This window comes from Mustela lutreola, chromosome 7 (genome assembly GCF_030435805.1).
Source record: "Mustela lutreola isolate mMusLut2 chromosome 7, mMusLut2.pri, whole genome shotgun sequence".
In the NCBI taxonomy this organism is placed as follows: domain Eukaryota; kingdom Metazoa; phylum Chordata; class Mammalia; order Carnivora; family Mustelidae; genus Mustela; species Mustela lutreola.
In genome coordinates, this window is record NC_081296.1 from 57139032 (window position 1) to 57422244 (window position 283213).

At 41.6% G+C, this 283213-nt stretch overlaps 8 protein-coding genes, 1 long non-coding RNA gene and 8 other non-coding genes across 40 annotated transcripts; 6 read left to right on the forward strand and 11 right to left on the reverse strand.

The window, feature by feature from the left end:
* Positions 1 to 17714: 17714 nt before the first annotated feature.
* LOC131836031 (uncharacterized) lies at positions 17715 to 19216 on the reverse strand. Its single transcript, XR_009355484.1, has 2 exons — positions 18956 to 19216; positions 17715 to 18537 (listed from the first exon to the last, which is right to left on the reverse strand). It is a non-coding gene; the product is annotated as an uncharacterized LOC131836031 (long non-coding RNA).
* A 17531-nt stretch (positions 19217 to 36747) lies between these two features.
* On the forward strand, positions 36748 to 44767 carry RNASE1 (ribonuclease A family member 1, pancreatic). 3 transcript variants are annotated; one of them, XM_059181025.1, is made up of 2 exons: positions 36748 to 36905; positions 43992 to 44767. In XM_059181025.1, exon 2 carries the CDS (start codon positions 44017 to 44019, stop codon positions 44470 to 44472), a length of 456 nt encoding a protein of 151 aa, XP_059037008.1. In that variant the 5' UTR covers positions 36748 to 36905; positions 43992 to 44016; the 3' UTR covers positions 44473 to 44767. The 3 variants fall into 3 exon arrangements, with proteins under 3 accessions (XP_059037008.1, XP_059037006.1, XP_059037007.1); XM_059181023.1 differs by lacking the exon at positions 36748 to 36905 and adding an exon at positions 42960 to 43112; XM_059181024.1 differs by lacking the exon at positions 36748 to 36905 and adding an exon at positions 43067 to 43186.
* A 61026-nt stretch (positions 44768 to 105793) lies between these two features.
* Positions 105794 to 106129, reverse strand: LOC131837115 (ribonuclease K3-like). Its single transcript, XM_059183374.1, has one exon. It carries the CDS (start codon positions 106127 to 106129, stop codon positions 105794 to 105796), a length of 336 nt encoding a protein of 111 aa, XP_059039357.1.
* Positions 106130 to 127028: 20899 nt separating this feature from the next.
* EDDM3B (epididymal protein 3B) lies at positions 127029 to 188098 on the reverse strand. Of its 15 annotated transcripts, XR_009355475.1 has the most exons (9): positions 187943 to 188098; positions 179734 to 180772; positions 176480 to 176556; positions 174136 to 174550; positions 168765 to 168870; positions 162516 to 162606; positions 157872 to 157960; positions 144815 to 144896; positions 127564 to 127694 (listed from the first exon to the last, which is right to left on the reverse strand). XR_009355475.1 is itself a non-coding variant. In XM_059181017.1 (6 exons), the coding sequence occupies exons 4-5, from the start codon at positions 174522 to 174524 to the stop codon at positions 168774 to 168776; spliced, it is 486 nt and encodes a 161-aa protein (XP_059037000.1). In that variant the 5' UTR covers positions 174525 to 174550; positions 176480 to 176556; positions 179734 to 180772; positions 187943 to 188098; the 3' UTR covers positions 167644 to 167846; positions 168765 to 168773. The 15 variants fall into 15 exon arrangements, 2 of the variants coding, with proteins under 2 accessions (XP_059037001.1, XP_059037000.1); XR_009355473.1 differs by lacking the exon at positions 144815 to 144896; XR_009355474.1 differs by lacking the exons at positions 144815 to 144896; positions 162516 to 162606.
* LOC131836022 (ribonuclease K3-like) lies at positions 167644 to 168494 on the reverse strand. Its single transcript, XM_059181015.1, is given in 2 exon segments — positions 167644 to 168397; positions 168399 to 168494. Coding segments are annotated over 2 exon segments (534 nt in total). The 5' UTR covers positions 168480 to 168494; the 3' UTR covers positions 167644 to 167944.
* A 5240-nt stretch (positions 188099 to 193338) lies between the features above and the next one.
* Positions 193339 to 226975, reverse strand: LOC131836025 (ribonuclease K3-like). 4 transcript variants are annotated; one of them, XM_059181019.1, is made up of 4 exons: positions 226842 to 226975; positions 226499 to 226571; positions 194582 to 194696; positions 193339 to 194218 (listed from the first exon to the last, which is right to left on the reverse strand). In XM_059181019.1, exon 4 carries the CDS (start codon positions 194211 to 194213, stop codon positions 193758 to 193760), a length of 456 nt encoding a protein of 151 aa, XP_059037002.1. In that variant the 5' UTR covers positions 194214 to 194218; positions 194582 to 194696; positions 226499 to 226571; positions 226842 to 226975; the 3' UTR covers positions 193339 to 193757. The 4 variants fall into 4 exon arrangements, with proteins under 4 accessions (XP_059037002.1, XP_059037005.1, XP_059037003.1 ...); XM_059181022.1 differs by lacking the exons at positions 226499 to 226571; positions 226842 to 226975 and adding an exon at positions 226572 to 226705; XM_059181020.1 differs by lacking the exon at positions 226842 to 226975 and having other exon boundaries at positions 226499 to 226638.
* Positions 207620 to 226975, reverse strand: RNASE4 (ribonuclease A family member 4). 5 transcript variants are annotated; one of them, XM_059181027.1, is made up of 3 exons: positions 226842 to 226975; positions 226499 to 226571; positions 207620 to 208872 (listed from the first exon to the last, which is right to left on the reverse strand). In XM_059181027.1, exon 3 carries the CDS (start codon positions 208853 to 208855, stop codon positions 208412 to 208414), a length of 444 nt encoding a protein of 147 aa, XP_059037010.1. In that variant the 5' UTR covers positions 208856 to 208872; positions 226499 to 226571; positions 226842 to 226975; the 3' UTR covers positions 207620 to 208411. The 5 variants fall into 5 exon arrangements, with proteins under 5 accessions (XP_059037010.1, XP_059037013.1, XP_059037014.1 ...); XM_059181030.1 differs by lacking the exons at positions 226499 to 226571; positions 226842 to 226975 and adding an exon at positions 226572 to 226703; XM_059181031.1 differs by lacking the exon at positions 226842 to 226975 and having other exon boundaries at positions 226499 to 226632.
* On the reverse strand, positions 214041 to 217089 carry ANG (angiogenin). Its single transcript, XM_059181032.1, is given in 2 exon segments — positions 214041 to 214567; positions 214570 to 217089. Coding segments are annotated over 2 exon segments (435 nt in total). The 5' UTR covers positions 214655 to 217089; the 3' UTR covers positions 214041 to 214217.
* Positions 226976 to 227088: 113 nt separating the features above from the next.
* TRNAP-UGG (transfer RNA proline (anticodon UGG)) lies at positions 227089 to 227160 on the reverse strand. The gene has a single exon. It is a non-coding gene; the product is annotated as a tRNA-Pro (tRNA).
* Positions 227161 to 228262: 1102 nt separating this feature from the next.
* TRNAY-GUA (transfer RNA tyrosine (anticodon GUA)) lies at positions 228263 to 228353 on the reverse strand. Its single transcript is given in 2 exon segments — positions 228263 to 228298; positions 228317 to 228353. It is a non-coding gene; the product is annotated as a tRNA-Tyr (tRNA).
* A 1197-nt stretch (positions 228354 to 229550) lies between these two features.
* TRNAT-UGU (transfer RNA threonine (anticodon UGU)) lies at positions 229551 to 229623 on the reverse strand. The gene has a single exon. It is a non-coding gene; the product is annotated as a tRNA-Thr (tRNA).
* Positions 229624 to 235058: 5435 nt separating this feature from the next.
* On the forward strand, positions 235059 to 235140 carry TRNAL-UAG (transfer RNA leucine (anticodon UAG)). The gene has a single exon. It is a non-coding gene; the product is annotated as a tRNA-Leu (tRNA).
* A 5558-nt stretch (positions 235141 to 240698) lies between these two features.
* On the forward strand, positions 240699 to 240780 carry TRNAL-AAG (transfer RNA leucine (anticodon AAG)). Its single transcript has one exon. It is a non-coding gene; the product is annotated as a tRNA-Leu (tRNA).
* Positions 240781 to 246509: 5729 nt separating this feature from the next.
* Positions 246510 to 246601, forward strand: TRNAY-GUA (transfer RNA tyrosine (anticodon GUA)). Its single transcript is given in 2 exon segments — positions 246510 to 246546; positions 246566 to 246601. It is a non-coding gene; the product is annotated as a tRNA-Tyr (tRNA).
* A 3344-nt stretch (positions 246602 to 249945) lies between these two features.
* On the forward strand, positions 249946 to 250037 carry TRNAY-GUA (transfer RNA tyrosine (anticodon GUA)). The gene is given in 2 exon segments: positions 249946 to 249982; positions 250002 to 250037. It is a non-coding gene; the product is annotated as a tRNA-Tyr (tRNA).
* A 15093-nt stretch (positions 250038 to 265130) lies between these two features.
* LOC131837383 (U6 spliceosomal RNA) lies at positions 265131 to 265237 on the reverse strand. Its single transcript, XR_009355996.1, has one exon. It is a non-coding gene; the product is annotated as a U6 spliceosomal RNA (small nuclear RNA).
* A 10488-nt stretch (positions 265238 to 275725) lies between these two features.
* On the forward strand, positions 275726 to 276744 carry LOC131835244 (olfactory receptor 6S1). Its single transcript, XM_059179605.1, has one exon. The coding sequence runs from the start codon at positions 275749 to 275751 to the stop codon at positions 276742 to 276744; it is 996 nt and encodes a 331-aa protein (XP_059035588.1). The 5' UTR covers positions 275726 to 275748.
* Positions 276745 to 283213: the final 6469 nt, after the last annotated feature.

The window sequence follows — 283213 nt, forward strand, 5'->3', positions numbered from 1 at the left end:
AAACTAAATGGCAACCAGGGCTCCTGGGTGACTCAGTTAAACATCTGCCTTCAGCTCAGTTCATGATCCCAGGATCCTGGGATTGAGCCCTCATCATGCTCCCTACTTTGTTCAGATACTGCTTCTCCCTCTGCCTCTGCCTCTACCTCTCTCTTTCTCTATCTCTCATAAATAAATAAATAAATAAATAAAATCTTCTTTAAAAAATATTTTATTTATTCATTGGACAGAGAGAGAGCACAAGCAGGCAGAGCAGCAGGCAGAGGGAGAGAGAGAAGCAGGCTCTCCACTGAGCAGGGCACCCAATGTGGGGTTGGAGCCCAGGACCCTCAGATCATGACCTGAGCTGAAGGCAGATGCTCATTTAACAACTGACCCACCCAGGTCCCCTACATATTAGGTCTTTTAATGACTTTTAATGATACCTAAAAGAGTCATCAGGCAAAATGTGCTTTCTTCCCAACACCAAACTGCTTTCTCAAGAAAGAATGGTGGGACACCAAGGGAGACGTCAATGGCAATTCTTCTTAGAGAAAAATATTTTTGTATCAAAATAGAGATTGTCTGGATGGTGTGTGTTACCAGTCACCCTTCTGAAAGACATCAAAGAAAAAATGGCTGGGGCCCATGGCTGGCACAGTCAGAAGAGCATGTTGACTCTTGATTTTTGAGTCCCACATAGGGTATAGAAACTACTTAAAAATCAATTAATCTTTTAAAAAATTTTTTATTTTTTTATTAACCTATAATGTATTATTAGTCCCAGGGGTACAGGTCTGTGAATTGCCAGGTTTACATACTTCACAGCACTCACCATAGCACATAGGTTCCCCATTGTCCATAACCCAACCACCCTCTCCCTACCAGTCAATCAATCTTTAAAAAAATATTGCAGCTGGGATCCCTGAGTGGTACAGTCAAAGTGACCGACTCTTGGTTTTGACTTATCTCTAGATCTCAGGGTCTTGAGGTCAAGGCCCACATTGGGTTCTACACTCAGCCTGGAGTCTGCTGGTTTCTCTCTCCCTCACCCTCTGCCCCATCCTCACATGTGCTTGCTTGCCTTCTCTCTCTAAAATAAATAAATCTTAAAAAAAATTAACATATAATGTGTTATTTGCCCCAGGGGTACAGGTCTGTGAATGGTCAGGCTTACACACTTCACAGCACTCACCATAGCACATACCCTCCCCAATGTCCATAACCCAACTGCCTTCCCCATACCTCTCCTCCGCTGGGAGCCCTCAGTTTGTTTTGTGAGATTAAGAGTCTCTTATGGTTTGTCTCTCTCCTGACCCATCTTGTTTCATTTTTTCCTTCCCTACTCTGCACACCACCCACTTTGCCTCCCAAATTCCTCATATCAGGGAGATCATATGATAATTGTTTTTGTCTGATTAACTTATTTCGCTCAGCATAATACCCTCTAGTTCCAGCCACATTGTGCAAATGGCAAGGTTTCATTTCTTTTGATGGTTGCGTAGTATTCCATTGTATATATATACACCACATCTTCTTTATCCATTCATGTGTTGATGGACAGCTAGGTTCTTTCCATAGTTTGGCTATTGTGTACATTGCTGGTATAAACATTTGGGTGCATGTGCCCCTTCGGATCACTGCATTTGCATCTTTAGGGTAATTACCCAGTAGTGTGACTGCTGGGTGGTAGGGTAGCTCTATTTTCAACTTTTTGAGTAACCTCCATGCTGTTTTCCAGATGGCTGCACCAGCTTGCATTCCCACCAACAGTGTAGGAGGGTTTCCTGCCTCTGCTAAATAAATAAATCTTAAGAATTGCAGTTATCCAGAGGGTGAAGCATTTTTCTCAAAGTCTTCTTGGGGAGAAAGAAGTGAATTAACCCCACAGAAATCAGTCAAGAATTCTCTGAGCTACCCTGTGATTCCAAACATTCCTCTATCTGTATTACCCACCTGGAAGAGGTGTCCAAAACTGAGGGTGAAAGTATGGTCCCACTGCAGTAAGAAGTGGGTTTGATGAGGCTGGAAACAACCTCAACATCTGATTTAAGAAGGCAATATGTTGGAGTGCCTGGGTGGCTCAGTGGGTTAAGGCCTCTGCCATTGGCTCAGGTCATGATCCCAGGGTCCTGGGATCGAGCCCTACATTGGGCTCTCTGCTCATCAGGGAGCCTGCTTCCCTTCCTCTCTCTGCCTGCCTCTCTGCCTACTTGTGATCTTGGTCTGTCAAATAAATAAATAAAATCTTTAAAAAAAAAAAAAAAAGGAAGGCAATATGTTAAATAACATCACTTTTTTTCTTTTTAGAGAAGTAACACATATTCAATTCAGAAATGTTAGGAATTTTGGAAAAATCACAAATCTTAAAATCACAAATCTTAAAAAAAGACCAAAAATAAAAACAGCAGTGTTTGGGTGATTGAATTGATCAAGTGGCTGCCTTCTGTTCATGTCATGAACTCAGGGTCATGGGATGGAGTTCTGCATGGGACTCCTTGCTCAGTCTGCTTCTCCCTCTGTGCACCCTATCCCCAGGTTGTGGAAGCATGCTCTCTTTCTCAAATAAATAAATAAAATCCTTAAAACAAAGCAAAACCAAAACCAAAGAAACTTAGTCAGCTGTAATCCAGACGAAGGTAAACACTCTTCATTTTCACAATTTCCAACCAGTATTTATTCTGATTGTATTTGAAATGAAAATGTGGGATAGGATATATAGCATTTTATCTTCTGCTTTTTTATTTTTGTCTTAACAATATGAAGAGAATATTTTCCCATTTCCTTAGGCTTTCTCCTGGGGTGTATTTTATAGTGGCAACATTGTTTTCTAGGCGATGTAATGCCTAGATTTCAATATTCTTGAACTTCCTTTTTTTTTTTTTTTTAAGATGTTATTTAGAGGCCCCTGGGAGCCTCAGTCAGTTAAGCACCTGCCTTCAAGTCAGGTCATGAACCCAGGATCCTGGGATCCAGTCCTGTATCAGGCTCCTTGTTCAGGGGGATCCTGCTTCTCCCTTTGACAGCCACTCCCCCTGCTTATGCTTTCTCTCTGTTAAAGATTTTATTCACTTATTTGACAGAGAGAGACAGAGAACATGAATTTGGGGAAAGGGAGCATAAGAGCAAGAAGTAGATTCTTGGGGGAACAGGGAACCCAACAGGGGTTCGAGCCTTGAACTTCTGTCTGCTTCATCATTGGTCAAGAACAGAGAACTATGTGTTTTGAAATTTACTATGCTCAGTGACTCTTATTTAATTAATTATTTACAGATTTTACGATTTGGTGTGTTCATGGCCCCACATAACTGCTCATTGGCCTTAAAATATTCAATCCCTGGGTGTTCTCTGCTTGGCTAAGTAGTTATGTACAGGGTCTATTATCCATGAGGAGTAGATCTCTGATTCAACCCATTGTCCTTCAGTTGACCTTAAATTTCGAAGGGGATATGTGACAGGCAGCAGGACCAGGAAATATGTAGAAATTTATTCTCTATGAAAACACTCATCTTTATATTGAGGAGAAGCCATCTTTGTAGCATGAGACTAATGGAGTCCTCTGAAGACAACCAAGAGGAAAAAAGCACATTCTCTAAAATTAGTGGTTGGGATTAGTGGCAATTACTGGACAATATATAGTTTAGCCAACAAAAATTTATATGAGGATATTTAGCATACGGTAAATATGTTTCCTTACCTGCATCAAGTGTCTGTCCTAAAGGAGGGAATGAGGACCCAAAGAATAGGGCACCTGCATTTCCTTGGACAGATACTCTTCTCTCCTGAACCAGACCCCAGGCCCCCAGCACCTCCCATTCCCTGGGCCTGTCTCCATCTCTCCTTGCCCCTCCAAGCACTCCTGTGAGCAACTCACTCCATCATCACATCCTCCTGCCTTGTCACACATCGTTCTCTAAATCCCCCTTCTTTCCTTCCCTCCAGTCTCAGTGCCCTGGTCTAGCAGGTTCCCTTGGAGTTCTCTACAAACTGAAAATCTCATTTTGGGATTGCCATAGCATACTAATGTATCCTCAGAACAAGAAAATGTGTTTTTTAATACCCATTTCTATTGCTAATTTTCTTTAGTGAGCTTGACCTCTCTACCTTTACTGCTCCTTAGCTGGAAAATGAGGTGTTTAGCACGAATGTCTTTAGGAGTTCTTTTCAGCTCAGACTTTATCTAGAATTTGAATACTCTGATTAGGGAATAAGCGTGTGTGTGTGTGTGTGTGTGTGTGTGTGTGTGTCTGTAGAGGAAAGTGTATGGGAAGTTTGACTGAGATGCATTACTTATCTATGTAAATTTGATTTTCCTAAATCATTACAAATTCATGCAAAAAGGTATGATTATCTGAAATGAAATTTTTTTTACATACAGATTGCATCACTATATAAGGCTATGCAAACCATTTTTAAGCTGATTTTATTCTAGGGGAGATGCCAAGGCCTGTGGCTCAGAACTGTTGTTCAACTGAACAAGAGAAAAGATCAGCTCAAAAGACTAGAGGATGATTTCAAACCTCTAAGACCCTCTAGCTTAGAGGACTGGAGAATACACAGAGATGCCTCTCAGCAGACATGAGTGTCAGAGTTTCCATCCTCAGCTGTCTCTGATAAAGTTTCTTCCCTTCATCTACCTTTGGTCTAATAGGCAGTCAAGAGGCCTGGAACATGACATCCGGAGGAAACTTTGTTTGACAGGTGCGGTGTATCCTAACATACCTTGGCTTCACTCATCATGTATATACATCATAACTTTCCACTGAGCATTGGAAATGAAGGGGCCTGACACTGCGAGGATGTACTGATTTCATTCTAGACATTTTTATGAAGCCTCACAGCAGTGCTATCCTCTGTCAGTAACCCCTTCCTCCACTTCCCTAGAGATGATACTGACTCTTACCTGTTCTCAGAATCTATGGTGACTTGCCATCCAACTGATTATATCCCTATCATAGAGAATTTTGTTGCTCACCTGGTGGAAAAGAAAGAATGGCTCCTAGTCTGAGGCTCAGCCGGGAGAGAAAGCGCATGCGTGGTGGGGGGGATGGCAGCGTGGACGGGGCGGAGTGGGGGCGGCAACACACAGGGAAAGGGAGAGAATCTTGAGCCGACTCTGCACTGAGCATAGAACCCGACATGGAGGTTGATCTCCCGACCCTGAGATCATGCCTTAAGCTGAAATCGCGAGTCAGAGGCTTAACCCACGGAGCCACCAATGTGCTTCACTTTTTTTAAACCTTCTTCTAATGCTCAGTACACCCCCCATCCCCCCGACCCCTATTGGGGAAGTCACTGATGAGTGACCAAATACAGTTGTTTTGCTATGACAGAGGAGTGCCAACCCACCTTCTCCGCTGCCTAGGATAACAATCTGACAGTGGGTAAACCATGGTCGGATATTCAGGCTCACACAATGTTAGAAAACACCATCAGCTACAGCGTCCATATGTATGCATGCTTCCAGGTTGGCCAGCACCACCGCATTCGTGTGTTCCAAGCTCCTGCTGGATATTCTACAGTGACAGGACTCAAGAGTTTTTGCTCCTGATTCACCTTTAGAGTCTTAGAAATAAGTGAGGACTCCAATGAGGGTTTTTGCGTTTATCTGTTCATATACACCATATTGTAAATTTAACATGGAGAAAACGTCCTAAGATTCACTCATTAATTCATTTAAAAATAACAACAGTGAATCCGTCCTATGACATTGATATGTTTCTATGGCAAGTAATTCCGCTTTCCAAAACAAAAAAATTAATATGAACAATGGTATTGTTTCACATTTCTGAACATTCTTTTAATGCCTAGCTTAAAAATAGAACGCTGGATTGTCATATATGCTTTTCCATTAAATCTATATGGCACAGTGTTGTTGTGTCAGATTATACTAAGAAAAGCCAGCCTCTCACAGATGGATAGTTTTTGGGTTAGGACCTCACAGACACTGCGACAGAGTTTGGGGGACCATCAAGGTCCTTGGATCACACTTTGACAACTGCTTTACTAGAGTACCAGCAGCAGCTTACTACATAATATTGCAAACGCCCAACAGGAAACACACATTTATCTATATAAACAATAAATGCAAGGGGGCTAACAAAAGAGCTATACACCAAGTGTCTCTGCTGTGGTGAAATCATTTAACTCAGAGACTGAAAAGCATCACACAACAATTTTATATAATATATAATTTATATGTGCAGGCACGGTCAATTAAAAGAGCAAACATGATTTTGTTAATTGTGTTCATAAACACAGCTTGCAGGTCCTGAAGGAGGGAGATGCAGAGGGAGAGGGATCCCAGGCAGATTCCCAAGCAGACTCCGGTGACATCTTCTGGTCTCTGACATAGCTCATCCCATCTTACGTCCTGGAATAGAGCCCTGGAGCTTGGTGTTAGTGAAGGCAGAAGGGAAGGCTCCAGGCTTTCCTTCTTCATCCCAGGAATGGGAACAGATTGATGAGACTCACTTTTATTCTGCCAACATGCTATAGTTTGGGATAGCACTCCAGAACCTCCCCCCCCCCATACTAAAAATCAACAGACGTGCCAAGAGAATTTAAAGAAGAGAGTCATCCTATGTTCATGCGTCTAAAGACTCAATATTATTAAGATGTGGATTCTCCCCAAATTGATCTATAGATTCCACTCAATCCTAATAAAAATCCCTGGAGGATAAGTTGTTTTTAAATTCATATGGAAATACAAAGAAACTAGCATTGCCAAAAGACTCTTTTTTTTTTTTAAAGATTTTATTTTTCAGTAATCTGTACCCCCAATGTGGGGCTCTAACTCACAACCCCAAGATCAAGAGTCCAATGCTCTATCCACTGAGCAGCCAAGAGCCCCTAGGATATCCAAAACAACTTTAAAAAGAGCAAAGTTGAAAGGCCAGATTGTATTCTTTACATATACGTAGTGCACTGTGTTTCAGCTCTCTGTCAATAAAGCTGTAAACACCATTTAAAGAACTTATGTTCTTTATTTTTTTTAAAGACTTTATTTATTCAACAGACAGAGATCACAAGTAGGCAGAGAGGCAGGCAGAGAGAAAGAGAGGAGGAAGTAGGCTTCCTGCTGAGCTGTCTGACACGGGGCTCGATCCCAGCACCCTGAGATCATGACCTGAGCTGAAGGCAGAGGTTTTAACCCACTGAGCCACCCAGGCACCCCAAGAACTTGTGTTCTTTTTAAAAGAAGTGTCAGGAGAATGAGTAGAAAAGCTACTAACTGGGAGAATATTTGAAAATCAGATGTCTGATTTTAATTTTGTGTCTTTAATTTTGTATCTGACTTAAATATATATCTAGAATACATAAAGAAATCTCAAAACTCAGTATTTTATTTTTTAACTTAAATTTATCTTATTTTAAATTCAATTAATTATCATATAGTGTCTTATTAGTTTCAGAGGTGGAGTTCAGTGACTCATTGGCTGTATATAACATCCAGTGCTCATTATATCACATGCCCACCTTAATGTCCATCACCTAGTAAACCCATCCCTCCTCCCCTCCAGCAATCCTCAGTTTGTTTCTATTCTTTTCCTTTCTTCTCTTTTCTTTACTTATTTGACAGTCAGAGATCACAAGTAGGCAGAGAGGCAGCCAGAGAGAGGGGAAAGTAGGCTCCCCACTGAGTAGAGAGCCTGATGCGGGGCTCTATCTCAGGACCTGGGATCATGACCTGAGCCGAAGGCAGAGGCTTAACCCACTGAGCCACTCAGGTGCCCCTCTCAGTTTGTTTCTTATGATTAAGAGTCTCTTAGGGCTTGTTTACCTCTCTGAGTTAATCCTGTTTTCTTTTTCTCTCCTTTCCTCTATGCTCCCCTGTTTTGTTTCAAAATTCCACATATGAGTGAAATCATATGATAATTGTCTTCCTCTGAATGACTTCTTTCATTTAGCATAATACCCTCTAGTTCCATCCATGTCATTGCAAAGGGCAAGATTTCATTTATTTATTTTTGGATGGCTGAGTAATAGACCATTGTGTATCCATACCACATCTTCTTTATCTATCCACCTGCCCATGGACATCTGGGCTCTTTCCATAGTTTAGCTATGTGGACATTGCTGCTCTAAACATTGGGGTACAGATGCTCCTTCAAAACACTATATTTGTATCTTTGGGGTAAATGATTGTAGTGTAATTGCTAGGTCATAGGATGGCTCTATTTCTAATGTTTTGAAGAACCTCCGTACTGTTTTCCAGAGTGGCTATACCAACTTGCATTTCTGCCAGCAGCATTAGTGTTTCTCTGCATCCTTGCCAACACTTGTTGTTTCCTGACTTGTTAATTTTAGCCATTCTGACTGGTGTGAGGCGATATCTCATTGTGATTTTGACTTGTATTTCCCTGATGCCAAGTGATGCTGAGCAGTTTGTCATATGTCTGTTGGCCATTGGATGTGTTCTTTGCAGAAATGTCTGTTCATGTCTTCTGCCCATTTCTTGACTGGATTATTTATTCTTTGGATTTTGAATTTGATAAATTCCTTGTAGAGTTTGGTTACTAGCCCTTTATCTGGTAGGCCATTTGCAAATATCTTCTCCCATTCTATCAGTTGTCTTAGTTTTGTTGATAGTTTCCTTTGTTGTAGAAAAGCTTTTTATCTTGATGAAATCCCAAGAGTACATTTTTGCTTTTGTTTCCCTAGCTTTTGAAGATGTGTCCAGTAAGCAGTTGCTATAGCTGAGGCTGAACAGGTTGCTGCCTGTGTTCTTTTCTAGGATTTTGATAAATTCTTGTCTCATGTGTGGGTCTTCCATCCATTTTGGGTTCAAAACTCAAAATTTAGTAATTGGAAATCTAAATATCCAAGTGTTCAATACCATTGGTCATTAGGGAGATGCAAATTAGAACCATTACACACTTAACTCTAATAGTCAAAATGACAACCACTGACCATAGCCCAAACCGTCAAAGATGTGGAGCAACTGCAACTCCACTGCTGGGGGAATAAACCCCCTCCTGGGGGACTACAACAGGAGCCTCCATGGGGGAAGGCATACCTGAGCTGGGACCTAGAGCAGGTTCTGGAGCTTGATTTTCTGCCCAGGTGGCCAGTAGCGCCCACGTGGGAGAAGCTGTCAAGTACCAGGCCCAGGTCACCGTGGGCTGGCCCAGATGGACCCAGACAGCCACTCTGCCCTGTGCTTGCCAAGATAGCAGGAAGATGTGGTGTGATGAACCTTCTGCTCTGGGAGCCGGGTCTATGCAGAGACCCTGGTCCCACTACACCTGCCAGGCCCCGTCCTCTCTGCTTGGAAAGCTTCATGTTAAAAACAGGTCAGTGTGAAATATAAATAAGTAAGCACAATAAAATGGCATGTTTTTGCTCTCAAGAGCGAATTTTTCACCCTAGCGGCGCTATCACTTCCCTCAATGAAGTATGTACTAACTGACCTTCAAACTCCACTTCTGAGGAGTTTCCCTTTTTATTCCTACCACAGGTGTTCACAGGGCAAGAGTCAACTCCTCTCCCTTGGCAGCATGGGAGAATTCTGAAAGCCTGGGCCTACCAATTAATGACTACTTCTAAGAAAACTTGGTTTCAAACTACACCATTACATTCGGCCAAATACCTGAGCAGTTCTCTACAGAACTGTCGTGGTCATTGAAAACAAGGATAGTTTGAGAGATGGTCATAGTCAGGAGGAGCCTAAGGAGACAGGTAATGAAATGCCAAGTGTGTCCTGGATGGAACCCTGGCACAGAAAAAGGATGTTGGTAAAAACTAAGGAACTCTGAATCAAGTATGGGCTTCAGTTCAATCATACTAAGAATAAAACAACTAAAATACTTCCCTTCTTTCCTTTGTCCTTGGGAGCGAACACTCTGGGACTCCCTCCTAGAGAGGTGGTTTGATTAAAACAAAGAGGCAACCCACGGAATGGGAGAAGATATTTGCAAATGACAGTACAGACAAAAGGTTGATTTCCAGGATCTATAATGAACTCCTCAAACTCAACACACACGAAACAGGCAAGCATATCAAAAAATGGGAAGAAGATATGAACAGACACTTCTCCAATCAAGACATACAAATGGCTATCAGACACATGAAAAAATGTTCATCATCACTAGCCCTCAGGGAGATTCAAATTAAAACCACATTGAGATATCACCTTACACCAGTTAGAATGGCCAAAATTAACAAAACAGGAAACAGCATGTGTTGGAGAAGATGTGGAGAAAGGGGAACCCTCTTACACTGTTGGTGGGAATGCAAGTTGGTGCAACCTCTTTGGAGAACAGTGTGGAGATTCCTCAAGAAATTAAAAATAGAACTTCCCTATGACCCTGCAATTGCACTCCTGGGTATTTACCCCAAAGATACAGATGCCATGAAAAGAAGGGCCATCTGTACCCCAATGTTTATAGCAGCAATGGCCACGGTCACCAAACTATGGAAAGAACCAAGATGCCCTTCAATGGACGAATGGATAAGGAAGATGTGGTCCATATACACTATGGAGTATTATGCCTCCATCAGAAAGGACGAATACCCAACTTTTGTATCAATGTGGACGGGACTGGAAGAGATTATGCTGAGTGAAATAAGTCAAGCAAAGAGAGTCAATTATCATATGGTTTCACTTATTTGTGGAGCATAACAAATATCATGGAGGACAAGGGGTGTTAGAGAGGAGAAGGGAGTTGGGGTAAATTGGAAGGGGAGGTGAATCATGAGAGACTATAGACTCTGAAAAACAATCTGAGGGGTTTGAAGTGGCGGGGGTTGGGAGGTTGGGGTACCAGGTGGTGGGTATTATAGAGGGCACGGATTTCATGGAGCACTGGGTGTGGTGCAAAAATAATGAATACTGTTTTTCTGAAAATAAATTAATTAATTAAAAAAAAAAAAACTGTAGCTGTAACACAGCAATGGTGGAGTTCAGGACATGAATTGGCAGCCTGCCCTGCACTCTCACTTACTGTCAGTTTACCGACTGTTGTTGGTAAACTGTTATTCGGAGGATGCTACACAACATGACCGCAGGAAGGGAAGAAAGAACATCCCCATGTTTGGGTAAAAGCTGGGGACCTGGGCTGCTATATTGGTCAATATTTCCCTTAAAAGCTTTGTGGGACAAATCTCCTTGCTTAGGGTTTGGTGTTGTCGTTGTTAAAAACAAGTGATAAATTGGAATGGGTCAGGAATTCAGATAGGCCATAGTGAGGGCCCCTTGTCTCTGTTCCAACAACTGAAGCCACAGCTGGAAGACTGAAAGATTAAGAGCTGGAATCATCTATAGTCTCATTCACCCGCAGGATGAGTGATTGATGTTGGCTGAGACCTTAGATGGCCTAGGTCTTAGGTGGCTGGAGCATCAATGCAAGGCCTCTCTGGGTGGCATGGGTTTCTTTAGAACATGGTGATTGTATCCCAAGACAGAAATGGAGAACCAAGCAGAAGCTGTATCACTTCTTATGACTTGGCCTTGGAATCATGCGAGAAGTCATTTTGATTCTATTCCTTGGAAGTGACTTCCTAAAACTCACCCATACTCAAGTAACGGTAACATATACCATATCTTTTAACAGAGAAGAATTAATATCACACTGTAAGAAGAGCATGTAGAATGGTTTATGTTGGTGTGGCTACCTTTGGGAAAATATAATCTGCTCTGATCAGTTTGAAGAAATTATGGCAATACTTGGAAAAATTGAAAATGTATAGGACATGGCAATTCCACATCTAGATGTACCTTGTTAAAATTTTTCTACACGTGCACACAGAGACTTATAGAAAGATATTCATTGTTACATCGCTTGGAAACTTTTGAAATATTCCAAATATTCGCCAACTGAAGATTACTAAAGGAATGGTGTTTTATTGATACAAAGGGACAACAATACATCACAACAAGGAAAGGAATGAGAAACATACATTTTAATATTGAGACTTAAAAGCACTAATGATTGAACAACAGAACAAATTGCAGAAAGATTTGACCCATATGATTGAATTTGTGTACATTTATTTTCTTTTTTCTTTTTTTCTGTTTTATATTATCATATAATGTATTATTTGCCCAGGGATACAGGTTTGTGAATCATCGGGCTTAACACATTTCACAGCACTCAGCATTGCACATACCCTCCCCAAAGTCCATAACCCAGCCACCCTAGCCCCTACCTCCCTCTGCTCAAGCAACTTGCAGTTTGTTTTGTGAGATTAAGAGCCTCTTATGGTTTGTCTTGTGTACATTATTTTAAAATTGCTCCCAGAGCACTAGATTTTGCTTATAAATATATTAGACATGAAGTACAAATGTAAAAATAGGAATGGATACACTCCAATTTTATGCTTTCATTTGTGAAGCATTAGGAGGAGTGAGAATGGAGAGAAGAAAAAAGTGGATGCTAAGGTTTTTATATTTTATTTATTGACAAAATGCTAAGCAAATGAAAAACGATGTTTATTAGTGTTGCATACTATATATTGGCTTGTATTGATCTACATTGCTTAAATTTTGAAAAGTAATTAATCACCTTAAACATGAAATGAGCCCATGAAAGGGCAGGGGAAAGACTTAATAATACCTACCAAGAAAAAAAAATAAAACCAACCAAGAAGCATAAGGAACTCCAGAAGATTCCCCATTCCCCTGAGCTTAGCTTCTCCTCTCCTGTGAGGCTTTCTGGCCCCTCTCCTTTCACCCTCACACTGGGCTGTCCTTTGTAGGCTTGCCTTAATTGTGGACAAACAGCACTTTCTGTTTCTCTTAGCACTGGGTAGATAGTATGGCATCCGTCCTTCCCTATGGAAGTAGCTAAGGCGTCCGTGTAAGACAGGAGGTCAGGCTGTCAGAGCAGTACCTTGTTTTCACTGGACCTGTATCTTCTAATCAACATAAATTCTCCTTTATTCCTTTAAAGTGCCATGTCATCGGATTCAATTCTCAAATTCTGTAGGTGACATATTTTGAATTGTGTCCTTAGCTCATTTTCTCAGAACTATGACATCTCTAAGCAAGGGCTCACTGTCTTGGAATGAGGTCTGGTCTTAGGATGCCACCAGAGCCACAGATCCTGAAGCTCCTCAGAGTTTCCTGCACTGGGAGGAAAGGCAAAGGGTCAGGAAAGCCTGGAAGGGGAGACACAGGATGGGTACAAGTGTGGGTCTCAGTCCATGCCATGCTGGCTCTGGTGTTCTCCAACCACTACAGGTAGACTTTTAAGGAGTGTCTTCAAAGGGGTTTCCTGGTTGGCTCAGTCTGTACAGCATGAGATGGTTCATCACAGGGTCATGGTTTGGAGACCCAAGTTCACTAGAATTTATTTAAAAAAAAAAGTTAAATGAAAAGTTAAAAGGTGAGAACTTCAAAAGTGTTGCAAAGTGTGTGGGTGGGCATCCCTGACATGGGGGCCAAGATTCCAGAGACCCCACTTTTCTGTGTAAGGGAAGTTCCAGCTCTAATCCTATCTCCTGTGTGGCCACAGAAGAGGCTCCAGAAGGTACATTTGTGCCATTGAACTCTGTCTGAGCGATATGATTGACTGATGCAGGTGGGTCAACCAGACATCCTTCAGCAGGAAATTCTATTTAAGGGAGAAATAGAAAGTGAGATGAACATAGGCTCATCATGTGAAACAGAAGGGTCAAGGAAATGAATCTTCTATACCCAGACTGAGGGGATGCATAGAAAAGAACACTGATGAGAGATACCAAGAGGCCAAATATCTTTCCCGTCCTGAGTCCATGTTATCCTGAGGCACTAGTTACAAATTCTCAGCCTGCTGGGTATTTTCCCTCCTACTGAATTCTAGCCACCTAGGTCAGCCACAGCCAGAAGACAACATCCATGGAATAGTTTGTTGACCAAAAGTAGCAGAACTTTTCTATACAGGCCAGACAACTATTTCATCTTTGTGGGCTACATGTGGTGTCTCTCTTCCTATTTCTTTTTTCTCCTCCCCTCCCCCTTGTCCAGTAGTCCCACCTGTAGATGGACAGTAGTTCCTGTATCAGACTGCCCGTTACAGTCAGGCAGGGACCTTTAAAAAATATTCCATCAAGCTGGGCCCCATCCTCAGAAATTCATTTGGTTGTTTATTAAGCGTTCATCAAATTCATTTAATGGGACAAACAGCTTCTCTGTCTCTCCATTACTGTCACACTGCTTCCACACTCACAACACCTCTGACCCCAGATATGCAGTGGGGGTGTATGTGTGTGTGGTGGAGGTGGTTTCCTACAACAGGCAACTCTGGGGCATTGACTGGATATTCTACAATTTAACTCAATTCTGATACTACTTCCCTGGAGATAGTGTCAGCTCCCCAGATTAGGGATTCATTCCCCGAGGCTCACCCAATCCAGATGTCAATCACAAGTCTCCTGATTACCTGGCTATAAGTCTCAGCTTTCCCCTGACCCCCTTGTTTGTTGGATTGATTTGCTAGAACCACATACAGAACTCAAGGAAACACATATGCTTTACCATTTTTGAAGGGATATGATAAGGAGAGAGATGCACAGCCAGATAAAGAGTTATGTTGGGTAAGGTCTGGGAGTATCCCTAAAGATTAAGCTTCTGTCCTCATGGAGTTGGTGTGCATCACCCTCCCACTGTAGATGATGTAGGAAGGATGTTAGGGCTCAAAGCCAGTGACGAAGAATGAATTCTTGAGATGTCTTTGGTGCAAGAAGGGGGCTTTATTAAAGCAGGGGGGGGACAGGACCTGAGGGCAGATAGAGCTGCACTCAGATCATGAGGAGTGGCCCATTATATACTTTCAAGTTTGGAGAGCTTTAGGGATAGGGTAAGTCTCTAATGAACTGGGCAGGAAGGTTCCAGGATCTTGAAGGGGCTAGCTATTGCCAGGAAGAGATCATTTATTACTGTCTTGTAAAAACTTCATCATGAGGTTTTTCAGATTTATATAAGTGGGCCATATGCTTGGGGATCATGTCATCATATATCTTGGGAAGGAGTAGAGAATAATGGAAATCCCCAAAGGACTATTATATGTTATAGTAGACTTACAGGATCCTGAAGATCAGGCTATGATTGCCAGTTGCCCTTGGCAAAGTAGTAACATTGATGCAGCTGAGCTCTTAGAGAAGTGTCACTCTGCTTGTGTCAAGGACTTGTCATGGGATGTAGGGAGTAAGGAAATTTAGTTTTTCTTTCACTTTTGTTTCCCACATCATAGATGTGTTTTTAACCCATTAGTTCCCTAACCCCGAACTTTGGGGTTTTTTATAAAGGCTACCTCACACAGGCAGGGCAATTATTACCTCCATTTCCAGCCCCTCTCCCCTCTCTTGAGGATGGGGGTGAGGCCATCATGGTTCCATCTTGCTGGTGATCAGCCCCATCCAGAAACCTCCCAGGTGGCTGCCAAGGGTCTCTTTCTTATAAGAAAAGATGTTCCCAGTGCTCTTATCACTTAGGAATTTACAAGGCTTTCAAGAGCCCTGTGCCAGGAATCAGAGGCAGAAATCAACATATATTTTCTACTTTCTCAATGGGATCCAGTCACTGATTTTGTTTTTTATAAAGCTCCCAGATGAACTTCATATGAAACCAGAGTTGAGAGCGGCTGGGATATTTGCTAAAATATTAAGGTTTGCAACTTTTGAGTCATTCCTATAGTGACTGTCAGGTCATTGAAACTGACTTAGGAATATACCTAAATGAATATCTGATTTAGTCAATTATCTTGACTCTCCCACAATACCTGATTACATGCAGAAAATAACACAAATCTGAGAGACAGTCTACCCTGGTCTGGTCTTTTAATTCAGAACAAATGCCTCTGGGCATAAAAGATTTTCTTCAAGTTATCTTCATTCTTATTCCCTCCCACAATTTCTTCAATTAGTGTGTTCTGTAATACATAAATAATGATTGTTGAGAAATAGTTGAGTAAGGTAGAGTAATGGAATGATTGGGTGACAGGAAATTCAGCCTTTTACTAGGTTACTTTCTCCAATAATCTGCTGAAGTGTCCAGGAATATTTATACAATACCTAAGTTCATTGTGATTACTGATCAGGTCAATTCACCTCTTTCCCTGAGGATGATGCTATGTTCCTACACTGGTTCCTATGGAATGTGAACACAGATCCTTGTTTCTACTCCCCCTGCGCTTGGCTTGAATACTTTGAACCTATGCAATGTAAATGCCACGCTGCTTAAGATTAATACTATTGAAAGCTGCTCTAAAGTGACAGACTGAAGTCCCATAAGAGAAGTTACCCTACTGGGTACCCACTTTCTCAAGTGCCAGGTTGTCCTGGCCTTCTTATGTCTTCCCACTGAGAAGGGCCTTGAGTATTTAGCACCCTTGGAGTCCAGGATTTTGAAACCCGAATCTTCATATTTCTGTCTTTGTTTCTCGTCCTGACATAAAGAAGTGGCATGAAGGAAAGTGAGTCTGACTAGCACAGCTATTAAAGGAATCGCTTGGTTTGGAAAGAACCATTGTGCAGCACAGATAACTGACACACTTGTAACCACTTCAGTAGGTGGCCTTTCGGATAGGCATTATGTTTGGCTGCTACTCAAGGACAGATCAGGCTACAAAGCACTTTGACCTACCCTGGACTGTTAACCCAATGAGTTAGTAGTTGGCAGGGAAATGGAAAGGTATGAGGAGTACCAGAATAGGCCACCTCCAAATAATCCTTTCTGGCACAAGAATTATCTTAAGCTGTTTATTGTGAGAAAGTGTAGACCAGGAGAAGTTCTGAAAGCAGAGTAGAGGTTACACTTTTGTAGGGGAAATTTACATTAGAAAAGGGTCCAGTACAGGAAGTGAGCCATGTCAGGGGTCACTTTCATCTGGGAGAGTCATCTTCATGACAGGGCTAATTTCCTTTCACAAACTTGTCCTCCTCTCACCTTCCTCTGAATTGCCTTTCCCTCTTTTAAAGCCCTAGATCCCTATCCTTTCCTTAGCCCAGGATGGTCCATAAGTCCCAGGTGGATAGCTGCTTTTTAGTCTCATATTTTTGTGGGGATCCACTATGTATGTATATAATTAAAATAGTTTTTGTCCTGTTACTCTGCCTTTTTGTACTGGGGGTGTGGGCTCACAGCTAAGAACCTAGAATTGTAGAAGGAAAATTATTTTTCCTCCCCTACATCTGTACCTAAGTTCTTAATCTCAGGCATTTTCTGAATCCCAGTCCCTTAATTTCTATGTCTTCTACCTCTTCAAAAACACCATTACTTTCGTGAGATTTCAGTGTTTAAGTAAGACATGCAGGTTTTTAGCTCCCCTGTATTTTTTTTTTCCTTGATCTATGCTTTCTTTCCATGCATTGCAATAGATCATGGGAGAATTGATTCTAAGGCTACAAGGGATTATTCTTCTTACTACTACTGACATTTAAAATTATCTGATGAGATATGGAAACCAAGAGTAAAGATGTAAGATGCATTGGTTGTCAGGGTTAGAACCTGTGTGTGAAAGTACCGTGGACATATTATGAAATATCTGTGCCACCTCCAAATAAAATAGGTCATGGTTTCAAGGGAAATATGTAAAAGCCATGAGTAGAGTTTGATGAGATGGAGAAATTCTAGCTCCAAAGTTCCAAAAAGGCGCAGGGGTGAGAGAAATGGGCAGAGGCCCCAGGTTGCAGAATAACATCAAAGGATGCCTAAGGCCCAGCTAGTTCTCCTAAGAATGTCAGCAAATGCAATCTAGATGGCTCCAGGCTGGCAATGATGTGAAAGGCATCCCAAAAACACACACTCAAGGTCATTACAATGCAGCAGAAAGTGATTCTATTACTGTGAACAGAATGCCACAAACTTGGATGATGTCCCAAGATTAAAAATATGGGGGCTTGGGTCTTTCCTTGCCCCTTTCCCTATTACCCTTCTCCAAAACACACAAAGCTCCAAAGCAGAAAGGAATGCTATTTGTTTTTGTCCCCAGCTCTGGTCTGGCATCATGGCCCCATAATTCTCTCACTGCCCTCCTTCTTTCTTCTATGGGAACCATGGAAATCAACAATGAAAAAAAAAAAAAAAAAGGCAGAAGGGAGCACAAGAGAACCTGCACCAAGTGTGAGGCAAAGTAATGGGAAATGTAGTCTAATCAAACTATCCAGGGGGCTGTGATCTGGTACTGTTTAAGTGTACAGGAAGCATACTATTGGAAGGGAAACCTGGCTGAAACTTGTTACATTTAAAAAGGTAGAACGGGTTCTGGAGCGTAGCCTTGTAGCGGCAGTCACACTGTCCATCCAGAGTGACAGCAGTAAGTCATGTTAATACAATTCACACTCCAGTAACAGTTTTTCTGGCCAGTCTCACAGTCTGTCTTGGGCAAAAGACAGGTAGCAGCCGCGTTCTGGAAGGTGTTGTGCAGAAAGGTGTTTGAAGGTTTACAAGTCTGAGTATAATTATTGGCCCCACTCATTTCTGTCTTGCATTGGACAGGACCTGCTCTTACATGCTGAATTTCAAACCCTTGAGCCCTTTCAGGTTTGGAGGACTAGCAGCAAGTGGCACTGGCCCCCATGATCCCAGCAGCACCAGAGGGAGAGGAAATGGTCCCAGAAGATCCAGCATCATCTCTTCTGTGTGGGAAGAGGGAAGAAAGTGAGAGAATGATAGTAGTAGAAGCATTAAGAGCAAAATTATCATTCACAACCATTTAGATCTTCATCGAGACTTTCAAGATTTCTTGTCCATTTAATTTATTTATTTATATATTTATTTATTTATAAAGTCTGGTTTTTTTTTTTTTTTAAATCTTTCCAACATGGGTCTCACAATTCTATGAAGTTCCTGAAGCCCAATGATGAGGAATGTGAATTAAGATGATCTTTTCTTTGACTGACAGATCCCATTATTCTCTTTGTCCTGTGCTTATGGGTCCAGAATCATGCCTCTTCCCTCCTCCCTCCTGGATAATTTCTCCTCCATCTATTTAACCTGGGCTATCGGGCCATCAACTCGGCTCTATCTCCCCAACCCCCAGGCTTCTCCTCTTACCAGGTCTCCTTGCTGGGGGTCCTGCTGAGGACAGAGGCAGTGGTTAGTCCGAGGCTCAGAGGCTTTTGTCTGCTTTTCCTCTTCCAGGTATGCCAGCGTGGCCTGCCTGCAGCAGAGAAGGATTCTGAGCCCGAGGAAAGAGGAAAGGGAAACCTGGGGCTTGGAAATGCCCTTCTTATGCACAGTGTAGATGAGACCCACATCCTCCAACTCACTGTTTAAAACCAGTATCCCTGCAGATGCAGGAAGACCAAGCCTCCTTAAAGGAACAAAGGAGAAGTGATAACTTCCTCAAAGAAATTGTGAGGAAATGGTGATTTCCTGATATGGGTTTGGTGCTTCCTTCTCCATAGGAAGCTTCAGTGTTTTGAACCTCTATGCTTTCAGTTCTTTAGGAGAAAACAACCAAGGTAAATTTGATACAATAGTTGCCAGGTACCTGGTAATGTTGTGAATTGCAACAGCAGACTCCATTGAATTATTGATTTATGGGTATGTTGTTGGGCCAGACTCTGGGCTTCTCATGTATCTTGATGGATCTGATCCCAGATCCCAAGTTGTGCCTCACTCTTCAGAAGAATGTTTATCTCCAGATTTTTCTAGGACCTCCCAACAACTTTCTGGAACCTCCTTAGCTTCCTTTCATGTGTATAAGTTGTCCCGTATAGATTCAAGAATTCATAATCTAATGAAGGAGATGGTCAGATTAATAGAGACATACATGGTATATTAACAACTGTAAATAGCTCTTTTGGCTGCGGTGGAGGAGGTGCCAGGGGGCTCTGAGGAGCTGGTAGATAGAAGGCTCTGACACCTGAACTTATTTTCAGATTAATAAGAAGTTAGGTGAAGAGGATGGTAAGGGCATCCCATGAGGGAACTGCATGTAAGAGGAAGCCAGAAGCTGGTTCCTGGACCCATTCTGAAACCATAAGGATCACTGTAATTTTATTGTTTGTGTGGTACACTTAGGTCTAAGTTGTGCTGTTTTCTACTTAATTATGTTTTACGTACTCTGTTTGAAAAACTTATTTATTCGTTTGAGAGAGAGAGGGCATGAGTGTGTGGAGGGGCAAAGGGAGAGGAGGGAGACTCCCCATCCAGCAGCACTTCGTCCTATTGGGGCTCAGTCCCACCACCCATGAGATCAAGACCTGAGTGGAAACTAACTGGAAGGTCAAATGACAGAGACACACAGGTTCCTCTGTTTTCCTTACTTCTTAACCTTGAGCACAACCAATCATTAACTTTGTCTTTTTACTTCTACTCTCGGTACCTAATGATTGTAGAAACATAACAGGAACCAGACAGAAACATGTATCTTGATGTATATGATCCCAGATCCCAAGTTGTGCCTCACTGTCCAGAAGAATGCTTATCTCCAGATTTTCCAAGGACCTCCCAACAAGTGTCAGGAAACCCCTTAGCTTCTTTTCATGTGTGTTAAGTTGTCCCTTATAGATCAACAGGGCAAGAGGGCAAGGCAGCTTTGGGAATGATCCCTTTCTTTCTCCTTGGACTGCTCTCTAGACTACAAAGCTTTCCTTGCTTTAAATCCAGTGTCTCAGAATTTGGCTTGCTGCACATTGGGTACACGGACATGTTGGAGTCTGGCAACAGAGACCCATAGGCATGAAGGAGAAAGGCCAGTTTAGGGTATTTGCCTCTACGGTCTGTTCTTGCTTTTCCACTGGTGCTGTAATACACTTACTTGGAATCTTCTTGTTTTCAGGAGGGCTCACAGAAAAGTCTCCTACAGGAACTCCCTGCCTCTAGCCTCTTTTCCTTCCAATCTGTTCTACACATCCCTTCCAGATTAGTACTCCTTGAGCATCAATAGAATAGGGGAACACTCTTGCTTTTTAATGTCTTCAGTTATATACAGGATAAAAATGATGTCTTTTTAGAGCAGAATCACAAGATACAAGGTTAATATACAAAAATCAATTGCTTTCTTAGGTACCAGTAACGAACAATTGAAATTTGAGAAAAAAATTTACATACGCACCCAAGAAAAATGAAATATGTAGATATGAATCTACTAAAAAAATGAACAAGCTCATTATGAAGAAAACTACAAAACTCAGCTGAAAGAAATCAAAGAAAATCTAAGTACATGAGGAGATCATCTTTGTTCATGCTGAAGGAAACCAGACTCTGTGACCCCAAGCTATGGCTCTTTGACATAAATGACATTTTGTACTAAAGGCAGTTAAGAATCCATAAATGCAGGGAAGGCTCTCCTTTTTTGCCTAAAGGCAGGAAATAAATTCTTTTCCTGGAGACAATGTTACCAGCCAGAGGTGGCACCAGAGGAATCTGGAAACAAACCTTGTTATACTAACCCTTTTCTTTCTAGTTATTTCTTCACCATTTCCTACCCATAAACCAAACCCTTTTATCCTGTCAAGTCTCCAAAAGGTATTGTGTCTTTGTCTAAAGGGTATAAAAGCTTCCAGTGCTGGTCGTTATTTTAGGTCTTCATTCCCTTACGGAGGCTCCCATGTACATGTGAAAATTTAAGCGAATTTGTATGCTTTATTCTTACTTATCTCTGTCAGTTCAATTTTGAGACCCAGTCAGAGACCATGAGAAAGCCGAGGAAGATGGCTTCTTCTCCTACAGTGATATTATGCACTGTCCAAACCCATAGGAATATATAATGCAGAGAATTGATCATTATTAAATTGTGGACTTTAGTGAGCCTTCATCAATATTGGCTCATCAATTATAGGAAAAGGACCCCCCCCCCCTCAGGAAGATTTTAATAACAGGAAAACTGTGGTCTGTGTGGGTAGGAAAGCAGGCAAGGGAGAAGCACAAGAGAATTTTCTATTCTTTCTACTCAATTTTTCTGTAAACTTAAAACTACCCTGAAAAATTCAAGCTACTTAATTAGAACCAAACCAAACCAAAACAAACCAAACAGGTTGTCTGTATGCCTAGCCCTCATGTATCCTATTCTACAGCCACAAGCCCCCCTTCTCTCCAGTCCCACAACTTGATAGCACCCTGAGCCCACTAGCAGAGGTAAACAGTATCAGATTACCCCTGTGCCTGGGCAGGAGTTCCCAACCGGGGCTCCTTTCATCAGAAGAGCCTCAGAGACTTTTAAGAAGGCTTACATTCCAGGCCTCCTGAAACAGAGTCTTTGGGAAGGACGTCTTTTGCATGTCTGTGTTTGATGAGCTCCACGGTGAATCTCAAACCCATTCCTAGTGGAGAGCCATTTTCTCTGGCTCATGCTGATTTTCACCTAGTCCCAAGTTCTCAAGACTGCCCTTCTGCCAGATTCCTGAAACAAAATTTCTACCTTCTCTTGAAACAGGCAGTTGAATGACTGACTGCTACCAGAAATAAAGTGCAAGACAGATTGGGGAGGACACAACTGGAAGAGTCTACCTCTCCTCCCTATCTCTCTTAAATTATCCCAAATCTAACAAGTGTAGTGGAGGAATAATATCCATTCCTTCTACCCTTCTAAGTTCTCAGCTAGGACCCCATAATAAACAAACAAATAAACAAACAAATTAACAAGAGAAAAGAATACCCATTTATTTCCTATAGGTTTAAGAGGAGAGCCTTCCCAAGGAAATAAGGCCCTAAAGAAGTGGTTAAACCTGAGTGTGTGTATGCCAGGTTTGATGAAAGGTGGAAAGTGGTGGAAGGATGTGCTAGAACAAAGGGTACAAGCTAAGTGTAGTAAATGGGGGGGAACTTAGCAAGATGTTTGTTCAGTTGTCACTCCATTTTTGCAGATAATGACACTCCTTTCCTCTGGGTGCCGGAAACCCTCTCCCAGGAGGGTTTTATGACCTGCTTCCAGAGAAGGTCAGTAAGTCTTTCCTGTACCTGTCCTTTCTCAAATTTCTTCAACTTAAAAGATTGAATTTGCCAAGTTGCCATATTCTATAATAGCCTGTCCTGAACTCTGTCAGAAGCTGTGTGTGATGTGAGTGGACACTGGTGGTTGTCTTGGACCTTGCTCCAGCCCTACAATCCTAAAGCAAGTTCAGGGCATTTGATATGTCCATTGTGTGGTCTCTGTTGCAACATGCCTGTGTCTTCTCCACACTGCTGCCTGGCTGGAAGGGGATTAGTTCGAAGGCCTGCTATTTGGGCTGTTTCTTTCTCTAGACTTTTATATGCTTGCTGACTGCAAAAGTAGTGGTGCCAAATTCTTGTTACCAAAATAACAGAACATTAGTATCTTGAATCATACACGATATTCCGTCATATTCAACCTCTTAGAACACTCCCTCTCCCCTGGTTGCTGAGGTCTTTGTGTGTCAGGCACCTGCCAGGTGAGTGAGAACAGTGAGTCAGAGACTGATACTACATGATGAGCCCCACGTTCCTTTTAAGGTTTAGTTTTATTGTTTCTGCAGAGCTATGGGCCTGATTGTCAGAATGGCTCCCCAGGCTTAGGCCGTTGCTCACTTCAGGCATTTGATGTCTTTTTGTTTTTGTCCAGTTGCTAGGTCAGACTATCTTATGACTTCCTTCTTCTTTCCAAATAAGTCATAAGGAACTCTTTCTATTTGTTTTGCTGTGTGGGTCCTGAGTTTTCCATATTTCCCACTAGACCTTATCCCTTTAACTGTCTATACAATTTACATACTTATATTTTTTTGTCTTTTGTTTTTTTGCTTGTTTGTTCTGCTATTCCTCTAGCGTGTAGGTACTCAAATGGTTACTGAATAAGGCTCTGCCAACGAAGGGCCCTACTGCCACTACACAATATTCCTGAGATGTCAAGGTCACGGACTGATATGAGCTCCCGGCCAGCCCTGACCACCTCCTCACTCAACTGAATCTCCACTCTGGCCATCCATGAGGCCTAATGGGGGGCCTGGAGGAGGCACCCCCTTTCCCCTAAGTGGCAAGTGCAGGTGATCCAACCGCTCTTTATCTGTGGGCACCTCAGTTCTTCTTTTTAATGCCTTCTCTCGGAAATCCGCAGCCGTCATCGACCCCCGACCCACCGCCTCTCTCCTAGCCTTTCCAGAGGCTGAGGCCTTGACCATGAAGAGGAGCTGATGCTGGCCTCCCTCCTCAACCCTCAATAACCGCGCGTGTAACGGCGCCTTGCCGCCAGCAGGGGGCAGGAACACCGGCTGAATTTCCCCGCCCCGCCCCCGCTCCTCCCCAGCTCCCCTCCTTCTTCTTGGGCACAGTGAGGAAGGACGCCAGGGCCCGCCCGGGAAATCTGTGCGCACGGGGCCGTGGGTGGTGACGCGGTCCTGGGCTTCGATTCGGGAGAGCCAGGCTCCCGCCCGGGATGATGCTCTTCGAGCTCCCGGGCTCCTCGAGTAACACTCGGGCGGCGCGGCCCCTGAGTCCCGAGACACCGGGCCCGCCCCGTTATTCCCAGGTCCCTTCACCCCCAGGGGCTCCGCCACCGCGGGGTCGGGTCACGGCTCGCGGAGGGAGGTCTCGAGGTTTTACAGGGAGGGCCTCCCGCCTCCTCCAGAGGCGCAAACCCCGGAGCCGGGGGGCACAGCCCGGGAACCAGGCGCTGCCGGGAGAGGGGGTTGCGGAGGTGGGGAAACCCCAGCTCTCGCCCCCCCCTCTCGGGCGGGTCCCGCTGTCGCCGCCGCCAGGGCCGGCAGGGGGCGCTGCGCCGCCCTTGCTGCGCCGCCCTTGCTGCTCGCCCGGGGACCAGAACGTGACCTCCTGGTTCTTCCGTAGAGGTGGCTTGCCAAAGGCTCTTTGAAATTCTGAGGAACACTGCGGGAAAGTAAGCCAATAGGCTTCGGATAAAGAGCGCCTACTGTGTACCACGAGCTCTCCATCCTGTCGGTGGTTAGATGTGCGGAAGGCGAGGGTGTGTGCTTCTGTCTGCGGGGCTGCTGCGGGGTGACAGTTTGGGGTGTCCGGGTCAACTCAAGGTTTCATCGCGGTGGTACTTTTAAGTTTTCTTCCTAACATAATTGTCTGGACTTTTTTTTTTTTTTTTAAGGTTTTATTTATTTTTTTGATACACAGAGATCAAAGTAGGCAGAGAGGTAGGCAGAGAGAGAGGGGAAGCAGGCTCCCCGCTGAGCGGAGTGTCTGATAGAGGCCTGGATCTCAGACCCTGAGCTCAAGACCTGAGTGGAAGGCAGAGGCTTAACCCGCTGAGCCATCCAGGCGCCCCATTATTTGAACTTTCTATTACCAGGATCTTCCTTACCAACCGAGAAGGGGCTGCAATGAGGTAGTGTCTTTGACTTTTCCTTTGTAGCTATGTATGCATCGCACGTGCAAATGGTAAGCGTAAATGCAACACTGAGAAACAAATCTGGTAAAAAGGATGTTTTCCTTTGGTCGTTGTTTGTTAGGCCCCAGTTTTCTTTTCCAGACGTAGTTCAGTTACAGATTTAAATATTAAATGTTATTAATATATTCGATGGAATATGATTCAGCCATCAGAAACATGAAATCTTGCCACTTGCAACAACTGGATGGAACTGGAGGGTATTATGCTAAGTGACAGAAGTCATTCAGAGAAAGACGATTATCATATGATCTCACTTATCTGTGGAATTTAAGACACAACACAGAGGCTCATAGGAAAAAAATAAAACCAGGGGAAACCAGAGTGGGAGACAAATCATAGAGACTCTTAATCATAGGAAACAAACTGAGGGGTTCCAGAGGGGTGGGGGGTGGAGGAGTGGGGTCACCAGGACATTTAGGGTGCTTTGATCCCTGAATGTGCTAGCCAAGTGGAGACCAGAACTTTTTCCTGGACTTCCCTTAAGATCTGGGGACATGGGGGCACTTTGGTGGCCCAGTCAGTATCTGCATTAGGCTCAGATTGTGATCTGAGGGTCCTTGGATGGAGTCTCACATGGAGCCTAGCATCTATCCAGGCTTTGGGCTCCCTGCTCAGTGGGGAGCTGCTTTTCCCTCCCCCTTTGCCATTCCCCCTACTTGTGCCTTCTCTCTGTGTCAAATAAATGGGTAAATTTTAAAAAAAAAATAGATTTGGGAGATGACTTTGGAAGTGTGATGGTTACCTGTGCGGTGCTGGAGGATAATAGCTGAATAAGCAGATAATTGAACGAGCATTCAGCCTCACTTTAAAGGAACAGATTTAGGAGTTTTGTCATAACTTTCATGCTGTGGTGCTCTTTAGTATTGAGCTTGCCACCTTGAGATTTGCATTCCAGCACTGCAATTATGAAGGAAAGGAAGTAAGATACCTACAGAACATGTACTTATGCTATCAACTTTACAGTTAAGCTGTACTGAAAATAAGTTTATTTTATCTTGTAACCCATTACACACATCACCCACATTTTTTAAAAGGGCGATCCATGCCCAGCGACTTAGAAATCAAGAGTCACATGCTTTACCCACTGAGCCAGCCCAGTGCCCCTACACAAGCTATTTCTGAAGGGAGTTCTATTCACGAGAGGGAGCATTTGTAGGTGACTTTTTTCCTTACCTTTACCCTCCACCAAAATGGCGTCAAGACTTTGACTGTAAAGAAACCCGACTCTAGGGCATGGACTGACTGGCCAGATACCCACGGAGTAAACAGGTGTGGAGAGCTTACTGTCCTGTAATAATGGTGACAAAACTGGATACTCTCTCTGACTTTCATCCCCCATGATGCCAGAAGCTGTCCTTGTGTTGTCTTCCTTTGTGACCCTCATCACTTAGGCTAATGCTTGCCATAGAAATGCGTTCTAGGTAACTTTCATGGGCCATTGTTGTAAGTCCTGTTGGTGTTAAGGATTTTTTGAAGAATCCCATTTTCAGAATGGGAGAATTCCCTTACCTTCTATCCTGCTCTCCACCCTTGAAGGATTGTGAATTTTATTGACTAATTTTTCTGCATCTAATGATGCAGTTACATAGTGTTTCTCTCCTAATCGGTTAGTGGTGTGGGATTGTATAAAATTTCTGAACAGAGCTACTCCATTTTGAAGCTCCATTTTCCTTTTCAACTAATGAACTCTTGAGCTAGGCCAGAAGTTGCAATAGTTTTACAAGAAGTTGCTCATAAAATTTCAGCAGGACAACTGGCATTAGTATTTCATGAGGACAGTAAAGTTAATACATACCAGGGCAATTTCATTTGATAGCACCAATAAAGTCATTAATAAAGCAGTAATCAGAAGTGGCTCAACGGATTAGCACCAAATTACCAAGGTTTTTTCCCTTCTTTTCATTATTGAAATCATTTAATTACCCCTTCCTTATTTTTCATGAAGTCTCCCCACATGAAGGGACACTTTTCTAGTTATTCTGGCATCTGTACTCCCCAAATTGTAACTCTGAGACCCCAATAAAAGCCTTTGTTCTTTTTTCAGTTTCATCTTCTTTCCCTGGTTAACAGTGGGGTGAATTGCATTAATTGATTTTAGAGTACTAAACCAACTTTGGCATAAATCCATTTTGGTTATGCTAAATTATCTTTTTTTATATCTAACTGAATTGATTTTGCTAATATTTAAGGATTTCATTTTCCCTTTATGTTCATGAATGAAATTGGTATGTATTATTATGATTTTTGGTTTTATCTTGTCTGATTTTGATATCCTTAAGACAGGATTTTAATATCTTGTCTGATTTTGATACATTGGCTTTCAGAAATGAGTTGAGGAGTATTCCCTCTTTTTTTATTTCCTATATTGGAATTGTGTGTTATTTTATTATTTACAGAACTCATCTGTGAGCTTGTCTGACACTTTCTATGTGACTATTTATTTTTACAAATTTATTTATTAAGATTTTATTTATTTATTTGACAGAGAGAGATCACAAGTAGGCAGAGAGGCAGGCAGAGAAAGGAGGAAGCAGGCTCCTCGCTGAGCAGAGAGCCAGATGTGGGACTCGATCCCAGGACCCTGAGATCATGACCTGAGCCGAAGGCAGAGGTTTAACCCACTGAGCCACCCAGGTGCCCTGTGACTATTTTTAACTTCTTTTCAATTTTTTTTTCTTTTCAATTTTTTTAATTGTTAAGGAGAGACTGAGTTTCGTATTTTTTCTTGAGATAGCTTTAACAGGTTGTATTTATCTAGGAATTTATCCATTTCATCTAAAGTATTTAAATACATCAGCACAACTGGGTGTTGTATGTTGAATCACTACATTGTATACCTGAAACTAATGTTACTCTGTATGTTAACTAATTGGAATTTGAATAAAAAAAATAATAAATATATCAACACAAAGTTAATCATACTCTGTTTAATTTTGAAACATCTGGGTTTACATCCTATTTCTGTCTGACCTTTTATTTGTACCTTTTTTATTGATAAAACCTATGAGATGTCTTTCTTATTAGGCTTATTAAACAAAGACTTTTCTGATATACAGAAGCCAAAAGAGTTCATTGCCTGAAGGAAGTCCTCTAGACAGAGAAAAAAATGACAGCTGGAAATAGGAATGAATTGTGTAGACAAGAAATGGAGGACAAGAGAAATTGTAACTACATGACAATATGAGTAATTTCTGGGAATAGAGCATGGAAATAGTTTTGGAAGGTTTGAGATTAATTCTAACATCCTGGATTTTGCTCTCCATGAAGGAATATGTTTGTTTTCTAAACCTAAAGCTCTGATAATATAATTTTCTTTACCTTCCAATAAATGTCAAACCCAGTAAACCTGTCTCTAAATTAAAAAGAAAAAATCTTGACAGGAACTTCCAGGAAAACAGGTCGGTCCCCACCCTGGTGATCACATGCACTGAAACAACTTGAGGAGAAAGGCCACCAGCACTGAGGCAAAATTTCAGACACAGTTATCAGCTATCAGGTTGCTGCCCTGTGTGGACAGAATAACTGAAGCTCTCAGCGATTAGAGAAAGGATAAGTAAGTGGTAGAAATCTAGGATGGAAAACAATGCTGCCATTATAAAATATACCCCATGAGAATGCTTATGGGAAGGGGAAAACATTCTCTTGTTATTGTTTAAAAAAAAAAGCAGAAGGTAAAATACTAGGTATCCTATCACACATTTTCATTTCAAATATAACCAGAAAAAGTACTGGTTAGAAATTTGTGAATATGGGGAGTGTATCTTTGGTTGTTGAGATTACAGCTGGGTTTTTTTGTTTTGCTTTGTTTTGAAGATTTTATTTATTTGAGAGAAAGAGAGAGAGAGCTGGCTTGCATACGTGGGGGTTGGAGGGGCAGAGAGAGAAGCAGATTCCCCACTGAGCAGAGAGTCCCACTCAAGGCTCTGTCCCAGGACCCTGAGATCATGACCTGAGCAAAAGGCAGCCACTTAACCAACTAAACCACCGAAGCAGCCCTGTTTTTGTTTCTGGTCTTTTTTAAGATTTGTGATTTTTCCAAATTTCCTAACATTTCTTTATTGAATATATGTTACTTCTCTAATAAGAAAAAAATGGAGATGTTATTTAAAATGTTGGCTTCTTAAGTCAGACATTCTGAGGTCTTTTTTAGCCTCATCAAACACTCTTTTTGCTGCAGCACGGACCACACACTCACCTAGACTTTTGGACTCCTCCTCCAGGTGGGTGATACTGATAGAGGATTGTTTGGAATCCCAGGGTTGCTCAGAGAATTCTTGACTGACTTCTATGGGGTTAATTCACTTCTTTCTCTCCAAGAAGACTTCAGGAAAAATCCCTAACCTCTGAATAACTGCAATTTTTTAAAAAGATTTATTTATTTTAAAGAGAGAGAGAGAGAAAGAGTGAGCAAGCAAGCAAATATGGGGAAGGGCAGAGGGAGAGGGAGAGAGAAACATTAGCAGACACCAGGCTGAGTGTGGAACACAATGTGGGGCTTGATCTTAAGACCCTGAGATCGTGAGCTAAGTCAAAACTAAGAGTGGGCCACTTGGCCAACTGTACCACCCAGGGGCCTCACTGCAATTAAAAAAAAAAAAAAAAATCCATTTATTTATTTATTTATTTATTTATTTATTTAAAGGTAACTTCTATACCCAATGTGGGGCTCAAAATCATGACACCTAGATCAAGAGTCAGCAGGTTCTTCTGACTGAGCCAGCCAGGGGTCCTAGCAATGTTTGTTTTTTTTTTTTTTTTTTAATGTCTTCCAGAAACATGATTAGTAACACACACCATCCAGAGAATTCCTATTTTTACAAAAATATTTTTCTCTAAGAAAAATCATCATTGACTTCTCCCTTGGTGTTCCACCCACCATTCTTTCTTAAGAAGGCAGTTTGATGTTGGGAAGAAAGCACGAATTTTGCATGATGACCGTTTTAGGTATCACCTTTTTTTTAAAGATTTTATTTATTTAACAGACAGAGATCACAAGTAGGCAGAGAGGCAGGCAGAGAGAGAGGAGGAAGTAGGATCCCTGCTGAGCAGAGAGCCTGATGCGGGGCTCGATCCCAGGACCCTGGGATCATGGTCTGAGCCGAAGGCAGAGGCTTTAACCCACTGAGCCACCCAAGCACCCCCATTTTAGGTATCATTAAAAACGTTATTAAAAGCCGGGTACTTTTAAGCCATGTGACCTTAAGCAAGGTGCTTTTTACCTTCTGAGCCACCCTACAACATACAAAGAGCCTGTATTAGCTACTGAGGGGCCATTAGAGATAAATCTTCCAACACCACAAAAGGCAAGGAAATGGAAGACTAGGGCCCAATCCAGGTTTCCTTGCCTCACAAGTTCCATGACTATATGGGAAATAAAACCATATATACAAAGATCACATTGTGTGATGGAGTTACCTGTATAGCTGTGAAAAAGTAAGCATGACGTTAGCTCTTTTTGGCAGCAACACTAAATTTATTGCTGGATGTGATGTATCTTAGCCCTCCAATGCTTATGAAAAAAATATGAACTTAAAGAAATATTTATTTACTTGACAGAGAGAGAGAGAGCACAGCAAAGGCAGCAGTAGGCAGAGGAAGAAGCAGAAGAAGACTCCTCACTGAGCAGGGAGCCTAATGTGGGGCTGGATTCCAGGCCCCTGGGAGCATGACCACAGCCGAAAGCAGATGCTTAATGACTGAGCCACCAGGTGCCCCTGAACTCCTTTCATATAGGATTATGGGACAGAGAGACATAACTACAGGGTATATCCATTGTTTTATGGAATATACACTTTCTTTACATCTGTTACACCCAGATCCTCATCTGGACATAACAGACATAAAAAAAGTCTATCTTCTCCTATTCAGTAGGTTGCCAATTAGTTTTACTTTATTTATTTTTCTCTTAAGATTTTATTTATTTATTTGACAGAGAGAGAGATCACAAGTAGGCAGAGAGGCAGGCAGAGAGAGGGGGCAACAGGCTCCCTGCTGAGCAGAGAGTCAGATGCAGGGATGGATCCCAGGACCCTGGGATCATGACCTGAGCTGAACTTAACTGACTGAGCCACCCAGGTGCCCCAGTTGCCATTTAGTTTTATTGATGGTTTTCTTCATGGTGCAGAAGTTTTTTCTTTTGATGTAGTCCCACTGGTTTATGTTTGCCTTTACTTCGTCTCAGGAGACATATCTAGAAATTTGTTGCTATAGATGATGTCAGAGAAATTACTGTCTGTGCTATCTTCTAGGATTTTTATGGTTTCAGATCATTTAGGTCCTTAATCCATTTGGGGTGTGTTTTTATGTTTGGTAAAAGAAAAGTGGTCCAGTTTCATTCTTTGACATGCAGCTGTTTATTTTTCCCAATCATTTGTTGAAGGGACTATCTTTCTGCCTTTGGATAGTCTTTTCTGCTTTGGTGAATATTAATTGACCATATAATTGAGGGTTTATTTCTGGGTTTTCAATTAATTCCATGGATCTATGTGTCCTTATTTGTGCCAGTACCATACTGTTTTGATTTCTACAGCTTTGTAATATAACTTGGAGTCTGAAAGTGTATGCCTCCAGTTTTGTTTTTCTTTTTCAAGACTACTTTGGCTCTTTGGGCTCTTTTGTGGTTTCATACAAATTTTGGGTTGTTTGTTATAGTTCTATGAAAAATGAGAGGCCCTGCTTTATGACACATACATTCTAGTGGAGGCAGAGAATATTAAACAAATAACAAAATGAAGAATGCAAGTTTTAATAAGAGCTATGAAAGAAAAAAGTAAGGTGATCTAATAGAAGAATTGGGTAGAATAGAATTGTTATAGACAGAATGTTTGAAATGTTGAAATCCTAACATATAATTCTCTAATAGCATGAGGAGGTCAAGCCCTTGAGAGGTGACTAGATCATGAATGAGGGTGGAGCCCTCAGGAGTGGGAGTAGTGCCCTTATAAAGGGGATTTCCAGAACCCCCTGCCTTGCCACCATATGAGGACACAGCAGAAGGATTTTATCTATCTATAAACCAAGAGGTGGATTCTTAGCAGACATCAAATCTGCTGATGCCTTGATCTTGGACTTTCCAGTCCCCTAAACTGTTAGAAAGAGATGTTTGTTGTTTATAAGCCATCTAGTATAAGACAGCTTGTTGTAGCATCCTAAACAGACTAAGACAAGGACCACAGATAGTGTGCTGAGGAAAGAACTCTGATGAAGGTATATTTAAATGGAAACCTGTTGAACGAGGAGATGGTCATATAAAAGAATATTTCATTCCCACCAACAGTGTAAAAGAGACCCTCTTACACTGTTGGTAGGAATGCAAGTTGGTGCAGCCTCTTTGGAGAACAGTGTGGAGATTCCTCAAGAAATTAAAAATAGAACTTCCCTATGACCCTGCAATTGCACTCCTGAGTATTTACCCCAAAGATACAGATCTAGTGAAAAGAAGGGCCATCTGTACCCCAATGTTTTTAGCAGCAATGGCTATGGTTGCCAAACTGTGGAAAGAACCAAGATGCCCTTCAACGGACGAATGGATAAGGAAGATGTGGTCCATATACACTATGGAGTATTATGCCTCCATCAGAAAGGATGAATACCCAACTTTTGTAGCAACATGGATGGGACTGGAAGAGATTATGCTGAGTGAAATAAGTCAAGCAGAGAGAGTCAATTATCATATGGTTTCACTTATTTGTGGAGCACAAATAGCATGGTGGACATGGGGAGTTAGAGAGGAGAAGGGAGTTGGGAGAAATTGGAAGGGGAGGTGAACCACGAGAGACTATGGACTCTGAAAAACAATCTGAGGGGTTTTAAGTGGTGGGGGGGGTGGGAGGTTGGGGGAGCCAGGTGGTGGGTATTAGAGAGGGCACGGATTGCATGGAGCACTGGGTGTGGTACAAAAACAATGAATACTGTTATGCTGGAAATAAATAAAAAAATAAATTTAAAAAAAGAGAATATTTCAGGCAAAACAACAACAAGTGTAAATGTCCTGGGGCAGGCAAAAGCTTGGAATCTTCTCTGTCCCTAAAGAAGCTGGTGTGGCTGGGGAGCGGCAAGGGGATATGAGATGATGGTGATGAGGCAGAAAGAGAAGAAATAGAAGGAATAGAAGGAATCTGGTTGAGAAGTCAGAAGCTCCTGGATTTCTTGTCATAGAGATGGCATGGCCTCGGGAAAATGGGAAAAGGAAAGCCCAGATTTCTTATTTTCTTAAGATTTTATTTATTTATTTTAGAGAGAGAGTGAGTGGGAATAGGGGAAGGAGTGGGACAGAGGCAGAGGTAGAGAAAATCTCAAGCAGATTCTATACTGAGCCCAGAGCCCAACATGAAGCTCGATCCCATGATCCTGAGCTCATGGCATAAGCCAAAATCAAGATTCCAGGGCTTAACTGACTGAGCCACCCAGATACCCCAGGAATGCATAGATTTCTTAAAGGAAGAGATGACACTGACTGTAGACTCTCATTTGAAGGAAATTCAGATCAGCTCACCTCAAGGAGTTATACAAGATCCAACCTGAGGGTCAGCAGTCAAATCCCAGGTGAACAACTCTCCCCACTGTGACCCTGGTTCTGAGGTTTCCCTGCAGAGGACAGAAGGATATAATGAGCCTTGGTACTAGACAGAGAGGAGTTGAGTGATGCTTTCCTAAAAAGAGTCATGCTAAGTGTCTTGCCATTGGTAGCAGGAAGTAGGAGCAGTAGGCATTAAAATGACAGCAGTGGTGGCAACAACAAACTATGTTAAGTAATTCTGGACAGATGTTCTGTACAAATTCTGTACAGATGTTGACTTACCATAACTACCGAGAAAAGACAAAAATTATTAATTGCATTCAAATGCAAACACAGAGATTTAGAACCATTATGACAGAACAGCAGAGAAGGCTGGGAGATGCCCCACTGGACTATGAAAGAAAAATGTGGACTTTCCCTCCATTGGCTCTCTATACGGTTTTCATCCTACCAAAAAAAGTGGAACAAGTGGGCTGGTCTTTGAAAGAATCAGGGTTCCCACACATCAACGATCATGAAAGACCACTGATGGAATAAAGATCTTTTGTCTGATTGTCCCCTCCTTTCTCAGTAGCCTAATTCCCTTCTTTATCAACATCATTTATCATGGTCTGGTCAGTCTATCCACACAGAGTGCACTCAGCTTATCCTCTCTGGGGACATGGCCGCTGTATGCAGCCTGTCCAAGAGCCTGAAAGCTTGTTCTCAAGAGGGTTTCATTGAATCTGATCAATCACATGGTCTGTCCACACATTCTTTTTTTTTTTTAATTTATTTATTTTTTTCAGCGTAACAGTATTCATTGTTTTTGCACCATACCCAGTGCTCCATGCAATCCGTGCCCTCTATAATACCCACCACCTGGTTCCCCCAACCTCCCACCCCCCCACCCCTTCAAAATCCTCAGATTGTTTTTCTGTCCACACATTCTTGATTAAGATCAAGGTTGTCTTCTCATTTCTCTGCTTATGGCAAATCCTGAAACTGCGCCTGCCCCACTCTAGGTCCTCCTGTGTAGAGCAATGGCTTTAAATCTCCAGGGTCACTCATCTCCCCCTCCCTCTCGTGTGCATTTGAGGGGTAGGGATGGTGTAGGACAGGCCTTGTGCCTGTCATGTGGGGGGCCTGGAAGTACAGACTTGGAGGTTATGCATGCAGAAGCCATTCCTGCATCACATATACTCTCCCAGCTAGTTCGGGTTCAAGGCCAGTGTCAGGTGTCACATTAGTTGCCATGTGTCTTTAGCCACATTTAATCTGTAACATTTCCACAGTCTCTGTATCTTAGATCTCTGAATTTTTTTTTTTAGCATTGACATTCTTTTATTTTATCTTATTTTTAACTTAATTTTTTTTCAGTGTTCTTTGTTTATGCACCACACCCAGTGTTCCATGCAATACATGCCCTCCATAATACCCACCACCAGGCTCACCTAACCCCCCACCTCTCTCTCCTCCAAAACCCTCAGCTTGTATCTAGAGTCCATAGTCTCTCATGGTTTGTCTCCCCCTCCAATTTCCCCCAACTCATTTCTCCTCTCCATCTCCCAATGTCTACCGTGTTATTCCTTATGCTCCACAAATAAGTGAAACCACATGATAATTGACATTCTCTGCTTGGCATTTACAATGGAGAATTATGCCTCCATCACAAAAGATGAATACCCAACTTTTGTATCAACATAGACAGGACTGGAAGAGATGATGCTGAGTGAAATAAGTTAAGGTCTTTGAAATTTTTGAAGAAATTAGCATCTCTTTTTAATTTTTCCTTCTAAATAGACATCATTTTGGGGGAGAGTTTTAGATTCACAAAAGAAAATGAGCAGAAAGCAGAATTCTCATATACCCTGTGTCCCCATGCCCCCCGCCATGCACAGCCTCCACTCACTCTCAACATCCTACACTAGAGCAGTACGTTTGTTACAAATGATGGACCTACATTGACACACCACCACAAGTCCATAGAATCCATTAGGATTCACTCTTGGTGCTGTATATGTATATGTAACTCAGGATTTTTCTCTTGCTAGTCTATCTTTTGTCAGTTTATCTTGTACATTCCCAGTCTCTGAACCTAAGAGGGTGGAAGAAAAAGTTTCTTCCTCCACTCTGTTTCCTCCATCTATTCCATAAACACATATCCAGGTTGAACCCTGGCTCTTCACAACATTAACCTTTGTGCACATTTGCTTACTCTTGTAATACATCTAACATAGTCTGAGAATTGTTTTACCCATACTACTATAATGAACAAGACTACTCAAAAAGTTTAGGATGTGTTTGCAGTTTTTCCCTTATCTTTACCCTACCCTGCTGAAGACTGATGTTTCATACCTAAACCATAAAATCAGAGATATACTCTGATATGAAAGTATTGGTGTTTAGTAAGTGTGCCATACAGTAATGCATAAGCAACACCATGTTGTTAGCCATAGACTATACAGTGGCATTGGGGTTCCAATTCAGGCCCATGCTTTTTCTCACTACTTGATGTTCCACAAAGTCACAAATGAAGTTAAGTGGGCATAGAATCAGGAGCAGAAAGTGTTTTTGAGACTGAGATGATAACATGCAGATAAGCAGGCATATCTATTTGATCATCCCAGAGAGAGCCCTCTTCTCTTTCCTTAGACTCGTCATTGGACAGGATGAACTGATTACAAGGGCAATGTTCTCAAGGGGCTGGAAGGTCATTGAAAGGTCAGGACAAACCCCAGACCTCCCTGACTTACTCCTACACCCAGTCTAAATACTTTTCACTGGAAGAGAGTATTTTCTGAAACTTGATCAGTCAACAAGTGCTCAGAAATGTTAAACAAAAACTATATTGTTCACTGAGAACTTCAGCCAGTAATGATTTCACTCTTCAGCTGTAACCCTGGTCATCGGAGCTGGCTGACCAAGTTCCAGATCTGAAATGCTATCTCAAATGGTCTGCTTTTTCTGAGGCCTGGGTGTTTCTGGGAGATTTGAAGCTGTCTTGAGGCAACATCCCCCAGAAACTTAGAAGGAACCAAAGGCTCTTGAGAGGCAGTTTTGGAGATAGGGCAAGACGGGGGACCGCAGATAAGACACATCCTGCTCTGGATCTACCCCCTTCCTCTTTCTGGCCACTCTACTGTCTACCACACAGAAGGGAGTAGCCAAAGGCAACCTTTAGGTGCAAGGTAAGCTGCATTGTTTAGACCCCTCTTCCTCCAGCCTTCATTCACTCCCTTTGCTTCCTATTTACAAACTTGTCTGTCCCATTTTCCCCCCCGGGAGCCTCAGGTACAGCTATGTTTCCCACCATCATCCCTATGAGTTATACTCAGTTTTACGTGGTTATCTCAAGCTCTCTTGGAAGCACTGCTTTGAACGTCTCAGTGCCATCTTACGGTTTCTCCAGCGTAAATCTTTGTGTGTCTACTGTGATGTCCAAACCCAGATCTGCCTGTGTTTTCCTGATACACCCATTCCATTTTCACTGCTCTCTGATTCTCTATAAAGATAGAAGTTATAGGGCCTGGTTGGCTCAGTCGGTTAAGTGTCTGCCTTTGGGTCAGGTCATGATCCCAGGGTCCTGGGATCAAGCCTCTCATCTCGGGCTCCCTGCTCAGGAGAAAACCTACTTCTCCCTATCCCTCTGATGTTCCTCCTGCTTATGCTCTCCCTATGTGCCAAATAAATCAATAAAATCTTTTAAAAAATAAAGATAGAATTTAGAGATCGTCAGTCTATGCCTCCCTCCCGATCAGAAACTTTAATCACTGTCACCTCTACTAAACAGAATTAAAACTGAACTTTAATTTTGACTCTTGAAGGAACAATATCAGTGGTGGTAATAATAATATTAAAATTCTATTAGGGTTTACTGTGTGTTTTCAATAGGGTGACCATATAATTTTCTGTCAGAATGGGGACACTTTTGGGAGTGAAGAGGGATATTATTATTTATTAGTCAAGAGAATGAGCATAAATAGGTATTGCCCTGGACAAACAGGGGCATTTATATGGTTTCATACCTATGAACCAGTTTCACATGATAGAGGACTAAAGGAGCTCTCGGTGGTCTCTCTTGTAAGGGCACTAATCCTATCCACTAGTGCTCCACCTTCATGACATAATCACCTCTCTAAGACTTCACCTCTAAATACCATCTCATTGAGACTTGGGTTTTAATATACAAATTTGGGGTGGTGGGTGGGAAACAAACATTCAGTCTATAGCATCTTAGAATAAGGTACTTTAATTATTCCTAATTTACAGATAAGGAAACAAATACAGAAGTTGATATATTATTGATCTTTAAAATCATAATGCAGGACTTTTGGTTATTCATCTGCTCTCATCCAGAAAAATGCCAATCAGTGTTGCAGGAATAATTAAAAATGTGAACTGATTCCACAGCCCCGTCCAAACAGACTCCAATCGCTATGCTTTTAAATTCTTTTTTATTAGTGCTTTGCCAATCATCCAGCTTGTGTGTTTTATAGATGATGAAACTGAGGTCCAGAGAGGTGGAAAAATTTTCATGATCATAACATACCAGTCATAAAGCTGCAACTAATACATATGGTCTTCTCACTCTACAGGCTCTAGTCAAATTCTCAAGAGTGATTTATGGAAATGAATATCACACTGTATGTGCCTAAAGAAATGACAACTGTGATGTATGTCAAACTACTTGAGAAAAATTTTGAGAGATTGATATCACATTTTAATCTGTAATGAAGAGAAAGAGAGAGTGTTCATTTTTTCCCCCTCTATTAATCTTATCTCTTAACTGGACCATTTAGTCCATTTATATAATGTAATTATTCAATTTATTCTCCTCAGTGAATATCTACTATCTTAGTTTGCTTTTTCTATGTGTCTCATTTGTCTGGCATTTCTATTTCCTATACTTTCTTCTCTTCTTTTGGATTATGGGTGTATTTGTTATTCTGCGACAGCCATTAAAGCTGCTCACAAATACTTCTCTTGTTCCAGGCACCTAAAAGGATCCTATTTCTCTGTCTCTTGTACTTAAATGTTAACATGAGGCTTCTTCTGGTCAATGAAATGTGAATAGAAGTGATATGTGACCCTTCCAGTAGAAGGGTTAAGAGTGGCCCTGTGGGCTGCTATTTTTTTTTTATGATTGTATTTATTTACAATCTTATTTACAATCTATTTACAATTGTATTTATTTACAATTTACAACTATTTATTGTATTTATTTAGAGAGAGTTTGAGTGGGTGGAAGGCAGAACGGGAGGGAGAGAGAGAATCCCAAGGAGGCTCCACACTCAGCCTGGAGTCTAACTTGGGGCTTGATCTCATGACCCGAGATCATGACCTGAGCCAAAGTCATGAGCAGGTTGCTTAACCGACTGAGCCACCTGGACATCCCAGTGCTATGTTGTCTTTCCTTTGCTTCTTTGATTATGACAGTGTGTGTCAAGATGAAGCCTGTGTCAGCCCATTTTCCCAAGTGAATACAGCAGGCAGAGCCCCTTAGCTAGACCAGGATAGACATGTAGCAGGAAATGAGAAAGAAACTTTAAACTACTAAAAGTTTGAGTTTGTTACTACAGCACAACCTAGACTATCCTAACTGATCCACACTCTACTTATTCCCTCTGCTAGTTTGGAATTCAAACCCTGTGTTTCAAATCTTTTCATTGTTTACCTTAGAAATTCTCAAATGCATAGTAAGCATAGACAAGTCTAATCATCTCTTGAACACTTGGCAATTCACATCACTTCCAAGTTATGCTCCTGATGTCTATTTTAATATTATCTTCTTAACTCAACAAGACATTATTGCTTTATATAGTCAAGACATCTTTGATTTGTTCACATATTTGTCATCAACTTTTTTTAATTCCTTCCTGAATTTCAGACTTCCATTGAGTAGCTTTTCTCGGTAACCTGAAATCCATGCTTAGACATTTTTTTAGTGGAGGGCTGCTTTAATGAAGTTATAAACTCCATTAGGTTTTGTTATATCTTATTGTTTTGTCAGCAAATGCCTTATTTTATCTTCATTCCCTAGTGTCAGGGTAAATAATTCTATGCTGGTGTGTTGAGAAATCAGAGCTAGTATATTCTCTTAAGATTATAATGTGCTGAAGAGGGGTCAAGCCATCCACATGGTCAGGTTACTCCCTCAGCATTCCAGTTACCACTTTGGGGAGTGAAAAACCCAGGGCTCCATTTCAGGACATGGACACAGAAGCAAAGTCTTAAGATTTGTTACTTACAGCTCCCAGAAATGGGGAGATGGAGAGTTGTGGGGAGAGAATGAATTAATGGCACAATGAACCAGAGGAAGGGGCAGTGCTCCGTCCCTGGTCAGAAGCAAGCAGGAGAGAGAGAGCAAGGTAACAAGTACCTTTCCCTTTAAAAGTGGTTGATGTAAAAATCACTAACTTTTCACCTGCTCAGGTCTAACTGATTATTTTATTTTATCTTTGAGAGGTAGGGGAAGAAAGGCAGAGGGAGAGGGACAGGGAATCTTAAGCAGACTCCCCAGTGACAGGGAGAAACCTGATGGTGAGGTAAATCCCAAGACCCTGAGATCAAGACTTGAGCTGAAATCAATGCTGTATGCCTAACCAACAGAGCCACCAGGGGTCTCTCAGAGATTCTCTTACCTGAATAAAGGCAATCTTCTGAGAGTGAAACTTCCCTAAATCTCCACTGGGGAAGTTTTACAGACTGGAAGAGGAGAGGCCACTCACACCTACATAAGCAAACATTATCACAAACTGCCTTGCTTCCCACTTGTTCCCAAAAGTTCATTTATCTCCCAACAAAACACAAAAACAAGACCCCATTTATATCCTATTTCCCTCACTTCCCTCGCCTATGAAGTTAATCTAGAAACCTCTATCCCTTGCTGTTCAGGGAGCCACTTCTTTTGTTCTCTGACATAGGCATGCAAATAAACCTTGTCTATTTTCCTGTCAGTCTTTTTTTATCAGGGACATTGCAGGCTCTCTGACATGAACCTAAGTGGTTAAGGGAAGTTTTCCTCCCAACACCACTCCAGATGATATGCGTGCTATATGGGACAAAGAGACAGACCAAACCTGGGTGGAAGGTAGGGTGCTAGGCAAATTACAGAAACATAAAAGTAAAAGCTCACACCACACCACATCATCCTCATCCGCTGGCACTTTCCAGTTCATACTTGTACACAAATCATGCTGACTTCACGGAAGAGTTCTTAGATATCATGTGGCAACATAATAAAAACTCTTCCCTTTAAGGAATTCTGTTCTTTCTACTGAGGTCCCTCTCTTTCCTCTTCCCCTTTCTTCCTCTCCTCAGGGCTTCAAAACTGCCTACTTTATCACGTTCCGGTTTTTTGCAAAAAAAAAAAAAAAAAAAGAAAAGAAAGAAAAAGAAAGAAAGAAAGCCTGTGAGGTCCTTTACTTCACCCCTACTTTCTTAGGAAGTCAGAGATGGCTCCATGTCAATGATACGGATCCTTTATGGAGGATGTCAACAGCACCCTATGTGAGCCATCATGAGAGCTAGCATTTATCATGCTTTCCAATGATCTCTCCGAGCCTTCTGCCCATCTTACCTTATTTTGTCCTCATAATAAACCTAAGACGTACTTATCATCATCCCCATTTCAGGGCTGAGGAAATGGAGGAACAGGGAAAGAAATTCAGTTCTGGGAGTTGCCCAGCTCCTCAGATGCTAAATCAGAATTTGGACTGAGACCATCTAAATCCAGAGCAAGGAGGGAATTATGATTATTCTCATTCCAGAGGAATGGAAATTGTCACCCAGAAAAGTCAGGTCTCTTTCTAGGAGGTGTGAAATCGTATAACATTCTGCGCACTAAAGACTCCATTTTAAAGCTCCATTTCCCCTTGTAGTGAAGTTTTGAACTGGGCGGAAAGACCTTTTGAACTGGCCAGACACAGTAACTGTTTTATAAGCAGTTGCATATAAAGATGGGGACACCTGGCATCTGGGTCATAAAACTGCCAGTGTGGCCTTCTGATGACAGATGATTAAATCATGCAGAGCAGGAATCGTGTGGTGTGATAACACCAATGCATTAGTCAACCAAAGTGTAAATCAGCAGGGCTCAGTCTTCTGCTCCCTGATGCAAGTCTGTACCCAAACTCTTTAGCCCCCAAACCCTGCTCTTCTTGTGCAGGAGGGCACTTCCGGGGGATTGCTCCAAAAAACACAATCCTGAGACTTCCCAGTAAAGTCTTTTGTTCTTTTTCAGTTTTCGCTTTCTTTCTCAGTTGACAGAGGGAAATTTCTGCTAAGAAATATGGTTTTCTCTATTTTTTCTCCAAAGAGGATTTGGGTGTTTTTTTGTTTCTTTGTTTTATAGGTAGTTTGCAATCCCAGCATGGGGCTCAAACCTGCAACCAACCATGAGATCAAGAGTCTGATGCCCTGGTGACTGAGCCAGCCTGACATCCCTTGGGGATTTGGTTTGACTTTAGTTCCTCTCCTCCACTCTGACCTTCCAGGAGCTGTTGCTGTGGCCAAGAACTGCCACACACCCACCTTTCACAAGCAGGAGAGCTGAAGTAGCCAGCAGTCCGGAGGTTGCAGGTCTCCTCCTCCTCCCTGAGGAGGAGTCCCTCTGTCAACTGAGAAAGAAAGCGAAAACTGAAAAAGAACAAAAGACTTTACTGGGAAGTCTCAGGATTGTGTTTTTTGGAGCAATCCCCCAGAAGTGCCCTCCTGCACAGGAAGAGCAGGATTTGGGGGCTAAAGGGTGTGGGTACAGACTTGTATCAGGGAGCAGAAGACTGAGCCCTGCTGATTTACACTTTGGTTGACTTATGCATTGGTGTTATCACACCACACGATTCCTGCTCTGCATGATTTAATCATCTGTCATCACTGCCCATACCGCCACCCCCCAAACCCCAGACCTCAGGTCCTTGCAGCATTCCACTGGGTGCAGCTGGATGCCCACACCCTGCCCCCCACCAAGAGGTGAGGTTGGAATTCCAGCCATGCCAGGACCCCTGGGGAGACAGAGGACATCCTTTCCCTGCTGTTGTGAGGATCACGTTTATGTGTCCTTTACTATTTGTTGAGAATGGTCCAAGTACTATTTGTTGAGAATGGCCTCCTGAGATGACAAGGACTTTGCTGAGGTTCAGACATCAATACCGTTGTAGCCAAGATTCACCTTTCTCAGCAGTCCTGAAAAAAAAAGTGGTGTGGATGTTTCCCTACAATGTCCTTCCTCACAAGGTCCTTGATTCCCACTAAAGTGAAACCAAGATGCTCCTCCCACCTATCTTTCCTTGGAAGCCAAGCCCCTTTGTAATCTGTATAAGATTCCCTCCCCAGGGATCTGGGGATCACAGAGACTGGCCTTCGGCTCTGTGCTAGAGATCAAGCTAGAGATCCAGGTCAGTGGTTGAAGAGGTGGTCTCAGGGACTCATTCTACTTCTGTGTTGGATTGGAGGGACCGGGGTGGCTGAGGTTAGCACCTGGAAAAACTTGAGCTGGACCAATATCGGGATGGAGCATGTGGGCTGCAGGGAACCAAAGGCATTGGGGGAGGGAAGCATCACTCTTGGGAATACAATGGCATCCCTCTATGATGCTGGTGTTAGGCACTGGGTGGTTGCCCTTTTGTTGGAGGACAACAGGCCTCTCTCTGTCTGTCATGATCCTGGAGGTCATGTGGTATTTCAGGGATGCAGTTCAGCTCATGGTTTATTCAAAAGGATTTTCTAATAAGCCCCTTGAGCACTGGGTATAAATGTATTTATTTTTTAAATGTATTTTATTTATTTTATTGTTTTAAGATTTTATGTATTCATTTATTTATTTGACAGTGAACCACAGAAAGCATAGGCAGAGTGGGCAGCAGAGGTAGAGGGAGAAGCAGACTCTGCATTGAGCAGGGAGCTGGGCTCGAGGTGGGGCTCGATCCCAGGACACCCAGATCATGACCTGAGCTCAAGGCAGACACTTAACAGACTGAGCCACCCAGGTGTCCCCTCAAATGGATTTTAAATTTTAAAATTCCTAGTATTCAGACACAGGACTGTAAGATTTTAGTTACCACCCAGAGGTGAGGACCCACCTCTCTCCAGCAAGGGGGACTTAAATGCTCTTGGATAAGAGTGTATGTGAGCATCTCAATGATTGGAAAATTGCACAGGAGGTGGGATACCTTACTGGCTGACCAAAGGGAGACTGTGAGCCAGCGAGGCCACATGTAGGAGCTGGGGTTCTTTCTCAGGCAGTGCTTTTTCTCTTCTCTCCTTTTCCTGGCTAGGCTCTTCCAGAGGAGTGAGACCACCATGGCTCAGGAGAGGTTCTTCATCCTGTTCCCACTACTGGTCCTGGTGCTGCTTGTGCTGGGCTGTGTCCAGCCTTCTCTGGCCAAGGAGTCACGGGACGAGAAGTTCCAGCGGCAGCACATGGACCCGAACACCTCCACCGTCACCTCCGGCTACTGCAACCAAATGATGAAGCGCCGGAATATGACGGTTGGACGGTGCAAGCCAGTGAACACGTTTATCCATGAGCCTCTGCCAGATGTCCAGGCTGTCTGCTTCCAGGGAAATGTCCCCTGCAAGAACGGGCAGCCCAACTGCTACCAAAGCAGCTCCAAAATGCGCATCACTGACTGCCGCCTGAAGAATGGCTCCAAATACCCCAAATGCGACTACCAGACCCAGCAGCTACAGAAATCCATCATCGTGGCCTGTGAAGGGAATCCATACGTGCCAGTCCACTTTGACGGTTCTATGTAGGTCTGCACCTGAGGCCAGAACAGCAAGATGCCCCACCTCCCTTTTGTGGCACCTGCTTCTCCCCTCTCCCTTCCTTGTTCCGAGGGACAGAACTCCACTCAGGGCTCCTATCCAAAACACACCCTTTTGTGGCACCTGCTTCTCCCCTCTCCCTTCCTTGTTCCGAGGGACAGAACTCCACTCAGGGCTCCTATCCAAAACACACAGGGCTTGCCCCTGTGTGGTTTGGAGGGGGTGAAGGGAGCCCCATGTGAACCACTTCACTGCTTCTTTCAATAAAACACAGTTGCAACCACCTGGATTTCTGAAGCTGTCATCATCTGGTACTGTCTGTCTGATTGTGTTCCTGCTCGGGTGAGAACTGTAAATCTGGGTAGATTTCGTAAGCATGGAATAGAATAATTACATGCCTTTGCTCCTGACTCTTGGTTCTCGGTGACCTGAGATCATTCCTTTTCTCAGAGATGCCTTGCTGTCAAATATGAAGCTGTTAAGTATGGGCTATTTGAGGTGAAAGGGAGCTACAGTCTGGGACGTTCTGCTGGGTGAGCTGATGGAGGGTGAGCTCAAATACCGAACTCTCTGGCATGGAAAGAAGGACAGGGTGACCTCAAGAAGACCCTGCTTAGGGTCCTGGGATGGAGCCCCGCATTGGGCTCTCTGCTCGATGGGGAGCCTGCTTCCTCCTCTCTCTCTGCCTGCCTCTCTGCCTGCTTGTGATCTCTGTCTGTCAAATAAATAAATAAAATCTTTAAAGAAAAAAAAAGAAGACCCTGCTCAGACCCTGGCTGGGAGGACATGGGGCTGAAATTATGATCCTAAATTTTCCTTTTCCTTTTATTGAGTGGGCTATTACCAGATCACAAAAATGGCCATCTCTTAGTTGGAAAGTCGGAACCTTCCACTTAGGAGCTAGAGGGGTCTGTAAGGATTATTAAATTGAAGGAGAATAAGTAGATTTTGACTCGCGTATCCACTTTCATGGGAAGGGCCTGCCTAGAACACTGCAGAAAAAAAATTCTAATAAGCGATGTAGTTGAACAGTAGCCTCCATTGAAGGCAGGATGGACGTAATTGTGTGTGTTCCACTTGCCATCCTTGAGATAAGGTAATTCCCACTTTTACAGAGGAACAGTCACTTACCTATTCCTGAGATTCAGGACTTGAGTGACTTGCTCATGGCTGCTGCTACTTAATGGCACAGCTGAGACCAGACCCCAGGTCTCCTGGCCTCCAGTGCTTGTTCTTTCTGCTACCAGAGTGAACTCAGGAAGAAAATCCTGCAGTCTCCCTTTTCCTAAGTGCAGTGGAGGAGGGCCCCTGGGTGGCTCAGTCAGTTAAGTGGCCTACCCTTGATTTCAGCTCAGATCTCTATCTCAAGATCTCAGGGTCATGAGTTCCAGCCACGCATTAGGCTTCACTGGAGGCATGGTGCCTACTTTAAAACCATAACTATTAAGAAAAAACCAAAATCCCAATCCCCCTAATTGCTGTGGATGGAACTATAGCTCTCTCCCTGACCTCGCTGGTGGCTCTCTCTCCTGTTTCCAGGGTACTGGCTCTGTGAGTGCTCCGTGTCTGGCATCACTTCTATAGAGCCCTTGAACCTGCTTTGAATCAGCTTCTGTCATCACTTCATCATCTCACTGGACCCCCTGTTTCCAGCTGCATCTGGCTCCTAGAACTAGAGAAAAGCCCTACTTCTAACCAGTCTGACCAGTTCAGTCATTGTCCTTACACACAAAATTCATAAATGTTGGAAGAGACTGTGTTTCCCTTAAGTGAAGTGAACTTTTTGCTTCTGAAGAGGGGAGAAGGGCTGTGGGTGACAAGGGCCAGACATCCCTGCATTTCTGTGGTAATGAGGATCCCACTTCTTACCAGCAGTGAGGATGAAGATGGAAACTTGGAGTATCTTGACAGATTCCTTGGGCCAGAATTTGTATTAAGTTCATTCAACCCTTATTCCCAAACCTCAATCTCCTCATTTCCCTCCTGCTGGTGCTAAGAGAACACTTTCCTGAAGCCTTTAAGAATACTCACTGGGGGTTTTGCTTCACTATCGGCACATTTACCAGCCCTGGCTTCTGACTACCCTCATGTTCTGGGCCTGGGACTGCTCGGGGCTTCTGTCTGTGGAAGAAAGTGATAGGTGGTGACAGTGGTCCAGACCATCACACCTGGGGAGCCTGTGGGAAGGGAGAGTGCTCTGAATAGGAGAACACTGGGAGAGGAAAGACAGAGTCCTGCCATAGAGAGGGTCAGGCACAATCAAGGAGAGAAACACCTGATAGTCTGGCGACAAATTGGAGCGCTCTGTTCAGTGGGGATACTATTGCTACCCCACAAAGAAAGGAGTACTAACCCCTTCCAGGAAACAATTCTGGGCAGATAGATTGGAAATTTGAAGTGCTAACATATTAAGGTGAGTATCTGCTTCAAGGCAGAAATGGCCATATCCAGTGATTCTTTTAAGAAGGATAATGCTAATTTCCAGAAAATTCTTCAAAACAAACAAGCTTCAGAAAGTCTGCATTCTCAGTGGACAGGTAAGTCCATCTCCATGTCCCAGTTTCTCCTTACTCCTACAGTTTTAAGTATTTCCTCAAAATCATAGTGTCTTCTGCCCTGGTGATCCTCTTCTGCCCCTCTCAGAGGTAAATTTTTCCTTAAATCCTGCAGCCGAGAGCTCCCCCACACCAGTACTACCTCACATCAAAACAGATCAGTCCTCCACACCTAAAGGAGTCCTTCACTGAACAGGGTACCTGAGACTCACCCTGGTCCTTTCTTTCCACGTGTTGCCTCATCAGCATTTGCACTTTGAGCTTTCTCTCTAACTGAAAGGAAAGGCCACTCCCAATCCCTACTCTTGCCTTCTTAACTGAATCAGCTCTCACAGGGCAAGTGTGAACAATGAGAGGGTGCAGAATCTATCCGCCATCATGGAAAGCACTTCCCTATTGCTTTTGGGACTTGATCATAAATGTGGAATGACCCGCCACTTACAAGATTCATGTTTCATGATGGAGGGTCCTACACAGAAGGCACAGAATGAAAATGTATTTCTGAGGATGAGACAGGGGCACAAGTGCAAGTATCTCATTGTCAGGAATCACTTCCTAGGGGGCAAGTAGCATAATACCTCTACAAATCCTTCAGCAAATCCATGAGTACCTTGGGTTGCTACAGGCTTACAGTAAGCGTGGATGGGAACATGTCTTCTTGACTTCCTCCCTCCAAGCTTATTTCCCTTCTCATTCTCTTACTGTCTTCTTAATTAACAAGAAAGAAGAAGTCGTTCATCTGAAGGCACAGAGTATCACTGGTTATGTTCTACTAAGGAGTAAGGTGACTGTACTTTAAGGTAATGATTGTTATCTGCCTTCTCTAGTTTCTTCTAGTGACAAGTCTGGGGAGGGCCTACACCTGGGGTTACTTTCCTTTCTTTTCCATCCTCCATGAGTCTGCAGCTGGGTAAATAATGGCACCAGGGCACCTGATTGAGCCCCAGCCCCACTATCAGCTCCCTGTGGCCCGAAGCATGTCTACAGCCCTCACTGGGCCACGGTTTTCTAATTTGTAAAATCAGAGGGATGGGTTTGATCATTTCCAAGTCCCCTTACACTGCTGACTTTTCTAGAGGAGTATCTGTTCTCTTTCTAGCAGTGTTGCATGTGGGTTTTGGCTACATGTGAATAGGCATCTCTAGAACAGTCACCTTACTGAGATCTGGTTTAGGTCAGAGCACTCTCTCTGAGGCCTGGGTCATCCTAGCCAACTTGGAGCACCCTTCTAGGGGAGATTCTCCTCTCAAGCAACTTCAGACAGCCTCTGAGAGTCTAAGCTGGCAGTTCACTTCCGCCAGGGCTTGTTAGGCTTCCTGGACCCTGACAGCCCATGGAGATTTTCGTTTGGCTCCGATGCCCCAGAGGGGAGAGATAAATGCCGAGGCAAGATTAGGGTAGCAAACAAGAGAATGTGAGAGTGGGACCTGGAATTTTCGGAGTGTCATTGGAAACATGCCTGATAGAGGTTGAGGGGTACTTGGCTGGCTCAGTCCACACAGCATGAGACTCTTGATCTTGGGAGTTGTAAGTTTAAGCTCCACATCGGGTGTAGAGATTACTTAAAAACAAAACCTTTAAAAAAAAAATAGAGATTGAGAGCTGGGCCCTTCTTCAGGCTAGCATGTTTGACAGCCTCTCTTCCCCTTGTGCTTCAGACTCCCCCTTCCCTCCCATAAACACCACTGAACAATTTTTTAAGAGGACAGCTGTCCAATAATGGGGCTTGTGCTACTGTAACATAGAGACAAAATCTATGTGCTCATGACTAGATACACATGTGATCATGTATATAGACCTATGAAGTTAAGGAAAATCAGGGCAAGGAGGGCCATTTGTGATCTGGCTCCAAGAACTTTATCTTAAGGATGGAGAAACTATGGCATGAAACCAAGAATAGAATGAAGAAAACCAAGTCTGTGGATTCCTTGAGTGTGGGCTTTTATGTTTGCCTGCAAATTTGTGTTCTTTTAAAAAAAAATTTTTTTTAAATTATCAGAATAGGAATATATATCTTTTCAATGTATAATTCTCTGAATTTTTTCCTGAAGATTTTATTTATTTATTTGACAGAGAGATACAGAACATAAGTGGGCAGGCAGAGGGAGAGGAAGAAGCAGGCTCCTTGCCGAGCATGGAGCCTGACATGGGGCTTGAACCCAGGGCCCTGGGATCATGAACTGAGCTGGAGGCAAGCACTTAACCAACTGAGCCCCTAGCCACCCCTGATTCTCTGAATTTTAACATGCATAGAAAGTTGTTACGAGATGATTTATCACAGCTGTTAACTCAGGACATGAACAAGGAGCCCTGGCCCTGCAGAGGCCAACTGCTCTATCCCAGGAAATCTGAGGGGGCTGGACAAATCCACAGCACAGCTCCCGGCTGGATCTGCCAATACTGTTGCCAAACAAATTCAGATAAACTCGTCACAAGAGAAGCTAATAAGTCAAGAGATAAGGGTTTGGAAAAGAGAAAGGGAGGAATTTGTTTCCAGGGCCAGCAGCTGTGGGAGATGGCAGGCTCAAGCCTTAACAATTGATTTCTCTGCCTGCAAGATGGACAACCAGAGTTTTCTAGAAGAGGTTCAGGGCAGGGGATGGTACCTGCAGGCAAGAATCATGGGTGAGGTGGGATGTGTTCAGCCCATGATCTTGGCAGAGAAAAGGATGCAGGGGATGGTCATTAGGCATTCCATTGCTATCTGGGCTTTTCTGGTCTGGAGGCTGGAATGTTCTGGTCATTATCAGTGCCTCAAGTAAGTGCAATAGGAAATAACTGTTGGGTTCTATACTTGAACACGAGGCTCACTGACAGAATTGTGCAACCGTTATCACAACCAGGACACACAAGAGTTCTACCACTCTCATTTCCCCTTGTGGTAATCTTCTATAGCCATATACTTCCCACAACCCCCACCCCCAACTCTGGGAACCACTGATCTATTCTTTGTCACTATCGTCCTGTCTTTTCACACTATTGTATAAATAAAATTGTACACCATGAACTTTTCCAAGACTGGCTTCTTTACTCAGGGTAATGCCTTTGAAATTCATCCAGGTTGTATGGATTCATAGTTTATTCCTTTTTATTGCTCAGTAGCATTCTATTGCATGGATGTTCCATAGCTTGTCTGTCCATTCACCCACTGGAGGACATTGCCCGCAAATTTGGGGTGATTATGAAGGCAGCTGCTTTAAACATCTGTGTACAAAGTTTTGTGTGCATTGTTGAAAGGATAGACACACATATCAACAGAACAACATCAGGAACCCAGAAACAGGCCCACACAAATATGATCAAAACTTTTAAAAAGATTTATTCATTTATAATTTGTCAAAGAGAAAACAAGCCAGCACAACCATGGAGTGGCAGGCAGAGGGAGAAGCAGCTGTATGCTAAGCAAGGAGCCTGATTGCAGACTCGATCCCAGGACCCAGGGATCATGACCTGAGTCAAAGGCAGATGCTTAAGCAACTGAGCCACCCAGGAGTCCCCAATCAAATGTTTTTTGACAAAGGTGTAAAGCAGTTCTAGGCAGAGAGATATTTGTTTTGGTGATTGAACATCCAAAAAGCCCCATGCAAGTCCCTTCCCCAAACTTTCAAACCCTAAATATTCCTTCCCTTCCCCACTCTTTTGAAAAATTTATTTCAATTCTATTTAGTTAACATATAGTGTATTATTCATTTCAGGGGTAGAATTTAGTGATTTGCCAGTCACATACAACATTCAGTGCTCATTACATCAAGTGCCCTCCTTAATGCCCATCACCGAGTTACCCCACCTCACTACCCACCTCCCTCATCAACCCTCACTTTGTCCCTATAGTTAAGTCACTTATGGTTGCCTTCCTCTCTGTTTTTATCTCATTTTATTTCTTTCCCTTCCCCTATGTTCCTACCTTTTGTTCCTTAACTTCCACATATGAGTGAAATCATATGGTATTTGTCTTTCTCTGACTTTTTAACTCCATATAATACAATCTAGTTCCATCCATGCTGATGTAAATAACAAGATTTCATTCTTTTTGGTTCCCTGCCCACTCTTCAGTACCACTGGAGAGACCTGTGGTGTATGTTTTAGTCCTGGACCCACCAGCTGGATCTGTTCTCATCCAGAGAGTAAGAGGGAGCCTAGAAGCTCAGACAGGGTAGGCATGAAAGCAGAGGAAGTTAGAAGAAGGAAGGTAGAAGGGGGTGCTTGGGTGGTTCAGGCGGTTAAGCGTCCTAGTCTTGATTTTAGCGCAGGTCATGGTGTCAGGGTCCCGGGAGCCAGCTCTGTGCTGGGCTCCATGCTCAGTACAAAGCCTCCTTGGGAATCTCTCTCTCCCCACCTTTTTGCCCCTCCCCCTGCTTGCACATGCTCGCTCTCTCTAAAATAGATAAACGAATCTTTAAAAAAGTAAGGTAGAGGGAGTTATGTATATGGCATGAAGGAAGTAAGTCTGGAGAGACTTGGAGGGAAAAAAGGATGAGAAAACAAGATCATAAAGGGTGACATAGTTGAGTTCCTAGTTCCCTTGGTCCTGTTGACTTCCTGTTCTCAAAAGTTCACTATCAAATCACTCAGGAGGAGGAGGAAAATCACTTTTTCTCACAGAAAATATAGCTTCACTTTTCCAGAATTCTACCTTTCTCTCTTGGGCTTTTAGGAGTGAGGTTCCACTTATTGGCTTTTAAATAAGTGATTAAGTTAAAATGAGGCTCTTGGGGTGGACTCTAATCCGATGTGACTGGTGTGTTTATAAGAAGAGGAAATGGGAAAACATGGAGGTGTGTCAGGGGGTACATGTGCAGAGAAAAGACCCTGTAAGGACACAGCAGGAGGGCATCCTTCTTCAAGCCACGGAAAGAGGTTCGAGAAAGAAGAAACCAAACCTGTCAAGGCTGTGATTTTGGACTTCTGGTCTCCAGAACTGTGAGAAAATACATTTCAGTTGTTTATTTATTTTTTAAAATTTTAAAATAAAATTTAAAATTTTAATTAAATTTAATTAAAATTTAATTTTTAAATAAAAATTAAAAATTTTATTTATTTGTTTGAGAGAAAGAGAGAGAGCACAGGCAGAGGGAGAAGCAGGCTCCCCACTGAGCAATGAGCCTGATACAGGACTTGGTCCCAGGATGCATGATCTGAACTGAAGGCAGACACTTAACTGACTGAGCCACCCAGGCATCCCACAATTCTGTTGTTTAACCCACTCTTTCTGTGGTAGTTGTTATAGCAGACTTAGCAAACTGAAGCACACTGCCACCAATTCTTCCAGTCCTCTTGAATTATGTCTTTAATTTCTTAGATCAGTGCTCAGTGTGCCACCATGATATCCCCCAGTCCCTGACGCAGGTCATCCCATCCTATGTCCCAGACTAGAGCCTTGGAGCCCAACTGGACTTAGTGAGGGCAGAAGGTAAGGCCCCATGCTATCCCTCTTCATCCAAGGAATAGGAACAGATTAATGAGACTCATTTGTATTCTGCCAAGGTGCCATGGTTTGGAATAGCACATTTTGAACCCCCTCAATACTAAAAATCAAGTGTGCCAAAAGAATTTAAAGAAGAGAGCCATCCTATGTTCATGGGTCTAAAGACTCAACATTGCTAAGATGGGGATTCTCCCCAAATTGATCTATAGATTCAACTCAATCCTAATCAAAATCCCTTGAAGATAAGCTGATTCTAAAATCCTATGGAAATGCAAAGAACCTAGAACTGCCAAAAGAACCGTTTGTTTTAAGATAATATTTTCAAGTAATCTTTAAGTAAGGCAGGGGTCAAACTAAAAACCCCAAGATCAAGAGTGGCATACTCAACCCACTGAGCAAGCCCAGCACCCCGAGAATAGCCAACAAAACACAACACACAACAACTTTAAAAAGAGCAAAGTTGAAAGGCTAATGCCACTAGGTTTTGAAACTTATTATGAAGTTGGGGTGGGTTGGGGACAGTAAATTGGGAATGAGGGAATCTAGAGTAGTATGAAGAAAATTTGGGAGAAGGATGGATACCTTTATGATCTCGATGATGGTGGTTGTTTCACGAGTATACACATAGGTCAAAACTTACCAGGTTGTATTCTTTACATGTACATTGTGTATTGTGTGTCAGCTCTATGTCAATAAAGCTATAAACACCATTGTGAACTTAGTGTTTTTTAAAAGAAGTGTAAGGAGAATAAGTAGACAAATTAATCTCAAAATTCAAGTTTTTATTTTATTTCTTTTAATTTAAATTTATTTTATTTATTCAATTAATTAACATATAGTGTATTATTAGTTTCAGAGGTGGGGTTAGCACTGAGTGCCCATCACATCACCTGCCCTTCTTAATGCCCATCACCTAGTTACCCCATCACCCCACTCCCCACTCTTCCAGAAACCCTCAGTTTGTTTCCCATGGTGAAGTCTCTCTCTGAGTTCCCATGGTTTATTTCTCTCTCTGAGTTCATCTCATTTTCTTTTCCCCTCCTTTCCCCTATGTTCCTCTGTTTTGTTTCTTAAATTCTAGATATGAGTGAAATCATATGGTATTTCTCTTTCTCTGATTGACTTATTTTACTTAGCATAATATACTCTAGTTCCAACCATATCATTGCAAATGGCGAGATTTCTTTTTTTGATGGCTGAGTAATAGTCCTATATATATACCTATATATATATACCACATCTTCTTTATACATTCACCTGTCCATGGACTTCTGGGCTCTTTATATAGTTTGGCTCTGGTGGTAACTATTTCACCTTTGTGGGCTGCATGTGGTCTCTCTCTTCCCCTCCCCTCCTCCTCTTCTCCTTCCCCTATCCCAGTGGTCCTACCTCTAGATGGACAGGGGTTCCTAAATCATACTGCCCATTACAGTCATGCAGGGACCCTTAAAAACAAACTCCATAAAGCCCAGGCCTCACCCTCACAAATTTCTTTAGTTGTTTATTAAGTCTTCATAAAATTCATTTAATGAGATTGAGGTGGGACAACTTCTATGTCTCTTCTTTACTGTCACACTGCTACCACACTCATAACACTTGTAATGCCACATGCGCTGGGACAGAGGGGGCTTCCCAACACCAGGCCACTCTGGGATACTGGCTGGATATTGTACGATTTAACTCAATTCTGACACTAACTCCCTGAAGACAGGGTCAGCTCTCTAGGTTAAGGGCTCGGTCCCACAAGACTCCCCCAGTCCAGATACCAATCCCAAATCCAGGTTTTCACCTGTGTTTCTGACTGCCTGACTGTAAATCTGAGTTTCCCACCACCCCCTTGTTTGTTGGATTGATTTGGTGGAGCTCAAGGAAACATTTATGCTTTACCAGTTTATGAAAGGATATGATAAGGAGAGTGATGAACACCAAGATAAGGAGATAGCTGGAGTAAGGTCTGGGAGGGTCCCTAATGAAGGAGCTTCAGTCCCTGTGGAGATGGGGTATATCACCGTCCCAGTGTAGATGATGTAGGAAAGATGTTAAGGTTTGAAACCAGTGACCAAGAAAGAATTCCTGACACATCTTTGGTGCATAAAGGTGGTTTAATTAGAGCAGTGGGCAGGACCTGAGGGCAAATAGAGCTGTACTTGGGTCATGAGGAGTGGCCCATTACATACTTTCAGGTTAGGAGGGGGTTAGGGATAGAGTTCGTCTATAAGAAATTTGGAAGAAAGGTTTCCAGTACCTTGAGAAAGCCTGCTACTGTTGGGAAAAAGTAATTTATTACTCTCTAGGAAAACCTTAGTCACGAGACCCTTCAGAGGGTCATAAGCTTGGGGGATGATTGCCAATGTGTATCCAGGTGTGGAGGGAAATGAAGAGGTTTCCAAATGACTTTTTGAATGTTACAGTAGACTTACAGGACCCTGGGTTTCAGGCGAAAATTGTCATCTGCAAAAGAACATCACTCTTCCTTTGTCAAGGACTTGTTAGTGGGCGGTAGGTAATATGGAAATAGAGTTTTTCTTTGGTCTTTGTTTCCCCCATCATAAATGTGTTTGCCAACCTGAAGTTTCCTCAACCCTATACTTTTGGGAATTTTACAGAGGCTATTTCACATAGGCAGGACCAATTATTACCTCCATATTCAGGCCCTCCTTCCTCCCTCAAGGATGCGGGTGAGGCTGAAATTGCCTAACATTTAATCATGGATCCATGTTTTGGTGATCAGCCACCCAGGTGGCTGCCAAGGGTCTCTTTCATAGAACAAAAGATGTTCCAAGTGCTCTTATCACTTTGGAATTTACAAGGGTTTCGGGAGCTCTGTGCCAGGAATCAGAGGCAGATATCAACATATATTTTCTACTCTACCAGAGGGATACAGTCGTTGATACTGTTTTTTTTTAATTAAATTTATTTATTTTCAGCATAACAGTATTCATTATTTTTGCACCACACCCAGTGCTCCATGCAATCCGTGCCCTCTATAATACCCACCACCTGGTACCCCAACCTCCCACCCCCCCACCACTTCATTCCCCTCAGATTGTTTTTCAGAGTCCGTAGTCTCTCATGTTTCACCTCCCCTTCCAATTTCCCCCAACTCCCTTCTCCTCTCCAACTCCCCATGTCCTCCATGATATTTATTATGCTCCACAAGTAAGTGAAACCATATGATAATTGACTCTCTCTGCTTGACTTATTTCACTCAGCATAATCTTTTCCAGTCCCATCCATGTTGCTACAAAGGTTGGATATTCATCCTTTTTGATGGAGGCATAATACTCCATAGTGTATATGGACCACATTTTCCTTATCCATTCATCTGTTGAAGGGCAGAAAGATTCCCTTCTTTTTTTTTTTTTTTTATAAACATATATTTTTATCCCCAGCTCCCAGGTGAATTTCATATGAAACCAAAGTTAAGACCTGCTGGAACATTTGCTAAATTCATTTCTAAGATTTGCCACAGTTCTATCTTTCTAGATTGACTGTCAGGTCATTGAAGCTGATTCAGGGATATCCCTAAATGAATATCTGACTTAGTCAGTTTTCTTGACTCTCCCACAACACATGATTGCATGCAGAAAGGAACACAAACCTGTCAGAGAGTCCACCGTGATTTGGTCGATTTATGTAGATCTAACACCTCTGAGCATAAAAGATTTTCCTCAAGTTATCCTCATTCTTACTCCCTTCCACAATTTCTTCAAACTATGAGTCCCCTAACATATAAATAACCATAGTCAAGTACTAGGTGAGTAAGACTGAGTAACTGAGTGGTTTGATGAAAGGAAATTCAGCCTTTTACTAAGTTACTTTCTCCAAGAATCTGCTGAAATGTCCAGGTAATGTAATAGAGTACATAAGTCCACTGTGATTACTGATCAGGTTGATGCATGCCATCTGAAGACCCCTTTTCCCGAGGATGATGCTATGTTCCTATACTGGTTCCTACCCAAATGTGAACACAGATCTTTGTGTCCACTCCCCCTGCACTTGGCTTGAATACTTTGACACTCTGATGTAAATGTCAGGCTGCTTAAGATCAAGACTAATGAAAGCTGCTCTAAATTGGCAGACTCAAGTCCCATAAGAGAAGCTCCCCTACTGGGCAGCCAATTTCTCAAATGCCAGGTTGTCCTGGCCTTCTTGTGTCTTCCCACTGAGAGGGGCCTTGAGGATTTAGCACCCTTGGAATCCAGGCTCCTGAACCCTGAAACTTTCATATTTCTGTCTTTGTTTCTAAGACCTGACATAAAGATGTGGCATAAAGGAAGGTGAGTCCAGCTAGTACAGCTGTTAAAGGAATCGCTTGGTTTGGAAAGAACCATTGTGCAGCACAGATAACTGACACACTCATAACTACTTCACCATGGGGCCTTTCTGATAGGTATTATGTTTGCTGCTACTCAAAGACAGATCAGGCTACAAAGCACTTTGACTTACCCTGGACTGTTAACCAAGTGAGGCTCGTAGTTGGCAAGGAAATGGAAAGATATGAGGGGTAGCAGAATAGGCCACCTGCAAATATTCCTTTTTAGCATAAGAATTATGTTAAGCTGTTTATTGTCAGAAAGTACAGAGGAGAAGTTCTAAAAGCAGAGTAAAGGTAACTCTTTTGTAGGGGAAACTTACATTAGAAAGAGGCCTGTTCAGGGAAGTGAACCATGAAATGGGTCACCTTCATCTGAGAGAGTCATCTCCCTGGCAGGGCAAATATTGTTTCCCAAATATTTTCTCCTCTCACCTTTCTCTGAATTGCCTTCCCCCCTTTTAAAGCTGGAGACCCCAATCCTTTCCATAGTCAGGGTGGTCCATAAGACTCAGTTGGCTCCTTGATTTTAAGAATAATGTTTCTGTGGGGCTCGAATATTATGTACATATTAAAATAGTTTTTGTCCGGGGAGGAGTCAAGATGGCGGAGAAGTAGCAAGCTGAGACTGCTTCAGCTAGCCGGAGATCAGCTAGATAGCTTATCTAAAGATTGCAAACACCTGAAAATCCATCGGCAGATCGAAGAGAAAAAGAACAGCAATTCTGGAAACAGAAAAACAACCACTTTCTGAAAGGTAGGACCGGCGGAGAAGTGAATCCAAAGCGACGGGAAGATAGACCCCGGGGGGAGGGGCCGGCTCCCGGCAAGCGGCGGAGCAACCGCGCACAAAATCAGGACTTTTAAAAGTCTGTTCCGCTGAGGGACATCGCTCCAGAGGCTAAACCGGGGCGAAGCCCACGCGGGGTCAGCGTGGCCTCAGGTCCCGCAGGGTCACAGAAGGATCGGGGGTGTCTGAGTGTCGCAGAGCTTGCGGGTATTGGAACGGGAAAGCCGGCTACAGAGACAGAGCCGACAGTAAGCTCGCAGCTCGGTGTTACCTTGAACCGGTCGCAGGCTCGGTGAGCTCGGAGCGCGGCCGGAGGTCAGGCAGACGGGAGTAACTGGGCGCTGTTCTCTGAGGGCGCACTGAGGAGTGGGGCCCTGAGCTCTCGGCTCCTCCGGGCCGGAGACCAGGAGGCCGCCATTTGTATTCCCGTCCTCTGGAACTCTACTACGGAAAGCGCTCAGGGAACAAAAGCTCCTGAAAGCAAACCCGAGCGGATTACTCACCCCGGCCCCGGGTAAGGGCGGTGTAATTCCGCCTGGGGCAAAGACACTTGAGAATCACTACACCAGGCCCCTCCCCCAGAAGATCAACAAGAAATCCAGCCGAGACCAAGTTCACCTACCAAGGAGTGCGGTTTCAATACCAAGGAGAGCAGCAGAATTCCAGAGGAGGAGAAAGCCAAGCACGGAACTCATGACTTTTTTCCTGTGATTTTTTTTAGCCTTGCAGTTAATTTAATTTTTTCTTTTTCATTTTTTTTTTTTTCCTCGCCTTCGGGTAAAATTTTTTTTTTTTAACTGTTACCTTTTTCTTTTTTAACGATTTTTTAATAGTTTATCTAATATATATATATATTTTTTTACATTTTTCTTAGGTGTTTTCTTTTTTAAAAAAAATTCTTTTCTTTTCTTTTCTTTTTTTTTTTTCTTTTTTCTTTCTTCCTTTTTGAACCTCTTTTTATCCCCTTTCTCCCCACTCACGATTTTGGATCTCTTCTAATTTGGCTAAAGCATATTTTCCTGGGGTTGTTGCCACCCTTTTAGTATTTTACTTGCCCCTTCATTTACTCTTATCTGGACAAAATGACAAGACGTAAAAATTCACCACAAAAAAAAGAACAAGAGGCAGTACCGAAGGCTAGGGACCTAATCAATACAGACATCGGTAATATGTCAGATCTAGAGTTCAGAATGACAATTCTCAAGGTTCTAGCCGGGCTCGAAAAAGGCATGGAAGATATTAGAGAAACCCTCTCGAGAGATATAAAAGCCCTTTCTGGAGAAATAAAAGAACTAAAATCTAACCAAGTTGAAATCAAAAAAGCTATTAATGAGGTGCAATCAAAAATGGAGGCTCTCACTGCTAGGATAAATGAGGCAGAAGAAAGAATTAGTGATATAGAAGACCAAATGACAGAGAATAAAGAAGCTGAGCAAAAGAGGGACAAACAGCTACTGGACCACGAGGGGAGAATTCGAGAAATAAGTGACACCATAAGACGAAACAACATTAGAATAATTGGGATTCCAGAAGAAGAAGAAAGTGAGAGGGGAGCAGAAGGTATACTGGAGAGAATTATTGGGGAGAATTTCCCCAATATGGCAAAGGGAACGAGCATCAAAATTCAGGAGGTTCAGAGAATGCCCCTCAAAATCAATAAGAATAGGCCCACACCCCGTCACCTAATAGTAAAATTTACAAGTCTCAATGACAAAGAGAAAATCCTGAAAGCAGCCCGGGAAAAGAAGTCTGTAACATACAATGGTAAAAATATTAGATTGGCAGCTGACTTATCCACAGAGACCTGGCAGGCCAGAAAGAGCTGGCATGATATTTTCAGAGCACTAAACGAGAAAAACATGCAGCCAAGAATACTATATCCAGCTAGGCTATCATTGAAAATAGAAGGAGAGATTAAAAGCTTCCAGGACAAACAACAACTGAAAGAATTTGCAAATACCAAACCAGCTCTACAGGAAATATTGAAAGGGGTCCTCTAAGCAAAGAGAGAGCCTACAAGTGGTAGATCAGAAAGGAACAGAGACCATATACAGTAACAGTCACCTTACAGGCAATACAATGGCACTAAATTCATATCTCTCAATAGTTACCCTGAATGTGAATGGGCTAAATGCCCCTGTCAAAAGACACAGGGTATCAGAATGGATAAAAAAACAAAACCCATCTATATGTTGCCTCCAAGAAACACATTTTAAGCCCGAAGACACCTCCAGATTTAAAGTGAGGGGGTGGAAAAGAATTTACCATGCTAATGGACATCAGAAGAAAGCAGGAGTGGCAATCCTTATATCAGATCAATTAGATTTTAAGCCAAAGACTGTAATAAGAGATGAGGAAGGACACTATATCATACTCAAAGGGTCTGTCCAACAAGAAGATTTAACAATTTTAAATATCTATGCCCCCAACGTGGGAGCAGCCAACTATATAAACCAATTAATAACAAAATCAAAGAAACACATCAACAACAATACAATAATAGTAGGGGACTTTAACACTCCCCTCATTGAAATGGACAGGTCATCCAAGCAAAAGATCAGCAAGGAAATAAAGGCCTTAAATGACACACTGGACCAGATGGACATCACAGATATATTCAGAATATTTCATCCCAAAGCAACAGAATACACATTCTTCTCTAGTGCACATGGAACATTCTCCAGAATAGATCACATCCTCGGTCCTAAATCAGGACTCAACCGGTATCAAAAGATTGGGATCATTCCCTGCATATTTTCAGACCACAATGCTCTAAAGCTAGAACTCAACCACAAAAGGAAGTTTGGAAAGAACCCAAATACATGGAGACTAAACAGTATCCTTCTAAAGAATGAATGGGTCAACCGGGAAATTAAAGAAGAATTGAAAAAAATCATGGAAACAAATGATAATGAAAATACAACGGTTCAAAATCTGTGGGACACAACAAAGGCAGTCCTGAGAGGAAAATATATAGCGGTACAAGCCTTTCTCAAGAAACAAGAAAGGTCTCAGGTACACAACCTAACCCTACACCTAAAGGAGCTGGAGAAAGAACAAGAAAGAAACCCTAAGCCCAGCAGGAGAAGAGAAATCATAAAGATCAGAGCAGAAATCAATGAAATAGAAACCAAAAAAACAATAGAACAAATCAACGAAACTAGGAGCTGGTTCTTTGAAAGAATTAATAAAATTGATAAACCCCTGGCCCGACTTATCAAAAAGAAAAGAGAAAGGACCCAAATAAATAAAATCATGAATGAAAGAGGAGAGATCACAACTAACACCAAGGAAATACAAACTATTATAAGAACATACTATGAGCAACTCTACGGCAATAAATTTGACAATCTGGAAGAAATGGATGCATTCCTAGAAACATATAAACTACCACAACTGAACCATGAAGAAATAGAAAGCCTGAACAGACCCATAACCAGTAAGGAGATTGAAACAGTCATTAAAAATCTCCAAACAAACAAAAGCCCAGGGCCAGACGGCTTCCCGGGGGAATTCTACCAAACATTTAAAGAAGAACTAATTCCTATTCTCCTGAAACTGTTCCAAAAAATAGAAATGGAAGGAAAACTTCCAAACTCATTTTATGAGGCCAGCATCACCTTGATCCCAAAACCAGACAAGGATCCCATCAAAAAAGAGAATTACAGACCAATATCCTTGATGAACACAGATGCGAAAATACTCAACAAAATACTAGCCAATCGGATTCAACAGTACATTAAAAAGATTATTCACCACGACCAAGTGGGATTTATTCCAGGGCTGCAAGGTTGGTTCAACATCCGCAAATCAGTCAATGTGATACAACACATCAATAAAAGTAAGAACAAGAACCATATGATACTCTCAATAGATGCTGAAAAAGCATTTGACAAAGTACAACATCCCTTCCTGATCAAAACTCTTCAAAGTGTAGGGATAGAGGGCACATACCTCAATATCATCAAAGCCATCTATGAAAAACCCACCGCAAATATCATTCTCAATGGAGAAAAACTGAAAGCTTTTCCGCTAAGGTCAGGAACACGGCAGGGATGTCCATTATCACCACTGCTATTCAACATCGTACTAGAGGTCCTAGCCTCAGCAATCAGACAACAAAAGGAAATTAAAGGCATCCAAATCGGCAAAGAAGAAGTCAAATTATCACTCTTCACAGATGATATGATACTATATGTGGAAAACCCAAAAGACTCCACTCCAAAACTGCTAGAACTTATACAGGAATTCAGTAAAGTGTCAGGATATAAAATCAATGCACAGAAATCAGTTGCATTTCTCTACATCAACAGCAAGACAGAAGAAAGAGATATTAAGGAGTCAATCCCATTTACAATTGCACCCCAAACCATAAGATACCTAGGAATAAACCTAACCAAAGAGACACAGAATCTATACTCAGAAAACTATAAAGTACTCATGAAAGAAATTGAGGAAGACACAAAGAAATGGAAAAATGTTCCATGCTCCTGGATTGGAAGAATAAATATTGTGAAAATGTCTATGCTACCTAAAGCAATCTACACATTTAATGCAATTCCTATCAAAGTACCATCCATCTTTTTCAAAGAAATGGAACAAATAATTCTAAAATTTATATGGAACCAGAAAAGACCTCGAATAGCCAAAGGGATATTGAAAAAGAAAGCCAACGTTGGTGGCATCACAATTCCGGACTTCAAGCTCTATTACAAAGCTGTCATCATCAAGACAGCATGGTACTGGCACAAAAACAGACACATAGATCAATGGAACAGAATAGAGAGCCCAGAAATAGACCCTCAACTCTATGGTCAACTAATCTTCGACAAAGCAGGAAAGAATGTCCAATGGAAAAAAGACAGCCTTTTCAATAAATGGTGCTGGGAAAATTGGACAGCCACATGCAGAAAAATGAAATTGAACCATTTCCTTACACCACACACAAAAAGAGACTCAAAATGGATGAAGGACCTCAATGTACGAAAGGAATCCATCAAAATCCTTGAGGAGAACACGGGCAGCAACCTCTTCGACCTCTGCCGCAGCAACATCTTCCTAGGAACAACGCAAAAGGCAAGGGAAGCAAGGGAAAAAATGAACTACTGGGATTTCATCAAGATCAAAAGCTTTTGCACAGCAAAGGAAACAGTTAACAAAATCAAAAGACAACTGACAGAATGGGAGAAGATATTTGCAAACGACATATCAGATAAAGGACTAGTGTCCAGAATCTATAAAGAACTTAGCAAACTCAACACCCAAAGAACAAATAATCCAATCAAGAAATGGGCAGAAGACATGAACAGACATTTCTGCAAAGAAGACATCCAGATGGCGAACAGACACATGAAAAAGTGCTCCATATCACTCGGCATCAGGGAAATACAAATCAAAACCACAATGAGATATCACCTCACACCAGTCAGAATGGCTAAAATCAACAAGTCAGGAAATGACAGATGCTGGCAAGGATGCGGAGAAAGGGGAACCCTCCTACACTGTTGGTGGGAATGCAAGCTGGTGCAGCCACTCTGGAAAACAGCATGGAGGTTCCTCAAAATGTTGAAAATAGAACTGCCCTATGACCCAGCAATTGCACTATTGGGTATTTACCCTAAAGATACAAATGTAGTGATCCAAAGGGACACATGCACCCGAATGTTTATAGCAGCAATGTCCACAATAGCCAAACTATGGAAAGAACCTAGATGTCCATCAACAGATGAATGGATCAAGAAGATGTGGTATATATACACAATGGAATACTATGCAGCCATCAAAAGAAATGAAATCTTGCCATTTGCAACAACATGGATGGAACTAGAGCGTATCATGCTTAGCGAAATAAGTCAAGCAGAGAAAGACAACTATCATATGATCTCCCTGATATGAGGAAGTGGTGATGCAACATGGAGGCTTAAGTGGGTAGAAGAATAAATGAAACAAGATGGGATTGGGAGGGAGACAAACCATAAGTGACTCTTAATCTCACAAAACAAACTGAGGGTTGCCGGGGGGAGGGGGTTGGGGAGAAGGGGGTGGGATTATGGATATTGGGGAGGGTATGTGATTTGGTGAGTGCTGTGAAGTGTGTAAACCCGGTGATTCACAGACCTGGGGATAAAAATATATGTATATAAAAAATATATGTTTATAAAAAATAAAAAATTTAAAAAAAAATAAAAAAAAATAGTTTTTGTCCTATTAAGTTGACTTTTTATTAAGGGGTAGGTGTTTTCAGCCAAGAACCTAAAATGGTAAGGAACAATTATTTTTCCTCCCCTGAACCTAAGACCTAAATTCTCAGTCCCAGCCAATTTTTTTTTTTTTAGAGACTTCTTTATTTATGTGAGAAACTCAGAGGAGAAAGAGAGCAGATACCCAAGAAGGTGGGAGAGGTAAAAGAAGAGGGAGAAGCAGGTTCTCCTCTGAGCAGGAAGGCAGAAAGGGGCTCAAGGTGACCAAGAGATCATGAGCTGAGGCCATGGCAGAGGCTTAACAGCTTAATCCACTGAGACACCCACATGCCCCACCACCAGTCAAATTTTTAATTGCTGTCCTTCAGTGGTTAAATCAACTACCATTTCCAAAACAGCATGATTTCTGTGATATTTCAATATTCAGGAGGGCAGGATGTGTTCAATTCCCAGCACTTTTTTCCCCTTGATCTATGCTTTCTCTTCATGCATCGCAATAGATCATGGGAGAATTGACTCTGTGGCTACAGTAATTTATTATCAGTACTACTACTTACATTTAAAACACTATCTGATGAAATACAGAAACCAATAGTAAAGATGTACAGTGTATCGGTTGTCAGGGTTAGAACCTGTGTGTGAAATACTATGCACATACTATGAGGTGAACTTGTCACCTCCAAACAAGCATGGACCATGGTTTCAAGGGAAATATGTAAAAGCCTTGAGCAGAGTTTGAAGGGATGGAGCACATTCTTGCTCCAAAGTCCCAGGGATGCAGTGGTGGGGGAAGTAGCAGAAGCCTTGGGTGGCTGAATAACCTCAAAGTTCACCTAGGGCCCAGATGGTTCTCCTGAGTATATTGGCAAATACTATCTAGATGACTCCAGGCTGGCGATGATGTGAAAGACATCCCAAATACACACACTCAAGGTCATTACAATACAATAGAAAGTGTTTTATTGCTGTGAACAAAATACAACAAAGCTTGACAGAAGTTCCAAGATTATAAAAATAAAGAGGCCTGGGTCTTTCCTGGCCCTCTTGGCTATTGTTTTCCTTCAAAACACACAGAGCAGTTGCTGTGGCTGATATCGAAGAGGTTACTGCCTATGTTCTCCTCTAGGATTCTGATGGATTCCTATCTCATGTTGAGGTCTTTTATCCATTTTGAGTTTCTCTTTGTGTATGGTGTAAGAGAATGGTCGAGTTTTATTCTTCTACATACATCTGTCCAGTTTTCCCAGCACCATTTATTGAAGAGACTGTCTTTTTTCCACTGTATATTTTTTCCTGTTTTCTTGAAGATTAATTGACCATAGAGTTGAGGGTCCATATCGGGGCTCTCTATTCTGTTCCACTGGTCTATGTGTCTGTTTTTATACCAGTACCATGCTGTCTTGGTGATCACAGCTTTGTAATAAAGCTTGAAATCAGGTAACATGATATGCCTCCGGTTTTGTTTTTGTTTTTCAACATTTCCTTAGCAATTCGGGGTCTCTTCTGATTTCATACAAATTTTAGGATTATTTGCTCCAGCTCTTTGAAGAATACCGGTGGAATTTTGATCGGAATGGCATTAAAAGTATAGATTGCTCTAGGCAGTATAGACATTTTAACAATGTTTATTCTTCTGATCCAAGAGCATGGAATAGTCTTCCATCTTTTTGTGTCTTCTTCAATTTCTTTCATGAGTGTTCTGTAGTTCCTCGAGTACAGATCCTTTACCTCTTTGGTTAGGTTTATTCTCAGGTATCTTATGGTTCTTGGTGCTATAGTAAATGGAATCAATTCTCTAATTTCCCTTTCTGGTATTTTCATTGTTAGTGTATAAGAAAGCCACTGATTTCTGTACATTGACTTTGTATCCTGCCACATTGCTGAATTGCTATATGAGTTCTAGTAGTTTGGGGGTGGAGTCTTTTGGGTTTTCCATATAAAGAATCATGCCATCTGCGAAGAGAGAGAGTTTGAACCCTCTTACACTGTTGGTGGAATGCAAGTTGGTGCAGCCTCTTTGGAGAACAGTGTGGAGATTCCTCAAGAAATTAAAAATAGAACTTCCCTATGACCCTATGACCCTGCAATTGCACTCCTGAGTATTTATCCCAAAGATACAGATGTAGTGAAAAAAAGGGCCATCTGTACGCCAATGTTTATAGCAGCAATGGCCACGGTCACCAAACTGTGGAAAGAACTAAGATGCCCTTCAACGGATGAATGGATAAGGAAGATGTGGTCCATATACACTATGGAGTATTATGCCTCCATCAGCAAGGATGAATACCCAACTTTTGTAGCAACATGGGCGGGACTGGAATAGATTATGCTGAGTGAAATAAAGTCAAGCAGAGAGAGTCAATTATCATATGGTTTCACTTATTTGTGGAGCATAACAAATAACATGGAGGATATGGGGAGTTAGAGAGGAGAAGGGAGTTGGGGGAAATTGGAAAGGGGAGGTGAACCATGAGAGACTACGGACTCTGAAAAACAATCTGAGGGGTTTGAAGTGGCGGGGGGTGGAGGTTGGGGTACCAGGAGGGCATGGATTGCATGGAGCACTGGGTGTGGTGAAAAAATAATGAATACTGTTATGCTGAAAATAAATAAAAAATAAATTTAAAAAAAAAACACAGAGCAGAAAGGAATGCTCTTTGTTTGTGTCCCCAACTCTGGCCTTGCATCATAGCCCTCTAATTCCCTCACTCCGCTCCTTCTTTCCTCTATGGGAACCATGGAAATCAACAAAGGAAAACAAAAGGCAGAAGAGATCATGGGAAAACCTGCACTGAGTGAGAAGGAACATTATGGAAACTTTAGTCTTAGTCTAACCCTACAGGAGTCAGACAATTGGGAGAGTAGCCTGGCTGATGAGGGTCCCAGGCAACAACGTAGAACTTGTTCTGGGGAATGGTACTATAGCTGCAGTCAGGATATCTCCCTCTAGTGTGATAGTGGGAAGTCACATTAATAGGATTTGCACTCTGGTGGCAGTTATTCCCACGAGGCCTGCAGGTCCTGTTGGGCCAACTGCAGGTAATAGTCACATTCTGTAAGAAGTTGTGCAGGAAAGGGTTTTGATGTATATAGGTTCAGTTAAGAATATTGACAAGATGCATCGCACTGTTGCATTGGACAAGACTTGCTCTTAGATGCTAATTCATAAATGTTTGAATGCTGGTGGAGCCGAGTGACATAATGGATGCACTAGCCCCCATGATCCCAATAGCAACGGGATGAGAGGAAAGGGTACCAGAAGATCTAGCATCATCTCTTCTGTGTAGGAAGAGAGAAGAAAATGAAAGCATGATAGTAATAGAAGTCATAAGAGGAAAATTATCATTCACAACCATTTTAGATCTGTTTGTGAATTTTAAAATTTCATTGGTCCTTTTCTGGTTGTTTAAAACATCTTTCTGACATGAGTCTTACAATTCTAGGAAGGAGCTAAAGCCCAGGGAGGAGGAATGTGAGTTAAGATGGCATTTCCTCTGACTGGCAGAACCTATTCTTCTGTTTCTTTTGTGCTTATGCAAAGGGAAACTGTTCTCTTCCCTCCTCCATCCTGGAATATTTCTCCTCCATCTCTGTGACCTGGACCTTCTGGCCATCATCATGGCTCTACTATCCACAGCTCCCAGGCTTCTCCTCTTACCGGTCTCAAGGCTGGAGCTCCTGCTGTGGACAGAGGCACTGCTTAGTCCCAGGCTCAGAGGCTTTTGTCTGCTGTTCTTCTGCCAGGTATGTCAGCATGGCCTTCGTGCAGCAGGGAAGGGTTCTGAGCCCTAGGAAAGAGGGAAGGGAAACATAGGGCTTGGAAGACGCCCTTCTTGTTCACAGTGTGGATGAGACCCACAACCTCCAACTCACTGTTTAAAGCCAGTATCCCTGCAGATGCAGGAAGACCAAGCCTCCTTAAAGGAACAAAGAAGAAGTGATAACTTCCTCAAAGAGGTGTGAGGAAATTATGAACTTCTGATATGGGTTGAGTGTTTTCTTCCCTGAAACTTTAACATTTTGAGCTCCATGATTTCAGTTTTTTAGGAGAAAACACACCACAAACACCTAAGGCTCCCCCAGTCCAGCTTGTCACCTATGTTTCTGACTGCCTGGCTGTAAATCTGAGCTTCCCCAAACTCCCTTGTTGTTTCATTACTTTGCTAGAGTGGCACACTGAACTGGAGGAAACACTGATGGTTTATCAGTTTCTTAAAGGATATGGTAAAGAGACAGATGAAGAAGAGCCAGATAAAAAGATACCTAGGGTAGGTGGGAGGGTCTTAGGGAAGAAGCTTCTTTCTTCATGGAGTTGGGGTGCATCAACCTCCAAGTATAGATGATGTAGGAAAGATAGGGTTTGAAGCCAACAGCCAAGAAAGAATTCTTGAGACATCTTTGCTGCAAAAAGGTGGTTTTTTTAAAGCATGTGGACCTGAGGAACCAAGGGCAGAAAGAGCTGCACAGAAAGTGGGTTATGAAGAAGTGGCCCTTGATATAGCTTCTAGTTGGGAGGAAGATAAGGATAGCATAAGTCTCTAAGGAATTTTGGAAGGAAGATGTCCAGGACATTGAGGAGGCTAGCTCTTGTTAGGAAATGGTCATTTATTACTGTGTAATCGAACCCTAGTCACAAGAACCTTCAGATATATATAGGTGAGCCATATGCTTGGGGAATGATTGCCAAGATATATCTTCCAGAGTAGAGACAAGGCTAGTTTCCAAGGGAATTTTTTGTGTGAAGGTAGCCTTCCAGGATCCTGGGTGGTTGGGATAATGACAAGCTAAGATTGTTTTTTGTCTTTAGTAGGTTATTGATGACATGTAAGCAGGTCAGTTCCCATGTGAATGTCACTCTACCTGTTTCAAGGACTGGTTAATCAGTTGTAGGAAGTATGAAAATTTAAGTTTTCTTTTGCCTTTGTTTCCCACATCACTTGCATCATCACTAGAGATTCAGTCTTGGAGGATAATGTAGGGGAAGAAGCAGTCTTTTTCTTCTCTCCTTTCTTCTCAGCTATGGCCTTTATAACATAAGACAGATTAACAAAAGAAAAACAAACAAGCTTATTAGCATTGATATTTCATATATACATGACAGAAATGCAGGGACTGGTGTGAAATATGGTGATGTTGGAGTCCAGGAGTGAATGATCGAGAAAGATCTCTTGAAGCATCTTTTGTACAAAAAGGGTGGCTTTTAATTAAGGAATGTTCTGCGACAGGACTCCTGGGCAGAAAAGGCTGCACTGGGGTTGTGAGGAGGGGCTGATTCTCTACTCTTAAGATGGGGTGGGGTTAGCAATAGCCAAGTCTCTTGGGAATTTGGAAGTGAGGGTTTTAGGGCCTTACAGGCCTACCTGCTGTTAAGATGAGGTCATTTACTAAGGTGTAGTACAACTTGAGTCTTGAGACCCTTCAGATGTCTGTCGGTGGGCCATAGGCTTGAAGGAAGATTGCTCACATATAGCCTGATGTAGAAATAAAGGAGTTTACAAAGGGATTTTTATATGTTAAAGGGCACTTACAAGATGCAGGGGGTTGGGCTAAGGTCAGGCTAAGGTTACCTTTTTCCTTTAGCAAAGTATTAACATTGAGGCAGCTGAGCTCTTTCAAGAATGTCTCTCTGTCTGTCCCAAGTACTTGTCCATGGGATGCATGTTGTAAGGAAATTTTTTTTTAAGATTTTATTTATTTATTTGACAGAGAGAGATCACAAGTAGGCAGAGAGGAAGGCAGAGAGAGGGAGGAAGCAGGTTCCCCGCTGAGCAGAGAGCGCGATGTGGGGCTCGATCCCAGGACCCTGAGATCACGACCTGAGATGAAGGCAGAGGCTTAACCCTCTGAGCCACCCAAGCACCCCTGTAAGGAAATTTAATGTTCTTTCTACATTTCCTCTGCCTTTGTTCTTCACATCAGGAAGAGTCATTCAAAGAGGTGAAGAGACCTTGGGCTAACAGACCATCTTCAGCTAAAAGAAAGGAAGAAGAATGCGGGGAAGGCAGGCTCCAGGAAGGTAACAAAGGAAAGTATAATAAACAAAGGTAAGGTTTGTTAAGCAGAGTTAAGTCTGTGCCTTCCTTTTTCTTTCTTTTTTTTTTTAAGATTTTATTTATTTATTTGACAGATAGAGATCACAAATAGGCAGAGAAGCAGGCAGAGAGAGAGGGAAACAGGCTCCCTGCTGAGCAGAGAGACTGATGCCAGGCTCATTCCCAGGACCCTGGGATCATGACCTGAGCCGAAGGCAGAGGCTTTAAACCACTGAGCCACCCAGGCACCCCAAGTCTGTGCCTTCTTGATTGGTAAGAATTTCTTGTGACTTAGAGGCATGTTTATCTTGTTACTAGGCACAGGGAAACACCCTTAGGGAATAGATATTTTCTATATGATGATAAATGTCTCTTATTTGTAAGTGGGTGATTTATAGGCTACTTTCAGAAATTCTCCTTGTCTTCTGTTTCTCAATATAATCAGCTCAAAATCATCTGTGTGCCAAAGAACCATCTTTTTAGGTGTTACATTCTGATCTCCTATAGGAAAGAGTCTGGTTGGCGTAACTTGAATCTCCTGACCAACACTTGACTCATTAGAGGGGAATTTGAAACCTTGGGATGACCCCACCAATACTGCACACAAGCAGGGGAGGAATAGCTCCCAAAAGGAAATGAATATGCAGCTATCCAAATGGGGTAGGAGGAGTGGATGTGGGAAAACCAAAGCAACAGCACAAAGCTGTTATATTAATTGTTTTTAAATCCATTTTCCTACCATATGGTATTCACTACCATCTTTTAACCCATTAATAAAAGGAATTTTTTAGAGCTTCTAAAATGTATTGTGAGAACTTACTGTGGGAGACCAGAACAGGTGACTCTGGAATATAAGTATAGGCAACCAGAATACAGTAACACAAACAATGCCAATACATTTTGTTTTTGTTTCATTCATTTTTCTGAGTTTTTTATTTCCATTTTTTTAGAGAGAGATAGTGTCTGAGAGTATGGTGTAGGTGAAAGAGGGAGAGGGAGAGACAATCCCAAGCAAACTCCACACTCATGACAGAGCTGGATGTGAGGCTCAATCTCATGACCCTGAGATCATGACCTGAGCCAAAACTCAGAGCCAACACTTAACAGGCTGAGCCACCCAGGTGTCCCACATTGGACATTTTGAGGCAGCTTTTATAAACTGAGACAAACAATCAATATTCCTCATCTTTATATTGATTAGTGATACAGAACTCCTGGTTCAACACTAATCTCTTGTGAATTTGGTTACTATAAGTCTTCATCTCCCCAGTATCTGCCCATCCCCTGGTGCACTGAAAATTGCAAAGCTCAGGAGCTGTTCTTGAAAAACGATGACCAACCTAGATTCCTTGGTTACTTATGGGGGCTAGGTGTCTAGGACTAGGAATGCATCCACCTAACTGAAAATGTTATGATGTTATGATGTTGGCCTTTTCTCCAAGTGTTTCAAGACTGGAGTCCTTCAACAATGCAGGAGGCTAAAGAACACAAGGTACTTTAGTGTTCCACATTTCTCCTCCCCATACCTGCTCGAGGCAAAATTAAATGAAGTGAAGGATTATCTTTCTCTGTATCACTCTTCCCCATTTAGCAAACAGACTTCTTATGGACGTTACTTGCTTGTTTCCTCAACATTCCCTTCTGCAATGAACTACCCCTATCCTCCAACAAATTTAATCTTAAGACCCATTCTTCTTTTTTTTTTAATTTTTAATTTTTTATAAACATGTATTTTTATCCCCAGGGGTACAGGTCTGTGAATCACCAGGTTTACACACTTCACAGCACTCACCAAAGCACATACTCTCCCCAATGTCCATAATCCCACCCCCCTTCTCCCAATCCCCCTCTCCCCAGCAACCCTCTGTTTGTTTTGTGAGATTGAGTCACTTATAGTTTGTCTCCCTCCCAATCCCATCTTGTTTCATTGATTCTTCTCCTACCCACTTAAGCCCCCATGTTGCATCACCGCTTCCTCATATCAGGGAGATCATATGATAGTTGTCTTTCTCCGCTTGACTTGTTTTGCTAAGCATGATACACTCTAGTTCCATCCATGTTGTCACAAATGGCAAGATTTCATTTATTTTGATGGCTGCATAATATTCCATTGTGTATATATACCACATCTTCTTTATCCACTCATCTGTTGATGGACATCTAGGTTCTTTCCATAGTTTGGCTACTGTGGACATTTCTGCTATAAACATTCGGGTGCACGTGCCCCTTTGGATCACTACGTTTGTATCTTTAGGGTAAATACCCAGTAGTGCAATTGCTGGGTCATAGGGCAGTTCTATTTTCAACATTTTGAGGAACCTCCATGCTGTTTTCCAGAGAGGTTGCACCAGCTTGCATTCCCACCAACAGTGTAGGAGGATTCCCCTTCCTCCGCATCCTCGCCAGCATCTGTCATTTCCTGACTTGTTGATTTTAGCCATTCTGACTGGTGTGAGGTAATATCTCTTTGAGGTTTTGATTTGTATTTCCCTGATGCCGAGTGATATGGGGCACTTTTCATGTGTCTGTTGGCCATGTGGATGTCTTCTTTGCAGAAATGTGTTCATGTCCTCTGCACATTTCTTGATTGGATTATTTTTTCTTTGGGTGTTGAGGTTGCTAAGTTCTTTATAGATTTTGGACACTAGTCCTTTATCTGATATGTCGTTTGCAAATATCTTCTCCCATTCTGTCAGTTGACTTTTGATTTTGGTAACTGTTTCCTTTGCTGTACAAAAGCTATTGATCTTGATGAAATCCCAATAGTTCATTTTTGCCCTTGCTTCCCTTGCCTTTGGCAATGTTCCTAGGAAGATGTTGCTGCGGCTGAGGTCGAAGAGGTTGCTGCCTGTGTTCTCCTCAAGGATTTTGATGGATTCCTTTCTCACATTCAGGTCCTTCATCCATTTTGAGTCTCTTTTTGTGTGTGGTGTAAGGAAATGGTTCAATTTCATTTTTCTGCATGTGGATGTCTAATTTTCCCAACACCATTTATTGAAGAGGCTGTCTTTTTTCCATTGGACATTCTTTCCTGCTTTGTTGAAGATTAGTTGACCATAGAGTTGAGGGTCTATTTCTGGGCTCTCTATTCTGTTCCATTGATCTATGTGTCTGTTTTTGTGCCAGTACCATGCTGTCTTGATGATGACAGCTTTGTAAAGAGCTTGAAGTCTGGAATTGTGATGCCACCCACGTTGGCTTTCTTTTTCAATATCCCTTTGGCTATTCGAGGTCTTTTCTGGTTCCATATAAATTTTAGAATTATTTGTTCCATTTCTTTGAAAAAGATGGATGGTACTTTGATAGGAATTGCATTAAATGTGTAGATTGCTTTAGGTAGCATAGACATTTTCACAATATTTATTCTTCCAATCCAGGAGCATGGAACATTTTTCCATTTCATTGTGTCTTCTTAAATTTCTTTCATGAGTACTTTATAGTTTTCTGAGTATAAATTCTGTGCCTCTTTGGTTAGGTTTATTCCTAGGTATCTTATGGTTTGGGGTGCAATTGTAAATGGGATGGACTCCTTAATTTCTCTTTCTTCAGTCTTGTTGTTGGTGTAGAGAAATGCAACTGATTTCTGTGCATTGATTTTATATCCTGACACTTTACTGAATTCCTGTACAAGTTCTAGCAGTTTTGGAGTGGAGTCTTTTGGGTTTTCCACATACAGTATCATATCATCTGTGAAGAGTGATAATTTGACTTCTTCTTTGCCGATTTGGATGCCTTTAATTTCTTTTTGTTGTCTGATTACTGAGGCTAGGACTTCTACTACTATGTTGAATAGCAGCGGTGATAATAGACATCCCTGCCATGTTCCTGACCTTAGCAGAAAAGCTTTCAGTTTTTCTCCATTGAGAATGATATTTGCGGTGGTTTTTTCATAGATGGCTTTGATGATATTGAGGTATGTGCCCTCTACCCCTACACTTTGAAGAGTTTTGAGCAGGAAGGGATGCTGTACTTTGTCAAATGCTTTCTCAGCATCTATTGAGAGTATCATATGGTTCCTGTTCTTTCTTTTATTGATGTGTTATATCACATTGACTGATTTGCGGATGTTGAACCAACCTTGCAGCCCTGGAATAAATCCCACTTGGTCGTGGTGAATAATCCTTTTAATGTATTGTTGAATCCTATTAGCTAGTATTTTGTTGAGCATTTTCGCATCTGTGTTCATCAAGGATATTGGTCTGTAATTCTCTTTTTTGATGGGATCCTTGTCTGGTTTGGGGATCAAGGTGATGCTGGCCTCATAAAATGAGTTTGGAAGTTTTCCTTCCATTTCTATTTTTTGGAACAGTTTCAGGAGAATAGGAATTAGTTCTTCTTTAAATGTTTGGTAGAATTCCCCCGGGAAGCCGTCTGGCCCTGGGCTTTTGTTTGTTTGGAGATTTTTAATGACTGTTTCAATCTCCTTACTGGTTATGGGTCTGTTCAGGCTTTCTATTTCTTCCTGGTTCAGTTGTGGTAGTTTATATGTTTCTAGGAATGCATCCATTTCTTCCAGATTGTCAAATCTGTTGGCGTAGAGTTGCTCATAGTATGTTCTTATAATAGTTTGTATTTCTTTGGTGTTAGTTGTGATCTCTCCTCTTTCCTTCATGATTTTATTTATTTGGGTCCTTTCTCTTTTCTTTTTGATAAGTCTGGCCAGGGGTTTATCAATTTTATTAATTCTTTCAAAGAACCAACTCCTAGTTTCGCTGATTTGTTCTATTGCTTTTTTGGTTTCTATTTCACTGATTTCTGCTCTGATCTTTATGATTTCTCTTCTCCTGCTGGGCTTAGGGTTTCTTTCTTGTTCTTTCTCCAGCTCCTTCAGGTGTAGGGTTAGGTTGTGTACCTGAGACCTTTCTTGTTTCTTTAGAAAGGCTTGTACCGCTATATATTTTCCTCTCAGGACTGCCTTTGTTGTGTCCCACAGATTATGAACCGTTGAATTTTCATTATCATTTGTTTCCATGATTTTATTCAATTCTTCTTTAATTTCCCAGTTGACCCATTCATTCTTTAGAAGGATGCTGTTTAGTCTCTATGTATTTGGGTTCTTTCCAAACTTCCTCTTGTGGTTGAGCTCTAGCATCAGAGCACTGTGGTCTGAATATATGCAGAGAATGATCCCAATCTTTTGATACCGGTTGAGTCCTGATTTAGGACCAAGGATGTGATCTATTCTGGAGAATGCTCCATGTGCACTAGAGAAGAATGTGTATTCTGTTGCTTTGGGATGAAATGTTCTGAATATATCTGTGATATCCATCTGGTCCAGTGTGTCGTTTAAGGCCTTTATTTCCTTGTTGATCTTTTGCTTGGATGATCTGTCCATTTCAGTGAGGGGAGTGTTAAAGTCCCCTACTATTATTGTATTATTGTTGATGTGTTTCTTTGATTTTGTTAGTAATTGGTTTATATAGTTGGCTGCTCCCACATTGGGGGCATAGATATTTTAAAAAGTTAGATCTTCTTGTTGGACAGACCCTTTGAGTATGATATAGTGTCCTTCCTCATCTCTTATTATAGTCTTTGGCTTAAAATCTAATTGATCTGATATAAGGATTGCCACTCCTGCTTTCTTCTGGTGTCCATTAGCATGGTAAATTCTTTTCCACCCCCTCACTTTAAATCTGGAGGTGTCTTTGGGCTTAAAATGAGTTTCTTGGAGGCAACATATAGATGGGTTTTGTTTTTTTATCCATTCTGATACCCTGTGTCTTTTGATTGGGGCATTTAGCCCATTAACATTCAGGGTAACTATTGAGCGATATGAATTTAGTGCCATTGTATTGCCTGTAAGGTGACTGTTACTGTATATGGTCTCTGTTCCTTTCTGATCTACCACTTGTAGGCTCTCTCTTTGCTTAGAGGACCCCTTTCAATATTTCCTGTAGAGCTGGTTTGGTATTTGCAAATTCTTTCAGTTGTTGTTTGTCCTGGAAGCTTTTAATCTCTCCTTCTATTTTCAATGATAGCCTAGCTGGATATAGTATTCTTGGCTGCATGTTTTTCTCGTTTAGTGCTCTGAAAATATCATGCCAGCTCTTTCTGGCCTGCCAGGTCTCTGTGGATAAGTCAGCTGCCAATCTAATATTTTTACCATTGTATGTTACAGACTTCTTTTCCCGGGCTGCTTTCAGGATTTTCTCTTTGTCATTGAGACTTGTAAATTTTACTATTAGGTGACGGGGTGTGGGCCTATTCTTATTGATTTTGAGGGGCATTCTCTGAACCTCCTGAATTTTGATGCTCGTTCCCTTTGCCATATTGGGGAAATTCTCCCCAATAATTCTCTCCAGTATACCTTCTGCTCCCCTCTCTCTTTCTTCTTCTTCTGGAATCCCAATTATTCTAATGTTGTTTCGTCTTATGGTGTCACTTATCTCTCGAATTCTCCCCTCATGGTCCAGTAGCTGTTTGTCCCTCTTTTGCTCAGCTTCTTTATTCTCTGTCATTTGGTCTTCTATGTTGCTAATTTTTTCTTCTGCCTCATTTATCCTAGAAGTGAGAGCCTCCATTTTTTATTGCACCTCATTAATAGCTTTTTTGATTTCAACTTGGTTAGATTTTAGTTCTTTTATTTCTCCAGAAAGGGCTTTTATATCTCCTGAGAGGGTTTCTCGAATATCTTCCATGCCTTTTTCAAGCCCAGCTAGAACCTTGAGAATTGTCATTCTGAAATCTAGATCTGACATCTTACCTATGTCTGTGTTGATTAGGTCCCTAGCCTTTGGTACTGCCTCTTGTTCTTTTTTTTGTGGTGAATTTTTCTGCCTTGTCATTTTGTCCAGATAAGAGTAAATGAAGGAGCAAGTAAAATACTAAAAGGGTGGCAACAACTCCAGGAAAATATGCTTTAACCAAATCAGATGAGATCCCAAATCATGAGGGGGAAGAAAGGGGATAAAAAGAGGTTCAAAAAGAAAGAAAGGGGGAAAAAAAGAATTAAAAAAAGAAAACGAATAAAGAAAAGTATAAAAAAGAAAAAATATATATATAAGATATAGTTAAAAATGTTAAAAAAGAAAAGGGTAAAAGTTAAAAAAATTTTAGCAGAAGAAGAGAAAAAATAAATGAAAAAGAAAAAAATTAAATTAACTGCAAGACTAAAAAATCACAGGGAGAAAGCCATGAGTTCCTTGCTTTGCTTTCTCCTCCTCTGGAATTCTGCTGCTCTCCTTGGTAGGTGAACTTGGTCTCGGCTGGATTTCTTGTTGATCTTCTGGGGGAGGGGACTGATGTAGTGATTCTCAAGTGTCTTTGCCCCAGACGGAATTGCACCGCCCTTACCAGGGGCCGGGCTGAGTAATCCGCTTGGGTTTGCTTTCAGGAGCTTTGGTTCCCTGAGCGCTTTCCGTAGAGTTCCAGAGGACGGGAATACAAATGGTGGCCTCCTGTCTCCGGCCCGGAGGAGCCGAGAACCCGGGGCCCCACTCCTCAGTGCGCCCTCAGAGAACAGCGCCCAGTAACTCCCGTCTGCCCAACCTCCAGCCGCGCTCTGAGCTCACCGAGCCTGCGGCTGGTTCAAGGTAACCCTGAGCTGTGATCTTACTGTCGGCTCTGTCTCTGTAGCCGGCTTTCCCGTTCCAATACCTGCAAGCTCTGTGACACTCAGACACCCCCGATCCTTCTGTGACCCTGCGGGACCTGAAGCCACACTGACCCCGCATGGGCTTCGCCCCGATTTAGCCTCTGGAGCGATGACCCTCAACGGAACAGACTTTTAAAAGTCCTGATTTTGTGCTCCATTGCTCCGCCACTTGCCAGGAGCCGGACCCTCCCCCCGGGGTCTATCTTCCCGACATTTTGGATTCACTTCTCCGCCGGTCCTACCTTTCAGAAAGTGGTTGTTTTTCTGTTTCCAGAATTGCTGTTCTTCTTTTCTTCAATCTGCCGATGGATTTGCAGGTGTTTGCAATCTTTAGATAAGCTATCTAGCTGATCTCCTGCTAGCTGAAGTAGTCTCAGCCTGCTACTTCTCCGCCATCTTGACTCCCCCCTTAAGACCCATTCTTGAAGGTTACCTTTTTACATCCCATATCCACTCTATACCTCTGCCTAGTGAAAATGATTATTATAAGAAACCCCATTTCTTCCATTATCTTCTTTCTTTTCTGTTTCTTTTTTAAATTAACATATAATGTATTAGTTATGCGATTATCTTCTACTTAATATATTATGCCTCAGGAAACATAATGACTTAACCTATCTAAAATGCATGCGTTTCCTTAGAGACATGTTTAAGGAATGAGTCCAATGACACACATCTTCAGCCTACACGTGCACCCATCACATCCAAGCACAATGTGTATCAAACACCCTGGGACACCTCCACCAATCACACAACATATAACATATGTGATTGTCACACATGGTAAAGTGACATAATTTATTTAGGGAAGGAAGACCATTCAGGTTTGGTCAGTGTAATGAGAGTCACTTTCAAGAACATGTCTGGTTCAGCAAAACAGAAAAGCCATATAGAGCCTAATCTTAAAATACTGTAGGAGCAAATTAGATACATGAGGGCACAGGAATATTCCAGGCAGAGAAACTGTGAGTGGTTTTGATAGGAAACAAGCATGTGATGATGCATAACTCTAAGTAGTTGTAAAATGTTGGCACCACAAATGCAAAGGATGGCATAGCAAGGGCTGCTGACCGAGGCACGGGCTCGGGAAGTATTGGATACTCTTCTCAAACCTCTGGGTATGGGTAGACTTTCTATTTTTTGATGTCTAACAACTGGATGTCCTCTATGCCATCCACATACCCGTTCATGCCACAGTGGAATTCAATCTAGCTGTAGCCACCATGCTCTCTATAGCTCTTTTGGTTGCCCTCCTGGTAGCACTGGAGTATTTTGAAGGGATGCTGGGCCCATATGTATACATTTCTGTAACGGTCTCTCCACTTCCTGAGGCAAATATGCTCGATTTTGTGCCAAAACGTATAGATAAAGATGTGATAGTTTCTGTCTTGTGGAGCTTCTCTTTCCCTCATGAGATCATTGCATTTGTAGTCGCTGAATTTCCAGCTCGTGCTCAGGTAGTGCTGTTTCATGAATTCCCTCCAAGAAAGGTTCTGGCTGTGTACAAGCAGCCCAGCTAGAGGAAACAGCAGGGTCAAGAAAGGGCCTAGGATCTTTAGAAAGGATGCCATCTCAGTCACCAGAGCCACCTGTGGGTCTGCAGGAAAGGAAGAGGAAAGCATTATCTCAACACTGCCATAAGAGTTGACCTGCACCTTAAAATTCTCCTTGGCAGTGTAGACACTGGCACCCAACTTTACCTTTTTGTTCCCAGGCTTGAAGAGGATAAATCTCGTTAGGTAGTTAAATTATGATAACTAAACATATGCTAGAACCTGACTGAGACAAACACAAAAATGGTAAAAAATAGACAAAGTTTATTTTGAGAATTTCAAACACCTGCTGTCTGGCCTATCTTCTACCCAAACGGTGGAAACCCATCACCCTCTAACTATCTCTATTCAATAGTCCAGATCAATTCTCTGAAAGGCGTGGCTTTAAAAGAAAATGGTATTTTAAACTTTCTGGCTGTGAAGTGGGAAGTGTTGTCACCACTTAAGTGAATGAGGAAGTTAGGTGAAGACTTGGGTTATTTTCCAAGAAACAAGGCTCTGGTTCCCTCAAACCCCAGGCTACAATTACATTGATTCTGCAAAACGGAGTTTATCTGATCCTGATTTCCTTAGAGTACTTCCCCAAAGCCTGGGTGAAATCTCTTATCACTTCTGACTACCCACGTACTATTCAGTGGCCATTTATCACATTATCATAATTATAAATCTTCTTGATTTGGTTTCAGAATGCAATCATATAGGAACTCAAGTTTTGAAATATCGTTCTGTTCAATCAAGTTCCAAGTTTGGGACTGCCCTCACAAGAGCTACTCAGATCAAAATGAAGGTACAGTGTTGTTTGTAAACAATAGGTTGTTTATGATGAGGCATACAGCTGATCCTGTGGAATCTCTAACCTGGTTCTCAAGCCCTATGTCAACAAATGGGGTTAAGAATAGCTGCTTCCAAGACCTGTGAGCATCTAATGAGATATGTCAGTGAGAGCACTTCTGAGCATGGTGTAGGGACCCAGGACAGCCCGCCCCAAAAGGTGTCCCAATGGCATATTCATCATTTTGAATTGAATCTATTTGGAAAACAGACAGGACAAGGATACTCAGACCCTCTTCAGCCCCCCCAAAGCAGAAATTGAATCTCTCCTGTGAATGGTACCCTCCCTGTACTAAGAAATAAAAAGGCATTCTTATCACCAGAGATAGGGATTTTACTTATTTTTTACTTTTTTACATAATCTCTAGGCCCAATGCGGGGCTTCAACTCACAACCCTGAGATCTCACAACCCTGAGATCACAACCCTGAGTGAGGCAGCCAGGCACCCTACCAGTGATAGGGATTTTAAAGCCAAGAAAGCTATAAAAACAAACTTCCTTGCTTTTTACTAATCTACTACCTCAGCCCAGAATGTGCTTGGAATTCCTTACTAATTAGCACTCCCCAACATTTGTTTTGTCTGTCCTGTCAATTCCTCACAAATCTATTGTCTCATTGTTTAAAATGTCTAAAAACAGCCTGCCTCTGTCATTTCTTTGGGACTCGATTTCATTATTGGGCCTCTATGTGCACATTATGGAAAGTTTGCTTTTTTTCCCCCCTTTGATTAAATCTGTCTGGTGTCAACTTAATCTTAAACTGGGTGGAAGAATCTTGAATGATACAAGGAAATTTTTTTTTTGTCCTCTATCGTGTGAAGTGCTATATCAGGTACAGAAGGCAGAGTAGGTACATTCACTTCTGGGCCACCCTGTACCTGACCCAAAGTTCCTACCCTGGTTAGAAGACCAGGAGTCCAGCTGCTTCAATCTATTCTGCTTGGGAAGACTGGGGAGGAAGTGGGAATAGGGGTAGATGGATTGAAGGGAGACATACATACTTAGGGCTCCATCCCAGGACTCAAAGGCAGACTCTTAATTGAAAAACCACCCAGGCACCCTAAGGAGAATGCCTTTGTACATTATTTACAAAGAATTTTTATGGGTGTTGGTGCCTGAAAACTAATCTTGAATAAACATAATTGGTTGCTAAGGTGATCACAGTGCAAAGTCCAATAGATACTGTAGCAAGATGCAGGTGTTCTATAGTCTTAGAGTCTTTAAGGTTTGGCCCAGTTCAAACTTCATGAGGCCACCCAGTGAGGGTGTATGTAAGAGCCACCTCCTTAATGACTTCTCTGCTCCATTTAAAGCCCCTTGACATAAGTAACTTAATTTATTTTTTGTTTTGGTGTAAACTCTACCCACATCCTAGGGCTCAACTCATGACCAAAGATCATGAGTCATATGCTCTACCTACTGAGGCAGTCAGACAAACTACTGATGACTTTATTGTCTTTCAGCTTTCACGGAGGATAGAGGGCAATTGTTCTTTTCTGTTTTTTAGTCAGAATGTTCAGTTTATACCCAGGACTTCTCTTCAAAGCATATTAGTAACAATGCCATTCTGGAGTATAGTCTCCCGATTCTCTCTTTGAATGGGAAATATGTCAGCAGGATTAGAAAGAGAAATACAGGTATTTATAGAAACCCATTGGTTTTTCTATATAGAATCTCTGGTGCACCTCAAAACCCAGCTCAAGTCAAGCATTCCTTGAATAACAGGGACTTCTGTGCTCATATACTGAATGGGGATTGTTTCATAAGCATGCCATGAAGGCACTCCCAATTGTTGTGTCATTCCATAATGTCAGCTTTAGTCAATCATAAAGCAAAGTTAAATCAGAATTAGAAACCAGGCTCAGGATTCCAAACTCAATGACATTTCACCATGTGATTCACGCTGGCTTCCTACACAGCACACAGAGCAGGACACAAGACAAACCACAGCACAAAGCAGTTAACAGAAGGATGTAGTAAGTTAACAAACCAAACTCAAAGTCAGTTTGTGGGTGTAGAGTTGAGATAAGGCCTTGGTCAGGTCTGGGTCAACTCTGGGTGGTCACTGTTTCCTACGATCAAGCAGGGAAGGATCTAGGTTCAGTATGGAAATCAATGGGCAGAATCTTCGAGGGAAGTTGCTTTTTTAAGTGGTCAAACATGGAGGGCTCAGGTCTTAAGGGTCTGAGGTTGCGCTGCCAAATGCTCCCCTTTCTGAAAGGATTGAATCTGTCTCAGGCCCCTGAAGACCTCTTCTGGTTCTGCTTGCATTAGTTCTAGGATGTCAGCGACACTGGATCCAGGGAATATCTACTAGCTGCAGTACCTTTAACTTCTTGTCATAGCTTGATCCAGGGTGCCTCTTGACACAGGGTCCCGCTTGACATGAAAGACTCCATTTTGCTCTCTACATGTCATCCTGTGATTCCTTATGGGAAATTCTATAAGAGCCATGCACGAATCAAATATATCTTAAAGCAGATAGCAGTTCTAGTTTGGTAACATAGCAAAAAACATATTTAGGTAATTCAATCAAGTTTTCAATAGAAATCAAACACAATCAATAAAATTCAAACCTTATCAGATAAAAATCATATCACATCAAACAAGAGGGGTACATTAAACTGAATCAAGCAAACAATGAGTTTATAAGTCAAAGGATTCCAACTCAAAGTCACATCTAATAAGAAGTAAATTAAGTCAAAAAGAAAAGACAAAAAACAGAAAAGAACAATTGCCCTCTACCCTCTGTGAAAGCTGAAAGACAACAAAGTCATCAGTAGTTTGTCTGACTGCCTAACATCATATGAGGACTACCTTTTTTTAAACTGTCTCTTTGACTTAGCAAAATGTAAGCTATATCCAGGGCCTGTTGAAAACTTCCTTGATTTTCTAATCCTAATTCTCCTTCTAAGGATCTGTTAAACCCCTCTATATATGCAGTGGCCGTAGGGTTGTAAACTAGATGGTAAATCCATTGTAAGTACCATAGATCCCAGAACTTTTTAACCAAGGTGGGTGTAAAATGATCACTTTCTACTATTTCTGGTGCTCCAAAGTGAGATGCCCAGGACTCTGAGCTCCTGTTGTTGCATGAGCTGAAGGGCTAGAGGCAGCCATAGCTATCCCTAATCCTGTGTACATGTCTATCATGTTAGTGGCATATTTCTGTTGATAGCTGTGATTTAGTGGTCCTACAAAAATCTATTTGTATAGTGAAATTAGATGTGGTGGGCTTGTATGTGTCTGTTGGTGCAGTGTACCTGCATTTATCGATCATCTGTTTACATGGGAGGCATCCTTGGAATCTTTTTTTTTTATTTCCTGCCAGCTGACCTTAAGCTTTCCTTCAGGGTACCATTTATCTAAGGCATGTGCTTCTGTATGTCCTTTCTATGTATTTCCACAATTGTATGTGATGTTATTTTTCTTTATGTTGTTTCCTTATTTCTGTGTTATTGGTTTCCCTGCCTTTCCAATGTCAATGGTATCACTTGAGGTCCCTCCATTTTTCCATCCCTCTCTGTTTAATATTATCGGTGGCAAAGTGTGCCTCCATCCTTCTTATCCATCTTTAATTTTAATTTCAATCTTCCCTTTGTTTCTATTGTCTTAATGTTTCTTGTCAATGCATCAACCTAATTATTATATTTTGAAACATCTGTTTTGTCTTTTATGTGCTGACATGTATGTAACATATGCTTAATTCTTTCTGAGGTTATATCTAATTCTTCCCATTATTCTCTTGACCATAGTCTTTGCCATTTATTAAAAAATGGCAGAAAATTTTTTTTCCTAAGGAAAAGAAAATTTACTTATATTTGATGGGATTGGAGATGGAGAGGGAGAGAATCTCAAGCAGACTCCTGGCTAAGAAAAGAACCCCACTGAGAGCTCAATTCCACAACCCTGATACCATGGCCTGAGCCAATAACAAGAGTCCGAAGCTTCACCAACCAATCCACCTAGGTGCCCCTAAAATCTTTTCTTTTCCATTTTCACGACCATAGGGCTATTTCGTTTGCTACTGCCCATGAGTCAGTAAAAATATATATGGTGCTTGATTCTCCTCTATTGCTTTTCTTACAGCCAATAGTACTGCTATTAATTCTTGCTATAAATACAAGTTGTACCCATTGAATCTTACCTTCTTCGCTGAAGAGCAGCTCATCCTGAGGTCTCAGTGCTGCAGCTGTCCATTCTGTTTCTCCAGAGATTGTGGAGTCTGATCTGTCTCTAAACCAGGAATTTGGTAGACCTGGTAGATCAGGATTTGGTAGATCAGGATGGGCCCCATTTCCCTAGGTTTTGAGTATGGATTTACCCTTCCCTCAGAATGAATTCCCACAGGTCTGCTTCAGTCTTATGTATCTCCTCGGTGAAGAGTTCTGGTTGTCCCTGGAAAGAGGTGTCCCTTCCTGGGATATACCATTTCCAAGTTAGCAATTTCAAATCAATTTGGATACCTGTTGGTTCTTCCAGGCTCAGTTTCATCCAATGGAGCAGTGGTAATTAGTGCACTATCATATCTTGTTTTCCCATTAGGGGCTCTGTACTTAACCTTTGTAGAGTCATCATATATATTTTTAAATTTTGAATATTTATGTTCTGACTACGGGAACTCTGTAGTCCAAAATTCTGTGAGTAGAAAATTAGGCTTATGTTCTTTCTTTGTTCATGAGACCATGTACCATTTTCCGTACTCATTGATAATTCTGTTTATAATGGTTTTCCCAGTGCTGGAGTATGTATTGTTTGAAATGTCTTAATGAAAGCTTATAATGTATTTAAAACTTGTTGTTCTGTCCATTCAAAATATGTGCTTTTCTAGTTGTTTTGCATATGGGATTTAAAATTACACTGATGCATGCTATGGGTATCTCTAAGTTCCAAAAAGGCCTAAAAGTCTCTTGGCCTCTGTTTTATCTTTAGGTGATCCCATTGCTTGTATTTTACCTATTCCTTTGCTGCTAACTTCCTCCCTTCAGAAGACCATTGAATTCCTAGAAAATTGCAATGAGTGTCTGGGTCTTATGTTTTTTTCATCATTAATAGCCAATTCCTGTTCCCTTTTCCTTTTCTTATCTAAATCACTCCTTATCATTATTAGTTATTATTAAGCCATCAGTATAGGATATTACTAGAGATTTCTACCATGATTGAGCTCCATATGAGGAGTCACCAGTCTATATCAGGTATATGTTTTTGACAAAGATGTGTTCTAATCATCAGAAGCTCAGCTTGAGTGTATTCTCTACCTTCTGCTACTTCCACAGGTTTTCCTTGTCCATTACTATAAGCTAATGTTTTTTTTTCCTTGAAATTATAGGTTTGCTGTGATAATATCCCCCCACCCATGGTTTCATAGTCTCCTGGATCCTCAGGATGGCGATCCCAGGGTCTTAAGAGATTAGCATCATCTTTTAAACTTAAATGATTCATTGATTTGGCCTTACTCACTACTTCATAAGCTAAATGAAGCTTTATTAGCTTCACTACTTTGCCTCTTTGCCTGTCCTGGTCCAGATGTGAAATGGATTCATCAGTAAGATGAGAACCTCTGTGAGGGGCCCTCAGGACACTAAGGGATTTACATTTCTAGGATCCTTCAGATCCATGATTACATTTCCCAGGGTGCTGGTTGTGAGTTTTTTCCTAACTTCTAACTCCATGGCAGTACCATGGGTCTTCTATACAAAGTGCAGCATCAGTCCTGTTGGCCTTTTACACCAAACTTTTTAGGCATTTACCTAGGGCCCACATCTTTTCCTTTTTTGTAACCTAGCAGCTGCTATATACAATTTCTTAACTATGTACAGCTCTATTTCCCACTTATCCCTGGGATATTTGTACAGATTTTCCCACAACTTTTGTTCACATCTTTCTTCCAAGTTGTAGATTAATTTGGCCAGTAGTGACCAGTATCATTGCAATGTCCCCAATGCTTTAAGTTTTCTAGCCTTCCAAGAGCCTTTCTGAGGCAATCCCCCTTGGTCTCAGCTTTGGCCAGTTTCACCAATTGCTCACATGCAGAGAGGTAAGTCCCAGACCAGATTCTGCTGCCAACTGCTTCTTGCATAGAACTCATCTATGTTTCACCTGGCACTGCCTGTACCTTGGGATTTCACCCTAAGGGAGATGCTTGGAAAGTGTAAGTTCACACAAATTATTCCACAGTTTATTATTTCTTTTTAGGTCTGCATACCCCATTCAAGACTTTAGAAGACTTTATGATTCTACTAAGTTTTCTAACACATGATGAGTCAAAGGCATGGAATCCTGATGACTATGCCAACCTCATGAACACACTCTGAGGACCCATACATGAGCTGTGTCTTTCCACAATGAAAGCTTTAGTCAATCATAAAGCAAAGTTAAATCAGAATTAGAAACCAGGCTCAGGATTCCAAACTCAATGACATTTCACCATGTGATTCACATTGGCTTCTTACCCAGCACACAGAGCAGGACATAAGACAAACCATAGTACAAAACAGATAACAGAAGGATGTAGTAAGTTAACAAACCAAACTCAAAGTCAGTCTGTGGGTGCACAGTTGAGATAAGGCCTCGGTCATTTCCTGGTCAGCTGTGGGCACTCACTGCTTCCTCTGATCCAGCAGGGAAAGATCTCAGTTCTGTTTGGAGATCAACGGGGCAGAACCCTCAGAGGCAGTTGCCGTTTCAAGTGGTCAGACATCGAGGGCTTAGTTCTGCAGCATCTGACATTGTGCTGCCAAATCCTCCCTTTCTAAATGGATTGAATCAGTCTCAGGCCCCTGCACACCTCCTCTGGTTCTGTTTCTTATTAGTTCTGGGATGTCAGCGACACTGGATCCAGGGAATATCTCCTAGCTGCAGTACTTTAACTACTGTGTCATGATGTGACATGGGCCCCTCTTTTTTTTTTTTTTAACTTTCTTTTTAAATTTATTTTCAGCATAACAGTATTCATTGTTTTTGCACCACACCCAGTGCTCCATGCAATCCGTGCCCTCCATAATACCCATCACCTGTTTCCCTCAACCTCCCACCCCCCGCCCCTTCAAAACCCTCAGATTGTTTTTCAGAGTCCATAGTGTCTCATGGTTCACCTCCCCTTCCAATTTACCCCAACTCCCTTCTCCTCTCCATCTCCCCTTGTCCTCCATGCTATTTGCTATGCTCCACAAATAAGTGAAACCATATGATAATTGACTCTCTCTGCTTGACTTATTTCACTCAGCATAATCTCTTCCAGTCCCATCCATGTTGCTACAAAAGCTGGGTATTCATCCTTTCTGATGGAGGCATAATACTCCATAGTGTATATGGACCCCATCTTCCTTATCCATTCGTCCACTGAAGGGCATCTTGGTTCTTTTCACAGTTTGGCGACCGTGGCCATTACTGCTATAAACATTGGGGTACAGATGGCCCTTTTTTTCACTACCTCTGTATCTTTGGGTTAAATACCCAGTAGTGCAATTTCAGGGTCATAGGGAAGCTCTATTTTTAATTTCTTGAGGAATCTCCACACTGTTCTCCAAAGTGGCTGCATCAACTTGCATTCCCACCAGCAGTGTAAGAGGGTTCCCCTTTCTCCACATCCTGTCCAACACACATTGTTTCCTCTCTTGCTAATTTTGGCCATTCTAACTGGTGTAAGGTGGTATCTCAATGTGGTTTTAATTTGAATCTCCCTGATGGCTAGTGATGATGAACATTTTTTCATGTGTCTGATAGCCATTTGTATGTCTTCATTGGAGAAGTGTCTGTTCATATCTTCTGCCCATTTTTTGATAAGATTATCTGTTTTGTGTGTGTTGAGTTTGAGAAGTTCTTTATAGATCCTGGATATCAACGGGCCCCTCTTTGACACAGGGTCCCCCTTTTGACATGAGAGACTCCATCTTGCTCTCTACAGGTTGTTTCAGATCACACTCCAGAAATAGAACTGCCCTCTGGTATTAGGGGCTGAAGAAAGAGAGTATAAGGACACGGGTACTGGGCACCTGGGTTTGGAGGACTTGAAAGATGTCTCTGAGGGATGCCTGGATGGCTCAGTCAGTTATGTGTCTGCTTAAGTCAAGATCCCTGGGTCCTGGGATCCAGTACCACACTGGATTCTTTGCACAGCTCAGTGCCTGTTTTTCCCCCTGTCTGCTGCTCCCCCTGCATGTGCTCTCTTTCTCTCTCTCTAACAAATAAATAAAATCTTAAAAGCAAAATAGGAAGATGATTTTGAGAGAAGTTAAGGTGGACATCATGTGGCCCTATATCCACAGCCCTTCCTAACAAGTTCATGTGATCCACTGAACACCTAAATCAGGCAGTGACTCAGTGAGTGCAGAGAGAGGCAGCAGGGAGGAGCTAGGAGGACTGACCTGTGAAGGGGCAAGCTCAAAGAGAGATCCACGGGTGTCCAAGGCATCCTATTTCACAATGTATTATAGGACTTCAGCCAGAAATTTTGAGAACCATAGGAAGCAACATATGGAAAGTAGTTTTCTAAATAATAAAGCATTCATGATCTACATTATTCATATCATCTTAATGTTGTTCTACCCAAGCACTCCAGTTTTAACCATTAACCAGTGTTTCTAAAATAGTGTGATATTCTACTTTTGATGTGGAAGAAAAATGATTGAGAACCTAAAGCAGATATCCATACATTCAAATATGAGTTCAGCCATAAGCTCTGAGTCTTCTCTGAAATGAAGCCATTAGGGGAGCACCCTAAATTGACTGTAGGAACATATCCCTTTATCTCTGCAGAAATCAACTACCAAAGCAGCCCAGGCAAGTCAGTTAATCCTTGTTTAGTGGGCCTCCTTCCTCAAGTTCTGTCTACCAGCTTCTGTAACAGACACTGCTTGGGTTGTGGCTTCTAATTTGATTTCCTAAAGAGATATTAGCCCTTGAATATAAATTTAAAATCATTTGTTACTTCTATTCTTTCTTAAACATTTTCTTTGATTTAACTCCTTTCTATTAATTCTTTGATATTTCCTTTTGTTAACCATCATTCAATTTTTTTCAGTGTTTGGTACAACTCTGTCTCAAAACCATAATAAAAGATAAATGTCTTCATGCAGTCTTAGGGTGTCTGAACCTGGAATCCATGGGCTTCCAAAGACTCCGTGGAAGGAACTGATAGAGTCATGAACTGATATGGGGTATTAGCCTCAAAAAATAAAACTACCAGTTATTTTTACCTGAAAAAATGGGCTTATTCAAGAATAGCAGAGAACAACAATCAGGGACAAGGAAGCTACAGCAAAAGTGTAGGCAAGTGCCTGAACAAAGAAGAGGAGCACTCTTTTCCAGAGGCAAGGAAGAAGTTTGGAGGGCTGTTATAAACACAAAGCCCTCTGGAGTAACAGGGAGTTGGAAGTGTGGTAGCTTTGCTTTGGCAGGGTTGTGACAGACTCAGTTGGCTGAATTGTTGAGGATCAGGGTGGGGAATGCTCTCATCCTGCTGGGTTAGTAAAGTAGTTTGCCTTGCAAAGTAGTCTTGTCCTGTTGGACCTGAATTTGGTGTGAGTGATAAGGAATGAGAGCACCCTGCTGGCCCCTACAGCCATTCTAAATCAGGTTTCCATGTATTAATTTGCACAGGGGGAGAAAAAATTAACATCTTCATTTTCACTATCCTGCCACTGAGATTTAATAATTCCTTCAGTTCTGGGGGCACCTTATTCAGAATAGTATGCAAGTCTTAAAAACAGCTTCATGAGTTCAAGCCCCACTTTGTGTGTAAAGGTGACTTAAATACAACTTAATAAAAAATAAGAGAGACTTCTTTCTGTTTGTGGTCTTTGGGTCACTTCCCTTTCTTGCTACTGTTAAAATGCCTCAATCAACATAGGGTTGTGGATATCTCTTTGAGATCTTGATTTCAATTCCTTTGTATAAACCCCCTGAAGTGAGATAGCTGGATCATATGGTTGTTCTATATATATATTATGGAAAACAGTATGGAGAGTCCTCCAAAAAGTAAACAAAGAAGTACTGGGGCACCTGGGTGGTTCAGTCAGTTAAGTGTCTGGCTCTTGATTTTGGCTCAGGTCATTTTCCCAGGGTTGGGAGATCAAGCCCCATATTGAACTCCGCGCTCATTGGGGAGTTTGCTTGGGATTCTTCCTCTCTCTCACTCTCTTGCCCTGACCCTCCCCAACCCCCAATAAATACACAAATCATTAAAAAATATTGAATGAAATAAGTCAAGCAGAGAGAGTCAATTATCATATGGTTTCACTTATTTGTGGAGCATAACAAATAACTTGGAGGACATGGGGAAGTGGAGAGGAGAAGGGAGTTGAGGGAAATTGGAAGGGAGATGAACCATGAGAAACTATGGACTCTGAAAAACAACCTGAGGGTTTTGAAGGGGCGTGTGGGTAGGAGGTTGGGGGAGCCAGGTGGTGGGTATTATGGAGGGCATGTATTGCATGGAGCACCAGGTGTGGTGTATAAACAATGAATTCTTTTACGCTGAAAAAAAAGAAATAAAAGCAAAAACAAAACCAAAAAAAAAAAAAAAAAAAAAACCTCAAAATGGAGTCCCTTGTGCTAAGCCCCATATCACCAAATTGAGACTTAACTCCAGTTTTGACTCTCCCAGTAATTGGAACCTGCTTGTTCAGCACTAGTTAGATAATCTGCCTGATAGATCCCTGCCATTCCCTAAAGGAAAATAACTTTGCAAGACCGGACCTGCTTTTTTTGCTTAGTGTATCATCGCTATTCCTGCTTCCTCCTGCCTATAAACATCTTTCATTTTGTACAGCTCCTTGGAGCTCCTTTCTCTCTGCTAGATTGGATGCTGCCTGATCCATGACACTGAATAAAACCAATAAGTTAAAAACTTACTCAGTTAAGAAGTCCTTAGCTGGCTCAGTCAGAGGAGTGTGTGATTCATGATATCTGGGTTGTGCTTTTGAGCACCACTTGGGTGTAGAGATTACTAAAAGTAAATAAACTTAAAAAAATCCTAAAGTTATTTTTTAAAAATTTACTCAGTGAAGTATTTTTTACAGTGGCAGTACACTACTATACATTTGAAATTTGATAACAGGGTAAATACTAAGTGTTCTTACAACACACATGAAGGAATCTCTATGGGAGGTGATAAATTTGTTAATGAGTCTGATTGTAGGGAGAATTGCATAAGGTATAAGTATACCAAGTTAATTTTTTAAAAAGATTTCTTTCTGTACCTGCTGTAACTCAAATTTCAGTTTTGTCCTTACACACACACACACACTTCCTTTCCTTAGCAGCTGGCATCTGCAAATAACACTGTTCCCCAGTTTGTTTAAAAGAGTCAAAGGTAGAAGGAAGGGGCATGGGAATTGAGAAAAATCATTCTCTCTGGAGCAAATGAGATAAGGGGTTCTGTGTCATGGTTATGGATGTGGTGGGCGTTAGCCTTTTGACCAGAGTATATGAGGATAGTAAGGTATGTGCATGCTTATAAACTGCAGAGGGTAGGAGGAAAAAAAAAATCCCCCTAGAAGAACCTTAGCACAGCCTTCTCAGATACCTGCAGTTCAAGTCCTTTATTACAAGGAAAATATGAAAGATGTTTCTGTCAGGAAGAGTGAATGAGTCTTAAATGATGTTATATATTTCTAATATACTGACTTACTTAAGAGATTGAAAAGTTGGGAAGAGAGAAAGTGAATCTGTATTATTTCATGATGCTGTTAGATCCCAGCACAACAAGGGAGCCAGATTATCCAGATAGGGCTCTCATTTTGCCAGCATGCATTTCCAAATTTCTAATGCTTCTCCCAACAGTTAACTTTTGGGAATAACCAAAAGCAGTTACTTTCAAAACTCTCCTTGTGATGAAGTGGAAAAAAACCTGGATTAGGAGCCAGTTCAACTGGATTTTTGCCTCAGCTTTTCCACTATTATCTGACAATCAGATGAATAGACAAATACACTATATGCTAATAACTGTAAATAGCTCTCTGGCTGTGGTGGAGGAGATGCCAGAGGAAGATGAGGAGCCAGTAGAGAGGAGGCCACAACACCAGAGCTGATTGTGAGGATTAACGGAGAAGTTAGGTGAAGAGGATGGTAAGGTCATCCCAAAGAAGGAACTGTGTGCGAACCCGAGGCCAGACACATGCTTTCTGGATCCATTTTGAAAGCATAAGCAAAGCTAGAGTTGTATGAGTTGCATAATGAAGTTGGCCTCCATTATTTTGTTATCTACCTAATTATGTTTTATGTACCTCTATTTTTTTCTTTGAAAGATTTATCTATTTGAGAGAGAAAAATGAGAGAGAGAGAGAGAGAGAACTTGAATAGGTGGAGGGGCAAAGGGAGAGAATTTCCAGGTAGAATTCCCACCAAGCATTTAGCTGGATTGGGGTTCTATCCCCCCATCCATGAGATCAGGACCTGAGCTGAAACCAAGAGCCAGAGGCTCAGTTGCCTGAGCCATCCAGATGCCCCTGATTTACTTACCTCTAAACCCCAAGCCCGATTAGTCATTAACTCTGCCTGTTCATTCCTACTCCCTGTTAACCCACTGATTGTAGAAACATAACAGAGACCAGGCAGTAACATGTGTTTTGATGTATCTGATCCCAGGTCCCACATAGTGCCTCATTGTGATGAGGAAGCAAAAGGCTAGCTGAGGACAAAGGAGAAGGTGACACCCACAACCTCCCCCCGCCACCGCATGTGATATGAGTGACATTTCCCAGACATTCTTGGCTGCCCTAAAGGAAGAACAAATATTTACTGATAGAGATCACAGTTCTGCAGGACAGAAGTCTCCCTCAGTTTACAGACGTCCTAGTGATTTTCAAGGAAGAAGCTTTCTTATCAAGAGCCTAACTTCTAAGAGACCCATAACTCAAGTTTCCTGAAGCCCTAACATCACCCTATCCACCATAACATTGAGGATGGCTGAGGCAGAAGGAAACGTAAATAAAATTGAATTCCTTCTAAACCTAAAGCTCATTGCCAAGGACATGTGACAGGTGGAGTGTCACATTCCACCAGGAAACTTCCAATGGGGTTCACGTTGGTACCTCATTACAGGGAAAAACAGTTTGGCTTGACAAAAGTAGGTCTCCATTTTCCTGAGAGTCTTCTTTACCATGTGACAGCCCTCCTGAACACCCTCTTTGTCCTTGCCTCCACAACTCCTGAATATGTAATCAGCCTCTCCTTGGGGCTGCAGTGCAGCAGCTCTTTCTGCCCATAGGTCCTGTCCCTGTGCTTTAATAAACCACCATTTTGCACCAATGACATCTCAAGAATTCTTTCCTGGTTGTTGGCTCCAGACTCCACCCCACCGAAACTCACCTATATTCCAAAACTTCATCCATTGTCCACAAGAATGCTAACCTTTAAATTGTTTCAAGGAGACTCCCCAACAAGGATCAAGAAACCCCTTACTTTTCCTTTCATGTATATAAGTTGTCTCTAAGCTCACAGGACAAGGCAGCTTTGGGAATGATCCCCTGCTTTCTTCTTGGGCTGCCCTCTTGACTCTAAAGCTTTCATTGTATTAAATCCAGTGTCTTAGAATTTGACTTACTGCACTTCGGGTACATGGACAAGTTGAAGGCTGGTAAGAGAGATGCATAGGCATGAAGGAGAAGGGTCAGTTGAGGGTGTTTGCCTCTTGAACCTCTTCTTACTTTCCACTGGTGCTGTAAATCCCTTATTTGGATACTTGTTGTCTCCTGGAAAGCTCACAGAAAAGTTTTCTACAGGGACTCCCTGCCTCTAGCCTCTTTTCCTTCCAATGTGTGCTACATATCCCTTCCAGACTAGTATTCCTTGAGCAAAATAGAATAAATAGAATAGTAGAACACTCTTGCTTTTAGTGAATTGAGGGATTATCTACAGGATAAAAATTATGCCTTTTTAGAGCAAAATTGCAAGATACAAGGATAATATACAAAAATCAATTGCTTTCTTAGATACCAGCAATGAATGAATAAAATTTGAAAAAAATTTACATCCACACCAAGGAAAAAAATGAAAAACATAGACATAAATCTACTAAAAATTGAACAAGATCAATATGAAGAAAACTACAAAACTCTGCTGAAAGAAACAAAGAAAGTCTAAATACATGAGGAGATCTTCCTTGGTCATGTGGAAGGAAACAAGACCGTGTCACCCCAAATTATGGCTCTTTGAGACAAAAATTTGTTGGCACTAAAGGCACTCAAGAATCAAAAGGCAGGGGCATCTGGGTGGCTTAGTTGTTAAGCATCTGCCTTTGGCTCTGGTCATAATCCCAGGGTCAAGGATTCAAGCCCCTCATTGGGCTACCTGCTCGGCTGGAGGCCTGCTTCTCCTTCTTCCATTTCATCTACTTGTGTTCCTTCTCTCACTGTGTTCCTCTCTGTCAAATAAATAAAATCTTAAAAAAAAAAAAAAAAGAATCACAAGGCAGAAAGGCTCTCCCTTTTTTGCCTAAAGGCAGGAAATAACAGCATCTGGGTTGCTTGAGTGGTTGGGCATCTGTCTTTGGTCATCATTGTCTGTCTTTGGTCTTGATCGTGGGGTTGTGGGTCCTGCCCCAAGGCAGGTTCCCTGCTCCATGAGGAGTCTGCTTCCCCCTATCCTTCTGCCCCTCCCCCTGCTTCTGCTTTCTCTCTCCCACTCCCTCTCAAATAGGTAAAATCAATTTAAAAAAATAATAAATTAAAAAATAATTAAATTTTTAATTTTTTAATTAAAAAGACTCCCCAGTGGGGGGTGCATACCAGCCAGAGGTAGCAGCAGAGGAATCTGGAAACAAACCTTGTTAAACTAAACCTTTTCTTTCTAGTTACTTCTTCACCATCTACTACCCAAAAACCAAACCCCTTTATCTTGTCAATTCTTCACAAATCTACTGTTATTGTGTCTAAAAGATAAAAAAGCTTCCTCTCTGGTCACTTCTTCAGGTCTTCATTCTCTTGCAAAGGCTACTATGTACAAGTACTGTAAGGGCCTATTCAGCCAGAGTGGCCCCACCCCGGTTGAACTGCCATTTTGTTGTAAAACTTAAATTTAACCTACTCCCCAGGGGAACTTACTTAAAAACAAGTCATGGAAACCAGTCCCAGGTAACAAAGCCCAAAAACAAGGGTGGGTCAGGCCAGGTAGAGACATCCCATCAGTGGGGGATGCATACTGTCTCCCCAGTTACCAGGGAGTATGGGCCCTGCCCTTTGGGCACCTTTTGGGTACCAATTTTGACCAAGGCGATAGGCTTCAAATATCTACTAGGGTAAATTGTAATTCACTTGGTCACCTAGCATGACTGTGCAGCTCTTTCTGTGTGTTACAATTTCATTGGCCACCTGTGCGATGCCAGGCCCAGCCACATGGCTTTTGCTCTGTAAAAGTTAGTCTGTGAGGGAGAGAGAGGTTGCCCTCTCTGTAAGAGGTGCAGCCCCGAAAGTTCAGTTTGATTCTTGATGCTTGGTGCAAAATTAAGCTTTGCTTGACCTTCGCTTTGTATCAGTCTCGCTCCTTTAATCATGGACCCATTATTGGGGGACCCAACAGTACAAGTCTAATCAAATCTCTATGCTTTTCTCTTACTTATCTCTGTCAACTCAATTTTCAGACCCAGCCAGAAACCATAAGAGAGTCAAGGAAAATGGTTTCCTCTCCTACAAGGACATTATTGTTAAAACCCTTAGAACTATTGAATGCAATGAATTAATGCTAATTAAATTGTTGCCTTTAGTTAATAATGAACAATATTGACTCATCAATTATAGCAAAAGTACCATACTAATGCAAGATGTTAATAAGAGGAAAACTGTGGGCTGTGTGGGTAGGCGAATGGGTAAGGGAGAAGACTATGAAAATTTTCTATACTTTTACTCACTTTTCCCATAATCCTAAAACTGCTCTGAACCAATCTATTGATTAAAACACACACATATAAGTTGTGTGTGTGCCTAGCACTCATCTAACCTATTGTACAGCCACACATCCCCCTTCTCTTTGTAGTCACACAACTTGATAGCACCCCGAGTCCACTTGCAGAGGAAAACAGTATCAGATTACCCCTGTGCCTGGGCAGGAGTTCCCAACCCTGGCCCCTCTCATCAGAAGTGCCTAAGAGACTTTTAAGAAGGCCTAGATTCCAGGCCTCCTGAAACAGATTCTTTGGGAACCAGATCTTTTGCATGTCTGTGTTTGATGAGCTCCACAGTGAGTCTCCTACCCATTTCTGGTGAAGAACCATTTTCTCTGATTCACACTGATTTTCACCCAGTGCCCAAGTTCTCAAGACTGGCCTTCTGCCTGATTCCTGAAACAAAGTTTCTACCTTGTCTTAATTCAGGCAAGTGAAAGACTATCTTGCTACCCCAAGTAAAGTGCAAGACACATTGGGGAGGATGCAACTGGGAGAGTCTACCTCTGCTCCCTATCTCTCTTAAATTATCACAACTCTTACAAGTGTAGGGGAGGGAAAATATCGATTCCTTCTACCCTTCTAAGTTCTCAGCTGGGCCCCCATAACAAAAACAAACAAACAAACAAACAAACAGACCAAAAAACCCAGATTAACAAGAGAAAAGCATGCACATTTATTTCACATGAGTTTAAGGTGACATGGGAGCCTTCCCTAGGGAAAAAAAAGCCCAAAAGAAATGGTTACACCTGAGTATTTGTGTGCTAGGTTTGAAGAAGTGTTGGAAGTTGTGGAAAGATGTAATAGAACCAAGGGTATGAACTAAACCCTCTTCCAGGATGGTTTTATGATCTTCTTCTGCAGAAGGCCAGTCCTTACTGCACCTGTCTTTTCTCAAATTTCTTCAGGTTAAAAGATTGAATTTGGGACAATAGGAGAAGATGGCGGAGAAGTAGCAAGCTGAGACTGCTTCAGCTAGCCGGAGATCAGCTAGATAGCTTATCTAAAGATTGCAAACACCTGAAAATCCATCGGCAGATCGAAGAGAAGAAGAACAGCAATTCTGGAAACAGAAAAACAACCACTTTCTGAAAGGTAGGACCAGCGGAGAAGTGAATCCAAAGCGACGGGAAGATAGACCCCGGGGGGAGGGGCCGGCTCCCGGCAAGCGGCGGAGCAACCGCGCACAAAATCAGGACTTTTAAAAGTCTGTTCCGCGGAGGGACATCGCTCCAGAGGCTAAACCGGGGCGAAGCCCACGCGGGGTCAGCGTGGCCTCAGGTCCCGCAGGGTCACAGAAGGATCGGGGGTGTCTGAGTGTCGCAGAGCTTGCGGGTATTGGAACGGGAAAGCCGGCTACAGAGACAGAGCCGACAGTAAGCTCGCAGCTCCGTGTTACCTTGAACCGGTCGCAGGCTCGGTGAGCTCGGAGCGCGGCCGGAGGTCAGGCAGACGGGAGTAACTGGGCGCTGTTCTCTGAGGGCGCACTGAGGAGTGGGGCCCTGGGCTCTCGGCTCCTCCGGGCCGGAGACCAGGAGGCCGCCATTTGTATTCCCGTCCTCTGGAACTCTACGGAAAGCGCTCAGGGAACAAAAGCTCCTGAAAGCAAACCCGAGCGGATTACTCACCCCGGCCCCGGGTAAGGGCGGTGTAATTCCGCCTGGGGCAAAGACACTTGAAAATCACTACAACAGGCCCCTCCCCCAGAAGATCAACAAGAAATCCAGCCGAGACCAAGCTCACCTACCAAGGAGTGCGGTTTCAATACCAAGGAGAGCAGCAGAATTCCAGAGGAGGAGAAAGCCAAGCACGGAACTCATGGCTTTTTTCCTGTGATTTTTTTTAGTCTTGCAGTTAATTTAATTTTTTCTTTTTCATTTTTTTTTTTTTTTTTCTCGCCTTCGGGTAAAATTTTTTTTTTTTTTAACTGTTACCTTTTTCTTTTTTAACGATTTTTTACTAGTTTATCTAATATATATATATATATTTTTTACATTTTTCTTAGGTGTTTTCTTTTTTAAAAAAAAATTCTTTTCTTTTTTTTTTTTTTTTTTCTTTTTTTCTTTCTTCCTTTTTGAACCTCTTTTTATCCCCTTTCTCCCCACTCACGATTTTGGATCTCTTCTAATTTGGCTAAAGCATATTTTCCTGGGGTTGTTGCCACCCTTTTAGTATTTTACTTGCCCCTTCATTTACTCTTATCTGGACAAAATGACAAGACGTAAAAATTCACCACAAAAAAAAGAACAAGAGGCAGTACCGAAGGCTAGGGACCTAATCAATACAGACATCGGTAATATGTCAGATCTAGAGTTCAGAATGACAATTCTCAAGGTTCTAGCCGGGCTCGAAAAAGGCATGGAAGATATTAGAGAAACCCTCTCGAGAGATATAAAAGCCCTTTCTGGAGAAATAAAAGAACTAAAATCTAACCAAGTTGAAATCAAAAAAGCTATTAATGAGGTGCAATCAAAAATGGAGGCTCTCACTGCTAGGATAAATGAGGCAGAAGAAAGAATTAGTGATATAGAAGACCAAATGACAGAGAATAAAGAAGCTGATCAAAAGAGGGACAAACAGCTACTGGACCACGAGGGGAGAATTCGAGAAATAAGTGACACCATAAGACGAAACAACATTAGAATAATTGGGATTCCAGAAGAAGAAGAAAGTGAGAGGGGAGCAGAAGGTATACTGGAGAGAATTATTGGGGAGAATTTCCCCAATATGGCAAAGGGAACGAGCATCAAAATTCAGGAGGTTCAGAGAATGCCCCTCAAAATCAATAAGAATAGGCCCACACCCCGTCACCTAATAGTAAAATTTACAAGTCTCAATGACAAAGAGAAAATCCTGAAAGCAGCCCGGGAAAAGAAGTCTGTAACATACAATGGTAAAAATATTAGATTGGCAGCTGACTTATCCACAGAGACCTGGCAGGCCAGAAAGAGCTGGCATGATATTTTCAGAGCACTAAACGAGAAAAACATGCAGCCAAGAATACTATATCCAGCTAGGCTATCATTGAAAATAGAAGGAGAGATTAAAAGCTTCCAGGACAAACAACAACTGAAAGAATTTGCAAATACCAAACCAGCTCTACAGGAAATATTGAAAGGGGTCCTCTAAGCAAAGAGAGAGCCTACAAGTGGTAGATCAGAAAGGAACAGAGACCATATACAGTAACAGTCACCTTACAGGCAATACAATGGCACTAAATTCATATCTCTCAATAGTTACCCTGAATGTGAATGGGCTAAATGCCCCTGTCAAAAGACACAGGGTATCAGAATGGATAAAAAAACAAAACCCATCTATATGTTGCCTCCAAGAAACACATTTTAAGCCCGAAGACACCTCCAGATTTAAAGTGAGGGGGTGGAAAAGAATTTACCATGCTAATGGACATCAGAAGAAAGCAGGAGTGGCAATCCTTATATCAGATCAATTAGATTTTAAGCCAAAGACTGTAATAAGAGATGAGGAAGGACACTATATCATACTCAAAGGGTCTGTCCAACAAGAAGATTTAACAATTTTAAATATCTATGCCCCCAACGTGGGAGCAGCCAACTATATAAACCAATTAATAACAAAATCAAAGAAACACATAAACAACAATACAATAATAGTAGGGGACTTTAATATTCCCCTCACTGAAATGGACAGGTCATCCAAGCAAAAGATCAGCAAGGAAATAAAGGCCTTAAATGACACACTGGACCAGATGGACATCACAGATATATTCAGAATATTTCATCCCAAAGCAACAGAATACACATTCTTCTCTAGTGCACATGGTACATTCTCCAGAATAGATCACATCCTCGGTCCTAAATCAGGACTCAACCGGTATCAAAAGATTGGGATCATTCCCTGCATATTTTCAGACCACAATGCTCTAAAGCTAGAACTCAACCACAAAAGGAAGTTTGGAAAGAACCCAAATACATGGAGACTAAACAGTATCCTTCTAAAGAATGAATGGGTCAACCGGGAAATTAAAGAAGAATTGAAAAAAATCATGGAAACAAATGATAATGAAAATACAACGGTTCAAAATCTGTGGGACACAACAAAGGCAGTCCTGAGAGGAAAATATATAGCGGTACAAGCCTTTCTCAAGAAACAAGAAAGGTCTCAGGTACACAACCTAACCCTACACCTAAAGGAGCTGGAGAAGGAACAAGAAAGAAACCCTAAGCCCAGCAGGAGAAGAGAAATCATAAAGATCAGAGCAGAAATCAATGAAATAGAAACCAAAAAAACAATAGAACAAATCAACGAAACTAGGAGCTGGTTCTTTGAAAGAATTAATAAAATTGATAAACCCCTGGCCCGACTTATCAAAAAGAAAAGAGAAAGGACCCAAATAAATAAAATAATGAATGAAAGAGGAGAGATCACAACTAACACCAAGGAAATACAAACTATTATAAGAACATACTATGAGCAACTCTACGGCAATAAATTTGACAATCTGGAAGAAATGGATGCATTCCTAGAAACATATAAACTACCACAACTGAACCATGAAGAAATAGAAAGCCTGAACAGACCCATAACCAGTAAGGAGATTGAAACAGTCATTAAAAATCTCCAAACAAACAAAAGCCCAGGGCCAGACGGCTTCCCGGGGGAATTCTACCAAACATTTAAAGAAGAACTAATTCCTATTCTCCTGAAACTGTTCCAAAAAATAGAAATGGAAGGAAAACTTCCAAACTCATTTTATGAGGCCAGCATCACCTTGATCCCAAAACCAGACAAGGATCCCACCAAAAAAGAGAGCTATAGACCGATATCCTTGATGAACACAGATGCGAAAATACTCAACAAAATACTAGCCAATCGGATTCAACAGTACATTAAAAAGATTATTCACCACGACCAAGTGGGATTTATTCCAGGGCTGCAAGGTTGGTTCAACATCCGCAAATCAGTCAATGTGATACAACACATCAATAAAAGTAAGAACAAGAACCATATGATACTCTCAATAGATGCTGAAAAAGCATTTGACAAAGTACAACATCCCTTCCTGATCAAAACTCTTCAAAGTGTAGGGATAGAGGGCACATACCTCAATATCATCAAAGCCATCTATGAAAAACCCACCGCAAATATCATTCTCAATGGAGAAAAACTGAAAGCTTTTCCGCTAAGGTCAGGAACACGGCAGGGATGTCCATTATCACCACTGCTATTCAACATCGTACTAGAGGTCCTAGCCTCAGCAATCAGACAACAAAAGGAAATTAAAGGCATCCAAATCGGCAAAGAAGAAGTCAAATTATCACTCTTCGCAGATGATATGATACTATATGTGGAAAACCCAAAAGACTCCACTCCAAAACTGCTAGAACTTATACAGGAATTCAGTAAAGTGTCAGGATATAAAATCAATGCACAGAAATCAGTTGCATTTCTCTACACCAACAGCAAGACAGAAGAAAGAGATATTAAGGAGTCAATCCCATTTACAATTGCATCCAAAACCATAAGATACCTAGGAATAAACCTAACCAAAGAGACACAGAATCTATACTCAGAAAACTATAAAGTACTCATGAAAGAAATTGAGGAAGACACAAAGAAATGGAAAAATGTTCCATGCTCCTGGATTGGAAGAATAAATATTGTGAAAATGTCTATGCTACCTAAAGCAATCTACACATTTAATGCAATTCCTATCAAAGTACCATCCATCTTTTTCAAAGAAATGGAACAAATAATTCTAAAATTTATATGGAACCAGAAAAGACCTCGAATAGCCAAAGGGATATTGAAAAAGAAAGCCAACGTTGGTGGCATCACAATTCCGGACTTCAAGCTCTATTACAAAGCTGTCATCATCAAGACAGCATGGTACTGGCACAAAAACAGACACATAGATCAATGGAACAGAATAGAGAGCCCAGAAATAGACCCTCAACTCTATGGTCAACTAATCTTCGACAAAGCAGGAAAGAATGTCCAATGGAAAAAAGACAGCCTTTTCAATAAATGGTGCTGGGAAAATTGGACAGCCACATGCAGAAAAATGAAATTGGACCATTTCCTTACACCACACACAAAAATAGACTCAAAATGGATGAAGGACCTCAATGTACGAAAGGAATCCATCAAAATCCTTGAGGAGAACACGGGCAGCAACCTCTTCGACCTCTGCCGCAGCAACATCTTCCTAGGAACAACGCAAAAGGCAAGGGAAGCAAGGGAAAAAATGAACTACTGGGATTTCATCAAGATCAAAAGCTTTTGCACAGCAAAGGAAACAGTTAACAAAATCAAAAGACAACTGACAGAATGGGAGAAGATATTTGCAAACGACATATCAGATAAAGGACTAGTGTCCAGAATCTATAAAGAACTTAGCAAACTCAACACCCAAAGAACAAATAATCCAATCAAGAAATGGGCAGAAGACATGAACAGACATTTCTGCAAAGAAGACATCCAGATGGCCAACAGACACATGAAAAAGTGCTCCATATCACTTGGCATCAGGGAAATACAAATCAAAACCACAATGAGATATCACCTCACACCAGTCAGAATGGCTAAAATCAACAAGTCAGGAAATGACAGATGCTGGCGAGGATGCGGAGAAAGGGGAACCCTCCTACACTGTTGGTGGGAATGCAAGCTGGTGCAGCCACTCTGGAAAACAGCATGGAGGTTCCTCAAAATGTTGAAAATAGAACTGCCCTATGACCCAGCAATTGCACTATTGGGTATTTACCCTAAAGATACAAATGTAGTGATCCAAAGGGACACATGCACCCGAATGTTTATAGCAGCAATGTCCACAATAGCCAAACTATGGAAAGAACCTAGATGTCCATCAACAGATGAATGGATCAAGAAGATGTGGTATATATACACAATGGAATACTATGCAGCCATCAAAAGAAATGAAATCTTGCCATTTGCAACAACATGGATGGAACTAGAGCGTATCATGCTTAGCGAAATAAGTCAAGCAGAGAAAGACAACTATCATATGATCTCCCTGATATGAGGAAGTGGTGATGCAACATGGAGGCTTAAGTGGGTAGAAGAATAAATGAAACAAGATGGGATTGGGAGGGAGACAAACCATAAGTGACTCTTAATCTCACAAAACAAACTGAGGGTTGCCGGGGGGAGGGGGTTGGGGAGAAGGGGGTGGGATTATGGACATTGGGGAGGGTATGTGATTTGGTGAGTGCTGTGAAGTGTGTAAACCTGGTGATTCACAGACCTGGGGATAAAAATATATGTATATAAAAAATATATGTTTATAAAAAATAAAAAAATAAAAAAAAAAGATTGAATTTGCCAAATTGCCAGATTCTGGAGTAGCATATCCTGAACTCTGTCAGAAGCTCCTAGTGATGGGAATGGACTCTAGTGGTTGGCTTGGTCCTTTTTCCAGCCCTACAATCCTAAAGCAACTTCAGGGCATTTGATGTGTCCATTGTGGGGTTTCTGTAGAAACAAGCCTATATCTTCTCCACATTCCTGTCTGGCTGGAAGGGGATTAGGCTGAAGTCCTGCTATTTGGTCTGTTCCTTCTCTAGACTTTTACATGCTTGCTGAATGGAAAAGGAATAGTGCCAAATTCTTGTCACTGAAATAACAGAACATTAGTATCTCGAATCATACATGATATTCAGCCATATTCAACCTCCTAGAATACTCCCTCTTCCGTGGTTGCTGAGGTCTTTTTGTCAGGCCCCTGACAAGTGAGTGGTCAGAACAGTGAGTCAGAGACTGATGCTACCTGATGAACTAGCTCCAAGTTCCTTTGTGAGGTTTAGTTTTATTGTTTCTGCAGAGCTACAATCCTGACTGTCAAAATGGCTCCCAAGACTTAGCCCATTGCTCACTTCGGGCATCTGTTTTTGTCCAGTTGCTAGGTCAGACTATGTTATGACTCCATCTTCTTTCCACACCCATCATTAGGAACTCTATATATTTTTCTGTATAAGTTGTAAGTTTCCCATATCTGCTAAAGTGAAACTGTCCAAAATGTGGAAATGGACCAAAGAAATGATAGTGTTTCCTTTCATTGGGGTGTCAGTGTTTGTTCACCCCGGGGATGAGCTGACACTACAGAGGTGTATACTTTGGCTTGACTTGCAGGAAACAAAGGAAATTGTGCAAACTGATAAGAGCCCAGATATGTCCTGTTCACCACATTGCAAATGAATTTTGTCTAGTAGAGAATAGAAATGTCCATAAACCAAGATCATAATTGAACTATTTTTACCATGTTACAGGTTTCCTAATTATTAATCCATGAACTGAATAAAATGAGTTATTTATGTGTCTATTCAATGAAATGGTTTATTTTTTTTAAGCTTCCATAATAGCCACATGTTTTCCTTTTAGAACAAATTCTAGTCTAACCCTTGACATTTTCATGGGTATTATTTCCTTTGCTCAGAATATTCTTTCTAATCTCATCTGCTGGGTTTCTTAACCATCCTACGAAGCCATGCTCAGATACCCTCTCCTCTGAGCTCCTCAGTAAGGCACAGAACTACTGTTTCAGCCTTCATTTGCCCAGATCTTACTAGCTTCCATTGCAGTCTATTATACTAATAAATTACCTTATCACTGTAAAAAGTGTACTTGCAAGGTAAATTCAGTTCAAAAATTTCAGATCTGAAGTGCCTTGGTGGCACAGTCAGTTAAGCCACCAACTAATCTCGGTTTTGGCTCAGGCCTTGATCTCAGAGTTGTGAGACTGAATACTGAGTAAGGCACTGGGCTCAATATGGAGTCAGCTTGCAATTGTCTCTTCCTTCCCCCTGCCCTCCTACTCCCACTCTCTCTCCCTCTAAAATAAAAATAAGTCCTAAATAAATAAAAAACTTCAAATCTGCTGTCTCCATCCTCTGCTCCTTACTGTAGTTCCTCAAGACAGGATAGCTTTTACAAACCACATATTTATACACTAGCTTTCCCTCCTTCCTTCTAATTGGGCTAGAGTTCCTCTGTTATGCAAGCACAGGAATTAATTTCTCATCCCAGCCAAATTCTTTTTTTAAGATTTTATTATTTATTTGAGAGAAAGGGAGAGCAAGCACAAGGGGGGAAGAGGGCCAGAGGGAGAGGGAGAAGCAGGATCCCCTCTGAGCATCAAGCCTAATGGGTGCAAACCCAGAGATCAAGACCTGAGTAAAGCGGAGGCTTACCTGTTTAACCAATAAGCCACCCAGGTGCCCCAAACCACATACTTACTCCCTGTCTTCAGGATCTAAATCAACTGTCTGTTCCAAAACACCATTAGTTCATAGTTGAGTATTTAGGTAAGGGAAGAATGTTTTCAGTTCCCCAGCACTTTTCTTTTTTTCTTGATCTATTCTTTCTTTCATGCATTCCAATAGATCATGGGAGAAGTGATTCTAAAGCTACAGTGGATTATTATTCCTACTAGTGGTTATATTTCAGACAGTATCTGATGAAATATGGAAACCAACAGAAAATATGTAGTATGCATTGGTTTTTAGGCTTAGAACCTGTGTGTGAAGGACTATGCAGACTCAATGAGGTATCCATTCCACCTCCAACTAAACATAGACCATGGCTTCTAAGGAAATATGTAAAAGCCTTGAGCCAGAGTTTGAAGGGATGGAGAACATTCTTGCTCCAAAGTCCAAAAGACACAGGGGTGGGAGAAGTGGCAGCAGCCTTGTGTTGCTCAATAACCTCAAAGGACACCTGGGCCCAAACAGCTCTCCTGAGAATGCTGGTGAATACAATCCAGATGGCCCCAGGCTGACAATGACATGACCAAGATCCCAGACACACACACTCAAGGTCATTACAGTGCAGGAGAAAATGATTTTATTGTTGTGAACACAATATCGCAAAGCTTGGCAGAAGTTTCAAGATTAAAAATAGGGGGCCTGGGTCTTTCTTTGCTTTCTTTCCTATGGCCTTCCTTAGAAACACGCAGAGCTCCAAAGCAAGAAAGAATCCTATTTGTTTTTTGTCCCCAATCCTGATCTTGCATCTTGGCCCTCTAATTTTCTCACTCCCCACCTTCTTTCTTTCATGGGAACCATGGGAATCAACAAAGGAAAAGAAAAGGCAGAACAGATCATCAAGAGAACCTGCATTGTAAGAGGGACTTTGGCCTTAATCAAAGTGTAAGTGAACCCGGGGAATGGTTCTATCTAAGTGCACAGGAAGCAGTTGATTGGGAGGGAAGCCCCGTTGATGACGTTCACAGCCAACAACATAGAACCGGTTCTGGAGAGTAGTACTGTAGTTGCAGTTGGGATATGGCCCTGGAGGACAACTGCAGTAAGTCATGCTAATACGATTTGCGCTCTTGTAGCAGTTATTCTGGCCATTCCTGCAGGTCATGTTGGTCAAAAGACAAGTAGCAGCCACGTTCTGGAGGGAGGAGTGCAGAAAGGTGTTTTCAGGCTTACAGTGCCGAGTATAATTATTGACACGACTCATTTCCATCTTGCATTGGACAGGACCTGCTCTTATATGCTGAATTTCAAACCATTGAACCCTGGTGACATTTTTAGGCCTAGCAGCAAGTGGCACTGGCCCCCATGATCCCAGCAGCACCAGAAGGAGAGGAAAGGGTCCCAGAAGATCCAGCATCATCTCTTCTGTGTAGGAAGAGAGAGGAAATGGAGAGAATGATAGTAGTAGAAGCCATAAGAGCAAAATTATCATTCACAACTATTTAGTTGTTAAGTTAATTAGTTAGTTAAGTTATTATCATAATTTAACCATTTAGATCCTTAGTGCGCCTTTTAAGATTTCATTGATCTTTTTTCTGTTCTTTAAACCATCTTCTCTCTGACATGCATCTCACAATTCTAGGAATGATGTGAAGCCCAGGGAGGAGGAATGTGATAAGATGACTTTTCCTCTGGGGTGCCTGGGTAGCTCAGTGGGTTAAAGCCTCTGCCTTTGGTTCAGGTCATGATCCCAGGTCCTGGGATCAAGCCTCTAATCAGGCTCTCTGCTCAGTGGGGAGCATGCTTCCTCCTCTCTCTCTGCCTGCTTCCCCCCTCCCCCGCCTGCCTCTCAGGCTATTTGTAACCTCTGTCTGTCAAATAAATAAATAAAATCTTAAAAAAAAAAAAGATGACTTTTATTCTAAGTGGCATATTCCATTCTTGTCTTTGTCTTATACCTCCTGGTCCAGAACCTTGTCTCTTCCCTCCTCCCTCCTGGAATATTTCTCCTCCATCTACATCACCTGAACCTTCCGGTCATCATCAGGACTTTACTCTCCCCCAGACTTCTCCTCTTACCAGGTTTCTGTGCTGGGGCTCCTGCTGAGGACAGAGGCTGTGGTTAGTCCCAGGTTCAGAGGCTTTTGTCTGCTGTTCCTCTGCCAGGTATGCAAGCGTGGCCTGCGTGCAGCAGGGAAGGGCTCTGAGCCCTAGGAAAGAGGAAAGGGAAACCCAGGGCTTGGAAGATGCCTTTCTTGTGCACACCCTCCAACTCACTGTTTAAAGCCAGTAGCCCTGCAGATGCAGGAAGAGCAAGCCTACTTAAAGGAACAAAGGAGAAGTGATTACTCCTCAAAGAAGTGTGAGGAAACAATTTCCTTTTGATATGGGTTGAGTGCTTCCTTCTAGATAGAAGCTTCAGTATTTTGAAGCTCTATGATTTCATCTACCCACTTAAGCCTCCATGTTGCATCACCACTTCCTCATATCAGGGAGATCATATGATAGTTGTCTTTCTCTGCTTGACTTATTTCGCTAAGCATGATACGCTCTAGTTCCATCCTATGATTTCAATCTTTTAGGAGAAAATGCAGGATGTAAATTTGATAGAATTGTTACCATGTACTTGGTAATGTTCCAACAACATTGGTGAGTTCCAACAACAGATTTGAATGAATTATTCATTTATGTGTCCATTTATTGGGCCAGATACTGAGATTCAGGAGATCATGACCTAATGAAAGAGATGGTCACTCACTTAAATAGGGAAATACATTATATATAAGAACTGTCAATAGCTCTAGCGTCTGTGGTGGAAGAGTGCCAGGGGGCTGTGAGGAGCTGACAGAGAGAAGGTCACAACACATGAACTGGGTTTTGAGGATTAAGTAGAAATTAGGGAAGAGGATGGTAAGGTCATCCCAAAGAGGGAGCTGTGTGTGAAGACAAGGCAAGTTCCTTGGCTTCTAGACCCATTTTGAAAGCATAAGCAATCTATAGTGTATTAGTTGCATTATTAACTTAACTCTATATTGTTTTGTTCCCTACTTAAATACATTTCATGTATCTTTTTTTGTTAAAAAATTATTTATTTATTTGGAGAGAGAACAAGAGAGAGACAGAGTACAAGCGAATGGAAGGGCAAAGGGAGAGAATCCCCAGGTAGACTCCCCACCTACCACTTAGCCAGATCAGGCCTCAATCTCACCACCCATGAGATTATGACCTGAGCTGAAACCAAGGGTCAGAGGCTCAACTGAATGAGCCAACCATGTACCCCTGTTTCCCTTATCTCTTAACCTTATGCAGGATTAGTCATTATCTTTGTCTTTTCACTCTTACTCTGTGTTTACCCACTGAGGGTAGAAACATAACAGGAACCAGATAGTAACATTTGTTTTGATGTATGGGATCCCAGGTCCCAAAGAGCACCCCAGTGTGCACAAGAATGAGTACAACCAGATTGTTTCAAGGACCTCCCAACTAGTTTCAAAAAACACCTTATCTACCTTTCATGCATGTAAGTTGCCTCTACGCTCAACAGAGCAAGGCAGCTTTGGGAATGATCCCCTGTTTTCTCCTTGGGCTGCCCTCTTGACTCTAAAGCTTTCTTTGCTTTAAATCCAGTGTCTCAGAATGTGGCTTACTGCATATTGGGTACATGGACAAGTTGGAGTTTGGTAAGAAAGACACCCATAGGCATGAAGGAGAAGGGCCAAATTAGGGTGTTAGCCTCTCGAAACTTTTCTTACTTTTCCATTGGTACCATAAACCCCTTATTTGGAAATGTGTAGTTTCTCAGAAAAGCCTCCCAAAGGGTCTCCCTGCCTCTAGCCTCTTTTTCTTCCAATGTGTTCTACGTATCCCTTTCGGGTTAATACTCCCTGAGCATAAATAGAATAGTAGAACACTCTTGCTTTTAGTGCCTTCAATTATCTACAGGATAAAAATGATGTCTTTTTAGAGAAAAACCATAATATTCAAGGTTAATATACAAAAATCGATTGCTTTCTTAGATACCAGCAATGAGTGATTGAAATTTGAAAAAAATTTACAACAGCTCCAAAAAAAAATGAAAATATAGACATAAATCTACTAAAAAGTGAACAAGATCAATATGAGGAAAACTGCAAAACTGCGATGAAAGAAATTAAAGAAAATATATTTTTAAAAAAAGAAGGGGGGCACCTGGGTGGCTCAGTGGTTTAAGCCTCTGCCTTTGGCTCAGGTCATGATCCCAGGGTTTTGGGATCAAGCCCCGCATTGGGCTCTCTGCTCAGCGGGGAGCCTGCTTCCTCCTCTCTCTCTGCCTGACTCTCTGCCTACTTGTGATTGTAAAGTTTTCCAACGAAATAAACACAACACCAGGCGAAGTGGGTGTAAGGCAAGGTTTATTAAAAACGCTCTCCGGTGAAGTTTCAGGACTCAGGAGAAGGGGAGCCAGGAAAGTTGCGCCAGGAGGAGGTGGGCACCCTCGGGCAACGTTCGGTGACTCTGGAAAGCAGAGTGGCGGAAGTCGCGCCCAAGGCAGGGAGGAGGGGGCTTTTAAGGGGTCTTGGGGAAAGCTCAGGGGTCTTCTGGCAAGTTTCCCTTATTTGGATATCCCGCCTGCTCATCGGGATCCCATTGGTCCACAGAAGCCCAGGGCGGGGGTCTCAGATTCCTGCTTGGGCCTTTGTTCTCCTGTCCGAGCTTAGGTTTTGTGGCAGGAACCTTTCGCCATCTTTAGTAGCCCTTCCTGCCAGCCCAACAGTGATCTCTGTCAAATAAATAAATAAAATATTTTTTTAAATAAATAAAAAAAAAGGGGGGGGGTGCCTGGGTGGCTCAGTGGGTTAAGCCGCTGCCTTCGGCTCAGGTCATGATCTCAGCATCCTGGGATCAGCCCCGCATCGGGCTCTCTGTTCCGCAGGGAGCCTGCTTCCCTTTCTCTCTCTCTCTGCCTGCCTCTCTGCCTACTTGTGATCTCTGTCTGTCAAATAAATAAATAAAATCTTTAAAAAATAAAAAAAAATTTTAAAAATAAATAAATAAATAAAATTTTTAAAAGGACATATTCCTTGTCCATGCTGAAGGAAAGAAGACTATGTCAAACCAAAATATTTCTCTTTGACATAACAATTATTTAGCACTAAAGGCACTCAAGAATCAAAATGCAGAAAGGACTCTCCCTTTTTTGACTAAAGGCAGAAAATAAATTCTTTTCCTGATGATCATATCTTACCAGTTAGAGGTGGTACCAGAGCAGCCTGCAAACAAACCTTGTAAAACTAATCCATTTCTTTCTAGTTACTTCTTCACCATTTACTAGCCACACATCAAACCCTTTATCTGGTCAATTCTTCACAAATATATTGTTTCTTTGTCTAAAAGGTTTAAAAGCTTCCTGTTCTGGTCATTTCTTCGGGTCTTCATTCTCTTGCGAAGGCTCCCACATACATGTGAAAATTTAATCAAATTTGTATGCTTTTCTCCTATTCATCTCTGTCAGTTCAATTTTCAGACCCAACCAGAGACCATAAGAGAGCTGAGGAAAATGCTTTCCTCTCCTATAATGACATTATGCATTGTCAAAACCCCTAGAGCTATTGAATGCAATAAATTAATGCTAATTAAATTGTGGACTTTAGGACACCTGAGTGTCTCAGTCACTTAAGTGTCTGCCTCCTGTTGATGTCATGATATCAGAGTCCTGGGATGGAGCCCCATGTTGGGCTCCATGCTCAGTGGAGAGCCTAATTCTCCCTCCCCTTCTGCCACTCCCCCTGCTTTTGCTCTCTCATCTTCTTTCTCTGTCAAATAAATATGTAAATTTTTTTTAAAACTGTGGACTTCAATTAATAATAAATATTGGCTCAGCAATTGTCACAAAATTATTACAGTAATGCAAGATGTTAATAATAAGAAAAGGGGTGCCTGGGTGGCTCAGTTGGTTGGGCAACTGCCTTCGGCTCAGGTCATGGTCCTGGAATCCTGGGATCAAGTCCCGCATCAGGCTCCCTGCTTAGCAGTGAGTCTGCTCTCCCTCTGAGCTCTCCACTCTCACACTCTTGTCTCTCAAATAAATAAAAATGTTAAAAACAAAAAACTTAGCAACATGAAAATCATTGGTAACCTTGCGAGAAGGAGTTTTGGGGAAGGGGCGTGTGTGGAAACCTGAATGGTTTAATAGAAAGTGGGAGGAGACAGAATTTAAAAATAATAATAATCATCATCATAGGAAAAATGAGGACTGTGTGGATAAGAGAGCGCAGAAGGGAGAAGCCCATGAGACTTGTCTATACATTCTTTCTTTCCTCTCTCTTTAGACTTTTATATGCCTGCTGAGCCTGATGCAGAGCTCTATTCTGGTTTTCTGGAAACATAATCTGAGCCTTATACAGACCCTTAACTTGCTGAGCCAACCAGGTGCCTAAGAGAATGCTTTTATACATTGGTTCCAAAGAAGTTTGATTGGGTTGGTGCCAGAAAACTAATCTTGAATAAACACAATTGGTTGCAAAGGCAATCACAATGCAAAGTCCAATAGATACTGTAGCAAGATGCAGGTGTTCTGTATAGCCTTAGAGTCTTTATGGTTTAGACCAGTTCAAATTTCATGATGCCACCCGGTGAGGGTGTGCATAAAGGCTACCTCCTTAATGATCTCCATGCTCCATTTTAAACCCCCACGACATAAGTAATCTTGTTTATTTTTATTTTGGTGTAAACTCTATCCCTAACATGACCCTAGGATCAGCGTCACCTGCTCTACCAACTGAGCTAGCCAAATATCCCATAAGTGACTTTATTTATTTCACCTTTGACAGGGGGCAGAGGGAAATTATTCTTTTCTGCTTTTTAGTCAGAATGTTAAGTTTATGCCCAGAACTTCTCTTCAAAGCATATCTGCCATTCTGGTGTATAGTCTCTTGATTCTCTCTTTAAATGGGAAATATGTCATCAGGATTAGAAAGAGAAATACTGGCATTTATAGAGACTCATTGGTGTTTCTATACAAAATCTCTGGTGCACCTCAAAACCAAGCTCAAGTCAAGCATTCCTTGAATAACAGGGACTCATATGCTGATAGACTGACTGGGGGCTATATTATGACCATGTTATGAAGGAGTCACATTAGTTTTGTCTTTCCACAATGTCAGCTTTAGTCAAACATAAAGCAAAGTTAGAAAGCAGGTTCAGGGTTCCCAATTCAATTGCTTTTCACCATGTGATTCATGTTGGCTTCTTATACAGCACACAGAGCAGGGCATAAGACAAACCACAGCAGAAAACAGATATCAGAAGGATGTAGTAAGGTAACGAACCAAACTTGAAGTCAGTCTGTGGGCGCACAGCTGAGATAAGGCCTTGGTCAGGTCCTGGTTGGCTCTGGGCACTCACTGATTCCTATGTTCCAGCAGGGAAGGACCTCAGCTCTGTCTGGAGATTAACAGAGTAGAGCCTTTGGAGGCAGTTGCCTTTTTAGGTGGTCTCTGACATAGAGGGGTAAGGTCTGAAGAGTCTGACAGTTTGCTGTCTAATCCTTCTCTTTCTAAAGGGACTGAATTGGTTTCAGGCCCCTGCAGACCTTTTTTGGTTCTGCTCCTTATTAGTTCTGGGATGTCAGCTGACACTGGTCCCAGGGAATTTCTGCTAGCTCCAGTACATTTAACAACTGTGTCATGGCTTAGACCAGCCATGACACAGGGTCCCACTTGACATGAGGGACTCCATCTTGCTCTCTACAGGTTGTCTCAGATCTCGATCCATAAGTCTAACTACCCTCTGGTATTTTGGGGTGAAGGAGGAGAGTAAAAAGATAGGAATTCTGGACACATAGGTTTGGAGGACTGGAAAGACGACTCTAAGAAAAATTAAGATGGCCATCGCATGGCCATATATCCATAGCCCTTCCTAACAAGTTCATAGGAGCCACTGAAGACCTAAATCAGGTAGTGACTGTGAGTGCAGAGAGAGGCAGCAGGGAGAAGCTAGGAGGGCTGACCTGTGAAGGGGCAAGCTCAGAGAGAGGTCCACAGGTGTCCAAGGCATCCTATTTCACAGTGTGTTATAGGACCTCAGCCAGGAATTTTGAGAATCGAAGGAAGCAATACATGTGGGTGTAGTTTTGTAAACAATAAAGTGTTAATGTTGATCTATATTATTTATAATATCATCATAATGTTGCTCTACTCCAGTCACTGTCAGTTTTAACTGGTTAACCCAGTGTTTCTGAAATAAGTGTGATATTCTACTTTTGATGTGGAAGACAAATTATTGTGAACCCAAAGCAGACATCCAACATTCAACTATGAGCTCAGCCGTAAGGACTAAGGCTTCTTTGAAATGAAGTCATTAGGAAGCACCCTAAACTGACTGTAGGAACATATCCCTTTATCTCTGCAGAAATCAACTACCAAAGCAGCCCAGGCAAGTCAGTTAACCCTTGTTTCTGAGAGCTGTTTAGTGGGCCTCCTTCCTTGAAGTCTGTCTACCAGCTTCTGTAACAGACACTGCTTGGGTTGTGGCTTCTAATTTGAGTTCCTAAAGAGATATTATCCCTTGAATATAAATTTAAAATCATTTGTAACTTCTATCCTTTCTTAAACATTTACCTTGATTTAACTCCTTTCTATTAATTCTTTGATATTTCCTTTTGTTAACCATCATTCAATTTTTTCAGTGTTTTGGTACAACAGTTTCTCAAAACCATAATAATAGATAAATGTCCTCATGGAGACTCTAATAATGTCTTAGGATGTCTGAATCTGGAAATCACGGGCTTCCAAGACTCCATGGAAGGAATTGGTAGAGGCATAAACCAGTACGGAGTATTAACCTCAAAAAATAAGCTACCAGGTATTTTACCTACAAAAATGTGCTTATTCAGGAATAGCAGAGAACTGCAATCAGGGACAAGCAGGTTACAGCAGAAGTGTAGGCAAGTGCCTGAACAAAGAGGAACACTTTTTTCCAAAGGAAAGGAAGACATTTGGAAGGCTGTTTTAAACAGAAAGTCCGTTGGAGCAAGCAGGAAGTTGTAAGTGTGGTAGCTTTGCTTTGGTTGGGTTGTGACAGACTCAGTTGGCTGGACAGTTCAGAGCAGGGTGGGGAAGCCTATCTTCCTGCTGGACTGATAAAGTAGTTTGCCTTGCAAAGTAGTTTTTTCCTGTTGGATCTGTAAATCCTATGAGAGATAAGGCATGAGAGCGCCCCCTGCTGGCCACCACAGCCATTCTAAACCAGGTTTCCATTATTTTCACGGGGAGGGAAAAAAATTAACATCTTTATCACTTGGCATCAGGGAAATACAAATCAAAACCACAATGAGATATCACCTCGCACCAGTCAGAATGGCTAAAATCAACAAGTCAGGAAATGACAGATGCTGGCGAGGATGCGGAGAAAGGGGAACCCTCCTACACTGTTGGTGGGAATGCAAGCTGGTGCAGCCACTCTGGAAAACAGCATGGAGGTTCCTCAAAATGTTGAAAATAGAACTGCCCTATGACCCAGCAATTGCACTATTGGGTATTTACCCTAAAGATACAAATGTAGTGATCCAAAGGGACACATGCACCCGAATGTTTATAGCAGCAATGTCCACAATAGCCAAACTATGGAAAGAACCTAGATGTCCATCAACAGATGAATGGATCAAGAAGATGTGGTATATATACACAATGGAATACTATGCAGCCATCAAAAGAAATGAAATCTTGCCATTTGCAACAACATGGATGGAACTAGAGCGTATCATGCTTAGCGAAATAAGTCAAGCAGAGAAAGACAACTATCATATGATCTCCCTGATATGAGGAAGTGGTGATGCAACATGGAGGCTTAAGTGGGTAGAAGAATAAATGAAACAAGATGGGATTGGGAGGGAGACAAACCATAAGTGACTCTTAATCTCACAAAACAAACTGAGGGTTGCCGGGGGGAGGGGGTTGGGGAGAAGGGGGTGGGATTATGGACATTGGGGAGGGTATGTGATTTGGTGAGTGCTGTGAAGTGTGTAAACCTGGTGATTCACAGACCTGGGGATAAAAATATATGTATATAAAAAATATATGTTTATAAAAAATAAAAAATAAAAAAAAATAAATAAAAAAAAAAAAAATTAACATCTTTATTTTCACTAACCTGCCACTGAGATTTAAAAATTCCTTTAGTTCTGGGGGCACCTGACTGGCTTATTCGGGAGAGTATGCAACACTTGATAATGGGGATGTGTGTTCAAGCCCCACATTGGATGTAGAGTTGACTTAAATAAATACAACTTATTTATTATTATTATTATTATTATTACTAACTTATTGTTCCTTTGTATAAACCCCCTGAAGTGGGATTGCTGGATCATATGGTAGTTCAATATTTTTAAAGATTTGTATATTTGTTTGGGGGTTGAGGAGAGGCATAGCAAGAGAGTGAGAGAGAGGAAGAATTGCAAGCAAACTCCCAAATGAGCACAAAGTTCAATATGGGGCTTGATCTCCCAACCCTGAGAACATAATCTGAGTCAAAATCAAGAGACAGACACTTAACTGACTGAACCACCCAGGTGCCCCAATACTTCTATGTTTAATTTTTGGAGGAATCTCCATACAGTTTTCCGTAATATCGGCATCAATTTACATTTCCACCAATAGCATACCAAGGTTCTCTTTTCTCCGTATCCTCACTGTCTTGTGTTAGCCTCAAGTATTAAAGAGTGATGCCATCAACTAGGGCATGTACATTGCCTTCACTGTTCGTTTTCCCATCCTGAGCTGATCTTGTGGCTGATAGATCTTGTGATAGATTTGTTAATCAGCCCTTGTTGCTCTTAGGTTGATTGCAAGATACACCTCAGCAACAACCCTCAGCGAGCTTTGAAAAAGTGAGGCTTATAAGCCTCATTTTGGGGGGACAGCCAAAGTCACACAGTGAGGTCTTGAGTAGAGAAAGAGTGCAAGTGCAGAGACTTGGGGCTCTGCCTTTATTGGAGTCAAGGGTGGGATCCCCAGGATTTTGAGGTTTCACTTTTCATTGGTAAATTTAAAACATAAGAGTGGGAATGAAAGCATGGGAAAGGAAAAGGGGGGTCACACAAATGGTCAGTTATCTAGGTCACCCAGAGCCAAAGGGGGTGCATCATGGGTGGGATGGCATTGCTCTTAGCTAGCTGTACAGCCAGCAATGTGTGTATTTGAGATGGATGCCTTTGAAACAAATGGATGCCTTGGCAATCAAAAGCTTTTTGTCAGGCACATAATGATACACTTACACCACTTCTTATCTTTTTTTTTTTTAAAGATAACCATCCTTTATCTGATGTGTGGTGACATTTCATTGCAGTTTTGACCTGCACTTCCTTAATGGTTTGTGATGGTGAATGGCTAAAGAAAACATGGTATAAACATACAATGGAATGTTATTCAGCCTTTAAAGGGAAGGAAGTCCTGTGATTTTGGACAACATGGATGGACCTGGTGGACATTATGTTGAGTGAAATAAGTCAGACATTGAAAGAAAAATACTGTCTGATCTCACTTATATGTGGAATCTACAGTAGTCAGATTCCTAGAAGCAGAGTACAGTGGTGGTTTCGAGGGCTTGGTGGTAGGGGAAATGGGAAATGTTGGTCAAATTTCAGTTTGGCAACTGAATAAATTATGGAGATCTGATGTGTAGCATAGTGACTACAGGAATGTAAAACTTCACAATGGAATTCCTTGTGCTAAGCCTCACATCACCAAATTGAGACTTAACTACAGTTTTGACTCTCCCAGAAGGCAGAACTTGCTTTTTCAGCACTAGTTAATCTGCCTGATAGATAGATCCCTGCCATTCCCTAAAGGAAAGTAACTTTGCAAAAACTGAACTGCATTTTTGCCTAGTATAGCATCCTTCCTGCTTCCTCCTGCCTATTAATGTCTTTCATTTTGTACAGCTCCTTGGAGCTCCTTTCTCTCTGCTGAATTGGATGCTGCTTGATCCATGAATCATTGAATAAAGCCAGTTAAGATCTTAAAAATTTACCTAGTTAAAAAGCCCCTGGCTGGCTCAGTCAGAGGAGCATGTGACTCTTGATCTCAGATTGTCGTTTTGAGACCCACTTGGGTGTTTGGATTACTTTAAAAAAAAAAAAAAAGGAAGAAGAAGAAGAAGAAGAACTTCAGAAAAAGAAAGTTATTTAAAAACAATTTGCTCAGTTAAATTTTCTTAACAAGTGGCAATACAGTACTATAGTCTTGAAATCTGTTCTGATAAATCCTCAGTGTTCTTACCACACACACAAAGATTCCCTATGTCAAGTGACAGATTTGTTAATCAGTTATTTGTTAATAAGTAATAGATTTGTAGGGAGAATTTCACAATGTATATGTATACCAAATTAATTTTTTTTAATTTTTTATTTCTTTTCAGCGTAACAGTATTCATTGTTTTTGCACCATACCCAGTGCTCCATGCAATCCGTGCCCTCTATAATAACCACCACCTGGTTCCCCCAACCTCCCACCCGCTACCCCTTCAAAACCCTCAGATTGTTTTTCAGAGTCCATAGTCTCTCATGATTCACCTCCCCTTCCAATTTCCCCCAACTCCCTTCTCCTCTCCATCTCCTCTTGTCCTCCATGCTATTTGTTATGCTCCACAAATAAGTGAAACCATATGATAATTGACTGTCTCTGCTTGACTTATTTCACTCAGCATAATCTCCTCCAGTCCCATCCATGTTGATACAAAAGTTGGGTATTCATCCTTTCTGATGGAGGCATAATACTCCATAGTGTATATGGACCACATCTTCCTTATCCATTCGTCCGTTGAAGGGCATCTCAGTTCTTTCCACAGTTTGGCGACCGTGGCCATTGCTGCTATAAACATTGGGGTACAGATGGCCCTTCTTTTCATTACATCTGTATCTTTGGGGTAAATACCCAGTAGTGCATTTGCAGGGTCATAGGGAAGTTCTCTTTTTAATTTCTTGAGAAATCCCCACACTGTTTTCCCAAAGTGGCTGCACCAACTTGCATTCCCAGCAAAAGTGTAAGAGGGTTCCCCTTTCTCCACATCCTCTCCAGCACATGTTGTTTCCTGTCTTACTAATTTTGGCCATTCTAACTGGTGTAAGGTGGTATCCCAACGTGGTTTTAATTTGAATCTCCCTGATGGCTAGTGATGATGAACATTTTTTCATGTGTCTGATAGCCATTTGCATGTCTTCATTGGAGAAGTGTCTGTTCTTATCTTCTGCCCATTTTTTGATATGATTGTCTGTTTTGTGTGAGTTGAGTTTGAGTTCTTTATAGATTCTGGATATCAACCTTTTGTCTATACTGTCATTTGCAAATATCTTCTCCCATTCCGCAGGTTGCCTCTTTGTTTCGTTGACTGTTTCCTTTGCTGTGCAGAAGCTTTTGATCTTGATGACGAGAGACAAGATGAAGGGGAAGTAGGAGGAGGCGCCATTTCAACCTATACCAAATTAACTTTTAAAAAATGTCTTTCTGCATCTGATCTAACTCAAATAATCTCAATTTAACACACACACACACACTTCATTTCCTTTGCAGTTAGTGTCTGCATACATCTCTATTCCCCAATTTGTTTAAAATAGTCATAGGGAGGGGGAACACACCTCAATATCATAAAATCCATCTACAAATAGCCCACAGCAAATGTCATTCTCTTGGGAAAAAACTGAGAGCTTTTCCCCTAAGGTCAGGAACATGACAGGGATGCCCATTCTCACCTCTTTTGTTCAACATAGTTCTAGAAGGCCTAGACTCAGTAATCAGACAACAAAAAGAAATAGAAGGCATTCCAATTGGCAAAGAAGAAATCAAGCTCTCTCTCCTCGCAGATGACCTGAAACTTTATTTGGAAAACCCAAAAGACTCTACCCCAAATTACTAGAACTCATACAGCAATTCAGCAACATGGCAGGATACAAAATCAATGCACAGAAATCAGTTGCATTTCTATACACTAACAAATGTGATTGAAGAAAGAGAAATAAAGGGATCACTTCCATTTATAATAACACCAAAGACCATCAGATACCTAGGAATAAACCTAACCAAAGAGGCAAAGGATCTATACTCTAGAGACTATCGAACACTTATGAAAGGAATTGAGGAAGACAAGAAGAGATGGAAAAACATTCCAGGCTCATAGACTGGAAGAACAAACATTGTGAAAATGTCTATGCTGCCCAGAGTAATTTACACTTTCAATGCAATCCCTATCAAAACACCATTGACATTTTCCACAGAGCTGGAATAAACAATCGTAAAATTTGAATGGAACAAGAACAGATCCTGAATCACCAGGGGATTGTTGAAAAAGAAAACCAAAGTTGGGGGCATCACTTCAATGCCTGACTTCAAGCTATATTACAAAGCTGTGATCATCAAGACAACATGGTATTGGCACAAAAAATAGACACATAGATAAGTGGAACAGAATAGAGACCCCAGAAATGGACTCTCCACTCTGTGGGCAACTAATTTTCAGCAAATCAGAAAAGACTATCCAACAGAAAAAAGAGAGTTCTTCAATAAATGGTGCTGGGAAATTGGACACCCACACGCAGAAGAATGAACCTGGACAATTCTCTTATACCATATATAATAATAAACTCAAAATGGATGAAAGACCTACATGCAAGACAGGAATCCATCAAAATCCTGGAGGACAACATAGGCAGTAACTTCTTCAACGCTGGCCACAACAACCGCTTTTAAGGCATGTCTCTGAAGGCAAGATAAACAAAAGCAAAAATGAACATTTGGGACTTTATCAAGATAAAAAGCTTTTGCACAGCAATGGAAACAGTCAACAAAACTAAGTGGCAACCCACGGGATGGACGAAGATATTTGCAACTGACATTATAGATAAAGGCCTGGTATCCAAGGTCTATAAGGAAATTATCAAACTCAACACACAGGGAACAAATAATCCAGTCAATAAATGGGCATAAGACATGAACAGACATTTCTACAAAGAAGACACCCAATGGCATGAAAAAGTGCTCAACATTGGTTGGCATCAGGGAAATACAAATCAAAACCACAATGAGATACCACCTCACCAATCAGATAGGCTAAAATTAACAAATCAGGAAACAACAGGTGTTGGCAAGAATGTGGAGAAAGGGGAATCCTCTTACACTGTTGGTGGGAATGCAAGCTGGTGCAGCCACTCGGGAAAACAGTATGGAGATTCCTCAAAACGTTGAAAATAGAGCTACCCTATTACCCAGCAATTGCACTACTGGGTATTTACTGCAAAAATACAAATGGTGTGATCTGAAGGGGCACCTGCACCCCAGTGTTTATAACAGCAATGTCCACAATAGCCAAACTATGGAAAAAGCCCAGACACCAAAAAATGCCAATTGGAATTTGCCAATTGGAATGATGTAGCTAGAACCAGAGGGTACTATGCTAAGCAAACTAAGTTAGTCAGAGAAAGACAATAATATGATCTTACTGATACATGGAATTTGAGAAACAAGGCAGAGGATCAAAGGTGGAAAGAAGGAAAAAATGAAACAATATGAAACCAGATAGGGATGCAAACCATAAGAGACTCTGAAAACCAGGAAACAAACTGAGGATTGTTGGAGTGGAGGGGGTGGGAGAGATGGGGTGGCTGGGTGATAGACATTGGGGCAAGTATGTGTTGTGGGGAGTGCTGTGTCTTGTGTAAGACTGATGAATAATCTGTACCACTGAAACAAGTAATACATTACATGTTAATAATAAAAAAAAAAAAAAGAAAAGAAAAGAAAACAGAAATAAATAAATAAAACAGTCAAAGGTAGATGGAAGGGGCATGGGAACTGAAAAAGATCATTCTCTCTGGAATAAATGAGATAAGGGGTTCTGTGTTGTGGTCATGGATGTGGGCACTAGTATTTGAGAGAGTTATGAGGATAGTAATGTGTGTGCATGCTTATAAACTGAAGAATTGAAAGAAGGTAGGAGGGAAAAAAATCTCCCACCAAGAACCTTAACATAGGCTTCTCAGATATTTCAGATACCTGCAGTTTAAGTCCTTTATTAAAAGGAAAAGATGAAAGACGTTTCCGGGAGGAAGAGTGAATGAGTTCTAAATGATTCCGAAAATTTTTAATATTCTGACTTACTAGAGTGATTCAAACGTCTGGGAAGAGAGAAAGTAAATTTCTTGTATGCTTCTTTTTTAAAAAAAAATATTTTATTTACTTATTTGTCAGAGAGAAAGCACAAGTAGGCAGAGTGGCAGGCAGAGGCAGAGAGAGAAGCAGGATCTCTGCTGGACAAGGAGCCTGATGCGGGACTCGATTCCAGGACCCTAGGATCATGACCTGATTTGAAAGCAGCGGCTTAATCAACCGAGCCACCCAGGTGTACCTCTTTGTATCCTTTCTTGATGTTGTTAGACCGCAGCACAACAAGGGAGCCAGATTATCCAGATAGAGCTCTCATTTTGTCAGCATGCATTTCCAAATTTCTAATATTTCTTCCAACAATTGACTTTTGGGAATAACCAAAAGCAGTTATTTTCAAAACTCTCCTTGTGATGAAGTGGAAAAAAATCTGGATTAGGAGCGAGTTCAAGTGTTTGGTTTTTTTTTTTTAAGATTTTATTTGTTTATTTGACAGAGAGAGAGATTACAAGTAGGCAGAGAGGCAGGCAGAGAGAGGGGGGGAAGCAGGCTTCCTGATGAGCAGAAAGCCCAATGTGGGTCTCGATCCCAGGACCCTGAGACCATGACCTGAGCCAAAGGTAGAGGCTTAACCCACTGAGCCACCCAGGTGCCCCTCAACTGAATTTTTGTCTCAGCTTTCCTGCTATTTATCTGACAGTCAGATGAACAGAAAAATATACTTTATGTTAATAACTGTTAATAGCTCTCTGGCTGTGGTGAAGGAAGTGCCAGGAGAAGATGAGGAGCCAGTAGAGAGAAGGCCATAACACCAGAGCTGAGGATTAAGGAGAAGTTAGGTGAAGAGGATGGTAAGATCATCCCAAAGAGGGAACTGTGTGAAAACCAGGCTGAACATATGGTTTCTGGACCTGTTTTGAAAGCATAAGCAAAACTATTATTAATTTAGGTCTCTGTTGTTTTGTTTTGTTCCCTACTTAATTCTGTTTTTATGTACCTCTTTTTTCTTTGAAAGATTTATTTATTTATTTATTTATTTATTTGAGAGAGAATGAGAGAGAGACAGAGACAGTGCGTGGAGGGGCATAGGGAGAGAATCCTCAGGTAGACTCTCCACCAAACATGTAGCTGGCTTAGGGCTTCATCCCACCACCCACAACATCGTACCTGAACTGAAAGAAAGAGTCCAAAGTTCAACTGACTGAGCCACCAAGGTGCTTCAGATTTACTTACCTCTAAACCCCATGCATGGTCAATCATTAACTTTGTGATTTTACTCCAACTCCGAGTCTACCCAGCTATTGTAAAAACATAACGGGAACCAGACAGTAACATCCGTCTTGATGTAGCTGATCCCAGATCCCAAATAATGCCTCATTGTCCACAAGAATGCTTATCTGTAGTTGTTTCAAGAACACCCCAACAAGTTTCAGAAAATCTCTTACCTTACTTTCATGTATGTAAGTTGTCCCTAAGCTCAACAGGGCAAGGCAGCTTTGGGAAGGATCCCCTGCTTCCTCCTTGGGCTACCCTCTTGACTAAAGCTTTCCTTGCTTTAAATCCAGTGTGTCAGAATTTGACCTACTGCCCATTGGGTGCATGGACATGTTGGAGTTTGGTAAGAAAGAAACCTATAGATGTAAAAAAGAAGGGCCAATTTAAGGTATTTGTTTACACATTGATAAGAATCTGATGGGAAACAGATGATAACATTTGTCTTAAAATTAGCTGATGTCTCATGTCCCAGGGACACCTCATTTTCCGGCAGAATGCATATTTCCAGATTGTTTCAGGATGCTTCCATCATCAATAAGCTTTCAAGAAAGTCCTTACACTCCTCTCAAATGTTCACTTTCTTCCCCAAACATATGTAAGCTGTTCCTAGTCTCAACAGGGCAAAGCAACTTTGGGAATATCCCCTGCCTTCTTGTTGGGCCACCCTTCTGATGATTAAAAAGCTTTCTTTGCCTTCAAACCAATATCTCACATGTTGGCTTACTGCACATGGGGCACAGACAAGTTTGAGTTCAGTTTACCAATAGTTGACCTAGGACATTCTACTAGCTGGTAAAACCAGGATTCTTCAAGATTTGAGTAGAAGGATTAAAAACCTATAAAATTCAGGAGAGCCTGGGTGGCATAGTAAGTTAAGCATCTGACTCTTCAACTCAGCGCAGGTCTTGATCTCATGGTCTTGAGGTCAAGCTGCACTTAAAAACAAACAAACAAAGAGAAAGCAAAAATGAAAAGGTATGCCATGGTAACTAAATCAATTAATCGTCTGCCTTCACCTAAGGTGATGATCCCAGGGTCCTTTGATCAACTCCTGCACCTGGCTCCTGCTCAGCTGGGAGCCTTCTTCTCCCTCTGTTTACCTGTCCCCCTGCTTGTGTGCTCTCTCTCTCTGACAAATAAGTAAACAAAATCTTTTTTAAAAATCTAAGAATTATGCAATGAGGAAAGTTTACAAAAGCAGCTGGGAAACTAAATTTCTCCATACAGACAAATTGCAAAGATCGTGTTTCAAGCTCTCTCTCTGTACCTCCCTCATACCCACTCATTACCAGGAGTATGGATATAAATCAAGTTTTGTGGGGTGCCTGGGTGGCTCAGTGGGTTAAAGCCGCTGCCTTCAGCTCAGGTCGTGATCCCAGGGTTCTGGGATCGAGCCCCACATCGGGCTCTCTGCTCAGTGGGGTGCCTGCTTCCTCCTCTCTCTCTGCCTGTCTCTCTGCCTACTTGTGATCTCTGTCTGTCAAATAAATAAATAAACATTAAATCAAGTTTTGTGGTAGGTTGGAAATATGTATAAGAATATTTATAGAGTTAGTATAATTTTGGTGGTAGAAATGAGTTAGAGATTTTTTGGAAGAATCTGGGAGAAATCACATTATGAAAAAAAAGAGAAGGATCAGTCTTTGGAAATAGGGTCTAAGGGTCGTGAAACTGCTTTAACGTTTTTTCTCATTAAAATCCTGTGATGTAGGAATTGGTTGGGGTTTCAAGCCTCTGGTCAAGAAAGCATTCCTGAGACATCTTTGGTGCCAAGAGTTGATTTTATTAAAGCACCAAGAAGAATCCCTAGGGAGGAAGAGCTACACTGGGGTCATGACAAGAGGACCATTACACACTTTCCAGTAGGGAGGGTGTTTGGGATAGGGTAAGTCTCTAAGAATTTGGAATCAAGGTTTCCAGGACCCTGGGGGAACTAGCTATTGTTAGAAAAAGGTCATTTATTACTGTCTAGTAAAACCTTAGTCATGAGACCCTTCAGATATATATTGGTGGGCCATATGAGTGGGAGATGATTGCCATGAGATATCTTGGGGAGAGGGATGGGGATTGGGTAGAGATATAGAAAATTTCCATAGGAATTTTTATAGGATCTAGCAGATCGGGCTAAGATTGCCTTTTGGCCTCAGTAATGTATTAACATTGAGGCAGTTGAGTTCCTAAAGGAATTTCACTCTACTTGTGTCAAGGCTGTAGGCAGTAAGGAAATTTAATTTTTTCTTTCAACTTTGTTTCCCACAGCATAGATGTGTTTGTCAACTTGAAAGTTCCCTGAACCCCATACTTGTGATTTTTATAGAGGATACAACACATAGGCAAGATCATTATTACCTCCATTTCCATCCCCTCTCTCCTCTGTAGAGGATGGGGCTGAGGCTGAAATTGCCATGCTTTTTGTTTTTAAGATTTTATTTATTTATTTGACAGACAGACATCACAAGTAGGCAGAGAGGCAGCAGGGGTGGGGGTGGGACAGGCTTCGCACTGATCAGAGAGCATGACTCAGGGATGGATCCCAGGACCCTAGAGCTGAAGGCAGAGGCTTTACCAATGGAGCCACCCAGGCACCCCTAAAGTGCCATGCTTTTAATCATGGCTGGATTTTCCTTGTGATCAGCCTGCATCCAGGGACCATACCCATGTGTCTTCCAAAAACAAAACTTCCCAGTGCTCTTATCACTTAGGAATTTATAAGGGTTTCAGGAGCTCTGTGCCAAAAATCAGAAGCAGGGGTGCTTGGGTGGCTCAGTGGGTTAAGCCTCTGCCTTCCACTGAGGTCACCGTCTCAGGGTCCTGGGATCGAGCCCCACATCGGGTTCTCTGGTCAGCGGGGAGCCTGCTTCCCCCTCTCTCTCTCTGCCTGCCTCTCTGCCTACTTGTGATCTCTCTATCCCTCTGTCAAATAAATAAATAAAATCTTTAAGAAAAAATAACAACAAAAATCAGAAGCAGAAATCAATATACATTTTCTACTATGTTACAGGAATATAGTCCATTGATTGATTGATAAAGGGTAACAGAATATGTTGACCCAAAATACAACTTTTTGGCATAAGAATAACATTAAGCTGTTTATTTTGAGAAAACACAGACAAGGAGAAATTCTGAAATCAGACTAGAGATTTGTAAACCTCAGTGTCTAGATGCCTTTAGTTTCATTTTCTATGGGGCTACCAAATGTTTTTACATAATTAAAATACTTTTTGTCTTATTAATCAGTCTTTTTATAATGGGAGGGGGGTTTCATCCAAGAACCTAGAATGGTGGAGAGAAAATTATTTTCCCTCCTATACCTAGAACCTAAATTCTTAATCCCAGCCTAATTCCTTTTTTTTTTAATGTTTTTATTTATTTGAGAGAGTCAGAGAGAGAGAATGAGCATAAGGGGAGAGGAGGGACAGGGGAGAGGGAAAAGCAAGCTCCCTTCTGAGCAGGGAGCTGGAAGGGGCTTGAACCAAGGACCTGGAGATTATGACCTGAGCACAAGGCACAGATATAACAGCTTAACCCACTGAGCCACCCAGATGCACCCCAGTCAAATACTAAACTCCTGTCCTTCGGTGTCTAATTCCAATATTGGTTCCAAAACATCATAACTTCTGTGATATTTCAGTATTTAGGTAAGGAAAGAATGTTTTTCATTTCCCAGTGCATTTTTCCCCCCTTGATCTTGTGCTATCTTTCATGCACTCCAATACATCATGGGACAAGTGACTCTAAAGCTACAGTGGATTATTATCCCTACTACTACTTATATTTAAAACATCATCTGATGGAATAGGAAAACCAATAGTAAATATGTACAATGCATCAGTTACCAAGGTTGGAATCTGTGTGTGAAAGACTATGCACACTCTATGAGATATCCATTCCACCTCCAAATAAACATAGACAATGGTTTCAAGGGAAATGTGTAAAAGCCTTGAGCAGAGTTTGAAGGGATGATGAACTTCCCTCCTCCGAAATTCAAAAAGACATGGGGGAGAAAGGGGAGTGGCAGAAACCTTGGGCTAACGTATAACTTTGAAAGTCACCTGGGGCCCAAATAGTTCCCCTGAGAATGTGAGCAACTGCAATTAAGATGGCCCCAGGCTGACAGTTTGTGAAAGGGATCCCAGACACATGCATTTAAGGTCATTACAGTGCAACAGAAAGTGATTTTATTGCTGTGAACACAATGCACAAAGCTTGACAGAAGTTTCAAGAGTGAAACTAGGTGCCTGGGTCTGTCTTTGCTCTCTTCCCTGTTGTATTCTTTCAAAACACACGGAGCTTCAAAGCAGAAAAGTATTTGAACACATTTGTCCACAGCTCTGGGCTGGCATCTTGGGCCTCTAATTTTCCCACTCCCTGACTTCTTTCTTCTGTGGGATCCATGGAAATCAGCAAAGCAAAAGAAAAGACAGAAAAGATCATGAGAGAAACTGCACCAAATGAGAGAAACCTTAGTTTTAATCTAAGTGCACAGGAACTAGACGATAGTGAGGGTCACCCAGGTGATGGGGGTTACAGGCAACAGTGTAGAACTGATTCTGGGGAGTAGTACTTACTGTAGCTGCAGTTGAGCTATGTCCCTCCAGTGTGACTGCAGTAAGTAATGCCAATACAATTTGCACTCTGGTGGCAGTTATACTGCCCATTCCTGCAGGTCCTCTTGGGCAAAAGACAAGTAGCAGCCACGTTCTGGGAGGAGTTATGCAGAAAGGTGTTTTGAGGTTTACAGTGCTGAGTAAGACTATTGACAGCACACATTGCATTGTTGCATTATACGGGACCTGCACTTATATGCTGAATTTCAAACTTTCGAAACCTAGTGAGTTGAGCCATAGCACCAGGGGGAAGCACTGGCCCCCATGATCCCAGCAGCAACAGGAGAGGAAAGGGTCCCAGAAGATCCAGCATCATTTCTTCTGTGTAGGAAGAGAGAAGAAAATGAGATAATGATCGTAGTAGAAGCCATAGAGCAAAATTATCATTCACATTTTAGATGTGTTTGTGCCTTTTAAGATTTCATAGTCCTTTTCTTGTTCTTTAAACTATCTTCTTTCTGACATGAGTCTTAAAATTCTAGGAAGGACCTGAAGCCCACAGAGGAGGAATGTGAGTTAAGGTGAACTTTTCTCTGGCTGGGAGACCCCATTCTTCTCTTTCTACTGTGCTTATGCAAACAGAACCTAGTCTTCCTTCCTTGCTCCTGGAATATTTCTCCTCCATGTATGTGAACTGGACCTTCTGATCATCGTCATAGCTCTACTCTTCCCAGTCCCCAGGCATCTCCTCTTACCAGGTCTCCTTGCTGGGGATCCTGCTCAGGACAGAGGCTGTGGTTAGTTCCAGGCTTAGATGCTTTTGTCTGCTGTTCCTCTGCCAGATATGCCAGCATGGCCTGCTTGCAGCAGGGAAGGGTTCTGAGCCCTAGGAAAGAGAAAAGGGAAACCCAGGGCTTGGAAGATGCCCTTCTTGTGGACAGTGTGGATGAGAGCCACATTCCCCAACTAACTGTTTAAAGCCAGTATCCAGTATCTGCAGAGGCAGATGCAGGAAGAGCAAGCCTACTTAAAGGAACAAAGGAGAAGTGATAACTTCCTCAAAGAAGTGTGATGAAATTTGAATTCCTGATATCAGTTGAGTGCTTCCATCCCTGAAGCTTTGTCATTTTGAGCTCTATGATTTCACTTTTTTTTTTAAGATTTTTATTTATTTGGAAGACAGACATCACGAGTAGGCAGAGAGGCAGGCAGATAAAGAGAGGGTGAAGAAGGCTCCCAGCTGAGCAGGGACCTGGAATCCAAGCCAAAGGCAGAGGCTTAACCCACTGAGCACCCAGGCATCCCCATGATTTCACTTCTTTAGGAGAAACAAACCACAAACACACAAGACTCACCCAATCCAGTTGCCAAATGCAAGTCCTGCTTGTCTCCTCTGCTTCTGACTGCCTGGCTATAAATCTGAGCTTCCCCAATTCCCTATTTGTTCCCATTACTTTGCAAGAGTGGCACACAGAACTCGAGGAAACACTCATGGTCTATCAGTTTCTTAAAGGATATGGTAAAGGAGACAGATGAACAGCCAGATAAAAAGATACCTAGTGTGGGGCACCTGGTGGCTCAGTGTAGGTTAAGCCTCTGCATTCGGCTCAGGTCATGATCTCAGGGTTCTGGGATCGAGTCCCGCATGGGGCTTTCTGCTCAGCAGGGAGCCTGCTTCCCCCTCTCTCTCTGTCTGCCTCTCTGCTTACTTGTGATCTCTCTCTCTCTCCCTCTGTCAAATAATTTAAAATTTTTTTTAATTTTTTTTAAAAAAGATACCTCGGGTAAGGCGGGAGGGTCGTAGTGAAGGAGCTTCTTTCTTCATGGAGTTGGGGTGCATCTCACCCTCCCAGTATAGATTGTGTAGGAAATATGTTAGGGTTTGAAGCCAACATCCAAGACAGAATTTTTGAGATATCTTCTGTGCAAAAAGGTGGTTTTATGAAAGCATGTGGACGTGACCCAAGGGCAGAAACAGCTGCACTAGGGTTGTGAAGGGTGGCTGATTCTATACTTTTAAGTTCAGGTGGTGTTAGGGATAAGCAAAGCCCTGAAGGAATTTGAAAGTAAGACTTTTAGGGCCTTGCAGGGCTAACTGCTATTAAGATGAGGTCATTTACTAGTGTCTGGTACAGCATGAGTCATGAGACCCTTCAGGTGTCTACTAAGTGGGCCATAAGTTTGGAGGATGATCACTGATATATAACCTGGATGGGGTACAGATAAAGGAAGTTTCCAAAGGGATTTATTTACATATATACTTTTTAAATATCTTATTTATTTATTTGACAAGCAGGGGGAGCCTCAGAGAGAAGGAGAAGCAGGCTCCCACTGAGCAGAGAGCCCATCAGGGGAATTCAATCCTAGGACCCTGGATTCATGACCTGAGCAGAAGGCAGACACTTCATCAACTAAGCCATCCAGCTGTCCTGGGATTTTTATATGTTAAAGGGCACATACAAGATGCAGGGGGTTGGGCTAATGTCAAGCTAAGGTTATCTTTATCCTTAGCAAAGTATTAACATTGAGGCAGCTGAGCTCTTTCAAGAAGGTCTCTCTGCCTGTCTCCAGTACTTGTCAATGGACTGCATGTTGTAAGGAAATTTAATTTTCTTCCTACATTTCCTTTGCCTTTGTTCTTCACATCAGGAAGAGTCATTCAAAGAGGTGGTGAGACCTTGGGCTAACAGACCGTCTTCAGCAAAAGAAAGGAAGAAGAGTGTGGGGAAAGGTAAGGTTTGTTAAGCAGAGTTAAATCTGTGCCTTATTGATTGGTAAGAGTTCCTTGAGACTTAGAGGCATGTTTATCTTGTTACTTGGCAAGGGAAATACCCTTAGGTATAGAGATTTTCTCTATGATGATAAATGTCCCTTATTTGTAAAAGCATGATTTATAGGCCTGTTTCAGAGCTTCTCCTTTGTCTTCTGTTTCTCAAAATAATCAGCTCAAAATCATCTGCATGCCAGGCTACAGTTTCATTGATTCTGCAAAACTGTGTTTATCTGATCCTGCTTTCCTTAGAGCACTTCCCCAAAGCCTGTGTGAAACCTGTTATCACTTCTGACTACTCATATACTTCTCAGTGGCCATTTATCATTATCATTATTATAAATCTTCTTGATCTGGTTTCAGAATGGAATCATATAGGAACTTGAATTTTGAAATGTTGTTCTGATCAATCAAGTTCCAAGACTGGGACTGCCCTTACAGGAGCTGCTCAGGTCAAAATGAGGGTATAGTGTTGTCTGTAAACAAAAGCTTGTTTATGATGAGGCATAAAGCTGGTCCTGTGTAATCTCCAAACTGGTTCTCAACTCTCCAAGCCCTGTGTCTACTAATGGGGTTAAGAGCAGCTGCCTCACAGACCTGTGAGAATCTAATGAGATATGTAAGTGAGAGCACTTCTCAGAATGCTGTAGGGACCCAGGACAGCCCACCCCAAAAAGGTGTCTCAGTGGAATATTAATCATTTTGAATTGAATCTACTTGGAAAACAGCCAGTGCAAGGACACTCAGACCCTCCTCTGTCCCCCCAAACCAGAAATTGAATCTCTCTTAAGAATGGTACCCTCCCTGTACTAAGAAATAAAAAGACATTCTTATCACCAGGGATAGGGATTTTACTTATTTTTTATTATTATTTTTTAAGTAAGCTCTAGGCCCAATGTGGGGCTTCAACTCATAACCCTGAAATCAAAAGTATCATGTTCCATTGAGTGAGGCAGCCAGGCACCCTACCAGTGATAGGGATTTTAGAGCCAAGAAAGCTATAAAAACAAACTTCCTTGCTTTTTACTAAACTACTACGTCAGCCCAGAATGTGCTTGGAATTCCTTACTAATTAGCACTCCCAAACATGTGTATTGTCTGTCCTGTCAATTCCTCACAAATCTATTGTCTCATTATTTAAAATGTCTAAAAACTGCCTGCCTCCATCATTTCCTTGGGATCTCTCTCAATTTCATTATTGGGCTTCTATGTGCACATTATGAGACTTTGCTTTTTTTTCTTCTATTAAATCTGTCTGGTGTCAACTTAGTCTTAAACTGGCTGAAAGAATCTTGAAGGGAAATTTTTTTTCGTCCTCTATCATGTGAAGTGCTATATCATATACAGAAGACAGAGGAGGCACATTCACATCTGGGCCACCGTGTACCTACCCCAAAGGTCCTACCCAGGTTATTAGACCAGGATTCAAGCTGCTTCAATGTATTATGCTTGGGAAGATTGGGGAAGAAGTGGGAATAAGGGTAGACAAATTGAAGGGAGACACTATTTCACTGGGATTAATACTGAGTTGAATTCAGGTTTGCTTCTTATAAAATTGGATCACTTTCCAACCTTAACTCTGATGAGGGAGCAGGAGGCTGGCTTAAGACAAAGCAAAAGCTGGTACCTTGCACCCCCTCTCCATCCACTCCCCTCAGTAATATGTGTAGCATTCCTTAGACACCCCTGACCTTATCAATAGCACAAATTTCCAGAGGCAAATAACTCCGTTCCTCAAGCCCTAATGTCACCTAATGTTTAACTTAAGGAGGCTGAGGTAGAAGGGAATGTAAATATAGTTAAATCTCTTCTAAACCTAAACCTCACTAACAAAGACAATTGATTATGACATCCCACCAAGAACCTCCCAACTATCTTGATGTTAATGGCTGGCCTAAAGACAACATTGATCAAGCCACAAGGGCAAGGCCACCGGTAGGCCTCCAATATCAGGGTACCTTGTGGGCCCTCTTTAGCATATGAAATCTCTGTTGAAACCTCCCTTCCCCTCACCTTCCCAACCACAAGGTACATAACCTGCCATCTCTCAAAACCCAGGGCAGCAGCTCTTCCTGCCCATGGGTCCTGTCCCCATGCTTTAATAAACCACCATTTTGCACCAAAGATGTCTCAAGAATTCTTTCTTGGTCATCGGCTCTGGACCTCCACCCACCGAACCTCACATAGGTTCTAGAACTTCATCATATGGCGCCCAATGTGGGATTTTGAGTCTTTACATTTGGACTCTGAACTTTGGTGCAAAATTGGTAAGTACTTTCTCTCCTTTTCCTTTACTCTCATTTCAGGGCTTTTTAAGGAGTATGGTCTTATTGGAGTACTTTCATGTCAATTTCTCAGGCTTTAATCCTCTAGCCTGTGGCTACTCTACAGGGAGGAGAGCATCTGCCTTTTGGCTGTAAGTTAGTACCCTGACTAGAATGGCAATAAGACCCAGAAACTTGATACCCTCTCTTTATTCCTGTTCTTATATAAAGTTGTCTCTCTTGGGCACAGGACAGCCACCTAAGTCACCAGGACGGCTGCCAATCTTAAGACTCCCGTGTGAGGTTTCCTCTTGATTGATCTAATGTGATCCCCTCCTCATTCCTGGTCTATCCACTTCTGGCCACGGGACCTCCACTGGGAGTCAGCCAAAACCAGTACCCGAATGAATTAAAATGCAACTGGGGACCGTTTCCTAGGGAAGTTGGCTGTAAGGACCACATGTGTTGGAATGTTGTGTAGACCATGATGGATTTCAGTCTTTACTGTTTCTTGTCAGTGTCTTCTACAAGCTGCATAAAGCTATGAAATTGGGTAATTTCCCCTTGCCAAACTTTTCTAGTATTTCCATGGGTTAAAATGGCAAAACAGTATGCAGTCTTCAGGACAGACGATGGCATGGCATTGCACAGCATTTTGGTCCATTCACCAGGCACCCATCAGCAGCCTAGGATGCGATGGGGAAGAGGAGGGACGCTGGCAACCCCTCCAGGGACTTTTACAGCAGGAATGCCTTCCTGGGGAAGGCAATATCTTGAGAGACGCCTCTGGTCGCTTTTGACACACGGGAACCTCTGACATATCCTGCGTGGGATGCCACCCAGGAGTCGGGGGGGATTTGGTAATGGACTGTCTTTACTTTTCTGGGAGCATGGCCTCAGTAGGCTTCTGTAGTTTCCAAGGACTCTACCTTGGGGTGCCTTTTAACCCACTGGAAATAATTTGGATTGCAAAACTTAGGAAAGGACTGAGCTCCTGTAACAATTCATGGCCTCAGTGGGATCTATCAGTTAGATCTCCTTTGCAGGAAACAGGGCAAATGGACCTAGGACCTTCACTGATCATACCTAGGCCTTCATTGCTCTACACCAGGACCCCAGACGAAGGGGTTTTTGCAGAATGTGTTTGCCCAAATGAGTCAGCTAGTAAACTTTCTCCTGACATATTGGATGATAATTACGTAAATAAAGCTTCTAGTAAACCCAGGTTGCTGGGCCATCCCTAGCAAAGGGGACTCTGACTTTATTTCTCTCTGTTTCTCCTAATAGCGGTGGGGCTTCTCCCTTACTCACTTCCCATGTTAATGGCTATAACTGGAGCCAACTGGGGTTAGTCTAACTTGAGACAGAGACTGTAAGGAATATTCCCAAGCAGCTGCCAAATCTCTCTTTGTTTCGGGGCAGTTTCGCTGTGTTCTCTGGCCCGACTTGGACTGCTTAACGCCTCCCCCCTTGCTGGTGGGAAAGCATGGCATCTGCTCCTCTGTTGGGGCTTATGAGGTCTAAAACCAGGAATCATTTCTATGCCTCCTGGCAGCACTTTGTTTCTTCTATCTCCCCCTTTACCTTTTTCTGCACCAATGTGCCTGTGGCCTGCATGACTAGCCTCTGGATCATGCACCATGGCTCCTTCTCTCTTCACTGTCAAGGAGCAAGAAGAGCACCCCCTGGACCTAACACCCCCCACTCCGGACCTTCCCACCCGTGTCTCAGGTAAACATTCAAAGTGGAGTGGACCCAGGTGGAACGTAAATCAGTATCAGAACTAAGTTAAGTTTGTTGGTTTAATTAAAATAGACCTGTCTTTTAAGTTATCAACAGTAAATGTGAAACTTTGAAGCTTACTGCAGGTCAAATAAGCTTGTGCTATTTGTTAAAATTTGTTAGCAAAGAAATGACTAATGGTTAATTGTCTGTCTCAAAGTTTTAATGGGTAATTGCTGAAGTAACTTTCAAAGTCTTTGGTAACCTGGAAATTTAAAGTTTTGCTTGGATAACAAATGGAATTAAATTATGACATCTAGGTCTTAACCAAACGGGATAAAATGCTAAGTTGTTAATTACTGGATGTAGGTATGTGCTTTTGACTTCTTACTGCAAAGAAACTAAGAGTATTTAAATCGGTTGGTAAACATGTTTTGTGCTTAACTGATTCATACATTTTCCATCTGAAGAATTCTGTTGTAAGTTCACAATTGGTTAATACTTAGTCTTCACTAGAGATTAAGGTATTTCTAAGAATACAAAGTTCTGCTTGGTATAACTAAGACTGATGGAAATAAGGGAAACAACCCTGGAAAAGTAGATGATATGTAAGAAAGATATAAAGAATGGGAATACATTTTCTTGAGGGTAAGACAAGGTCATTTTGTCCTAAATGAAATGGTTGTTTGAAGGAAATGGCTTGGGACAAAACCTGAATGCAAAGCAAAGTTGTAGAAGGTGTGAAGGGAAATCTTCAGAAAAGGAATTTCAGCTATGGTCAAGATAGACTAAATGAATGGGTTTTAAAGGTACATTGGTATAAGACTGAAATTGTCTCTGTTCAAAAGGACAAAGTTTTCTTAGATTAATTGATCTGCTGTTAAGAGAATGTAAATGGTTTTCTCTTTGCCTGCTCAGAAAACCCAGTTTCTATGTTTTATCAGGTGTTTAACATCCCTAATTATATTTAGGCATGTGCTTCAAAACTTTATAAGATTTTAGCAAATGTTAACAAGATTTAAGTTGTAAATCTCTTTAACTTGGGCTTTTCCTTGATACGTGAAGTTGCTCATGAAGTACTACTGAACCAATGATAAACCTTGGGTTACATTTGGGAAAATGCTATACTTATTCTAGAGATTCTATGCACTTCCTAAAGTTTTAATGTTTTGAGAGATCATCGCTTGATATTGTAATTATGGCAATGTTATGTGTCACAAAAATAACCTGATTTCCTTGCCAGCTAAAGTGGAAACTCTCATCTCATCAGCTCTAACTATGTCCATTTTGAGTTTTTGTCATTTATAATTATTTTAATTCTCTTGTAAAATGAGTCTTATCTTCAAGGAGATTCATATAAAGGACTTTCAGGACAAATACAGATATTTGATATACTTGAAAATCCTAAAACTGAAATGGGTAAGAATTTCCAAAACTAACTAAAGCTGCATTCACCCGATTTAGTAACATGGGACTAAATGAACTAAAAGATTATAGTGTTCTATCACTTAATATTTTGTCTTACTTTAAACATTGCTGGTTCTCTCTAATGTTTGCTCTTCCAGACTAGGGATACTTTTTCTTAAGTTATATGTAACTTACAGAGATGTAAAAGTATTGATTTGTAAACAAATCAAGGCATTCAACTTTTCTCTCTATCTGAACCCTCTGAAGCCAAAAGGTCTCAGTAAGTATTCTTTCTTCCATGGCAATCAGTCATTTGCATAAGTTCAATAAGAATCTGCTCTCCTTGTAACAGGACAGCATTGGAAACTGGTTATTTCACCAAGGCTTTGCTTGGAATGTCATATTTGAGAAAGACATGCATAGACTCAGATATGACCAGACAGCTTTAAGGGATTAAGGTTGACTTTATGAAACCTGGAGCCATAAAGCCCCTTGGGACTGTTGGCCTGATACCTTGCTTACAGAGTTCCCAGCAGCTTCACCAGGTAAGTAAAGAATGTCACTCCTTGGTAGGTGCAAAGTCTCAGGAAGAGGCATTTGCCGAAATTGACAGATATTGCAGGCATGCCTGATGGCAAGTACATGGGTTGGCTTCTGGCCCGGAGAAGCTACTAAAAGCTCAACCTAGAGATTCCTTATAAGAAGTTCCAGCAAAGCAGATTCTAAAAGATCTATATGATCACACTCAACTGTTCTTGCTGAGCTTATGTAACTAATAGGCCAAGTTTGTTAAAACTGGACTTATTTCTCAAGTGAATTCATCCTGATTTGGCTATCTCTGGAATTGAGGGTTATTTTAGAGAGAAAAATTATGTTTTAGTAACACACCTTTATGCATGTTATTCTAGATTTGATTGTCTTTAAATGTTTGTTTACCTAAGCTAAACAATTTGAGGTAAACTTCAGAAAAGTTACACAATAGCTCATTTAGATGATCTTCTTGCTTTTTTTATTTTGTGGGGATAATAACAAGACCTCACGGCACATGAGTTGTTGTTTAACTGTTGTTTAACAGTTGTTTAACTGGAAAATGGGATTGATTCCCCTACAATTGTATAACTTAACTATCACCTTGTGTGTGGCTGGGATAATGAAATTGCCTAAAAGCCAGCATACCACTCTCCATAGGATTAACCATGGACTTGTGGAGATAATGGATGACTCCACTTTCTTTATGATAGGATTGGATGATGCATGGGGGACTCCCCTTATCTCTTGACAAGTTTTCTCCCACTTGCCAGTGATCCTCTGTATTCAGGATATTGTTAAGGCTGGACCACTCGAAGGGCTTCTTAATGGTTTCATCCCTTAGTAATATTTATCCTAGAGGCCACCTCTGTTGAGGTACAGTTGCAAATAGATGCTTTAGCTAAACATAGAACAGCCCTCCTCATAAAAAGAGCCTCAAAGCTCACTATGGGACAGTCCCTGACTGTAATGACTTCACATTAGGTCCATATTTGTTTTAGAAGCCAAAGGCCACCAATGGATGATGGAGGCCAACTTATTAAATACTGTGCTATACTTACAGATATGCCAGAAATAATACTTAAAACTTGTCAAACTTTAAACCTAGTTACCCATATGCCTGAACCTGACCACTGTACTTCTTTCTCGATAGAGCAAAACTGTTCAGAGGTTACTGATCTTGCTTACTCTAGTTGGCCAGATTTAAGATGCTCCTCTTAAAAATATAAATGACAGTTGGTTTACTGATGACAGTAGCTTTCATAGAAAGAATAAGAAAAGCTAGATATGCCATAGTGCTCACTAGCACTTTGCAATTGCCAAAGCCTAAAAATAAACATTAACACTGGCTCCAAATATGCCTTCCTGGTACTACATGCCCATGGTGCTATTTGGAAGGAAAGGGGAGCCATAACTCCCCAATCAAATATGGGCCTAAGTTACAAAACCCTCCTTCTCGCTATACTGAGGATGGCATATATCAAATCTGGGATACATATTTGTGGTTCATACCCACACCCATTGGACAGCTCAGTCAAAAGGTAGTTTTCTGCTGGGAACAAAAAAATCATACGTATGATACTTGGGCAAATAACACACGATATCTAGGATGGCTATCATTAGAAATGTGTTCCCAAGTAATAGTATTCCAGGCTACTGACTGGTTTGCTACTGACTGGGCAAGGCGACCTGGCATTAGATGGTTAGCTCCAAATGGAATCCACTGGATATGTGGAACTAACCCTGTTTCCTCCTGGGTGGATAGGTCACTGTACTTTAGGATTTGCCTGGATTCATGGGCACTTTACTAAAACTATCACCACTCCAACTAATCTCCCTACTTAATACCAAAGTCTCACAAATACACAAGGCAGTCCAGAAAATAGGATGGCCTTAGATGTCCTGACAGCAGCACAGGGTGGCACATGCGCAATTATCAAACAGAATGTTGTATGTACATCCCAGACCATCACAAAAATGTCACACTAATAAAAGATACAAATGCCCAGACTAAGGCTCTACAAGATCCTTTTCTCTCAATCTCTCTCTCTGTGAATGGTTAAGTTCCTGGTTTGAAGGACGACTATGGCCAACAATTAAAAATCTCCTTTTGGGGCTTCTCATTCTTATCGCCTAGACTCCATTGCTGCAATGACTTCACGACAACAGATGATCCTGACCACGCACAGAGACATTTCTTCACTGTCAGCGCTGTGAATTCAGCTGCCTCCACCTTTTGTAACTCCCTTATATGTTCCTCCACTGATCAATATTGACCCGAGTAGATAAGGACAGCTCTACACCCCTATTCAGCAGGAAGAAGTTACAGAAGATGAGACCTTCTGCCTTCAACTATCTTAAAGATTTAAGGGTCAAAATTGTTCAGGGGGGAATGATGAGGGAGCAGGAGGCTGGCTGAAGACAAAGAAAAGCTGGTACCTTGCACCCCCTCTCCATCCGATCCCCCTCAGTAATATGTGTAGCATTCCTCAGACACCCCTGACCTTATCAATAGCACAAATTTCCAGAGGCAAATAACTCCGTTCCTCAAGCCCTAATGCCACCCTCCCCACCATAAACAAAACTGAAGGAGGCTGAGGTAGAAGGGAATGTAAATATAGTTAAATCTCTTCTAAACCTAAACCTCACTAACAAAGACGATTGATTATGACATCCCACCAAGAACCTCCCAACTATCTTGATGTTAATGGCTGGCCTAAAAACAACATTGATCCAGCCACAAGGGCAAGGCCACCCAGTAGGCCTCCGATATCAGGGCACCTTGCAGGCCCTCTTTAGCATATGAAAGCTCTGTTGAAACCTCCCTTCCCCTCATCTTCCCCAACCACAAGGTACATAACCTGCCATCCCTCACAACCCAGGGCAGCAGCTCTTCCTGCCCATGGGTCCTGTCCCCGTGCTTTAATAAACCACCATTTTGCACCAAAGATGTCTCAAGAATTCTTTCTTGGTCATCGGCTCCAGACCTCCGCCCACCGCACCTCACCTAGGTTCTAGAACTTCATCAACTCTACCATCTAGAAGTTCAGTGAGACACTTCACAGTGTTTCTGGGCCTTTTCCTCCTCATGCATGTTTATCATCAGCCCTAACTCAACTCACCCTATTCAGGTCCAACACTCAGGTGTCACTGGTTGAGGAAATCAATATGTGGGTCTGAAGATCAGAGAGCAAGGAAGTCTGCAGTTGTGAAGAAAGGAATAGCAGTGAGAGGTGCTCACTCCAACTGATTAGTAGTCTGTCATGGGTGGGGGACAGCCTTCCTAGGTGAACCTGTTCTGTGTCTTCTCATCCATCTAGAACACTTAAGTTCCCTCTGAGAATAGCCTGGAGCAAAGGTGTTCAATATCAAAGCCTTCCTTCTGGGTACAGAGGAATGACAAGACTCTGGGGAGGGGTAACTCTGGAGAAGGGTAATCTGAACTTACCAGGAAACAATCAGAGATCTAGTTCCTAAAGTCACTTCCCTAAAATCTTCTGGGGGAAAGTCCCCAGATGACTAGGGGTTTGTGTCAAGAAATAGCAAACAACAAAAACAAAACAAACACCTCTGGTGTTGTAAACTGTGGAATCTTCATTGAAAGGGGAGAATATGTAGTCAAAGACATAATTTGTGGTTGAAGTGGGATCCTTGAGTGTGTTTCCTATCAGTGCACTTAAGCCAGCGTGGTTGAGTTTCTCACAGGGCCACCTTACTTTCATATAGTCATGAAGGGTAGCAGAGTTTGCTACTCCAAATGTTATCTCTTGGGCATAAGGATGATTTTGAGCTGGTGATTTTTACGGAACTCCAAAATAGGAGAAGCTCTGAAACCAGAGTGGAAGTAAGTCTTTTTAAAGGAACATTTGTATTAATAAAGGAAATTTCCATTTGTACGTTTATCTCCCACTTAGTAAGAGAAAGAGGAGCATGACTCTACAAATCATAAGAAATGCTTATCAATGAAAAGAAAGAAAGAAAGAAAGAGAGAGAGAAAGAGAAAGAAAGAAAAAAAAGGAAAGAAAGAAAGAAACAAAAGAAGAAAGAGGAATAAACCAAAGGAAGGGAGTAAGGAAGAAGAAAGAAAGGGGGAAAAAAACCTCTTATCAATGGAGAAGCCTTAGAGTTAAATATACCTAACAAATATTACCACTGTGGCTGGGTTTTTCCTGGTAACCTCCATAATTGTCCACCCCACCCTCTTTCCAACATCTTCCTTTTGTCCTCAGCTTAAGATTGCATTAAAGGTGATGCCTTGAGCCATTTGGGGACATTTAGTCAGTTTTTCTGGATATCTGTAACATACATACGTACAGGACATACAGGAGAGGTATGCTCTTTCTTTTTCTTTTCCCAATCTCTTTTTATTACAGTGGTAATAAAAGAACCTGTTAGGTGTCTGCCAAAAATTGTAAGGAGACATACTTAAGCACACAGAGCAGGACACAAGACAAACCACAGCACAAAGGACATAACAGAAGGATGTAGTAAGGTAACGAACCAAACTTGAAGTCAGTCTGTGGGTGCAAAGTTGAGATAAGGCCTTGGTTAGGTGTGGGTCAACTCTGGGTGGTCACTGCTTCCTATGATCCAGCAGGGAAAGATCTTGGTTCTGTTTGGAGATCTATGGGGCAGAGCCTTCAGGGGCAGTTGCTTTTTTAAGTGGTCAGATATCCAGGGCTCAGGTCTGAGGAGTCTGACGTTGTGCTGCCAAATCCTCCCCTTTCTAAAGGGATTGAATCTGTCTCTGGCCCCCGAAGACCTATTCTGGTTCTGCTCCTCATTAGTTCTAAGATGTCAGCAACACTGGTCCCAGGGAATATCTTCTAGCTGCAATACCTTTAACTTCTTTTAATAGCTTGACCCAGGCTGCTTCTTGACACAGGGTCCCACTTGACACGAGAGACTCCATTTTGCTCTCTACATGTTACCCCATGATTCCTCCTGGGAAATTCTGTAAGGGTCATGCACAAATCAAATATATCTTTTTTTTTTCCTAGTATCTTAACAACTTTAAACGTTTTGTTTGTTTGATTTATCTTTATTTTTTATTTTTTAATAAACATATAATGTATTTTTATCCCCAGGGGTACAGGTCTGTGAATTGCCAGATTTACACACTTCACAGCACTCACCATAGAATCAAATATATCTTTTTTTAATTAAATTTATTTATTTTCAGCATAACAGTATTCATTATTTTTTCCCCACACCCAGTGCTCCATGCAATCAGTGCCCTCTATAATACCCCCACCACCTGGTACCCCAACCTCCCACCCCACCGCCACTTCAAACCCCTCAGACTGTTTTTCAGAGTCCATAGTCATCTTAAAGCAAATAGCAGTTCTAGCTTGCTAACATAGCAAAGGACATATTTAGGTAATTCAATCAAGTGTTCAATAGAAATCAAACACAATCGATAAAATTCAAATCTTAGATAAAAATCACATCACATTAAACAGGAGGGGTACATTAAACTGAATCAAGCAAACTTAATGAATATTTAAGTCAAAGGACTCCAACTCAAAGTCACATCTAATAAGAAGTAAATTAAGTCAAAAAGAAAGAAGACAAGTTAATAGGGTATCTAACATCTTACAAAGACTACCTTTTTTTAATCTGTCTCTTTGACTTAGCAAAGAGTAAGCTATACCCAAAGCCTGTTGAAAACTTCATTGAATTTCTATCAATCTTAATTCTCCTTCTAAGGATCCATTAAATCCCTCTCTATATGCAGTGGCTGTAGGGTTATAAACTAGATGGTAAATCCATTGTAAATCCCATAGATCACAGAGCTTTTTAACTGAGGCGGGTGTAAAACGAGTTCCCTGAAAACTTTCTACTATTCCTGGTGCTCCAAAGTAAGCTGCCCATGACTCTGAGCTCCTGTTGTTGCATGAGCTGAAGGGCTAGAGGCAGCCATAGCTATCCCTAATCCTGTGTACATGTCTATCATGTTAGTGGCATACTTCTGTTGATAGCTGTGATTTAGTGGTCCTACAAAAGTTTATTTGTATAGTGAAATTAGATGTGGTGGACTTGTATGTGTCTGTTAGTGCAGTGTACCTACATTTATTCATCATCTGTTTACATGGGAGGCATCTTTGGAATGCTTTTTTAATTTCCTGCCAGCTGACCTTAAGGTTTCTTTCAGAGAACCATTTATCCAAGGCATGTGTTCCTGTATGCCCTTTCTATGTATTTCCATAATTATATGTGAAGTTATTTGTCTTTCTGTCATTTCCTTATTTCTGTGTTATTGGTTTCCCTGCCTTTTCAATGTCAATTGAAAAGGGTCACTTGAGGTTCCTCCCATTTTCCATCCCTCTCTGTTTAATATTATCAGTGGCAAAGTGTGCCTCCATTCTTCTTACCCATCTTTACTTTAAATTTCGATCTTTCCTTTGTTTCTATTGCCTAAATGTTTCTTGTCAATGCATCAACCTCATTATTATATTTTGAGACGTCTGTTTTGTCTTTTATGTGCTAACATGTATGTAACATATGTTTAATTCTTTCTGAGGTTATATCTAACTCTTCCCGTTATTCTCTTGACCATAGTCTTTGCCATTTATTTCAAAATGGCAGAAAATTTTTTTTCTGAAGGAAAAGACAATTTATTTATATTTGATGGGACTACAGATGGAGAGAGAGAGAATCTCAAGCAGACTCCTGGCTAAGAAAAGAGCTCCACACAGGTCTTAATTCCACAACCCTGACATCACGGCCTGCATCGATACCAAGAGTCTGAAGCTTCACCAACCAAGCCACCTAAGTGCTCCTAAAATCTTTTCTTTTCCATTTTCCTGACCATAGGGCTATTTCGTTTGCCCATGAGTCAGTAAAAATATATATGGTGCTTGACTCTCCTCTATTGCTTTTCTTACAGCCAATAGTACTGCTATTAATTCTGCAAGTTGTACCCATTGAGTCTTACCTTCTTCTCTGAGGAGCAGCTCGTCCTGAAGTCTCAGTGCTGCAGCTGTCCGTTCTATTTCTCCAGAGACTGTGGAGGCTGATATGTCCATAAACCAGGAATTTGGTAGACCTTTAGAGCAGGATGGGCCCCATTTCCCTAGGTTTTGAGTATGGATTTGCCCTTCCCTCAGAGTTAATTCTCACAGGTCTGCTTCAATCTTATGTATCTTTTCGGTGAAGAGTTCTGGTTGTTCCTGGAAAGAGGTGTCCCTTCCTGGGATATACCATTTCCAAGTTTGCGATTTCAAATCAATTTGGATACCTGGTAATTCTTCCAGGATTAGTTTCATCCAATGAAAGCAACAGTAATATCTTGTTTTCCCACCAGGGACTCTGTACTTCGTAACCTTCCTAGAGTTATCATATATATTTTTCAAATATTGAATATTTATGGGTGGAATATTTATGTTCTGACAATGGGAACTCTGTAGTCCAAAATTCTATGAGTAGAATATTAGGCTTATGTTCTTTCTTTGTTCATGAGACTGTGGACTATATTCTGTACTCATTGATAATTCTGTTTGGAATGATTTTCCCGGTGCTGGATAGTATATTGTTTGAAATGTCTTAATGAAATCCTATAATGTATTTAAAACTTGTTGTTCTGTGCATTCAAAATCTGTGCTTTTCTAGTTGTTTTGCATGTGGGATTTAAAATTACACTGATGCATGCTATGGGTATCTCTAAGATACAAAAAGGCCTATAAGTCTCTTGGCCTCTGTTTTATCTTTAGGTGATCCCATTACTTGTATTTTTACCTATTCCTTGCTGCTAACTTCCTCCCTTCAGAAGACCATTGAATTCCTAGAAAATTGCAATGAGTGTCTGGGTCTTGTGTTTTTTTTTCATCATTAATAGCCAGTCCCTGTTCCCTTAAATGCTTTATTAACTTTTCCTTTTCTTATATAAATCGCTCCTTATCATTATTAGTCATTATTAAGCCATCAGTATAGGATATTACTAGAGATTTCTATAATGATTGAGCTCCATATGAGGAGTCACCAGTCTACATCAGGTATATGTTTTTGACAAAGATGTGTTCTAATCTTCAGAAGCTCAGCTTGAGTGTATTCTCTACCTTCTGCTACTTCCAAAGATTTTCCTTGTCCATTACTATAAGCTAATGCTTTCTTCCTTGTAATTGGAGGTCTGTTGTGATAATCCACTCCCGCAGGGTCTCCTAGTCTCCTGGATCCTCAGGATGGCGATCCCAGGGTCTTAAGAGATTAGCATCATCTTTTAAACTTAAATGATTCATTGATTTGGCCTTATTACTTCATTAGCTAAACAAAGCTTTATTAGCTTCATTACTTCGCCTCTTTGCCTGTCCTGGTCTAGATGTAAAATGGATTCATCAGTAAGATGAAAACCTCTGCGAGGGGCCCTCAGGACACTAAGGGATTTACATTTCTAGGATCCTTCAGATCCATGATTATATTTCCCAGGGTCCTGGTTGTGAGTTTTTTCCTAACTTCTAACTCCATAGGGGTACCATGGGTCTTCTATACAAAGTGCAGCATCAGGCCTGTTGGCCTTTTACACCAAACTTTTTAGGCATTTACCTAGGGCCCACATCTTTTCCTTTTTTGTAACCTAGCAGCTGCTATATACAATTTCTTAACTATGTACAGCTCTATTTCCACTTATCTCTGGGATATTTGTACATATTTTTCCACAACTTTTGTTCACATCTTTCTTCCAAGTTGTAGATTAATTTGGCCAGTAGTGACTAGTATCATTGCAATGTCCCCAATGCTTTAAGTTTTCTAGCCTTCCAAGAGCCTTTCTGAGGCAATCCCCCTTGGTCGCAGCTTTGGCCACTTTCAACTCATGCCCCACATGCAGAGAGGTAAGTCCCAGACCAGATTCTGCTGCCAACTGCTTCTTGCATAGAACTCGTCTCTGTTTCACCTGGCACTGCCTGAACCTTAAGATTTCACGTTCAGTGTGGTGTTTGGAAAGTCTATGTTCACACAAAATATTCCACAGTTTATTATTTTTGTATCTGTTATACTCCATTCAAGACTTTAGGAGTCTTTCTGATTCTACTAGGTTTTCTAACATATGATGAGTCAAAGGCATGGAATCCTGATGACTATGCCAACCTCATGAACACACTCTGAAGACCCACATATGAGCTATGTCTTTCCACAATGAAAGCTTTAGTCAATCATAAAGCAAAGTTAAATCAAAATTAGAAAGCAGGTTCGGGGTTCCAAACTCAATTGCATCTCACCATATGATTCACCTTGGCTTCTTACACAGCACACATACCAAGGCAGAAGACAAAACACAGCACAAAGCAGATAAAAGAAGACTGTAGTAAGTTAACGAACCAAACTTGAAGTCAGTCTGTGGGTGCACAGTTGAGATAAGGCCTCAGTCGTGTGCTGGTCTGCTCTGGGCACTCACTGCTTCCTACGATCCAGCAGGGAAAGATCTCAGTTTTGTTTCAAGATCAGTGGGGCAGAACCTTCAGGGGCAGTTGCCTTTTTATGTGGTCAGACATGGAGGGCTCAGGTCTGCAGCGTCTGACATTGTGCTGCCAAATCCTCCCCTTTCTAAAGGGATTGAATCAGTCTCAGGTCCCTGCACACCTTTTCCGGGTTCTGTTTCTTATTACTTCTAGGATGTCAGCGATACTGGTCCCAGGGAATATCTCCTAGCTGCAGTACCTTTAACTACTGTGTCATGATGTGACACAGGCTCCTCTTTGACCCAGGGTCCCCCATTTGACATGAGAGACTCCATCTTGCTCTCTACAGGTTGTCTCAGATCACACTTCATAAATAGAACTGCCCTCTGGTATTTGGGGCTGAAGAAGGAGAGTATAAGGACAGGTATTCTGGGAATCAGTGTTTGGAGGACTTGAAAGATGACTTTTTTTTTTTCATTATTTTGGTACAACTGTGTCTCAAAACCATAATAAAAGATAAATGTCTTCATGCGGAATATAATAATGTCTTAGGGTGTCTGAACCTGGAATCCATGGGCTTCCAAAGACTCCATGGAAGGAACTGATAAGAGTCATGAACTGATATGGGGTATTAACCTCGAAAAATAAAAAATATTAACCTCGTAAAATAAAATATTTTACCACCAAAAATGGGCCTATTCAGGAATAGCAGAGAATTGTAATCAGGGACAAGCAAGCTACAGAGAAGTGTGGGCAAGAGCCTGAAAAAAGAAGAGGAACACTTTTTTTTTCCAGAGGAAAGTAAGATGTTTGGAGAGCTGTTATAAACACAAAGTCCCCTGGAGTAACAGGGAGTAGGAAGTGTGGTAGTTTTGCTTTGGCTGGGTTGTGGCAGGCTTGGTTTGCAGGACTGTTGAGGAGCAGGGTGGGGAAGGCTATCTTCCTACTGGGCTAGTGAAGTAGTTTGCCTTGCAAAGTAGTCTTGTCCTGTTGGATCTGTAATTGGTGCATGATGGGACATGAAAGCACCCCCTGCTGGCCCCCACAGCCATTCAAAACTAGGTTTCCATGTATTAATTTTCACAGGGAGGGAAAAAATTAACATCTTTTTCACTAACCTGCCACTGAGATTTAATAATTCCTTCAGTTCTGGGGACACCTGACTGGCTATTTGGGAGAGTATGCAAATCTTGGTCACGGGGTGGTGAGTTCAAGGCCCACACTGGGTGTAGAAGTGACTTATGTAAATACAACTTTTTGGTCACTTCCCTATCTTGCTACTGTCAAAATGCCTCAATCAACATAGGGTTGTGGATATCTCTTTGAGATCTTGATTTCAATTCCTTTGTATAAACCCCCTGAAGTGGGATTGCTGGATCATATGGTCGTTCAATATTTTTTAAAGATTTATGTATTTATTGGGGTGGAGAGGGGCAGGACAAGAGAGAGAGAGGAATAATCACAAACAAACTCCCCGATGAACGTAGAGTTCAATATGGGGCTTGATCTCCCAACCCTGAGAACATGACCTGATTCAAAATCAAGAGTCAGACACTAAACTGACTGAACCACCCAGGTGCCCCAGTACTTCTATGTTTGCATTTTGGAGAAATCTCCATACTATTTTCCATAATATCTGCATCAATTTACGTTCCCACCAGTAGCATACCAGGGTTCTCTTTTCTCAGTATCCTCCCTGTCTTGTGTTAGCATCAAGTATTAGAGAGTGATGTCATCAACTACGGCATGTACATTGCCCACACTGTTCGTGGTCAGCCCCACAGACGTTTTCCCATCCAGAGCTGATCTTGTGGCTGGACTGTCCCTTGTGACTCTTAGGGTGATTTCAAGATACACCTCAGCAACAACCCTCAGGGAGCTTTGAAAAAATGAGGCTAATAAGCCTCATATATTCGGGAAGATACATGGCACAGCCAAAGCCACACAGCGAGGTCTTGAGTAGAGAAAGAGTAAAAGTGCAGAGACTTGGGGCTCTGCCTTTATTGGAGTCAAAGGTGGGATGCCCAGGATTTTAAGGGTTCACTTTTTATTGGTGAATTTAAAGCATAAGAGTGTGAATGAACTCATGCAAAAAGAAAAGGGACGGGTCACACAAATGGTCAGTTATCTAGGTCAACCAGAGCCAAAGGGGATGCATCAGGGGTGGAATGGCATCACTCCTTAGCTAGCTGTACATCCAGCAATGTGTGTATTTGAGGGATGTCTTTGAAAAAGATGCCTTGGCAATCAAAAACTTGTCAGGCACTTAATGCTACACTTACACCACTTCTTATCTTTTTTTTTTTTTTAATGATAGCCATCCAATGAAAGATGTGTGGTGATATCTCATTGCAGTTTTTTTTTTTGCATTTCCTTGGTGATTAGTGATGGTGAATGGCTAAGGAACATATGGTATAAACACACAATGGAATGTTATACCTTAAAATGGAAGGAAATCATGTGATTTTGGACAACATGGATGGACCTGGTGGACATTATGTTGAGTGAAATAAAGTCCTAATTAAAGACAAGTACTGTCTGATCTCATTTATATGTGGAATCTACAATAGTCAGACTCACAGAAGCAGAGTACAGTGGTGATTACTACGGGCTTGAAAGGTAGGAGACATAGGGAAATGTTGGCCAAATTTCAGTTTAGCAACTGAATAAATTCTGGAGATCTGATGTATAGCATAGTGACTGTAGTCATGTTAAAACTCAAAATGGAGTTCCTTGTGCTAAGCCCCACATTACCAAACTGAGACTTAACTCCAGTTTGACTCTCCCAGAAACTGGGACCTGCTTGTTCAGCACTAGTTAGATAATCTGCCTGATAGATCCCTGCCATTCCCTAAAGGAAAGTAACTTTGCAAAACCGGACCTGCTTTTTTGCCTGTGTATCATCGCTGTTCCTGCTTCCCCCTGCCTATAAACATCTTTCATTCTGTACAGCTCCTTGGAGCTCCTTTCTCTCTGCTAGATTGGATGCTGCCTGATCCATGACACTGAATAAAGCCAATAAGCTCTTAAAAATTTACTTACTTCTTAAATTTAAGAAGTCCCTAGCTGGCTCAGTCAGAGGAGTATGTGATTCGTGATTTCTGGATTGTGGTTTTGAGCACCACTTGGGTGTAGATATTACTAAAAGTAAATAAACTTTTTAAAAAAATGAAAGTTATTTTTTAAAAATTTACTCAGTGAAGTATTTTTTACAGTGGCAATATACTACTATACATTTGAAATTTGTTAACAGGGTAAATCCTAATTATTCTTACAACACACATGAAGGAATCCCTATGAGAGGTGATAAATTTGTTGGAAGTCTGATTGTAGGGAGAATTTCATAATGTCTAAGTATACCAAGTTAATTTTTTAAAAAGATTTCTTTTTGTATCTGCTGTAACTCAAATGATTTTACTGTAGTCTTTACATACACACACACACACACACACACAGATACACACACACCCTTCCTTTCCTTATCAGCCAGCATCTGCAAATAACACGGTTCCCCAGTTTGTTTAAAAGAGTCAAAGGTAGAAGGAAGAGGCATGGGAATTGAGATCATTCTCAATTCCCAAGATCATTTTCTCTGGAATAAGTGAGATAAGGGGTTCTGTGTCATGGCTATGGGTGTGGTGGGCATTAGTCTTTGACCAGAGTATATGAGGATAATAAGGTGTGTGCATGCTTATAAACTGTAGAGGGTAGGAGGAAAAAAATCCCTCCCAAGAACCTTAGCACAGCCTTCTCAGATACCTACAGATTAAGTCCTTTATTATAAGGAAAATATGAAAGATGTTTCCATCAGGAAGAGTGAGTGAGTCTTAAATGATGTCATATATTTCCATTATTCTAACTTACTAGAGGGAATCAAAAGTCTGGGAAGAGAGAAATTAAATCTCTTGTATCATTACATGATGCTGTTAGACCAGCACAACAAGGAGCCAGATTATCCAGATAGGACACTCATTTTGCTGTATGCATTTCCAAATTTCTAATGCTTCTCTCAACATTTGAAATTCGGGAATAACCAAGCAGTTACTTTCAAAACTCTCCTTGTGATGAAGTGGAAAAGAACCTGGATTAGGAGCCAGTTCCACTGGATTTTTGTCTCAGTTTTCCCACTATTTATCTGACAGATGACATAAATCTACTAAAAAGTGAACAAGATCAATATGAGGAAAACTACAAAACTCTGCTGAAAGACACAAAGAAAGTCTAAATACATGAGGAGATCTTCTTTGTTCATGCGGAAGGAGACCGGACCATGTCACCCCAAATTATGGCTCTTTGAGACAAACATTTGTTGGCACTAAAGACACTCAAGAATCAAAATGCGGAAAGGCTCTCCTTTTTGCCTAAAGGCAGGAAATAAGGGTGTCTGGGTTGCTTGGTTGGTTGGGCGTCTGCATTTGGTCATGATCTCCCAGACCTGGGTCTGGCCCCAAGTCAGGTTCCCTGCTCCGTGAGGAGTCTGCTTCTCCCTTTCCCTCTCCCTCTGCCCCTCCCCCTGCTTGTCCTTTCTCTCCCCTACTCCCTCTCAAATAGGTAAAGTCTATGGGGGAAAAAAAGAAGTATTTAAGGCAGGAAAAAAATTCTTTGCCCGACAACCTTACCAGCCAGAGGTGGCACCAGAGGAATCTGGAAACAAACCTTGTTCACCTAACCCTTTTCTTTCTTGTTACTTCTTCACCATCTACTACCCAAAGGACCAAACCCCTTTATCTTGTCAATTCTTCACAAATATACTGTTATTTAGTCTAAAAGATACAAAAGCTTCCTTCTTTGGTCACTTTTTCAGGTCTTCATTCTCTTGCGAAGGCTACTATGTACACGTACGAATCTAATCAAATCTGTATGCTTTTCTCTTACTTATCTCTGTCAACTCAATTTTCAGACCCAGCCAGAAACCATAAGAGAGTCAAGGAAAATGGTTTCCTCTCCTACAAGGACATTATGCATTGTCAAAACCCCTAGAACTATTGAATGTAATGAATTAATGCTAATTAAATTGTTGCCTTTAGTTAATAATAAACAATATTGGCTCATCAATTATAGCAAAAGTACCACACTAATGCAAGATGTTAATAAGAGGAAAACTGTGGGCTGTGTGGGTAGGCGAGTGGGGAAGGGAGAAGACTATGAAAATTTTCTATACTTTTACTCACTTTTACCGTAAACCTAAAAACTGCTCTGAACCAATCTATTGATTAAAACACACACACACACACAAAGGTGTCCATGTGTCTAGCACTCATCTATCCTATTGTACAGCCACACATCCTCCCTCTACTTATAGCCGAAAAACTTGTTTGCCCACTAGCAGAGGAAAACAGTATCAGATTACCCCTGTGCCTGGGCAAGAGTACCCAACCCTGGCCCCCTCATCAGAAGTGCCTAAGAGACTTTTAAGAAAGCCTAGATTCCAGGCCTCTGAAACAGACTCTTTGGGAACCAGGTCTTTTGCATGTCTTTGTTTGATGAGCTTCATGGTGTCTCCTACCCATTTCTGGTGAAGAACCATTTTCTCTGATTCACACTGATTTTCACCCAGTGCCCAAGTTCTCAAGACTGGCCTTCTGCCTGATTCCTGAAACAAAGTTTCTACCTTGTCTTAATTTAGGCAGGTGAAAGACGATCTTGCTACCCCAAGTAAAGTGCAAGACAGATTGGGGAAGACACAACTGGGAGAGTCTACCTCTGCTCCCTATCTCTCTTAAATTATCACAACTCTTACAAGTGTAGGGGAGGAAAAATATCGATTCCTTCTACCCTTCTAAGTTCTTAGCTGGGCTTCCATTAAACAAACAAACAAACAAACAGACCAAGAGAAAAAAAAAAAACAGATTAACAAGAGAAAAGCATGCACATTTATTTCACATAAGTTTAAGGTGACATGGGAGCCTTCCCAAGGAAATGAAGCCGGAAAGAAGTGGTTACACATGAGTGTTTGTGTGCTACGTTAGAGGAAGTGTTGGAAGGTATGGAAAGATGTGATAGAATGAAGGGTATGTACTAATCCCTCTTCCAGGAGGGTTTTATGATCTGCTTCTGCAGAAAGTCAGTAAGTCCTTCCTGCACCTGTCCTTTCTCAAATTTCTTCAGGTTAAAAGATTGAATTTTCCAAGTTGCCAGATTTGGGAATAGCATGTCCTGAACTGTCAGAAGTTCCCTGTGATAGGAATGGACCCTGGCAGTTGCTTGGTCCTTGTGCCAGCCCTACAATCCTAAAGCAACTTCAGGGCATTTGATGTGTCCATTGTGGGGTTTCTGTAGAAATAAGCCTATATCTTCTCCACACTCCTGCCTAGCTGGAAGGGGATTAGGCTGAAGCCCTGCTATTTGGTCTGTTCCTTCTCTAGACTTTTACATGCTTGCTGAATGGAAAAGGAATAGTACCAAATTCTTGTCACTGAAATAACAGAACATTAGTATCTTGAATGATACACAATATTCAGCCGTATTCAACCTCTTAGAATGCTCCCTCTTCTCTGGTTGCTGAGGTCTTTCTTGTCATGCCCCTCACAAGTGAGTGGTCAGAACAATGAGTCAGAGACTAATGCTACCTGATGAGCTAGCTCTAAGTTCTTTTGTGATGTTTCATTTTATTGTTTCTGCAGAGCTACAAACCTGTCAAAACGGCTCTCAGGGCTTAGCCTGGTGCTCATTTCGGACATGTAATATCTTTTACTTTTTGTCCCATTGCTAGGTCAGACTGTCTTATGACTCCCTTCTTCTTTCCACACCCATCATTGGGAACTCCATATATTTTTCTGTATAAATTGTAAGTTTCCCGTTTCTGCTGAGGGGAAAACTGTCCAAGACTTGGAAATGGACCAAAGAGATAATAGTGTGTCCTTTCATTGGGGTGTCAGTGGTTGTTCACCCCCAAGGATGAGCTGACACTCCAGAGGTGTATATCTTGGCTGGACTTGCAGGATACAAAGGAAATTGTCCAAACTGATAAGAGTCCAGATATTTCCTGTTCACGGCAAAGTAAATAAATTTTGTCCAGCAGAAAATAGAAATTTTCTACAAACCAAGATCATATTTGAACTGTTTTTACCGTGTTACGGGTATCCTTGTTATTTTTTTCCTTTTTTTATTTTTTATTTTTATTTTTTCAGCCTTTCAGTATTCATTATTTTGCACTACACCCAGTGCTTCATGCAATCCATGCCCTCTCCAATACCCACCACCTGGTTCCCCCAGCCTCCCACCCCCTGCCCCTTCAAAACCCTCAGATTGTTTTTCAGAGTCCATAGTCTCTCATGGTTCACCTCCCCTTCCAATTTACCCCAACTCCCTTCTCCTCTTCATCTTCCCATGTCCTCTATATTATTTGTTATGCTCCACAAATAAGTGAAACCATATGATAATTGACTGTCTCTGCTTGATTTATTTCACTCAGCATAATCTCTTCCAGTCCCGTCCATGTTGATACAAAAGTTGGGTATTCGTCCTTTCTGATAGACGCATAATACTCTATAGTGTATATGGACCACATCTTCCTTATCCATTCGTCCGTTGAAGGGCATCTTGGTTCTTTCCACAGTTTGGCGACCATGGCCATTGCTGCTATAAACATTGGGGTACAGATGGCCCTTCTTTTCACTACCTCTGTATCTTTGGGGTAAATACCCAGGAGTGCAATGGCAGGGTCATAGGGAAGCTCTATTTTTAATTTCTTGAGGAATCTCCACACTGTTTTCCAAAGTGGCTGCACCAACTTGCATTCCCACCAACAGTGTAAGAGGGTTCCCCTTTCTCCACATCCTCTCCAACACATGTTGTTTCCTGTCTTGTTAATTTTTGCCATTCTAACTGGTGTAAGGTGGTATCTCAATGTGGTTTTAATTTGAATCTCCCTGATGGCTAGTGATGATGAACATTTTTTCATGTGTCTGATAGCCATTTGTATGTCTTCATTGGAGTAGTGTCTGTTCATATCTTCTGCCCATTTTTTGACATGATTGTCTGTTTTGTGTATGTTGAGTTTCAGGTGTTCTTTATAGATTCTGGATATCAACCTTTTGTCTATACTGTCATTTGCAAATATCTTCTCCCATTCCGTGGGTTGCAACTTTTGTAGCAACATGGATGGGACTGAAAGAGATTATGCTGAGTGAAATAAGTCAAGGAGAGAGAGTCAATTATCATATGGTTTCACTTATTTGTGGAGCATAACAAATAGCATGGAGGACAAGGGGAGATGGAGAGGAGAAGGTTGAGGGAAATTGGAAGGGAGGTGAACAATGAGAGACAATGGACTCTGAAAAACAACCTGAGGGTCTTGAAGGGGCAGGGGTTGGGAGGTTGGAGGAACCAGGTGGTGGGTATTAGAGAGGGCACAGATTGCATGGAGCACTGGGTATGGTGCAAAAACAGTGAATACTGTTATGCTGAAAAAAATTAATAAATTTTTTTTTAATTTAAAAGGCAAAAAAAAAAGGAAAAATAGAAATACTGGTATTTATAAAACATCATGGGTGTTTCTATATAAAAACTCTGGTGCACCTCAAAACCCAGCTCAAGTCAAGCATTCCTTGAATAACAGGGACTCATATGCTGATAGACTGACTGGGGGCTATATCATGACCACGTTATGAAGGAGTTCACATTAGTTGTGTCTTTCCATAATGTCAGCTTTAGTCAATCATAAAGCAAAGTTAAAGCACAATTAGAAAGCAGGTTAAGGGTACCAAACTCAATTGAATTTCACCATGTGATTCAACTTGGCTTCTTACACAGCACACAGAGCAGGACACAAGATAAACCACAGCACAAGGGAGATAACAGAAGGATGTAGTAAGGTAACGAACCAAACTTGAAGTCAGTCTGTGTGTGCACAGCTGAGATAAGGCCTTGGTCATGTCCTGGCCAGCTCTGGGCACTCACTGCTTCCTATGTTCCAGCAGGGAAGAATCTCAGTTCTGTCTGGAGATTAATAGGGTAGAATCGTTGGAGGCAGTTGCCTTTTTATGTGGTCTCTGACATAGGGGGTTAAGGTCTGAAGAGTCTGACAGTTCACTGTCTAATCCTCCCCTTTCTAAGGGGATTGAAATGGTTTCAGGCTCCTGCAGACCTTTTCTGGCTCTGCTCCTTATTAGTTCTGGGATGTCAGCTGACACTGGTCCCAGGGAATATCTCCTAGCTGCAGTACCTTTAACTACTGTGTCATGGCTTGACACAGGGTCCCACTTGACACGAGAGACTCCATTTTGCTCTCTACAAGTTGTCTCAGATCTCTCTCCATAAATCCAATGACCCTCTGGAATTTGGGGTGAGGAGGAGGGTAAAAAGACAGGAATTCTGGGCACCTGGGTATGGAAGACTTGAAAGATGACTCTGAAAAAAATTAAGATGGCCATCATGTGACCATATATCCACAGCCCTTCCTAACAAGTTCATGGGAGCCACTGAAGACCTAAATCAGGTAGTGACTGTGAGTGCAGAGAGAGGCAGCAGGGAGAAGTTAGGAGGGCTGACCTATGAAGGGGCAAGCTCAGAGAGAGGTCCACAGGTGTCCAAGGCATCCTATTTCACAGTGTATTTATTATAAGACTTCAGCAAGGAATTTTGAGAATCAAAGGAAGCAGTACATGTGAGAGTAGTTTTGTAAACAATAAGTTGTTAATGTAGATCTATATTCTTCATGTAGATCTATATTCTTCATAATATCATCATGTTTGCTCTATGCCAGTCATTGCCAGTTTTAACTGGTTAACCTAGTGTTTCTAAAATAAGTATGGTATTCTACTTTTGATATGTAAGACAAATTATTGTGAATCCAAAGTAGACATCCAACAATTCAACTCTGAGCTCAGCCATAAGCCCTAAGTCTTCTCTGAAGTGAAGTCATTAGGAAGCACCCTAAAGTGACTGGTAGGAACACATCCCTTTATCTCTGCAGAAATCAACTATCAAAGCAGCCCATGTAAGTCAGTTAACCCTTGTTTCTAGGAGCTGTTTAGTGGGTCTCTTTCTTCAAGTTCAGCCTACCAGCTTCTGTAACAGATGCTGCTTGGGTTGCAGCTTCTAATTTGAGTTCCTAAAGAGATATTATCCCTTGAATATAAATTTAAAATCGTTTGTTACTTATATTCTTTCCTTAAACAATTTCCTTGATTTAACTCCTTTCTATTAATTCTTTGATATTTCCTTTTGTTAACCACCACTCAATTTTTTTCAGTGTTTTGGTACAACTGTTTCTGAAAACCAAAATAAAAGATAAATGTCTTCATGCAGACTATAATAATGTCTTAGAGTGTCAGAACCTAGAATCAAAGGGCTTAGGACTCCATGGAAGGAATTGATAGAGTCATGAACCATATGGAGTATTAACCTCAAAAAATAAGCTGCCAGTTATTTTACCACCAAAAATGGGCTTATTCAGGAATAGCAGAGAAGTGCAATCAGGGACAAGCAAGCTACATCAAAAGTGTAGGCAAGTGCCTGAACAAAGAACACTTTTTCTAGAGGAAAGGAAGAAGTTTGGAAGGCTGTTATAAACAGAAAGTCCATTGGCGTAAACAGGGAATTGGAAGTGTGGTAGATTTGCTTTGGTTGGGTTGTGACAGACTCAGCCGGAGTGTTGAGGAGCATGATGCGGAAGCCTATCTTCCTGCTGGCTAGTACAGTAGTTTGCCTTGCAAAGTAGTCTTGTCCCCTTGGAGCTGTAATTGGTGTGAGTGGTAGGACAATATAGCTCCCCCTGCTGGCCACACAGCCACTCTAAACCAGGTTTCCATTTATTAATTTTCACAGGAGGGAAAAAATTAGCATATTTATTTTCACTAACCTGCCGCTCAGATTTAACAGTTCCTTCAGTTCTGAGGGCACCTGGCTGGCTTATTCAGGAGAGTGTACAACTCTTGATCATGGGGTCGTAAGTTTAATCCCCACATTGATGTAGAGGTGACTTAAATACAACATAAAAAAAGAGAGATTTCTTTCTGTTGGTGGTCTTTTTGGTTATTTCCCTATCTTGCTACTGTGAACAATGCCTCATTGAACATAGGGGTGTGAATATCTCTTTTAAATCTTGATTTCAATTCCTTTGTATAAACCCCCTGAAGTGGGATTGCTGGATCATATGGTAGTTCAATATTTTTTAAAGATTTGTATAGTTGTTTGGGGTACAGGAGAAGCATAGCAATAGAGTGAGAGAGAGGAAGAATCCCAAGCAAACTCCCCAATAAGCATAGAGTTCAATATGGGGCTTGATCTCCCAACCCTGAGAATATGACCTGAGCCAAGATCAAGAGTCAGACACTTAACTCACTGAACCACCCAGGTGCCCCAGTACTTCTATGTTTCATTTTTGGAGGAATCTCCATACTGGTTTCCATAATGGCTGCACCAATTTACATTCCCACCAATAGCGTACGAGGGTTCTTTTTTCTCAGTATCCTCACTGTCTTGTGTTAGCCTCAATATTGGAGAGTGATGTCATCAACTATGGCCTGTACGTTGCCCGCACTATTCGTAGTTAGGCCCACAGACGTTTTCCCACTCAGAGCTGATCTTGTGGCTGGACTGGCCCTTGAGGCTCTTCGTTTGATTGCAAGATACACCTCAGCAACAACCCTCAGGGAATTTTGAAAAAATGAGGCTAATAAATAAGCCTCATATGTTCGGGAGGGTATGTAGCCCAGCCAAAGCCACACAGTGATGTCCTGGGTAGAGAAAGGGTGCACAGACTTAGGGCTCTGCCTTTATTGTAGTCAAGGGTGGGACTCCCAGGATTTTGAGGTTTCACTTTTTATTGGTGAATTTAAAACATAAGAGTGGTAATGAAATGGGGTGCCTGGGTGGCTCAGTGGGTTAAGCCTCTGCCTTTGGCTCAGGTCATGATCCCAGGGTCCTGGGATCGAGCCCTGCATCAGGCTCTCTGCTCAGTGGGGAACCTGTTTCCTCCTCTCTCTCTGCCTTCCTCTCTGCCTACTTGTGATCTCTGTCTGTCAAATAAATAAGATAAATAAAATCTTTTTTAAAAAGAGTGGGAACGAAAGCATGGGAAAAGAAAAGGAGGGTCACACAAATGGTCAGTCATCTAGGTCACCCAGAGCCAAAGAGGGGGCATCATGGGTGGGATGGCATCCCTCCTTAGCTAGCTGTATAGCCAGCAATGTGTGTATTTGAGAATAATGTCTTTGAAAAAGATGCCTTGACAATCAAAAGCTTATTGTCAGGCACTTAACACTACACTTACACCACTTCTTATCTTTTTTTTTTGTTTGTTTTAATGATAGCCATCCTTTATCAGATGTGTGGTGATATCTCATTGCAGTTTGATTTGCATTTCCCTGATGGTTAGTGATGGTGAATGACTAAAGAAAAAATGGTAAAAACATACAATGGAATGTTATGCAGCCTTAAAAGGGGAGGAAATGCTGTGATTTTGGACAACATGGATGGACCTGGTGGACATTATGTTGAGTGAAATAAGTCAGACACTGAAAGACAAATACTGTTGAACTCACCTATGTGTGGAATCTACAATTGTCAGACTCACAGAAGCATAGAGTACTGTGGTGGTTACTAGGCCTTGGAGGTAGGGGAAATGGGAAATGCTGATCAAATTTCAGGTTAGCAACTGAATAAATTCTGGAGATCTGATGTATAGCATCGTGACTATAGGATGTAAAACTCAAAATGGAGTTGCTTCGGCTAAGCCCCATATCACCAAATTGAGACTTAAAACAGTTTGGTTTTCCCAGAAAGCAGGACTTGCTTGTTCAGCACTATTTAATCCACCTGGTAGATAGATCCCTGCCATTCCCTAAAGAAAAGTAACTTTGCAAGAACTGATCTGCTTTTTTGCCTAGTATAACATCCTTGCTCCTGCTTCTTCCTGTCTATTAAAGTCTTTCATTTTATACAGCACTTTCGAGCTCCTTTCTCTCTGCTATATTGGCTGCTGCCTGATCCATGAATCATTGAATAAAGCCAATAAGATCTTAAAAATTTACCTAAAGAGTCACTGGCTGTCTCAGTCAGAGGAGCATGTGACTCTTGATCTCAGGTTGTCATTTTGAGCCCCACTTGGGTGTATGGATTACTAAAAAAAAAAAAAAAAAAAAAAAAAGAACTTAAGAAAAAGAAAATTATTTAAAAACAATTTGCTCAGTTACATTTTCTTAACAGGTGGCAATACAGTAGTATAATCTTGAAATTTGTTAAGGTAAATCCTAGGTGTTCTTACCACGCACACAAAGAATCCCTATGTGACGTGATAGATTTATTTTTTAAATTAATGTATTTATTTTCAGAAAAACAGTATTCATTATTTTTTCACCACACCCAGTGCTCCATGCAATCCGTGCCCTCTATAATACCCACCACCTGGTACCCCACCTCCCCCTGCCACTTCAAACCCCTCAGATTGTTTTTCAGAGTCCATAGTCTCTCATGATTCACCTCCCCTTCCAATTTACCCCAACTCCTTTCTCCTCTCTAACACCCCTTGTCCTCCATGATATTTGTTATGCTCCACAAATAAGTGAAACCATATGATAATTGACTCTCTCTGCTTGACTTATTTCACTCAGCATAATCTCTTCCAGTCCCGTCCATGTTGATACAAAAGTTGGGTATTCGTCCTTTCTGATGGAGGCATAATACTCCATAGTGTATATGGACCACATCTTCCTTATCCATTCGTCCGTTGAAGGGCATCTTGGCTCTTTCCATAGTTTGGCGACCGTGACCATTGCTTTTATAAACACTGAGGTACAGATGGCCCTTCTTTTCATGACATCTGTATCTTTGGGGTAAATACCCAGGAGTGCAATGGCAGGGTCATAGGGAAGTTCTATTTTTAATTTCTTGAGGAATCTCCACACTGTTCTCCAAAGAGGCTGCACCAACTTGCATTCCCACCAACAGAAAGGGAAATTAGAGAATCGATTCCATTTACTATAGCACCAAGAACCATAAGATACCTGGGAATAAACCTAACCAAAGAGGTAAAGGATCTGTACTCGAGGAACTACAGAACACTCATGAGGGAAATTGAAGAAGACACAAAAATATGGAAGACCATTCCATGTTCTTGGATCAGAAGAATAAACATTGTTAAAATGTCTATACTGCCTAGAGCAATCTATACTTTTAATGCCATTCTGATCAAAATTCCACTGGTATTTTTCAAAGAGCTGGAGCAAATAATCCAAAAATTTGTATGGAATCAGAAGAGACCCCGAATTGCTAAGGGAATGTTGAAAAACAAAAATAATGCTGGGGGCATCACGTTACCTGATTTCAAGCTTTATTACAAAGCTGTGATCACCAAGACAGCATGGTACTGACATAAAAACAGACACATAGACCAGTGGAACAGAGTAGAAAGCCCAGATATGGACCCTCAACTCTATGTCAATTAATCTTCCACAAAACAGGAAAAAATATACAGTGGAAACAAGACAGTCTCTTCAATAAATGGTGCTGGGAAAACTGGACAGCTATATGTAGAAGAATGAAACTCGACCATTCTCTTACACCGTACACAAAGATCAACTCAAAATGGATAAAAGACCTCAATGTGAGACAGGAATCCATCAGACTCCTAGAGGAGAACATAGGCAGTAATCTCTTCGATATCAGCCACAGCAACTTCTTTCAAGATATATCTCCAAAAGCAAAGGAAACAAAAGTGAAAATAAACTTTTGGGACTTCATCAAAATCAAAAGCTTCTGCACAGCAAAGGAAACAGTCAAAAAAACAAAAAGGCTTACACACTTCACAGCACTCACCAAATCACATACCCTCCCCAATGTCCATGCTGTGAAGTGTGTAAACCTGGTGATTCACAGACCTGGGGATAAAAATATATGTATATAAAAAATATATGTTTATAAAAAATTAAAAAAAAAAAAAAAAAAAAATGAGCAGAAGACATGAACAGACACTTCTCCAAAAAAGACATGCAAATAGCTAACAGATACCTGGAAAAATGTTCATAATCATTAGCCATCAGTGAGATTCAAATCAAAACCACATTGAGATGGCGCCTGGGTGGTTCAGTGGGTTAAGCCACTGCCTTCGGCTCAGGTCATGATCCCAGAGTCCTGGGATCGAGTCCCGCATCGGGCTCTCTGCTCAGCAGGGAGCCTGCTTCCTCCTCTCTCTCTCTGCCTGCCTCTCTGCCTACTTGTGATCTCTGTCAAATAAATAAATAAATTCTTTAAAAAAAAAAAAAAAACCACATTGAGATACATCTTATACCAGTTAGAATAGCCAAAATCAACAGGACAGCAAACAACAAGTGTTGGAGGGGATGTGGAGAAAGGGGAACCCTCTTACACTGTTGGTGGGAATGCAAGTTGGTGCAGCCACTTTGGATAACAGTGTGGCGATTCCTCAGAAAATTAAAAATAGAGCTACCCTATGACCTTGCAATTGCACTACTGGGTATTTACCCCAAAGATACAGATGTAGGGAAAAGAAGGGCCATCTGTACCCCAATGTTCACAGCAGCAATGGCCACATTCACCAAACTGTGGAAAGACCCAAGATGCCCTTCAACAGACAAATGGATAAAGAAGATATGGTCCATATATACAATGGAGTATTATGCCTCCATCAGAAAGGATGAATACCCAACTTTTGTATCAACATGGACGGGACTCGAAGAGATTGTGCTGAGTGAAATAAGTCAAGCAGAGAGTCAATTATCATTTGATTTCACTTATTTTTGGAACATAAGGAATAACATGGAGGACATTGGGAGATGGAGCGGAGAAGTAAGTTGGGGGAAATCGGAGGGGGAGACAAACCATGAGAGACTGTGGACTCTGAGAAACAAGTTGAGGGTTTTGGAGGGGCGGGGGTGGAGGGCTTGGGTGAGCCTGGCGGTGGGTATTAAGGAGGGCACGTATTGCATGGAGTACTGGGTGTGGTGCATAAACAATGAATTTTGGAAACCTGAAAAGAAATTAAATTTAAAAAATACATTTTGATAATAAAAAAAAAAAAAAAAAAAAAAAAACAAAAAGGCAACCCACGGAATGGGAGAAGATATTTGCAAATGACAGTACAGACAAAAGGTTGATATCCAGGATCTATAATGAACTCCTCAAACTCAACACACATGAAACAGGCAAACATATCAAAAAATGGGCAGAAGATATGAACAGATACTTCTCCAATGAAGACATACAAATGGCTATCAGACACATGAAAAAATGTTCATCATCACTAGCCCTCAGGGAGATTCAAATTAAAACTACATTGAGATATCACCTTACACCAGTTAGAATGGCCAAAATTAACAAAACAGGAAACAACATGTGTTGGAGAGGATGTAGAGAAAGGGGAACCCTCTTACACTGTTGGTGGGAATGCAAGTTGAAGTGATAGATTTATTAATCAGCCTGATTATAGGGAGAACTTCACAATGTATATGTATACCAAATGAATTTTTAATTTATTTCAGTATCTGCTGTAATTCAAATGATTTCAGTTTAATACACACACACACACACACACACACACTTCATTTCCTTTGCAATTAGTGTCTGCATACATCTCTGTTCCCTAATTTGTTTAAAATACTCAAAGGGAGAGGGAACATACCTCAATATCATAAAATACATCTAAAAAAATCCCACAGCAAATGTCATTCTCTTGAGGAAAAACTGAGAGCTTTTCCCCTAAGGTCAGGAACATGACAGGGATGCCCACTCTCACCACTTTTGTTCAACACAGTACTAGAAGTCCTAGCCTCAGAAAGAGAGTAGCAATCAGACAACAAAAAGAAATAGAAGGCATTCCAACTGGCAAAGAAGAAGTAAAACTCTCTCTCCTCGCAGATGACCTGAAACTTTATTTGGAAAACCCAAAAGACTCCACCCCAAATTATTATTAGAACTCATATAGCAGTTCAGAAACATGGCAGGATACAAAATCAATGCACAGAAATCAGTTGAATTTCTATATACGAGCAATATGATTGAAGAAAGAGAAATAAAGGGATGACTTCCATTTATAAGAGCACCAAAGACCATAAGATACCTAGGAACAAACCTAACCAAAGAGATAAAGGATCTATACTCTAGAAACTATCGAACACTTATGAAAGGAATTGAGGAAGACAGAAAGAGATGGAAAAATATTCCAGGCTCATAGACTGGAAGAGCAAACATTGTGAAAATGTCTATGCTTCCCAGAGCAATTTACACTTTCAATGCAATCCCTATCATAATACCACTGACATTTTTGACAGAGCTGGAACAAACAATCTCAAAATTTGAATGGAACAACAAGAGATCCTGAATCACCAGGGGATTGTTGAAAAAGAAAACCAAAGTTGGGGGCATCACTTCAATGCCTGACTTCAAGCTGTATTACAAAGCTGTTATCATCAAGACAACATGGTATTGTCACAAAAATAGACACATAGGTAAGTGGAACAGAATAGAGACCCCAGAAATGGACCCTCCACTCTGTGGTCAACTAATCTTCAGCAAACCAGAAGAGACTATCCAACAGAAAAAAAGAGAGTCTCTTCAATAAATGGTGATGGGAAATTGGACACCCACATGCAGAAGAATGAACCTGGACAATTCTCTTATACCATATATAATAATAAACTCAAAATGGATGAAAGACCTACATGCAAGACAGGAATCCATCAAAATCCTGGAGGACAACATAGGCAGTAACTTCTTCAACACTGGCCCAACAACCGCTTTTAAGACATGTCTCTAAAGGCAAGAGAAACATAAGCAAAAATGAACATTTGGGACTTCATCAGGATAAAAAGCTTTTGCACAGCAATGGAAACAGTCAAAAAAACTAAGTGGCAACACATGGAATGGGAAAAGATATTTGCAAGTGAAATTTATAGATAAAGGGCTGGTATCCATAGTCTATAAGGAACTTATCAAACTCAACACCCAAGGAACCAATAATCCAGTCAATAAATGGACAGAAGACATGAACAGACATTTCTGCAAAGAAGACATCCAAATGGCCAACAGACACATGGAAAAGCACTCAACATCAGCTGGCATCAGGAAAATCAAAACCACAATGAGATACCACCTCACCAATCAGATTGGATAAAATTGACAAGTCAGGAAACAACAGATGTTGGCAAGAATGTGGAGAAAGGGGAATCCTCTTACACTGTTGGTGGGAATGCAAGCTGGTGCAGCCACTCAGGAAAACAGTATGGAGATTCCTCAAAACATTGAAAATAGAGCTACCCTATGACCCAGCAATTGCACTACTGGGTATTTACTGCAAAGATACAAATGGAGTGATCTGAAGGGGCACGTGCACCCCAGTGTTTATAACAGCAATGTCCACAATAGCCAAACTATGGAAAGAGCCCAGATGTTCATCAACAGATGAATGGATAAAGAAGTGATATATATATAAACATAGATGTGTGTGTGTGTGTAATATTATGCAGCCACCAAAAACTGAAATCTTGCCAATTGGAATAATGTAGCTAGAACTAGAGGTATTATGCTAAGCAAAATAAGTTAATCAGAGAAAGACAATTATAGGATCTCATTGATATGTCGAATTTGAGAAACAAGACAGTGGATCATAGGGGGAAAGAAGAAAAAATGAAACAATATGAAACCAGGTAGGAAGACAAACTATAAGAGACTCTGAAACTCAGGAAACAAACTCAGGGTTATTGGAGTGGAGGGGATGACAGGGATGGGGTGGCTGGTGATAGACATTGGGACGGGTATGTGTTGTGGGGAGTGCTGTGTCTTGTGTAAGACTGATGAATGACATGTACCCCTGAAACAAATAATACATTATATGTTAATATTTTTAAAAAAGAAAAGAAAAAAAACAGAAATAAATAAAATAGTCAAAGGTAGAAGGAAAGGGCATGGGAATTGAGAAAGATCATTCTGTCTGGAGTAAATGAGATAAGGGATTTTGTGCTATGGTCATGCATGTGGTGGGTATTAGTCTTTGACCAGAGTATATGAGAATAGTAAGGTGTGTGCATGCTTATAAACTGAAGAATTAAAAGAGGAAGAGGAAAAAAATACCACCACAAGAACCTTAGCACAGCCTCTTCAGATACCTGCGTTTTAAGTCCCTTATTAAAAGGAAAACATGAAAGAAATTTTCATGAGGAAGAGTGAATGAGTCCTACATGACCTGGTACATTTTTAATATTCTGACTTACTAGAGTGATTCAAAAGTCTGGGAAGAGAGAAAGTAAATCTCATATCATTTCATGGTGCTGTCAGACCAGCACAACAAGGGAGCCAGATTATTCGGATCGAGCTCTCATTTTGCCAGCATGCATTTCCAAATTTCTAATGTTTCTCCTAACAACTGACTTTTGGGAAAAGCCAAAAGCAGTTACTTTCAAAACTCTCTTTGTGATGAAGTGGGGGAAAAAACCTGGATTTGGAGCCAGTACAACTGGATTTTTGTCTCAGCTTTCCCACTATTTATCTGACAATCAGATAAGTAAACAAATACACTGTATGCTAATAGCAGTAAATAGCTCTCCAGCTGTGGTGGAGAAGAGGCCAGGGGAAGATGAGGAGCCAGTAGAGAGGAGGCCACAACACCAGAGCTGATTGTGACAATTAACTAGAAGTTAGGTGAAGAGGATGGTAAGGTCATCCCAAAGAGGGAACTGTGTGTGAAAGCGAGGCTGAACATATGCTTCCTGGGCCTGTTTTGAAAGAATAAGAAAAACTACTATTAATTTAGGTCTATGTTGTTTTGTTCCCTAGTTAATTCTGGCTTTTTGTACCTCTTTTTTCTTTGAAAGATTTATTTATTTATCTATTTATTTGAAGAGAGAAAAATAGAGTGTGGGTGGAGGGGGCATAGGGAGAGATTCCCAGGTAGACTCTCCACCAAACATGTAGCTGGATTAGGGCTTCATCCCAACACCCATGACACCATAACTGAAATGAAAGCAAGAGTCTGAAGCTCAACTAACTGAACTACCCAGGTGCTTCTGATTTACTTCCCTCTAAACCCCATGCACAATCAATTGTTAACTTTGTCTTTTTACCCCTACACTGAGTCTACCGAGCTATTGTAGAAACGTAACGGGAACCAGACAGTAACATCTGTCTTGATGCAGTTGATCCCAGGTCCCAAATAATGCCTCATTGTCCACAAGGATGTTTACATCCAGGTGTTTCAAGGACCTCCCAACAAGGTCCAGGAAACCTGTCACCTTCCTTTCATGTATGTAAGTTGTCCTTAAGTTCAACAAGGCAAGGCAGCTTTAGGACTGATCCCATGATTTCTCCTTGGGCTGCCCTCCTGACTCTAAAGCTTTCCTTGCTTTAAATCCAGTGTGTCAGGGGCACCTGACACCTGGGTGGCTCAGTGGGTTAAAGCCTCTGCCTTCGCCTCAGGTCATGTTCTCAGGGTCCTGGGATCAAGCCCCACATCGGGCTCTCTGCTTGGCAGGGAGCCTGCTTCTTCCCTCTCTCTCTGCCTGCCTCTCTGCCTACTTGTGATCTCTCTCTCAATCAAATAAATAAATAAAATATTAAAAGAAAATCCAGTGTGTCAGAATTTGACCTACTGCACAAAAATAGGGGTGTTTCATCCAAGAACCTAGAATGGTGGAGGGAAAATTATTTTCCCTCCTACACATAGAATCTAAATTCTTAATCCCATTGGGTACATGAACAGGTTGGTGTTTGGTAACAAAGAGACCCATAGGCATGAAAGAGAAGGGCCAATTTAGGGTATTTGTTTACACATTGATGATAAGAATCTGATGGGAAACATATGATAACATTTGTCTTAAAATTACCTGATGTCTCATGTCCCAGGGACACCTCATTTTCTGGCAGAATGCATATTTCCAGATTGTTTCAGGATGCTTCCATCATCACTAAGCTTCCAAGAAAGTCCTTACACTCCTCTCAAATGTTCACTTTCTTCCCCAAACATACGTAAGCTGTTCCTAGTCTCAACAGGGCAAAGCAACTTTGGGAATATCCCCTGCCTTCTTGTTGGGCCACCCTTCTGATGATAAACAAGCTTTCTTTGCCTTCAAACTAATGTCTCACATGTTGGCTTACTGCACATGAGGGCACAGACAAGTTTGAGTTCAGTACCAGTAGTTGACTTAGGACATTCTACTAGCTGGTAAAACCAGGATTCTTCAAGACTTGAGTAGAAGGATTAAAGAATTATAAAATATAGGAGAGCCTGGGTGGCATAGTCAGTTAAGCATCTGACTCCTGAACTTATCGCAGGTCTTGATCTCATGGTCTTGAGGTTGAGCCCCACTTAAAAGCAAACAAACAAGCAAACAAACAAAAGAAAACAAAATGAAGAGGTATGCCATGGTAGCTAAATCAATCATCTGCCTTCACCTAAGGTCATGATCCCAGGGTCTTTGGATCAACTCCTATATCTGGCTCTTGCTCAGCTGGGAGCCTTCTTCTCCCTCTGCTTACCTCTCCTCCTGCTTATGCGCATGCTCTCTCTCTCAATCTGACAAATTAATAACCAAAATCTTTTTTAAAAATCTAAGAATTATGTAATGAGGAAAGTTTACAAAAGCAGATGGGGTATTAAATTTCTCCATACAGAAAGAATAGCAAAGATCATGTTCCAAGCTCTCTCTCTGTACCTCCCTCATACCCACTCATTACCAGGAGTATGGATATAAATCAAGTTCTGTGGTGGGTTGGAAATATGTGTAAGAATATTTATAGAGTTAGTATAATTTTGGTAGTATAAATGGGTTAGAGATTTTTTGGAAGAATCTGGGAGAAATCACATTATGAAAAAATAGAGAAGGATCAGTCTTTGGAAATAGGGTCTAAAGGTCATGAAACCACTTTAACGTTTTTTCTTATTAAAATCCTGTGATGTAGGAATTGGTTGGGGTTTCAAGCCTCTGGTCAAGAAAGCATTCTTGAGACATCTTTGGTGCCAAGAGTTGATTTTATTAAAGCACCAAGAAGAATCCCTAGGCAGAAAGAGCTACATTGGGGTCATGACAAGTGGACGATTACACACTTTCCAGTTGGGAGGGTGTTAGGCATAGGGTAAGTCTCTAAAGAATTTGGAATCAAGGTTTCCAGGACCCTGAGGGGACTAGCTATTGTTAGGAAAAGGTCATTTATTACTGTCTAGTAAAACCTTAGTCATGAGACCCTTAAGATGTATACTGGAGGCCCATACGATTGAGGGATGATTGCCATGAGATATCTTGGGGGGGTAGTTGGGGATAGGGTAGAGATACAGAAAATTTCCATAGGAATTTTTATAGGATCTTGCAGATCAGGCTAAGATTGCCTTTTGTCCTCAGTAATGTATTAACATTGAGGCAGTTGAGTTCCTAAAGGATTTCACTCTACTCGTGTCAAGGCCCTGTCAGTAGGCTGTAGGCAGTAAGGAAATTTAATTTTTTCTTTCACCTTTGTTTCCCACAGCATAGATGAATTTGTCAACTTGGAAGTTCCCTGAACCCCATACTTTGTGATTTTTATAGAGGCTACAACACATAGGCAAGATCATTATTACCTTCATTTCCATCCCCTCTCTCCTCTGTAGAGGATGGGGCTGAGGCAGAAATTGCCATGCTTTTTTATTTTTAAGATTTTATTTATTTGACAGAGATGAGGCAGGGGAGTGGCAGAAGCCTTGGGTTATGGTATAACCTCAAAAGTTACCTAGGGCCCAATTAGTTCTCCTGAGAATGTGAGCAACTGCAATCAAGATGGCCCCAGGCTTGTGAAAGGGATCCCAGGCACACACATTTAAGGTCATTACAGTGCAACAGAAAGTGATTTTATTGCTGTGAACACAATGCAACAAAGCTTGACAGAAGTTTCAAGATTGAAACTAGGGGGCCTGGGTATTTCTTTGCCCTCTTCCCTGTTGCCTTCTTTCAAAACACACAGAGCTCCAAAGCAGAAAAGTATCTGATCACTCTTGTCCACAACTCTGTCCGCTCCCCTTCTTCTTTCTTCTGTGGGAACCATGAAAATCAACAAAGGGAAAGAAAGGCAGAAGAGATTATAAGAGAAACTGCACCAGGTGAGAGGGAATGTAAAGAAAACCTTAGTCTTAATCTAAGTGCACAGGAACTAGAGGATAGGGAGGGTCGCCCGGCTGAGGGGGGTTACAGGCAACAGTGTAGAACTGGTTCTGGGGAGTAGTACTGTAGCGGCAGTTGGGATATGTCCCTCCAGTGCGACTGCAGTAAGTCATGCCAATACGATTTGCACTCTGGTGGCAATTATTCTGGCCATTCTTGCAGGTCCTGTTGGGCAAAAGACAGGTAGCAGCCACGTTCTGGAAGGTGTCATGCAGAAAGGTATTTTGAGGTTTACAGTGCTGAGTAAGACTATTAACAGCACGCATTACATTGTTGCATTGTACGGGACCTGCTCTTATATGCTGAATTTCAAATATTTGAAACCTAGCGAGTTGAGCCATAGCACCAGGGGGAAGCCCTGGCCCCCATGATCCCAACAGCAACAGGAGGAGAGGAAAGGGTCCCAGAAGATCCAGCATCATCTCTTCTGTGTAGGAAGAGAGAAGAAAAGGAGAAAATGATTGTAGTAGAAGCCATAAGACCAAAATTATTATTCACAACCATTTAGATGTGTTTGTAACTTTTCAGATTTCATAGTCCTTTTCTTGTTCTTTAAACTGTCTTCTTTCTGACATGAGTCTTAAAATTCTAGGAAGGACCTGAAGCCCAGTAAGGAGGAATGGGAGGTAAGATGACTTTTCCTTTAAACAGCAGATCCCATTCTTCTGGTCCAGAAACTTGGCTCCTCCCACCTCCCTCCTGGGATATTTCTCAAATATCTATGTGACCTGGACCTTCTGGCCATTGTCATGACTCTGCTGTCCCCAGACCCCAGGCATCTCCTCTTACCAGGTCTCCTTATTGGGGCTCCTGCTGAGGATAGAGACAGTGGTTAGTCCCAGGCTCAGAAGCTTTTGTCTGCTGTTCCTCTGCCAGCGTGGAAGGGTTCTGAGCCCTAGGAAAGAGGAAAGGGAAACCTGGGGCTTGGAAGAGGCCCTTCTTGTGCACAGTGTGGATGAGACCCACACCCTCCAACTCACTGTTTAAAGCCAGTATCCCTGCTGATGCAGGAAGACCAAGCCTCCTTAAAGGAACAAAGGAGAAGTGATAACTTCCTCAAAGAAGTGTGAGGAAATTACGAAATCCTGATGTCCGTTGAGTGCCTCCATCCCTGAAGCTTTATCATTTTGAGCTCCATGATTTCACTTCTTTAGGAGAATACAAATGACAAACACACAAGACTCCCCCAGTCCAGTTGCCAATTGCAAGTGGCACTCGTTTCCTGTGCTTCTGATTGCCCGGCTATAAATCTGAGCTTCCCCAACTCCCTGTTTATTCCATTACTTTGCTAGAGTGGCACACAGAATTCAAGGAAACACTTATGGTTTATCAGTTTCTTTTTTTTTATTTATTTATTTTTTATTTTCAGCATAACAGTATTCATTATTTTTGCACCACACCCAGTGCTCCATGCAATCTGTGCCCTCTATAATACCCACCACCTGGTACCCCGACCTCCCACCCCCCTCCCTTCCAAACCCCTCAGATTGTTTTTCAGAGTCCATAGTCTCTCATGGTTCACCTCCCCTTCCAATTTACCCCAACTCCCTTCTCCTCTCTAACTCCCCATGTCCTCCATGTTTTATTTGTTATGCTCCACAAATAAGTGAAACCATATGATAATTGACTCTCTCTGCTTGACTTATTTCACTCAGCATAATCTCTTCCAGTCCCGTCCATGTTGCTACAAAAGTTGGGTATTCGTCCTTTCTGATGGAGGCATAATACTCCATAGTGTATATGGACCACATCTCCCTTATCCATTCGTCCGTTGAAGGGCATCTCAGTTCTTTCCACAGTTTGGTGACCGTGGTCATTGCTGCTATAAACATTGGGGTACAGATGGCCCTTCTTTTCACGACATCTGTATCTTTGGGGTAAATACCCAGGAGTGCATTGGCAGGGTCATAGGGAAGCTCTATTTTTAATTTCTTGAGGAATCTCCACACTGTTCTCCAAAGAGGCTACACCAACTTGCATTCCCACCAACAGTGTAAGAGGGTTCCCCTTTCTCCACATCCTCTCCAACACATGGTTTATCAGTTTCTTTAAAAATATGGTAAAGGAGACAGATGAAGAGCCAGATAAAAAGATACCTAGGGTAAGGTGGGAGGGTCATAGTGAAGGAGCTTCTTTCTTCATGGAGTTGGGGTGCATCATCACCCTCCCAGTAGAGATTGTGTTAGAAAGATGTTAGGGTTTGAAGCCAACAGCCAAGAAAGAACTCTTGAGATATCTTTTGTGCTAAAAGGTGGTTTTATGAAAGCATGTGGACAGGACCCAAGGGCAGAAAGAACTGCACTAAGGTTGTGACAGGTGACTGATTCTATACTTTTAAGTTTAGGTGGGGTTAGGGATAGACAAAGTCCTGAAGGTATTTGGAAGCAAGGGTTTTATGGCCTTGCAGGGCTAGCTGCTGTTAAGATGAGGTCATTTACTAGCATCTAGTACAGCATGAGTCATGAGACCCTTCAGATGTCTATCAGTGGGCCATAAGCTTGGAGGATGATTGCTGACATGTAACTTGGATGGAGTAGAATTAAAGGAAGTCTCCAAAGGGATTTACATAAATTTTTTTAAAGATTTTATTTATTTATTTGACAGAAAGAGAAAGTACAAGCTAGGGCAGCCTCAGAGAGAAGGAGAAGCAGGCTCCCACTGAGCAGAGAGCCCATCAGGGGGATTCAACCCTAAGACCCTGGATTCATGACCTGAGCAGAAGGCAGACACTTCATCAACTAAGCCACCCAGGTGTCCTGGGACTTTTACATGTTAATGGGGACTTACAGGATCCCGAAGTTGAGGTCCATTATCAAAGGAACGAGGCTGATATAAAGCAAAGGTCAAGTAAATCTTTATTCGTGCCAAGCATCAAGAATTGACTGACCAGTCAAGGCTGCCTCTACAGAGAGCGACCCCTCTCAATCTTACAGGCTACCTTTTATTGGGTAAAACCACAACCCATATTTTGTTATTTTAACCCACTGGGTTTGTGTGTCTCTTGCTGATTGGCTAGTACCATCTGGTCTGGTGACTTGTTACTTAAGATTACCCCATACCAGGAACTGTTAACAAACAGTACTTTCCAGAAGGCTTAGTCATGTTAGGCCACACACAGGTGGCTAATTGAATTACAATTGACCCTATAGTAGCTGTTTGAACTACCCTATCACTCTGGTCAGAATTGGCACCCAATGTGTGGCGGCCAAAAGCTAGGGTTTACATTCTTTGGTGGTTAGGGAAGTTGCATATGTGCTTTGTACTGATTAGATGTCTCCATCTGGTCTAACTTGTCCTTGTATTCTGGGCTCTGTTATCAGGAATTACTCAACCACATTTTACTGGTTTCCTGGACTTGCTTTTAAGGAAGTTTCTCTGAGGGGCAGGGACAATTTAAGTTTACTGCACAAACAACAAAAATTGCTGTTTAACAGAGATGCAGTCACTCTGGCTAAGTAGGCCCTTACCCCTGGGAGTTGGGCTCATGTCAGCCTAAGGTTACCTTTTTTCTCTAGCAAAATATTAGCATTGAGGTAACTGATCTCTTTCAAGAAGGTCTCTCTGCCTGTCTCAAGTACTTGTCAATGGGCCATGTTGTAAGGAAATTTAATTTTCTTTCTACATTTCCTTTGCCTTTGTTCTTCACATCAGGAAGAGTCATTCAAAGTGGTGATGAGACCTTGGGCTAACAGACCATCTGCAGTTAAAACAAAGGAAGAAGAGTGTGGGGAAGGCAGACTCCAGGAAGGTAACCAGGGAAAGTATAGTAAACAAAGGTAAGGTTTGGTAAGCAGAGTTAAGTCTGTGCCTTCTTGATTGGTAAGAGTCTCTTGTGACTTAGAGGCATGTTTATCTTGTCAGACATAGGGAAAACCCTTAGGGATAGAGATTTCCTCTATGATGATAAATTTCTCTTATTTGTAGGTGGGGGATTTATAGGCTACTTTCAGAGCCTCTCCTTTCTCTGCTGTTTCTTAAAATAATCAGCTCAAAATCATCTCCATGCCAAAGAGCCATCTTTTGGGCTGTTACATTCTGGTCTCCTATAGGAAAGAGTCTGGTTGGCCTAACTTGAATCTCATGACCATCACTTTACTCAGTAGAGGGGATTTGAAACCTTGGGATGACCCCAGCAACACTGCACAGAAGCAGGGGAAAAATAGTTTGAGAAAAGAAATGAATATGCACCTATCCAAATGGGGTGGAGGAAGTGGATGTGGGAAAACCCAAGCAACAACACATTTTTTTAGAGAGAGATAGTTTGTGAGAGTATGGCTCAGGTGACAGAGAAAGAGGGAGAGAGAATCCCAAGCAAGCTCCACGTTCATGACAGAGCTGGATGCGGGGCTCGATCTCATGACCCTGAGATCATGACCTGAGCTGAGATTCAGAGCCAATACTTAACAGACTGAACCATCCAGGGCCCCACACCATACATTTTGAGACAGTTGGGTTTTTTTTTAAGATGTTATTTATTTATTTGACAGACAGAAATCACAAGTAGGCAGAGAAGCAGATAGAGAGAGAGAGGAGGAAGCAGGTTCCCTGAGAGCAGAGATCCCGATGTGGGGCTCAGTCCCAGGACCCTGAAATCATGACCTGAGCTGAAGGCAGAGGCTTTAGCCCACTGAGCTACCCAGGCACCCCAAGACAGTTTTTATCAACTGAGAAAAATGATTAGTAATCTTCATCTTTATACTCATTATTGATACAGAACTGCTGGTTTCTCTTTTTTTTTTTTTAAAGATTTTATTTATTTACTTGACACAGAGAGAGAGAGATCACAAGTAGGCAGAAAGGCAGGCAGAGAGAGAGAGGAGGGGAAGTAGACTCCCCACCAAGCAGAGAGCCCGATGTGGGGCTCGATCCCAGGACCCAGAGATCATGACCTGGTACAAAGGCAGAGGCATAACTGACTGAGCCCACCAGGTGCCCCAGAACTGCTGGTTTAACACTAATCTCTTGTGAGTTTGATTACAATAGGTCATCATCTTCCCAGTGTCTGCTCATCCCCAGGTGCACTGAAAAACTGCAAAGCTGAGGAGCTCTTCTTGAAAAATGATGACTAACCTAGATTCCTTGGCTACTTATGGGGCTAGATGTCTAGGACTAGGAATGCAGCCACCTAACTGAACGTGTTATGATCTTGGCCTTTTCTCCAAGTGTTTCAAGACTGGAGTCATTTAACAATGCAGGAGGCTAAAGGACACAGGGTACTTTAATGTTCCACATTTCACCTCCCCATATCTGCTGGAGGCAAAATTTTATGTGAAGGTTTATCCTTCTCTGTATCACTCTTCCCCATTTAGCAAACCGAATTCTCATGGACATTACTTACTTGTGTCCTCAACATTTCCTTCTGCAATTTACTTCTTCTTTCCTCCAACAAAACTTAAGTCTTAAGACCCATTCTTGAAGGTTACCTTTTAACATCCCATATCTACTCTATACCTCTACCTAGTGAAAATGATTATTATAAGAAACCCCATTTTTGCCATTATCTTCTTTCTTTTCTGTTTCTTGTATTATTTCTGCCATTATCTTCTACTTAGTTTTTTATGCCTCAGGAAACATAATGACTTAACCTATCTAAAATGCATGCGTTTCCTTAGAGACATGTTTAAGGAATGAGTCCAATGACACACATCTTCAGCCTACACTATGCGCCCATCACATCCAAGCACAATGTGTATCAAACACCCTGGGACACCTCCACCAATCACACAACATATAACATATGTGAATGTCACACACATTGGAGTGACATAATTTATTTAGGGAAGGAAGACCATTCAGTTTTGGTCAGTGTAATGAGAGTCACTTTCGGGAACATGCCTGGTTCAGTAAAACAGAAAAGCCATATAGAGACTAATCTTAAAATACTGTAGGAGCAGATCAGATACATGAGGGCACAGGAATATTCCAGGCAGAGAAACTGTAAGTGGTTTTGATAGGAAACGAGCATGCGATGATGCATAACTCTAAGTAGTTGGAAAATGTTGGCACCTCAAATGCAAAGGATGGCATAGCAAGGGCTGCTGACCGAGGCACGGGCTCCCTCTTTGGAAGTATTGGATACTCTACTCAAACCTCTGGGTATGGGTAGACTTTCTATTTTTTGATGTCTAACAACTGGATGTCCTCTATGCCATCCACATACCCGTTCATGCCACAGTGGAATTCAATGTAGCTGTAGCCGCCATGCTCTCTATAGCTCTTTTGGTTGCCCTCCTGGTAGCACTGGAGTATTTTGAAGGGATGCTGGGCCCATATGTATACATTTCTGTAACGGTCTCTCCACTTCCTGAAGCAAATATGCTCAATTTTGTGCCAAAAGGTATAGATGAAGATGTGATAGTTCCTGTCTTGTGGAGCTTCTCTTTCCCTCATGAGATCATTGCATTTGTAGTCGCTGAATTTCCAGCTTGTGCTCAGGTAGTGCTGTTTCATGAATTCCTTCCAGGAAATGTTCTGGCTGTGTACAAGCAGACCACCTAGGGGAAATAGCAGGGCCAAGAGAGGGCCTAGGGCCTTTAGAAAGGATGCCATCTCAGTCACCAGAGCCACCTGTGGGTCTGCAGGGAAGATAGAGGAAAGCATTATCTCAACACTGCTGTAAGAGTTGACCTGCACCTTAAAATTCCTTTCTTGGCAGTGTAGACACTGGCACCCAACTTTACCATTTTGTTCCCAGGCTTGAAGAGGATAAATCTCATTAAGTAGTTAAATTTATGAGAACTAAACAGATGCTAGAACCTGACTGAGACAAACACGAAAATGGTCCAAAATAGACAAAGTTAATTTTGAGAATTTCAAACACCTGCTGTCTGGCCTATCTTCTACCCAAACAGAGGAACTCATCACCCTCTAGCTAATTCTGTCCAACAGTCCAGATCAAAAGTCTAAAGAGTGTGGCTGTAAAAGAAAATGGCAATTTAAGCTTTGTGGCTGTGAAGTGGAAAGGGTTATCACCACTTAAGCGAATGAGGAAGTTAGGTGAAGACTTGGGTGATTTTCCAAGCAACAAGGCTCTGGTTCCCTCAAACCCCAGGCTACAGTTACATTGATTCAGCAGAATGGTGTTTATCTGATCCTGATTTCCTTAGGGTACTTCCCCAAAGCCTGGGTGAAATCTCTTATCACTTCTGACTACCCACGTACTATTCAGTGGCCATTTATCACATTATCATAATTATAAATCTTCTTGATTTGGTTTCAGAATGCAATCATATAGGACCTCAAGTTTTGAAATATTGTTTTGTTCAATCAAGTTCCAAGTTTGAGACTGCCCTCATAAGAGCTACTCAGGTCAAAATGAAGGTACAGTGTTATTTGTAAACAATAGGTTGTTTATGATGAGGCATGCAGCTGATCCTGTGGAATCTCTAACCTGGTTCTTAAGTCCTATGTTCACAAATGAGGTTAAGAATAGCTGCTTCAAAGACCTGTGAGCATCTAATGAGATATGTCAGTAAGAGCATTTCTGAGAATGGTATAGGGACCCAGGACAGCCCATGCCAAGAGGTGTCCCAATGGCATATTCATCATTTTGAATTGAATCTATTTGGAAAATAGACAAGGCAAGGATACTCAGACCCTCTTCAGTCCCCCCAAAGCAGAAATTGAATCTCTCCTGTGAATGGTACTTTCCCTGTACTAAGAAATAAAAAGATATTCTTATCACCAGAGATAGCGATTTTACTTATTTTTTTATTATAATTTTTTAAGTAAGCTCTATGCCCAATGTGGGGCTTCAACTCATACCCTGAGATCAAGAATCGCATGTTCCATTAAGTGAACCAGCCAGGCACCCAACCAGTTTTATGGATTTTTAGCCAAAAAAGGTATATAAAAGGTATATTCCTTGCTTTTTACTAATCTTCTACCTCAGCCCAGAATGTGCTTGGAATTCCTTACTAATTAGCACTCCCCAACATTTGTTTTGTCTGTCTTGTCAATTCCTCAGAAATCTATGTCTCATTGTTTAAAATGTCTAAAAGTAGCCTGTCTCCGTCATTTCTTTGGGATCTCAATTTCATTATTGGGCCTCTGTGCATATAATGAAACTTTTTTTCCCCCTCCTTTTAAATCTGTCTGGTTCAACTTAATCTAAACTGGGTGGAAGAATCTTGAATGATACAAGGAAATGTTTTTCAACCTCTATCGTGTGAAGTGCTATAGAAGACAGAGGAGGCACATTCACATCTGGGCCACCCTGTACCTGACCCAAAGGTCCTACACAGGTTAGAAGACCAGCAGTCAAGGTGCTTCAATGTATTATGCTTGGGAAGATTGGAGAAGAAGTGGGAATAGGGGTAGATGGCTTGAAGAGAGACACTGTTTCACTGGGATTAATACTGAGTTGATTTCAGGTCTTTGCTTCTTATAAAATTGGATCACTTTCCAACCTTACCTCTACCATCTAAAAGTTCAGTGAGACACTTTGCAGTGTTTCTGGGCCTTTTCCCTCATGCATGTTTAGCACCAGCCCCAACTGAACTCACCCTGTTCAGATCCAACACTCAGGTGTCAGTGGTGAGGAAATCAATATGTGGTTCTGAAGAGCAGAGAGCCAGGAAGTCTGCAGTTGTGAAGAAAGGAATAGTAGTGAGAAGTGCAGCATTCCAACTGATTAGTAGCCTGTCATGGGTGGGCGACAGCCTTCCTAGGTGAACCTGTTCTGTGTCTTCTCATCTAGAACACTTAAGTTCCCTCTGAGAATAGCCTGGAGCAAAGGTGTCTAATATCAAAGCCTCCCTTCTGGGTACAGAGGAATGACAAGGCTCTGGGGAGGGGTAAACTGGAGACGGGTAATCTGAACTTATCAGGAAACAATCAGAGATCTAGCTCCTAAAGTCACTTCCCTAAAATCTTCTGGGGAAAATCCCACAGATGACTAGCCTATGTTCAATGAGAACTTCAATGGAAAACAAACAAAGAAACCCCAAACAACAAAAACAATAAAACTCCTCTGGTTTTGTGGACTGTGGAATCTCCATTAAGCGGGGAGAGTATGTAGTCAAAGGTGCAATTTGTGGATAAATTGGGGTCCCTGAATTGTTTCCTATCAGTGCACCTAAGCCAGCTTGGTTGAGTTTCTTACAGGGCCACCTTATTATCGGATAGTCATGAAGGGTAGCAGAGTTTTCCACTCCAAATGATACCTTTGGGCATAAGGATAATTTTGAGCTGGTGATTTTTAAGAAACCACCAACACAGGAGAAGCTCTGAAACCAGAGTCTAAGTTAGCCTTTTTATAGGAACATTTCCATTAATAAAGGAAATTTCCTTTTGTAAGTTTATCTCTCTCCTAGTATCAGAAAGAGGAGCATGACTCTACAAATCACAAGAAACTCTTATCAACAGAAAGAAAGAGAGGAAGGAAGGATGGAAGGAAGGAAGGAAGGAAGGAAGGAAGGAAGGAAGAAAACCTCTTATCCATGGACATAAATATACCTCACAAATATTACCAGTGTTTGCTGGGTTTTTCCTGGCAAGCTCCATAACACTGGCCCACCCCAACCTCATTCCAACATCTTCCTTTTGTCCTTAGCTGAAGATGGTATTCAAGGTGGTAGACGGGATGGGGGTTGCTTCATGAGCACACTAGGAAGGCGTTCACATTAGTTGTGTCCTTCCACAATGTCAGCTTTAATCAATCATAAAGCAAAGTTAAATCAGAATTATAAACCAGGTTCAGGATTCCAAGCTTAATGACATTTAACCATATGACTCAACTTGGCTCCTTACACAGCACACAGAGTAGGTCAGAAGAAAAACCACAGCACAAAGCAGATAACAGAAGGATGTAGTAAGTTAATGAACCAAACTTGAAGTCAGTCTGTGGGCGCACAGTTGAAATAAGGTCTTGGTCAGGTCCTGGCAGCTCTGGGCACTCACTCCTTCCTACGTTCCCCCGGGGAAGGATCTCAGTTCTGTCTGCAGATTAACAGGGTAGAGCCTTTGGGAGCAGTGGTCTTTTCAAGTGGTCTCTGACATAGAGGGATAAGGTCTGAAGAGTCTGACAGTTTGCTGTCAATCCTCCCCTTTCTAAAGGGATTGCATTGGTTTCAGGACCCTGCAGACCTTTTTTTGGTTCTGTTCCTTATTAGTTCTGGGAAGTCAGCTGACACCGGTCCCAGGGAATATCTCCTAGCTGCAGCACCTTTAACTACTGTGTCATCACTTGACACAGGCCCCTGCTTGACATAGGTTTCCACCTGACATGAGAGACTCTATCTTGCTCTCTACAGGTTGTCTCAGATCTCACTCCATATATCCAACTACCCTTTGGTATTTTCGGGTAAAAAAAGGAGAGTAAAAAGACAGGAATTCTGGGCAAGTTCATGTGATCCACTGAAGACCTAAATCATGCAGTGACTCAGTGAGTGCAGAGAGAGGCAGCAGAGAGAAGCTAGGAGAGCTAACCTGTGAAGGAACAAGCTCAGAGAGAGATCCACAGGTGTCCAAGGCATCCTATTTCACAGTGTATTACAGTACTTCAGGCAGGAGTTCTGAGAATCTAAGGAAGCAATGCATATGAAAGTAGTTTTGTAAAGAATAAAGTGTTAATGTTGATCTATATTACTCATAATATCATCATAAGGTTACTCTACCCCAGTCATTGCCAGTTTTGATTGGTTAACCCAGTGTTTCTGAAATAAGTGTGATATTCTACTTTTGATGTGGAAGACAAATAATTGAGAACCCAAAACAGACATCCAACAATTCAACTATGAGCTCAGCCATAAGCTCTAAGGCTTCTCTGAAATGAAGCCATTAGAAAGTACCCTAAACTGACTGGTAGGAATATATCCCTTTATCTCTGCAGAAATCAACTACCGAAGTAGCCCAGGCAAGTCAATTAACCCTGGTTTCTGAGAGCTGTTTAGTGGGTCTCCTTCCTCAGAGTTCTACCAGCTTCTATAACAGACTCTGCTTGGGTTGTGGCTTCTAGTTTGAGTTATAATTTTTTCTAATTCTAATTTAAGTTTGTAAAGAGATATTATCCCTTGAATATAAATTTAAAATCATTTGTTAATTATAGTCTTTCTTTGAACATTTTCCTTGACTTTAACTCCTTTCTATTAATTCCTTGATATTTCCTTTTGTTAACAATCATTCAACTTATTCAGTGTTTTGGTCTAAATGTTTCTCAAAACCATAATAATACATAAATGGCCTCATGCAGACTATAATAATGTCTTAGGGTGTCTGAACCTGGAATCCATGGGCTTCCAAAGACCCAGGGAAGGAACTGATAGAGTCATGAACGGGTATGAGGTATTAACCTCAAAAAATAAAACTACCAGTTATTTTACCAGCAAAAATGGGCTTATTCAGGAATAGCAGAGAACTGCAATCAGGGACAAGCAAGCTACAGCAGAAGTGTAGGCAAGTGCCTGAACAAAGAAAAGGAACACTTTTTCTAGAGGAAAGGAAAAAGTTTGGAAGGCTTTATAAATAGAAAGTCCCTGGAGTAACAGGGAGTTGGAAGTGTGGTAGTTTTGCTTTGGCTGGGTTGTGACAGAATCAGTTGGCTGGACTGTTCCGGAGCAGGGTGGAGAAGCCTATCTTCCTGCTGAACTAATAAAGTAGTTTGCCTTGCAAAGTAGTCTTTTCCTGATGTATCTGTAATTGGCCTGAGTGATAGGACAATAGAGCTCCTCGGGCTGGTCCCCACCGCCATTCTAAACCAGGTTTCCTTTTATTAATTTTCACAGGAGGGGAAAAAATTAACATCTTTATTTTCACTGACCTGCCACTGAGATTTAACAATTTCTTCACTTCTGGAGGCAATTAGCTGGCTCAGTCGGAGTATACAACTCTTGGTCGCAAGTTCAAGCCCCACATTGAGGAATCTCCACACTGTTCTCCAAAGAGGCTGCACCAACTTGCATTCCCACCAACAGTGGAAGAGGGTTCCTCTTTCTCCACATCCCCTCCAACACATGTTGTTTCCCGGCTTGCTAATTTTGGCCATTCTAACTGGTGTAAGGTGATATCTCAATGTGGTTTTAATTTGAATCTCCCTGAGGGCTAGTGATGATGAACATTTTTTCATGTGTCTGATAGCCATTTGTATGTATTCATTGGAGAAGTGTCTGTTCATATCTTCTGCCCATTTTTTTATATGATTGCCTGTTTTGTGTGTGTTGAGTTTGAGGAGTTCTTTATAGATCCTAGATATCAACATTTTGTCTGTACTGTCATTTGCAAATATCTTCTCCCATTCTGTGGGTTGACTCTTTGTTTTTTTGACTGTTTCCTTTGCTGAGCAGAGGCTTTTGATCTTGATGAAGTCCCAAAAGTTCATCTTCGCTTTTGGAGACATATCTTGAAAGAAGTTGCTGTGGCTGATATCGAAGAGATTACTGCCTATGTTCTCCTCTAGGATTCTGATGAATTCCTGTCTCACGTTGAGGTCTTTTATCCATTTTGAGTTTATCTTTGCATACGGCGTAAGGATGTAGAGGTGACTTAAATAAATACAACTTTAAAAAAAAGAGAAAGATTTCTTTCTGTCAGTGGTCTTTGTGAACAATGCCTCAATGGTCATAGATGTGTGGATATCTCTTTGAGATCTTGATTTCAGTTCCTTTGTATAAACCCCCTGAAACCCCCTGAAGTGGGATTGCTGGATCATATGGTAGCTTAATATTTTTTACACAATTTATGTATTTATTGTGGGAGGGGAGAGGCAGAAGGAGAGAGAGAGAATCCCAAACACAGAACCGGAGAGACTCCATGTTATACTCATCTTTTCATTGGAGTGCCAGGGGTTGTTCAGCAGATCCCTGGGGAATTAACAGACACATATGCATACCTTAGCTCAACTTGCAGGATGGAAGTGAAATTGTCTAAAGCAATAACGCAGATATTTGTGTTCACCACAAGACAAATGAATTTTGTCCAGCAGAGAATGTAATTTTCTATAAACCATTATCACATTTGAACTGTTTTTACCATGTACAGTTTTCCTCATTATTAATTAACCAGCCAAATAAAAGAGGTTTATTTATATATTTATTTATGACATGGGGTTTTTTTTTTTAAGATTTTATTTATTTATTTGACAGAGAGAGATCACAAGTAGGCAGAGAGGCAGGCAGAAAGAGAGAGAGGAGGAAGCAGGCTCCCTGATGAGCAGAGAGCCCGATGCGGGACTCGATCCCAGGACCCTGAGATCATGACCTGAGCTGAAGGCAGTGGCTTAACCCACTGAGCCACCCAGGCACCCTGACATGGGTTTATTTTTAAACTTTTATGATAGCCTCATGTTTTACTTTTAGAAAAAATTAAAGCTTAAATTTCAGTTTTACAGGTGTTGTTTCTTTGCCCTGGAATACTCTTTCTAACCTCATCTGTTTGGTTACTTAACCATCTTTCAAGGCTGTGCTCAGATATCCTCTCCTCTGAGCTTTCCCCTTTAAGGCACAGGACTATGTTTCAGCCTTCATTTGTCCAGCACCCACTGCATTCTATTACAATTATTAAGTTACATTATGATTATACAAAAGTGTACTTGAAGAGTAAATTCAATTTGAAAACTTCAGATCTAGGGTCCTAGATGGCACAGTCGGTGAAGCCACAAACACATTCGTCCTTTCAGCCAAGTCCCTGGTCTCAGGGTTGTGAGATCGAGTGCTCAGTGGGGAGTCTGCTTGGAATTCTCTTTCCCTCTCCCTCTGACCCTCTTGCTCTGCTCTCTCTCTAAAATAAAAATAAATAAATCTTTAAAAAAAAAAAAAAAGAACCTTCAGATCTGCTGTCCCCGTGCTTTGCTCTTTACTACAGCTCCTTGAGGCAGCATGGCTCTTACTAAATACACATTCACACAGTGGCTTTCCCTCCTTCCTTCTAAATGGGCTACAATTCCTTCTATCCTTAGACCTACAGCTTTCCTACAATAAGACTACTGGGGGAAATAAGAACGTGTCCTCCTGTGTCTGGAATGGAAATTTAGGAATGTGACAAAGAGCACCACAAGCTCAAGAGAGAGTCATTTTTGCTAGGACAGGTCACCAGGCTGGGGCTTCATACGGATCAAACTATGCTTTCAACCTCCCCAGAAATGTCATCTCAACTGGTGGTAAGTCAGGAAATTTCTCATCCACACCAAGGAGATAATCTCCCACATGGGCTCTTTCCATTCCCCAAAGGAAGAGGAGCTCAGTGGCTTGATAAGCACCCTCTGTTCTTCCCCCTAAAGAAAAGTGACCTCATCTCAAATAATCCTTTCTTTTATTTTGCTAAAATTTCCTTGCCCCACAGCCCTGCCTTTTTGTAAATCTCCTCTGAGCTCCTTTCTGCCTGTTAGGTGGAATGCTGCCCCATTCATGAATCACTGAATAAAGCAAATTAGACCTGGAAATTTGCTCAGCTGAATTTTTATTGTTTAATTTTGCATTTTGATGATAAGACCAGGCACTTGGTTCCTGGACTTGTTTTGAAAACATAAAGCAGCACTATACTTAAACTCATCATATTATGGACTTACCTTCACATTCTGTTTTGATCCCTGTTTAAATTACATTTCATGCACTTCTTAAACCCTGTGCATGATTAATCATTATCTTTGCCCTTTTGACTCTACCCCTTGTTTGTACATTGACATTAAGAATCTGATGGGAAACAGATGATAACTTTTCTCTTAAAACTACCTGATGCGTCAAGTCCCAAATGCCACCTCATTTTCTAGCAGAATGCTACCTCCAGACTGTTTCAAGTTCCCCCTCAGTTCCCTCAAGGTTTCAAAAAAGCCCTCCCCTTCCTCTCTTGTGTTCACCTCCTTCCCAAACTTCCCCAAGCTGTTCCTAATCTCAACAGGGCAAAGGAACTTTGGGAATGATACCCTGCCTTCTTGTTCGGCCACCCTTCTGATAATAAGAAAAACTTTCTTTGCTTTCAAACCAGTGTCCACACATTGGCTTACTGCACATGGGGGCACAGACAAGTTTGAGTTCAGTCCAAAGGTTGGCCAGGACATTCTACTAGCTGGTAAAACCAGGATTCTTCAAGAATTGAGGGGAAGGATTCAAGAATTATAAAATGCAGGGGCATTTGGGTGGCTCAGTCAGTTAAGTATCTGACTCTTGATCTCACTTCAGGTCTTGATCTCAGCGTTCTGAGCTTTAAAAAAATCTTAAAAGAATTATAAAGTGCAGAAAGTTCACAGAAGCAGATGGCATAGAAAATTTCTCAATATGGAATAAAGAGCAAAGATAGCATAGCAAGTTCTCTCTCCCTATATCCTTTCACACCCACTCACCACTAGGAGTATGGATATAAACTAATGTGTTATGTTTACTTGGAAATCAATGTAGGAGTATTTATAGAGTAGGTATAATTTTGATTCTTTAGTGTCTTCTGGAAATGTCTGTCTTTGAATAAGACAGTTGAATAATATCTTTGTTTTGGATAATGCTGACTCCTCTGATATGGGTTATACAATGTGGACACTAAAATATGAAATTTTGCCAGTCTATTGCTACTTTAATATCAATTACTTTGAGTCCAGTAGTTGTAGTTAGTAAATGAGTTCTAACTAGTTTTAATGGTATTTTTGGTAGTTATGTGCATATGTGTGCTGTTTATATTTTAGCCACTAAACCAAAGGCCATACAATTCTGTGATAATTTGATAAAAACTATTGACCTGCTGTCTAAAACTGGAAACAACAAGATGTATTCAAACAATTTCAGTGGGTTCACAAACTTCTTGAAGTCCTCAGGTTAGAAGCAACTATTCTAGAAAACTTGATCCCTTTGAGTGCTTGGACATTGGCTTTTTCATCCTTATATCATTGCTTACCATAGCATTTACACACAGTAGACATTCTACAAATGTTGTGTATTTGTACTTATTCACATAAGTGAATGCTTGAACAAATGAATGAAAATGAGAAAAAAATGTAACCATATAAAGTAGGGCATGCTAAGTACCAAAAGTGTGATATGAAGGGATTAGGAGGGAGGAATCACCAGGAGCTGGAATCTAGAAGCTTCTTGATGGTCTGAACTGACCCTGGGATGTAAAGGCTGGACAGACTCTCACCAAGCAACAACAAGCAAGAATGAAGTTTCAGTGGTTGGAATGTGTATGGTATGTTCCTGGAACTGTCAGTGGCTAGGTATGATTGATATGAAGAGAACAGGTGATGTGAGTGATAGGAAACACGGCTAGACAGGTGGGCAGAAGTCAGGTTATGGAGATTGTGACATATGCTGTGCTAAAGAAAGTTGATGTTTCCTGTAGGATAGGCACCTTGTATGCATGGCAGGTCCCAATATTTGCCAGGAACAAGTAGAATGACCTGCCTTATCCACACTGTGGGATTACAGTCCCTCTTCACCTCTCCCCTTTTTCTTAATTTTTAAATTTTATTCTTACAATTCATTTGGCTCTGTTTTTCTGTAGTGGCTTCCTACCACTCTGTATTTTGCCAGAGTGCATTGCCTGGGTCCTAGTTGACATTTTGGACTCTGTTCATTTGCCCACCCATCATTCTATGGAAAAAATGCCAAGAAGGAGGAACTCACATACAATAAAAAGTGAAATAGTGTTCTCTGCCACAGAGCTAATCAATGTGGATATAAGTAAAATGTCAGAGATAGAATTCAGGATAGCAATCATAAATTCAATAGCTAGGCTTGAAAAAAGCATTAGTGATAATATAGATTCTTTAAGGGCAGAAATGAGATCCAATCAGGCCAAATTTTAAAATGTTATGAATGAGATGCAGTCTAAATTGAATACTCTAACAACCAGGGTAAATGAGGTAGAAGAACAAATTAGTGATCTCAAAGAAAAGCTGATTGAAAGGAAAGGAAGCTGAGGAAAACAAAGATACATAACTAGTAGTCCATGAAAAAAAGGCTTGGAGAGATTAATGATGCCATGAAACATTCCAATGTCAGAATTACTGGAATCCCCGAGGGGTGGAGAGAGCGAGAGAGAGGGCTAGAAGATATATTTCAGCAAGTGATAGCTGAGAACTTCCCTAATCTGGGGATGGAAACAAGAATTCATATCCAAGAGGCAGAGAGAACCCCTCCCAAAATCAATAAAAATAGAAACATAGAAACATCCTAAGAGTAGCCAGGGAGTGGAGTTTCCTTACATATAGAGGGAGGAACATAAGAATAATATCAGACCTATTCACAGAAACCTGGCAAGCCAGAAAGAGCTGGCAAGATAAATTCAGTGTACTAAATGAAAAGAACATGCAGCCAGAAATACTTTATCCAGCAAAGCTATTATTCAGAACAGATGGTGAGATAAAGGACTTCCGGGACCAGCAGAAATTGAAAGAATATGTGACTTCACAGATATACACAGAACATTCAATCCTAAAACAATGTAATACTCATTCTTCTTGAGTGCACATGAAACTTTCTCCAGAATAGACCACATACTGAGTCACAAATCAGGTCTTAACCAACACCAAAAGACTGAGATTATTCCCTGGATATTTTCAGACTACAATGCTTAAAATGGGAACTCACCCCAAGAAATTTGGAAGGAACTCAAAAACTTGGAGGTTAAAGAGCATCCTGCTAAAGAATTAATAGATCAACCAGGAAATTAAAGTAGAACTTAAACAATCATGCAAACCAATGAAAATGAAAACACATCAGTTCAAAAACCTGTGGGGTACTGCAAAGGTTGTCTTAAGAAGGAAGTACATAACCATCCAAACCTCTCTCAAAATTTTAGAAAAATCCCAAATGCACAAGCTAATTTTACTCTAAAGGACTTGGAGAAAGATCATCAAATAAAGCCTAAACCAAGCAGGAGAAAATGAAGATTAGAGCACAAATCAATGAAATAGAAACTAGAAGACTAGGAGAACAGATGAACGAAACTAGAAGCTAGTTCTTTGAGAGAATTAATAAGATTGATAAATCTCTGGCCAGCCTTATCCAAAAGAAAAGAGAAGGAATTCAAATTAATAAAATCATGAATGAGGAGATATCATGACTATACCAAGGAAATAGAGACAACTGCTAGACATTATTACTGACAGCTATATGCCAACAAACCAGGCAATCTGGAAGAAATGGATGCTTTCCTGAAAACCTATAAACTGCCAAGACTGAAACGGGAAAAAATAGACAATCTGAACAGACCAATAACCAGCAGAGAAATTGAAGCAATAATCAAAACCTCCCAAAAATCAAGAGTCCAGGGGCAGACAGCTTCCCAGGGGAATTCTACCAAACATTTAAAGAAGGAATAAAACCTAGTCTACTGAAGTTGTTTCAAAAGATAGAAATAGAAAGAAAACTTCCAAACTTGTTATAAGAGGCCAGTATTACCCTGATCCCAAAACCAGACAAAGACCTCATCATAAAGGAGAATTACAGACCAATAATCCTGATGAACAAAATACTCAACAAGATCCCAGCCAATAGGATCCAACAGTACATTAAAAGGATTATTCACCATGACCAGGTGGGATTTATTCCTGGGAAGCAAGGGTGATTCAACATTCACAAATCAGTCAACATGATAGATCACATTAACAAGAGAAAAGAACCTTATAATTCTCTCAATTGATGCAGAAAAAGCATTTGACAAAATACAACATCCCTCCCTGATTAAAGCTCTTCAAAGTATAGGGATAGAGGGAATATACCTCAATATCAGAAAAGACATCTATGAAAAATCCATAGCAAATATCATTCTCAATGGGGAAAAACAGAGCTTTTCCCCTAAAGTCAGGAACATGACAGGGATGCCCACTCTCACCACATTTGTTCAACATAGTCCTAGAAGTCCTAGACTCAGCAATCAGAAAACAAAAAGAAATAAAAGCATTCCAGTTGGCAAAGAAGAAGTCAAACTCTCTCTCTTTGCAGATGACATGATACTTTATGTGGAAACCCCAAAAGACTCCACTCCCAAATAGAACTCATATAGCAGTTCAGCAACATGCAGGGATACAAAATCAGCTGCATTTCTATACACTAAGAATGCAACTGAAGAAAAAGAAATTGAGGAATCAAATCCATTTACAATAACAACAAAAACCATCAGATACCTAGGAATAACCCTAACTAAAAAAGTAAAGAATCTATACTCTAGAACCTATAAAACACTTATGAAAGAAATTGAAGAAGACACAAAGAGATGAGAAAACATTCCATGCTCATGGATTGAAAGAATAAACATTAGGAAAAGGTTTTTGCTGCCCAGAACAATCTACACTTTCAATGCAATCCCTATCAAAGTACCATCGACATTTTTCACAGAGCTGGAATTAAACAATCCTGAAATTTTTATGAACCAGAAGAGACCCCCAATCGCCAGGGGAATATTAAAAAGAAAACCAAAGCTGGGGGCATCATATTGCCTCACTTCAAGCTATGTTACAAAGCTTGTGCTTATCAAGACAACATGGTATTGGCACAAAAACAGACATATAGATCAGTGGAACAGAATAGAGACCCCAGAAATAGACCCTCAATTCTATGATCAAATAATCTTTGACAAAGCAGGAAAGACTAGCTAATGGAAAAAAGACAGTCTCTTCAATAAATGGTGCTGGGAAAACTGGACAGCCATATGCAGAAGAATGAAACTGGATCATTCTCTTACTCCATACACAGAAATAGACTCAAAATGGACGAAAAACCTAAATGTGAAACAGGAACCTATCAAAATCCCAGAGGAGAAACTAGGCAGTACAATTCAACACTGGTCTCTACTCTTCTTTCAAGACATGTCTCCAAGGGCAAGAGAAACCAAAGCAAAAATGAACTTTTGGGATTTTACCAAGATAAAATGCTTTTGCACAGAAGATGAAATAGTCAACAAAACTAAAAGGCAACCCACAGAATGGGAGAAGGTATTTACAAATTACATTACAGATAAAAGGCTGGTATCCAAGATCTATAAGGAATTTCTGAAATTCAACGCCCAAAAAACAAGTAATCCAGTGAAGAAATAAGCAGAGGGGGTACCTGGGTGGCACTGTTGGTTAGGTGGCTGCCTTCAGCTCAGGTGGTGATCCCAGGATCCTGGGATCGAGCCCCACATCAGGCTCCCTCCTCAGTGGGGAGTCTGCTTCTCTCTCTGCCTGCAGCTCCCCCTGCTTGTACACACACACACACACACACACACACACACACACATACACACACACACAGTATCTCTCTCTCTCTCTGTCAAATAAATAAATAAAATCTAAAAAAGAGAAAAAGGAAAGAAAGAAAAGAAATGGGCAGAAGACATGAACAGACAATTCTCCAAAGAAGACATACAAATGGCTAACGGACACATGAAAAAATGTTCAACATCACTAACCATCAGAGAAATAAAAATCAAAACCACAATGAGATATCACCTTACACCAGTTAGAATGGCAAAAGTTAACAAAACAGGAAACAACAAATGTTGGCAAGGAAGTGAAGAAAGGGGAACTCTCTTACACTGTTGGTGGGAGTGCAAGCTGGTACAGCCACTCTGGAAAAGAGTACGGAGGTTCCTCGATATGTTAAAAATAGAGCTACCTATGACCCAGCAATTGCACTACTACGTATTTACCCCAATGATATAGATATAGTGAAAAGAAGGGGCATGTGCACCCCAATTATCTATTAGCAATATCCACAATAGCCAAACTGTGGAAAGATCTAAGATGTCCTTCAAAGGATGAATAGATAAAGAAGATGTGGTTCATATATGCAATGGAATAGTACTCAGCCATCAGAAAGGATGAATACTTATCATCTGCATCAACATGGATGGAACTGGAGGGGATTATGTTAAGTGAAATAAGTCAAGCAGAGAAAGATAATTATCACATGGTTTCACTCATATATGGAACATAAGGAATAGTGCAGAGGACCATAGGGGAAGGGAGAGAAAATTGAATGGGAAGAAATCAGAGAGGGAGACAAACCATGAAGAGAGTCTGGACTCTGGGAAACAAACTGAGGGTTACAGAAAGGAAGGCAGTAAGCAGATGGGTAATGGGTGATGGGTATTAAGGAGGGCATGTGTTGTGATGAGAACTGGGTGTTATACACAACTAACGAATCGTTGAACATTACATCTGAAACTAATGATGTACTGTACATTGCCTAATTGAACATTATGATATAAATAAGCAGAAAATTTATCTTTTGAACAGAGAGACAGTTTCAATCTTATACCACTGTACTTTTAAATACCTTTATTTTAATCTTAGTTTATTATGACCACACCTAACATTCCTTTCCAAAGATTTTCCTTCACAAGCCTTCCACAACTTTCTTTTGCATTCATATTTTGTCTCAATCCATTTCTCTTCAAACAACCATCTTATTTAGGACAGAAGCACCTTCTTTTACCTTTGACAAAAATACATTCCCATTCCTTATATCTTTCTTACATGTCTCCTGCTTTTCTACATACAGAGTTGTTTCGTGTTATTTCCATCAGTCTTAATTACATTTAGCAGAATTTTGCACTCTTAGACACCTTTGTCTCTAGTGAAAACTAAGAAGTAAACTAATTGTGAACTGTTACACCAAAACTTTTTAGATGGCAAATTTGTGAATCAGTTAAGCACAAAGCATGTTTACCAATAGACTCAAATATCCTTAGTTTTTTGTTTGGTTTTGTCGGGGTTTTTTGAAACAAGTAGTCAAAAGCACAAACCTACATTCTGTACTTAATGCTTTAACACTTTATCCTATTTGGAAAAGACCTAGATGTCCAATGAATTTAATCCCATTTACCATCCAAGCAAAAGTTTAAAGTTTCAGATTATCAAAGACTTTGAAATCTTTCTTAACGATTACCATGAGAACTTTCATGAGACAGACAAAATTAACCATCATTTTAGGTCATTTTTTTAATAAGAAATTACAACAGAGATAACATGAGCTTATTTGACCTTTAGTAAACCTTGCTAGAATAAAAGTTTCACACTTAATGTTGATAACTTTAAAGACATGTCTATCTTAATTACCAAAAAACTTAAATAAATTAGTTTTAATACTGAATTATTTTCCACCTGGATCCTCTTTTAAAAGTCTACTTGCTCCCCACTGTCAATTTTTTTTAAAGATTTTATTTATTTATTTGACAGAGAGAAATCACAAGGAGATGGAGAGACAGCCAGAGAGAGAGAGAGAGGGAAGCAGGCTCCCTGCCGAGCAGAGAACCCAATGCGGGACTCGATCCCAGGACCCTGAGATCATGACCTGAGCCGAAGGCAGTGGCTTAACCCACTGAGCCACCCAGGCGCCCCCCCACTGTCAATTTTTAGTGGAGATACTGGTGGAGAAATCTGTAGTGGGTGGTGTTAGGTTCAGGGTGTGCTCTTCTTTACCCCTTGATAGTGAGGGGGGGAAGGGGGAGCCAATGGTGCAGGAGGCACCAAGGATAGTATAGGAACAAGCTATGCAGGCTGTACCCAAGATATTACAGAAACAGGAGGAGGGGGACAGAGAGGCAGAGAGGCAAAGTGCTGCCAGAAGGCAGAGAAAAGGTTCCCAGTTCTAGAGCTCAGCAGCTCCAACGCTGGAGCAAACGCCATGTTTTCCCACCAGGGGGGAAATAGGCAGTCCATGTTGGGCCAGAGAAGACTAGGAATTTCCTCAAAACAGAGTTTCAGCAGCTGATTGATAATATTCCTTAAAATCCCCATCAGGAGGTAGACTAACCACAGTTGGCTCCAGTTAATGGCTTCCCATTAACCTGGGAAATGAATGAATGAGGGAGAAGCCCCCACATTTATTAGGAGGGACAGTGAGAGATAAAGAGAGTCAAGAATTCCCTTTCTCTGGGAAAGACTGTGTTTCCTCCAGCAACCTAGATTTACTTGGAGGAGGCCTGTTTAGAAAATTATCCAATTTTTCAGGAAGGATTTTACTAGCCAAATACATTCTGCAAGAGCCTTTAGGTCTGGGTCCTGATTTAGAGGCCTGAAAGCCTGGATAGACCTAGGGTGCCTCTGTCTATTTGCCTTGTTTTCTGCAGAAGAGATCTAATTGATAGATCCCACTGTAGCCATGCAGTGTACAGAAGATCAGTCCTTTCCTAAATTTTGCAATCCAAATTGTTTTCAGTGGGTTAAGAAGACATGAAAGGAGAGTCTTTGGGGAGTGAAGAAGAAGCCCACAGAGTCCACACTCCTGAAAAAGTAGAGAAGGTCCAAAATCCCACCCCTACCCCCATCCTCCACCCCCGACTCCTGGGTGGCATCCCACAACAGGATATGTCAGAGGCTCTGTGTGTCAAAAGAGACTGGAGGCATCTCTCAAACAAAAGATTGCTATTGATCACATTCTGCCTTATAAGGAAGGCATTCCTGCCCTAAAAGTCCCCGGGGAAAGATACTGGCCCCCTTCCCTTCCCCATGATGTCCCAGGCTACAGATGCTTGCCTGGTGAATAAACCAAAATACTGTGCCATCCTATGCCTCAAAGCTGCTTTATTGCCCTGCCATTTTTAATTCATGGAGAACACTAGAAAAGTTTTACAAGGGGAAATTACCCAATTTTGTAACTTGAGTATTTAGTAGAGGACATTGATGGAAAAGAGGAAAGATAGAAATCCACTGTGGCCTAAGTGACATTCCAACACATGTAATCCATATAGCCAACTACCCTAGGAAATGGTCCCCATTTGGGTTTTAATTCCATTGGATACTGGTTTGGGGCAGCTCCCTGTGGAGTTCCCCCAGCCAGAAGTGACCAGGGATGTGGAAGGAATCACATTAGATGAATCGGGAGGAAACCTCACATGGGAGTCTTAAAATTGGCAGCCGTCCCTGGTGACTTAGGTGGCTGTCCCATGCCCAACACAGCTTTGTTTAAGGACAGGAATAAAGAGAGGGCATCAAGTTTCTAGGTCTTATTACCATCCCGGCCACGGGACTAACTTGCAGACAAAAGAGAGGCTTTCTCCTCCCCATAGAGTAGCCAGGGGCTAAAGGTTTACTGCCTGAGCAATTGACATGAAAATTTTCCAGTAAAGCCAGAGAGCCCCTGAAGGGAGAGTAAAGGAAGGGAAGAGAAGGTTTTCACCAAGTTTGCACTCAAGCTCAGATCCAGATGAGCAGATTCAAACCCCCAAGTCTGGATGCCAGATGATGGGGTTTTGGAATATAGGTGAGGTTTGGTGGGGTGAGGTCCAGAGCCAATGGCCAAGAAAGAATTCTTGAGATGTCTTTGGTGCAAAATGATGGTTTTATTAAAGCATGGGGACAGAAATTGTGCACAGAAAAAGTTGCTGCACCAGGGTTGTGAGGGATCGCTGATTATATACTTGGGAGTTGGGGGAGGTAAGGAAAAGGGAGATTTCAAAAAGGATTTTGAAATGTTAAAGAAGACTCAAAGGATACCAGAGGCCCTGATATTGTCAAGTAAAGTTTTTCCCTCTAACAAGGCATTAACATTAAGGAGATATTGGGTGCTTCCTGGAAGAATATCACTCATATCCCACCAGGAGTGGGGAGGTAGGGAGTTTGCAGGGTGTCAGCTTGTGCTTTGTCCTTAACTAGCCTTCTGCTCCCTCAGCAATGACACAAGCCAAGAGCAGAGGCTTAACAGCTTAACCCACTGAGACAGTCACATGCACCTCAGCCAAACTTATTCCCTGTCCTTCAGTGTCTAAATCCACTAACTGTTCCAAAACAGCATTATTTCTGTAATATTTCAGTATTTAGGTAAGACAAGAATGTTTTTAGTTCCCCAATGCTTTTTTTTTTCCTTGATCTATGCTTTATCACTATGCATTCCAATAGATCATGGGAGAAGTGACTCCAAGGCTACAGTGGATCATTATCCCTACTAGTACTTATATTTAAAACGTTATCTGTGGGCACCTGGGTGGCTCAGTCATTGAGCTTCTGCCTTCAGCTCAGGTCATGATCCCAGGGTTCTGGGATCAAGCCCCGCATCAGGTTCCCTGCTTGGCAGGAAGCCTGCTTCTCCCACTCCCACTCCTCCTGCTTGTGTTCTCTCTCTCACTGTGTGTGTCTCTCCCTATCAGATAAATAAATAAATAAATCTTTTAAAAAATAAAACATTATTTGATGAAATAGGGAAACCAATAGTAGAGATGCATGATACATCAGTTCTCAGGGTTAAAACCTGTGTGTGAAGTACTATCAAGCAAACATAGACCATGGCTTCTAGGGAAATACGTAAAAGCCTTGAACAGAGTTTGAAGGGATGATGAACTTTCCTCCTCCAAAGTCCAAAAGACACAGGGGTGAGGGAAGTGGCAGAAGCCTTGGGTTGCTGAATAACCTCAAAGGGCACCTGGGCCCAAATAGTTCTCCTGAGAATGCTAGTAAATGCAATCATGATGGCCCCAGGCTGACAATTTGTGAAAGGGATCCCAAACACACACATCAAGGTCATTACAATGCAACAGAAAGTGATTTTATTGCTGAGAACACAATGCAACAAAGCTTGGCAGAAGTTCCAAGATTAAAAATAGGGGGCCCTCTTCCCTATTCCCTTCCTTCAAAACACACAGAGCTCCAAAGCGGAAAAGAATCCTGTTTATTTTTGTCTCAATTCTGGTCTTGAATCTTGGTCCTCTAATTCTCCCAGTCCCCTTCTTCTTTCTTCTATGGGAACCATGGAAATCAACAAAGGAAAAGAAAAGCAGAAGAGACCATAAAAGAACAAGTACCAAGGGAGAGAGGAAGTAATGGGAACCTTGGAAACCCTGGCATTTTTTTTTAAGATGTTTATTTATTTATGGGACCATGACCTGAACCAAAGGCAGATGCCTAAGGACTGAGCCACCCAAGTACCCCTGGAAATCTCAGTCTTAATCTAAGTGCACAGGAACTAGAGGATAGGGAGGGTCGCCCGGCTGAGGGGGGTTACAGGCAACAGTGTAGAACTGGTTCTGGGGAGTAGTACTATAGCGGCAGTTGGGATATGTCCCTCCAGTGTGACTGCAGTAAGTCATGCCAATACGATTTGCACTCTGGTGGCAGTTATTCTGGCCATTCTTGCAGGTCCTGTTGGGCAAAAGACAGGTAGCAGCCACGTTCTGGAAGGTGTCATGCAGAAAGGTGTTTTGAGGCTTACAGCGCTGATTATAATTATTGACACGACGCATTGCCATGTTGCATTGGACAGGACCTGTACTTATATGCTGAATGGCAAACCATTGAGCCCTGGTTGGGGGTTGAGCCCAAGCACCAAGTGGATGCACTGGCCCCCATGATCCCAGCAGCAACAGGAGGAGAGGAAAGGGTCCCAGAAGATCCAGCATCATCTCTTCTGTGTAGGAAGAGGGAAAAAAGTGAGAGAATGATAATAGTAGAGGTCATAAGAGCAAAATGATCATTTATAACCATGCCTTTTAAGATTTCATTGGTCCCTTTCTTGTTGTTTAAACCATCTTCTTTCTGATGTGAGTCTTAACAATTCTAAGAAGGACCTGAAGCCCAGGGAGGAGGAATGTGAGTTAAGATGACCTTTTCTCTGACTGGCAAATCCCATTCTTCTCTTTGTCCTGGGCTTATGCAAAGAGAAACTTGTTTATTCCCTCCTCCCTCCTGGAATATATCTCCTCCATCTATGTGACCTGGACCTTCTGGCCATTGTCACGGCTCTACTCTCCCCAGCCCCCAGGCTTCTTACCTGGTCTCTTTGTTGGGGCTCTGGCTGAGGACAGAGGCCGTGATTATTCCCAGGCTCAGAGACTTTTGTCTGCTGTTCCTCTGCCAGGTATGCAAGCGTGGAAGGGTTCTGAGCCCTAGGAAAGAGGAAAGGAAAACCTAGGGCTTAGAAGATGCCCTTCTTGTGCACAGAGCGGATGAGACCCACACCCTCCAACTCACTGTTTAAAGCCAGTATCCCTTCAGATGCAGGAAGACCAAGCCTCCTTAAAGGAACAAAGGAGAAGTGATAACTTCCTCAAAGAAGTTTTGAGGAAGTACTGACTTCCTGATATGGGTGGAGAGCTTCCTTCCTGATCTTAAGCTTTAGTGTTTTGAAGCTTTATGGTTTCAGTTCTTTAAGAGAAAACACACCATGAAAATTTGATATGGTGATTGCCATTTATCTGTTAATGATTTGAGTTCCAACAACAAATTTGAATGAATTAATTTACATGCAATTTTACTGGGCCAGATACTGGGCTACTCAGATTCAGAAGCTCATGATCCAATGAAAGAGATTATCAGATAAATAGACAAATACATTGTATACAATAACTATAAATAGCTCTTTCAGCTGTGGTGGAGGAGATGCTAAGGGGCTATGAGGACCTGGTAGAGATAAGGCCACAACACTGAACTGAGTTTTGAGGATTAATTAGAAGTTAGGTGAAGAGAATGGTAAGGGCATCTCAAAGAGGGAGCTGATGAGGGAGCAGAAGGCTTGCTAAGGACAGAGCATGGGCTGACAACCTGCAACTTTGAATAAGATCAATATGGAGAACACTGCAAAACTCTGATGAAGGTAGTTTAAGAAAATGTAAAGAAGTTTAAGAAAATGTAAAAAAATGAGGAACTAGTCCTTGTCCATGCTGAAGGAAAGCAGACTATGTCATTCCAAACTATGGTTCTTCGACATAAAAATTATTTTGCACTGAAGACAGTTAAGAATCAGTAAATGCAGAAAAGTTTGTCCCTTTTTTGCCTAAAGGCAGGAAATATTTTTTTTTTTTTCCTGGAGACAAACTCTTACCAGTCAGAGTTGGTACCACAGGAATCTGCAAACAAACCTTGTTAAATGAGTTCTTTTCTTTCTAGTTACTTCTTCACCATTTACTACCCATAGACCAAACCCCTTTATCTTGTGAATTCTTCACAAATGTACGTGTTCTTTGTCTAAAAGGCACAAATGCTTCCTACTCTGGCACTTCTTCAGGTCTTCATTCTCTTGTGAAGAGAACGAACATGTAAAAATTTATCAAATTTGTATGCTTTTCTCCTATTCATTTCTGTCAGTTCAATTTTCAGACCCAGCCAGAAACCATAAGAGACCTGAGGAAAACAGTTTCCTCTCTTATAGTGATATGCATTATCAAAACCCCTAGAACTATATAATGCAAAGAATTGATCCTAATTAAATTGCGGACTTTAGTTAATCATAATCAATATTGGCTCATCAATTATAGGAAAAGGACCACACTAAAGCAAGAAGTTATCAACAGGAAAACTGTAGGCTGCGTGGATAGGAGAGAGGGGAAAGGAGAAACATATGAGAATTTTCTATGCTTTCTCCCCAAATTTTCTGCAAACCTAAAACCGTTCTGAAGAATTAAGCGTACTTAATTAAAACAAAACAAACTGTCTCTTTGCCTAGCCCTCATCCACCCTTTTCTACAGCCACACACACCCCACTTCCCTCTGCAGTCCCACAACTTGACAGCACCCTGAGCCTACTAGAAGAGGAAAACAGTATCAGATTACCCCTGTGCCTGGTCAGGAGTTCCCAACCCTGACCCCCTCATCAGAAGCGCCTAAGACTTTTAAGAAAGCCTAAATTCAGGGCGCCTGGGTGGCTCAGGAGGTTAAGCCTCTGCCTTCAGCTCAAGTCATGATCTGGGGTCCTGGAATTGAGCCCCAAATCTGGAGCTCTGCTCAGCAGGGAGCCTGCTTCCCTCTCTCTGCCTACTTGTGATCTCTCTCTGTGTGTCAAAGAAATAAAAATTTAAAAATCTTTAAAAAAAGAAAGAAAGAAAAGAAAGACTAGATTCCAGGTCTCCTGAAACAGACTCTTTGCATGTCTGTGTTTGATGAGCTCCACAGTGAATCTCATACCCATTCCTAGTGGAGAACCATTTTTCTTAGCTGACACTGATTTTTCACCCAGTGCTCAAGTTCTCAAGACTGGCCTTCTGCCTGATTCCTAAAACAAAGCTTCCACTTGTCTTAATTCAGGCAGGTGAATGACTGTCTTGCTACCCCAAGTAAAGTGCAAGACAGATTGCAGAGGACACAACTGGGAGAGTCTACCTCTCCTCCCTATCTCTCTTTATCGCCACACTTACAAGTGTAGGGGAGGAAAAATATCCATTCCTTCTACCCTTTTAAGTTCTCAGCTGGGCCCCCATAACAAAAGAACAAATTAACAAGAGAAAAGCATGCACATTTATTTCACATAGGTTTAAGTAACAGGGGAAACTTCCTAAGGTAATGAAGCCCCCAATGAAGTGGTCAAACCTGTGTCTGTATGCTAGGTTTGATGAAAGGTGGAAAGATGTGGTAGAATAAAGTGTATGAGCTAAACCCTCTTCCAGGAAGGTTTTATGATCTGCTTCAGCAAAGGTCAGTAAGTCCTTCGTACCTCTGTCCTTTCACAAATTTCTTCAGCTTAAAAGATTGAATTTGCCAAGTTTCCACGTTCTGGAGTAGCATGTCCTGAACTCTGTCAGAAGCACCCTGTGATAGGAATGGACCCTGGTGGTTGGCTTAGTCCTTGTTCCAGCCCTACAATCCTAAAGCAAATTCAAGGCATTTGATGTGTTCATTGTGGGGTCTCTGATGAAATACGTCTGTGTCTTCTGCACACTGCTGCCTGGCTGGAAGGAGATTAGTCAAAGGCCTGCTATTTGGTCTGTTCCTTCTCTAGACTTTTATATGCTTGCTGAATGGAAAAAGAATAGTGTCAAATTCTTGTCACTGAAATAACAGAAGATTAGTATCTTTACCCAAACAAAATTATCAGCCATATTCAGACCTCTTAGAACACTCCCTTTTCTCTGGTTGCTGAGGTCTTTCTGTGTCAGGCACCTGACAAGGTAAGGGTCAGAACAGTGAGTCAGAGACTGATGCTACCTGATGAGCTCCACGTTTAGTTTTGTAAGGTTTGTGAGGTTTAGTTTTATTTTGTGAGGTTTAGTTTTATTTCTGCAGAGCTACCTGATTGTCAAAATGGCCTCCAACCCTTAGCCCATTCATCAATTCGGACATGTAATGTCTTTTACTTTTTGTCCAGTTGCTAGGTCAGACTATCTTATGACTCCCTTCTTTTCATGCCCATCATAAGGAACTCTATAAGTTGTAAGTTTCCCATATCTGCTGAGGAGAAAACTATCCACAACTTGGAAGTGGACCAAAGAGATCATATTGTGTCCTTTCACTGGGGTGTCAGGGGTTGTTCAGCATTTCTCCAGGGGATGAGCTGCCACTACAGAGGTGTATACCTTGGCTTGACTTGCAAGATACAAATGAAATTGTCCAAACTGATAAGTGCCCAGATAGTTCCTGTTCACCACACTGCACATGAATTTTGTCCAGCAGAGAATATAATTTTCTGTTGATGTGTAACTCTTAATCTCAGGAAACAAACAGGGTTTCTGGGGGTGACTATAGCACAGGTTTCTGTGCTATAGTGAGTGCTGTGAAATGTGTAAGCCTGATGATTCACAGGCCTGTGTCCCTGAAGCAAATAATATATTGTATGTTAATTTTAAAAATTTTTAAAGAGTATAATTTTCTATAAGCCAAGATCACATTTGAACTGTTTTACCATGTTACAGTTTTCCTTATTATTAATTCACTAGCTGAATAAGTAGGGTTTATTTATGAGTTTATTCAATGACCTGAGTTTATATTTAATCTTTCATGATAGCCTCATGTTTTACTTTTAGAAAAAATTAAAGCTTAAATTTCACAGTTTTACAGGTGTTGTTTCTTTGCCCTGGAATACTCTTTCTAACCTCATCTGTTTGGTTACTTAACCATCTTTCAAGGCTGTGCTCAGATATCCTCTCCTCTGAGCTTTCCCCTCTAAGGCACAGGACTATGTTTCAGCCTTCATTTGTCCAGCACCCACTGCATTCTATTACAATTATTAAGTTACATTATGATTATACAAAAGTGTACTTGAAGAGTAAATTCAATTTGAAAACTTCAGATCTAGGGTCCTAGATGGCACAGTCGGTGAAGCCACAAACACATTCGTCCTTTCAGCCAAGTCCCTGGTCTCAGGGTTGTGAGATCGAGTGCTCAGTGGGGAGTCTGCTTGGAATTCTCTCTCCCTCTCCCTCTCCCCCTCTTGCTCTGCTCTCTCTCTAAAATAAAAATAAATAAATCTCAAAAAACAAACAAACACATGGGGCACCTGGGTGGCTCAGTGGGTTAAAGCCTCTGCCTTCGGCTCAGGTCATGATCCCGGGGTCCTGGGATCGAGCCCCGCATCGGGGTCTCTGCTCAGCAGGGAGCCTGCTTCCTCCTCTCTCTCTGCCTGCCTCTCGGCCTGCTTGTGATCTCTGTCAAATAAATAAATAAAATCTTAAACACACACACACACACACACACCTTCAGATCTGCTGTCCCCGTGCTCTGCTCATTACTGCAGCTCCTTGAGGCAGCATGGCTCTTACTAAATACACATTCACACGGTGGCTTTCCCTCCTTCCTTCTAAATGGGCTACAATTCCTTCAGTAACCAAATTGACTTCTATCCTTGGACTTACAACTTTCCTACAATAAGACTACTGGGGGAAATAAGAACATGTCCTCCTGTGTCTGGAATGGAAATTTAGGAATGTGACAAAGAGCACCACAAGCTCAAGAGAGAGTCATTTTTGCTAGGACAAATCACCAGGGTGGGGCTTCATACTGACCAAACTGTGGTTTTAACCTTCCCCAGAAATGTCATCTCAACTGGTCAGTTAGGAAATTTCTGGTCCACACCAAGGAGATAATCTGTCACATGGGCTCTTTCCATTCCCCAAAGGAAGAGGAGCTCAGTGGCATGAGAAGCCCCCCATTCTTCCCCCTAAAGGAAGCTGACCTTGCCTCAAACAATCCTTTCTTTTCTTTTGCTAAAATTTCCTTGCCCCATAGCTCTGCCTATAAAAGCCTTCCCTTTCCTATAGCTCTTTTGAGCTCCTTTCTACCTGTTATGTGGGCTGCTGCCCCATTCATGAATCATTGAATAAAATGAATTAGATCTTGAAATTTGCTCAGCTGAATTTTTGTTGTTTAATTTTGATTTTTTCCCCAAAAGGTCCAACTTTTTTTTTAAAAAGATTCTATTTATTCATTTGTCAGAGAGAGCATGCATGCACAAGGTGAGGGGACAGAGGGAGAAGCAGGCTCCACACTGAGCAAAGAGCCTGATGCAGGACTCAATCCCAGGACCCCGGGATCCTGAACTGAGCTGAAGGCAGACATCTAACTGACTGAGCTACCCAGGCATCCCTAATTTTGAATTTTGATAATGAGGCAGGACACTTGGTTCCTGGGCCTGTTTTGAAAGCATAAGCACCACTACACTTAAACTAGGTGTATTATGAACTTAGCTTCACATTCTGTTTTGTTCCCTGCTTAGTCATGTTTTACACACCTCTTAAGCATTGTGCATGATTAATTATCATTTTTGCCCTTTTCACTCTACCCCTTGTTTGGACATCGATGGTAAGAATCTGATGGGAGAGTGCCTGGGTGACTCAGTGGGTTAAGCATCTGTCTTCAGCTCAAGTCATGATCCTAATGTCCTGGGATCAAGTTCTGCATTGGGCTCCCTGCTCAGTTTGCTTCTCCCTCTCCCTCTGCTCCTCCCCCTGCTCATGTTCTCTCTGTCTCCCCCACTATCTCTCAAAAAAATAAAAATCTTTAAAAAAAATTTCTTTTAGTTGCAAATCACCACAAATTGAGCTACCACTATTTAGTTACCCTAAGGGGAATATATTTTAAATCACTGTAGGAATGGGGTAGGGATATTTTGAATGAATCTTTGAGTAACTACATTATGAAAAAATAAAGAAGGATCAGTCTTGGGAAAAAGCTGGATCCTTGAGTGAGCTGGAGACCAGGGCCCAATGGGCATGAATCCACTCTAAATTTTTTTCTCTTAAAATCCTTGAGATGTAGCAATTGGTTGGGTTTTGGAAATGACAGCCAAGAAAGAACTCTTGAGACAACTTTTCATGAAAAAAAAAAAAAATACAAATTCATGCAAATTCTTGAGACATCTTTCATGCATTAAAGTATGAGGACAGGACCCATGGGCAGAAAGAACTGCACTGGAGTCATGAGGAGTGGCCCATTTTATACTTTCTAGTTGGGAGGAGGTTAGAGATACTGTTAGTCTCTAGGGAATTTGGGAGCAAAGTTTCTAGGACCTTCAGAAGACTAACTGTTTTAGGAAAAGGTCATTTATCGTAAGTATATCTCTCTTTTAGTACCAGAAAGAGAAAGATGACTCTATAAATCATAAGAAATAATTTTTAAATTTTAAATTCAATTAGCCAACATATAAGACATCATTAGTTTCAGAAGCAGAGTTTGGTAATTTATCAGTTGCAAATAACACCCAGTGCTCATCATACCAGGCACCCTCCTTAATGCCCAGCACCCTGTTACCCCATGCCCTCACCAACCTTTCTTCCAGCAACCTTCAAGGAAACCTTGTTTCCTATGATTAAGAGTCTCTCATGGTTTGTCTCCCCTTCTGATTTCTTCCCATTCAGTTTTCCCTCACTTCCGCTATGATCTTCTACACTATTTATTATATTCCACATATAAGTGAAAATATATGATAATCTTCTTCCTCCAATTGACTTATTTTGCTCAACATGATACCCTTCAGTTCCAACAAAGTTGAGGTAAAAGGCAATATTTCAACTTTTCTGATGACTGGGTAATATTCCATTGTGTATATATACCACATCTTCTTTATCCATTCATCTGTTGATGGACATCTGGACTCTTTCACTAGATTAGCTATTATGGACATTGCTGATAGATATATTGGGGTGCAAGTGCCCCTTCGAATCACTACATTTATGTCTTTGGGGCAAAGACCTAGTAGTGCAATTGCTGGGTCATAAGGTAGCTCTATTTTAACTTCTTGAGGAACCTCCATACTGTTTTTCAGAGTGGCTGCACCAGTTTGCATTCCCACCAACAGTGTAAGAGGGTTCCCTTTTCTCTGCATCCTTGCCAACATTTGTTGTTTCCTGACATTTGTTCATTCCAAGACCCTGGGATCATGACCTGAGCCATAACAGACTGTCAGACTGAGCCACCCAGGAGCCCCAAGGGGAAATGCTCTTATACATGGTTTCCAAAGAATTTTGATTGAGTTGGTGCCAGAAAACTCATCTTGGCTAAACATAATTTGTTGCTAAGACAATCACTATGAAAAGTCCAATAGATATTGTAGCAAGTTGTAAGTGTTCCCCCTGAGATCTTAGAGCCTTTTTTTGGTTTGGCCCAGTTCAAAATTCATGATTCCACCCAGGGAAGATATGCATAAGGACCACCTCCTTAATGACCTCCCTGTTTCATTTTAAACCCCCTTGACATAAGGACTTAATTTTTGTTTTGGAGTAAACTCTACCCCTAATGTGGGGCTCAAACTCATGACCCTAGGATCAGTGTCACCTGCTTTATCAACTGAGAAAGCCAAATCCCCATAAATGACTTTATTTTATTTCACCTTTCATAGTGGACAGAGGGAAATTGTTGTTTTCTGTTTTTTAGTCAGAATGTTCTGTTTATGCCCAGAACTTCCCTTCAAAGCATATTAGTAACAATGCCATACTGGTGTATAGTCTCCTGATTCTCTCCTTGGATGGGAAATATGTCATCAGGATTAGATAGAGAAATACTGGCATTTATTGAAAGCACTGGTGTTTCTATACAAAAAGCCATCTCAGGTCAAGCATTCCTTGAATAACAGGGACTCATATGCTGATAGACTGGATGGGGGTTATGTCATGACCACGTTATGAAGGTCCTCCCATTAGTTTTTTCTTTCCACAATGAAAGCTTTAGTTAACCATAAAGTAAAGTTAACTCACAATTAGAAAGCAGGTTCAAGATTTCCAGCTCAATGACATTTCACCATGTGATTCAACTTGGCTTCTTACACAGCACACAGAGCAGGACACAAGACAAACCACAGCAGAAAACAGATAACAGAAGGCTGTAGTGAGTTAACAAACCAAACTCAAAGTTAGTCTGTGGGCGCACAGTTGAGATAAGGCCTTGGTCATGTCCTGGTCAGCTCTGGCCACACTGCTTCCTATGATCCATCGGGGAAGGATCTTGGTTCTGTTTGGAGATCAATGGGCAGAATCTTCGGGGGCAGTTGCCTTTTGTAAGTCGTCAGACATCAAGGGCTCAGGTTTGAAGAGTCTGACATTGTGTTGCCAAATCCTCCTCTTTCTAAAGGGATTGAATCTGTCTCAGGCCCTAGGAAACCTTTTCTGGTTCTGCTCCTTATTAGTTCTGGGGTATCAGCAACACTGGTCCCCTGGAATATCTCCTAGCTACAGTACCTACTGTGTCATGGCTTGACACAGGCCACTGCTTGACACAGAGACTGCTTGACATGAGAGATTCCATCTTGCTCTCTACAGGTTGTCTCAGATCACACTTCATAAATCCAAATACCCTCTGGTATTTTGGGGTAAAGAAGGAGAGTATAAAGACAGGAATTATGGGCACCTGGGTTTGGAGGACTTGAAAGATGACTCTGAGAAAAATTAAGATGGCCATCACGTGACCCTATATCCACAGCCCTTCCTAACAAGTTCATGGGATCCACTGAACAACTAAACCAGGCAGTGACCCAGTGAGTGCAGAGAAAGGAGGGCTGACATGAGAAGGGGCGAGCTCAGAGAGAGATCCACAGGTGTCCAAGGCATCTTATTTTACAGTGTATTATAGGAATTCAGCCAGGAATTTTGAGAATCAAAGGAAGCAATGCATGTGAAAGTAATTTTGTAAATAATAAAGTGTTAATGTTGATCTATATTATTTATAATATCATCATAAGGTTGATCTACCCCAGTAATTGCCAGTTTTAGCTGGTAAACCCAGTGTTTCTGAAATAAATGTGGTATTCTACTTTTGATGTGGAAGACAAACCATTGTAAACCTTAAGCAGACATCCAACAATTCAACTATGAGCTCAGCCATAAGCTCTAAGGCTTCTCTGAAATGAAGTCATCAGGAAGCACCCCAAACTGACTGGTATGAACATATCCCTTTATCTCTGCAGAAATCAACTACCAAGTAGCCCAGGTATGTCAGTTAACCCTTGTTTCTGAGAGCTGTTGAGCTGACCTCCTTCCTCAAGTTCTGTCTACCAGCTTCTGTAACAGACTCTGCTTGGGTTGTGGCTTCTAATTTGAGTTCCTAAAGAGATATTATCCCTTAAATTTAAATTTAAAATCATTTGTTACTTCTATTCTTTCTTTAGTATTTTCCTTGACTTTAACTCCTTTCTATTAATTCCTTGATATTTCCTTTTGTTAACCATCATTCAATTATTTATTTATTTATTTATTTGTCACAGAGAGAGAGAGATTACAAGTAGGCAGAGAGGCAGGTTGGTGGCTCCCTGCTTAGCAGAGAGGCCAATGCAGGGCTCAATCCTAGGACCCTGAGATCATGACCTGGGCCGAGGGCATAGGTTTAACCCACTGATCCACCCAGGCACCTCCCATCATTCCATTTTTTTCAGTGTTTTGGTACACTGTTTCTCAAAACCATAATAGATAGATGTCCTCATGCAGACTATAATAATGTTTTAATGTCTCTGAAGCTGGAATCCATGGCCTTCCAAGGACTCCATGGAAGGAACTGACAGGGTCATGAACTGCTATGGGGTTATTAACCTCAAAAAAATAAATCTTCAGGTAATTTTACCAGCAAAAAATGGGCTTATTCAGAATAGCAGAGAACTGCAATCAGGCACAAGCAAGCTATAGCAAAACTTTAGGCAAGTGCCTGAACAAAGAGAACACTTTTTTCTAGAGGAAAGGAAAAAGTTTGGAAGGCTGTTATATTTATTGGAATAAATAGAGAGTGGGAAGTGTGGTCGCTTTGCTTTGGCTGGGTTGTGACGGACTAAATTGGCTGGACAGTTCAGAGCAGGGTGGGGGAGCCTATCTTCCTGCTGGACTAATAAAGTAGTTTGCCTTGCAAAGTAGTCTTTTCCTGTTAGATCTGTAATTGGTGAGTGATAGGGCATGAGGGCGCCCCCTGCTGGCCTCCACTGCCATTCTAAACCAGGTTTCCTTTTATTAATTTTCACAGGGAGGGGAAAAAATAACATCTTTATTTTCACTAACCTGCCACTGAGATTTAACAATTTCTTCACTTCTGGGGGCAACTCGCTGGCTCAGTCGGAGGAGTATGCGACTGTTGGTCGCAAGTTCAAGCCCCACCTGGGTGTAATGGTGACCTAAATAAATACAACTTAAAAAAAAGAGAGAGATTTCTTTCTGTTGGTGGTCTTCTTGGCTATTTCCTTATCTTGCTACTGTGAACAATGCCTCAATGAACATAGGGACGTGGATATCTCTATGAGATCTTTATTTCAATTCCTTTGTATAAACACCTAGAATTAAGATTGCTGGATCATATATGGTAGTTCAATATTTTTTTTTAAGATTTATATATTTATTTGGGGTGGGGGAAGGGCATAGCAAGAGAGTGAGAGAGAGAAAGAATCCCAAGGAGATACCCCAATGAGCACGGGGCTTGATCTTCCAATATGGACCTTGATTTCCCCACCCTGAGAACATGACCTGAGCCAAAGTCAAGAGACAGACACTAAACTAACTGAGCCACCCAGGTGCCCCAGTACTTCTATGTTTAATTTTTGGAGGACTCTCCATACTGGTTTCCATAATGGCTACACCATTTTTACGTTCCCACCAATAGCATAACAGGGTTCTCTTTTCTCAGTATCCTCAATGTCTTGTGTTAGCCTGAAGTATTGGAGAGTGATGCCATCAACTACGGCATGTACATTGCCCTCACTATTTGTGATCAGCCCCACAGACGTTTTCCCATCCAGAGCTGATCTTGTGGCTGGACTGACCCTTGTGGCTCTTAGGTTGATTGCAAGATACACCTCAGCAACCCCTCAGGGAGTTTTGAAAAAATGAGGCTAATAAGCCTCATATATTCGGGAAGGTATATGGCACAGCCAAAACCACGCAGTGATGTCTTGAGTAGTGAAAGAGTGCACAGACTTGGGGCTCTGCCTTTATTGGAGTCAAGGGTGGGATCCCCAGGATTTTGAGGTTTCACTTTTTATTGGTGAATTTAAAACATAAGAGTGGGAATGAACGCATAAGAGTGGGGGGGGGGGGGGTCACACAAATGTTCAGTTATCTAGGTCACCCAGAGCCAAAGAGGATGCATCATGGGTGGGATGACATCCCTTCTTAGCTAGCTGTACAGCCAGCAATGTGTATATTTGAGGGATGTCTTTGAAAAAGATGCCTTGGCAGTCAAAAGCTTATTGTCAGGCACTTAATGGTACACTTACACCACTTCTTATCTTTTTTTTTTAATGATAGCCATCCTTTATCAGATATGTGATGATATCTCATTGCAGTTTTGATTTGCATTTCCCTGATGGTTAGTGATGGTGAATGGCTAAAGAAAATAAGGTATAAACACACAATGGAATGTTATTCAGCCTTAAAAGAGAAGGAAATCCTGTGATTTTGGACAACATTGATGGACTGGTGAACATTATGTTGAGTGAAATAAGTCAGACACTGAAAGACAAATACTGTCTGATCTCGCTTATATGTGGAATCTACAATAGTCAGACTCACAGAAGCAGAGTACAGTAGTGGTTACTTGGGGCTTGGAAGATAGGAGAAATGGGGAAGTGTTGGCCAAATTTCAGTTTAGCAGCTGAATAAGTTCTGGAGATCTAATGTATAGCATAGTGACTGTAGTTATGTTAAAACTCAAAATGGAGTTCCTTGTGCTAAGCCCCACATTACCAAACTGAGACTTAACTCCAGTTTTGACTCTCCCAGAAACTGGGACCTGCTTGTTCAGCACTAGTTAGATAATCTGCCTGATAGATCCCTGCCATTCCCTAAAGGAAAGTAACTTCGCAAAACTGGATCTGCTCTTTTGCCTAGTAGTTCATCGCTGTTCCTGCTTCCTCCTGCCTATAAATGTCTCATTCTGTACAGCTCCTTGGAGCTCCTTTCTCTCTGCTAGATTGGATGCTGCCTGATCCACGACACTGAATAAAGCCAATAAGCTCTTAAAAATTTACTCAGTTAACATGTACCTGGCTGGCTCAGTCAGAGGAGTGTGACTCTTGATCTCCGGGTTGTGGGTGTAAAGATTATTAAAAGCAAATAAACTTTTTTAAAAAGAAAGACATTTTTTAAAAATTTACTCAGTTAAATTTTTTTAACGGGTGGCAATACACTACTATACATTTGAAATTTGCTAACAGGATGAATCCTAAGTGTTCTTACCACACACACAAAGGAATCCTTATATGAGGTGATAAATTTATTAATTAGCCTGATTGTAGGGAGAATTTCATAATGTATATGTTTACCAAATCAACTTTTTAAAAAGATTTCTCTCTGTATCTGCTGTAAATCAAAAGATTTCAGTTTAGTCCTTACACACACACACACATACACACACACATACTTCCTTTCCTTAGCACCCAACATCTGCATATATCTCTGTTCCAGAGTTTGTTTAAAACAATCAAAGGTAGAAGGAAGATGCATGGGAATTGGAAGGATCATTCTCTCTGGAGTAAATGAGACAAGGGGTTCTGTGTCATGGTTATGGATCTCGTGGGTATTAATCTTTGGCCAGAGTGTATGAGGCTAGTAAGGTGTGTGCATGCTTATAAGCTGAAGAGGGTAGGAGGGGGGAAAAATGCCCCCCCCACAAGAACCTTAGGACAGCCTTCTCACATACCTGCAGTTTAAGTCCTTTATTATAAGGAAAACATGAAAGATGTTTCCGTCGGGAAGAGTGAATGAGTCTTAAGTGAGCTCCTACATTTTTAATATTCCGACTTACTAAAGAGATTCAAAAGTCTGGGAAGAGAGAAAGTAAATCTCTTGTATCATTTCTTGATGCTGTTAGAGCCCAGCACAACAAGGGAACCAGATTATCCAGACAGGGCTCTCGTTTTGCCAACATGCATTTCCAAATTTCAAATACTTCTCCCAACAGCTGACTTCTGGGAATAACCAAAGCAGTTACTTTCAAAACTCTCCTTGTGATGAAGTGGAAAATGGCCTGGATTAGAAGCCAGTTCAACTGGATTTTTGTCTCAGCATTCCCACTAATTTCACGGTCTTCAGCAAATCCCTGAACTTTGGGTTCCTACATATAACATCAGCAGCATTATACCAGTGCTGTGTTATTAAAATGAGATGATTTCGATGTAAGCCCTTTGAAATGCTTGTAATGCTTTATAAATCCATATAATGACTAAATCCCAGAGGATAGGATCTGAGAGAGCTAAGCTAATCAGTATTATAAAAGAAAGCCAAAACATTTACTACAGAAAGCCCGGACTCATCATAAGTTTATGTCTCCATTTCTCTTTGATATAATGTACTTAACAGAATGGGCTATAAAGAGAAAAAGAGTCAGAAGCAGAGGAGACAGAGCCGAGGGCAGCCCAAATGCATTATTCATTGCTATTCAAGGAGTAAGTTAAAGGCCAACAGGTCAGGCAGTAACCCACACAGGCTGGTGTCTATCTGTCGAAGTGCACAGGCAACTGCGGGTCGCCCTCACAGGCAATGACCACATGCCTAGTGCTCGCCGATGCCCGGTATCTGCAGTTGGGGAACCTGGAACTTCCTGTCTCCCTGCAGTCTGTGACCCTCACTACACCCTCATGGCAGTTCATCTTGCCATTCTTGCATTGGATATTGGTGGTGCTGCAGATACTACGAATGTTCCAGATGTCTTCATGGACAAAGGTGTTGAAACGCTTGCACTGACGCGCGGTCATCTTCCGTCTTTGCATCATCAAGTTGCAGTAGGTGTCATTGCCACCTGTCTCCTCAGGGTCCACATGCTGCCGCAGGAATCGGTGATACATACGATCCTGGCCGTAGGAGGGCTGCACCAGCCCCAGCCCCAGCAGGGTCAGCAGCAAGAGCAGAAGCAGTGAATGGGTCCTCTGGAGAGCCATCACTACCTTGGAGATGCCTAGATGGAAACCCAAGGGGCAGGAGAAAGGAAGGTGAGATGCGGCACTGGGGAGAGGTGTGGGCAATGGCAGATTGACATTGCCTCAACTCTAGTCTCCTCTTTCCTCCTTATTTGTACCAGTTCCCCCACTCTTCACTGTTCACAACTTTTCCCGTCTTGCTTTCCCAAGAGCGAATAGTTTGCAAAACGTGTTTTTCTCTGAAAACTAGAACTGATCTCTTTTATGAAGAGAACTGGCTTCATCAAGTACAGCGACCCAGGACAGACACTGACCGTGTGGCTCTCCAGTATGTCTGGCCTCTGTGGTCACAGAGGGAACAGGAAGAAACGGCAGATCTAAGGGAAAACTGGAGTGGACCATCTCTTGAGGTAATTTTCTGGTCATAGGATCTTTGGAGTTTTGGGTACTCTGGAGACTCCGATTTCCGAAAGTTTGGATACACTCATGATACGTCAGAGCAAGTTTAAGAACTAATTTTCACTCCTTACATCTGGAACTGAGGAAGGTGCAGAAAAGAGGCCAGAGTAATACCAGGGGTACCTTTCCTCTCCTATGGCTGTTCTTCCTGTGGTATTAAAATCAGGTCCTTTTGGAAATCCTGTTCATCGTCTATAAAGAGCCCCTACAAAAGCAGAGTACCCAGCCACTGTGCTTTGAAGGTAGTGAATATTGGCTAAATAAATGAATGTAATGAGTGAGCTCGTGAACAAATGAAATGAAATGGATATAGAGAGTGAAGGTGTTTTCCAGGCTTGTGGAACTGATCACTAAACTAAGAAACATTTAAAAAATAAATTTAAACAGCACAATCTCCACAAAAAAGGACATGGATTGTGTCTTTTATTTCCCCCCTGGGTGAATGTACAACCCAAAATACTAGGCCCTGGTGATACAGTCTATCTATTGTCATGCATCTATCCTTGATGCTCTGCCTGTCTTGTCCTTAGCTGTTGGTAATTATCCATAGTCTCTGGTTGCAGGTTCTTTGTGTTGTCCCCTCTTGATGGTGGGAAATAAACATTTGTTTTACAGAGTTAGAAATTAACAAACAGAAACCTCTGGAACAACAACAAAGAAAGCACTGTGGTATGGATTAGAGAAATTGCTTTGGTGGACTCATTAAAGAAAGGAAACCAGTTCTCTCTGGCTCTAAAATCCGTACTCTTTCCACCATCCTCTGACTGCCTCTCCCGTCCCACTTCCTAAATATTCAAGATACCAACGATGTTTACGCTCAGAGTTGCTTCTCCCCAGCAACAGAATTGAATCCGGGGTGGAATAGGGTGGGAGGGGAAGTGCGGGTCACTCACCAACACTAGCTAGATGCTGCCCTCTGGCGGTCAACCTCGGATTGACATGGAGTCCAACCTCGAACTCCTTGACTCTTGTTGGGGGGCAGGGCTGCCTCACGAGGGCAAAGAAAAATCATCTCCAATTCAACCTGGAGTCAGACAGACCCGTTTCTACACGTGCAGTCCACAATCAGCCTCAGCTAAACTCCTGGGTTGATATCTCTGGGTACTACTGTCCTTCGCTTTCAGAGATGCCGCGTCTAGGTGCCGGGTCATGAGCGTAAAGGACTGAAACGGCTGAGGAGGGACCTGCAATCGGTCCCACCTAAGCCTACACTTTGGTTAGTGGTGACGACCAGGATGAAAGAGAACCATCGCTCTTTTCCATGCCACCTCCTAGGTTCATAGCCGCCTTCTGCCTCTACACAGAAAGTTATAAAGCTCTAGGTCATTCCTTGGGCCTGTAGCTGATATGGGAAATAGAGTAAGGAAGAGAGGGAAGACGAGGAGCTGTGAGAAGAAGGGGGCAGGGAGAAATTATGTTCAATTTACTCCTCACCCCAGCACCAAAGGATATAACTTCTGAAGGCGCACTTAGCACTTGGGTAATGGTTTCATCACGATGGTGTGCTTTGTTTTCCCCAAATTTAATCTTGTACCTCTCATCTTGCACAGTTCTGTCTACTTTCTCTCATCCTGATTCTTTGTAATGGAGATCGTGGTTTAGCAAAATAACTGGCTACAGAGAAGACGTAAACTACTCATGCAGAGCAAACCCCCAATCTCAGTCGCACAGACCGACTGATTTAACAAGATAGGGGAAAATATTAGCCAACAGAAGTCCAATGTAGGGGCGCCTGGGTGACTCAGTGGGTTAAGCCGCTGCCTTCATGATTCCAAGGTCCTGGGATCGAGCCCCACATCGGGCTCTCTGCTCAGCAGGGAGCCTGCTTCCTCCTCTCTCTCTGCCTGCCTCTCCAACTACTTGTGATTTCTCTCTGTCAAATAAATAAATAAAATCTTTAAAAATATATATATTTAAAAATAATAATAAAAATTAAAAAAAAAAAAAGAAGAAGAAGAAGAAGTCCAATGTAAACGTCAATGGGTACATCTCAAGGCTCTAGGAACAACAGAAAATCAAATGACCGCCAAATCATCCCAACACATACTTTTTGGTCAGAACACGCCTCAAAGCCTTTTTCTGCTGCACCAGATTGACTCTCAATAAGAACTAATTTGGAGGGCGCCTGGGTGGCTCAGTTGGTTGAGCAACTGCCTTCGGCTCAGGTCACAGTCCTGGAGTCCCCGGATTGAGTCCCGGATCGAGTCCCGATCGAGTCCGGATCGAGTCCCGGATCGAGTCCCGGATCGAGTCCCGCATCAAGCTCCCAGTTCCATGGGGAGTCGGCTTCTCCCTCTGACCTTCTCGCCTCTCATGTTCTCTCTCACTGTCTCTCTCTCAAATAAATAAATAAAATCTTTAAAAAAAAAAAAAAAAAAAACTAATTCAGATACCATGATCCCAAAGACCTAGCTTTGCCCCATTAACTGTGTGACCTTGGGGAAATTACTTAAACTCTCAGCATATTTTCTCATAAGTAAAATGAGCATAATCATAATCCCTACCTCTCAGAGATATTATAAAGAATAAATGATAAAATCGCGGTAATGTGCTTATCACAATGTCTAGCCCATAATAAGTGTTTAGTAAATGTTGGCAAAATCTTTTCACAATTTCCATTCTTCTTGATTTCCTTTGCTTCCTTCAATCTGATAAAAATAATGAATGACTACAGCAAATTGCATATATTTTGGATCCCCTCCCCTTTATGTTGTAGAGTACTTATATTCCCAGGAAACTATGAGGCTTTTTTTTTTTTTTTTAAGATTTTATTTATTTGACAGACAGAGATCACAAGTAGGCAGAGAGGCAGGCAGTGGGTGAGGGAGGGGGTGGAAGCAGGCTCCCTGCTGAGCAGAGATCCTGATGCGGTTGGATTCCAGGACCCTGATCTCAGGACCCTGATCTCAGGACCTGAGCTGAAGACAGAGGCTTAACCCACTGAGCCATTCAGGTGCCCCTATAAGGCTCTTTTTAAGGTGAACTACTAGAATTTCTGCTCCGTCTCTAGAGAAATCTGTCCTCTCTAAACTGCATGGAATTTTCTTCCTAGAATGCCACCATTCCTTGAAGGACATGACATTTTTGAGGTTATTCTTCTCTTTTCCTTGCGAAGTCAATAAAGTACAGCTGACCAGCACTTCAATTCCTCAAATGATTCACTCCAGATAAAATGACCTGCCTGTAACTTGATATTTCATTTTAAAGAGCTTTTGAAAATGAGAGAATAAGAGACCCAGAGCAAAAAGTACTAGGATTCTCTCCATAGCTGCTAGCTTCCTCTACAAGTCAGGAAGCACCTCTACCCCACTGCCATGCAATTTCCCAGGAAATAGTCATTTGTCCTAATACTAGAGCAGAGCATGCAATGGCATTGCTGTAAGCAGATGTTTGGAGAAGACACCGGTTTTCATAAATATGGTGTAATCAATGTAACAAGGGTCCATGCCTTTGACCTTCTCTATCATGAGCTTAAGTGGGGCAATGATCTGTATGGAAGTCACTTTGCTTCATATCAGGGAGATAGTACTGGTTGGAGAACCTGAGAAAGGATCCAAATATTCTACCAAAAACTCGTACTTACTTACTTTAAGTAATTAAGCCTTACTTATTCCTTAAGGGTTTTTGAGATTTTATAGTAAGACAGTTTTTCTAATAAGAGAGGTTTGGAAAATTCTTCTTCCTAACTACAGACAGTGTTTTCAGTTTGGAAATAGAGAACTCAAAGTGGACAGATTCATGGGTTGAGGGTACACCAGTAACCTACTTCTCCATCACTTCTTCCCAAAATCTGAACATTTCCAGCAAGGCCTAGCTCTCCTGGGTGGCATCTAGATACTGGTCTATAACCTGAGTATTGAGCAACTAGGGTTTTGGGCCTACTTCAGGGCAATGTGGGCAGCAGGAGAGGCCACCATTGGGAATATGGTGACCACAATAGTTATATATTCACAAAATAGCAAAACTGTGACTTATAACTGTAATTTATTAACTACTTTCCAAATAAAATATTGAGGCAGCAGTTGATAGAAATTAAGTTAACAGGAAGTTAATCGCTTAATCTGTGGATCGGTTAGTATATTTTACAAAGAGAGTATTATCAACCTAAGCATATGTTTACTTGAAAATCAAGTCTAGTTGAGGAAGAATAAGGGATAATGTTTGCAATCTATGATCTCGGACAGTTACCAGACATTGGTCAATAAAGTAGGAGATTAAGGAGAAAAAAATGTAACAATGAATAAATACATAAATAATAAAATAATCACTTTTGTATCCTTATATAAAATAGCCATGAGAATATCTTAGGAACATTCCATTCAAATCAACATCAAAAAATTACCTCCTACTTAAGATGAGTGGTAGCTGCGCTTTGGAATTCATGCAGGAGTGCATGTACAAGCACGTGTGTGAAAGAAAGTGGAATGAATCTATTGGTATTTACTCTTAAACTGTTCTTCTCAAGGTTTAACATTTGTAAAAGTAATACTGGCTTATAATTTTCCCCTATCTATTTTCCCCTTCTGTTATTTGCCACAAGCCCTGGAGTTTTCCTAGTTCTCTCTGCAAAATGAATCTAACCACCTTACCTTTACAGAAGACTAAAGTTCACCTCCTTACTGACTAATAAGGAACTGATAATGAAAAGGGCATTTCTATTCTATCCAATCCTCTCTGGGAGCAGTTGAACGGAGAAAATGGATGAGATTAATAGGCCAATAATTAGTGACAAGGCTCTGAGCCTTACTGATTTCAGAGACATTTTTATTTACTGAACATGTTGTAAAATAAAGAGATCATGTTGGAAAACAAGAGATCCAGGCAGCTCATTCTCTAGGCCCCTGACCATGAATGTTGCCACCACCATTCTGGGATGTGGAGAGAAATGCAAGGAAAAGAGAGCAGAGCCAGCTGTGGCCTCTGATTACGGACTGAAAAAGGACTCATCAAAGTGAACAGGTAAGCCATGTTCACAGCCAACAACAATGTGTCTGAACCCTGCGGTAGCTCTATACTGGCATGGAGGCCGAGGGGACCCTCCCCTATGCCTGCAGGTGGTGACCTGGAAAAGAGACTTGCTTCGTCTTAAACCTTCTCAGTAAGGTTCTCCAATATTTCCACAGATGGCTTTGATGTTGTTCTTGTTGTCATGAATAAAGGTATTGGTGTCTTTGCAGGGTGTGGTCAGGCCTCTTCTCTTCATCATGATTTCACAGTATTTGTCATTCCGGCCCCATGGTTTGGCATCATAGTGCTTGGTCAGGAAGCTTCTTACCTAGGGTCATCCTGAGCCAGGGCTGGTGGGGTCAGACCCAGACCCAGCACGTAGACCAACAACAGGGAGCCCAGGCCCATCATCATCTCTTCCAGTAAAGGGTCCTGCCAAAGGCCAAAGGAGGTGTGCTAGGGGTATAGAAGAGCATTGCCTGATCAGGCTAAAAGTACAGGGACTTTGCTCTCTGACATGAATCAAGTATCTTCAGTCACCTAATTACATCTTTTCTTTTCTCTTCCTCATTAATCTCAAACTTTTCGTCAATCTGTTTCTTTGGAAAGTCTATTTAAAAGTTTCCTGAGAGCCGCCTGGGTGGCTCAGTGGAGTAAGCGTCTGCCTACAGCTCAGGTCATGATCCCAGGGTCCTGCAAGGGGCTCCTTGTTCAGCAGGGAACCTGCTTCTCCCTCCTCCCCTGCCTGCCGCTCCCTCCCCTGCTCATGCTCGCTCGCGCTCTCTCTCTCTCTCTCTCTCTCTGACAAATAAATAAATAAATAAATCTTTTTTTCCTGAACACAATTTCATGTCCCAACCATGTTTTTCTATTCCTCAGAATTGGTGAGTATTGATTTACCATATTGTAGCATTACAAAACCCACTCACACTCTTTCACTCATTTATCAGTTACTGTAGTAACAAATTTTACACAAGCCCTTGCAGGTATCAGACCACTGTGCTAGGTCCTGGAACACAAAGACCATCAAGACACACCAAATGCCTCCCTAAAAGAGGATGTAGCATCCACGCAGAAGGGATGGGAGCTCCAATTTCCTGAGATGATACAGTACGATAGGAGGTGAGAGCTATGAAGAAGGGGGACTTTTAGGGAACCCTGAGCCCAGGGAAGGTTCAATCAGAGGACTGTTGAAGACAGGATTCTGGGTAATCATGATAGTTTGTCAGCGGGCTGTGAGGAGAGAATATGAGAGCAGTTTATCCTCAGGTGAAGGGAGGCAGCCCTAGTTTCCCAAGAAGTAGACGTTTCATGGCCAAAGGTGCAATTATGATGTACCATTGAGAAAGAGCAGGGAGAAACATGGAAGAACCCATGTAAAGCTTACAAGTGGTTCTGGGGTGAACTCTTACAAAGGACTGGAAAAAGAAGAATAAAAGCTTATTCCTAGGTGCCTCTTACATTGAAAACACCTTGGATTATTCTCAAAGAATATTACCTAATTTTCCCTGCACATGTATATAGACTGTACACTACAGTTAAATGACGTCTCCATGTGGTAAAAACAAAAACAAACCCCAAAACAACTCCTTAGACCTTTTTTTATTTTTTCTAAGTAAACTCTAGGACACACATGGGGCTCAAACTCACAACCCTGAGATCAAAAGTCACATGCTCTACCAACTGAGCCAGCCTGGCCCCTCTCCTTAGATCTTTTCATCAAGTCAAAGGCTTTACAACTTGCTGCAATGATTTCTCAAATCTTTCTCAAAAGAAGAAGAAAGAGAAGAGGATTGCTGCTATATCTCTCAGGAAAGAGCTGTCAGTCTCAAACTCTAGAACTCCCACATCCCAGGGGTGGTGTGCCAGATACTCAAACACACCCACAGGGTAAACATGGTACTTCTTCCTGGAGCATGATTTTAGCTCAATGATGGATAATTAAAAATGGAATTAAGCAAATACAGATTATAACAAAACAGAGAACAATTTTTTATGAACTATTAAGGTCTTATTTCTTATGAAATTTGAAGATTTGGGAATTGAAAGATACTTGGTGTTTGCAGCAGGTAGTTTCTGATTATACTTCTAGTTCTCTGGAGAAAATTTTAAAGAATATTCAGAGCTTTTAAAAACCACCATAGTCCACGCTTGCTTTGGCAGTCCATATACTTAAACTGGAATGACAAAAATCACCATACTCCTATACATTATATCAAATATATGTGAATATCCCCCACATTCAACAATAAAAATTATTTTCACTGTAAATTTGAAACCGATTTTATAGAGTGCCTGGGTGGCCCAGTCAATTAAGCGTCAGACTCTTGATTTTGGCTTAGGTTATGATCGCAGGGTTGTGAGACTGAGTCCCCATGTTGCCTCAGCTGCATGCTCAGTGTGGAGTCTGCTTAAGATTCTCTCTCCACTCTGCCCCTATCCACCTCTCTCCCTCTCAAAAAAAAAAAAAAAGAGGGAATTGATTTTTATAATTTTGTTTCTCAAATTGTCAGTAATTCATTTAATTTATGACCGGGTAGGGTGTTTTTTGGCAATCATCACACATACTTAGAAATTCTTGCAAGGGAAAAATATTTGACCTTCAAATTATTCTTAAATGTAATATAATTCCTATGAAAACTAAATTTAAAAATAAATGGTATATTTTCATGGACATTAAATTATTAATCTTTATTTTGTGCTTTCCTGGGCGCCTGGGTGGCTCAGTTGGTTAAGCAACTGCCTTTGGCTCAAGTCACCATCCTGAAGTCCTGGGATCAAGTCCCACATCAGGCTCCCTGCTCAGCAGAGAGTCCGCTTCTCCCACAGACCTCTCTCCTCTCATACTATCTCTCTCTCAAATAAATAAATAAAATATTTTTTAAAAAAGAATAATCTTTTGTGCTTTCTTGTGAAAGTCATAACCACGATTTTCATATTAAGTAAAATTTTTTAAAGATTTTTTTAAAATTTATTTGAAAGAGAGAGAGATTGAGAGGAGGAAGGTCAGAGGGAGAAGCAGACCCCCTGTTGAGCAGAGAGCCTGCTGTGGGGCTGGATCCCCCGACTCCAGGATTATGACCTGAGCTGAAGGCTGTCGCTCAACCAACTGAGCCACCCAGGTGCCCATATCAAATAATTTTATAGCCCTCACAGAGGCCATAGGTTCTAGCACTAGACCTGTAGGGTTGCTAAACAGTACTGGGAGTATGACTGTGCATCCAGAAAAACAAGGGAGTCTGGGATTTTGCTGGTTACATGGAAAGACATGTGACAATAGTAAACAAAGTGAACTCTCTTATCAACATTTGGCATTGATTTGCCTTGTCTGTTTCATAATAACTATAAACAAATTTGGTACACTCCTAAAAAATCTTTTGACTATTCCACAACACTGATGTAAGTAGCAGCTGGAAAGTTTTCCATTAAGCACTTAGCGTATCATTTGCAACAGAATCAAGTGAAATTGCACTTAGCAAGAAAGTGGTATACAACTGCAGGGGGGAAAGTCACCCCTAAAAGACTAACAAGTATTCCTACAGGGCTGCTGCTCCAACACAGCTGCTCAGCTACCCTGCTGCCAAGTTCTTTACATTTATATTGTGCTTTCCAGTCTCCTGGGTGTGTTCTCTTTTTTTAGTTTTTTGGAAGACCTCATCAAAGTTTTATTGATTTGGAATCAACTAAGTTTCTTGCTGAGCAATTGACAAATATTGCCTTTTTTTTTTTTTAATAAACATATAATGTATTATTAGCCCCAGGGGTGAATCGCCAGGCTTACACACTTCACAGCAAATATTGCCTTCTAAAGTCAAAGGTAACTGTAGAATTACAGGATATCAAGATCCAAGGCACCTTAAAAGAGTTCACACAGTCGCACATCTCTTGCAGAGTCAGAGTCCCAGGGTTTAAAAAAAAAAAATCAGGAAATAGAACCAGAACTGGTAGTCCCCCAGAGAGTCCCTAGGTGGCAGTGGTGGATAGGGATGTTCCCAACCATTCAAGGCTGCAGAAGAGACCTTGGGTCCTTGTAGATGTGCCACTCAGGTTGTGGGGATACTGCTGCTCACAGAAGGGAGTGTGAGCCCACAGGTCTACCTAGAGTCTCTGTCCAAACACTCTATGCTTTATATATTAAGATGAAGGACACTTCACTAAATATAAGTGTCAAAGCAAAAATCACAAAGCTGATCTGTCCACAAGGATATAATCAAATAAAGATTTACCTGTTGTCAGCTTTCATAGGTGCCATTTCCACAATTATCTATGTGGTCTTGGGCAAATAGTGACCTGTTTACTTGTCGGTGTTTCCTACTGGTGTGTAATCAGTAGGAGGACAGAGCCCATATTAGTCAACTTTGAATCATAGTGCCTGCCTCATGGTAGGTCCTCTATAATTATGTTTTTAATGACTGACTTCATTTTCCCCTCCAGACCTAAATTTGTTCATCTGTAAAAAGAGAGTTGATATCAGTTACGGCCTGAAATTCCGTAGTTCTCATTAAGTATAGAAGCCTTTTCCTTTCCTTTCCTTTTCTTCCACTTGAATTGAGAGACAAGTAAGTTACTTGTGTAAGTTTAGTTTGGTGGCAAAAGGCACCAGCCAGAAGAAATAGCTAATAGATTGACTGAGGAGCATCATTCTTTAAGGCTCAGCAGGTAAGCCAAGCCCACAGACCACCTCTAGTTAAGACACTGGACCGACACTACATAGGCTCTTCATATCCTAAAAAAGCATTTGCTTATTGGAGGTTGAAGGTCCTCACATCTCAGTCTTAGAGGTTAAAGAATATCTTTGTTTCTGATTTGCAGAATTTGCACATTCGTTCTGTAGTAATTCAGCTAAGGTTCGTCCAGGCTTATTATAATCTTAATTTCCTAAGACATTCAGAGACCAAATCCCAGCAAGTATACACTAGGGTTACCAGTAACAACATCTGCTCTGCCACCCATAACTTCCTCACTTATATATTCCATACGAAATTTCCCAAAAATGGGAGCTGAAACGGAATTGGGAGAAAACACATAAGACATTATATGGGGTGCAGAAGTGAATCTGCCTAGGCCAAGTGTGCAGAGCCTCTCATCTGGTGGCCAAATTCATTCACACATACCTTTCTAGACCTAAGCACATAACTGTCAGATTTTCATTGCTGGAATTTGTCCCACAACTTGTTTTTTAGACTAACTTCACCTTCTGTCTCAAACCAGTCCCTTAGTCTTCACAAAAAGTAAAATACTCTTTCTCTCCCCTTAGACAATGTTTTGTATTCAAAAGATCTATCAAACTTTATACACCAGGGAGTTAACTTGATAATTTATGATTATGACTATGAATACAACTTCCATTAACATAGCCTCACGCTTTTATATGTTCTAGGGCAATATTATCCAAACTGAAAGCTTACCACCCAATGCATATTCCTCTATCTCCTTCCTTCTTTCTTCTCTTCAAACTGACAGTATACCTTTTTTTTTTTTTTAACCTTGGCATTTGTTGTTCCATTGTGTTTTCAAAGAGCAACCAAAACTTTAAGGAAAGAAATTAGTGGGAAGGTTTACAAGAAAACAGAGCTAAAAGTATATTCTCTGTTTCTTTCCTTGCTAAGTCACATAAAATGTCAGGGCAGGGAGCTCCAGATAACCTTCCAGCAGATGCTTTTCCTAGATCTTTGGGGACTTTACCACAATTTAGGAATCCCTCCCAAATCACCACTTGCTCCCAGTCTTACTAATTTCCCTTTATCCACGTTTAGGCTATTCCAGAAGAAATCTGTTTGCATTTTAAACTTTAGAATCTAATTTGTTTCTTTCTTAATTCATGAACTTGGGCCAAGAGTTTTTAAAAGGGAAAAAATGGTTTTTTTGAAATGGATGGATGTCTAGAAATAGTATACATATATCAACAAATAGAGAAATAGGTTACCCAGGAGGAAGAGTCTTACAGAAGTCTAGAATTTTCCTTCCAACTGAAGATGGGTTCCAGCTATTGGTTCCTGGAGATGGGTTCCAGCTGTATGGACCTGGAGGTCCCTCTAGGTTCTGATTATATAGTGATCAGACAAACGGGGAGGGAAGACTAGGTCTAAAGATCCCCGATGCTGGCAGAGACATGAAAACCAAGGACACTGCGCTTGGACAAACAAACAGAGTCATTCACCTTTCCCTGGGCATGACTGGGTCGAACATTAACCCACATAAATTAGAGATTTGTTCTGGGAGGCCAACTTTGATAAACATGGTCTTTTGTCCCACAGTTGCTTTTTTCTGATGTCTGTGGTTCCGACTCCTACCCATGACAAGACATGCAGTGATCTGGATCCAGAAGATATTGTTTCTGATCTTATGGGCCATCTCTAAGAACTGTGTTGGAGGAAGCCTGCAGAGTAAGATGTGGCCTCCCAGTAGGATGCTGTTCCACTGTCCTCTCTTTTTACCCACATAATTTGGTTTCACAAAAAGATGCTAAGTAGACTCTTCCATAGATTGCACAGAACCAGGAAAGCATTCCTAGAGAAGGTTATGTGACAGCTCTTACTACCCTGCCCCTGCCCTCAACCTTCCAGCCACTAACCCCCAGAAGTTTCCTTGACTTATTTCAAGGGCTTCTCCTTTCTTTCATCCTTACCTGTTCACAAGAGATTAATCCTCAGCACTCAAACTTCTGTTCCTTGTAACACAGATGTAAAATTGGTTATCTCCACCATCAGTGCAACCCTGGTATTGCATCTACTCACTAAGTGAATCTGTCGCTCGAATAGAAACAAGCCAACTGGGTCAAAGTTTACTGGGGTCACTTTATAAGGATCCTACGGTTTCAAATATCAGGCAGTGCAGGATGCCAACTCTTTCACAGACCCTCAGTAACCACCTCCACTGCTGCTGAATCTCCAAGAGTGCTATTTTTTTAAAAATCCTCAACCCTCGGTAGCCATCCATCCACCTTCAAGTTTTCAGTCTGCCTGTCTCTGAGGTATCAATCCAGACTGGCATCCTGCCAATAAAATAACTGGACTTAAAATCATCCTAATAATTATAATCATAATAATAGTCATTGCCTTTCATTTAAAGAAACTCTCACACACTTGATAATATTTAACCATCACCAGGACTGTGTGAGGTAGGTGTTACGGAAGTCAGTTTTTCTCATGAAAGAAACTGCCAGTTCAAACAACAGAAGGATAGTCCAGTCGGACTTCAAACTCCTTGTCTTCAGGGAGAGGATCTACTCATCTTTCCAGACTCGGCATGAGCAACACCGCCTCTGAGTCTGACAGGCTCTCCTCAATCCCAACCCATCCCAGGAGAAGGGGCCCACATCTTCCTTGGAGGATTCTCTGTACCCAGTACACACCAGGCTGAGGCAAGCACGGAGCCACAGTCCCAAGCTGACAGCTTATGCTGCATTGCTTCTAGACTTCCAACGTGCCTTGGTGTGTGTGTGAAAAGCTGGTGAGTCAGCCCGAGTGAAGCCTATCTGTGTAAGAGTCTGTGATGTCCCGGGAAAGGATTCATCCATAGAGAAGGACATGATGAGAGGAGGGAGAATGATGCCAAGGCTATAGAGCAGTGTCAGGCAAGGACTACAGTGTGCCCCGCCTCCTGGGGCCTAGAGGAAGGAGGGCACTACGCAGTAACAGCTTTCATAAAAATCAAGGTTGTTTCACTAAATCTCTATACGGTTCAGAAAGCATACAGCAAGTTAGTGTGAAGGAGCTCACTCTACGGTTGACCAGAGGTGGTATGGGAATGGGGCGGGAGGTAAAGCACCTTCCCCACGGTGAGGATCCCTTTGCAGATTGAGGCACGTCTGGACAAGAGCTAGAACAACAGGTCAGACCATTTGGTCTATCAGAAAGGAAGAGGACACTGCGTGTTGGCACCTTCAGACATTTTTAGCAGCACAGGCCAGGTGCAGAGACAGACCTCACCCAGGGAGGTACAGCAAAAAGAAGTAAATGGCAGCCTCTCTGTTTGGGTTAAAGGGGCTAGTTTGCAAATATGTTTACACCCCCTGGGAACTTCAGGAATGCTCAGAGAAGAGTGTGAGCTGATCTGGAGATCTTACAGCATGGGTGGGATGGATCTGGCTTTACTTTAGGTTGGCAAACGGGCCATTAGCCATCATCTTTTGATGATTAATTAATCTTCTTGAATCTCCACTAGATGGAACCCTTAGAGAGAAGAATAATTATGTCACTCACTTCTGCATTCTTAGTATCTCAAAGAGTGGCTCACTCCTAGGCCCCAAGTTCTTCTTGTTAGCCCTCAGTGCTTCTATAAATGTGCCATCTGGTCTCACTTTGGAGATCCCAACCATACAGATGCTCCTGGCTTCTGTTAAGACTTGCAGGCACAATTGGGTTTCGCAACAGTTAGCAAACAAGGTAGGCCTAATTCCCAGGTAGAACTGGAAGGCTTCCAAGGTTCCCAGGAAAACTCTGCTTCTGGCATTAGTGGTAAAACCTGACCTTCATTTCTTAGGTATTGGTCCCTATTCTAATGTAAAAATCTATAGGAGGATTAACTCCTTAAACAGGCTGTGATTCACACATGCTTGTGCATGAGCTGTAGAGGCTGTCCTAAGAATGGTTTTTGGAGGGGGTGCCTGGGAGCTCAGTTGGTTAAGGGTCTGCCTTGGCTCAAGTCACGATCCAGGGGTCCTGGGATCAACCCCCACATAAGGCTCCCTGCTTGGTGGGAAGTCCGCTTCTGCCGCTCCCTACTGACATACTCTCACTCTCTCTCTCACATAATTAAAATCTTTAAAAATGAATAGATTTTGGTAGCTGAAGTGGCTTGAGGATTTGAGGAGGAGGAAAAGTAGACAGCATGGCAAAGCTGGAAAAGACAAACTTCAGTGGCTTTTCAGCTGTGGTAAGGCACAGTTCTGCCTTGCTTCGCCTTTTTCCCCTGCCCTCTTCCCTTTTTCCTACATCTCCACCCAAATTCTGAGCTAAAAGGAAAAAAGTCTGAGGAAGTGAAAAAAGGACCAAGCACACAGCCACAAACTACCTCTCCCTCAGTACCTGGTGCCTCAGAGTTACTGAAGTCTCTGGAAAGGAAAGGACAGGTGTCTCTGCCCATACAATTGTTCTGCCAAACACCAAAGTTCAAAGTCCTTTAGGTACAGAGAGATTATTCAACAAGACGTGGGGCTCGCTGAGTGGGGCCTCTACTGGTATCTAACAGAGCACCCGAATGCGGACTTTCCTTTTGTGGGCAAACCCTAACTATTTGAGTGGTACTTATTTTAAATTAATCATGTATCACTTTTTTAAAAGAGGCTGAAGAACTGAATTCTAAAGAGATACAAGCCTGTAGTTTGGTGGGGAAGACACTGCCAGGCCCATACAACACCCTTAAGACCTCAGCAATCCCAGACTACAGAAGAAGCTGCTCACTCCCAAAGTCTGTGGGGATCAAGATGACTTGAGCAACAGGCTTGAGTAAATCTCTGGTAAATCACCTGAAGGCAGAGATAAGGTACTCCATTCCAGCATCACACGCCCATACACACACTCACACACACACACACAGTCCCATGGCTTGAAACACCAATTCAAACACCAACTCACACAAACAGATCACCTTCTGATGTTAGCTTTATGCTGTGGTGCTGGGGAGCAGCCTCTAGTGTCTGAACACAGCCAGGTCACTTTCTGGCCTCTGGGATTTCACTTGAAAACTTGGGGAGAATTCACAGCCTCCCCCATGCAAAAAAACAAAAAACCAATTAGGTGAATGGTGAATGGTGAGTGGTTAATTGTTTTTCTTTCTTTTTTTTTTCTTTTTTTTTTTTTCATCTTGGCACAATGAGGTTTTGATGAAACAGAAAATAAAGGTTTGGAGAAAAAAAGTTTGACTATTTCATTAAAATGCCTCTAAGTGCTTATTCATTTGTATTGCAAACTACCTAAAACAAGGAGTATATATATATATATATATATATATATATATATATATATATAATCTTCAGTAATTTTAATAGGTGTAAAGCAATTGTCAATTGAAAAAAGCCCAATCATATATTTTTTTTTAAATGTTTTGACAGCTTCAACTTAAAAGTCATCACCCTTTTCCTGAAAATTTTCCTGTGTCTCTTCTTCACATCTTGCACATAGACACAGGCAGTCCAGGGTTCTTCTTCTAAGGACTCAAGTGCTGGCGTCCTTTACCCTTTATACAGAGTACATATGTTTAATTCTGTCCTTAAGACAAATTATAAAATTAGGTGATGGAGAGAAGTGACTAATCTTTTCATTTTTTTGAACTCTAACATTTTTTTTAGGTTTATAAGCATGAAATTAATTTACTAACAGAACTAATGGTTAAAAGAGGATGAAGATCCAATGAAAAGAAGGATAACATCTCCAGGAGTGGGAGACACTATGACTAAGGGAGAATGGGCCAAAGTCTTGTTGACATGCCTGTGTGTTTTCAAACAAAAACAGAAGTTACACATTCACTTTTCAACAAACTGAGCTTTGTGCCCATTCTCTTTCCCAGATATCAAGGTGTTCTGCTGAGAATAACTGTTAACAGAAATTGCTCTTCACTTAAATTCAGATTAAATGAAAACTTTTTTTAAAAGATTTTTTTATTTATTCGACACACAGAGAGAGAGAGAGAGAGAAAGATCACAAGTAGGCAGAGAGGCAGGCAGAGAGAGTGGGGGAAGCAGACTCCCAGCTGAGCAGGGAGCCCTATGTGGGGCTCAATCCCAGGACCCAGAGATCATGACCTGAGCCAAAGGCAGAGGTTTAACCCACTGAGCCACCCAGGCACCCCTAAATGAAAACTTTTAATGAGGGGTTTCATTGGCCTGCTTCGGTCCACTTTCTTAGCCATCTACTTTAATTTCTGAATCACATGGGCAAATGCTTCCAACAATAACTTGACAAATCTCTTACCTTTGCCTGATTGTAACCTGACATCTGCTCTTGCACCAATAGCCAGAGCCATTCTTCTTTTCCTGGAATGGTTTCCCCATCTGTTCTGCCAAACTACATAGCTCTTGTCCACATTAATAGAGTACCTTCTTTCCTATAAGTACCATCTTACTACCACCCTGCCACCCCAAGAAGTCATAGAATAAGAAAGAGGGAGACCTGGAGGACTATCTCTCAAGGCCTCATAGAACAGATGAGGATACTGAGGTACAGAGAAAGAAAACATGTACTGCACCAGGAACATCTGGTGTTCCAGGGACTAGAAGCTTTCTAATGCACCACAGAGGTTTCATAGTCCACACTAGCAATTTCTAGAAAAATAAAGCTAATTTTAAAGATGCCACCGAAAGCTGCTGTTTGAGGAAAACCTACTGAATATTCCATGAATTTCAATAATATTTTATCTGTAAAAAGAGTTGCTTAAAATAAAGTGTGTGTAACAAAATTATCCTTCTGCACAGTTAGTAACTGTGTTGTTAGTAGTTCTTTGAATACCTAAGACTGCTTCTGGGAAGTTGGCCAGTGCTGTTCAGATAATAATACCACTTGAGTTTCTAGTGATTATATTTATGACTTGATTATAAGGTTAGGGACACAAAGGGAGGGTCTTGCCTCATTTGAGATTTCCCTAGTCCCCAGAATGATGCTGAAATTGTTTTTACTGTCCTTCTTGAATAAAGATGTTCTCTTTTGCCCATGTGTTACCATATGACACGCTGTCTCAGAGTAAAAAGACTGAGGATCCCAACACTTTAGTAAGAAAGCTTAAAGAAGAGCCTGTTGGCAGTGAATCCTGTAATTTTGCAACATTGGCTGCGGGTGGAGAGAGAGAAGTGAGTCACCAGAAAACAAAAACGCAAGCTCCACAAGGCAGTTATGCTGGCAAAAACTGGATAAGGCCTAAATCTGGCGATCCACCTGGGTACCAAGTAAAGAATCCTTAGGTTTGGGCAAGTGCAGGCCTTCCCGGGCCTCCACCCCGTTCGCCAATTCTGCGCCCTCTTCTGAACCTACATTCTAGGCGCTAGACTTTCCCGAAGCAAAGACGGCTTCGGGAAAGTCTAGCGCCTAGAATGTCTCTGCTCGGCTGCGGGAAGTAAATCTCAGGGTAGAAATGTAGAGTCGCTAACTCATAAAAGAACAAGACTTTGGACCTTCCTTCGTACTCCTGAGCGGCTCCAACGCGGTTCTGCAAACGTCTCCCCGAGGAGTCCCACACTGTCTCTGCTAAGAAGGGGCTCCTCGGGCCAAAACGCTCTTGGTAAAACTACTGAGGAGGAGGAAAGAGAGCAGGATGTGAACCCACCTCGGCCTGGAACGGGGCTGCAGAAACGCGCAGGACAGCGGAAAGAAGTTTTTCTCACGGCTTCTTCCCCTACCTGTAGAATGATAGGGAGCAGGTAGAAGACGCAAAGACTTCCTTTTAAATCTTGCTTTGGATCCTGGGTGGGGTCGGCATACGTGTGTGTACACGAACGGACGGGGCACGCAGCAGGGAGAGGAAGGCGACGCGGGAACCTCGGTGCAGTTGGGACCGCGCCCTGTTTCTCCCCGGACGCCCCTCCCGCCTAGACCCGCCTCTGCAGTGGGCGCGGCGGGCGGGCCCTGCCTGGGAAAGGAGAGGGCCTGCAGACCCGAGCCCCACGCACCTCCGGGGACAACGGGCCTGGGGACACCAACCCCTGCTCCTGGGAGCGAGGCGGTCCCTCCGAGGTGTCAGCTGGCGGTCAGTCCAGGAGACCAGGCGGTTTCTCCCTGCACAGCTCGTCAGCCCTATCTGGCATTCGTTGGTTCAGCGCACCTCTTGTGCAGAACAGTCGGAAAGCGAGGAAGTTTGTAGAGATCTGAACTTTTGTATAGTTTCGAGGGCAGGAGAAAAAAAAAAAAAAAAAGCTAGGGCTCGTCCGGGATTTGAACCCGGGACCTCTCGCACCCAAAGCGAGAATCATACCCCTAGACCAACGAGCCAATGCGACAAAAGTGGTTTTATTTCCTCTGAACAGTACTTTCTAATGTGCAGTTGGCCGCCAAGCTGTTTCCGAGCTTTGTCCTGCATTGTGACATTTACATTTGGCCTTGCTTCGTTGTCTCTCATTTTCATGAAGTCTCACTCCTTTGAAGTCTGGCTCGGCCCTAGCCTCGCTTATTCTCCCCGATCCACATCCTGGACCCCTCCAGGGGCCGGATGGGGTGAGGAGGGTCAGTTTCCAGACCTCGCGCCGCGTGGGTGAGCTCCACCTAGCACGGCCGGACGGCTCTGGGCGCGAGCTCGAGCGCGGCGGGAGCGCGGCGGGAGTCCGAGGACCCGAGCGGAGCTCGCTTGCGAGCCTGGAGGGTCCTGAGCCTCAGGCTGGACGCGCGGGAAGCGTGTCAGTCTGCTACCACGTCGAACGAGCCTAACATCCTAGGCGGGAAATGGTGGGCATCAAAATCCCAGGAGCCCGAGTTGGTGGGAGGTGCGCCAGTCTGGCGTGTGTTCGGCCCTGAAGGAGAATCAAGGGTTCCATCTCCCACCTTTGTTTCACTTGTTCCCTCGGTCTGGAATTCTTCGTCTCAGCCAAATTCGCGTCAGATCCTGTTGGCCCTTCCTGTTCTGGCCCAAAATCTTTTTTGTAGAACTACAGATATGTATAAAAAGATAAACTAAAGCTGCCGTGTAAGGACCTCCCCCTGAATGGCTGTGTGTATGGAAGGGGGCAGACGCTCGGGTCGGGGGTCCCAGTCCAAGCGGTTTCTTCCTCAAGGTGGAGTCGCTCCGGGCGCACCACGCAGACAGCGCACACAGCGTTTATATATAATGTTCTGTATCAACGAGTGGATCAACTAGAAGCCAAAAGAATCAAGTGAGGGGACGTTAACTCAAAATTCTCCCAGCTGGCTGACAGAGTTGGCTCACACTCGCCACCTCACTAAGAAACTGCCCAACGGGATACATTTGTTCATATATGCTTGGAGAGCTCAAACTTTCTCTTGGGGACAGGAATAAGGTCTGGAGAAGTCGATTCCAGAAGACAAAATGCCCCGCAGGAAACAAGTGGTAGTCGACTGCAAACCCCAAAACTGCAGCTCCTCCTTCGAGCCGGAATCGAACCAGCGACCTAAGGATGGCCACACAGAAAGCGCGCTACAGTCCTCCGCTCTACCAGCTGAGCTATCGAAGGGGATACGAGTATTTCTTCTCTAGAGTCACCTATTCAGGACACCTACAAATAGGCGCGCGGGAGAAACAATCTACGGAGGCGTGGACATCGCAGGGTCACAAAGCCAGCCTCTGAGAAAGCCCCGCCCGCATTTCTGGGGACAACCCTTCGAGAGCCGGATTCCCCGACCGCACGGAGGGGCTTCCAAAGCAGGACGACCCGTGGGCTCCTCACAGGCACCCCCAGACCCGGTACATCACGAGGCCGCCCAGGGCTGGGGGCATCTGCTCGCCCGGGGGCGGTTGGCTGCCGTGAGCCCGCAGCCCGAGACCTCCCGCCGTGATGTGTGCGGCGTGGAAGCCGCCAACGGCCGGGAAGAACTAGGGAGTGCGGCGGTGGGACACGCAGCTCCGCCCGCGCAGCTCGGCGCCAGGCGGAGAGGGCGGGCCTCCCGGGTCTGGCTCGCGCCTCTTCGCTTTTCCTCACTTCCTGTGCTCGCCTCGGAATCCAACCGCTTCTGCACAGGCGAGGCGCAACTCTTCCGTGAATACGTCCACAGACTCGGGGAGAAAGAGGATGTGGAGCATAGCACATAAGGGTAACCCCAGTGTTTCCGCGAGAAAGGACTTCTGGAGAAAATATCTTAAGGTGTTTCAAAGAGGAAGCCGCAATTCCTCTGAGCCGATAACAAACTTAGTGACCCAAGTCTCGGCCTTCGTTTTCCCGCTGGGGTAGTCAAGTGTTGGAAAACTCGCGGTCACAGGAAACCTTGCGGAACAGCCTACTCCTCCCGAACGCCTCTTCCCTTTCGGGAGGGGAGCTTGTTCAGGGTTCAAAGCCTGTGCTGAGCGGGGCACTGGGCCGGACTCCCATGGTCTACCCCCACCCCCGTGCCGCCGCCCCCACCGCCCCCACCGCCCTCAGCCCTTCTCGGGCTCCGGCCGTCCTCCGGAAGGGCTCTCGCGGCGAGTCAGCACAGCCCCGGCGTCCGCGGACGCAGGGAGCGCTTCTTGCAGCTTCTAATGGACTCCGCCGCATTCCAGGCGGCAGACCCGCACTTGCGCACTAGCGCGTAAGAGGAAACGGATCTCTTCAGCTTGGTTTATTCAGGTAGTGGGACCGTGGCGAGAAAACACACGAATCGAATTTCCGCAAGGGTTAAAATTACCGGAGGGGAGGGCGGGAAGTCTTATTTAAAAGAGTAAGAAATAAGGATTAAGGCCCCAGCGAGATTTGAACTCGCGACCCCTGGTTTACAAGACCAGTGCTCTAACCCCTGAGCTATAGGGCCTCGTGAGCGACTTGTTTGCTTCTTTCTTTGAAAAGGAACGTTTTTTAATGCTGGGCCTTTGTTAGGAAAATTAAATGTAGGAAGTGGACAAAATTTGGATTTTGTTTCAATCTATTTACTCTTGGAATTTGGTCTGCACGCCCTTGCTAGGGATAACGCAATATGAGGGCCAGTGATAACAGACACCACTATTTTAAAGATCGGAGAAATCTGCCTAAACCTACACATTACAACCCGGAGTCCACCTCAGACCTCCCCTCGCCAGGGAGAGGAAACGCGAAGTAGAGGAAGTTGACGACCACAGATCTCTCGGCCTTCCCACCAACTTTCAACCTCCTTCTTCAAGTTCTTTCTGTGTATGGACCTTCCGTACAGCTCGAGCCTCTGCGCCAGAGCAAGCATTTGTTGGTTCGTTATTTAATTCATTTCTTCATGCAACAAACACGGAACTCCCAAATCTGTGCTGGGCTGTGCACTAGGAACAAGGCATCAGATACGGTCTTTAACTTGAAGTCCCTGTCACAGTCTTATGGAATAAGAGAAATTTAGTTTTTATGAAAGAGAATAGTGAAAAGTAGCTGTGCCAGCTGTGAGCGGGTGGTGGACAGTGCCAAGCTTCGCAGATTTGCAGGGTGAGCCATCACTCTTCAAATCTTCAGGTGGGAGTGGGATTTGAGCTGCACTTGAGAGGTTAATAGGCAGTTTGGCAAGGAGTGGCCTCTGGTAGAAGAAAATGTCTGAGCAAAGTCTGAAAGAAAAACCGAGGCTTTTAAGGAACCAAGGCCGTACACTGCCTGGGGCAGATATCTGCCCTCCTGGAAGTAACGGAAACGGAAGAAGTCAGGTTAGTAGGAGACTGAGAGATTTGTGGAATGAAGTTACACCCTTTTAAAAATCGAAAATGGACACTGAACACTATGTCAGAAACTAATGTTGTACTATATGTTGGCTAATTGAATTTGAACTAAAAAAAAAATATGGAAAATGGAAACTAACAAGGCATGGGTATGCAGAATGAATTGAAGGGAAGAAAAACCAGAGTCAGAGATACATCAGAGACTGGCCATGGTGCAGACGCTCAAACATAAAACCAAAAGAGATTGACCGTAATGGAACTGGAAAAGAAGGAAAGAATGAGGGAGATAGAAGGAAGACAGATTCAGCTGAAGTTAGATATGAATAAAAACTAAGAGATAATAAAGATGAAGGAGGCAGGACTTTCAAATATTATACCTTGATAAAGCAAGATGATGTTGCAGGAAAAAAAAAAAGTTTAAAGAGAAGGGTACCTAGAAAGGGCAGGGGATGGTGTGCAAGGATTTAGGTAGGATGAATTTGAAGTGAGATTGGGGGAGTTTAGGGAAATTGTACAATTGCTAGAATACTCTTATGTCTAGAAGTCCATAGATCAATAGGTCATGTTTAGATCAAATTACATAAGGTATCCTTTGAGTTATAGGCTCTAAGAGTTATGGGCTCTTGAAGGAAGAAAGTACAAAAAGAAAACTGGTGAGGCCTGAACATGAACTGAATAGATCTATTGCAGGCATTTGTCCTATGAGTGGACGTTCAGTATTTTTTTAACTTTTACTTACATCTGATAATTTCACATATTATTAGTAAGTCTGCCCTAGAAAAACTGCTTTCCCAGCATGTGGAGTGGGCATGTGATCTAGGTTCCACCAGTTAGATTCATCCAGGATAAGATTTCAATTTAAATGTATAAAGCAGGAATGATACCATAGGGAAATCACATATTTTTTCAGTGGTGAGATATGGGATTTCTTAAGTCTGTAGATCATTACCTTTCTTCAGATCTGGAAAATCCTTGGTCAGCTTTTCAAATGTTGTTTTGCTCTATTTTTCATTCTCCATTTCTGAAATTGGAATTACATCTTCATACCTTGTCCTTCATTTCTTTTACCTTCTCATCCATATTTTCTTTTTCTCTCCATGTTGCATTCTGAATAACATATTCTTAATCCACTAATGCTTGTTACAGCTGTGTTTAATCAGCTGTTAAATCCACCTACTGAGTCAACGTAATTATAAACTGTAATTTTCAATTCTAGAAGTTCTGGTTCTTTTTCAAAACTATGAAGCCAATATTTTTTTCCAGTTTTATTGAGACATAATTGACATACATCACTGTATAAGTTTAAGGTGTTCAGCCTAGGGGCACCTGGGTGGCTCAGTTGGTTAAGCATCTGTCTTCTGCTCGGGTCCTGATCCCAGGGTCCTGAGATCCAGCCCCACATAGGCTCCCTGCTCAGCGGGGAGCCTGCTTCTTCCTCTGCCTGCCGCTCCCCCTGCTTGTGCGCTAGCACCCTCTCACTCTCTCTCTTTGTTAAATGAATAAATAAAATATTTTTTAAAAATAAGGTGTTCTGCCTAATGGTTTGACTTCCATATATTGTGAAATGATTGCTGCTATAGTTAGCATCCACTATTTCATATAGATATAATAAAAAAAGAAAGCAAAGAAAGAAGGAAAAAAGCTTTTCCTTGTGATGAGAACTCTTAGGATTTAACCTTTGAAAAATTTTCATGTATATCATGCAGCAGCATTAACTGTAATCATCATGCTGTCCATTACATCCTTGTACTTAAGTTCTTATTTATCTTGTAACAAGTAGTTTGTACCTATTGACAATCTCTCCTAAACCCTTTCCCAAACCCTGCCTGTTAACCACAAATCTGATCTGTTCTTCTATGATTTGGGGGGTTTTTTTGGTTTTTGTTTTTGTTTTTAGATTCCACATATACATGAGATCATACAGTACTTGTCTTTCTCTGTATGACTTATTGCACTTAGCATAACGTCCTCAAGTTCCATCCATGTTGTCCCAAATGGCAAGATTTTCTCATTTTTATGGCTAAATAATATCCCATTATATATATATATATATATATATATATATATACATACATACACACACACACATATATCCCATCTTATATACATATATATATGTATGTTCCATGTATATATATGTATATTCCAGAGTTATATACCACAACTTCTTTATCCATTCATTCGTCAGTAGACACTTAGTTTGTTTTCATATCTTGGCTATTGTAAATAATGCTGCCATGATGCAGGTGTGTTTTTTAAGTTAGTGTTTTTGTTTCCTTTGGCTATATTCCAAGAAGTGGAATTGCTGGATCATATGGTGGTTCTGGTTCTGTTGTTTGTTTTGTTTTTGTTTTGAGGCTCCTCCATACCATTTGCTATAGCAACTATACTCATTTACAATCCTACCAGCAGGTAAGTCAAATTGTTGAATTTCCTCTTCCTTGCAGATGTTTACCACCTTTTCTTCTATTTCTTTAAACACATTAATGATATTCATTTTAATATGTATAACTGATAATCCCAATATTATTCTATCTATTGTTCTAGTTGATTCTTACTCATGTCACTGTGTTTCCTTGTGTAATTAGTCCTCTTTGTGCACTGCTCAATGTCTTGGCAAAATTATATGCAATGAATTTTTGAGGCCAAGATGAAGGCGACTTCCTGAAAAAATAATATATTATTATAAATATAAAAATAAATATAAATATAAAACCTTTTGTTTCTCCCAGGCAGGTGGAGTACTATCAGCCCAAAAGGATCCTAAAAATAGTTATTGGCTGGACATTTCCTGAGCCTTCAAGATGAAGTTAAACCCAAGCTTCTCAGGAGAAGTTGAAAGCTCATTCTTTCCAGTTTTCCTTGCTAAGCTTAGCTGACTTCTGCTGAGCTCCATTACAGTTATTGTAAGTGGGATGATAGAGGTAGGTTTACTTCTTGTTCATCCTTGCCTTATGGGAATAGCTCTTTAATATTAATGTTAATATTAAACTTAATATTTGCGGAGAGCATCTTACTTGCTTTTCCATTTTGGATAGGTGCTGGGTCTTGACATCTGTTCCTCTTATTTCTCCTATCCAGAGTCTGCCAAAACTATAGCTCAGTTTTGCAGTAATTAGCAAATGTCTTCAGAGCTACAAAAGTCAGTGCTTCCCTTACCTATCAGATTCCATCTTTTGCTTGGATTCTGCCCTAGTAGTTGCTTGCTACCATTTTAGTACTTTGATGCTTTTAAGGAGATATGGTCAAATCTTACCCAATATTTTTTCATTTTTCTTCAAGGAGTTTGGTCCAAATTAATTAGCCCATAATTACTAGAAAGGAAATTGGAGTTGTAGGACTGTAACATCAAGCATACTCCACCAGATGAACTGAGAAGCCGAGAAAACATCACCATAGAAAAGAGCATGCCAAAGTACAAGGAGAGGTGATAGCAAGAAAGGGAGCCTGGACACCTTCTAAGTCCCTACTAGCTATGGCCCATTCCAGAGTTCTCAGTGTTTTCCACTCTTGGAATCTATGAGATTTTCCTGGATTATCACAGAAATCCCCCTTTTTTATTTTAGCAAAAATTGTTTTCAACTTAAAGACTCTTAACTACACTAATGTACTCTCAGTATGTGCCTCTCTACCTTAATGCTTTTATCTTCTAATATTTAGATCAATATTTCCCAAATGACAGCCGTATACTTCCAACAGATCTTTGTTCTAGTTAACTTGATCCACTTATAATTCCTCAAATAGAACTCATACCTTTTTCAGTTGTTATCATTTGCTTCATCAACTAGAATGATTTCTCATTTCACCATACTTGTCAAACACTACTTACCTGGAAAACCATCTCGATGTTCTTATAATTCACAATGCCTTTACTGTTTATGGAGTAGATTTAATCTCTTCTTTCCTCTGAAATCCATGATACATTTTTTTTTTATCCTTGCCATTCCTTCCTCTTCACTCCCTCTCTTAAGATACTGAACAGGACAGATACAATGGAGGTGACCCATGACACCTAGACGTAAGCACCCAGACTGACATTCCCCTTCAACATATATTCAACTGTTTATGAAATTGTCAAATTGTTCTGTTCTCCTTCCCATATTTCTTCATCTTATATGAAAAGAGTGTCAAAAGATAACACACATTTTAATTTTATTTTTCAATTTTCCAGAGTTCTAAATTGTGCTTCTAATGTGCAATTAATTAGCAGGCAGAGAGAGAGAGGAGGAAGCAGGCTCCCTGCTGAGCAGAGAGCCCGACGCGGGACTCGATCCCAGGACCCCGAGATCATGACCCGAGCCGAAGGCAGCGGCTTAACCCACCGAGCCACCCAGGCGCCCCGGAGCGGATGGTTTTAAAGAATTTTCCCTTCAGTTTCTGGAGTGAGAAGAGCTGTTCCGGTTGGGCGGATCCAGGTTGGGTCCAATGGAGCGGAGGAGGAGGGGAAGAATTTCTTCCGTAGGGTCCTTTGGCAATATCTACACTCTTGGTCTCAGGTTGGAGGTTCAGAAGACAACACTGAAAAAAACCAGCAGAGAGATATAGCTAGGAAGTGCAGGCAAAACTTCTCCGTAGGTTTGGTAGCGTGGCCGAGCGGTCTAAGGCGCTGGATTTAGGCTCCAGTCTCTTCGGGGGCGTGGGTTCGAATCCCACCGCTGCCAGGGTTTTGTTTCTAAATAGTCGTAGCCTTCATCTTTCCTTCAAATAAAAGTGTAGATTCCTGCGGCATTTGGCCAAATCTCAAAACGCAGTATCTGAATTTTCTGAACACTTGGCTCTAGTGAACGAGTGACTCAGTTTACCGGCGTGGAGCTCGTAAGTCAAGCGGATCTCTAGAAGACACACTCCTCAGGATCCTCGACCTCCTTTCTGTTTAAGGGAGAGAATAGGTGTTGCTTGCCAAAGAGATGGCATTTAACCTGGGGCACTCTAGAGAGTGGAGATAGTTTTGGAATCTTGACATAACCTTGAAAGCGCAGTAAAAGTTAAGGTGGGGCATAGAGGGCATCAGGGAGTGAAGTGAGCCTTTGTCACACCGTTTGCTCCTAAAAGTTAACTCGAAAACATTCGACAATCCTACTCAGAGCTGAAGTAACAAATTCAGACAGTCAAACCCAGCACCCAAAGTGGTACCTGGTGCTTTCCTCCCAGACCCTTAATGGGTCACCTATAGGGTGTTCCTTCTTATTTCCCTTTCCTCTTGCCTCTGGTGTCCACACAGCTACTACATCACCCCTTTCCCTGCCTCCCACCCGCTTTCTGCCTCTCCCTCCAAGCCCACCATAAGGACAGCAAAGATGCGTGTTAGGCAGGAAGATAATAATTGAAGGAGACAGTTGCTCACCAGGTCAGGGAAGTGATTCAATAACCAGTCTTAGCCAGGCAAGGAAAAACATCCGGACTCCTACCTAGCCGGAAAAGAGTCCTAGGATGGGTTTGAAGTCAGAATTATAGCTCTTTAAGAAACATTCTCACTTTCTGTCCTTTGAGGGCAATGCCTTTCCTGCCCCATGTATGTGTACAGCCTTTGGTACCCAGAGGATGAATTGGGCATGATTTGGATACATATATACAGATTTGAATACATACTGCTTACAGATTTATGTTCAGGCACTGTCCCCTCCTCAAGACTTCAAGAAGGAGTAATGGGCTCATTCTAGTAAATGGTGATGGAACTTGACTGTCCTGTGCCCTAAAGGAGGCAAGAGCTCAGACTGTCCATCTGGCTTCTTACTCTAGTCAACCTCAACAATGATGACATTTTAGACTGGATAAATCTTTACTGCGGGGATTGGGGGTCATGTGTATTGTAGGATGTTTAGTAGCAGTAGTATTGTCCCAGTTATGACAGGATATCAGTAATATTGTCCCAGTTATGAAAACTGAAAATGTTTCCAGGCATTATCAATGTCCCCTTGGACATTGGAGGCAAAATCATCCTTAAAGACTGAGGGTACAACTGTCATGTCCCACTGTGTGGCTGGTCTTCTCAATACCCCAACAGTGACTTTTGAAGGGCAAAGTTTTCTAATTTTGTTGAAGTACAATTAATCATGTTTTTCTTTTATGGATCATGCTTGTGGTGCTGCATCTAAAAAAAATCTTTCCCTGATGCAAGGTGACAAAGATTTCATTCTAAATATATTTTTTTAAATTTTATTTATTTGACAGACAGAGATCACAAGTAGGCAGAGAGAGAGAGAAGCAGGCTCCCTCCTGAGCAGAGAGCCCAACGTGGGGCTCGATCCCATGACTCTGGGATCATGACCTGAGCCGAAGGCAGAGGCTTTAACCCACTGAGCCACCCAGGTGCCCCTCATTCTAAATATTTTGTGGTTTAGATTTATGATCCATTTTGAGTTCATTTTTTATGTGAAGTAAGGATCAAAACTGTTTTTTTAACATTTGTTGAAAAGCTTACCTTCTTAAACAGTACATTTATCATGAGCACTCAATAATGTATAGAATTGTTAAATCACTATATTGTACACCTGAAACTAATATAATGCTGTATGTTAACCATGCTGGAATTAAAATTTTAAAAACTTAATAAAAAATAAATTTGAAATGGTCACATTTCTCTACTGAATTGCCTTTGAAACTTTGTCAACCATTAATTGATAATATTATTTGTGGTTCTATCTCTGTACTCCTGTTCCATAGATCTACTTTTCATATTTTAATGCCAATACTATAGTCTTGATTATAGTAGCTTTTAATCTTGATGCCAGGCAGAGTGACTTTGCTCCAACTTTATTGTTCTTTTAAAGTTGTTTTTGGCATGCTATGTCTTTGAATTTCCATGGGAATTTTTGGAATCAGCTGGTCAATTTCTAAAAACAAAACAAAACCAGGGGTGCCTGGCTGGCTCAGCTGGAAGGCAAGTGACTCTAGATAATGGGGTTGTGGGTTCAAGCCCCACACTGGGTGTAGAGATCACTAAAATAAGTGTTCTTTAAAATAAAAACTTGTCTTAAAAATAAATAAAAACCAAGTCTTGCTGTTATTTTGATTAGGGTTACACTGAATCTGTAAATCAATTTAGGAATAATTTATATCTTAACAATATTGAGTCTTCTCATTTACAAATGTGAAAAAATTTTCCTTGTATTTAGGTTTTCTTCCATCCATCTCAGCATTTGTGTGTGTGTACAAATATTGGACATACTTTATCCCTAAGTATCTCATATTTAATTATTCTGTTGTAAATTGAATTGCTTTCTAAATTTTCAATTTCTGATTGTTCATTGCTAGGTATAATTATACATATGTAGATATAGTATAAACAGTAGTAATGCAATTAATTTTAAAATTTACCTTGTATCCAACAACTTTGCTAAATTCACTTATTACAGCTTTCTGTAGGTTCTGTAAGATTTTCACATAGCCTTTCACATTTTCTTGGAATAAGAAATACTTGTTTGTTTAAACCCGGATTCCTTCTATTTCAATTTTTTTCCATTATTGATTGGGCAAGAATCCCCAGAACAATGTTGAACAAAAGTGATGAAAGCAGATGCCTACATTTTGCACCCAGTCTTACGGGGAAAACATTCTGTCTTGTGTCATTAAGTGTGAAGTTCTTCATAGCTTCCCTTTATCAGGTTGAGGAAGTTTCCTTCTTTTCCTAATTTGCTGAGGGTTTGTGTCAGGAATGAAAGTGGACATTGTCAAATGTTTTGTCTGCTTTTTTTAGTAAGATCATATGATATTTCTTTTTAGTCTGTTGAAATAATAAATCACATTGATTTTGAGTATTAAGCCTACTTTACTCTTCTGGGATAAATACCACTGGATTCAGATATATTGTTATTTTAAATATTATGGATCCAACTTGCTAAAGCTATTCAACTAGGTGGGGAGGGGACTGGATTTCACATTTTAGCCACTGCCAGATTCGCTAACTCCAGAGTTACAGTTTCTTATTGTATTATTCTAAGAGAGGCCGTCATTTTGTTGATCCACAATCTACAAAACCGGCAGAAGGAAGTAACAGATACTAGCCCCCAGGCTCAAGTAATTACAACTCATCCCCCCCAGGCCGCTGCACTCAGAAACAAAGCCCGGGGCTCCGCCCGCCCCACCCGCCACGAGACAGGAACAGAATCTGCAAAGATGAAGCCTGCGCGTCTGAGTTTGGAGGCAGCCGCAGCTACAACGCCCCCCGCCCCCAACCCCGGATTTATCCTGCACAATAACCATTAGTCTCTCCTAACCTGGAAAATCTCTAAAGTGTTGATGCAGACCGCTCTGAGAGTGGCTCCAGAATCTCCCACAAGGCTCTGGGTCTCTGACAGTCTCCCAGATTCCTGGGCTGAAGCTTTGGGAGGGGTTTCTCTGTCCCACCTCTTCTATAAACTGTGTAAAAGGCCCCGGAAAAGTCAATACTTCAGAATATACTGATAGTCAGCGTCCGAGGATTAAATGAACCATTTAAGATCCACACTACCGTGTACTGGAAACCCCATTCTCAGCTGTCATTCAGGGATGTATTTGTTCTTAAAACTAAGGCGTTCAGTCCAGAGCTCCTTTCAGGTGTGCAGGAGGAGATAAGGGAGTGAGACGATTTAGTTCAACTCGATATGCATAAAAACACCAGACTGAAAGACAAGCAGAAGGACTCGGGAAGAGTCCTTCCTATATGTGGCTTCTTATTGTAATCTGCGGTCCTTTGCAACCCACGTGCTGTGTGGCTTGTGGTCTGGTAATGGTAGCCAAGCAGCATTTGGCAACTGCCACCCAGGCATTGATCCCCCCCAGGACCTTTCTTGGCTGTGTCACAGCAGGTGTCCCGAGAAAATAGCCTCTGTCTTCAGCCACTCTGACGAGACCCGCAGGACAAGTAAGCTGTCCTCAAAAGGTATACGAAGGCTTGTTGAAATCTCCTCAGGCACTGGTTTTCTCTGTTGTCTGCACTTGGGAAACTATAAAACACCGAGGCTTGGATCCCACCACTAGAGATCAGGGTGTCATCGGTCTAGAGTACGGCCTCCATGTGAGAAATTTTAAGAATTCCACACGTGCTTCTCATGAATCGAGTTAAGAGCTATGGCTCCAGGGACAATAGGAATCCTTTTGGACGTGATGTGCAGGGTCAAAAACCGGACCAAACCTGAGTGCTTTTGAAAAAAGGCATCAGCTATGAAATGAAGGTGACTTATAAACAGGGGCAGAATATTCTGAGATTGTGAAATCTGCCAGATAGGAGAGGGTAGCTGCAGGGATTGGAAGCCCCAGTCCGGCGTCTGTGCAGCTGTGGGACTTTTTCCTGTCACTTCTCACTAAAACGTCTTTCAGGGGAAAATGAGCACATGGTGTCACTGGGCTTAGAGGAAGGTCTGGAGAGGATGCTCCTTCCAGGGGCCCGGGCATGGCTGTGACGGGTGCATTGAGACTGACAGAATTTGTTCGCAGGGAACTTAAGTGCTGCTGTCTCTGCTCACCTGGGCATTTCCCCACACAAGTTCTGGAGCAGCAAGAGCAGTCTCAGAGGGTCGGTACTGCAATGCTGAGATGTCCACGTGGTGATCTGGGAGACCCCTAAAGTCCCCAAACAGTCAAATTCTAAAGGAATGAGCATCTACCCTTTCTCTCTGAGAACAGAAAGGAGACATCTCCCAGTATTTTAGGAATAGAGTATAAAACCATATACGGGCTTTGTGTTCTCAGAAGAAATAATTTAGCAGAGCCGCAAGTGTGAACTGTTTGATATCTCATCTGGTAAAAGGAAGGAAGGACTGTAGCGTTCCACTGGCATCTTTAGTTTATTGGTCAGACTCCAGCTCTAATTAGTGTTCAAGCATTTGCAAATACCCTAAATCTCCATTTGATAAGTCACGCTCCCAGGAAGGTAGGATTTTATGGCCTTAATTAGCTTGACTCTTCCTTTATCTTCCTTAGAAATCTGCAGCAAGAGGGGGAGGAAGCCAACAAAAATAAAACATACTCGGCACCTGCATCAGACCCACAGTTTTCTACTGTGTTTCAAATTGAATTCTCTCAGTAAAATATTCCTCTTGTTAGCCCTGGGTGGGAGATGAACAATCCAGAGCCTACAAGGGAAGTAAGCTTTTGCGATGAGCCCTGCTGTTCTCCCAACGCCACCCCCCCCCCAACTTGCTCTTAAGGTTAGGACTTTAGAACACAAATCTATGTGATAGAGCTGAGATGTAAAGAAAGTTACTATCAGAAAAAAAAGGCAGACCAGCCGTCCCCAAGTGGTAGCGTGGCCGAGCGGTCTAAGGCGCTGGATTAAGGCTCCAGTCTCTTCGGAGGCGTGGGTTCGAATCCCACCGCTGCCAAGCAAGATTTTTGCCAGTTGAGGAACTGAGGTCAAAAGATGAGGAATAAATATTCCAATAACTTGATAGGGTAGCACAGGATTGGGTGTGGGTTGAGTGGGTGAGTACACGAGGATCATGGAGGGTTGTCTTTCAGATCAGACTGTCGGAGTGCAGAAGGTCCCTGTTTTGCAGCTACGTAGCCTCTGGAAAGTCTTGCCATTTGGCAAAGCTTTTATATAAATCTTCAAAGACCAAGTTCACCAGGAGGCTAGGAGACCAGAAAAAAAAAAAAAATGTAAGACTTTACAGTGGTGCGTGTGTCCACAGAAGTAGCTGTCACACATGCATTGATAGGAGGATTGATGTAAGGGCTAGGAAGGGACAGGGAGTGTTTTTTTGTTTTACATTTTCCCCCTCGTAAATGGAAACGCAAAGAAGCTTTGCACCCAGTTGAGGAGCAAACATCACACAGTATCTCTTTTGGTCAGAGCGCAGAGCTCAGACCCGTGGGGGTGTACTATCACTGGCGCATACCAGCAACTTCAGAGCTGACTCCTTTGTCCCCAGGTCCCCACTGGCATGTTAGCTCTAGGCTCCCTGCTCCCTTTTCTGCCTCCCCACTGCAAAGCCCCATTTCTGGTCTCTCGATGCAGTGTCTCCCCTTACCTCCAGGTCTCCTTTCTGTGCCTGGAAGCGAGAAGGAAGGAGAGGGTCTGAGTGAAACTGTCAACAAGGAGGCAATACTCACGGGAGGAGGGAGGTATTTCAATTCTTGCAGATTTAAGTCCGGAATCCCTGACAACTAACTTGGAATGTTCACTCATGCTTGCTCTCAAAGAGCTGAAGAAGGTTTCTACCTCAAATCCAAACTCCTATTAGACATTTTCATCTCTTGAACTGTACGAACTTCCTGATCCGTGCGTGTGGTTTGGGAGCCCTGAAGAGTGGATGGGTGAGATTTGGTGTCCATAGTAACCCAATTTCAATGGAAGAGTTGTGTCTCTTTAGAGAGGCTGTGAAGGAGAGAGAGCCTTTGGGCAGAAAGGGAAATTTCATTTCAAGGAGGAAGTGAAGAAATGGAGGTGCCTCGAGTCCTTAAAAGAATGATGAAGAGAAACTTCAAGTTTTCTGGAGGCTTCTCGATCTAGGACTTTGAGTGTGGTTGTCCCCCTTTTGCTTAAGCATACCCACTTAACAAAAAATCATAATCCTTACTTAAGAAAGTATTCAGTCCCTACACTCACCTAGCTGCACTAAAATGGAGAGAAACAGTGATGCTGGAGTGGCCTCAATTTAAATTCATTGCAGTGGTCTCTAGCATGCCAGTCTTACTGTTTTTCATAAGCCTTTTAGTATACATTCTTTTTCTTTTTTTTTTTTTAATTTAGTATACATTCTTAAAGACTGTTCTTTCATCCCTTCTCCTGTGTCCTCAAAACAGCCACCACCTCCTTATACATTCTCACCCTCTGCTTTCTATTTCACTGAGAAAACAGAAGCAGCCATAGGAAAACCGCTAAGGTCCCCATTAACCTGCTTCTGAGTGTCTCTTTGCGTCTTGTTGCTGTGGATGACCTATGCAAGATCCTAGGCAAGCCATCTCTGCCTTCTGTGCTCTAGATGCCATCCTCAGTTGCTTACCCAAGAATATTCTTTCAAACAGTTGTTTCCTCTCTCTTCTGTAGGATCATTTCCAACAGCCTACTGGTTTGCTGTTATTATGATCCCATTATCAAATTAAAATAGTACATTCTGGCCCCAATTAGGGGATCAGATACAAGGCTCACCTTATATACCCACGGTCACTCTGAGTCTCCACGGGGCTCTTTCTAGGTCTCTTAGTATCATGCTAATGAGTGGTGTAAAGAGCTGAAATATGGGTGCATGGGTGGCCTGTGGGAATGGGTATTTCCTTTCTCCCTACTGCCTCCCCTCCAACACTCCTAGGAGGTGACGTAGATCAAGATGTATGCTTCTTGAACAAATTAGTGAGTGCCTTTTTTTTTTTTTTTTGCCCAGGATTGTGCTTGGCTCTCGGAGGCAAGGCTGGTCCTCAGGGATTCACTTTCTAGAATGCAAAAAATTATTTTCTCAAACAAATGGTGATACTCAACTCCACCATCTCCATCTAGTTTATAAAATGTGAAAGTAACTGAAGAGGTTAAGTATGAGATAATGTGGCAGAGTGGTCCAGTGCCCAGGGTTTAGATTACAGTCTCTTGGATTTGTGAGTTTAAATTCTACCACTGCCAATGCTTTGATTTTTTTTAAATAAAAAAATCCATCCTTTAAATTTCCCTTACATACTAAAAAGTCAGTACAAAAAATGCGATCTACAGCAGGTGTCTGATTCTGATTCATGAGGGACATCCTCACAATCCCGCTGGGCATATGTTACTGATTCCCACTGGGAAAGAAAATTATATATATATATATGCCTTTTCTATAGTTTACAGAGAAAAGAGAATTGCTGCTCTATGAAATAACTGAAATATTGTGATCTCTAAAAACCATTCTGATTAAAGAGAACTACAGCTTCTTAGATGAGTAGCTGATTTCAGATTTGGGACAAGAGACATACATGAAGACTTGGCAAGAAAGCAAGAATTTCTGAAACTCCTGGACCATATCAAAAGTTCTCAGGAGCCAACAAATTTCCGTTGACCAGAGATGGAACAAACTGATGACCAAAGGAATACTTACCGCAATACATTGAAAATAACAACACATAATGTTCTTTTACATGCAGTAAGAAAAACAACTCATTGATCACCAGTGGGAATAACTAGGGAGAAAATTATTTGATCAGGAATTTGGCAATTCTTGGATAAGAATCAAGCATTGTCTTTACCTATTATAAGTAAATTCTATGTAAGATAACTAAGTAGCTCTACTTGGTGAATAAAAGTTCTATGAAGAGGAAATCTAGCTAATGAATATGGAAGAAATATAACATTGGAAATCATGATTTAGCTGTGAAGATATTAATGTTTAACAGTAAGTTGATGAAGGAATTTACATTGGAAGGGTCAAGCTCTCTATATGCGAGCCCACTGACCAACATTAACATTTAAAACTGAATGTTTATTTGCCCCTGGAAGGGATACTCAATATGAAAAGTACATTGAATTTCTTCTGAAGTACTTTTGTAAAAATTCTGACCTGAACTTAATCAAGCATTAACAGTTAATGTTCTACTTTCAAGAAATGAAAGAGCAGAATAAATTATAATGAAAGAAAGCATTAGACAAAAAAGGAATGTACAACATTGTCTGAAAGAACTAATTCAATTTCTTTAATATCTCATTGGCAGAGAGAAGAAAAAGGAGAGAGAAACAGAGAGAGACTGATCTAAAAGAGAGGAGACTTAAAGACAATGCAATCAGATATATGTGTAAAGTTTGTTTCACTATTGATTAGGTTAAAAACCTATTTAAGTGCCATTTTGAGAAAATCGGGAAATTTTAATATGCACTATATATTAAAGTACAAAAGACTGAATGTTAACTTTATTAGGTATAAATTTGTGGATATGCAATAAATGTTCATATGACTAGAGAATCATGCTGAAATGTAAATAGTGATGATAAATGACACCTAGATTTGCTTCATCATACTTCATATAAAAAAAAATAGAAAGGGGGACCCTGTCTGGCTCAGTTGGTAGAACATGGGACTCTTGATCTCGGGATCATGGGACCCTTGATCTTGGGATCGGGAGTTCAAGCCCCGCATCTGGTATGGAGTCTGTTTTTAAAAAGAAAATAGAAGAAAAAGGGACAAATAAAGAAATCAGTAAAGCCCTGGAGATTGCTGAATTTGGATAATGATTATGATTATTGTATGTCACCATTTACTTTACATGAAAATTGATAAAATGACGATAAAAATGAAATTCCCTTAGACTTTTGAAAAGGTACCATTTTTATACTTAGTATTTACAAAAATCTGATGTGAAATATAATTTTCTACTTACATAGATAAAAACATTCTCATTCTCTAGAACCCATTAATATTTAGTATTCTATTTTTAGTGTCCTGATATGTATCCAGAATGTGTCAGTGTTGAGCATCCTGCTCATCTATGATTGGACTATATCATTGTATGAATTAGTTCCCGATAATTCAGATTAACTACCTTTATTTTAACTACATTTACCAGAGTTTTCCCTAATAAAACTCCTGTAAGATTATGGTTAGACATTCAGGATTGACCACTCATTATTTTAACATCGACATTTTATATTCTATACCTTGTTATTCTTAATATTTTGGGGAATAGTTCAGCATATATGTAAATAAATAACCACAAACCAAATGAATTTATTGATTTTTTCAATTAAAACACTTTATATTGGGGAGTTTTATGTTAAATTAAGCACAGACTACATAGAGAAAGTTCCCATATATATTCTAACTGCCTTACATCCACTCTTTTCTCCTATAGTGACAACGTGCACTGCTGCAGTATATTTTGCTGCAATCAATGAGACAATTTTGACGGTTCATTAATAATTAAAATCCATGGTCACATTTCACTATGGCAAAATACCTGTGCTCAAAAGTGAAGCTTGTTCCCAACAGGGTAAGTAAGAGAGGGTTGCAGGAAAGCGTGAGATGACCAGAGCATGCAAAACTACAGATCCTGCTCGGCTGACCCTACCTGCCTGGTACCGCACAGAGAGAGCAGCACGGGCTCCAAGGAGCCGCCCCTATCCCTGTCCTCACAGGCGCAGATATACCTGTCGCCCACTCAGGCGGCGACCGCACACTCGCTCCAGGCAAGGGCACTGGAGATGGCATGCCGACACTCTGGGGGACCTTCGCTGGCTGGGTGAGGTGTTCTGGGGAAGGCGAGCTCACACCAGGTGGGATCTGAAATGTCTGTGAAAGACGTGACCCAGAGCAAACGAGTCCATCCAGGATCACACCGAGCATCTCTGCCCCTCTTGTCTTCCGGGCGCCTCCGGGAAGCCCACAGAACCCTGAGCTACTTCAGCGAGCAGCCGGCCCTGCCAAAGGAATCCAGGTCGGTGCGCAGAGGAGGGGCGCCCAGGACAGGAGCTGCGGGAGGAGGGGAGCCACACTGGCCGCGACGCCCGGGCTCGGTGGACGTGGTCTCCCCGCCTAGCCCCAGAGCTTCTCCCATCACTTCCCGGTGGGTGACCCCGCGCCGAAAGTGAGCCGACGTCCTGGGGGGCAGCCGGGTTTGGTGCGTGTTGGGCGGGTGCATGGGTGGGTGGGGTGGGGTGGGGATGGAGCGGGCACGTCAGAACCCTGGGTTGGAGGAGGAGGCCGAGGGCCCTGAGAGCGGGCGTTCCTCCACCCGAGCCTGAGGTCCTGCGGTTCGCGGCCGCCTCCCCGGGGCCCACCGGGGTGGGTTCTCCTTTCATTTGCTCCGCAAACCCTGCCCCACCCGAACTCACGCAACCCTTTTGCCAACCCCTTTCCCCTCCCCGCTAATCCGGTTTCTGGCCCCCGGCCCACTCTCCCCCCGACCCTTCCCACTGAGGAAAGGAACTCGGAGAGGAGAAAGGAGGCAACAGGTGAGAGCCCGGGCCCTTGAAAATCGTGTCTTGAAAATCGCCGCCAAGGAGTGCCTGGCTACCGGCAGGTCGCAGCGCGTGTTTAACTCGCTTCAAAGGGAACTTCCGACCAATCCGGGGCAAAGTGCACCTGGGGGCGGGCGGGTGTCTTGGTCCCGTCATTTCCAGAAAGAGCAGTGACTCAGCCTTGACACCGCGCACCCTTCGATAGCTCAGCTGGTAGAGCGGAGGACTGTAGACTAGACACGTGTGTGGACATCCTTAGGTCGCTGGTTCGACTCCGGCTCGAAGGAGGTGCCTGATGCTTTTGCCGGTCCCCATGAAGGTCTCCACCCGCTAGTGCCAGAGGCCGAGCAACACAGGCTGAAGCCAGGAAATCACTTTCCGGGAGGAACTCCTACAGCTGTGTGTGTGCAGCGCCCAGGGAACACACCTGCACCATCTCTCTGCAGTTACCAGACCTGTGCCCTGCAGCTCAAAAACAGCCTGCTTGTTACTCATGCTTTATCAAGCAGTCCTAGCCAGCCAGCCCGGTCCTTCCATGCCCTTTTCCCCTTTATGCACCCAGTGCTCCAGCTCCATGATCCACCACTACTGGTTTGCTAAACAGACTGCCGAAGAAGTGGGCAAACAGGAGCTGCCCAGGACAAGCCACTGGAGATTGAGAAGCACACAGGCCATCACTGGAGTCCTGGACAACCACGGCATCTTTCTTGACACCCCCCCCCCCCAATCTCTGTCTCAGTCCCCTTCTCAGCTTCCTCCTAGGATGCTTACTGTCTCACTTCTGTCTAGCCCAACCTCGGACTCTGTCTCTTATCTCTCTGCCTGTCTGTGTGCGGGTACTTCAGGGTTTTTTTTTTTTTCCCACTGTAGGTCTCCTTCCTGGTCACTCAAATGGCTTATAAATACAGAGGCCTACAGAGACAGGAAACTGTCTTTCCACTGTGCTTTACCCAGCTGTGGGAGGGAACTCTACCCTGAGCTTTTCCAAGCCCATGCCAACTTTCCTCCTGTACGGAGGGAGGCTGACACTGGCAAGAGCAAAAGAGAGCAGGGCTCTCAGTGGGCCTTGATGGTCACCATGAGAACTTCAGGGGCCCATTCAGGTTGGCTGTCAGTATGAAGACAGGGCGGTGGCCGTTGGTGAACTTCATTTCACATGTCTTCACACCAGTTCTTCTGGCTGCAGGTGGGCTTTTGTTCCTTTGAAAGAGCAATGACTGCTCACCCTCTCTACCATGGTGGTAAACACACCTTGCACAGATTCCCCTGCAACTTCTTTTTTTTTTTTTTTTTTTTTGATTTTATTTATTTATATGACAGAGAGAAATCACAAGTAGATGGAGAGGCAGGCAGAGAGAGAGGGAAGCAGGCTCCCTGCTGAGCAGAGAGCCCGATGCGGGACTCGATCCCAGGACCCTGAGATCATGACCTGAGCCGAAGGCAGCGGCTTAACCCACTGAGCCACCCAGGCGCCCCTCCCCTGCAACTTCTGATGGAGAGTGAGAGAGAGAGAAATAGAGATAAAGAGAGAGACAGAGAAACAGGGTGAAAGAAAGGGAGTTTGAAAGCAAAAGGACAGACACAGATGAAACTCAGAGCCCTGAGAATGAAAACCGTAGGCAGCAAAGGCAGGGAGCAGAAGTGTAGAGGGAGTGGGGGTTGGGACTGGTAATATAGGTAGCAGCGGTCATCCACTTACCTCCTCACACAGGCCATTGACTTGTGGATTCTAACCAGTTTGCTAAATTGGGTGCTGACCACTTAAGGCTAAATGGGCAGCATTTTCCCCTGCCTTATCCACCCCCAAGAAGCAGATGAGGTGCCACAGTCAGAAAGCACCCAGGAGGAAATGGGTTAAGCTTCCACAAAATAGAAAAGATCAGGGCTTTGCCAAAGGGCAGAGCCAGGTTACAGGGGTTTGAGGCTAGGACGATGGGATGGGGAGTTTGGGTGCCGGGAAGAGTACAAGGCAGTGGCCCTTGCACTCTTCTCTCATGTGGAAGGACAGTCCAGAGACTTGATGGACAGCTGAGGTGCATCACGGAGAGGACTTGCAGCAGATCCCTGATTGGAATGTGGCTCTCTGAAGCCCTGCCCTCCCCTGACCCCTGAGCCCACAAGTACCTTTTTCCATTCTGTCTCTGACTCATAAACTGTGGACTGTGCATCCCCACATATCTTCCTTTATTGGCAAGCTGCTCCCCGTCTCTCTGCCCCTCTGCAATCTCAACTGTCTCAGTGCTAACTCCCATTGAGCCTGAGTTGGTAGAGTCTGTACTGGTCCAGGAGGCAGTGTCATCATGACCCCACAAGTGACTTCAGGAGGAGCCTATAGTTCTGCAGCCACGGAGAACAACCAGCATTGAATGTCACCATCTGCAGAGATGAGTGGAGAGGGAACAGGTAGAAATGTAGGCCTTCTTGGTTATGCACCTTGAATGCCATGTGGAGGCGCTGAATCTTTGGGAACCTAGCTTTGGGGAAATATCTAGTCGGAGGGTGTGGTCAGGGGGGCAGTGGCCTCTGGTGAGCAGCACACTGGAGGGTGAGCCCCTGTCTTCCAGGCTGACCCTTCCTGCATGGTACCTCACAAAAATTGCTGCCCCTCTCCCACTCCTCACAGGTGCAGATACACACTCGGGAGGTGATCACACACTTGCTCCAGGCAAGGGCACTGGAGATGGCTTGCCGGGCCTCTGGGGGACCTTCGCTGGGTGGGTGAGGTGTTCAGGGGAAGGCGAGCTCAAACCAGGTGGGATCTGAAATGTCTGTGAAAGACGTGACCCAGAGCAAACGAGTCCACCCGGGATCACACCGAGCATCTCTGCCCCTCTTGTCTTCCGGGCGCCTCCGGGAAGCCCACAGAACCCTGAGCTACTTCAGCGAGCAGCCGGCCCTGCCAAAGGAATCCGGGTCGGTGCGCAGAGGAGGGGCGCCCAGGACAGGAGCTGCGGGAGGAGGGGAGCCACACTGGCCGCAACGCCCGGGCTCGGTGGACGTGGTCTCCCCGCCTAGCCCCAGAGCCTTTCCCATCACTTCCCGGTGGGTGACCCCGCGCCGAAAGTGAGCCGACGTCCTGGGGGGCAGCCGGGTTTGGTGCGTGTTGGGCGGGTGCATGGGTGGGTGGGGTGGGGTGGGGATGGAGCGGGCACGTCAGAACCCTGGGTTGGAGGAGGGGGCCGAGGGCCCTGAGAGGGGGCGTTCCTCCACCCGAGCCTGAGGTCTTGCGGTTCGCGGCCACGTCCCCGGGACCCACCGGGGTGGGTTCTCCTTTCATTTGCTCCGCAAACCCTGCCCCACCCGAACTCACGCAACCCTTTTGCCAACCCCTTTCCCCTCCCTCCTAATCCGGTTTCTGGCCCCCGGCCCACTCTCCCCCCGACCCTTCCCACTGAGGAAAGGAACTCGGAGAGGAGAAAGGAGGCAACAGGTGAGAGCCCGGGCCCTTGAAAATCGTGTCTTGAAAATCGCCGCCAAGGAGTGCCTGGCTACCGGCAGGTCGCAGCGCGTGTTTAACTCGCTTCAAAGGGAACTTCCGACCAATCCGGGGCAAAGTGCACCTGGGGGCGGGCGGGTGTCTTGGTCCCGTCATTTCCAGAAAGAGCAGTGACTCAGCCTTGACACCGCGCACCCTTCGATAGCTCAGCTGGTAGAGCGGAGGACTGTAGACTAGACACGTGTGTGGACATCCTTAGGTCGCTGGTTCGACTCCGGCTCGAAGGAGGTGCCTGATGCTTTTGCCGGTCCCCATGAAGGTCTCCACCCGCTAGTGCCAGAGGCCGAGCAACACAGGCTGAAGCCAGGAAATCACTTTCCGGGAGGAACTCCTACAGCTGTGTGTGTGCAGCGCCCAGGGAACACACCTGCACCATCTCTCCGCAGTTACCAGACCTGTGCCCTGCAGCTCAAAGCAGTCCACCTTGCTTCTGCTTTTTGAAGCAGCCCTGACTAGCCACTTCCCTCACCACCCTCTGCACTTTGCAGTTTTATGCCCCCACCACTTGTGCCCTGTGTTCTGCCATCAGCACCCATTTGCCCAAAGAGGTGGCCAAACAGGTGCTGCCCAGGGCAAGCCCTGGAGGCACACAAACATATAGGCCACCGTAGGGGGTCACTGTCAACTATGGCATCCTTGAAGACTTTACTCTTCCACTCCGTGTCTCTCCTCCAGTGGTATTCTGTTCTCTTCTTTTTGTCTCTCTGTGTTTTTGTTCCTGACTCTGATGCTGTGTACATACTTTAACCTAGAGAGACAGAAACTGCTCATTTTCCTGCTTAGTGTAGTATTTGTACAGAATTGCCGTTGGAGAACTTTCAAATTGCCAATTCTCTACTTCACTTTAGCTGACATTTGTAGGATGCAAATGCAGTTTTGTCCATGCAGTTTCAGAGGGCTGTTATAACTGTCCATGGCCTATTTAGGTGGCTGGTCTCATGTCTCAACTGTTGCTTCTCGGTTTTATTTGTACTGGTTTTGTTTATTTGTACAGGTTTTATTTGTACTGCATTTTTTGCCTCTTGGAGGTTTGTGGCTCTTGTTGTAAGAGCAGTGGTCCTCCTCTGTTCACACCATTTGGCACACACAGATGATCTACATGAGGATTTTATAGCTTTTTCTCCACAAAGTGATCTGAGTTTTGAATATCACCATATACAAAAATCAGAGTCATGCAATCAAGGATGGAATCTTTGGCCTCTCTTTGACATTCTAGAATTCTATCCCTTTTAAACTGAGCTAATGCTTCCACCATTACATTTAGAATTATTTTTCTTGTCTGCTAAGAAATGTACTCTGAGAATTATGAACTGAGACAGGTATTCATCAATAAGGGAATAGTAAGTCCTGCATCCTCTTAGCTCAAGAATCCATGTCATTTGATTCAAAAGAGCTGTCACTCCTTAGGATTGGTGTTCAGGTATGTTTTATTCACAGTTGTTTTTTTTTATAACCTCCTAATCTGCCTCAGGTACTGCAACTGTACCAGGGAAATAGAGATTAAAATAAAGGTATTGCTCTAAAACAGTTTAGTGTCTGTAGGGATCAGATAGATGGAGCAGATAATTACAATATAATATCTTGAAAACTGCAATAGAGGTAGATAGAACATTCCATGCAATCTTTCAGGCTGAGGTAGAGGTCAGGGTAGAAAACATGGGATGTCTCTTGGTAGTGCCAGTGTACTGGACTCGGTTGAGTTTTAGAAGAGTAGAGTAGATCTGTGATCAAGTGAGTTCAGTGGATGCAGAACAGTTTTAGGAAAAATAAACAGAAACTTGAAGGGTGTTGATTTTGTGTGTTACCATGTATGATATCACTAGAGCATATGTATAACCCCAGGACTAGCAAGAAATGAAGATATCAACAATTGTGCCTGAAATTTTATCCACTCTCATCATATCCCTAGGGTTCTAATTGCTGCTCATCTCAGAAGCAAGGGGAAGATTTCTTAACATCTCTTTTGAATCTTCATAAAGAAGGTACCATGACTTTATCACTTGATCTGTATATTATTCTACCAGAATAGCCAGCAGAAAAATGGATAATGTCCATGCACTTCAGTATTCACCTCCACTCATTATCATTTTCTCTGCACATGCTTTTTTTGTCGCTGCCTGGTTTGAGTCAGCTGACGGATAAAGGCAGAAATATTGCAGATGCCAAGAGAGAAAAATCTTATGTCAAATGAAGGCTTTGCTTCTGTTTAGATTTGACAAGAATAGGGAACAGGGAAATTTCCACTCAAGATCCCTAGAGGGGATCCTAGCTCTTGATCTCTGGATTGTGAATTCAAGCCTCCGTTGGTTTGGGTGTAGACATTGCTTAAAAATAATATATTTTGGTAAGTAGGACACAGGGTTTGAACTTAGGACCCAAAGATCAACAGTTAGATGCTTAACTGACTGAGCAACACAGATCTCTTGAAACTGTTTTTCTCCTCAGACCTCACCATCTCTTTACCCCCTGGGGAGCCTTTCTCAGCAAGTACTGTCTCTAACTGGGTTCCTGATGCCTGGATCAATATAATCCTCTAATGCAGACACTCCCCAGTGGCAGCTAAATGGCTCTAAACAGGTTATAAATAAAACTGCTTACCTTTCAATAATGGAATTAATTAGAAACCAAAGCTTTTGTTACTCTGCTTCTGTCTCTGCAGTTGTGCTAATACCAGGGTATTGGCCCAGGGTGCCTGGCTGGCTCAGCTAATAGGGTGGGTGACCCTTGAACTTGGGGTCAGGAGTTCAAGCCCCACATTGGGCATGAAGCACACATTAAAATATATTTTTGGGGGGGCCCATGGGTGGCTCAGTGGGTAAAGCCTCTGCCTTCGGCTCAGGTCGTGATCTCAGGGTCCTGGAATGGAGCACCATATCGGGCTCTCTTCTCAGCGGGGAGCCTGCTTCCCTCTCTCTCTCTGCGGGCCTCTCTGCCTACTTGTGATCTCCCTGTCAAATAAAAAAATAAACATACAAAAAAATAAAAATTTTTTAAAAGGCTGTAGTCCAAGACTGATAAGAGTGGCTACTGGCATGTAAAATCCATAAATGAGAAAACACAAGACCCAGCTTTGAGTGGGATATATTTTCAATTAGTAATGGTTAAGGGGAGAGTGGGAGAATGTCAGCCTCTATCTGTTCATGATGGAGGATGAGGGATATCTTCCTCTCAGGTGCACTTTTGCCTGCTAAGTTCCATATTGTACACAGACTGAAATATCTTGGGGCACTTAGTGGCACAGTTCTCTTATTTAAGTATCAGATATCAGATGGGTGCACCTGAGTGGCTCAGTTGGTAGAATGTCCTAGAGTGTCAGACTTGAACTCATGGTTGTGAGTTCAAGCCCCAGCTTTGGCGAGGAGCCTATTAAAAAAAAAAAAAAAAAAAAAAAAAAAAAAAGTTAGATATCACATAAAATCAGAGCCTACTCCACCTAAAATCACTGAGCACTTTCCAATAAACAAAACTTTCTAAAATAGGGAGCAGTGAGGTCCTGGAGCGTGGTGGCCATGAAAGATATTATGGTGACTCAGGATCAGAAGGCACTTTCCCCTCTCTTTTTTGACCAGGCGGAAGAGAACATTGTCTGAGAAGTCACACCTGAGATGAAAGCCTAAAAAACAAGCAGTTTCTTCCTAAGCAGGGCTTGGTTTCCCAGTGCTTTTCCCATCCCTGCAGCTTCATGGTTTCCCTCAGTATGTCAGATAATAGGGCAAGAATCTGAGTCGGGGGGACTGAGTTCCTGCCCCTCTGTCCTGCAGCATGAGGGGCAGGCCGATACTGCCTCAGAAGATGGGCCGACACCTTACAAGTGAGTGTTTCTTCTTCTCATCTTAATATTTTACTGAAAATATTGGAGGCCCCAAAAGGGCCACATCTGAAGTAACTAACTTTATTTTTAAAGATTTTATTTACTTGAGAGAGAGAGAGAAATAGAGTGAAGAAGCTGAGGAGAGGAGCAGAAGGAGAGGGAGAAGCAGGCATTCCCCTGAAGGAGGGGCCTGATTCAGGGCTCCATTCCAGGACCCTGGGATCCTGACCTCAGCCGAGGGCAGACGCTTAACTGCCTGAGCCACCCAGGTGCCCCTGAAGTAACTAACTTGGTCAATTCAATACTCTCCATTCCCACCTGCACCCAAACTCTGTGACTCAGTCAAAATATGCCATATTTCCTGGCTTATAAACATGAGGTAGGGACACCTGGGTGGCTCAGTTAGTTAAGCATCTGCTTTCAGCTCTGATCATGATCTAAGGGTCCTGGGGTCAAGCCCTGAGTTGGGCTCCTTGCTCAGTGGGGTGTCTGCATCTCCTTCTTCCTCTCTCCCCACTTGTGCTCTCTCTCTCAAATAAATAAATAAAATCTTAAAACAAAACAAAACAAAACAAAACACCAGGTGGTGATAAGGTTCTCACTCTGATTTCATCCTTCTGTCTTTTATCAAATTCCTTCCTATTCTCTTACTCAGTTCAGGATCATCTTTTACCAGAATCTTTTCCTAGCTCCCCAAGTGTCAGTTTGGTTCTCCTCCTCTTTGCCTCTTTGGTACTCCTAGATTACTTTTGCCTTTCCACTTATCACAATATACTGGTAGTATACTTTCACGTCCTCTTTAGGAGCAAGCTCCTTGAAATCTGGGGCAATTAATTCTTTCTGGTATCATCAGCACCTTGCACAGTGCCTTGCAGAGGACAGACACCAGTGAATGTGAAATTATTAACTGGCCTAAGGCATTTTAACATCAGCTCAAGAAAGACTAGGGTTCTGAGCGAATTATTACATTTTGGAGTAATAACTAGAGATCTTCTTTCTTGAAAGACAAAAAAAGCTCACAGTTTCTTTCTTCTAAGGTAACAACCAGAGATGACATATATCCCATGTAAAGAGTCCAGGGTTTTCTGTGATGAAAACCAAGTGAGGAAATGTCTGAGAATTACACAGTAAGCTATTCAAATTAACCCGACTGCTGAGGAAATCTGAAAGTTGAAAAAACAAATGAAAACATCTGCTTGATGGCTCTGGAGAAATAACAAAGATGAGAAGCATTACTCAGCCAAAATATGAGAGAGGTAAAAATCCAGAGTGAAAATAACTAGAAAATTCCCACATTTAAGTAAATAGCTCATATTATGAAGCCAGTGTGAATTATATATCCAAAGCAGACAAGAACATAAGAGCCAGTTTCATTCATAAACATGGATATAAAATTCTAAACAAAAAATTGCAAACTAAACAGAGCTATATATAAAAATTGTATCTGACAGAATTGGAGTTACTAGATAAAAGTAAGACTGATTTAACAGCAGAAAAATCAATGTACTTCACTACACTAAAAGAGCAAAGGAGAAAAATAATGACTATTCTAATAGGTGCAGAAAATTAGTTTAATAAAAGTCAATATGTGTCATGATAAAAATGATAAGTAAACTATGAATAGAACACACACTTACTTAGCTTGATGAAGTGTACCCACCAAAAAAAAGTCTCATTGTATCTTGTATCTAACAACATATTTAATGGTGAAATTGCATTAAATTTCTGAGACTGAAACAAGATTAGGATGTTCACTAATCTCCTATTCAATATTATACTGAAAGTTTTCATTAGAAGAAATGAAAATGAAGAAATGATTGTGTAAAAAGAGAATTTAAGAAATCTACAAACTAACAATACTGTTGACACCAGTTGTGGGATTTAAGATGCATGGACTGATGAATGAACTCCCTCCTAGGTGTTTCTCCCTCTTGTGCATCGGATGGCTTTTAATGACAATAATTAGTCTCAAGCACCTTCTCCTCTCTTCTCTCTTCCTGCTAGACTCTCTGGTGAGGTTGTGAGGTATGAGGGCTCACATACATCTTCCTCCCACTCCCACCTTGCAGTTAAGCTGATCAGGTGAGCAGTCCTGGCCAGAGATGTGTGAGCACAAGTGATGTAAGTGTCCACTGTGCCAATCCTGTGCTCTTCTTTCATCCTTGGTGACTGTGCAGACTTGACATTGAGGAGCCTGGATCCCTAAGCTTCTGCTGCAGCCCACAAGACTGTGATATGAGTAAAAAAATAAATCTTCATTGCATAAAGGCAAAAAAGAAAAAAAGAAACCTCCAGGTTTGTTACTAGAAATTATAAGCAATTTTAATAAACTTAGCAATACTAAAAGTCAATATTCAAAGATTACTTACATTCTTCTATACATCATCAATTGGTTAGAATATTACAATTTTAAAAGAGTACCTTTATAATAGCATCAAAAAGGGCAAGCTACAACAGAGCCAGTGGATATAATAGCATCAAACAATGAAATACATAGAAACACATCTTTTTAAAATGTGCAAAAAATATCCAGGTATGAAATGCAAAATATTACTGAAGAATAAAAGAAAAGCTATATAAATGGAAAACTCAATATTATAAAAATGCCAAATTTCTCAAAGTAATCTATGATCTTAAAATCCAATAAAAATCCACAATTGGGCAGTGCAACTTGACAATTCTAAAGTATATATAGGCATGCTCAGGTTAAAACTAGTTAATAGACTCTTGGAGAAGAACAGAGAAGACCTGCTGTATCAGGTAATGATCAGTATTACTTTGAAGACACAATTTAGTCAGAGTAGTAGTGACAAAGGATAGGCAAATATACCAATGGAACAGTACAGTTTAGAAATAGTTGAATAGGGGCACCTGGGTGGCTCAGTGGGTTAAGCCTCTGCCTTCGGCTCAGGTCATGATCCCAGAGTTGTGGGATCGAGCCCCATGTTGGCCTCTCTGCTTAGCGGGGAGACTGCTTCCTCCCATCTCTCTCTGCCTGCTTGTGATCTCTCTCTCTCTCTCTGTCAAATAAATAAAAATAAATCAGTAAAGAGAAAAGAAAAAGATGAATAGTTGGGGCACCTGCATGGCTCAGTCAGTTAAGTGTCCAACTCTTGATTTCCACTCAGGTCATGCCAGCCCCATGTTGGGCTCTGCCCTGAGCAGGGAGCCTGCTTGAGATTCTCTTTCTCTCTCTCCCCCTGCTGCTCCTCCACTTGCCTCATTCTCCCTAAAAAATTTTTAAAAATAGATGAATGGTTGGCTACTGATTTATGACAAATCTTACACTGTAGTGCAGTAAGGAAGAAAACTGTCTTTAATAAATGGTGATGGATCATTCACCTAACACAATGGGGGAAATAAATCTTGATTCAAGGCACATATCACATGTAAAATGATCAATGATAAACCTAACTGTGAAATGTAAGACAGTAAAGGTATTTTTAAAAATGTAAGAGAATTTCTTGATGACAATGAGAGAGGCAAATATTTCTTAAACAAGTCATATGAAAACAAATATAAAGAGCTAAAACTGATAAATTGTACTACATTAAAAGTTAAGATCTTCTCTTTTTAAAAATTTCATTGAAAAAATTAAATGAAAATTCCCATTGAATGCAAGTCCCTGCCACAGAGAATGTATTTGCATATCCAACAAAGGATTTACGTCCCAAATATATGAAGAGTGCCTAAAAATGTATAAGAAAAACAAATGATAACTATCCTAAGGGCTTCTTCTTTCATCAGTTTTTAAAGCATTGTCATTTCTGAAATGATTTTTTATGAGCTTTTATTTCATCTAGAAAAAAATGGGTTCTTCTAAAACTTAGCAAATAATGTTTATATGTACCAAAGGTTTAAATAAAACATTTTTTTAAAGATTTTATTATTTATTTGACAGAGAGAGATCACAAATAGGCAGAGAGGCAGGCAGAGAGAGAGAGAGAGAGAGGAGGAAGCAGGCTCCCTGCTGAGCAGAGAGCCTGATGCAAGACTCAATCCCAGGACCCTGAGATCATGACCTGAGCCGAAGGTAGCGGCTTAACCCACTGAGCCACCCAGGTGCCCCTAAATAAAACATTGTTAAAGCCTTAAAATTCTTCTTTGAGTTTTTATGTGAAATATTGAGCTTCTTCAGGAAAATAACTTTTAATATCTAAAGCAAAGGATATTAAAATTAATCACTTTTAAAGATAGATAAATATTCATACAAAAAGGCTTTTCTTTATCATCTTCTACCTAAGAGAAACACAAACTATTTCACTACCTTTAATAAACTCTCAAACTACTTCTGTTTAAAAACTTTAAATCAGATGAATCACATTTTTCAACTCTCACGGGGCCAAAGGTGTTCTGATTTCACATATTAAAGAACTACTTTATAACTTTTGATAGCTCAAACAGCCAATAACACATAACTGCTACTGTTTCTAGATAGTCAAAAGTCAGAAAGAATTGCATGATTGCAGAGTATTTTAAGTTATGTGAAGTCATTGATCTTTCATATGTAATTCAAGTATGATATTGTAATTAAAAAGTATCACTTTTAAAATCTAACCATAATAATAAAGTCTGGAAAATTAGTTTTGTCTCCACCTTTAATTTACATTGTTAGATATTGGAGCTTTAAGAACCTCTTAAAAATTCAATAGACCTTACTTTTTTAAAGTGAAGTTTCAGGTTTACAAAAAAATTGCATAGAAATTACAAGGAGTCTACCTACTTCCTGGTTTCCGTTATTATTGAAATGTTGCATTCATGTAATATATTTGTTATAATTAATGAACCAATGCTGCTACATTAATACATTAAGTCTATGGTTTAGAGTTTACTCACCATGTGGTATAGTTTTATAGATTTGAGAAATGCATCATCTCATGTATCTTTTGCTATAGTGACATACAGAATAGTTTTACTGCCCCCAAATACCCTGTGCTCCACTATTCATTCTTCCCTCTCACACCTCCAATCTTTTTGTTTTTTAAGATTTTATTTTTAAGTCATCTCTACACACACTACGGGGCTCAAACTCACAAGCCTGAGATCTGAGATCAAGAGTTGCATGTTCCACTGACTGAGCCAGCCAAGCACCCAACCAGTGATCTTTTTATTTTCCCAATAGTTTTGCCTTTTCTCATATAGTGGAATCACAACAATGTCCTTTTCAGGCTAGCTGGAAACACACAGTATCCTTTTCAGGCTAGCTTCCTTTACCTACCAATAAGCATTTAACTTTCCCTCCATGTCTTTTCATGGCTTGATAGTTCATTTCCTTTTATTTTTTTTTCAATATTTTATTTTTAATCTTTACACGCAGGGTGGGGCTTGAACTCACAATTCCAAGATCAAGAGTTGCACAGTCCACCAACTGAGCCAGTCAGGCACTCTAGCTCATTTCTTTTTAGCTCTGAATAGTATTTCATTGTCTGGAAGTACAAGTTTATTTATCCCTTCACCTACTGAAAGATGTCTTGGTTGATTCTAAGTTTTGGCTGTTATAAACAAAGCTTTCATAAATATTCATTTGCAGATTTTTGTGTAGTCATGGTTTTTAAGTCATTTGGGTAAATACATAGGAGCCTGATTGCTGGATCATATGGTAAGTCTTATGTTGGGCTTTCTAAGAAACTGACAAGCTGTCTTCCAAAGTGGCTGTACCTTTTTTCATTCCTACCAGCAATGAATGAGAGTTCCTGTTACTGTACATTATGGTCAACATTTGGTGTTGTCAGTGTTTTGGATTTTAGCCATTCTAACAAGTATTTAGTGGTATCTCATTGTTTTGATTTGCAGTTCCTAATGATATATGATGCTTTTTCATATGCTTATTTGCCATCTGTGCGTCTTCTTTGGTGAGATGTGTCTTCACATCTTTTATCCATTTTTTAAACAAGGCTGCTTGTTATTTTATTGTTGAGTTTTAAGAATTCATTTTATATTTTGGATACAAGTTCTTTACTTTGAATACAAGTTATTTACCACATACATGTTTTGCAAATATTTTCTCCCAGTCTGTGTCCTGTTTTCATCCTTTTAACAGTGTATTTCACAGAGATGAAACTTTCAATTTTAATGAAGTCCAATGTGGCAATATTTTTTTCATGGATTTTGCTTTCAGTGTTCCATCAAGAGTCAGTGCAAAATGCAAGGTAATTTAGATTTTCTTCTATGTTATCTTCTAGAAATTTTATTTGTATTTTACATTTAGACTTGTGATCTATTTTTAGTGAATTTTTGTGCACGTGTGAGGTCTGTGTCTAGATTCTCCCCCCCCCCCCTTTGGCATGTGGATGTCTACTTACTTCAGCTCCATTTGCTGAAAAGACTATACTGTTTTTCCATTGAATTGTTCTTGCCACTTTTTCAAAGTCCACTATATTTATGTAGGTATATTTCTGAGTTTTCTAGTCTATTCCATTGATCTAGTTTTTCTTCCATTGATCTGTTTGTCTATTCTTTTGTCATTACCATTAGTGTGTTGATCACTGTAGCTGTATAGTAAGTCTTGAAATTGGATAGTGTTGGTCTTCCAACTTGTGGGTCTGCCACCTTTCCATATAAACATTTCAGTTTGTTGATATCTCAAAATTTGCTAGGATTTTTATTGGGATTGTGTTGAATCTATAGCTCAAGTTAGGAAGAACTGACATCTTAACAATATTGAGTCTTCCTACTCATGTACACAGAATATCTCTCAATCTATTTGGTTCTTCTTTGATTTCTTTCATCAGCATTTTGTAGTTTTCCTCATATAGATCTAATACATACTTTGTTAGAATTGTACCTAAAGATTTCTCTTTTTTGTTGTGCTAGTATAAATGATACTGTATTTTAAATTTCAAATTCCACCTGTTCCTGTATACAAGTTGGCATATAGGAAAGCAATTGACTTTTTAGATATTAAATCTGTGTCCTTGCTGTAATTGCTTATTAGTTACAGGAAAAAAATATTTTTTTGTCCATTCAGGAATTTTTATATAAACAATCATCTGTGAACAAAGATAGCTTTATTTCTTCCTCCTCTATCTGTATACCTTTTTTTCTTGTCTGATTGCATTAGTTAGGACTTCCAGTATGATGCTGAAGAGGAGTGATAAAAGAGGTTCTCCCTGGTCTTTGTTCCTAATGTTAGGGGAAAAACCATTTAGTTCCTCACAATTAAGTATGATGTTAGCTGTAGGTTTTGTAGATATTCTTTATCAAATTAAGAATGTTTCCCTCGGGCCACCTGGGTGGCTCTGTTGGTTAAGCAACTGCAGTCAGCTCAGGTCATGATGCCGGAGTCCTGGGATCCAGTCCTGCATCGGGTTCCCAACTCCATGGGGAGTCTGCTTCTCCATCTGACCTTCTCCTCTAACATGCTGTCTCTCACTGTCTCTCTCCCAAATAAATAAACAAAAAATATATTTTTTTAAAAGAACATTCCCCTCTATTCATAGTTTACTGAGAGTTTTTATCATGAATGAATATTTGATGTCGGATGCTTTTTCTGTATCAGTTGATATGATTATATGACTTTTCCTCTTCAGCCTGCTGATACAATGGATTAAATTAATTAGTTTTTGAATACTGAGACTTCATATTTACAATGAATCCTACTTGGTCATGATGTATATAATACATTGTTGGATTTGATTTGCTAATATTAAATATGAATATTAAATATTTTTGTATCTGTGTTCATGAAAGATATTAGTCTGTAATTTTCCTTTCTTGTAATGTTTTTGTCTGGTTTTCATATTAAAGTAATTTTGGCCTCCTGGGATGAGATAGGAAGTATTCCTTCTGCTTCTATTTTTGGTAGAGAACTAATATTTCTTTTTTTTTTTAAGATTTTATTTATTTATTTGACAGAGATCACAAGTAGCAGAGAGGCAGGCAGAGAGAGAGGAAGGGAAGCAGACTCCCTGCTGAGCAGAGAGCCAGATGCTGGATTGGCTCAATCCCAGAACCCTGAGATCATGACCTGATCCAAAGGCAGGGGCTTTAACCCACTGAGCCACCCAGGCATCCCTGATATTTCTTTCTTGAAAGTCTGGTAGAGGGGCACTTGGGTGGCTCAGTGGGTTAAAGCCTCTGCCTTCTGCTCAGGTCATAATCCCAAGGTCCTGGGAGCAAGCCCTGCATCAGGTTCTCTGCTCAGTAGAAGCCACAGTGATGTTTTTTTGAAGATTATTAATTCATGATTCAATTTTTTTTAATATATAAAGGCATATTAACATGACCTACTTTTCCTTGTGTGAGTTTTGGTAAAACATGTCTTTCAAGGATCTGTCTCATTTCACCTAAGTTATCAAACTTATAGGCATAAAGTTGTTTATATTATCCTTTTAATGTCCATGAAAACAGTAATGATACCTCTATTTCATTTCTGGTATTAGTAATTTGTGTCTTTTCTATTTTTTCTTGATTAGCCTATTTAGAGATTTATAAATGTTACTAATCTTTTCAAAGAACCATCCTTTGTTTTCACTGATTTTCTCTATTAATTTCCTGTTTCCAGTTTCATTGATATTTGCTCTATTATTATTTCTTTTCTTTTGTTTATTTGGACCTAATTGTCTCTTATTTTTCTAGTTTCCTAAGGTAAAAGGCTAGATTATTGATTTTGATCTTTCTTCTATCCTAATGTATGTATTCAATGTAATAAATTTTCCCCTAGTGCCTGCTTTTGTTGCATCCAACACATTTTGATAAGCTGTGTTTTCATTTTTAGGTCAAAATATTTAAAAATACCATTTTATGTTTCTTTCTTGACCCATGAGTTACTTAGTAGTGTATTGTTTAATCTCCAAATATTTTGGTATTTTCCAACTTTCTTTCTGTTACTGATTTCTGGTTTAATTCCATTGTGATCTGAAAGGATTATATAGTTTCTATTCTCTTAAAATTGTTAACATGTGTTCTGTGGCCCAGAATGTGGTCCACCCAAATCAACTTACATCAGTACAGCAAGGAGAAAACACCAAAATGATTTTTTTCTAGCCAAAATCCTGAAGTGCAAAATCTTTTTCAGTAAGGAAGGAGCTTACTCCTTTCTATCAAATACAGCCAGAGAGAGCTAAGAAACTATCTGGCAGTTAATGCACAATTCAGCCCCCAAAGCCCCTTTGAGATTTGAATTTGTGAGCCCTGATTTACAATGCCATCACTAACTTCTGAGCATACAGCCTTTTGCAAGCACCATTTGGGAGAGATTCTAAATTGAGCTTCAGAACAAAATTAGGTAGCGAAAGCCCAACTTGAATGCTTGCCCAACATGTGTAAGCAATTGCAACTCCAGATTTAGAGCACAGAGAGACAGATAGGTCTGAAAGAAACCCTGACCTGCCAGGCAAGACTCCCCACATGGCACTAGGAATCAGCAGGCCACAGAGATTACTCTTTCCCCTGGTAATGCAAGACCTATAAGGTGGCAGCCTTGTAGGTCTTATTGAGGTAGACTGCCTTGATCCAATCAAACCTTCCTCTAGAATCCCTGCTGGGTACACTCACCTGGATTCCTGTGTACTGGCTTGAGAAATATACAGAGGAGTCTTCACTTTTCAATTGAAGTTCCTATGAGGGAAACCAGGGAAGCTGAACCTTGACTACAGAGACCATGTTGGACTCTGGGGATCAAAGAGAGAGTCCACACATTTATGAAAGAGATGACTCTTTCTCAATGGAGTATTCACAAACATCATTGCTTCTAGACATGAAGGCTTTGGTAAGAGATGGGGGACTCTTGCTCCTGTCAGTTGTGATTGGTGGAGAACACGGGTCAGATATGGTCTTCAGAAGGAGCTGAGGCCTCAATGACCAGCCAAGTGGATTCAAGTATAAATGATAGTGAAAGTGAAAGCAATACCAAAAAGTGGAAGAAAGGGTGGGTGAGGTACAAAGCCCATGGGCAGATGATCTGATGCCTAGGAGGAGCTGGCCTATTTCTGTTCTTGTGGGTTTATGTATGGTTAGTAATTCTGGCATTGGATATGAAAGGGCCCAAATCAAATCCTGGGTCAGCATAGTTTTAAGACTGAAAGAAAACAGAAAGAGAAGGCAACACTGGAAAACACCCTTATAAGGAACCTCAGAGCTAGGAGGACTTTGACTTGTAGGTTTGGAGGGACTAAGAGAACCCACCATTGTCCTCCAGGAGAAGGCAGTCCTGGAGGTCCTAGGGAAACTTCTGTTGGTCCATGGGTTCCTGACATGACTGGCAGGGTCAGTAGAAGCTCTTAAAAATAATTAATACAACAGTTTTTTCAGATGGACGCAGATCTGTCTATGCTTCTTGCTTGGAATGTTTTAAAATCCAGGGTTAAACCCCAGGACATTTTGCAAAAAGTCTTCTGGACCAAATAAAAAATCCTGCCACCATTATCATCTCCCTTTAGAAGTCCAAATTGCTGTCTCGATCATGCTATTAAACCTTGATCTGCTGTAAGAAGCAGACACCTCCAGGAGGAAACTGAGTAACTGAGGAGCCTGCAGGGGAGGGGCAGGACTGCAGTGGAGCTCTGACAAGGGCCTGGCCTTGGCTAACAGCTCCCCTGCTCCTTTAGAGCAGAGACTTCTTTTCTTGACCATTTTCACCAAGTCGGAGCAATTAGCTGGAAAGAAAGGAAGCAGCACTTGGTGGGGACTATTGAGAAGGGGTGACTGCAATTAAACACTCTTCCAGGGGCCACAATCTTAGGTTAAGTTGACTTTAGCCTTGAGCTTACAGACTTTGGCCTCCCTAAACCTTTTTCACCACTTCTACTCTTCAAATCCAGAGTTGTTCTAAGAGAGTCATTCCTCACCTCTCTGAGTACCTGATGGTCATAACATTAAGCCAGGGACTGAGAGAGGTGGCCTGGTGGGACTGGAAGGGCACCAATGACTGTAGCATAGAGTCTAGAAGGTGTGTTTCAATCTTTCCAGGCAGCCTTTCCAAACAAGGCTCTTGCCTGTGGTGAACAAAGAATTTTCCAAACACTCTCAGCATGTGCCTTTGCTGGTAGAGTGGAGGACTATAGTTTGATCTATGTAGGGATCCTTAGGTAATTGGTTTGATTCCCACTGGAAGAAATTTCTACAATCTTGTCCTTTGCAAATGGAGCTACCCTACAGTTGGGCTTTATTTATTTATTTATTTTCTTTTTAAAAATTTTAATTTTATTTTTTCAGTGTTCCAAGATTCATTGTTTAGGCACCACACCCAGTGTTCCATGCAATAAATACCCTCCACAACACCCACCACCAGTCTCACCCAAACCCCCACTCCCCTCCCCTCCGAAACCCTCAGTTTGTTTCTGAGAGTCCACAGTCTCTCATAGTTCATCTCCTGCTCCAATTTCTGCCACCTCACTTCTCCTCTTCTTCTCCCAAGGTCCTCCTTGAGCTTATTCCTTATGCTCCACAAGTAAGTGAAATCATATGATAATTGACTCTCTCTGACATAATTTCCTCCAGTCCCATCCATGTTGATAAAAAGGTTGGGTATTCATCCTTTCTGATGAAGGCATAATACTCCATTGTATATAAAAATATGGAACACTTCACAAATTTACGTATCATCCTTGCACAGGGGCCATGCTAATCTTCTCTGTATCATTCCCATTTTAGTATATGTGCTGCCGAAGTGAGCACTACAGTCGGGCCTTTAATTAGAACTGGAACCTGAGGATGATGGATACTAAGGTGAGCACATGATGTAATGAGCACTGGGTATTATATAAGACTGATGAATCACTGAACTCCACCTCTGAAACTAATAATACACTGTATATCAATGAACTGAGTTTAAATTTAAAAATAAAAATAAAAAAATTCACACACACACACACACAAAAGAACTGGAACCTGACCTGATCCAATCAGCCTATTGAATGCAAATTTTTGCTAGTTCTCAGCTGCATGAAAGAGTGGGTTTGGGGGTCTGGCTGGAAGCACAGACAACTATAAGCCAAGTGAGAACTGATGAGGGAGATGGAGAGGAAGGACTAGATCAGTATAGCAAAATTAATATGCATGCCACTACCTGGGAAGTGGGAGGAAGAGGAGAGAATCTGAGAAGAGGACCTGGTACAGCCACATAAAATCACGCATGCAGAAAAACTATCAAGAACAAGGATAAGATAGACATTTTCTGATAAATAAAAACTAAAAACATTAGTGATCAACAGAACTTTATTAAAGGAACAGCCAAAATATTTACCTTAAAAATGAAAATAAGCTTGGAAAGTGAGACTGAGATACAAAAAGGAAAGGTCAACAAAGAAATTGGTAAAAAAAAATTAATGGGCATAAATCTGATAGATTGAATACATACATGTATATTCACTCCCTCCTGAAGCCCCACTAAAACTATAGCATGAAAAGGAAACAATAGCAACCGAATTTCAGAAGATGAAAAGCAGATAATTTAGCAATAAATGACGTGGAAAAATTGGCTGAAGAAGATGAATTCTAGTCAAGCAGTGAGAAAAAACAAGAATCAGTTCAATTTGTTCCAGAGTCCCTCTACATTTTTGGAAGTAGAGAGAATGGAAGGCTAAATTAAGCATTGGTTGAAAGATGTTGAAGAAGCAGTTTGATTCTCCATACCTTCTTTATTACCCAGGCTGATTGTTGTCCCTCTCCCACTCTCAGCAAGAGTCTAGTTGATTTGTCTCTGAACAGGTAAAGCATAGGGTCTTTTACCTTTGAAACTAGGAGATTAAATAAATTATGCATACTAGTTACTGTGATGCCTATTTTGATGCCACATATTTGGCAGCTAGACAGGAAACTGAAGAATTTTCTTTGCATTATCTGACAAGTACAAAAGGAAAGATATGAAGATACTAGCGTTGGTGCTTCTTAAAATACAAGCCAGCGATATCACTGTAGAATGAGGCCCAGAATCATCAAGTAGCATCCATATGATGCTTGAAGGTTGCAGTTCAGAGCCGATCGCCAAGAAAGAATTTTCTTGTCTTCAGCATAAAAAGGTGTGTGGGTTTTGTTTTTTTTTTAAGATTTTTATTTGATTTATTTGTCAGAGAGAGACACAGCGAGAGAGGGAACACAAGCAGGGAGAGTGAGAAAAGGAGAAACAGGCTTCCTGTGGAGCAGGGAGCCCTATGTAGGGCTCAGTGTGGGGCTCGATGTGGGGCTTGATGTGGGGCTCAATGTGGGGCTGAATCCCAGGACCCTGAGATCATGACCTGAGCTGAAAGTAGACTGAGCCACCCAGGCATCCCCAAAGGTGGTTTTAGTAAAGCATGGGGACAGGACCTGTGGGCAGCAAGAGCTGCCCTGGGGTTTTGAGAGGTGACTGATTACATACTATCAAGTTGGGAAGGGGTTATATACAGCATATGCCCCCCAGGTATTTTGGAAACAAGTTTCCAGTACCTTGAGACTATTAATGTTAGGAAAAGGTCATTTATTACTGTCTAGTTATCCCTCAGTCACAAGACCCTTCAGATGTCTATCAGTGGGCCATATGCTAGGAGGATGATTGCCAACATGCATCTTGGGGGGTAGAAATAAGTTTCCAAAGGAATTTTTATAACTTAAAGAAGACGTGCAAGATCCTGGAGATCAGGCTAGGATTGCCTTTTGCCTTAGCAAAGTGTCAACATTAAGGCAACTGAGGTCCCAAAAGAAGGTCACTTTACCTGTTTTAAGGACTTGTCAATGGGCTGTAGGCAGTAAGGAAATTTAAATTTTTATTTTGCCTTTGTTCCCCACATCACATGCACTCAGAGGTTCCAAACAGCTACTTAGTTTCCCTTTCTTAAATATAAACATTTAACTAAGGATCAGCCAATTACTGAAAAAAAATCATCTAATATGATTTTATTTGTCTGAAACAAGTAAGCAGGAGGAAGTAACTTGGAGGAAACAGTGACCATTATTGGGAGAAGATAATTTTACTTTAAAAATTTTTTAAAGTTTTTAATTTTTTAAAGATTTTATCTATTTGGCAGAGAGAGACACAGCAAGAGAGAGAACACAAGCAGGGGGAGTGGGAGAGGGAGAAGCAGACTTCCTGCTGAGCAGGTAGAGGGATGCAGAGCTAGGATCCCGGGATCATGACCTAAGCTGAAGGCAAACACCCAATGACTGAGCCCCTAAAGTTTTTATTTTTAAGTAATCTCTACACCCAATATGGGGCTCAAACTTACAACCCCAAGACCGAAAGTCACATGTTCTACCAACTAAGCCAGCCAGGCACCCAGATAATTTCATTTTTTTAAAAATGTCATTAATGTTCTCAATGATATTATGTTGCAATCATAAGACAAAAAGGGGTATTGCAAAACCAACCAAACAAATACACTCAGAACAAAAAGGAGCTCTTATGAATTAAAAAATATGATTGATTTTTAATATGTACCATAATGTAAGGATAAGTAAAGCAAATGATTACTAATAGAAAATAGGATAGAAAAGATAAGAACATTTGAGGATCAATAAGGGAAGATATATTTTCAGTCAACAAAAGGGAGAGAGAAAAAGTGGAGGCATAGAAATTACCAAAATAACCCATGAAAATTTACCATATTTTAAGGGCATTAGTTTCTTGATGGTGTTGTTTGATACTCAAAAGTCTTTTTTGGGGAGCATCTGGCTGGATCAGTTGGTAGAGTGTGTGACTCTTGGTCTTACAATCTCAGCGTTGTGAATTCAAGCCCCATGTTGTGTACTGGTTACACAGTGGTTACACTGTGACTCATTGTATTATTCTATTTTTAGTATGTTTGAAATATTTTATAATAAAAAAGCCTCAGAAATATGACAATCAAGTCTCTATTTCAAGAAAATTCTAACTTTTTAGAAATTAGGTAAGTACTAATGAATGTCAGAAATACTTTCCTAAACATAGCAACTCTAATTCCACGGAATTAGCCAACTAACCACTGGGGAATGTCAAATATCATGTGGGCTACTCAGAGACAGAAAATGTAGAACTATAATAAACTACCAACTCCAAGAGGAGTTCAACTCTCTCCTCTCTTAGCAACACCCTGTTTTCTGATCCAAAAGTAAAGGAGGCAGGGGCGCCTGGATGGCTCAGTGGGTTAAGGCCTCTGTCTTCGGCTCAGGTCATGATCCCAGGGTCCTGGGACCGAGCCCCACATCGGGCTTTCCGTTCAGCAAGGAGCCTGCTTCCTCCTCTCTCTCTGCCTGCCTCTCTGCCTACTTGTGATCTAGGTCTGTCAAATAAATAAATAAAATCTTTAAAAAAAAGATACATTAAAAAAAAAAGTAAAGGAGGCAATATAGAAACCCACACATACACACAGAATCATAGTTCAGAATGGGAACATTGGATTAAAATAATACACTGAGCACAGAAATCTTCTTTTTTGCTATGACAAATTTCTTAAAAGGAAATAAATATTATATTTTCTCTTCCTCCTTTTATTGCTTTTTCATTTTTTAAAAGAGTAACTGCCTGACAACACAGAAAAACAAGACAGAGTGCCATCACCAAATCTTTATATAAAAAGAACTTCCAGGAGGGAAAAAAAAAAAAAAGTTGGGTAATTGAATTTAAAAGAACAGAGAAATACAATGGAAATTTAAACTACAAACAGAAAGATATCTATCCCATAATTCTTAACTGATACATTTTAACTGATACCCAAATATCACCTGGCTTTGAATAATAGCCACAGTGGAAAAAAGAAAGATAAAGCAGGACAAGTGAACTTAGAGGAAACAGGTACTTAACGTAGAAAAGAAAAAATCTTTAATTTTTCAAATTTCTATTAATAATACAATTTAAATTTTCATAAATCAAGAACAAGTTGTTATAGAAAATAGATTCTAAGAAGCAAAGAGTTCTTTAATTAATAATGAAATTATCAAAATTCACATAATATAAACATATATCAATTATAAAAGGGATTTGGCTGAAGACAAATTTCCAGAACATAGAACAAAGATGAGGGAAATGTTAAGTGACATAAAGGTAGACAAATATCTATGAAACAGAGTAGAAGGTGCAGGGGCACCTGTTTGGCTCAGTCAGTTAAGGATCTGACTCTTGATCTTGGCTCAGGTCATGATCTCTGGGTTTCGAGATCCACCCCAGGGTCCATGGTCAGTGCTCAGCGAGGAGTCTGCTTGAGATTCTCTCCCTCTCCCTCTGTCTCTCCCCACACTTGTGTGTCCGCTCTCTTGTGCACTCTCTCTCTTTAAAGTAAATAAATAAATCTTAAAAAAGAATAGGGGGTGCAGAAGTAGACCCACATATACATAGCCACTTGATTTTCAATAAGAAAAAAAGAATGAATGGTCAAGTTAATTTTACCTATACCCCCAATCACTATTTTGAAGAAAATCCCACATATATTATTTTGCTATAACATTATTTTTGACATATAACATTATATTAGATCGGGTGTACAACATAATGATTTGGTATCTGTATATATTGCTAAAAAATCACTACAATAAATCTAGTTAACATCTGTCACCATATATAGTCACAAAATTTTTTTCTTGTGATGCAAACTTTCAAGGTCTATTCTACTTGTTTAAAAGATTGTATTTATTTGAAAGAGAGCACAAGTAGGGGGAGGGTCAGAGGAAGAGGGACAAGCAGACTCCATGCTGAGTAGGGAACCCTATATGGGACTTTATCCCAGGACCCTGGGATTATGACTTGGGCCAAAAGCAGATGCTTAACTGACTGAGCCACCCAAATGCCCTCACGATCTATTCTTTTAGCAACTTTCAAATATGCAATACAGTATTATTAATTATAGTTGCCTTACTGACATCACATCCCCCATGTCCTAATTATTTTATAACTGGAAGTTTGCTATAACTTATTTTTTTCTTACAAAATGATAATTAAATTTTTGATACAATTTCTACCACAGTAGGACTTTTACTGATGAGGAAAATTGGTCAAGAGATATCAAACAATGATTAAAGCAGAAGTGTAATTCAGAAGTGTTGCAATCCATTCATTGAACACATTTGTCAATCTAATAGTTTCCTTAGTTTAAGTATCTTCTTTCGTCTCTCTATGTACAGACAGGAAAAGTTCTCCAGGGTATCTTAGAACAAGAAACAAGGTACAGAACAGCATAAGAAAGTCACAGGTAAATAAGCATTCTGATATTCACTTATATACACAAATACACTGAAAGGATGCACAAGAAAATAATGAAAATAATTAATAAGGCAATGGATATAAGGTGGATGGGGAGGCAGATGACCACAATTTTTTAATCCATATATTTTTATATTTTTATTTTTGAGTCATACAAGCATGTTTTATGTCTTAAAAATAAATAATAAATAAATAAATATTTTCTTCTCAAATGTTCTATCTCATGCAAAAACTAGGCTATTCCTATGATCAAGTCAATTTGAAAGTACAGTTTTCTGAATACCAAAACTGTTGTCAGTTGGACCAATAGCTATGTAATATTTAAAAATTACCTGACTTTGATCTCATCTCTTTCTGCTGTACTTTTAAGCGTTACAGTTCAATCAGAATTTATTTATTTATTTGAGAGAGAGAAAGATGTGGGGGACGGGCAGAAAGAGGGAGAGAATCCTAAGCAAGCTCCATGCCCAGTGAGGAGCTCTACACCGGGTTTGATCTCAAGGCCCCAAGCTCATGACCTGAGCTGAAATCAAGAGTCAGGCACTTCACTGACTGAGCTACCCAAGCACCCCCAATCAGAATTTAAAATGTATATAGTTTAAGTGTGGTTATCTGGTTTTCAGACTTCATGAGTCTCTCTTTTTGCTGAGACCTCTCCCTCCTACTGCTCAACAAATAAAAGCTTCAGTTTCTAGTTTAGTTTTGTTTGGTTTAGTTCAGCCAATTCTACCAGTCCCTACTCCTACTCTTTCCTCCAAATATGAAGTTATGACACTTTTTATGCCTCATCATGCCTCCATTTAGGTATTTTGTTTTCTCTAAAAAGGAATATGTCCAGAAGGATGGAATCCAGCCGCACTTAGTCCCAAGAGTGTACTCTTCCTCCCATTATTTAACTGGTATTTACCTCACAAAAGCAGCTGTTCCTCAAGTCTGAGGTTCAGAGCAGTTTAGCTCACATACCATTTATTAAGCACCTAATGTGTGCCAGGCACTGTGCTTGGTGCCAGAAATACAAAGATCAAAACATAATTCTCATCCTAAGAGTTCAGAACCTGGAGGGGACACAGATGAGAAAGCAGAGTTACAGTAAAATGGGTTAGGTATTGAGACTGAGGTGAGCAAAACGTGCTACAGTTCAAGTTGGAGAGTGATGGGTAGGTAGGAGAAGATTCTCAGAAGAACTGATATGCACCAGAGTACATTGAGTATGAATACGAATTAATCCAGTCTTCAGTCAGGGGCATAGAGCAGACACTAATGGAAAAATGTGAAAAACAGTCCAGAATTCTAAACAATACTTGGGCTTATGGTACAGTATATGCTCCTACTAGAGGATAAAGTTTAAGGCTGGAAGAACCAGAAAAAGCTAGAGATGGCTCAGGGAATCTTTCCCTATCTTATCATACCTTGGGAGCTCCTATTGCTTGCCGGAAGCTAGGATAGGGATTTCCAATATCATTTTAAGTCCTCAGGGAAAAGACACAGTGTCTGTGTTACTTGGGGAATAAACATTTCCCCTGAGTGCCCTGCAGAAGAAAGTTGGATGATGCCTATGGCCTTCCGAAGTTGGTCAAAATCCATCTTTTATCTCATTCCCACTGTATTGTCCCCAGACTTTGGGGGCTGCTGGGCTTGGGGTTATTGGCAGATGGAGGCAGAAACATTCCCAGCCACTTTGTTGAATGAAAGGTCACCCTTTTATCACGGGTGGAGATTTATCTTGAATAGAGTCTGGGAAATTTCCATTGAATTGCAAATCTCCCTTGGGTCTCTGAGGAACTGTTTTCTCCTTCTCTCTCTTGGTTTTACCTCAATACTTGGGTCTCTCTTCTCTAGCAGGCACTGTGGCTAGCCAGGCTTCTGATGTCTAGATTAATCAATCCTCATTTGGGGAAATCTTCATTGAAAACTGAAGTTATATACGAAAGATCCTATCCTACAATGGAGGGATTGATTAGAAACCAATGATTTCTTCAGCCTTTTCCTTCTATGCCCTTAGGCAAATGCCAGGATTCAGGAAGGAAACCCGACAGTTTGACATAAACTCATCAGCAAAAAAGTGAAGACGTGGCTTTGTAAATGGAACATTTTTCAACTGTCAGAGATGAACGGAACTGTAGGTAAGTGCAATAAGTCTTTTCATGGATGAATGGTTTAATCCATCTATATTCACCATTTGCATTCCAACCCCATGTGATTCTTAGAGTTCCATCCCTTGGAGCATGGTGAGATCATTGTCCTTCACTTGAATTGTGCCTCTTCAAGCCTAAGGCAGTGATCACATTGCAGAAGACACTGTTTCTACAGGGAGGGAGAGGTAGGCCTGATGGCTGACATGCACATGGCCATAAGAAGGGGCCATGTGGATGTAGTTGCCTCTTAGAAAGCCCCTTTGTTTACAAGGCAGAAGAACAGCATCTAAAGATTTATACCCGAGAGAAAAGCGCAAGAGAAGAAGCAGATTATCCAGTTGCTGCCTGTTTTCCCAAGTGCTTTGCCTTCCTTAGGAACCCCAACCTATTATTGTTAGCCTCACACTATAAGGCATGAAAAGAAGCAGGATGGAGCAGACCACTGAGTCATAAGAAAGGAAAGAGAATTCTTACAGGGTGATCCTCACCCTCATGGAAGAGACATCAAAGAGCTTCAGGGGTAGGTAGGAAAGAGTCCTTCCATATTTAAGGTTGGGATGTATCTTCCTCTCACTTAAGATATAGTTAGGTTCAGTTTGGTGGAAATATTTTCACAGAGAGCCAGAAAGAGTCCCATTTGAGGTGACTAGTTCTATCTTACTCCACTCCACACCTTATGTTCTGTGTTTCAGCCCAAATGTACTATGTGCACATGATACTCTTTTCCATTACAAAACATCTTTTCTCTCCTATCAAATCCACAGTCATTTTTAGCACTTATTTTAGGCATCACCTTTCTCCCGAACACTTCCTGTCTCTCTAAGTCTCAGTTTGGTTCTTTTCCCACATGCCCCCTTAGGGGCTATTCTTACTGGTGTCATTCTGTCTGTGACATATATTACCTTCTATGTTATTCTCATCAGGCAGTGAGCTACATGAAGTAGTGACAATGTCTCCTTTATTTCTGAATCATCAAGTATAGTTAGCACCCAATATATAATCAATACAGAAGAAGACTTGAATAATTTTATTGACAGTGAAGCCCTTTCTGTAGGAGCTGAGGAAGATGAGCCTCTGAATGGAATCCCTAGGGAGAAAGATGACAGAATTTCTTTATCCTAGACAAAGGTACCAAAATGTTTCTACTTATGTGGGACCCACAGTTGAGACACTGTAAGTAAAGAGGTTACTGTTTACTGGAGTGCTTCAAAGAACAGGGCTGAGAACCAAGGCCTTAAGGTAATTCTCATGCTTTGCATGACTAAAGATGATCAGTATTCTAATAACTGAAGCATTTTTAAAGTCAAGTTTCAGAGTATCATTGATTTGATTCTTATAACTGGTAGTGGACATGTTCAAAACTGGACTTCATTTCTGATTTCATGAGTAATTACTAGGAATTCCTGATTCTGTCTCTGGCAAGTCATCTAATAGAGCCCAGGTTTGTGAAAGGGCGTTGGATTGCTACCATGGACTGAAAGAGCATAAGAAACTCATTTTAGGGGCATCTGGGTGATTCAGTCAGTTAAGTGCTTGACTCCTGTCTTCTGCTCAGGTCATAATCTCAGGGGTCATGATCTGTGGGTCTTGAGATCAAGCCCCAATTCTGGCTCTGTACTCAGCGGGGAGTCTGCTTCTTTCCCTCTCTCTCTTCCCTTCCTCCTGTCCAAGCATGCACTCTTTCTTTCTCTAAATAAATAAATTAATCTTAAAAAGAAAAAACAAACAGGAAACAAGATGGGATCAGGAAGGAGACAAACCATAAGAGACACTTAATCTCACAAAACAAACTGAGGGTTGCGGGGGACAGGGGTGAAGGGGGTAGGGAGAGCGTGGCTGGTTATGGACATTGGGGAGGGTATGTGCTATGATGAGTGCTGTGAAGTGTAAACCTGGCGATTCATAGACCTGTACCCCTGGGGCTAATAATGCATTATATGTTAATAAAAAATAAAAAATTAAAAAAGGAAACATCCTAATATTCCCCAGAATATTTAGCTTATGTTGATATTAAATAAATAGATCTGATTGAATGATTCTGTACAGTTAGAATTATTACAATAATTAATAATAATAATAATAAATTATTAGAATTAGAACCCTATTCTACCCTTTAAATATGCCATAACTTGCTTAAGATAGGCAAGCATTTTATGACAAGCTGAGTTCAGATAGACCCTTAGGTTGCTGGGGAAATTCTCCATTAAAAAGGTAGTTTTATATAATAGATGTACTAATGACCTAGCTACCTATGACTCATTCCACAGCCAAGCAGTTGAAGGACAAATGAGCTGGATGTGTGGATCACTTTCCAAGGGAAATGGCAAGCCAAATCTAGAGTCTGGTGCCCTAACTTACAGAGCTTTCTCTACTGCATCATTTGTCAGCTAAGTGCTAGAAATTCTTCTGAATGTTTACACTCTTATTTCACTTGCTTCTTACAACATTTCATGATGGAGTAGTGCAGGGGTGGCTAAATAAGTCTCCCAAGGCTACTCGGCTAGAAAATGGAGATGATCAGATTCAAAGCTAAGCAGTCTACTCAAGTCCTGATCCTGGTGGAATGGGAATCATATCCTTCATGAAATCATTTTTTGGATACTTTTGTCAAACTCAGATATCTGATCAATGATCTCATTATTATAAAAATGAGGCTCACCATTTAGGATCTAAGAATGGAGGCTCCTGTCATTTTCATACATAAGTGTTGGCTAACCTTTCTGAAATATCTTCTCCAGCTTTAAAAGTAATTAGATGAGGACCTCAGGTTCTTCAGATCTTAACAGGGATTGGAGAAAGTGGGGATATGTATGCCATATCACAATAAAATAAGTTACGGGATTGTTCTGGAGAAGACTTGTCCTCACTTGGATCATGTTCCTGTTGTCACACAGGTGGGAAAGATAATGGCTCCAGGCGAGAATCAGAGCAGTGGTGTGACGGAGTTCATCTTGGCAGGTTTCCCGAATCTCAACAACACAAAAGCAGAACTGTTTTCTGTCTTCCTTCTTGTCTATCTGCTGACTCTAACAGGCAACGTGTTGATCGTTGGGGTGGTAGGAGCTGATACTCGCCTGCAGACTCCCATGTACTTCTTTCTGGGTAACCTGTCCTGCCTAGAGATCTTTCTCACTTCCGTCATCATTCCCAAGATGCTGAGCAATTTTCTCTCAAGGCAACACACTATTTCCTTTGCTGCATGTATTACTCAATTCTATTTTTACTTCTTTCTTGGGGCTTCTGAGTTCCTGCTGTTGGCTGTCATGTCTGTGGATCGCTACCTGGCCATCTGTCACCCTCTGCACTACCCCTTGCTCATGAACGGCACTGTGTGCTCTCGGGTAGCCTTGGCCTGCTGGATGGGGGGACTTTTTCCTGTGCTTGGCCCCACAGTGGCTGTGGCCTTACTTCCCTTCTGTGAACAGGATGCTGTGGTGCAACACTTCTTCTGTGACAGTGGCCCACTGCTCCGCCTGGCATGCACCAACACCAAGAAGCTGGAGGAAACTGACTTTGTACTGGCCTCTCTTGTCATTGTATCCTCATTGATGATTACTGCTGTGTCCTATGGCCACATAGTTCTGGCTGTCCTGCGCATCCCCTCTGTTTCAGGCCGTCAGAAGGCCTTCTCTACCTGTACCTCCCACTTGATGGTAGTCACCCTCTTCTATGGAAGTGCCATTTTTCTCTATGTTCGACCATCACAGAGTGGCTCTGTGGATACTAACTGGGCAGTGACCATGGTAACAACATTTGTGACACCACTGCTGAATCCATTCATCTATGCCTTACGCAATGAGAGAGTCAAGGAAGCTCTGAAGGATATGTTTAGGAAGGTGGGAGCAGGCTTTCTAGGGGATCTTCTACTTGTTAAGAGTTTCAATAGGAAAACAGTAAAGTAAAAGTGAAGGGAGTCTTGAGTCCCTTGACTCCAGTCTTGAGTCCAAGTCTTCTCCATCGTCTCTCGCTTTCCTGTGGTCATTGTGGACATAACAAAATGACCAAATTCTGGAACCACAAAAGAACTCCAAAATCATCAAGGCTGCCTTTCTCTTTCAAGCAAAATTCCTTGATTCTATTTCACCTATAAATCATAACCAATGCCATCATTACATCATAAGATCCTCCAGTCTGTGAGATCTTAAGCTAAAGGGCCCATGATCACTAAGGAATCTAGGATGGGTTTCAGAAAACTTTTTGCCTAACTAGAATTTAAATACAATTTGAGGGTAAAAAAAATTTATAAGACCTGTTAATGTTAAAATAATAAATTTTATGTGTTTGATCTTATATGCATTTTTCTGGGAAGAGATCTGTTTTTGAACTTGCCAAAAGTTAAAAATTTATTTAAGTTCTCAGTAGAGTCTGTCAGTTGTTTATGAAAATCAAGAATAATAAGAAAAAATTCCCTATAACCTTCAAAATCAATAAAAATAAACAAATTTTCTGTGTATATTTATATACACTTTATGAGAAACATTGCATTTACTGTCAGGTGGAAAAGAAGTAAAGCAAATTGAATTAGGGACTAACTTTTCCACAGTAATCCCTAGTGTCTTTGCAAAAGCAGTTCCAAGAGCAAGTTCATGAATAGTAGTGTTTAATGTAGTTTTCTAATTTTCACTGTATTACAAGGACGAATTAAAGACATCACTCATTTTTTCACTGGTTGCATACCTTTCATTAGTCCACTTTTGACATTCTTATATCTGTTGTGTTCAATTTTGTTTTGTTTTTAGTAAAATTGGAATTGGGACGGGGACCTTTAATATCAGAGAATTATGAATGCCAACTGTTGTTGTACCAACCAGGAACCAGACTTTGTGGTATGTTTTATGTTCTTCACTGGATATTTGAAAGGTAGTAAGGATTCCTATTTGTGGGGTCTTTGGACATCCTGGACAAATATTCACTTATTTATTTGTTCACTTTTTTTTCATTTGTTCAGCAAAGTTCTGTGAAGTATCTTTGATATGTGCTGATATGTGCTAAGATGAGCAAGAAATGGTTCTTCACCTCAAGCAGCTTTGATTTTAGAGGAGAAGACCGAGAGACAAATAATAATTCAAAGGAATAAGGATGACAAAGAGGTTTACAAAACGACATTGGAGATCATAGGAAAACTGATTTACCCTCTCTGGTATTTTCTTGTTAGAGAAGTTTTCAGAGGTTATCATCCATTAAATGGGGATTGATCCCATGTTAGAGTGTGTTTGTATACATAGAGACAATGCTTATATATATATATATACAAGTATGGACAGCACATCAACCTCAATACTACTGCAAAACTGGGAAGCTGAGCATTAGCATGCAAAGAGATGGCCATAAAACTTCAGTGGGCACCAGAAATAGTAATGCTTTCATCTAATTTTATTAATAATACACACACACATGAAACATTTCAATACCCAAAGTATTTTTGAGTGAAAACTAAAGGAATGGGAGGAATGTGGTTTAAAATGGAAAAAGAAGGGTGCCTGGGTGGCTTAGTGGGGTAAAGCCTCTGCCTTTGGCTCAGGTCGTTATGCCCGGGTTCTGGGATCGAGCCCTGCAACCGGCTCTCTGCTCAGCAGGGAGCCTGCTTCCTCCTCCCTCTCTCTCTGCCTGCCTCTCTGCCTGCCTCTCTGCCTGCCTCTCTGCCTACTTGTGATCTCTATCTGTCAAATAAAATAAATAAAATCTTAAAAAAAAATAAAATGGAAAAAGAATACTTCTGGAGTAAACTTGGAGTTCTGCTCAGAGAACAGATGAACTATTGCTTAAAAATTCCCTATCTTGGGCGCCTGGGTGGCTCAGTGGGTTAAGCCGCTGCCTTCGGCTCAGGTCATGATCCCAGGGTCCTGGGATCGAGTCCTGCACCGGGCTCTCTGCTCAGCAGGGAGCCTGCTTCCCTCTCTTTCTCTCTGCCTGCCTCTCTGCCTACTTGTGATCTCCCTCTGTCAAATAAATAAATAAAATCTTTAAAAAAAAAAAAATTCCCTATCTTCACAGAGCCTAAAAATCTGAAGCCAATCCCCAACATTGGCCAAGGAGAATTCATATAACAGTTTATAATATTTTTGGAAATAACCACTCCCATATTTTGGCAATAAAGCACGTTAAACCATCTATTTTCAAAATTACCTTATTGTAGGAAATTACTCGGGACTCAATTCAATAAAAGTTTATCGAGTACAATGTTCAGGGAAATAAGCTGGTAAGGAGAGAGAGGCATATATGGTCACTGCCACCAAGGAACTCATAGACCATATAAATGAGAGATGTTACAATACATAATAAAATTATATTAACATAAAAATAAAATAAAGATTATATATGTGTATATATATATATATATATATAAAACTGTAGGTCAAAATATAATAAGACCATTGTAAGATTTAAAAGTGGATCTGACACTCTTAATGTTACAAAACAAACTGAGGGTGGCTGCAGGGAGAGGGGTCGGGAGAGGGTGGTGGGGTTATGAACATTGGGGAGGGTATGTGCTATGGTGAGTGCTGTGAAGTGTGTAAACCTGGTGATTCACAGACCTGTACCTCTGGGGCTAATAATACATTATATATTTATTTAAAAATTTTTAAAAATTTATTTTTAAAAAGTGGGTCTGACAAAGTGATATTTTACTAATAAAGCATAAGAGCAAATATTAGGTAATTGAATGTGATTAGGAATGGAAATATCACAATAAAAATTGTACTAGGAAGCACTGTGCAATTTTCTTTTTTTCTCAATTTTATTTTTTCAATCTTATTTTACAAGTTCCTATTCCATAAGGAATTATTTACTCTTCATCTGAATGTTAACAGCATAATTGATTTTGGACTCTTATTTAAAATCATTTTGTTCTTTGTTTCCCCTGGGACTCCATTTGCTTGGTTTTCTCACCACATTTCCAGCTACTTTGTTTTGTTTCCAGCAGATGTATTCTTTTCAATAAAGCTATTAATTAGCTAATTGTAAAGTTATTCTTAGAAATCACAAATTAAGAGAAGGCTGAAAATAAGAATGTATTTCAAACACCTCGAACAGAGCCTGGTTCATAGAATGTGCCCAGGAAATATTTGTTGAATGAATTAAAGACTCAGAAGCAGATGATAGCCACTGCCCTGAGAGAAGTGCTAAACTCAAGTGCTAAACTCAAGTAAGCAACAGTTTGGGTGTTAGTACTCATTTGCATATTAGGCTTACTCCAGTGACTATTTGAAACTGAATCTCTCACGTACAGCTAGAACACTTATTATCAGTGAAACAGTAGACTAGAAAAAAATTTACCTTGCCACAATCAACAAATTTGTCTGCTTCTAGGAAAAAGTCTTCTTTAAGAATTCTTAATTAAAGCTCTCTTTGACTTCATACACAAAACTTGTGTCATCTGGGGTTACCAGAGGGGAGGTGGGCAGGGAGATGGGTGAAATAGGTGATGGAGATCAAGGAGGGTACCTGTTGTGATGAGAACTGTGTGATGTATGGAATTGTTGAGTCACTGTATTATACAAATGAAACTAATAGAAGACTGTAGGTTAACTGTTTTAGAATTAAAATAAAAACTTAATAAAAAATAAAAATTATGAAAAAACATTACAAATATTTGTGTCATCTGGGAAACTGTAAGCCAATACATTAATATAAACATTATGCTCAGTTAATAACACCCATGGGCAGAATGAATACATCTCTCAAGAGGGTCACAGCCTCAGCACAGATAATAAAAGTCTCCCTTAGATAAAGCCTTCTTGAACATAGCTCACAATCCAAAAACAAACAAACAAACAAAAGCAACCACATACAAGGCACTTCATCATAATTAAAAATTTTTGTGCTTCAAAGGATACTATCAAGACCGTGAAAAAACATCTCACAGAATGGCAGGAAGTAGTTGCAAATCATACATCTGAAAAAGGACTTGTATCCAGAATATATATAAACATCTATTTTCAAAAACACAAAGAACATAACTCAATTAAAAATAGCAAAGATCTGAAGAGACATACAAAGTTATATAAATAGTCAATAAATACATGAAACTTGACATCATTAGTCATCAGGGAAATCAAATGAAACCACAATGAAAGACCACTTTGTATCCCCTAAGATGGCTATAATGAAAAAGATATTTATAAGTATTGATGAAGATGTAAAGAAATGGAACACTCATGCCCTTCTAGTGGGAATGTAAATTAGTGTGTCCACTCTAGAAAAATTGGTCGTTGGTCAAAAGCTTAAATGCAGTGTTGCATATGACTCATCAATTTCACTTCTAGGTATATGCCCAGGAGACATGAAAAATTTTGTGTCCTCACAAAAACTTGTATACCATATTCATAGCAGCACTATAATGCCAAAAAGTGGAAACAACTCAAGTGCCCACCAACTGATGAATGGATGAATAAGATGTGGTATATCCATTCAACAGAATATTACTTGACACAAAGGAATGAGGTACTGATAAATACTACAACATGGATGAACCTTAAAAACATAATGCTGGGTGTCTGGGTGGCTCAGTGGGTAAGCCTCTGCCTTCCGCTCGGGTCATGGTCTCAGGGTCAGGGATTGAGCCCCACATCAGGCTCTCTGCTCAGCGGGGAACCTGCTTCCCCCTCTCTCTCTCTGCCTGCCTCTCTGCCTACTTGTGATCTCTCTCTCTCTCTCTCTCCCTGTCAAGTAAATAAATAAAATCTTTTAAAAAAATAATGCTAAATGAAAGAAGCCAGTCACAAAACACTATGTATTGTATGATTCTACTCACATTAAATATCCAGAATAGTCAAATCTATATAACGAGAAAGTAGAGTAGTAGTTGCCTGAGCTGCAGAAGAGGGATGGGAGGAAATGAAGAGTGACTTCTATGCTGTAAAAGGGCTATTTCTGAAGTGATGAAAACACTGTAAAATTGATTTTGATGGTGGTACAAATCCTCAAATATTCTAAAAAAAATTCACGTGTACTTTTAAGTGTGTGAATTGTATCAATAATTCCTATAATACATTTTAGGCTTCATAACTTATACTGGTTCTACTATGAATCCTAAATGATATTTTTTCTGGCAATTGACACCATTTTCCCTGTTTCCCCATTATTTTGAAAAATGCCTTGAAGACAGAGACTGGGTTCTACCTGAGTTTGTTCGTTGCCAATAAGAAGAGTACCTAGTAATCTGGAACACAGCAAACTCTCATCACATTGATTTTTGAAAGGACAGATGACATAAGGGCTAGATAAGGGTCAAACAGCCATGATCACTAGTGATTTACCAGGGACTCTTTTGCATGATTCAAAGCAGCGGTGCCACATTGTTAATAGTGTAGAATTTTTTTTTTTTAAGATTATTTATTTATTTATTTATTTGACAGAGAGAGATCACAAGCAGATGGAGAGGCAGGCAGAGAGAAAGAGAGAGGGAAGCAGGCTGCCTGCTGAGCAGAGAGCCCGATGCGGAACTCGATCCCAGGACCCTAAGATCATGACCTGAGCCGAAGGCAGCGACTTAACCCACTGAGCCACCCAGGCGCCCCTAGAATATTTTTTTTTAAAGATTTTATTCATTTATTTGACAGACAGAGATCACAAGTAGGCAGAGGCAGACAGAGGGGGGGGGGGAGCAGGCTCTCCTCAGAGCAGAGAGCCCGATATGGGGCTCAAAATCCCAGGACTCTAGGATCATGACCTGAGTCGAAGGCAGAGGCTTTAACTCACTGAGCCACCCAGGCGCCCCAATAATGTAGAGTATTAAAGGCCCACATCAGCTCCCATAATCAATATTGTTTAAAAAGCTGTTATATTACCAACAAAACAACCACAAGCAACCAGGACTCTTGAGTCTGTTGTTCAGACAGACTTAATCAGACCCTTAAGAACTTCTGACAATATAACCATTAATTGGGTCCTGAAACCCACACCTCTCTCCCACCTAAGATGATAATAAACCTATTTCTGCTTTTCAGAACTGGCTTCCCTTCTCTCACCTCCCTCCTCAGGCCATGAGCTAGTTCCCTTTAATTTGCTCCTCTGTGCCTTTCTTCAAATGCTGCGGAGTTCTTCCTGTCTTGATTGTAAGCCCAGCCAGTATGCCTGCCTCCTACCATGGCAATAGGAGGAGTAATGGCGCCACTTTCATCTGTGCTGGTTATAAAAGCCCCTGAGAGTCCTTGATACGCCAAAAAACCTCTGCCTTGTCTTGAGGGCAGGGAAAGAAAGGACCCACTAAATAATCGTGAACTACCCTGAGAACTTTGAGCCAAATGTGAAAGGTCTAGGTCTTCCTCTTCACAGCCAAGCTCCTACAAAGAATTCTTTACCTATGTGTCCACACCTTCCTCTCATTCTTCAACCCACCCCTGTCATCTTCCTTACATTTCCTGCTTT

Coding starts and splice junctions, on each gene's coding strand:
- RNASE1 (XM_059181025.1), top strand. CDS start 44,017: ATGGCTCAGGAGAGGTTCTTCATCCTGTTCCCACTACTGGTCCTGGTG.
- LOC131837115 (XM_059183374.1), bottom strand. CDS start 106,129: ATGGAAATGAGTCGTGTCAATAATTATACTCGGCACTGTAAGCCTGAA.
- EDDM3B (XM_059181017.1), bottom strand. CDS start 174,524: ATGGCATCCTTTCTAAAGGCCCTAGGCCCTCTCTTGGCCCTGCTATTT. Junction 168,871..174,135: donor TTCCACTGTGGCATGAACGG/GTATGTGGATGG, acceptor CCTCTTTCCTAG/GGCTCAGAACCCTTCCACGC.
- LOC131836025 (XM_059181019.1), bottom strand. CDS start 194,213: ATGATGCTGGATCTTCTGGGACCCTTTCCTCTCCTCCTGTTGCTGCTG.
- RNASE4 (XM_059181027.1), bottom strand. CDS start 208,855: ATGGCTCTCCAGAGGACCCATTCACTGCTTCTGCTCTTGCTGCTGACC.
- LOC131835244 (XM_059179605.1), top strand. CDS start 275,749: ATGGCTCCAGGCGAGAATCAGAGCAGTGGTGTGACGGAGTTCATCTTG.